The 288,358-nt window shown below is 45.7% G+C and overlaps 2 protein-coding genes across 4 annotated transcripts; one reads left to right on the forward strand and one right to left on the reverse strand.

The window, feature by feature from the left end:
* The first annotated feature begins 2,291 nt into the window (after positions 1 to 2,291).
* Positions 2,292 to 107,269, forward strand: SLC45A4 (solute carrier family 45 member 4). Of its 2 annotated transcripts, none has more exons than XM_069731980.1 (8): positions 2,292 to 2,519; positions 50,479 to 51,100; positions 80,811 to 80,999; positions 93,302 to 93,481; positions 94,349 to 95,412; positions 103,187 to 103,286; positions 105,316 to 105,527; positions 105,667 to 107,269. In XM_069731980.1, exons 2-8 carry the CDS (start codon positions 50,863 to 50,865, stop codon positions 106,033 to 106,035), a joined length of 2,352 nt encoding a protein of 783 aa, XP_069588081.1. In that variant the 5' UTR covers positions 2,292 to 2,519; positions 50,479 to 50,862; the 3' UTR covers positions 106,036 to 107,269. The 2 variants fall into 2 exon arrangements, with proteins under 2 accessions (XP_069588081.1, XP_069588082.1); XM_069731981.1 differs by lacking the exon at positions 2,292 to 2,519 and adding an exon at positions 27,902 to 28,249.
* Positions 107,270 to 176,951: 69,682 nt separating this feature from the next.
* GPR20 (G protein-coupled receptor 20) lies at positions 176,952 to 223,848 on the reverse strand. Of its 2 annotated transcripts, none has more exons than XM_069731984.1 (4): positions 223,698 to 223,848; positions 216,192 to 216,273; positions 180,572 to 180,729; positions 176,952 to 179,632 (listed from the first exon to the last, which is right to left on the reverse strand). In XM_069731984.1, exon 4 carries the CDS (start codon positions 179,611 to 179,613, stop codon positions 178,546 to 178,548), a length of 1,068 nt encoding a protein of 355 aa, XP_069588085.1. In that variant the 5' UTR covers positions 179,614 to 179,632; positions 180,572 to 180,729; positions 216,192 to 216,273; positions 223,698 to 223,848; the 3' UTR covers positions 176,952 to 178,545. The 2 variants fall into 2 exon arrangements, with proteins under 2 accessions (XP_069588085.1, XP_069588084.1); XM_069731983.1 differs by having other exon boundaries at positions 216,185 to 216,273.
* Between the last annotated feature and the right edge of the window lie 64,510 nt (positions 223,849 to 288,358).

Here is a 288,358-nt window from a genome sequence, read left to right on the forward strand (position 1 = left end):
TCATTTTATCCCATGATTCCTCACTTCCTCCTCATTTTATCCCATGATTCGTCCATTCCTTCTCATTTTATCCCAAGATTCGTCCCTTCCTCATTTTATCCCATGATTCGTCACTTCCTCCTCATTTTATCCCGATTCGTCCCTTCCGCCTAATTTTATCCCATGATTCGTCCCTTCCTCCTCATTTTATCCCATGATTCCTCACTTCCGTCTAATTTTATCCCATGATTCGTCCCTTCCGCCTAATTTTATCCCATGATTCGTCCCTTCCGCCTCATTTTATCACGATTCCTCACTTCCGCCTAATTTTATCCCATGATTCGTCCCTTCCGCCTAATTTTATCCCATGATTCGCCCCTTCCTTCTCATTTTATCCCATGATTCGTCCCTTCCTTTTCATTTTATCCCATGATTCGTCCCTTCCTCCTCATTTTATCCCATGATTCGTCCCTTCCGCCTCATTTTATCCCATGATTCGTCCCTTCCTCCTCATTTTATCCCATGATTCGTCCCTTCCTCCTCATTTTATCCCATGATTCGCCCCTTCCTTCTCATTTTATCCCATGATTCGTCCCTTCCTCATTTTATCCCATGATTCCTCACTTTCGCCTAATTTTATCCCATGATTCGTCCCTTCCTCCTCATTTTATCCCATGATTCGTCCCTTCCGCCTCATTTTATCCCATGATTCGTCCCTTCCTCCTCATTTTATCCCATGATTCGTCCCTTCCTTCTCATTTTATCCCATGATTCGTCCCTTCCTCCTCATTTTATCCCATGATTCGTCCCTTCCTCCTCATTTTATCCCATGATTCGTCCCTTCCTTCTCATTTTATCCCATGATTCGTCCCTTCCTCCTCATTTTATCCCATGATTCGTCCCTTCCTCCTCATTTTATCCCATGATTTGTCCCTTCTGCCTCATTTTATCCCATGATTCCTCACTTCCGCCTAATTTTATCCCATGATTCGTCCCTTCCCCCTAATTTTATCCCATGATTCGTCCCTTCCGCCTCATTTTATCCCATGATTCCTCACTTCTGCCTAATTTTATCCCATGATTCGTCCCTTCCGCCTCATTTTATCCCATGATTCCTCACTTCCGCCTAATTTTATCCCATGATTCGTCCCTTCCGCCTCATTTTATCCCATGATTCGTCCCTTCCGCCTAATTTTATCCCATGATTCCTCACTTTCGCCTAATTTTATCCCATGATTCGCCCCTTCCTTCTCATTTTATCCCATGATTCCTCACTTCCGCCTAATTTTATCCCATGATTTGTCCCTTCCGCCTAATTTTATCCCATGATTCCTCACTTCCGCCTAATTTTATCCCATGATTCCTCACTTCCGCCTCATTTTATCCCATGATTCGTCCCTTCCGCCTCATTTTATCCCATGATTCGCCCCATTCCCCATTTTATCCCATGATTCGCCCCATTCCCCATTTTATCCCATGATTCGCCCCCTCATTTTACTTAATGATTCACCCCGACTACATGATCCCATTTGTCTCATGATTCACTGCTTGTCCCAATTTTATTTCATGATTTGCCCTTTATTTTATGTCAATTTACCCCTTCCCCCTCATTTTACCGCATGATTTGCCGCCCTTCCCCCTAATTTTACCTGATTTACCCCTTCCCCCTCATTTTACCTCATACTTCACCTCTTCTCCCCATTTTACCTCATACTTCAACCCTTCCCCCTAATTTTACCTCATGATTCACCTCTCCCCTCTCATTTTACCTGATTTACCCCTTCCCCCTAATTTTACCTCATACTTCACCTCTTCTCCCCATTTTACCTCATGATTTTCCCCTTCCCCCTAATTTTACCTCATGATTTTCCCCTTCTCCCTCATGATCAGCACCATTCCCTCTCAGATTCACATGGCTGCCAGTATTTCACTGCCTTGATCACAGTCCTGACTGAAAACGTTTTCTCTGACAGGATCCCATCAGGACGGACGCGACCTCCCTTCCCGCCCTTCATCCCTCAGCGCCATTATACCGGGATCCCCTCTGCCCAGCTCCTGGCAACAAGCATTACTACGTCATCTAGTGCACCGGCTGTAACCCCGCCCAGAGAGCTCACCGTGACCAATCAGCGTTTAGTACCTGACTTTGCCTCGTCCCCCTCAGTATAGACGGTTACATATTATCAACATTGTGCACCGGCTGTAACCCCGCCCACAGAGCCCGCCGGGCAACCTATCCGAGGTCAGCTTTACATCCGCCCCGCCCATCCCGTACACTGCTGCATATTAATGAACTGCGTCAACGGAAGGCCGAGGTGTCGGGAGAGGAGGTGTCGGGAGAGGAGGCCGGTGTCCAGCTCCTCCTTCACGGGATCTACACTTGTCAGCCGGCCGAGCCCTGCCTCTCGCTATATATACCGGGGACACCGCGCCTGAGCGGCCTGATTACTGGGGATCCCGGTGTGAGTGACCTGCCCTCCCCACAGAAGGCGGAGGACAACCCCTTTAATCCAACCATTTCTTGGCAGCGGAGCCCCCAGGTAGGAGCCTCCATTACTCCCTCCTTCCGTTCTCTCCGCTCCCCTGAGCCCGGTGCGGCGGCTGCTCCTGTCTGCGGAGCTGACCCTCATCTGCTCGCAACCGGAGACTTCTCTATGTATTTATCTCGGCCATAGCTGGAGGAGAGCTAATGTGCAGCCATTGTCTGCAGAGCTGGCGCTGTCGTGGCTGCGGCGGGTGCGGAGCTGGCGCTGTCCTGGCTGCGGTGGGTGCGGAGCTGGTGCGGAGCTGGCGCTGTCCTGGCTGCGGTGGGTGCGGAGCTGGCGCTGTCCTGGCTGCGGCGGGTGCGGAGCTGGCGCTGTCCTGGCTGCGGTGGGTGCGGAGCTGGTGCGGAGCTGGCGCTGTCCTGGCTGCGGCGGGTGCGGAGCTGGCGCTGTCCTGGCTGCGGCGGGTGCGGAGCTGGCGCTGTCCTGGCTGCGGCGGGTGCGGAGCTGGCGCTGTCCTGGCTGCGGCGGGTGCGGAGCTGGCGCTGTCCTGGCTGCGGCGGGTGCGGAGCTGGCGCTGTCCTGGCTGCGGCGGGTGCGGAGCTGGCGCTGTCCTGGCTGCGGCGGGTGCGGAGCTGGCGCTGTCCTGGCTGCGGCGGGTGCGGAGCTGGCGCTGTCCTGGCTGCGGCGGGTGCGGAGCTGGCGCTGTCCTGGCTGCGGTGGGTGCGGAGCTGGCGCTGTCCTGGCTGCGGCGGGTGCGGAGCTGGCGCTGTCCTGGGTGCGGAGCTGGCGCTGTCACTGTCCTGGCTGCGGCGGGTGCGGAGCTGGCGCTGTCCTGGCTGCGGCGGGTGCGGAGCTGGCGCTGTCCTGGCTGCGGCGGGTGCGGAGCTGGCGCTGTCCTGGCTGCGGCGGGTGCGGAGCTGGCGCTGTCCTGGCTGCGGCGGGTGCGGAGCTGGCGCTGTCCTGGCTGCGGCGGGTGCGGAGCTGGCGCTGTCCTGGCTGCGGCGGGTGCGGAGCTGGCGCTGTCCTGGCTGCGGCGGGTGCGGAGCTGGCGCTGTCCTGGCTGCGGCGGGTGCGGAGCTGGCGCGGAGCTGGCGCTGTCCTGGCTGCGGTGGGTGCGGAGCTGGCGCTGTCCTGGCTGCGGCGGGTGCGGAGCTGGCGCTGTCCTGGGTGCGGAGCTGGCGCTGTCACTGTCCTGGCTGCGGCGGGTGCGGAGCTGGCGCTGTCCTGGCTGCGGCGGGTGCGGAGCTGGCGCTGTCCTGGCTGCGGCGGGTGCGGAGCTGGCGCTGTCCTGGCTGCGGCGGGTGCGGAGCTGGCGCTGTCCTGGGTGCGGAGCTGGCGCTGTCACTGTCCTGGCTGCGGCGGGTGCGGAGCTGGCGCTGTCCTGGCTGCGGCTGGTGCCAAGCCTGTCCGCCAGTCTGTGAGGGACCTCGTCATTGGTGCTTTCCATCTGTCTGCAGAGCTTGCAGTCTAATCCCTGCCCTTAGATTTGTCTGCAGTGCTTCTAGGGTGATCTGACGTTGTTCTTGTCTGCGGAGCTGGCGCTCTACTCCTTGCCTCCTCCCGGGGACGCTTGTCTGCGGAGCTGGCGCTCTACTCCTTGCCTCCCCCCGGGGACGCTTGTCTGCGGAGCTGGCGCTCTACTCCTTGCCTCCCCCCGGGGACGCTTGTCTGCGGAGCTGGCGCTCTACTCTTTGCCTCCCCCCGGGGACGCTTGTCTGCGGAGCTGGCGCTCTACTCCTTGCCTCCCCCCGGGGACGCTTGTCTGCGGAGCTGGCGCTCTACTTCTTGCCTCCCCCCGGGGACGCTTGTCTGCGGAGCTGGCGCTCTACTCTTTGCCTCCCCCCGGGGACGCTTGTCTGCGGAGCTGGCGCTCTACTCTTTGCCTCCCCCCGGGGACGCTTGTCTGCGGAGCTGGCGCTCTACTCCTTGCGTCTCCCCCGGGGACGCTTGTCTGCGGAGCTGGCGCTCTACTCCCCGCCTTCCCCCGGGGACGCTTGTCTGCGGAGCTGGCGCTCTACTCCTTGCCTCCTCCCGGGGACGCTTGTCTGCGGAGCTGGCGCTCTACTCCTTGCCTCCCCCCGGGGACGCTTGTCTGCGGAGCTGGCGCTCTACTCTTTGCCTCCCCCCGGGGACGCTTGTCTGCGGAGCTGGCGCTCTACTCCTTGCCTCCCCCCGGGGACGCTTGTCTGCGGAGCTGGCGCTCTACTTCTTGCCTCCCCCCGGGGACGCTTGTCTGCGGAGCTGGCGCTCTACTCTTTGCCTCCCCCCGGGGACGCTTGTCTGCGGAGCTGGCGCTCTACTCTTTGCCTCCCCCCGGGGACGCTTGTCTGCGGAGCTGGCGCTCTACTCCTTGCGTCTCCCCCGGGGACGCTTGTCTGCGGAGCTGGCGCTCTACTCCCCGCCTTCCCCCGGGGACGCTTGTCTGCGGAGCTGGCGCTCTACTCCTTGCCTCCCCCCGGGGACGCTTGTCTGCGGAGCTGGCGCTCTACTCCTTGCCTCCCCCCGGGGACGCTTGTCTGCGGAGCTGGCGCTCTACTCCTTGCCTCCCCCCGGGGACGCTTGTCTGCGGAGCTGGCGCTCTACTCCTTGCCTCCCCCCGGGGACGCTTGTCTGCGGAGCTGGCGCTCTACTCCTTGCCTCCCCCCGGGGACGCTTGTCTGCGGAGCTGGCGCTCTACTCCTTGCCTCCCCCCGGGGACGCTTGTCTGCGGAGCTTGCAATCTAACCCTTGGGTTTTTCTCCAGCTTTTGGCCTAATTCTTTCGTTTCCAGTCATCTGCAGAGCTCGCCCTATTGTGGCCAGTGCACCTGTCTGCAGATCTTGCAGTTCATTGTAAAACCGTGCACTTGTTTGTCCTGCTTGCAGTCTATTCCCTCTGCATCACCTCTAGTGATGAGTGAGCATGCTCAGGTGCTGACAGCGTCTTCTGTGTACTCCAATAATATGTAGAGTCCCTGCGGCTGTTGCACAGCTGTGAGAAGTGCAGCCACGATGACTTAAATATATATTTTTGGAGCACGCTGAAGACACTCGGTTAGCACCTGAGCATGCTCAGATAACACCTTATTCAAGCACGTTCACTCATTAGTCGCTTCCCATATTTTATGCCATTGTGCTTGTCTGCGGAGCGTGCACTCTGTCGCGCTCAGCCTAACCTTTGCCCCTGAGTTCCTCTGCAGTGCTTTCAGCCTCATCACTTTCCACTGATCTGCAGAGCTTGCTCACTAATCCCTGCCCGCTCACTTGTCTCCAGACTTTGCAGTTTGCCATCTAAGATGCCATTGCTCTTGTCTGCAGAGCTAGCACTCTAGTCTAATATTCCCTTAGGTGCGAGCCTTCTTGGTATGCCGTGCTTAAAGCTTCCGCTCCATTGTTGGTTATCAGTTGGTGCTGCTGCGCTTGTCTGCAGGGCTCGCAGTCTAACCTGTAGGCGACCTTGTGTCTGGTGCCCCTTACCGGCTGCTGATGCCCCCAGTGCTGCTACTCCCACTGAGCTAAATTGCTCCAGTATTGCCCTTGTATTAGGATACAGTGTATGGTGCTCTCCAGTTGTGGATAACTGACTGTCCTAGCATGCTGGGACTTGTAGCGTTAGGCTACGTTCACATTAGCGTTGCGTCGGGCGGCGACGCATGCGTCATGCGCCACTATATTTAACATGGGGGGCGCATTGACATGCGTTGCACTTGCGTTTTGTGACGCATGCATCAGGGCGCAGAGGACGCTGCATGATGCAGTTTTTTCTGCGCCAAAAACCATGCAAAAGTGGACGCATGTGTCACAAAACGCTTCGTTGTGCATGCGTTTACATTTGCGTTGTGCATTGCCGACGCTGCACCGCACAACGCAAATGTGAACGTAGCCTTAGAACCCCTCCAGAGCCGCAGGCTGCAGATCTTTCAATGGTTTCCAGTTCGGGTCCGTTCTTGCTATCTTTTATTGGGAGGGGAGGTGCAGATGCCCGGGGTCTGCCAGCAGAGCTTGCAATCAAGGTGTTCTAGGGTTCTGATGACTGCAGAGGAATCTCGCCGGTTGTGAAATATATTGCATCACACATGCCGTTCCTGTGATAAACCGGGGCCGTGTCCGTCATTATGGTCCCAGGGCTATCACTCTGCCATTCTCCCGTATACGCACTCGGGCAGGATGCTGTGGACTGGGTGAATCCAAGAAGCCGGGTGCTACTGGTGGTCACTCTCTGGATTATTTTGGTACTTCATTGGTTTTGTTGCTCTTCTATAGAACATGGTTGCTGATCCAACAAGTATCCCGATCTCCTCACTTCTGCTTCTTTAGCTTCTGATTTACCATCATGCTGACCATTAATGTGGTGCTGACATTCCTTGAGCCAAGGACCCTTTAAGGGATCAATTTCATTAGATGTTAATTTTTGGAAAGTGGTTGGGGGGCTCCTTGAGATCCTGACCTGGTTGGCACCTTTTGATATCTTTGAGAAGACCACCCCTCCATTTCACTCCTTGTAGGTGTTTTGTATTTTAGCCTGCTTGAAAAGGCCACCCCAATGAACTGTGATCACACAATGCAAGATTATGCCATGAGTCTCCCCCCAAAAATGTAATGAAACTGATGCATTTTTGCAAAACTGGCAAAAAATCCTCTTGTGAACACAGCTTTTATCTTCCTACTGATTGGGCAGTATCTGTACCTTCGGAGTGGGTTCACCGCTAGGTCTTGAGTTGTGCCCCTTAAAGGGATCCTTCACCTCCTGCTTTCCCTTGTGGCTCCTGACATAATGTATAGCTTCCCTTTTAACCAAATCTGAAAACCTGCCGGAGCCGTTTCTTCCGCGGGTTTGTACCTGGCTCTGATTTGCCTCTGACCACCGGCTAACTATAGACCCTGTGGTCAGAGGTTTTTGCTTAGATTCACCTACTGATCCCACTCTTGTACCTGGACAGTCAGGTGGAAAAACCTTACATTGTCCCGGTGGACCCTCTGTGATTACATTCCCCCCCAATCACCTGCCGGACAGTCTGGACCCTCCTGAGGCTCCCAGGGTTAGTATTTGTACCTGCCCCATGGATCGGGGGCCTGGTATACAGCTGTGCACTGGTCAATGGTCTCTTCTCACTGTGCCAATGTTGATACATTGTTGCATTGCTGCATTCTTGTTACACTGAATCTATTCACTATATAGTATCTGATGCGGCAGAGTTGAGTTTGTCATTGAGTACGGCGCATGCTAATCCCGTTGGTCGCCCCATTTATCCCCTGAGAGGTAAGAATGTAGTTCGGCTCTGCTGCATCCGCACGTGGCTGTGCAATGCTCTGCGTGCCGTATTGTTTGCCTATGCTCTTGGCAGCCCCTCTGCTTACACGGTGGGTATGTGACGGCGTACCTCCTCTTTGCAGCAGCGGCTGCGCTAACATCAACGGTGTAAGTGCTGATTCAAGGTTACGACGTACACGGCTGCGATTTCTGCATTAACCCCGTAAATGACGCACCCATCACTACCGCCGGTCGTAGTCGCAGTGCCGTTTGCATACCGTGGGTTTCTGTGTGAATCCCTCCGGTGTCCACAATGACCTTGACGGTGAGATCCTCGCACTGCGCACTTGTCATCTGCACCGTCCCGCGGCTTCGGTCCTACATCAATGGGTTTATTACAACTGATCTTTAATTTGCTGCCTTTAAAGGGCTGAGATGACGGGGATGGCGGCTCCGCAGTGCGCCGGACGATGAGGAGAGCTGTACGAATGACTCCGGCCCGCTGCTTAATGTGTACCTGCAGTTCGGACGGGAACGTCGGCAGCGAGGCACGAGGCTCAGGTGCCTCTTCTTTATTACTGTGACTTCATGGTTTGCATCAGTTCTGCCTGTCAATGTGTCGGTGAGGCATCGAGTGTATCCCAGTCATCCACTGGGAACCAGTCGTGCCTCATTCCTCTGTGACTCAACCACCAGTAAGCGTGATAACTAAATGATGCATCGCTATGTACAGTCCTAGATGGGGCTGCCGATGTGCGGACGCTCACCCTAGGGAGCGGAGATCATTGGCCACATTTTCCAAAAAACGATGCACCTGGTTCCACAAGTCCTCATCCATAAGAACATCTCCAGATAACGGCTTAAAATGTCTGTGGATTCAGGAAACCACTTCTTACATCCAGAAACAGTGCCGCACCTGTCTACAGGATGTGACTGGTACTGCAGCTCAGGTCCACTGAAGGGAATGGGGCTAAGGTGCAACACTGAACACGACCTGTGGACAGCAAAATTCTGGATTCCTCATACTTCATTGGGGGTTCACTTATTTTTTTTGCAACCAGATTTTGGTTAGGAAAAATTACATAACTTTCCACCTCACTTGCTTTATTGGGACTATGTAAATGGAACGCTGATGTGTCTTTTATGTTTCCGTCAGTAGATCATCTCTCATGTTCAGGAAGCTGAGCTATGAGGTGCTGTAGGGGTCCCAACAATGTAGGGTCAGCTGTAGGGGGAGGACATCACTGCACACTTACAGCGCCCTACATCTCAGCTATAGGGGGAGGACATTACTGCACACTTACAGCGCCCTACATCTCAGCTATAGGGGAGGACTTCACTGTACACTTACAGCACCCTACATCTCCGCTATAGGGTGAGGACATCACTGCACCCTTACAGCTCCCTACATCTCAGCTATAGGGGAGGACATCACTGCACACTTACAGCGCCCTACATCTCAGCTATAGGGGGAGGACATTACTGCACACTTACAGCGCCCTACATCTCAGCTATAGGGGAGGACATCACTGTACACTTACAGCACCCTACATCTCCGCTATAGGGTGAGGACATCACTGCACCCTTACAGCTCCCTACATCTCAGCTATAGGGGGAGGACATCACTGCACACTTACAGCACCCTGCATCTCAGCTATAGGGGAGGACATCACTGCACACTTACAGCGCCCTACATCTCAGCTATAGGGGGAGGACATCACTGCACACTTACAGCGCCCTACATCTCAGCTATAGGGTGAGGAGATCACTGCACACCTACAGCGCCCTACATCTCTGCTATAGGGGAGGACATCACTGCACACTTACAGCGCCCTACATCTCTGCTATAGGGGAGGACATCACTGCTAACTTACAGCACCCTACATCTCTGCTATAGGGGAGGACATCACTACACACCTACAGCGCCCTACATCTCACCTATAGGGTGAGGAGATCACTGCACACCTACAGCGCCCTACATTTCTGCTATAGGGTGAGGACATCACTGCACACCTACAGCGCCCTACATCTCTGCTATAGGGTGAGGACATCACTGCACACTTACAGCGCCCTACATCTCCGCTATAGGGGAGGACATCACTGCACACTTAAAGCGCCCTACATCTCTGCTATAGGGGAGGACATCACTACACACCTACAGCGCCCTACATCTCTGCTATAGGGGAGGACATCACTACACACCTACAGCGCCCTACATCTCAGCTATAGGGTGAGGAGATCACTGCACACCTACAGCGCCCTACATTTCTGCTATAGGGTGAGGACATCACTGCACACCTACAGCACCCTACATCTCTGCTATAGGGTGAGGACATCACTGCACACTTACAGCGCCCTACATCTCCGCTATAGGGGAGGACATCACTGCACACTTACAGCACCCTACATCTCCGCTATAGGGGAGGACATCACTGCACACTTACAGTGCTCTACATCTCAGCTTCCTGGATCTGCAGTAACTGCTCACACGTCCTTGTGTTCAGCAAATTTGCACAAGGATTTGCTCCATTTTTCAGAAATGAGTGATGTGACCCTTATTTATTGCAGAGTTTTCCGATGCATGCGAATGGGGATGTAGGAGGAAAATCTGCCCCATAAAGAGTAAGGACCTGCTTGTATGAGATGCTGAGGTCCCATACATTGCTTCCTCCGCTGCGTCCTCAGGATGCCGCTCTTCAGGCCCTGTACGGATGGGTTGGATGTTGATGACATTACTGGACGTGTGAAGGGCGACTTCTCATCCCCCATCAGATATGATGCTCTGTGCTCTAGCTCATGCCATGGGTCTGTTTGTACCTGGATGGGGGGTGCACTAGCGACAGTGAGGGTCTTTATAGAACAGATCTGATGACGAATACTCGCAAACCCCTCTGACTTTTATAATGTGGAGTCTATTGGGTTCAGTTGCAGCGTATGTTGCTTTGATAAGAATGATCTTCCTTCAATAACGACCGGAGGGTTTTGTTGGCACTTAAGACCACATTGGGGCATGCTGGGAGTTGTAGTGTCACATCAGCTGGCTGATAACCCTCTGGCCCTGTGACGGTGCACTTTAAGACTTTTTCCGGCCATCGACGCTCTTGCTTAATCATTTCTTGTCTGACGACACGTCCCTGTATATTAAATGGATGCTGCTTCTGGTAACATTTTGGCACGTCCTCGCCCGGCGGGCACCTTGTCCCTGTGCCGGCAGTAGCCGCCGTCCATGTGCCCCGCACTCACCGTATACATCACATTGCGATCATAACTTCCAAAAATACTGCAAGCTTCCAGTTGTGGTGTAATCCAATCTGTGCAGAAGTAGGTCACTAGACGAGCGGCCCGTGGAGAGGTTGCGGCTTTTTCTTTCTTTTTGGCTTGTTTGTTCTGGCAGTTGTATGCAGTATTATTCCTGATCAGCTGCTGATGGCCGGCATCTTGCCAGAACCAATACATGGCCACTTAAAGGGCATCTGTACCTTGCGTGAAAATCTTACTAGTAGGATAGTGCTTTCTGAAATGTTGCTCTCATCTCGTGATGTGATAAAGAGAAATTTGGCAAATTACTTTATTTATAAACCTTTTATTTCTGAAAAATCCCTCTAGCGCCGTCCACTAGGGGGTCTCCCTTCTGTGTAACATGGCGCCCACTGCCTGTTGTCGGGTGTAATCCACACTATCAGCAGCAATGCCTAGAAGGATGACAAGTTGGAGCTGTTCTAACCAGATACCTAACAGAGGCCACTGGAGACTCGAGGCATGTTTGGGGAAAGCTCCAGCACCTATTGTGCAGGGAGCATGTGGGTACAAGGCTAGCGTTTTAAGCCGGCAATGTCATTTCAGTAAAGTTTGGCTCATCCTGTGCTCAGTGCAGAGTACTTTATTTGTCCTAAAGGCTTTGAACACAAGAAATCGCCCCAAAGTGCCAACCACTACCTGTCTCCTTACTGTTCCAGGACTGTCTGTCTCCAGCAGCCAAGATGCCGAGATGGAATCTGCAAAGTGGTAGCAGGTTTGTATCGCTCTTGCCCTCCTGTCGGTCAGACTGCATGCAGGCATAACAGCGAAGCTGGCGTTCAGTCTAACCAATGGACAGTGCCTATTGGGATCTGTTGGAAAGGTTGTCTCAGCACCTGTAGTACTGGCAGAATGTTGATTTAAAAAAAAAAAAAAAAAAAGGAACTGCCCAGTAATAGTGGATGGCAAATTACAGAGCGTGACAATCGGCACATTCCTTGGACATTAGACTGACATGTGCACCAAAAGCAGTTTTAACTATTTAGTAATGTGGACAAGGCCGTACTTTTCAGGGTCATTGCTCTTAGTAACACTGGGAGAAGCTACAAACTCCAGATGTTTGGCTGGAGTTGAACCAAGGAAGAGAGCACTGTCAGGTAGCAGTTCTACCCACTGAGCCACCATGCTGCCCAGAGCCCAGGATGAGAGCACTGTCAGGTAATGGTTGTACCCACTGAGCCACTGTGCTGCCCACAGAACAACCCCCAAATGGTCCAGATGCCTCAGTAGGACTGGTTCTCCATTGTTCTTACGCCTCAGGGTGGTTGGATTGTAAGTTTCTGGGGCCGAGGCCAATGTCGGTGACTGCTTTCCCTTTATTATTTCCCATAAATTTATGAAAGGATCTTTATTTATTTTCGTGCTCCTTCCAATAAACTACTGTAGCCCTCCGTCAGCAGACAGCACCTTAGTCCGCGCGGGGCCATCCTCTTATTGTTCTTGCCAGTAGCCCCACTTGTCTGCTTCGGCACAGCGGTGGTTAATACTTATTGCTTTTGTAATGCTGCTTTTTTAGCAAAAAAAGTGGAGGAGTCATCGGTTTGTGGTCGTGCCGGTCGGCACATGACTGCACACAGTTCCCCTTCTCTAGCCAGCACCGCAGATGGAGATTGTGACGGATGGGGCTCGGGAAGAGCGACGGTCGCCCTCTCCCCCCAAATTCAGCAGAATCGGGTCTTGGTACTGGTCACGTAGTCCTTCATCTGCACTGAGCAAAGAGGAACTGAGATGGGGTGACACACAATCTACATGCCCCATTCACGCGGTTCGGGTCAGACACCTTTTTTTTTTTGTTTTCTAGTGATCTTTTCGAGAAGGTCCATACAGCAGCCGGGTGTGAGTGCTGCACTCGTTTTCATAGTCAGGGACCTGGGATGTGATATGCAGCCTGAAACGCGTCAGTGGCTCATAATGGTGGCTTTTCTGAAATGTTGGGCCTGTAAATTGCTTACGCTAGTGCAGAACGATCCACACTATGGTGCACTCTACATTCCCGGCGGTTCTGCTGATAATTGGGTCGCCGTAGATGTGCTGATGACACCGTGGGGTCCTGTGTGTTCCAGCTGCAGGAAGGATGCCACAGTTCAGTCCTATAATTGGTCTGTAAATCAGGGTTTTGAGCTGGTGCGGCCTGAAACGCGTCAGGTGGGGATCAATAGGCCCCATCTACTGTAGTGCAGCCATCTTTCAGTTTTTCTCATCCGCTTTTGTATCTGGACTTTTAATATTGCAGCTGCAGAGTCCCAGGGCTGATAACAGCGAGGGAGCGGATTACGCCTCTTGTTTTCCTATCTATATATCGCAGCCCTGAGCCTCTGCAGCTACACGTCCCAGTGTGACCTGCGTCACACACGCCATCGCCTGCAGAGCTGAGATGACGGGATCAGTGGTCGCCGTGCGCTCCGGATCCATGAGATGTGCCAGTTCCATCTTTCACACTACTTTATAACGTCCCTTCAAATAAGCAGCTCGGCTCTGCTACATCCAGGATCTCTATCTGCCGTGTCTTCAGCTCCTCTCACGGTTACACGGTGGCCCCGCGCCGTCTTCTGCTCACATGTCGCCCTTCACCAATCTGAGGCTGGATCTGCGCTGCCGGTGTGCGGCTCGTGGATTCGCCCGATTACCGTTCGCTGAGGCTCATCGTTGCTTTTTTGGTAACGCTCTGCTCGATTCTGTGCCGCAGAAAACAAACGCTGCAGATCCTAACCAGGTCGGATCTCAGAAACCCCCATCACACAGGTGAGATCTGACTCCAAGCTTGCATTTATAGCATGGTACGGAGACCCTCACCGATCGCCCAGATTATAGAGAGCTGGGCTTGGGGGTGCTGAGCTGTGTCCGGACCCCCAGACGTTCTCCTGAGACTGTCCCATCTCAAGACTCAGATCCATATCAGTTTAGGGCCACAAATGTGTCATTTTGTTACCTGGTGACAATGCTGTTGTTCTCGTGTGGTGTGTGTGTTTTTTTTTTTTTTTTAATATATACATGGATTTCTTACGAAGATCACCCCTTTTCTACTATATAATTGTCTACGGGTCACTTCCGTCTGTCTGTCACGGATATTCATTGGTCGCGCCTCTGTCTGTCTGTCATGGAATCCAAGTCGCTGATTGGTCTCGCCAGCTGGGTGTCATGGCTGCTGCAACCAATCAGCGACAGCCACAAACCGATTAGTCCCTCCCTACTCCCCTGCAGTCGGCGCCCGCTCCATACTCCCCTCCGGTCACCGCTCACACAGGGTTAATAGCAGCGGTAACGGACCGCGTTATGCCGCAGGTAACTCACTCTGTTACCGCTGCTATTAACCCTGTGTGACCAACTTTTTACTATTGATGCTGCCTATGCAGCGTTAATAGTAAAAACATCTAATGTTAAAAATAATTTAAAAAAAAATAAAAAATCATTATATACTCCCCTTCCGCCACCTTGACCGCTCCATGCAAGCGGCAGGTTCCAGTGGTATGGGAGATGGACCTGCCATGACATCACGGTCATGTGATCGAACTACAAGTGGCCCTCGGAAGGTGAATGTATGTTTATTTTTATTTTTTTAACCCGTGACATACGTGGACGGGCAATATACTACGTGGACATGCATATTCTAGAATACCCGATGCGTTAGAATCGGGCCACCATCTAGTATTTTTATAAAAGGAGTCAGTGGATGACAGAAATCTGGCGATCAGCTGGTGTTGCTAAGAGTGGCTCCTTCTAGGTGATACATATATGCTAGCCACCTTAGGGAGAGACCCAAGTTGGGCTAAATGTAGCGGGACGAAAGAGACCGAAAAGCCTATCCACTATGTATTTCCTTCTAGGTGAACGTTTATCCAGCAGTGGCCACTACAGGTGAAATGTGGTATTGCGGCCTGCCCATTTCAGCGACTGCTCTGTCTGGTACATGGGCTGTTCTCAGGACTCCCCTGAAGCCTGTAGTAGTGCCCTTCCAGTTACTGGGTATATTCCCACCTGGAAAAGGGGGGGGGGGGGGGGTCCTTGGGTCCCTATAAGTCTTGAGTACCCCCCCCCCCCCCCAAAATCTACACTATGGGCACAATACCGATGGGGGGGGTCCATTATCTTGTGGTGGCACCTGTGATCCTCATATCACCCTGACGAGGTGCTGTTTACGGGCTCGCTGGCCGGTTTGTCAGTGCATTCTTGGAAGCGCACGACTGTCCTGTGTCATTACAGAAGAATGCAGCTGCCGGCCCGGACACCGGTGACTGTGCCACTCTGGACGCCCCGGGGCGGCCGACCTCGTATGTAGTCAGCAGTTACCTGCGATGTGTCAGGATGACCCCGGCGCTGTGCTGGCCGGGCCTCGCGTTCACCTTGTGGTCATGGTACAGCTGGGTGGCAAACCATATGGTGTCCTTAACGGGCTTTAAAGGTGGAGACCCAGCCTCCCCGTGCTACCTGAGGGTAGGGAATGCAGCAACTAATCGGTAACTGCAGGTTTTTTGTTTGTTTGTTTTTTTTTCTTTTATTTTTCTGCAGCGCCATGTGCTTCCAATTTTTTTTTTTTTTTTTTTTTGTGTGCAGAGAATCTGCAGCTTCTTCCTGGTGTGGAGATGCTGTAAGGCTCTGTACCTACATGACTTTTTGGCTGTGATTCTTCCGTGCAAAATCCACGGCGGTAAAGCCCACGGCAGATCTGTCACACAATTATCCAGGTGAAATTTGCACATCCCGTTTACGTTGTGGAATTTCTCGGCCGCACAAATGAAATTGAGCCTCAAATCCACAGTGGAAAATCTTGCTACCTGTCTCTCCCGTTGGGTACGGTTTTCTGGAGGGCAGAGCTAGCTCTGTAGGGAGCAATACCCCCTGCTGCTGCTCCTGCTTATCCGCACCCCCTGCTGCTGCTCCTGCTTATCCGCCCCCCCCCTGCTGCTGCTCCTGCTTATCGCCCCCCCGCTGCTGTTCCTGCTTATCCGCCCCCCCTGCTGCTGCTCCTGCTTATCCGCCCCCCCTGCTGCTGCTCCTGCTTATCCCCCCCCCGCTGCTGCTCCTGCTTATCCGCCCCCCCCTTCTGCTGCTCCTGCTTATTCGCCCCCCCTTCTGCTGCTCCTGCTTATCCGCCCCCCCCTTGCTGCTGCTCCTGCTTATCCGCCCCCCCGCTGCTGCTCCTGCTTATCCGCCCCCCCGCTGCTGCTCCTGCTTATCCGCCCCCCCCTGCTGCTGCTCCTGCTTATCCGCCCCCCTGCCCCCCCCTGCTGCTGCTCCTGCTTATCCGCCCCCCCCTGCTGCTGCTCCTGCTTATCCGCCCCCCCCTGATGCTGCTCCTGCTTATCCGCCTCTCCTGCTTATCTACCCCCCCCCCGCTGCTTCTGCTTATCCGCCCCCCCCTGCTGCTGCTCCTGCTTATCCCCCCCCGCTGCTGCTCCTGCTTATCCGCCCCCCCTTCTGCTGCTCCTGCTTATCCGCCCCCCCTTCTGCTGCTCCTGCTTATCCGCCCCCCCCCTTGCTGCTGCTTCTGCTTATCCGCCCCCCCCTTGCTGCTGCTCCTGCTTATCCGCCCCCCCCTGCTGCTGCTCCTGCTTATCCGCCCCCCCCTGCTGCTGCTCCTGCTTATCCGCCCCCCCTGCTGCTGCTCCTGCTTATCCGCCCCCCCTGCTGCTGCTCCTGCTTATCCGCCCCCCTGCTGCTGCTCCTGCTTATCCGCCTCTCCTGCTTATCTACCCCCCCCCCCCCCCCCCGCTGCTTCTGCTTATCCGCCCCCCCCTGCTGCTGCTCCTGCTTATCGCCCCCTGTGTGGTGTCTGCAGCTCTTGTGCTGTGTGCGCAGCTCGTGGTGCTGCAGTGCTGATGTGCTCGCTGTGCTGTGTACGGGCGACGCTCTGCAGACTAAATATTATGACTCCGCACTTAATTCTGCTTTCCAGAGTGGCAAGTGCACGTGTTTCTTCCCTGCACCATTCTTGCCCCCCTCCTGTAACTGGCTGTCAGTTTTCACTGTTTCTGGCTGTACTGTTCCTGAACCAGAAAGCACTGGATGAACACCGCTATGGATGCTACAACCTTTTCTACCTGTGTTGTCTATAGTATTGTGACTGAGCTGCGGATTATACAATGTAAGATAAAAGGACCTTACTACCTATACTGGGCACTCTAGTCACATTCAAAGCTGCATCAAAGTTCAATTTGATGTCCCTTTTCTATACTCCTCCTCAGCTCTTGTCTGAGCAATTCATTAGAAATGATCTTAAGGTACCTTCACACATAACGATTTCGATAACGATATTGTTGCTTTTTGTGACGTAGCAATGATATTGTTAACGAAATCGTTATGCGTGACAGCGACCAACGATCAGGCCCCTGCTGGGAGATTGTTGGTCGCTGGGAATGATCAGGACCTTTTTTTGGTCGCTGATCACCTGCTGTCATCGCTGAATCGGCGTGTGTGACGCCGATCCAGCGAGATGTTCACTGGTAACCAGGGTAAACATCGGGTTACTAAGCGCAGGGCCGCACTTAGTAACCCGATATTTACCCTGGTTACCGTTATAAAAGTAAAAAGAACAAAAAAAAAAACAGTACATACTCACATTCCGATATCTGTCACGTCCCCCAGCGTCAGCTTCCCTGCACTGACTGTCAGCGCCGGCCGTAAAGCAGAGCACAGTGGTGACGTCACCGCTGTTACTGCCGGCGCTCAGTCAGTGCAGGGAAGCTGACGCCGGGGGACGTGACAGATATCGGAATGTGAGTATGTACTGTTTTGTTTTTTTTTTGTTTTTGTTTTGTTTTTACTTTTACAATGGTAACCAGGGTAAATATCGGGTTACTAAGCGCGGCCCTGCGCTTAGGAACCCGATATTTACCCTGGTTACCTGGGGACTTCGGCATCATTGAAGACAGTTTCAACGATGCCGATGTCGTTCCCCTGATCGTTGGTCGCTGGAGAGAGCTGTCTGTGTGACAGCTCCCCAGCGACCACACAACGACTTACCAACGATCACAGCCAGGTCGTATCGCTGGTCTTGATCGTTGGTAAGTCGTTTAGTGTAACGGTACCTTTAGTGTCTGGTGTAAAATCTCTGATTACCCATGATGCACTATTCCAGCACTGCAGTGTGCAGACACCAGAGAAGTGTGCGGCTCCTGGGCTGACGGCGCGGCCCGGTGTTCTGTTTACGGGAGATAATTGTACTCTAGAATATAATTACCACGTGTCGGGTTAATAGACTTCAGGCCACATACGACATGTTGTACAAGTCTGCAGCAATTATACAAGACACAGCCTGCAATCCTGAGGTGTTATGTGGTTTGTTGTGTGGTTGTGTTTTTTTTTCTTTTTCTCCTGGCATGAAGGGCGAGTATCTGGTTATTATGGCGCAGTGAGGTTAGTCCATGTAGCCGGTCAGTCTGTGATTGGATGATGTCCTAGTCCATGTAGCCGGTCAGTCTGTGATTGGATGATGTCATAGTCCATGTAGCCGGTCAGTCTGTGACTGGATGATGTCATAGTCTATGTAGCCGGTCAGTCTGTGATTGGATGATGTCATAGTCCATGTAGCCGGTCAGTCTGTGATTGGATGATGTCCTAGTCCATGTAGCCGGTCAGTCTGTGATTGGATGATGTCCTAGTCCATGTAGCCGGTCAGTCTGTGATTGGATGATGTCATAGTCCATGTAGCCGGTCAGTCTGTGATTGGATGATGTCATAGTCCATGTAGCCGGTCAGTCTGTGATTGGATGATGTCATAGTCCATGTAGCCGGTCAGTCTGTGATTGGATGATGTCATAGTCCATGTAGCCGGTCAGTCTGTGATTGGATGATGTCATAGTCCATGTAGCCGGTCAGTCTGTGATTGGATGATGTCATAGTCCATGTAGCCGGTCAGTCTGTGATTGGATGATGTCATAGTCCATGTAGCCGGTCAGTCTGTGGGGTCACACGCTGTAGATGACCTCTGATGATCTTATCTACATGATCATGACCCATACGGTAAATGTCAGTAGAGAAGATGGTGAGCTGCGTTCGTATCTGGGGTGTTTTGGGCTCTTCGGAGGGATTTCTCCTTTCTAAGAAACCTTCCAATGTGCAGCGAGCCAGACGAGATCTGGAATAATTGCAGAAACCTGACTCTGTCCTGGATTTGTAAGACATTTGTAAAGCACGAGCCCTGGCAGACGTTCCTTTATTTGCTCTGGTCGATTCTTGGGACTCGTCACAGATTGTGTTGCGAGCCTCTGGCCGTCTCCCATGTTCAGGCATCTGGTCTTGGCTCACCTACCCGTCGGGCCCGATCAGTAGTGCTGCAGGTTAGTGAAGCTTCATCTTTTAATGTGATCGTGACGTCCGATTGTAGAATAGGGCAGTGGTATTTTATTACTTTTTTTTTTTTTTTTTTTTAGCACTTTGCAATTTTTGTTGTAGCCATAGAAGTAGAGGGGCACATGTGCGTCTACCTCGATATCTGAATGTGCCGTAATGGCCCCATTCTCGAGATGGATGCAGAGCCTATAGATGAGCGTTTAATGTTCCATGTTGGTGAATGCCGCCAGTCCCTTTGCCGCAGCCCCCCTGGCACCCTGACTGGCATGTGCCCTGCACACGATGAATTGCCGGAGTGAGCCGGTTATTGGGGATATAATCAGGAGGGATAACACTGACTGTTCCCATCATCAGATTATCTGGTTGTGTAATGGTCTGAAAAGCTCCACACAAGCCGTCATGACCCGACAAGAAGATCCTGACATTTTGGCCACAAGTGAACTCTATGTGCCCGCTACGAAATGGAACCATCTGATTATAATCGCCTTCTTGTCTCCGCACCCGAGTGGCTGTTTTTTTTTTTTTTTCTTTGGAAGCTTTTAGCAGACGCTCCCAACAGAGCGTCCGAGAGCTCCTATCTGCCGAAGACGAATATTCAATTACTTCAGATGGGAACCGATGACCTCATACAATACCAAAAATGATTTTCAGTGTGCGGCCGCCGCACTGACACTGCAGCATTCAGCTACCGTAATTGCTCCTGTGTGCAAGCGCTCACCTACACGTAGATTGTCAGCAGACTTCACCCTCCGAAAACAGTAACCGCGCCGGTGATGGACTTTTTTTTTTTTATCCATGTGAAAACACTTTTTTTTATTCTGAAAAAACAAAACAAAAAAAACAAACAATCTTTTATTCTTAATACAAATTAGATTGGACCAGTTCCAGATTGGGCAATGCAACACTGAATCCCACAGCTGTGCAGTCCGGAGTGGCGCATGCGTGATGTCTGAGGACATTGGCCTCGCTACTTCCTGGTACCTACCTACACGCAACCTCTGATCCTCTCAAGATCTCCTTCTCTACTCCCTTCTCATCTCTTCTTCCCACAACTGCATCCAAGACTTCTCCCGAGCTTCCCCCATACTCTGGAACTCTCTACCCCAACACATCAGACTCTCGCCTACCATAGAAACCTTCAAAAAGAACCTGAAGACCCACCTCTTCCAACAAGCCTACAGTGATACTGAACTTACTAAACCGCCGCACAACCTGCCCTACCCTCTCCTAGTGTTTCATCACCCATCCCCTGCAGACTGTGAGCCCTCGCGGGCAGGGTCCTCCCTCCTTATGTACCCGTGTGCCTTATTTGCTCATGTTTAATGTATTTGTCTATATTTGCCCCGTATTCACATGTAAAGCGCCATGGAATAAATGGCGCTATAAAAATGTATAATAATACTGCACATGTGTCACCCATGTGTCCCGGGGGATTTCACTGTGGATTTCCACTTCCATACCTCCAGAATGCAATCTGACAATGCATTGCCAAAATTACTGCGCATGCGCCACTCCTCCCCACGATCAGTGCAAGTGATGGCTCCTGGTGCCGCAGACTGACACTGGTGGGCAATGGGAAGGGTTTAGTAACCGGAGACAGAATATTCCCTTACTTGGAAACACTTGTGAGCAAAGTATGTGAAGGGAGAAGATATTTTCTTGTCAGTGTATCCACTCCAAGAAAAGATTTAAAGGAAATGGACAATATATATATTTCTCCTTTTTAAATGTTTGTATTTAGGGCTAAAATATTTTTTGCAATTGAATTACATTAGAAACTTTGCACCGTTTGCCTTCTGTAGTGTATTTGCTGCATCACCTACTTGCTGGCTGCAGAATGAGCTGTTTGAGAATCTGTCAGTGAGTTTGCTCTGACGGTAGTTTGTCTATCAGAATTGGTTTCTTCATTCTGCAGCCAGAATTTTTACCCTAAGATAAAGTGGGAACAGTGTGATTTCAACAAACTTTGCAAAAGTCAATATGACAAATAGTACAGTGTGTATATATATATATATTTTACTTATCCACTTATGAGCCCCTTTCCCTCTCCCTCCTGAACTTGTTATGCACTTAGAAAAAAAACACACAGCTGAACTCCATCTTGCTCAAGACAACAGATTGCTAGCTCAATGAAGTTCCATGGTACACCTCAAATTTTCTATGTAGAGGGATTAGCAGAGTGAGAAAAGGGCAGAGGGTGACACAAAGATCTTGTAGAGCTTTCTCTCCTCCCAGAGCTGGATTCATATCTACACTGCTCAGTACTGCTGTAGATTTCCTCCCTCGCTGCTGCTTCTTTCTGTGCTAAGGAACGAAGGGCAGGAATTGCAGTGTGCTCAGCTGCATATTGGAGACGTCCTAGCAGATAATTTCCTCCCCCACTAGCACAGTGTGAGTTGCAAATTGGAGATGAAGTTTGCAGTTGGGGGAAAACTGGTGAAAATTCATGAAACGAGTCACCATAATGGATAAAGGACCGCTTGTTTTGAAAAGTTACGCTTTAAGGAAAGAGTCCCCAAAAGTGTCTATATTCCAAGTCCACCACCTGCTGCAGGTATTGGTTCAGTTTGGAGATCTACTGACAGAATCCCTTTAAACTGCAGCCATTTTTTTTTTTTTCTTTCTCCATTCATTAGTCCGTGTCCTGTAGGAAAAATCCGCAGGGCAAAAACACTGCGTTTTTCTTGTGGATTTACCACGTTTTTTGTGCGGATTCCACTGCGGTTTTCTATTATGGAGCAGATGTAAAACCGCTGCAGATTCCGCACAAAGAATTGACATGCTGCGGAATGTAAACCGCTGTGTTTCCGCACAGTTTTTTCTGCAGCATGTGCACTGCGGATTGCGTTTCCCATAAGTTTACATTGTACTGTAAACGCATGGGAAACACTGCAGATCCGCAGCAAAATCCACAGCATGTGAACATAGCCTAAAAATGATTTTGGGCTTCTCGGGTGTTTAGTCTGACTTCCAGTTTGTGAAATGTGCCTCCATGGTGGCTTTGCTTTGGTTGGACTTTTTAGATACCACAGTTTTGTACCCACCTAACCTCTCCTGATGGCGAATCTACGGAGTCTGGAGGAAGGGGTGTATAAGCTGATGGAGCCGCTCTTGGTTTTACGTTATGGCTCTCGCACAACCCTTCTGAGGTCATTGAATTTTGGACTAATGTGGATGGAGATCTTCAGCGCTGCCTGCTGTCAGCACCATGACTGCGCACCCTCCTCTTATACCTTGCGTTCTTCTTCGTCTTGCACGCTGTCCACTTAATCTGCATGCTCTCCAGCGATCATTTTACGATTCTTTTTTAATAGCAATATTGCAATGTGCCTTTCTTTGACTCCTCGCGCTTTTGCTCGGCCGTGTGCAGTATCGGAACCTTAGTTCGATCCAAGGATTGAGCACTCTCCCAATTCCCACAATACAAAAGTGCAGTTCTAGCAAACTCTGCATCCTGACCTCACTACAAACTAATATTTATCTGAAGAAATATCTTAAAAATGCCAGAGCAGGGCTTTCCCGCTGCGCTCTCCATTCCTGTGTGAAAGCCCTCTATTGTCCGCCGGTAAGCGGAGGCTTTATCGCTGGTAATGGCCGCATTGTGCTCTCGGCTTCGGAACTTTTCATTCAAGAGTTGTTTTTGTCAACAGATTAATTGTTTGGATTATTCTTGTAAAGGCCTCTTTTCACACATGTTGGTTTTGGATCCGGGTGTTGGTATTTGACTACTAAGAGGAGTGGGAAGATTAAAAGAACTTTCCAAATGATCTCCGGAGAGGTCGCTGTCCTCTTGTCAATAGTCCTTCGCTTCATTAACAAAACATTAGGACTTCAGATAGGAATGGTTTTACACCATCAAAATAGAAATGGAGCAGAAGCCTCAAATTGCCAATAAAGAGCTGTAATGACCACTCCAAAATCAGCGGTTGACTTCTTAACTCAAATCTTTTGGTCTCCACCTTTTGACTTCTCCATCATGGTATTGTACTCGTCCTTGGGAATGTGACTTGTGCCATCTTTGGTGCTTGGCAAAAGCTTTCAAATGTCTTATATTGGGAAGGCAGCCTCCATCTGCCCTCTTGGGTCCTTTAGATCTTTTTTTGTAAGGTGTCCCATGCTCGGCGACCCTTCCCTCTACAAATCTGAGGTCACCATGGCTCCTGTTCTGGAGGACTTCAGTTGCACTTTTAATACATGGACAGCCATACTTCTGCATGGCTTGTCATGACGTTCTCGGCAAGACTAGTCTAACAGGATTGATGCTAACTAATAGAAATCCATAGGTGTTGACCCATTATCTGAGGAGCTGCAAAAGTCTACAGACTTCTTTTAGCTTAAGATGACCGTACCCTCGCACAGTATTGGGGGTCTAACTGGTCGGTTGTCATCTGTGTATGGTGCTGTTGGACTCGTGCGAAGTTATACCGCTTTCTCCATTGAGCACATCTGCCCTATCGTGAACATTTACGGGGCTGTGATATCAGAAGGTCTAGCTGTTGGCCCTTCTTTAGCCTAGCAATTCTCTCAAAGCTGATACAAATTCCATACCTTCTGGTTTGAACTCTATTCTAGCTTTTTCACTTTTTTTTTTTTTTTTCTTGTTACAAAATATTTAATATAATTCGCTGTAACTGTCCCGTTCTGTCTTGTTAGGACACCTCACCTGGTCGGAGGTGTTCAGCAAGAACCAGTAGTGGAATGTTTGTTGGTAATGAGCCCTGACACAGCAAATGGACTGGAAATAAAATATTGTGATAAGCACAACCCTCCAGGACAGGACACGCGCTCCCACTAGAAGGCTTGTCACAGCCTGGAGCCTGATCCCACATGCTCCGTGTAGGGCCAATGCTGCTGATCCTTGGATAGACAGTGGAGCACAGGATGGACTTTCGGAGACTGGTGCCAATTTCTAACCACATGGCCCACTAGCAGGTGGAAATGCCACCTGTCCTATATCACACGTGTCGTGTGGACAGTTAATGATTATATATTTTACCCAAGTCCGGACCCTCAGTGTCCTTGTATTGAAGAATATTGAACCGTTTGACGGAACAGCCGTAAATTCTTTACATCTTTGGCCAACGTTACGCTAACTTTTCCCCTCTGTCCCTGTGGGTGTAAAATGGTTTTTTGTTTTTTTTTAACTACTTTTGGAACTTGTGTATTTTGAGTTCACAAGTCTCATCGCAGAACACAAACTATGACCACATTTATTTATTTATTTTTTTGCTCCCTTCCTTAGTAGCACGGTGACAAACAAAAGCCCTTGAGTCGTTCCCGCTCCTTGAGTCCTGGACTGCGTTACATGAATCTATTTTATGCACGACCTCCTGTGTCTCGTTTCTGCCTTATTAGACAAAACTTAATTACTGTGCTGTCATATTGTCTGCTTGAAGCTCGAGGACCCGGCACAGAATGTTCTCTCTTCCATTGTGAAGGCACATATCTCATGCAGCTGATTGTTTTGCTGCTTTTTTCCTTAATCCTGGGAGTGGTCGTTTATCATCAGTTGTCGCAAAACCTTGACGTTTAACTTGTACCTTTTTATTTTCTACAGCAGTGGCCTCCAAACGGAGAGGCTACCAACCACAGGTGACCCTTAGATTGGAGACCACCACTTTAGAGAGTGTGGTTTAGTTTGCACCATATGCTCCTTGACTCTTCAGACCAGTACAAGTATTGGGAGAATTTGGAGAGTTGCTTCCCTACCCATTTTATACCCATTTGTTTGTATTCATAATTCAGCCACAGTTCATTCAGCCGTAGTCTGAGACACTGGTCCCTTGTGGATCACCCTCAACAAAGCTTCTCCATGCGCAAGACCTGCTATATTGTATGCAGATGTTAAGAAATGGCAGTTACCAGGAACGGTGGAGGTCAAGATGAGGTCTGGAAGATCAAGTAATATTTCAGTGAGAGCTATTCGTAGGATTGCTACAGAGGAATCTGAAACCCCCGCTTGACTGCAAAAGACCTTCAGAAAGATTTAGCAGACTCTGGAGTTGTGGTACACCGTTCTACTGTTCAGTGGCCACTGCACAAATATGGCCTTCATGGAAAGTCATCAAAAAAAAACCTCTCCTGCGTCCTCACCATAAAACAACATCAGAAGTATGCAAAAGCAGATCTAAACAAGCCCGAAGTAATTTGGAAACATGTCCTGTGGACCAATGAGGTTATAATTGGACTCTTTGGCCACAGTTATCAAAGGTATGCATGGGGGGGGGGGGGAAGAATATCAGGAATAGAACATCTCACTATTAAGCATGGGGGTTGATCAATCATGATTTGGGGGTTGTGTTGCAATGGCACGAGGAACATTTTGCAGATAGAGGGAAGAATGGATTCAATGAAATTTCAACAAATTCTTGATGCAAACATAACACAATCTGTAAAAAGCTAAAGGCGAGAAGCAAATGAGTTCTACAAATGGATAATGAGCCTAAATGCTTGTCAAAGTCCACAATGAGCAAGCTGAAGGATTTACGATAGCCCTCAGTCCTGTGACTTGAAACTCATTGAAAATCTCTGGCTAGACCTTTAAAATAGCAGGGGATGCAAGACAACCCAGGAATCTCACAGAACTGTAAGAAGTTTCCAAGGAAAAATGGATGAAAATCCCTCAAACAAGAATTGAAAGACTCTTGTCTGGCTATGGCTACGACAAGCTTAAGCTGTGATATTTGCAAAACAGGGTGCTACAAAGTACCAAGCATGCAGGGTGCCCAAACTTTTGCATAGGCCCACTTTCCTTTTTGTAAGTCTTTAAAATGTAAAGCATGAATATATAACAATATAGGGAACACTAAAATGCCACATCTTGGATATCGATGAGTGAAATATATTCCATTTTCAAATATTTACTCATTACATAGTATAATACGTTGAGAACAATGAAACCTAAATATGATCAAATGTAAATCAAAATTAATATCCCATGGAGGTCTGGCTTTGGAATGATACTCAAACAAATTACAGGCTGATTCAACTTAGGTGGAAATGCCTCAAGACAAGGAAATGATGCTCGGTAGTGTGTGTGGCCTCCATGTGCCTGTATGACCTCCCTACAATGCCTGGGCATGGTCCTGATGAGGTGACTGTTCTCCTGATGGATCTCCTCCCAGACTTGGATTAAAGCATCAGTCAACTCTTGGACAGTCTGTGGTGCAACATGGCGTTGGTGGATGGAATGAAACATGATGTGCTTGATTGTATTCAGGTCTGGGGGACGGGTGGGCCAGTCCATAGCTACAATGCCGTCATCATGCAGGAACTGCTGACACACTTCAACCACAGCAGGTCTAGCATTGTCATGCATCAGGAGGAGCCCAGGGCCCTCTGGACCTGTATATGGTCTCACAAGGGGTCTGAGGATCTCCTCGCGGTACCTAATGGCAGTCAGGGTAGCTCTGGATAGCACGTGGAGGGTTGTGTGGCCCTCCAAAGAAATGACTCACTATTACTGACCCATGCCAAACCAGTCATGCTGGAGGATGTTTGAGGCAGCAGAACATTCTCCATGGCATCTTGAGACTCGCATGTGCTCACAGATGAGACCAGATTCACACTGAAGAGCACAGGGCGCCAATCGCCCTGCATGGTGTTGGGCTGTTTACACAACACCCACATGTGGATGTCTGGCCCTCATTCCACCCTCACATGGAGTCTGTTTCTGACAGTTTGAGCAGACACTTGGATGTTGGTGGTCTGCTGGAGGTCATTTTCCAGGGCTCTGTGCAATGAAGAACAGGAGGAGCAGTGCCAAAGGAGGAGGTAGCGGTCTTGCTTCTCGGTGACTGTCCTCCCACAGCCCCCACATTGTCTCCTGGTATCTGTTCTATCCTCTGAACACTGACACACGGCTACCCTTCTTGCCACAGCTCGCATTGATGTGCCATCCTTGATGAGCTACACTACCTGAGCATCTTCTGTGGGTTGTAGACAACGCCTCATGCTACTGTACTGTACCTCTAGTGGTGAGAGCAATGACAAAATGCAAGTGTCCAAAAAGGATAAACAGATGTTCTGTGGCCACCCCCTGCAGAACCGCTCCCTTATAGGAGTTGTCTTGCTAATTGCTCATTTCTACCTGTTGTTCCATTTGCACAACCACAGTAGAAATTGAGGTGATATATATATATATTATATATATTGTACACATACACTTTATCATGACCTTTATTAATCTGTGGAGTAGTTGAACTCAGGAGCTACTTGCATTGGAGACCGTTGATTGTATCAAAAAAACTTGGGTGTTTTTTTTTTTTTTTTTCTTCCTCTAAATGTTTTTAATCCAGTGGATCGAACACTGGGATCAGGAGGCAAAGATGAGCTCCTCTGGGACGTACCACACATTGTATTTGTGCATAAATCCTTTCTTTTTATCCTTTCACGTTCTCTGCTGAGCTTTATGGATATTTGTCTTTTTTTCCACCATATTGTGTAGGTAAGTCATCTGTGCAGTACTGTAGATGTGAACGGCTCGTTTGGGGTGTGTAGGGTGATCATTACTGGCTGGCTTTCTGGCTAGTTCTGCCTATTATGATGGCTGTGATAAGCTGCTGGCGTCTCTTGAGGGGTTAAACCTGCTGATCAGCCATCACGTCTTGTTGTTGCGCCTTGCACATATTGGTGAGCATCCTCCCCTCGGTGAGAATGTCCCGCAGGCTCCCGGCAATGATCGGCTGCGGCCCTCTGTTCATTGTATGATTGTCGATCTCATTCATCGTCATTGTGCAGCGTGTTTTTTCACATGGCGTGTCCTGTGCGGCAGAGGTAGGAGGGCAGTGCGGACCTCCTAGCACTCCAGACCCTCCCTTTAACCAGCAGTCACAGCCAATGCTCCTGTGCGTGCTCCACAAACAGGGGTCCGGACAGTGGGACCACTAGGACCCTTTTCCTGCTGGGATCGGATGCTGCTGAGGTGTTGGATTTGGTATTCGCGTGGCCGGCTCCCTGGCGGTGGATCGGTAAGATCTGCACGTGTCTCGCTCTTTCATAGGGTTTATGAGACAGATGTTCTTTGTAATTGGACCCTCCATTCCCATAAGTGACTTTTTTTTTTTTTTTTTTTTTAAATCCATGCAGATGGAGCAGAGCTGAATTTGTCATTTAACTCTTTGTTCGCGTAAGGTGGGAACTGTTTAGGTGATAAAGCGTGTCTGCCTGCAGTCCTATGTAACCCACAGATATTATATGGTTAGTAGTATTGCCTATCCTGCAGTCCTATGTAACCCACAGATATTGTATGGTTAGTAGTATTGCCTATCCTGCAGTCCTATGTAAGGCCAGATACACACGACCTGCAATGCTCCGCCACATCTGCATTTTTGGGCACGTGTAGTTCAGGTTCTCATTTTTAACGGTGTGTAAGTGGTTAACATCCATAGGAAGTAAATGCCATGGCATTTCCTCCCCTCTGAGTGATCTATTAACCCCGCGCTGCAGTTTCATCTACCTGCTTAATGAGTCCACAGAAACGAGTTGTGACTAATGATATATGGACTCTAGAGTGCAAGGTTGCACTTTTTTTTTTTTTTGCACCATTTCATCAGTTTGGCTCAAAATCTTGCTCCAAGTGGATTCAGACAGTAATTCCCTATATATATATATATATATATATATATATATATATATATATATATATATATATATATATATATATATATATATATATATATATATATATATATATATGTGTTGTGACTAAATGTGTGGCATCCCCTTATCTAAATCGATATGTAGCTGATCCACTAATTCATAGGGGTGCAACGGCCAAATTATTTCCCCCTCTTATTAGATTATTCTTCTATGGAGGCTATAGGCAGTCAAACATGTAGTTTTGCATGTGGTCCTCTAATTTGATAGGGCTGTTGGCACACTTTTCATTGGCTTTCCTCTGGCTTATGGAGATAAGATCCTGAGCAGGAGAGTTCCTTTAACAGCATAGACCTGCCATATAAGGATATGTGGGCAGGAGTCATCACCCTAGGACAGCCCCTGAGGAGTTGTGTGTGTGTGTGTGTGTGTGTGTGTGTGTTTTTTTCTTTTTTTTTTTTTTCTTTTAGAACTTAGTTTTTTTTTTACTGCTTCTAATAGCTGGCTGAAACCATTACAATGATTGGCCTAGAGCATTTGCATCTTAGATAATAACAGAGTCCTGTCCTGTGTTTTATATAACTCCAGAGGACCGCAGTGGGCTATCTCCACTCACGGAAGACCACTTTATCCATTTCAGCAATCTGGAGAGCAGTTATGAGCCCACTGTAAATGGCCTAAAAAAAAAATAAAATAAAATCAGGCAGGACATGTTGGTATTGTATTGTGCATATCCCCATGCAAAACCGCAATGTACCCGATATAGGCAATTCTGGATGCTTCCTTTTTGGCTGGGGAAGGAATTCCTAACCAGCTTGTGACCTTGTAGACCATTGGTATTTGTGCATAGCCTTAGCTAGCCTTGTTTCATACTCCATTTGCTCTACACCATCTGTGCAAATGGATCACTGAGGGGGTCTCTACGTTAGCCCCTTCCTTTGGTTGGCGGACTGGCAGGCAAAAACAGGTAGTCCACTGACTCCAGGGCACTGGCCCTGTTCATCACCTTCCTCTGTAGTAACTGACCTCTGTGTCGCTCTCCTTTTATTAGTCCCTGCAAAGTCCAAGCAAATGTCTTGACCTAAACCAATGACCCCAGAGCAGCGAGACCCTGAAGTTCTGGATTTCATGTAGCACGTATACTCTGTGATGTTGTTGGCGACTCTTGAAGCGCTCGTCACTCTAGTGTGTTCTCCATGAATATTGCATGACCAGTGCATTAGAAGACGTGGACTACTAAAGTGCTTCTTGCATACAGCCTTCAAAAGTGAGGCCGATGGAAATCTAAGTCTTCAGACGGTGCTCTGAATGTTGTCTGTGATTTCCAGTGACGAATCCTTCCAAACGTTGTCCAAGTGGGAAAGTGGGTTTGATTTAGGAGCAGTTTCCACCTACAAATATCACTGAATGGAAACTGACCAGAAGAAAATTAGTAGGAGGGTAAAAACATTGACGTCTTAGCAAAGTTATAAACTTTTAGGCCGAAAGCCTGAGGCTACATTGCTGAGATGCAGACTTGTCGCTCCGATCTAGGGAAATTTTTTTTTTTTGGCTCAAAATCTCCATCTATCTGTTTTCATACAACACTGCCCCTGGCTCTTCAGGAGATTTTTTTTTGGGGGGGTGTCTTGCTGGAAGACTACCCATGGAGGATGCAGTACTCAGACTTCATCTCCCCAAGCAACAAAATAGTTTTTAGTTTGAGTCTACTTTGTATGTGGTTTAAAAGATCCAAATTTTACATTTTTGCAATTTTTGGCATCCCTAGTCACGCTCGCTCTCCTTTTCGCACTAAACAAAGGCTAGCAAATTTGTTCTCCTTCGAGAGTTCTGTTTTACAGTATTAAAGAAAAATGGCCACCAACCGTACCATCAGGATTCATTGCCTCCCAGGGATGTTGGGAAGGATGTTCTGGGGCTGGGAGATGCTCCAAAGGGGAAATATTTGTCTCTTCCTGCCTGCCACCTCATTGCTGGTGCTTCGGAGCATTATGAAGTCCTGGAAGTCATGGTCCTCACCACTGGGTGGTGTCTCCAACCCTTCAACCATATCAGTTGCCTTGTTATAGTGATCTTGATGTAAGTTTGGATTGCACACTGGTCTCTGATATTTTTTTTTTTTTGACAAGCAAAGAGGGGGCTTGTATATCTAACCTTACAAGTATGCAACCCATAATGGACTATGACAATAATATTTTGGAGTGTACTAAATATGCTCCAAGGCCAGCAGGTCATTGGCAGATATCCAATGGTAAGCTTAAATGCACATAACACACGTGGTCAAAATTGTTGGTCCCCCTCGTTTAATGACAGAAAACCCACAATGGTCACAGAAATAACTTGAATCTGACAAAAGTAATAAAAGATCCATGAAAATGAACAGATGAGTCAGACACTGCTTTTCCGCCATGCTTCCACAGAATTAAATAAAATAAAACTAATGACCTAGGCCTGTGGGACCCCTGAAAATAATGTGACAAAAGGGACATGTTAGATCGCGGTGTGTCCACTACCTAGCATCACAGGGGTCTACACTCTTGGAATCAGTGAGTGGCCGGTATGTAGGGCTACAGATACTCACAGCGCTGTGTGGTGACATGGTGTGCATCACACTCAGCATGGACCAGCGGAAGAAGGAAAGGGTTGTCTCAGGAGATTAGAAAAAAAATTATAGACATGTTAAAGGTAAAAGTTATAAGACCATCTCCAAACAGCTTGATGTTCCTGTGACTACAGCTGCATATATTATTCAGAAATGTAAGATCCATGGGACTGTAGCCGACCTCCCTGTATGTGGCCGCAGGAGGAACATTGATTACAAATCAAAGAGACGGATAATACGAATAGTAACAAGAGCCCAGAATAACTTCTAAACAGATTATAGGTGAACTTCAGGCTCAATGAACATCAGTGTCAGATCAGTGTCAGATCGCACCATCCGTCGCTGTATGAGCCAAAGTGAATTTCATAGGAGATGACCAAGGAGGACACCATTGTTGGGAAGAAAAAAAAAATCATACCCCAGACTGGAATTTGCCAAGCTACATGTTGACAAGCCACAAAGCTTCTGGGAGAATGTCCTATGGACAGATGAGACAAAAATGGAACTTTTGGGCAAGGCACATCAGCTCTGTTCAGATGGAAAAATGAAGCGTATCAAGAAATTAACACTGTGCCTACCGTGAAACATGGAGGAAGCTCTGTTATGTTCTGGGGCTGCTTTCCTGCATCTGGCACATGGTGTCTAGAATCTGTGAAGGGTTCAATGAAATCTCAAGGTTAGCAAGGGATTCTAGAGCGAAATGTGCTGCCCAGTGTTAGAAAGCTTGGTCTCAGTCAAATGTCATGGGTCTTGCAACAGGATAATGACCCAAAACACACAGCTAAAAACACCCAAGAATGGCTAAGAGGAAACCATTGGACTATTCTGAAGTGGCCTTCTATGAGCCTCGATTTAAATCCTATTGAGCATCTTTGGAAAGAGCTGAAACCTGCCGTCTGGAAAAGGCGACCTTCACACACGAGACAACTGGAGCAGTTTGCTCCTGAGGAGCGGACAAAATACCTGTCGAGAGGCGCGGAAGCCTCGTTAAGTTACAGGAATCATGTGATTGCCTCAAAAGGTTGTGCAACAAAATATTAAGTTCTCTCCAGGCCAATTTCATGAGTTTTTTATTTTATTTTTGTGGAAGCATGGCTGGAAAGCAATGTCTGACTTTTTTTTGTTCGTTTTCATAGATTTTTAACACCTATCTTTTCTCAGATTCAGGTTATTTCTGTAACCATTGTGGGTTTTTCTGTCATTAATCGAGGGGTACCAACAATTTTGACCACGTGTCTATGTAATAAAAGCAGAATGAGCTTCATTGGCCAATGCCACGTGCAGGAGTGATAGTTCTGTGCCGTAATGTAAGATTTGACTTTTTGGGTCATGGCACCCATCGGTTCTTGTAAGAAAAGAAAACCCTAATGAACAACCTAATTTCCCCTCTCCGATATCCCGTCTTAATTTAATGGTCAATGATCCAATGGGTAATATACGGAAAATGAGAATTTCACTGGGAGTGCCAAATCCAGAGATTAGTAACCAAACTATTCATATGAAGGCTTCTTTGTGATGGGTGAAAATTATTCAACGCGTTTCAGAAACCGTCCCCTGTATAAAGTTACAAACGCCGACCAGTTGGTGTTTGTGAAAGACGAAGAGGACGTTTGTCCATGAAATGCCTTGTAAAATGTTCATCTCCAGTAAAGAAGCCTTTCATGTCGGTTACTACTTTTTGGATCTGGCGCTGCCCATTAAATTACTCGTTTCTGATTGCATCAATGGTGAACATTTGGCTTAAGCCCCCTCCATACATGTCGGCCTAATGTCGAAGGGTTGAGCTGACACTCTGTGCATGGGGGCATCGGCCGAGTGTTAGTCGGGTGAGATGTTGGTCGATGGCTTTACTCTGAGATAAGCCGTCAGCAGAGGGTTCTGTCGGCAGGATGCTCGGAGCAAATGGGAGTGTTCAGCACAATAACTGTCTGGGAGAGATGGCTGTGGGCGTAATGATGGAAAACCATCTCGTGTGTATATGGGGGACTTTTTTGATTTGCATTCAGGGGTCCAGTCTGGGAGGAATGGCGGAGCCAACCACTACTGGCCACATGCGACCTGTCCGTACAATAGCTCCAGCCCCGCATCGTGGTTCCTGGAGCGATCCCAAGCCGAAATACAACCAAGTGCAAGTTCTGCTTAAGTTTGGCATTTTTTGCCAAGAGTTTTCCTATTTTTCTCCCATGGGTAACTTATTACCCATAGGTCACAAGTAAGTAGACAGACTTTTCAGGAACTTATCGGACAGTTTGAGTCCTCCAGGCGCTGGTTAGTTTTTTTTGATCAGGCAGACCATAACCCAACGTTAAACTCCAGTGCACGGCTGTATTCTCCCCGCTAGCATTGTAATGCGGCTCTTGTGGAGGCACCATCCGGCGTGCCACCGCTGTGGGCCTGACCGTGACCATGCACGCTGGCTTGTAGGAACTTTACACGGTTCCTATCCTCATTCGCCATGTCTAAGCGACTTGTTGTGGTCATCCCCTCCGACACTCCCTGCCATTCCAGTAAAAGACTGGCTCTGGGGTCTCTAGTGAATGGAATAAAGGCTTCACACATGACGCTCAGTGCCTGGGGTGTCCGACCTTCCTCTGACCATCGCAACTGAAGGCTTCTGCATTCCCATGTGCTTCTTTGTTACTTTTTTTTTCTTCTTCCTCTGAAAGGCTTTTTTTCACCAGGATTCCCAATGATGGCTCCGATTCAGCTGATATAAATCATCGACTGTATTGTAAAACCATAAATAAATATATATATATTTTTTTGGCATAAAACCTTCAACCATTTTGCTTTAACAGCACGTATACCATTACAGTATACACGAATTGCAATTCCCCAGCGTTTCCCTATTAAATTTACTCTGTACAAAGGCTTGGGATAAGCTGTTGATACCACAGACAATTGATACTAGTGTGAGGGGGAGGGGGGGGCATTAAATTTTTTTTTCTAACAAATTAACTATAAAAGTGTGGGGAAACTCTACAAATGGGCACTGTCCAATGAAAAGGCTATTGGTTTGTCCTCTGTGCTTTACACTGCAGCCCCGCTAGTTTAGCGCACGCAGTGCTGCATCCATCCCGGCACCTTATCCTAGTCCTGCTCGCACAGGCTTCTTGTCACTTCATACATCAGTAGCACATATACTTGACCACCGCTCCATTCCAACTCCTCGTTGCCGCTGTCAGACCCCCGCAGTCTTATATGTAACCCCTAAACAATGGCTACAGGGATTAATGTTTGTGCCCAACTTTTTAGAGCCTTGGTGCTATGCAGGCAGGACTAGGTCCGAATTAAATGAGAATGCTGTCCTTCGTTGTCAGCAAACAGGGATTATTTATTATTATAGCGCCATTTATTCCATGGCGCTTTACATGTGAGGAGGGTATACATAATAAAAACAGTACAGTAATCTTACACAATACAGCCACGACTGGTCCAGGAGGAGAGAGGACCCTGCCAGCGAGGGCTCACAATCTACAAGGGATGGGTGAGGATACAGTAGGTGAGGATAGAGCTGGTCAAGCAGCGGTTTGGTCGATCGGTGGTTACTGCAGGTTGTAGGCTTGTCGGAAGAGGTGGGTCTTCAGGCTCTTTTTGAAGGTTTCGATGGTAGACGAGAGTCTGTGTTGGGTTAGAGCGGTCCAGAGTATGGGGGAAGCACGGGAGAAATCTTGTATGCGATTGTGGGAAGAGGAGATAATAGGGGAGTAGAGAAGGAGATCTTGTGAGGATCGGATGTTGCGTGTAGGTAAGTACCGGGAGACGAGGTCACAGATGTATGGAGGAGACAGGTTGTGGATGACTTTGTACGTCATGGTTAGGGTTTTGTACTGTAGTCTCTGGGTAATGGGGAGCCAGTGAAGGGATTGACAGAGGGGAGAGGCCGGGGAATAGCGGGGGGACAGGTGGGTTAGTCGGCAGCAGAGTTTAGAATAGATTGGAGGGGTGCGAGAGTGTTAGAGGGGAGGCCACAGAGCAGGAGGTTGCAGTAGTCAAGGCGGGAGATGGAGGGCATGGACTACGGTTTTTGCAGATTCTAGGTTGGGGAATGTGAGGATCCGGGATTTTTTTTTGCGTTTTGAAGTCGGCAGGAAGTGGAAAGGGCTTGGATATGTGGTTTGAAGGAGAGATCAGTGTCAAGGATTACCCCGAGGCAGTGAGCTTGTGGGACTGGGGAGAGTGGGCAGCTATTTACTGTAATGGATAGATTCGTTGGGGGGGTCACGTGAGATGGGGGAAAGATGATGAATTCTGTTTTGTCCATGTTAAGTTTGAGAAATCTAGCGGAGAAGAAGGATGAAATAGTGGACAGACATTGAGGGATTCTGGTTAGTAGTGTGGTGATATCTGGTCCAGAGATGTAGATCTGTGTGTCATCAGCATAGAGATGATACTGAAAACCGTGAGATTCTATGAGCTGTCCCAGGCCAAAGGTGTAAATGGAGAAGAGCAAGGGCCCAAGGACTGAACCTTGTGGGACTCCGACAGATAGGGGGCGAGGTGAGGAGGTGGTGTGTGAGTGGGAGACGCTGAATGTCTGGTCAGTTAGGCAGAAGGCAGAGGACAGGTCTAGGAGGAGGAGGACAGAGTAGTGTAGAAGGCAGAGGACAGGTCCAGGAGGAGGAGGACAGAGTAGTGTCTCTTGGCTTTGGCCGTTAGTAGGTCATTGGTGACTTTTGTTAGTTTCAGTGGAGTGATGTGATGGGAAGCCAGATTGTAAGCTGTCGAAGAGGGAGCAGGAGGACCGTTCGAAGTGGACGTGGTGTTCCAGTAGTATTGAGGTATAGGGGAGAAGTGATATGGGGTCATGGCTAGATACAGAGGATGGGTGTGATTGAGGCATGTTTGAAGCATGAGGGGTAAACACCAGTTGTTAGTGATAGGTTGAAGAGATGGGTTGGGGATCTTGACAAAGGTGAAAAATTAAAATCCACCAGGGCTCACTTATCTGAAGGCTGCCTATAGAATCCAATCAGAGCTCTTTTCATTTTTTTTTTTTTTTAATGGCACTGGTAAAGTGAAATCTGCTCTGTGATTGGTTGCTAGGGGCAACAAAGACAGATTAGAAAGATGGAGGCATGTGACTGGGCCTCATGCATGCTCAGTAATTTTACTACGTACTGCTAGACTACAGTGTGTAGTACAATCAATAAGTCTACTGGAGGAAAGGCGTGGGCGAAAGGAAGTGTTTAAATCGCCCTCTTTTCCCAATTAAAAGAAAACCCCCCAAACCTATTTGGTGGTCTTGTCTCTAATTTCACATTTTCACACTTGAGATATTTATTTAAAACTAGATGGTGGCCCGATTCTAACGCATCAGGTATTCTAGAATATGCATGTCCACGTACTATATTGCCCAGCCACGTAATGTATTGCTCAGCCACTAGTGTATTGCCCAGCCACGTAGTATATAGCCCAGCCAGGTTTGTCACAGGTTAAAAAATAAAAAAATAAACATATACTCACCTTTCCGAGGGCCCCTTGTAGTCCACGGCAGCTTCCGGTCCCAGGGTTGGTATGAGCGCAGGACCTGTGATGACGTCGCGGTCACATGACTGACGTCATGGCAGGTCCTTCTGCCACCAGAACCTGCAACGGAGGATGGCGGCCGGCGCGAGCGGCTACGGAGGGTGAGTATAGCAGGTTTTTTTTTTTTTTGTATTTTTAACATTACATTTTTTTTACTATTGATGCCACATAGGCAGCGTCAATAGTAAAAAGTTGGGGACACACAGGGTTAATAGCGGCGGTAACTGAGTGCATTACCCGCGGCATCACGCGGTCCGTTACCACCGGCATTAACCCTGTGTCAGCGGTGACCGGAGGGGAGTATGTGGGCTACAGGCACTGACTGTGGGGAGTAAGGAGCGGCCATTTTCTTCCGGACTGTGCCCATCGCTGATTGGTCGCGGCAGCCATGACAGGCAGCTGGCGAGACCAATCAGCGAATGAATAACCCAGACAGACAGGACAGACGGAAGTGACCCTTAGACAATTGTATAGTAGATGTAGAATACACACAATAAAGCGCAAAACAAATGGAATAAAAAGCAATCGAAAAATGGTGTCAATGAAGGCTGTAGCTTGCATGCAAAACCCCCAGGCTCTCACTAAACGCCATCAGTGGAAAACTTCAGAAAGTCTCTAAAGAAAATTAAAAAAAAGTTGCCATTTTCAAAGTTTCATAAACTAAACCAAAAAGAACTGTTGCACAGTTTTTTGTATTTATTTTCATTTTTCAGTACATGATAAAAAGGCGAATAATCGGCCGGTTGAGAAGGCGTTGGCATACAACTATTACAAATGGGGGATAAAGCGAGTTAATAAAAAATAAATGGGCATTATTATTATTAACGACCGGGACGTATCTGCCGTAACATGTTGCTCCCAGCACGTTCCAGGGGGCAGATTTCGTTACCCCCTCGCCCGCCACATGCCGGACATTTATTAGATGTTGAGCCGTGTGCCCATAACATGAGGCCTGGTTCCCGCCGTCTTCCCGTGTTCCGATTTCCATGTGCTTACAGCTTGTAATTAAATCGCAGAGCTAAGCGGCTTTTACGAGAAAATTTTGCTCGGTTAATGAGCTGAGCAGATTAAGAAATGTTCTGCGTGTGTGCACCGCTAATAAGCGGAATATTCTGCAGAAAGTGTATCTAGGCTCCGGGCGTACCACCAGCCACGTGCCAGCACGGACCTCCAGGGCCACTTGCATCCAAAGAGTGATCGGTGTGGACCCCAGGAGCCCAACCGATCAGCAGGCCGTGCCCCTGTACACAGTGACCTCCATCCGGGTGGGTACAGCAGATTGGCCCCTTGGGTTCTGCTTAGTTTGGGTCCCGGTGAGGTGTCCCCACCTCCAGATGGTAAGCATTGTCACTAGGCGTTGGACATCCTCCCTTACTGGATGGTTTGGGGAGCCCTATTTTCTTTTATGGGTCTTTATTACAGCAGTCTAAGTAGGTGGGAGACTGTCTGAATATAAAGATGTTACAACGAACCCTACGAGTCTTTGTCCAGACCTCAACTGATTCTGGCAAATCTGCGAATCTGCTACTACCGAAGGAGGCATCCCGGCCAGAGAACCTTGGATTCGAGTTGGAATTCGTCCGGGTCTCGCAGATCTGTTCCCTCATGATAATTGCGAATATAAATTGAATTTGGGAGGATGAGTGGGGTCCCTCGGGTCTTTTTATTGGCTTGGGAAGAAACACATCACATCACTAGAAAAAGAGACGGTTTCCCTAAGTGATGGCAAAATTCATACAAACGTGTACATTTTGCTTAAGGGGCTAGGACTTAAAATGGAAGATGTCTAAACTGGCAAAAAAATAGTAATATTTTCGGCTCCTCGGTACCCCGTGTCTGAGCCTCGTCTCTACTTCCTGGTCCCATCTCGGTACACTGGCCACAAATGCTAGCTTGGCCAATCAAGGGCCGAAACGGTGGCCCACATCAGCCAGTAATAGGAAATGCCCGTTCAGCCCATGTGCTGAGATGGGAGAAGTAGAGGCCGGAATGAATTTGGGGGAAACCATGGAACAGTAGCTGCAAGGAAAAAAGTAATGTGGTTTTTTTTTTTTCCTATTCCCCCTGAATTTTTTTTTTTTCTGGTGACTGCCTTAGAGCAGGGGTCCCCAACTCCAGTCCTCAAGGCCCACCAACATGTCATGTTTTCAGGATTTCCTTAGTCTTGCCCAGGTAATAATTGCATCACCTGTGCAATGCAAAGGAAATCCTGAAAACATGACCTGTTGGTGGGCCTTGAGGACTGGAGTTGGGGACCCCTGCCTTAAAGGATCCAAGAATGATAGATTTATTGGTCCATGTCCAACTACATGCCAGTAGGGCTCTTTTAGGGTAAGATAACCACGTTTTTAAGGAATCGGCACAGCCTTGTAGTAATCAGATGATTGGACCTTTTTCGCCTTGACTTGACTCCCTCCCTAAAAGGAAAGCCACACAGTCAATAGTAAAGCCCAATTGTTGGATTCTGCAACAATGACTATGATACTTGGGTCAAATGGGTTCTCCTCGATCACCCTTCCTGGTGCCTGTTCATTCCCGTTGATTGTCACTTTCCTTGTCCAGCTCATTACCCATTTTCTCAGAGCTCCAATTGTTACTCGTTCCTGGTCAAGTTTCAACACCTGGGAGATGTCCATTTGTGATGGGCTGAGCCAGGATCCAGGTAGTGAAAATCCGGCTACAGGTCCAGCTTAATAAAAGGTATTTGGGGAGGGTGGTACCCTTGTTTACAAAAAAGTGTCTTGGCCCTTTAAATGGGTTCTCTAGCCAATAGAAACTAATATTTGAAACTTTTGTCAAGGGTCTCGGAATGATTGGTTCTAGTTCTGCTGGGAACTTTGGAGATCCAGTATTTGAACGTAGCTACCGCTTTTCTTTTTCTTCGGTTTGGCACTAAGGTCACCAGAATTGACCTATTCCATGAAGAACATCTTCGGGCCACCTAGATTTTGGCTGCTGGGTCCATTCATGATGATTTGGTGACTATGAATATTCAGGATTGCTCAGTGGTTTCCTTTAAGGAAGCCTGTATGACACCTGGAGTGCATACAATATATCCTGACACCCCCCCCATACTTGGCCTTTTGGAGGATACATAATATACCCTTCGGCCACCCACGCCTCACCGTTACAAAGGTGGCTCATCCTATGTTCAGTGGAGATCCTGGCCATGACATTTCTCCAGTCTTGGTACTGAATAGAGTTTCTTAATGTGCTGAAATGTCAAGTAACCTGAAGAGCGCTCACTGATATCTGCCCTCCATTCTAATGAAATGCCAATGTCATTCAAGGGCGAGCACTTAACCTTTAGCGGCATTGTCTCGGGAAGACAGTAGGAGCATAGACCTGGTATAACAATGTGTGGCCGACAGTCACTTGGATTGGTAAAATCGCCACTATAAAAAGTGGCACGAATAAGTAGCCGGTATTTTGGCTTCCAATCGGCCCCACTCCTGTTTCTCGGCTCATGGAGGTGCAGTGTAGCTGTGTCACGGGTAAGCCGAATGTCTCGTCCCTCATTGTAAATGCCAGTGTTCAGGAATGGCATAGGTGAATCTTCTATCTTCTTTAGAACTGCATGTTTTCATGGTCCCATAATGGACCATAAATGGTGGCCTTGGTCCTGCAGAATAGACGACATGTTGTAGTACTCCTGACAATCCATCAGGCAGAGGAAGAGAGAACATGAATAATTTTAGGGCCATTTTTACTTTTCTAGCGATTCCTCCTAGATTACGGTACACTCCAGATCTGCAGTTATTAGTCTGCAGACATCAGAGCGTAAATGTATCCATGACCCAACTTGTTTAGTGCCTCAAGTATAGAGGATGGGGTTATAAGATTACAAGTGGCAAGGTGAGTGCAGCTCTGGGGTATAAAACACGATGTAACTCTGGATCAGTAATGTATGTACACAGTGACAGCACCAGCAGAATAGTGAGTGCAGCTCTGGGGTATAATACAGGATGTAACTCAGGATCAGTAATGTATGTACACAGTGACTGCACCAGCAGAATAGTGAGTGCAGCTCTGGGGTATAATACAGGATGTAACTCAGGATCAGTAATTTATGTACACAGTGACTGCACCAGCAGAATAGTGAGTGCAGCTCTGTAGTATAATACAGCATGTAACTCAGGATCAGTAATGTATGTACACAGTGACAGCACCAGCAGAATAGTGAGTGCAGCTCTGGGGTATAATAAAGGAGGTAACTCAGGATCAGTAATGTAATGTATGCACACAGCAACTGCACCAGCAGAATAGTGAGTGCAGCTCTGTAGTATAATACAGGATGTAACTCAGGATCAGTAATGTAATGTATGTGCACAGTGACTGCACCAGCAGAATAGTGAGTGCAGCTCTGGGGTATAATACAGGATGTAACTCAGGATCAGTAATGTATGTACACAGTGACTGCACCAGCAGAATAGTGAGTGCAGCTCTGGGGTATAATACAGGATGTAACTCAGGATCAGTAATGTATGTACACAGTGACTGCACCAGCAGAATAGTGAGTGCAGCTCTGGGGTATAATACAGGATGTAACTCAGGATCAGTAATGTAATGTATGTACTCAGTGACTGCACCAGCAGAATAGTGAGTGCAGCTCTGGGGTATAATACAGGATGTAACTCAGGATCAGTAATGTATGTACACAGTGACTGCACCAGCAGAATAGTGAGTGCAGCTCTGGAGTATAATACAGGATGTAACTCAGGATCAGTAATGTATGTACACAGTGACTGCACCAGCAGAATAGTGAGTGCAGCTCTGGGGTATAATACAGGATGTAACTCAGGATCAGTAATGTATGTACACAGTGACTGCACCAGCAGAATAGTGAGTGCAGCTCTGGGGTATAATACAGGATGTAACTCGGGATCAGTAGAAGGGAAGTATTCAGTTAGCATGTGGACCATGTACTGGACACTGGAAACCTACTTTTCCCCCTGATATTTCACACTTATCTTGAGCGGACCTGACTTTCAGCACATTACCCTCGTTTTTCCGTGATGTATACCTAAGCACAGTAGGGGTTATACAGAGTTTGTGTCCGTGCTGTATTCACTGACTTTAAATCTACTTTCCAGGACATTAAATATCTACGTGGTCATTAAACTGTGGAAATCCTGCCGTGTAACCGGAGCCCCAGGTCTGCGCTCAGTGCACGGATTGTTGTGTAGTCGCTCGGTTTTGGCAGAAGCTGCGGTGTATTATCATATAATCCATCCACAGAGGCGCTCCGGCATATGCAGATTGCGCATGGTGGGGGAGGGGAGCGCCTCTTACCTTGGGTGTAACGGTGGGTAATAAAGCAGGTGGGTAGCGGTATTGGGCAGAAGCACTGAACTGCAGGAATTCATCCTGGCATGTTGGTGCCAATCTACAGAGCCGGCAAATTTACCCAAAAAATACATGTAGAGGTAAAGATCCAAATAAATGCAGATTTTCAAAACTTCTGCATGCTCCATATGTGTTTAATTTTTCTGCAGCTTGTGCGGCAAAGGGTAAAATCTGCTGCAAATGCCCAATATGACTGCTGTGCATGTAGCAGAACACAGCACATGGCTCGTTATTCCCAAGCTGCAATTACGTGGGAGATTTCTGCCTGACGCGGGAACGCGTTGTGCCCGACAGCTCTGTCCTCCAACCAACGCCTCGACTAGCTTTCTGCCGCAGTGACATTTAAACAATCCTTTAACGCCGCTCTCGAATCTGCTGCAGTCACAACCGGAGCAGCTTTAACTGTTGCCTTCAAATATCAGGAGTAACACTATAAAGTCACTTATTACCTGTCCGTAGTTCAGTGAGTGACAGCCTTACTTGTGTGGGATTGCAGACATGGCTGTCAGTCACTGATTAGCACCGCCCACTGGACTCCTACAGACAGAATTCGAGAAGCGTTATTTACATCACGTTGGTCCCAAATACAAAATTAGTAATGGGTCTCTTCATATGGAAACCAGGCTACTTTGGACCCCACTCCAGTACCAGAGTAAAGACACCGCCTTACATACTTCTAAGAAACAGGCCGGACGATGCCCAGAGTGACACAATCGGCCTCATAATGGTGGTTGGCTCTGTAGGGGTTTCCGTTGGACACCTTTTGTTTTTCAAGGGTTCCATCAGAACCCCTCCATCTTCTATTCTGGTAGTTTGTTACAATGTCTCGGCACAAATAAAATGTTAATCTGTAGTCAAGACTCCTAACCCCAGAGTCTGATACAGAACTGAACTCTGCTGTACCTCCACACTATGACCAAGCCAGGCTCAAATCATGTAAGGTAAAGAACCAAATATATCTGGATTGTAACAAGCCGGTTCTTCAAATATAGTTAAAATATAACTTTTAATTCTAATCAATTAAAATAAAGTGCAAACATATAGTGCTAACAGAAAGTGCAGAGTGCGTACAATACTAGACATAGAGACACGTATAAAAACCTATGAGACTATATAACCGCACCATTACCCACTGTTTAGATACCGAAGATATCCGTCAGTGTTGTTAAACAGAAACAGGCTAGGGACTATGAATCCGTCAAACTCTAGATCTCACGTCTCTATGCCACCACTGTGAACGACAGGCAGGATAGCACCCCAGTAGGCTATATCATTAGTCACTTAACGGCTTCTAGGTAACTGCTGTTGCAGTAACACCTTATCCATGCCAAGCGGTCTGTCTCTTATTATTGCTCAAGAAAGAATGTCATGGTCATAGATGTTATCTATTCACCCTCTATATATGTAACATTTACCGGGCTACGACAAACATCTAGTCATGTGCAAAAAAAAAGAAGGTATGATACTCATCAATCCTCTGTTGATCAGTCTTCTGTTGGAGATCTGATGCAGTGATGTGTATCAAAAGCCCATCGTTTCGGTCATTCCACTATCGACCGTGCTTTTCTCCCTGGGCTCATTATCTTGTACCGTGTTTCCCAACGCGTTTCATATAGAGTAATCATCAGGGGATTGTATCACCAATACAGATGTTGCGTGAGCTCACGCAACATCTGTATTGGTGATACAATCCCCTGATGATTACTCTATATGAAACGCGTTGGGAAACACGGTACAAGATAATGAGCCCAGGGAGAAAAGCACGGTCGATAGTGGAATGACCGAAACGATGGGCTTTTGATACACATCACTGCATCAGATCTCCAACAGAAGACTGATCAACAGAGGATTGATGAGTATCATACCTTCTTTTTTTTGCACATGACTAGATGTTTGTCGTAGCCCGGTAAATGTTACATATATAGAGGGTGAATAGATAACATCTATGACCATGACATTCTTTCTTGAGCAATAATAAGAGACATAGACCGCTTGGCATGGATAAGGTGTTACTGCAACAGCAGTTACCTAGAAGCCGTTAAGTGACTAATGATATAGCCTACTGGGGTGCTATCCTGCCTGTCGTTCACAGTGGTGGCATAGAGACGTGAGATCTAGAGTTTGACGGATTCATAGTCCCTAGCCTGTTTCTGTTTAACAACACTGACGGATATCTTCGGTATCTAAACAGTGGGTAATGGTGCGGTTATATAGTCTCATAGGTTTTTATACGTGTCTCTATGTCTAGTATTGTACGCACTCTGCACTTTCTGTTAGCACTATATGTTTGCACTTTATTTTAATTGATTAGAATTAAAAGTTATATTTTAACTATATTTGAAGAACCGGCTTGTACCTCCACACTGTATCTGCCGAGATCAGTGAGGAGAGGAGGGCGTGTCCTTTTGCTTCCTGTATGTTGTTGGCTGCTTATGATTGGTCAACCTCATGCAGGGAGAAAAAGTACACTCCCCCAATGACAAATCTCTGGTAACACCAAAATAATTCATACAAAATTATAATCTGAACTTTACAAGCTGATATCTTCGCAATGGAGAAGAGAAATTAAGAAATAAAACCTATATCTTACTCCATCTGACTGCAGCATTGAATAGTGGCTGCAGAGGTAACTGGTGAAAGGTCATCTACAGAGTCGATATCCCTACGTCCTAATCCCATTTTTCAAGGCTTCAGATGTAACCACTGAGGAGTGAACAAAGGGTGATGTAAACATAGTTATGAGTCTGATGCTTCTCACAGCTGTGGCACATGAGGGGTCCCATTTTTCTGTAATCCCCCTCCAGGTGGCATACCGCCATCCACCATATTGTGGTCTTGTGCAGAGACGCGGAGGGAAGTCACGCGGGTTGGCAGCTATGATACTCGTATTAATAAACCAGACAATGGAGGAAGTCGTTGAGTTCAGTGCTCTGGTTTCATGTGTGATAATGGTAACATCCTAATCTTCCTCTGACCTCCCATAATCAAGACTCCTGGGGAAGCGGAAGACATTATTCCTGTTTTATAGATGACCCTGGTGTCTTTAGCGCTGCTTCGACATCGATAAGAAGATGTAGTTCATGAAGCTGTAGAACCAATGTGTTTAGTTACTCTTAGGGCTCATACCCATCACCATTAAAGAAAAAAGTCCTATATTGTTCCTAAAAAGTCGGACGAGTCATGCAAGTCCCATGCGATGTTGGGGGTTTTTAATTTTAATCGGATTATTCTCGTCCATTATTCTCGCAGTAAATGAAGAACCTTAAAGGGAAACTCCTAAAGGAAGCGACCACATAGAAATGTTATCTGTGTTTTAAATGAACCGCTACTTTCACTCGTGAAATTGGGGTCAAATGTATTTAATGTTGACAAGTCATGGACTAAGGAGAGTTGGTATAGTACTACCTCCTATGTACAAGAATATAACTGCTATAATACTGCTCCTATGTACAAGAATATAACTACTATTATACTGCCCCTATGTACAAGAATATAACTACTATAATACTGCCTCCTATGTACAAGAATATAACTACTATAATACTGCCCCTATGTACAAGAATATAACTGCTATAATACTGCTCCTATGTACAAGAATATGACTGCTATAATACTGCTCCTATGTACAAGAATATAACTACTATAATACTGCCCCTATGTACAAGAATAGAACTACTATAATACTGCTCCTATGTACAAGAATATAACTACTATAATACTGCTCCTATGTACAAGAATATAACTACTATAATACTGCCCCTATGTACAAGAATATAACTACTATAATACTGCCTCCTATGTACAAGAATATAACTACTATAATACTGCTCCTATGTACAAGAATATAACTGCTATAATACTGCTCCTATGTACAAGAATAGAACTACTATTATACTGCCCCTATGTACAAGAATATAACTACTATAATACTGCCCTCTATGTACAAGAATATAACTGCTATAATACTGCTCCTATGTACAAGAATATAACTACTATAATACTGCCTCCTATGTACAAGAATATAACTACTATAATACTGCTCCTATGTACAAGAATATAACTACTATAATACTGCCTCCTATGTACAAGAATATAACTACTATATTACTGCCTCCTATGTACAAGAATATAACTACTATAATACTGCCTCCTATGTACAAGAATATAACTACTATAATACTGCTCCTATGTACAAGAATATAACTGCTATAATACTGCTCCTATGTACAAGAATGACTGCTATAATACTGCTCCTATGTACAAGAATATAACTACTATAATACTGCTCCTATGTACAAGAATATAACTGCTATAATACTGCTCCTATGTACAAGAATATAACTACTATAATACTGCTCCTATGTACAAGAATATAACTACTATAATACTGCTCCTATGTACAAGAATGACTGCTATAATACTGCTCCTATGTACAAGAATATAACTGCTATAATACAGCCCCTATGTACAAGAATATAACTGCTATAATACTGCTCCTGTGTACAAGAATATAACTAATTACTATAATACTGCTCCTATCTTGGTGTACACAAGTATTTGCTCAGGTTTTTCCAGAATCTGGCTGATTTTTCTGTAATGAATCTCTGTCAGCTCTTGGCCTCCCCTGAACACCAGATTTGACTTTCTCGCCCTTCCTACAATAACAGATACAATAATTCTCGGCTTCCTGAGCACAGCAACTTGAGAAAGAACAAGGCGGGTAGAATTTTTAGACTGCAGTGAGTCCCAGCGGAAAATAGTGTATGGCTTCTATTTTGAGATTTTTGCTCCATACGTCAGAGCTTTGCGAGTAATGCTGCCACTCCAGGCTCCTCCATGCCGTTCTGTAGACAATGGTGACATCACCAGGATTGCGGTATATGGTGGTGGCACATTCAGGCGCCGCTCCCTCTGGAGGACCCGTCCTGTTCTGCATTATACAGATACCTCACTGATATGAATGGACGCTGCAATTCTTCATTTGTCCTGTAGAGGCGCTGCAGTGAAATGTAGTCTAATGAGTGATTGCTGGAGATCTCCTTACTGTCTGGGACCCTTCTAACAAGTAGGGATTGTCTAAAGAGGAAAATTCTTTTCAATATTTTTCTGTTTTTTGACTTGTTCAGCTTAATGGTTGTGAAAAACTGAGCCACCAGATGGGGTATATGTATAGAAACACCGCAAGGATACACTTATAAAGGTGTTGTCCAACCTCGCAAAAAACCCTCCAAAAAACAAAATACATACATATAAATCCTCTTTTTAATGAGAGCGTTAGCATATTAAACTTGCTAATATTAGTGCAAGGACTGGGAAGGGGGCTGGCTAAGCGAGAGATGGTCAGTCTTGGCCAGCCCCTTTCACTCACTTTGCTGATCCTAGTTCCCAGAGTTTCCTGTTTTTGCATCTGACAAATGTAGCCTGGCTGATGTATCTAAGTTGTTCACGAATGAGCATAAGCGAAGATTTATAAATTTACTGATATCGTCCCGTTACTCTGGTGCCCTGATGGTCTGGATGTCACACCTGCCATAGGTCCATAGTGTCACTTCTGGTCCTGTGCCTTTCATGTGTGAAGGAAGCTGGAGGACTGCTTATTTTAACAGCTAAACCAGCCCCCTTCTCTGATGTTGACTTTGTCTTATATGAAGCTTTTATTCTCTTTTTCCAATGTTAAGAGGCAGCAGACATTCCTTCATTCCTATAGCCAAGCTGTCACCTTCCAATATTTAAAGCCATAAACTTGAGATATGAGGGATCAGGTGACCAGTGCCCTCCACTCACTGCGCATGTGCTGATCTGGGAAACTTCAGAGGGCGGTATTATAGTAGTTTTATCGGGCTGCTGCCTTGCTTCAAATGAGGGAATATGACTGCTATAATACTGCTCCTATGTACAAGAATATAACTACTATAATACTGCCCCTTTATACAAGAATATAACTACTATAATACTGCCCCTATGTACAAGAATATAACTACTATAATACTGCCCCTATGTACAAGAATATAACTACTATAATACTGCCCCTATGTACAAGAATATAACTACTATAATACTGCCCCTATGTACAAGAATATAACTACTATAATACTGCCCCTATGTACAAGAATATAACTACTATAATACTGCCCCTATGTACAAGAATATAACTACTATAATACTGCCCCTATGTACAAGAATATAACTACTATAATACTGCTCCTATGTACAAGAATATAACTACTATAATACTGCCCCTATGTACAAGAATATAACTACTATAATACTGCCCCTATGTACAAGAATATAACTACTATAATACTGCCCCTATGTACAAGAATATAACTACTATAATACTGCCCCTATGTACAGAATATAACTACTATAATACTGCCCCTATGTACAAGAATATAACTACTATAATACTGCCCCTATGTACAAGAATATAACTACTATAATACTGCCCCTATGTACAAGAATATAACTACTATAATACTGCTCCTATGTACAAGAATATAACAACTATAATACTGCCCCTATGTACAAGAATATAACTACTATAATACTGCTCCCTATGTACAAGAATATAACTACTATAATACTGCTCCTATGTACAAGAATATAACTACTATGATACTGCCCCCTATGTTCAAGAATATAACTACTATAATACTGCTCCTATGTACAAGAATATAACTACTATAGTACTGCCCCCTATATACAAAAATATAACTACTATAATACTGCCCCTATGTACAAGAATATAACTACTATAATACTGCCCCTATGTACAAGAATATAACTACTATAATACTGCCCCTATGTACAGAATATAACTACTATAATACTGCCCCTATGTACAGAATATAACTACTATAATACTGCCCCTATGTACAGAATATAACTACTATAATACTGCCCCTATGCACAGAATATAACTACTATAATACTGCTTCCTGGCTGACAGCTTATTAGAATGGCTAAGTTTGCCCCTTTTCTTTCTGTGTAGGACTTTTAGCCATGAAACACTTACTTTCCTTTCCCTATGTTTATGGTGTGACGGGGAGGAATATCTGCTTTCCTTCGGCCTCTATATCAGGTGCCGTCTTTAGTCCAATAAACTGTATTTGAACTTGCTCCACTTTGTTCATACAGAGAAGTGACCAGAATGGTGACCGGTCTGCAAACCATGTACAGGATTTGGGAATGTTTAGTTTGCAAAAAAGACTGAGGAGACTTGGGCTATGTGCACACGTTGCATATTTCATGCAGATCTGCAGGTTTTTTTTTGTGCAGACATGCAAGTGATTTTCAGTACAATGTAAATCAATGGCAAAAAAAAATGCTGTGATGAAAATTCTGCACAGAAAACGCAGCAGATTCGAAAGAGAATCATGTCCCTTCTTTTTGCAGATCTGCTGCGTTTCTGCACCTATTCCATAATAGAAATGTGCAGGGGTAAAAAAAGGAAGAAATCCACACAAATCTGCAACGTGTGCACAGACCAAAAAAAGCGCAGAGTCTGACCTTTGTTTTCTGCCTAGAAATTCAGAATCTGCACAGAAAATTCCACAGTCAAATCTGCAATGTGTGCACATAGCCTTAGGCCGCTCTCACACATCAGTTTTTTACCATCAGTCGCAGATTGTGATTAACTGATGCGTCTGTTCCGTTTTTTTTGTTTTTTTTCGCTAGATCCGGCTACTTGGATCTTTAAAAAAAGCGGAGCATGCTCAGTTTAAGAAAACTGAATCCGTCATTTGATGGATCTGGCACCATCGGCTTCCATTCTAGCTAACAACGGACGGCGACGTTTCCGTCACTGTCCGTTTTTTCAACAGTAACAAACGTTACTTTGTCCGTTGTCTCTGGCTGCCGGACCGACAAGTTTCGGCAGATTCGGCGAACGACGACTGAAGCGTGAGGCCATCCACTGCAATCCGATGCTAATACAAGTCTATGAGAAAAAAAACGGATCCGGCGGCATCTGTCTCTCTCTAGATCTTTTTTTTTTTCTTTCCTTTCCTTTTTTTTTTTTTTTTAATTCTTCCGAAATGCATTAGTTCCACGTCTCTCCCGCCGGCACAGCGCCCTCGCGCCACTTTCCCCTCTGACACGTTGTTGTGTTTTTTTGTTTTTCAGATTAATCAGCCGCTCGATGGGGATTAACGGTGCATCACCTATGTGTGTCGCCTTCCCAGCCTGCAAGCACCAGACCAAGAGTTTTACCACTACTTCTATAGAAATGATGAAACTGGTATTAACTGAATGGCAACTATGGATTTTTCACTCTAATTCCCAGTAGAGCCATTAAGCCATATGATTGAATTAGCACCAAATAGCGTTCTCTCCTGCGCACCCTGCCGAAGCTGCGGAGACGCCTACACAGCGGAGACTGAAGTGTTAGCGCGTGGAGAGCCCAGCGCACAGGAAGTCTTTATTTATCTTTTGCAGATCTATAGTATTAATATTTATATAGAAGCTCTAAGAATATAGGTATATTATTATATATATATTTTTGTGGTGATGATGATGGCACCCCAAAATGCCGACTCGGATACTATGCAAGTCCAGGACCTTCCCTTGGCCAAGCTGAAGAAGGACGAGCCCAAGGAGAGCGAGAGCCGGGATGAGACAATCAGCGAAGGTTCCATCGACCGCATCCCGGTGCGCCTCTGGGTGATGCACGGCGCCGTCATGTTTGGGCGCGAGTTCTGCTACGCCATGGAGACGGCCCTGGTCACCCCGGTGCTGCTGCAGATTGGTAAGTGTGTGTTTACTTTCCATATAAAAGTCCACAAGGAATGTAAAGTAACAAAAAAATTTTTGGCGGTTTGATTTGAGTAATCCTGATATATATGTATATGTATATGTGTGTGTATATATATATATATATATATATATATATATATATATATATATATATATATATATATATATATATATATATATATATATATATATATATATATATATATATATATATATATTATTTTTTTTTTATTTTTTTGCTGTAAATCTAGTTTCTTTACCTGGTGTTCTTGCCGCTGTTCTCCTGAATCCGGCGTGAGTTTTCGTTTGTTTCTACGCCTCTCCATTCCGGAGATATGGCCTAATCTTTACCGTGTGGATGGGATGGTCCATAACTAGTTTGTGGGCGTATCTTTTAACGACCACGCCCTCTTGGCTAAGACCAGATTTGTGTAGCAGGAAGATGAGGCCATATCTCAGGAATGGAAAAGAGCAGGAACGAAAGGAAAATATCTCCAGTTTCAGGAGAACGGCATTTGTATCGGGGGGAAAAAGGCGCATTTATGTCAGATGACAGGTCCTCTTTAAAGGGAATGTCCAGTATAGAAAACATGTTTCCATACACTGTGAGGAATAAGATGGAGTCTCTGTTCAGGATAATCCTCTTTTTGGTCAGAATGTAATGGTTATAACAAGTCTCTTGGGGTCTCACCAGTTGGCCCCCATCCATCCCCCACCAGTACCGAGTTTTTACCTATCCCATAGATGAATAACTTTAAAGGGAATGTCTAATCACAAAATAGCCTGTTTCAATCAGCGTTTTATGTTTAAAGTTGTATTTTTGCACTGTATATAGAGGTGATATCGGTCATTGTACAGGAGGAGGAGGAAGAGGTGGTGAGCTGTGCCATCTCCTGTGAATGGTGGATCCTGGGTTATCAGTCATTGTACATGAGGAGGTGAGCTGTGCCATCTCCTGTGAATGGTGGATCCTGTGTTCATAGTCATTGTACAGGAGGAGGTGAGCTGTGCCATCTCCTGTGAGTGGTGGATCCTGTGTTCAGTCATGGTACAGCTCTCCTCCTCCTCCTCCTGTACAATGACTGAGAACACAGGATCCACCATTCACAGGAGATGGTACAGCTCACCTCCTCCTCCTGTACCATCTCCTGTGAATGGTGGATCCCGTGTTCAGTCATTGTACAGGAGGAGGAGGCGAGCTGTGCCATCTCCTGTGAATGATGGGTCCTGGGTTATCAGTCCTTGTACAGGAGGAGGAGGTGAGCTGTACCATCTCCTGTAAATGGTGGATCCTGTGTTCAGTCATTTGTACAGGAGGGGAGGAGGTGTGTTGTGATATCACCAGAGGCGTAGCTAGGGTTTTAGTTCAGGGGTGGGGACGAAACTTTTGTGGGCCCCTAACCAGGTAATCCTGATTACAACTATGGTGGCGCATCCTAATAGTGAATGTAGGAGAACCTCAGCAGATGAGCACTCTGTTACTGAAAATAATCTCTACAAAGACCAGCACTGATGTTACCGCCATATAGTGGTAGATACCAGTCCTACAGGACATATAAGTGATTACAGCACAGTTATGGGTGGTGACTTAGAGGACGTTCTTTCTGATGGAATCGTTCACTTTTCCATCTGGCCCAGACCGACATGACAACTTCTCCAGCCAGGAGTCCTCTGCAGAGATTACAGCAAAGACACGTCTGACTTCTCACTTTTCCTGCAACGTCCACATCAATTCCCAACCTGCACAACCTCCTGATTCTGCTGCTGCCCCAATACTGAGCCTCTGCCATGTGTGTCCTTATACTGCACCTACTATGTGTACACCGTATACTCACCACTTTGTAGCCCCCAAACTATTTGGCTCCGACACGGATTGCCCCCACACTATATAAATACCCCACATTATATCCCATACTGTATGATGGCCCCCTAACTACGATCACTATATGATGGCCCCCTAAATAGCCTCCATATAGTATAATGCACTCACTACAGGCAGACTCTGTATAGCATAACACACTCCCCATAGGCAGACTCTGTATAGCATACCGCACTCCCCATAGGCAGACTCTGTATAGCATACCGCACTCCCCATAGGCAGACTTTGTATAGCATACCGCACTCCCCATAGGCAGACTCTGTATAGCATACCGCACTCCCCATAGGCAGACTGTATAGCATACCGCACTCCCCATAGGCAGACTGTATAGCATACCGCACTCCCCATAGGCAGACTGTATAGCATACCGCACTCCCCATAGGCAGACTCTGTATAGCATACCGCACTCCCCATAGGCAGACTCTGTATAGCATACCGCACTCCCCATAGGCAGACTCTGTATAGCATATCGCACTCCCCATAGGCAGACTGTATAGCATACCGCACTCCCCATAGGCAGACTCTGTATAGCATACCGCACTCCCCATAGGCAGACTCTGTATAGCATACCGCACTCCCCATAGGCAGACTCTGTAGCATACCGCACTCCCCATAGGCAGACTCTGTATAGCATACCGCACTCCCCATAGGCAGACTGTATAGCATACCGCACTCCCCATAGGCAGACTGTATAGCATACCGCACTCCCCATAGGCAGACTCTGTATAGCATACCGCACTCCCCATAGGCAGACTGTATAGCATACCGCACTCCCCATAGGCAGACTCTGTATAGCATATCGCACTCCCCATAGGCAGACTGTATAGCATACCGCACTCCCCATAGGCAGACTGTATAGCATACCGCACTCCCCATAGGCAGACTGTATAGCATACCGCACTCCCCATAGGCAGACTCTGTATAGCATACCGCACTCCCCATAGGCAGACTGTATAGCATACCGCACTCCCCATAGGCAGACTCTGTATAGCATACCGCACTCCCCATAGGCAGACTCTGTATAGCATACCGCACTCCCCATAGGCAGACTCTGTATAGCATATCGCACTCCTTATATTAAAAATTGCTTTCAATTGTATTGGCACTCCAGCAGATACAGTTGTGCAAGCGATGACTGGCTAATGTGTGGGAATATATATATATTACTAGATTGTGGCCCGATTCTAACGCATCGGGTATTCTAGAATATGCATGTCCCCGTAGTATATGGACAATGATGATTCCAGAATTCGCGGCAGACTGTGCCCGTTGCTGATTGGTCGAGGCAACCATTATGACATCTACGTCGATACTGTGCCCGACCGACCGACCCTTAGACAATTATATATAGATAATATAATATTTTTTTTTTCCCCTCCACCCCCACGTCCCCCACCATGTAGAGGGAAAATTTTTAATGGGGAGGGGAATCCTTCTCCATAAAGGCCATTTAAACAATAAATAATTTTCTGGCCACATATTCCCTTTAATTGTTGAATACCTCCTGTATCGTTTCCCTTTTTATGTACTCCTTGGGGAAGGAGTGTTACTCTGCCTAGAGCTCCTCCTCGGCACCCCTTGCCCCCTATTCCCAGGGCGCTCCTCCTGCCCCCTATTCCCAGGGCGCTCCTCCTGCCCCCTATTCCCAGGGCGCTCCTGCTGCCCCCTATTCCCAGGGCGCTTCTCCTGCCCCCTATTCCCAGGGCGCTTCTCCTGCCCCCTATTCCCAGGGCGCTTCTCCTGCCCCCTATTCCCAGGGCGCTTCTCCTGCCCCCTATTCCCAGGGCGCTTCTCCTGCCCCCTATTCCCAGGGCGCTTCTCCTGCCCCCTATTCCCAGGGCGCTTCTCCTGCCCCCTATTCCCAGGGCGCTTCTCCTGCCCCCTATTCCCAGGGCGCTTCTCCTGCCCCCTATTCCCAGGGCGCTTCTCCTGCCCCCTATTCCCAGGGCGCTTCTCCTGCCCCCTATTCCCAGGGCGCTTCTCCTGCCCCCTATTCCCAGGGCGCTTCTCCTGCCCCCTATTCCCAGGGCGCTTCTCCTGCCCCCTATTCCCAGGGCGCTTCTCCTGCCCCCTATTCCCAGGGCGCTTCTCCTGCCCCCTATTCCCAGGGCGCTTCTCCTGCCCCCCCTATTCCCAGGGCGCTTCTCCTGCCCCCCCTATTCCCAGGGCGCTTCTCCTGCCCCCCCTATTCCCAGGGCGCTTCTCCTGCCCCCCCTATTCCCAGGGCGCTTCTCCTGCCCCCCCTATTCCCAGGGCGCTTCTCCTGCCCCCCCTATTCCCAGGGCGCTTCTCCTGCCCCCCCTATTCCCAGGGCGCTTCTCCTGCCCCCCCTATTCCCAGGGCGCTTCTCCTGCCCCCTATTCCCAGGGCGCTTCTCCTGCCCCCCCCTATTCCCAGGGCGCTCCTCCTGCCCCCCCTATTCCCAGGGCGCTCCTCCTGCCCCCCCTATTCCCAGGGCGCTCCTCCTGCCCCCCCTATTCCCAGGGCGCTCCTCCTGCCCCCCCTATTCCCAGGGCGCTCCTCCTGCCCCCCCTATTCCCAGGGCGCTCCTCCTGCCCCCCCTATTCCCAGGGCGCTTCTCCTGCCCCCCCTATTCCCAGGGCGCTTCTCCTGCCCCCCCTATTCCCAGGGCGCTTCTCCTGCCCCCCCCTATTCCCAGGGCGCTTCTCCTGCCCCCCCCTATTCCCAGGGCGCTCCTCCTGCCCCCCCTATTCCCAGGGCGCTTCTCCTGCCCCCCCCCTATTCCCAGGGCGCTTCTCCTGCCCCCCCCTATTCCCAGGGTGCTCCTCCTGCCCCCTCCCTCCTGCCTCTCCCCTTTTGAACTGTGATAGTCTGTGCTGGCACCACATTATTTCATATCACCGTCAATAGCCCGGGTTATCTGCCCAGTCAAGGCCAAAAGGCCTCTCCTGAATAGGTGATCCGTTATTACCACCTCCCTCCTGGCAGCTCTCACACTTTCTAAGTTAATAAGTTGCTTTCATTATCCGGTGTGGAAAATGCTGGAAGGAAATTCGTCAGGTTAGAATAGCAGAGACCCGATACCCTGTGTACTGGCATCTGAGACCTGAATGTGATACCTGCTGGTGGGGGCGGGGGGTGCGCCATTCACCGCGGCATCACTCCATGTAATGCCGACTGCTGGGCTGTCATCTCTGCAACCACTACAGGGTGGCAAATTGTCTTAGTGGATGAAAGGGAAAAAGTGGAGAAAATTGGGTAACACAGGAGGATGAGCAATGTATGTACACAATGACTGCACCAGCAGAATAGTGAGCACAGCTCTGGGGTATAATACAGGGTGTAACTCAGGATCAGTAATGTATGTACACAGTGACTGCACCAGCAGAATAGTGAGTGCAGCTCTGGGGTATAATACAGGATGTAACTCAGGATCAGTAATGTAATGTATGTACACAGTGACTGCACCAGCAGAATAGTGAGCACAGCTCTGGGGTATAATACAGGGTGTAACTCAGGATCAGTAATGTAATGTATGTACACAGTGACTGCACCAGCAGAATAGTGAGTGCAGCTCTGGGGTATAATACAGGATGTAACTCAGGATCAGTAATGTATGTACACAGTGACTGCACCAGCAGAATAGTGAGTGCAGCTCTGGGGTATAATACAGGGTGTAACTCAGGATTAGTAATGTATGTACACAGTGACTGCACCAGCAGAATAGTGAGTGCAGCTCTGGAGTATAATACAGGATGTAACTCAGGATCAGTAATGTAATGTATGTACACAGTGACTGCACCAGCAGAATAGTGAGTGCAGCTCTGGAGTATAATACAGGATGTAACTCAGGATCAGTAATGTAATGTATGTACACAGTGACTGCACCAGCAGAATAGTGAGCACAGCTCTGGGGTATAATACTGTATGTAACTCAGGATTAGTAATGTAAATGTGTGTACACAGTGACTGCACCAGCAGAATAGTGAGTGCAGCTCTGGAGTATAATACAGGAGGTAACACAGGAGGATGAGCAATGTATGTACACAGTGACTGCACCAGCAGAATAGTGAGTGCAGCTCTGGGGTATAATACAGGCTGTAACTCAGGGTCAGTAATTTAATGTATGTACACAGTGACTGCACCAGCAGAATAGTGAGTGCAGCTCTGGGGTATAATACAGGATGTAACTCAGGATCAGTAATGTAATGTATGTACACAGTGACTGCACCAGCAGAATAGTGAGTGCAGCTCTGGAGTATAATACAGGATGTAACTCAGGATCAGTAATGTATGTACACAGTGACTGCACCAGCAGAATAGTGAGTGCAGCTCTGGAGTATAATACAGGATGTAACTCAGGATCAGTAATGTATGTACACAGTGACTGCACCAGCAGAATAGTGAGTGCAGCTCTGGAGTATAATACAGGATGTAACTCAGGATCAGTAATGTATGTACACAGTGACTGCACCAGCAGAATAGTGAGTGCAGCTCTGGAGTATAATACAGGATATAACTGAGGATCAGTAATGTATGTACACAGTGACTGCACCAGCAGAATAGTGAGTGCAGCTCTGGGGTATAATACAGGCTGTAACTCAGGATCAGTAATGTAATGTATGTACACAGTGACTGCACCAGCAGAATAGTGAGTGCAGCTCTGGGGTATAATACAGGATGTAACTCAGGATCAGTAATGTAATGTATGTACACAGTGACTGCATCAGCAGAATGGTAAGTGCAGCTCTGGGGTATAATACAGGATGTAACTCAGGATCAGTAATGTAATGTATGTACACAGTGACTGCACCAGCAGAATAGTGAGTGCAGCTCTGGAGTATAAGGCCATGTGCACACGCTGCGGATTCCATTGCAGAATTTTCCGCAGCGGATTTGATTAAATCTGCAGTGCAAAAAGTACTGCGGATTTATCGCGGTTTTTTGTGCGGTTTCCACTGCGGTTTTAGACACCTGCGGATTGTTAATATGGAGCAGGTGCCAAACCGCTGCGGATTCCGCACAAAGAATTGACATGCTGTGGAAAATAAACCGCAGCGTTTCCGCGCGTTTTTTTCTGCAGCATGTGCACAGCGGTTTTTGTTTTCCGTAGGTTAACATTGTACTGTACACCACATGGAAAACTGCTGCGGATCCGCAGCAAAAACCGCAACGTGTGCACATACCCTAATACAGTGTGTGACTGAGGATCTACGTACTTAATGTACATGTTATCTGGGCTGTGCATGTGTTATGCCTGTCTGACATGTCTGCACATAGATGATTGCAGGTGGAGTTCCCTTTTGCGGTTGCACAGTGGGGGGCATTTGTTCCCTCCTTCTGTGACTTGTGCCCGCTGATGCTCCACGTTCAGTGTTGTGATGTCAGATTTGTGTAATCCAGAAGACAATGAGTCACGATCGCGTTCCCCGAGCCGTGGAATTTTCTGCTGTCACACATTATCCGGTATCTGGAGCTCCTTCCAAGAAGAGCACACTGAACCAGCAGGGGGCGCATGGACGGGTACTAATGATACCGATCTCTCCACCCAGCAGTGCGCCCTCATCTGGCCGAGGCTGCCATGACACCTGCCGAAATGTCATCTGCTCTGAACTTTTATCAGAACCGTGTTGTTGTTTTGTTTTTACATTCACTTATGGAGTTTCGCTACATTTCTAATGATTTGGAGATGGGAAAAAAAAATAATTGCCGGATTTAAAGGACTTTAGTTCCAGAGAATCCTGTTACTCCAGCATGACTCCTGTCGCCTCGTACTGGAGAACAGGCAGGTCCTGGGGGATCGGGCGATGACTGCGGAGGACTTTGAGCCTAGAATGACTTCTCCGTACCGTCAAGCCTTCTAAGGCTTCTTTCACGCTTCAGGTTTTCAGTGTCAGGCTGTATCTGGCGAATGTTGGAAAAACTGGATCCGGCGCAGATTGTGAAAAAACTGATGCGACTGATCCATTTTTTTTTACGGATATGGCTAGCCTATCTAGATTATTGGTTAAAAAAAATTTTTGGAGCATGCTCAGTTTAAAAAAAAAAAAAAAACGGATCAGGCCGCCGTATCAGCCTTTTTCCGGATCCGGCACTTTCTGGATCCCATAGTCTTCTATTCTAGCAAACAGCCGGAAACGCCGGATTCGGGGCTTCAGTCTTTAGGCTTTTTCGCCGGAGTCAAAAAAAACATTGCTATGGACATTTTTTCAAGAAACCGGAAGCGGCATATTTGCCGGATCCGGCGAAAACCGGACGAAACGCAATGTCATCCGGTGCAATCCGGCACTAATGCAAGTGTATGGGGAAAAAACCTGATCCGGCGGCAACATTTGCCTGATCCGTTTTTTTGAAAATTAGCCGGATTTAGCCTGACACTGAAAACCTGATGTGTGAAGGTAGCCTTAAAGGGGTGGTTCCATCAGGCTTGTGGTATATCGGTAGGATGCGCCATGATTGTCCGATGGGTGCCTGCATCTAACGATCATTTGTGGCGCATCCTACTGATCAGACCTTTTTGACTCTGTTCACATGTTGCAGTTTTGCAGCATTTTTTTTTAATGCAAATTAAAACTTTGCCTACTCTATAAAAGTGTAGGATTTCAGAAATGTCGCGCACAGGCTTTTTTTTTTTTTTTCTGCTGATTGCTATTTTCCAATTCAGTCTTCCATCACATGTTTGAAATATGAAGCGTTAATTCATTCAGGGTTTTTGGTGCATAAAACCATCTTTCTTATACCTGTACTATAGACAAATGACCAAAAAAAGCAGCCAAACTTCCAACTTTAAGCGCCGTGTGAACATGGCCTTAATGACGAGCTGTCGGCAGGATGTCGAGGGTGTTGGATTGGTGCAGGGCTCTGGCAGATTGGTAGGCAGCGCCCCTTGTGGCTGCTAGATGTAGCTGCAGGTGGTGGGACCAGCGTCGCTGTTGAGGTCGCAGCCATCGTCCGTTTCTGACATTCTGATGGGATCGGACACCTCCATGATCTCTTCTCCAGCTGTGGGATATGCCATAAAAGCGTGATGTATGCAGAACACCCCTTTAAGGAGCCATGAACAGCCAGCAGCTTCAGCCCACATTAAAGGGAACCTGTCCGCACATTTTCACCCATGGTGTTAGTAGTAGGTGCTCGCTCGCCGCTTATACACATTTTGCCTTGGAAGTGCACAGGGGGCGTGTCAATGCATTTTGTATATTCCAGGTACTTTGGCACGCCCCCTGTGCACTTCCTGCCTTATTTGCATATGGTTTGTAGCCAAGATTTCCCATCAGTGGCACATCATCAAATCTATCGGAGAAGAAAAAAAAGTATGTCCTTGGTCCCTCTGGGGTCTGGCGCGAGCCTCTGGCAGAAACCTTTGGCAGCTGCTTCTTTCTAGTGATCCCCACCAGGATCGGCCGTATGACCTGCCCACAGATGACGGCCGGAGGCTGCTATGGACACTGGATGGGTGGCCAGCCCCTAATGGGAGTCCTCAGAATGACCCCAACCACGTAGTCTGGCCTGCTTGCCCTGCAGGAGTCCAGGAAAGCTGGGTGAGGAGTCTGTTGGGAGCGGAGTGCCCCTATTGGTTGTCGCCCATCTTTTCCATCTCCTTACAGGGGGACTCTGGGGTTATTTTTGCAGCGACATCTTTCCTCGTTCCCTTATTATCTCTGGTATGTTGTCTTTTTTCCACCGCCGCCCCTTTCCCAGTCCCACCATTGGCTCCCGTCACTGGGGCGATTTTTCTGCCCAGATCTAAATCCGTAGCAGATATGCCCGTTATGTGAAGTGTGCAGGTCACGGTTGGCGTTAATGCCGAGGGCGCCAAGACGTGTGGATCAAGGGGTGTTTTCATTTATTTTTTTCTTAGTCTTCTGCTTTCTGTCAGTGAATGTGAACATATTTTTGTTTTATATTTGTCTGTTGCAAAACCGTAAAGACCTACTACTAATTGTCACTGCTGAGGGTTTGTTACAGTTGGATGCATAGAAGCATGGTATAAAGTCATTGTTCCTGGCTGTGCAGCTTGGATACAATTGTAACAAACCCTCCCCTCTGAGAAGTATGAGGTCTGTACGGGTTCTCAGGCTCTGGGTGTAAACCATTCACTGGCAGCAAGCGGAGGACATGAAAACCCAACACAAAAACCGCAGCTTGCCGAGTGTATGATCCAAGATCTGGATATAAATATTTCTCATTCACTGACAGGCAACAGAGGAACTAAATCGTTAAAGGGGTAATCCCATCTCCGAGATCTTATCCCAATATGTAATAACATCAAATACTTCCAATTAGAAATGTGGTATAGTTCTTCTGATTAGTTATGTCGCTTACCCCACGTGCAGGGCATTGCAGTAGCTTACGTATCCATGGTGACAACCACTAGCAATGAACTGTCACTATAGGAGTAATCGTAACCATGGATACCTCGGCTATGTTGATTACCCCATGTGCAGTGCCTTGCAGTAGCTCATCAGAAGAACTATACTACATTTCTAATTGGAGCAATTTGTTTACTATTACTTTGGAATAGGATCTTTGGAAGTGGGCATACCTTTTTAAGTTTATTAATTTACACAAGGCGGCCAACTGGTCATTCTGCCACCTTGTATGTTCATGTAATGAATCTGTTGCTGGCAGGGGACTGGCATACCCCACACGCCTGCTGCCGGCCTCTGCCATGTTTACTATGGGTCTATCTTACATGTTACTGCCTTTCTGTGGACGGCTATAGCGGCGTTTATTGACGTTTGTGGGTTTTTTTTGTGTAGCTTTTATAGATGCAGGTGCTCGGGGGGGGTCCTCAGCTGGGGACCCCCTGCAATTCCAGGTCTCATGGCCACTTTCACAGTCGCCTATTTTAGGGAAAACTCATAGGGCTATTTTCTTGGTTTCATTACCAGAGGTCATTTCTCCAGTTTCCAAGATCACTGCTTGCTGTCAGTGATTGGCCAAGTTGTTTTTTTTTTTCCAACTCTCCATTCCCAGACTGAGTTCATACCTCTCACAGCTGAAGGTTTGCTACAGTTGCATCCTGATGCACATTTATTATGGCAGAACAGCTTGATTTAATGAATACAATGCCACAGCAGTCAAGACCGACAGCCGGTCCACCCCCATTGTAGGAGGGCGAGGTACCTGAGCCATGAATGTCACATTTCACACATCCTGCTGGGTCCCTGGCAGCAGAGACGCGGTTAATATTATTACAGGTGCCATGTTGGGGCGTCCAGACGGTCGACCTCCAGTGACTGGTAGCAGCCGCCTCTAGAAATGTGCAAAACACGGATCGCCTTTCGCTAACGATCGCTCACAACAAATGGATCAGATCTCAAAACTGCGGCACATGGCGGGGGCTGTGATCAGCTGCTGCGGGGCGGGGGGTTCGTCGCCCATCGCTTCACCTGGATTCACCTCCTGCAAGTTCAGTTATATGGAAATAAACTTTTATCATGTGATAACTTTTGTTGACCTGCTAATATCCTGCGGCCCCGAGTCACTATTGCTTTTGTGTTTTGTTTTTTTTTTTTTCTGCCATATTTTTGCAATATTTTTTCCCCCTTTTTTAATTTTGTTTTTAATTTTTTTTTTTGACTACTTCTTCATTAGCTACTTTTCGTAAAGTTATAAATGCATTTTACGTCAGACCCTCCTGTAGTGATTTTATGTATTTCCAACATTTTGCTGCATTTATTGCCATTTTGCAGAAGGTTCAAATTTTTGTGCTAAAAAGGCGCAGCAAAATTAAAGACTGAAATTACAAGAAAAAAAAAAAAGGGGCCTGAAAATCTGTACTGGTGTAATGACTTGTTACAGCTTTACCCTGTCTCGACAATCATCTGTGTCCTCTGTGAATGCAGCAGCCGCCATCTTTGTCTGAGTTTTGTTTGTGTGTCAGTTTCTCATTTTATTTCCCCCTCCCTTGCCCTATGTTTAAAAAAAAAAAAAAGTTGCATATCAAAACAACGCACTGCAATTTTTAAAAATGTATTAATCTAGAATCATTTTTCACTTTGTTGCTGCAGCATGAAAAAAAAAAAGGGAAAAATGACTCCATTTAAAAAAAAAAAAAAATTTAATAAAATAATTGCAGTGCATTCTTTTTATATAAAACTTTGCTGTTGATGCGGCATGAAAAAAAAAATTTATATAAAAAGAATAAACTGCAATTATTTTATTAATTTTTTTTTTAAATGGAGTCATTTTTCCCTTTTTTTTTTTTTTTTTTTTCATGCTGCAGCAACAAAGTGAAAAATGATTCTAGATTAATACATTTTTAAAAATTGCAGTGCGTTGTTTTGATATGCAACTTTTTTTTTTTTCATGCCGCATCAACAGCAATCAAATACTTAAGAGGATATTTTAGTGGAAAAAAAATTTCACGCTTTAACACAGTGTTTAGGCAAAAATTAGATTTTTTTTTTAAACCATACTGTATTTTCCCCGTTTTGGATTGTAAGTATTTGATACTCTGCCGATTTGGCAAGTTTTCCCTTTTACAAAGAATGGAGAGGGCTGCAATTTTTATCATAGGTACTCTTCAACTGTGAGAGACAGAATCTAAAGAATAAAATCCAGAAAATCGCATTATGTTTCCATAATTAAAAAAAACTTGTGCCCTACTTGAACCCCTCCTTCTTATAGCGCACGCCTGTCCCCCTATAGTATAATAAAGCCTATACTTCCCTCCCGTGCTGGCGCCGTTCCTGTGCTGTCTGAATTCTTCCTCCCAGGGCTCCCGCGCTGTTGTGGTTTCACGTGACCCCAGCGCCCAATCAGCACCAGCGTCACTGGCCCCGCCTCCTGTCAAGGCAGGAAGAGGAAGTCCGCGATCAGCTGCCGCCCAAAATGTCCAATTTGTCTGAAGGCGGGGACAGGACGGCAGCTCTGATTGGGTGCCGGTGCCACAACAGCCTCTCGCGAGACCCAGGGAGAGCGAGTGCCGACTGTTATGACCTGGTGGTTAGGAGCACCCGGAATGACCTGATAGTTAAACCTCATACAGGACGAGCTCTGGGATGTGGGAGCTCTGCTGACCACAAGCCCTAATCCTATCACACACACTAGAAATAGCCGTGGAGCGCTCCTGACTAGACCTAGGCGCCTCGTCACAGCCTAAGAACTATCTAGCCCTAGAGATAGAAAATAAAGCCTACCTTGCCTCAGAGAAATTCCCCAAAGGTAAAGGAAGCCCCCCACATATATTGACTGTGAGTAAGATGAAAGTCACAAACGTAGAAATTAAACAGGTTTCAGCAAAGGGAGGCCAGACTTACTAAATAGACAGAGGATAGGAAAGGTAACTTTGCGATCAGCACAAAAACCTACAAAAGACCACGCAGAGTGTGCAAAAAAGACCTCCGCGCAGACTCACGGTGCGGAGGGGCCACTCTGCATCCCAGAGCTTCCAGCTAGCAAGACAAAATCATGAAAACCAGCTGGACAAGAAAACAATGAACAAATAATGACTATCAGGAACTTAGCTTCTGCAGGAGAAGGCAGGTCACCAGAGAGTTCCAGGAGCGAACTGAACCAATGCAAAAACATTGACAGCTGGCATGGAGTAACGATCTGAGAGGAGTTAAATAGAGCAGCCAACCAAAGGATAACCCACGTCACCTGTGTAAGGAACCTCAGAAGCAGCAGCTTCACTCATAGCCACCAGAGGGAGTCCATGGACAGAACTCGCCGAAGTACCATTCACGACCACAGGAGGGAGTTCGACAACAGAATTCACAACAGCCGACACCGTGGGGCCGCCTCTGGCACAGGAGGTCAATGTCGGCTTTATTATTTTATGGAGCCAAACATTTAGTTCAAAAGGGGGGTGGTTCTAGTAGTGGACAACCCCTTTAATTTGCATTTTCTTGCATGAAATAAATATTTGATCACCGACCAACCAGCAAAAATTCTACCTCTCCTACTCTGCACTCATTAGGCTACTTTCACACTTCCGTTGTTTAGTATCCGTCACGTTTTGGGCAAAAAAAGCATCCTGCAAATGTGCCCGCAGGATGAGTTTTTTTCCCCCCCATAGACTTGTATTGCCGACAAATCGCGATGTATGGCCACATGTCGTGCACTGGTCGCGTCTGGTTTTGGCGGCCCGTCATCTGGGGAAAAACGTTCAAGGGAATGTTTTTCTGTACGTTGCATCCAGTTTTTAATACTGCGCATGCCCAGCAGGAAATAGCGCCCTCACTCTCTTCCTCACCCAGAATTCTGACGGAAATGTGAAAAGACACACTTCCGTCGGTACGTCGCGCCAACTCTTTGTGACGGGTGCCTACTGACGGAAGTGTGAAAGTAGCCTTACCTGGATTAATTGTACCTGTATTAAGTTGTTACCTGTATAATAGACATCTGTCCACACAATCAATCACAGTCCAACCTCTCCACCATGGCCAAGACCCAAAGAGCGGTGTAAGGACACCCGGGACTAAATTGTAGACTTGCACACAAGGCTGGGATGAGCTGTGGGACAATAGGCAAGCAGCTTAGTGAGAAGGGAACAACTGTTCACACAATTATTAGAAAATAGAAGAAACACAAGATGACTGTCAATCTACCTCGGTCTGGGGCTCCATGCAAGATCTCACCTTGTAGGATAAGGATGATTTTGAGAAAGGTCAGGAATCAGCCCAGAACTACATCGGAGGACCTGGTCAATGACCTGAAGAAAGCTGGGAGCACCGCCTCAAACATTACCGTTGGGAACATACTATGCCGTCATGGATTAAAATCTTGCAGGCCACGCACAGTCCCCCAGCTCACACCAGCACATGTCGAGGCCCGTTTGCAGTTCGCTAATGAGCCTCTGGATGATCCAGAGGAGGCATAGGAGAAGCTCATGTGGTCAAATAAGACCAAAATAGAACTTTTGGTATCAACTCCACTCACCATGTTTGGAGGATGAAGAAGGATGAGTACAACTCAAAGAACACTATCCCTACCGTGAAGCATAGTGGGGGAAACATCATACTTTGGGGTGCTTTTCTGCAAGGGGGACAAGATGACTGCACTGTATTGAAGGAAGGACGGATGGGGTCTTGTATTGTGAAATTTTGGCCAACAACGTCCATCCCTCAATAAGAGCATTGAAGATGTCGTGGCTGGGTCTTGTAGCATGACAGTGACCCGAAACACACAGCCAGGGGAGCTAAGGAGCGGCTCCGTAAGAAGCATTTCAAGGTCCTAGAGTGGCCTAGCCAGTCTCCAGACCTGAACTCAATAGAAAATCATTGGAGGGAGCTGAAACTCCCCAGCGACAGCCCCGAAACCTGAAAGATCTGGAGAAGACCTGTATGGGGGAAGGGGCCAAAATCCCTGCTGCAGAGTGCGCAAACCTGGTCAAGAACTACGGAAACGTCTGACCTCTGTAACTGCAAACAAAGGTTTCTGTACAAATATTAAGTTTTGTTTTTCTATTGTATGAAATAATTAATTTGCATTTTATTGCAGGAAATATGTAAAAATTGTGAGACAAAATCTAAAATAAAATCCAGAAAATCACAAAGTTGAAGTGGATAAAAATGACAGACCTCTCCATTCTTTGTAGGTTGGCTTGTACCATTGGGGTCTATGAGCAAACCTGGCGTTGGGAATGTAGTGTGCTGTAGGCCAATAGGCGAGTGGCACGTTGCACCCAGACATCGCAGCGGCCTCCTGCTTTTAGTTAATGGAAAATGCAATGAATGTTGCTCAGTCGGAGAGCACGCAGGGTTTGACGTCTCGTCTTCACAGGCCGCTCTGCAATCCCACAATTACAGTAAAATGACTGTGACAAGTGCGATTTTCCGCCAACAGCTCCGCAGACACTTCGTTATTGCCTTATACAATGGATCTGCTAGGCCGGGCCTGTCTCAGTGTAAAGTGGGGGGGTGAAACTAGGAACAAAAAAAAATCATGGCCCCCGGACCACCCACACAAAGAGCTGGGACCCCGACAGAAGCCTGGCCGGCCCCAGGTCCCGGACTATACAACGCTGTAGCCCATGCATATTAAAGGGGCTATCTGTTCATTTGTCCCCAAAAACCCCCATATTCCACCAGTGACCCTTATTCTACAAAGACATGTTCAGCGGCTGTACCCCAGAAAAATCCTAGAGCAGCAGCAGCTCGGTGTCTCACTGCATGTAGAGAGAGACCGATTACAAGAAGCAGGGGCGGGGCTTTGTCGTTACAGGAAATAGGGGCGGGACTTTATCTTTACGAGAAGTGTGGGCGGGTTTTTGTCTGCGCGTGAGGTGGGTTTTTGTCTATATAGGAAGTGGAAATGGGTCTTTGTCGGAACAGGGGGCTGGTCTTTGTCTATATGGGAAGTGTGGGCGGCTCTTTGTCTACGCGGGAGGTGGATCTTTGTCTATATGCGAAGTGTAGGTGGGCCTTTTTCTATATGTGAAGCCGGGGTGGGTCTGTATCTGTATTGGAAGCGGGGGCGGGTCTGTATCTGTATTGGAAGCGGGGGCGGGTCTGTATCTGTATTGGAAGCGGGGGCGGGTCTGTATCTGTATTGGAAGCCGGGGTGGGTCTGTATCTGTATTGGAAGCGGGGGCGGGTCTGTATCTGTATTGGAAGCGGGGGCGGGTCTGTATCTGTATTGGAAGCGGGGACGGGTCTGTATCTGTATTGGAAGCCGGAGTGGATCTCTATATTGGATGTGGAGATGGGTCTTTGTCTATATAGGAAGGGGGACTGGTCTTTGCCTATATTGGAGGTGGCTCTGTATCTATATTGGAAGCAGGGGTGGGTCTTTGTCTATATGGGAAAGGAGGGATTTGTCTTTGTCTATATTGAAGGTGGGTCTTTGTCTCTAGAGGAAGCAGGGGTGGATCTCTATCTTGGAAGCGGGGGTGGGTCTTTGCCTATATTGGAGGTGGCTCTGTATCTATATTGGAAGCGGGGGTGGTTCTCTCTTGGAAGCGGGGGTGGGTCTTTGTCTATATTGAAGGTGGGTCTTTGTCTCTAGAGGAAGCGGGGGTGGTTCTCTCTTGGAAGCGGGGGTGGGTCTTTGTCTATATTGAAGGTGGGTCTTTGTCTCTAGAGGAAGCGGGGGTGGTTCTCTCTTGGAAGCGGGGGTGGGTCTTTGCCTATATTGAAGGTGGGTCTTTGTCTCTAGAGGAAGCGGGGGTGCTTCTCTCTTGGAAGCGGGGGTGGGTCTTTGTCTATATTGGAGGTGGGTCTTTGTCTATATTGGAAATGGGTCTTTGTCTATAGAGGAATCGGGGTGGATCTCTATCTTGGAGGCGGGAGTGGGTCTTTGTCTATATTGGAGGTGGGTCTTTGTCTATATTGAAGGTGGGTCTTTGTCTATATTGAAGGTGGGTCTTTGTCTATATTGAAGGTGGGTCTTTGTCTCTAGAGGAAGCGGGGGTGCTTCTCTCTTGGAAGCGGGGGTGGGTCTTTGTCTATATTGAAGGTGGGTCTTTGTCTCTAGAGGAAGCGGGGGTGCTTCTCTCTTGGAAGCGGGGGTGGGTCTTTGCCTATATTGAAGGTGGGTCTTTGTCTCTAGAGGAAGCGGGGGTGGTTCTCTCTTGGAAGCGGGGGTGGGTCTTTGTCTATATTGAAGGTGGGTCTTTGTCTCTAGAGGAAGCGGGGGTGCTTCTCTCTTGGAAGCGGGGGTGGGTCTTTGTCTATATTGAAGGTGGGTCTTTGTCTCTAGAGGAAGCGGGGGTGCTTCTCTCTTGGAAGCGGGGGTGGGTCTTTGCCTATATTGAAGGTGGGTCTTTGTCTCTAGAGGAAGCGGGGGTGCTTCTCTCTTGGAAGCGGGGGTGGGTCTTTGCCTATATTGGAGGTGGCTCTGTATCTATATTGGAAGCGGGGGTGGGTCTTTGTCTATATGGGAAGGAGGGGATTTGTCTCTGCCTATATTGGAGGTGGGTCTTTGTCTTTATGGCAAGCAGGGGCGGGTCTTTGTCTATATAGGAAGTGGTGACCGGCCTTTGTCTCTGTACCAAGTGTAGGGCGGACCTTTCTCTGTGCAGTAAGCGGGGACGTGTCTTCATCTACACGAAGTGTGGCGAGCCTATGGGGTTCTGCTCTCTTCTCTGTCACACTTCATACAATTAGAACGTTGGGGCAGGAATTCAGTTTAGGAAAAGAAAATGTGAGCGAAAGGAAGTTCCAGCACTTACAGTGCTGTCAGAATGCTGATAGACAGGAACCAACCACTGAAAAAAAAAAAAGAGCAGATAAGTTACAGAACAGGAAAATTGGGATAGTTCCTGGACATATTGTACTGGCATCTGCAGCAAAATCAGCTTTACCTTTTAGGCAGAAAGGACGTCAAGACCGAGAGTTTCTTCCAGTGTGTTATTATAAAGCTGTTATCAGCCTAGAAGAAAGCCAAGACCTGCAGTGTCCACCACCGGCTCCACCTTGGATCACTTTCTGATCCGGACCCATCATTGATTCCCCTGGAGAATTTGATTTTTGTAGGATGTGTTGTCAGATTTAGCAATTGTATTAACTCTTCATCTACTCTATGGTCTGCTTCCCCTTTAAGGCTTAAAGGCGTTGTCTAGTTTTATGTGAATAAAGTTTAATCATTGATGAAAAGTTCTATAAATCACGTAATACTGTAATTTTCCATTACTCATCCTGTGCAGGGCCTCTGCTGTCAGTACCTGCCTTGTGCTAATACTGCTCTCAGCTGGGAGTTTGCTACAATTGCATCCAGTCTGTGGGATAATGTCTCTCCTGTGCTGATGGTTTGTATCAAGTTTACACGGTCAGTGAGCTGATACATTGTAGCAAACTGTCAGAAGTAAAGAACCTGAGCAGTTTTTGACCCTTTGGAGATGAATAAGAATTGTTGCGTTTGCAGACAGCAAGCAGAGGTCTTGAAAAAGGAAGGAAAGAGTCGCAGAACTTTGTTTTAGTGAATCTCACGGGTCTGTTGCCTATTTTTCGATGGATCCCGGTAGGTGACGCGGTGGTCTAGGCTGGCGCTGTCACGGTTCCCCTCCGATGCTGCTGGGATTGGTCCCTGTGGCCCGGACTTTGGGCTTTTGGCCGCTGTCCACAGGTGGAAGCTGTGTGAAGATCTGAGGGAAGGTCGTCCACTCTAAAGATGTGACCCGCATACACGATCCATGGCCGCCCTCCTCCTGATCCCACCATCGTTAATATCCGGCAGCACGTGTAGTGACCCCAATATACAGTACAGGGCGACCATCACCGCCGGGGGCCCTTTATCGAGCTGCATTTCTGACCCATTTCCAGCAGATTTACGGGGCACAATGTCACCATGACGGACCTCCTTACATCACATCCATCCGATACCCTAATGGAGACCGTTCTGAATTTGGCCTTTTTATAGCGGTGAATGTAATCAGAATCCTGACAGACCCCCAAAAAGGAGGAGGGGGCAGAAAAAAATCACTTCCTGGTTCTGTGCAGTCACATGGTGTCACATGACCTCTCTCAACCAATCAGTAGCCATGAAAAGCATCACATCTGTCACGTGATCCTTTTCAGAACTGCGCACTGGCTGAGAGAAGTCATGTGGTACAGGCCCTAACTGTACAGAGCCACAAAGCGCTTTCTTGTCTGCCCGGTGTGGTATTTGGGGGGGGGTCCTTATGGGGGTGTCATTTTAGCCATGAGTATAACTTTTTGAAACCCTAATAGATCTGTAGGAATCTATATAAAGAATAGAAACTATATAAGAACAGCCACATTATACAGGCGGGTGAGGACTTCCGGAAAGTGCATAACTAACCATTCCCTGATACACCGGGATATGAGCCGCCGATGGCCTGAGGTATGAAATTAATATAGGGGGCTGGTCTGGGGTCAGATATTGACATAGGGGGCTGGTCTGAGGTATGAAATTAATATAGGGGGCTGGTCTGGGGTCAGATATAAACATAGGGGGCTGATCTGAGGTATGAAATCAATATAGGGGGCTGGTCTGGGGTCAGATATTAACATAGGGGGCTGGTCTGACGTATGAAATTAATATAGGGGGCTGGTCTGGGGTCAGATATTAACATAGGGGGCTGATCTGAGGTATGAAATCAATATAGGGGGCTGGTCTGGGGTCAGATATTAACATAGGGGGCTGGTCTGAGGTATGAAATCAATATAGGGGGCTGGCCTGGGGTCGCGTATTACCATAGGGGGGTCGGATATTAACATAGGGGGCTGATCTGAGGTATGAAATCAATATAGGGGGCTGGTCTGGGGTCAGATATTAACATAGGGGGCTGGTCTGAGGTATGAAATCAATATAGGGGGCTGGTCTGGGGTCAGATATTAACATAGGGGGCTGGTCTGAGGTATGAAATTAATATAGGGGCCTGGTCTGGGGTCAGATATAAACATGGGGCTGATCTGAGGTATGAAATCAATATAGGGGGCTGGTCTGGGGTCAGATATTAACATAGGGGGCTGGTCTGAGGTATGAAATTAATATAGGGGGCTGGTCTGGGGTCGCGTATTACCATAGGGGGGTCGGATATTAACATAGGGGGCTGATCTGAGGTATGAAATCAATATAGGGGGTTGGTCTGGGGTCGCATATTAACATAAGGGGCTGGTCTGGGGTCAGATATTGATTTGGGGAACCTGAGTATATTTAGGTAGTGTGGAGTTTGATATTGATTTTAGGGGTATGAGATTGATTTAGGGGGTCGAAATATATTTAGGTGTCTAGTCAGGAGACTACATATGTTTTGGGGTCATGGGTATATGGCTAGAGGTGTGATATTAATATAGATGTTATGATCATGGGTCGAATATTTAATATAGGGGTCTGATATTGATTTAGGGGGTTTGAATATATTTGTGGTAATCTGATATTGAGTTAGGGATGAGATATTAATATAAAGGTCTGGTCTGGGGTCTGATAGTAATATAGGGGTCTGGTCTGGGGTCTGATAGTAATATAGGGGTCTGGTCTGGGGTCTGATAGTAATATAGGGGTCTGGTGTCTGATTTAGGGGGTCTGAATATATTTAGGTGGTTCAGGGTTTGGTATTGATTTAGGGGTTTGGTCACAGGTTTGATAATAATTATTATTAGGGATCTGAATCTATTTAGGACAGCTGGTCCAGGGTTTGAAATTAATATAGAGGTCTAGTTTGGGGTTCTGATATTATTGGGGGTCTGATTATATTAGGGGCTTTGATGTGGAAAATGAAATTAATATAGGGGTTCAGTCTGGGGTCGGCAATTCTTATAGAGATCTGAAAATAATATAGAGGGTTTAAATATATTTTTGGGGCATGTAGAAGCTGGCATTTAGGGGTCTGGTCTTAAGTTTAATTTAGGGGTACGGTCTGGGGTCTGACAGATTGTGCTCCCTGGGTTCGATATTAATTTACAGTTCTGACCTGATGTCTGAAATATTGAATTCTAAATATGTTTTTTGGGATCTGATATTAATCTAGGGTTCCGGTCTATTAATCTAGCTGTAGACCCTCTCCCCGACAGAAGGCCTATCTCTCAGGGTCCCACCATCGCTCTCATCGGTAAAGGCAATTGCGGAATTGCCCTCCATGCGATTGTCCGCCTCTGACTGTCCAGCAATTCTCCTGATGTGATCTCTGCGTCTTCCAGGAATAGTGCGATGGCGATGCCCCCCGTGACCTCGCGTACCCTCGCACACAGTCAGCACTTCCTGTGAAACACGACCGGAGCGGCTCTCACTATTGTTAAACAATGTTTCATTGAAGGGGAAAAAAATAAATAAATAAATAAGGGAATTATTTACTATGAGCGGTGTCCTGTTTGTTTGGAAGTGGCTGGGAATCGCCAGCGCTGCCGAGTCTCAGTGGTCGCGGCGCAGACTCCTAGCCATGGCCGTAGGAGGGGGTGAGACTTCAGACCAGGTAAACAGGATCAGAGGTGCCAGGGAACGGGTCACCAGATTTGTTTCCAGTGGAGTCTGATAAGTCCCGGAATAATAGCCGCTTCCTTGGGAATGTTGTCAACAAGATCTGCCATGGCGGCCGCTCACTTTGTTTGTTCCTGTTCCGGACTGGCGGTGGAAGGTGGCGGGCTACGAGCGCAGACCAGACTTGGCTTACAAGGTGAAAACAAGAAAGAACTAAATCTTCACACACGGCCTCCATCCAGACGTCTCTGGGAAACCACTCGTCCAGGAATCCTCAATGTCCGACAACGTGATACAATGTTACAATGTTGTTTGTTTTGATGCAGGATTCCTCCTCCTCCTCCTTGTTCCCCTCCGGTCAGAATTAATTTTTAGGAAAGCAGATTGACCGCCATCATAGCTGCCGTTACAGATTACACATGCCATGCAAGTAACCTATAAAGCCATGAGAAAAACTAAGTACACCCTCCTTTGGATTCGATAGCTTTATGTATCAAGACATAATAAACATCAGAGCTTTACAAATTCTTAAAGTTAAGGAAATACAACTAATTGCACCGTGCCATTATTGATTTATCAAAAACTAGGACCAAGGCAGAAGCAAGGTGTGAAAAAAAAAATAAGTACACCACCCTTAATCATAAGCAGCAATAAAGTGAAGTAAGGGTTGGAGGAATTTCCGTCTACTATTTTTACAGCGTTGATTTGTGTACAACAAGATCTCTTAAAGGGGGTCACCCCATCTTCATAAATGGGTATTGTAAATACAAGCAATTTCCTAATTTACTGCCTATTTAAATTTTCATCGGTTCTTGAGATATTAACGCTTTTGTTTTTAGAGCTCTCGTTGCCCTGAAGGCCGACCACCGCAGTTACGCAGCATGATGTGCTCAGTGACTACAAGGTCTTTCCTGTTGAGCTTGTAAGCACTGCTCTGAAGCTGAGAAGGAAGGGAAAGCGTAGTTGCCTACTAATCTCCACTAGCTTCAGATCAGTGCTTATATGCCAAAAAAAAGCAGTACAATTTCTGCATCCAAATGTGTCAAGTGTGGATTGGTGCCAAGAGTGCTTATAATGACTGATGCAACTTCTGCCTGTAGTCACAGACGGTTCCAGAGATCTGGGAATTTTTATTTATTGCTTATTTTTATAGCCTTTACAAAGAGGTCATGTTCCACAGGATCCTCGGGGGCGTGTCTTTAGATTGCCACATACTGTAGGATTCTTGGGGCGTGTCTTTAGATTGCCACATACTGTAGGATTCTTGGGGCGTGTCTTTAGATTGTCACATACCGTAGGATCCTCGGGGGCGTGTCTTTAGATTGCCACATACCGTAGGATCCTCGGGGGCGTGTCTTTAGATTGCCACATACCGTAGGATCCTCGGAGGCGTGTCTTTAGATTGCCGCATACCGTAGGATCCTCGGGGGCCTGTCTTTAGATTGCCACATACCGTAGGATCCTCGGGGGGCCTGTCTTTAGATTGCCACATACCGTAGGATCCTCGGGGGCGTGTCTTTAGATTGCCACATACCGTAGGATCCTCGGGGGCCTGTCTTTAGATTGCCACATACCGTAGGATCCTCGGGGGGCCTGTCTTTAGATTGCCACATACCGTAGGATCCTCGGGGGCCTGTCTTTAGATTGCCACATACCGTAGGATCCTCGGGGGCCTGTCTTTAGATTGCCACATACCGTAGGATCCTCGGGGGCCTGTCTTTAGATTGCCACATACCGTAGGATCCTCGGGGGCGTGTCTTTAGATTGCCACATACCGTAGGATCCTCGGGGGGCCTGTCTTTAGATTGCCACATACCGTAGGATCCTCGGGGGCCTGTCTTTAGATTGCCACATACCGTAGGATCCTCGGGGGGCCTGTCTTTAGATTGCCACATACCGTAGGATCCTCGGGGGCGTGTCTTTAGATTGCCACATACCGTAGGATCCTCGGGGGCCTGTCTTTAGATTGCCACATACCGTAGGATCCTCGGGGGCCTGTCTTTAGATTGCCACATACCGTAGGATCCTCGGGGGGCCTGTCTTTAGATTGCCACATACCGTAGGATCCTCGGGGGCCTGTCTTTAGATTGCCACATACCGTAGGTTCCTCGGGGGCGTGTCTTTAGATTGCCACATAGTCATAAAGACCATAAAAAGCATCACTAAATAAAATGGCTCTTATGTCTGGATCAGAATGGCGGATTTGCCAAAAAAAAAATGAACAAATTAGTATAGAGGAGAGCAGAGGGAATAAACTAAGAGCTGAAACTGCCCCTTTTGTTGCCATTGATGCAGCTCAATCACGCCTCGGCAGCATTTGAACGTGGCTGAAGAGCGCGATAACATGCTGTCGAGCAGTGATTGAGCAGCATCATAGAGAGGGAGGACAACACGGCCCAAGAGAGGACGCTTGTGAAACAGCCTGTAGGATTTGGAGCTCAAAAAATAAACACGCCATATTCCTGCAACGGAGGGCCGAAATGGAAAAAAAAAAAACCCGCAGATTTTGGGGAGCATGGGGATTTTGACAAGGGAACTTGACAAGTCTTTATGTAAACGAATCAAAGACTTCTCTGAAGCGAGTATGATGGCGAGACGGACTCTGGAATTTTAATGTAAATTACGTAAAACTGGACGTTTCATAAGGATTTTTCTTTGCTGCTGGGATTTAATTTTACCTAGGGAGGTTTAATCCACCGGAGTCTCGGATGTCTGTGCCCAGGAGTCTCGGTGGTAAGCTGACTGATTCTTTTGTTTTCAGAAGTCTTGTGGTTTGTTTCAGACTTTAGCCATACTGCCCTGTTCTTTTTACAAGTAAGAAGCTTTCTCCTGGCAATCCTATAAAAAAGAAAAAAGACAGACTTGTTGAAGTCTTTTTTCTAATTGTATTGTCACAAGCTTCAACATTTAACATGCCGAGGCCTTTAGAGTCTGAGCATTAGCTCTTGTTTTTGTTTTTGCCTGCTCTGTAGGTGGGGGTGAATTTGCTCAGACGTCTACTCCTGAAAAGATTAACAGCAGTGAAATCTGCAAGGTGAAGTGCTGCAGGTTGAAGTGACATCTCTTTTTGTAGTGACATAAGTTTTTGCATGGTGACATCTTTATATTGAGAGAGTTCTCATCTATGTTGCCGGAATATTTACCCCTGATCCCTAGAACATGAGGCCCAAAGTCAGGAATATTTGGAGTGATGGTTCTGGCATTATGCAGTTATTGGGCGTCCATCTAGCTGCTAAAGGCCAACTGGGAACTATCATATACTCATAAATTATCCTTCAGGAGTCCGTCTAGGTAACAGTTCCACTAAAATCAGTCTTGTCTCTATCATTGTGATATGCAGACCAAAACTTGTGCTGATCCTTAACCCCTCCGCCCATCATGTGACCGCGTCTTATGACCGAGCACTGAGATTTGCAGATCCTGAATATCTCACTTCTGCTATCCGCCCCACATTGTCAGCAGAGTTCATTGTCTTCTTGCCTCCAGGCTGCGAGTCTTACAAATGTCAGAGACAAAAACACATTCAGCTTTATCCAACTTGTTAACTCTAAACATTAGAGATCAGAATCCACGGTCTTAGCTGTGTTATAGGATGTGTTTCTTTTTAGCTTTAACCAGATACTAAAGTTTGTAGCTTTAAAGGGGACCCATCACTTGGCATAGATATATAATTGTGTTCCTTGGTGTAAATGCCGCCTTTCTCCTGAATCCGGCACTGTTTTTCTTTTTCTCCTGGGACTCACCGTTCCTGAGATACGGCCTCCTCTTTTCTTGTGTATAATTTTAGACAATTGGGTGCGGTCCTCTGACCACGCCCACAGAAGAGCTGAGGACCACGCCCCCTAGGATCACAAAACTAGATTTCTATGCTGATAAAAGAGGCCATATCTCAGGAACGGAGAGGCGCAGGAACAAAAGAAAAACAGCGCCGGATTCAGGAGAACATTGGGAATTCAACCAGCTAATAAAATATTTATGGCGAGTGTCAGGTCCGTCAAGTTTGTTTTTATTATTTGTACGTACTTTGTTTCAGTCTAAGCAAAAGTTATGCAACTTTACAGACTAATAACAATATAATTCTGATAAATTGCAAGATGCAGACAAATTTGTGATATGAGCGGGTCCGGAGGTGGAATGTTGTACCCGAACACATGGGAAAGTGATAGATACCACACGCGTTTTACAATCGATAGATAAAGCAAATATTTAGTTTATGGCTTTACTGTTTTTCCCAGGCCGGGATAATCCGCACAGTCCTTACCTTGAAATACCTCCTAGGACAGGTCATCGGGATTTACACAATGTGATGACATCCTACATAGCAAAGAGGTGACAGCAGCGGCATCCATGGAGCAGCGAGCGAGTGCCGCGCTGCAGCTGATCAGTACATTCTCCGGGCTCATTCATCTATCGCTGCCCGCGTTCATTCACGCCAGTAACAATGGACCGGGCTTTTTATCCGCATCCTTTTTACGGCTAAATAAATCAAAGATGATCCAGCCGCTGTTTATGTAGAATTTCCTGGAAGCCGCACACAATCGGGGGCCTCATTCCAGCGTAGGATGTGGAGCTCTGCTTATTGACAACAGGTTTAGTGCATTGTCCGTGTGAATGAGCGGCCGGCTTATCCAGAGAATGGCCTCCCGCAGGGAGATCACTGTCACTGGCCTCTACACCATCGCCTGCCACGTGCCGATGTCACCGTGTGACACCGCCGAGAAACGGACTCAAAACACAAAGCGGCATTCCATTCACTGAATGCGAAAAATCTGCACGGAGAGGGTTATTTACTGTACACCGCGTGTATGGAAATATTGCACAAAATTCTGTATTTTTAAAGGGATGTTCCAGTCTATTACTGCATTGATATTAACTCTATATACTAGTATTGAATTACCATAATACTGCAACCTATGTATAAGAATATAACTACTATAAAAATGCTCCTATGTTCAAGAATATAACTACTATAATACTGCTACATAGAAGAATGTAACTACTATAATACTGCTCCTATGTACAAGAATAAAACTACTATAATACTGCCCCTATGTACAAGAATATAACTACTATAATACTGCTCCTATGTACAAGAATATAACTACTATAATACTGTCCCTATGTACAAGAATATAACTACTATAATACTGCCCCTATGTACAAGAATATAACTACTATAATACTGCTCCTATGTACAAGAATATAACTACTATAATACTGCTCCTATGTACAAGAATATAACTACTATAATACTGCTCCTATGTACAAGAATATAACTACTATAATACTGCCCCCTATGTACAAGAATATAACTACTATAATACTGCTCCTACATAGAAGAATGTAACTACTATAATACTGCTCCTATGTACAAGAATAAAACTACTATAATACTGCTCCTATGTACAAGAATATAACTACTATAATACTGCTCCTATGTACAAGAATATAACTACTATAATACTGCCCCTATATACAAGAATATAACTACTATAATACTGCTCCTATGTACAAGAATATAACTACTATAATACTGCCCCCTATGTACAAGAATATAACTACTATAATACTGCTCCTATGTACAAGAATATAACTACTATAATACTGCTCCTATGTACAAGAATATAACTACTATAATACTGCTCCTATGTACACGAATATAACTACTATAATACTGCTCCTATGTACAAGAATATAACTACTATAATACTGCTCCTATGTACAAGAATATAACTACTATAATACTGCCCCCTATGTACAAGAATATAACTACTATAATACTGCTCCTACATAGAAGAATGTAACTACTATAATACTGCTCCTATGTACAAGAATAAAACTACTATAATACTGCTCCTATGTACAAGAATATAACTACTATAATACTGCTCCTATGTACAAGAATATAACTACTATAATACTGCTCCTATGTACAAGAATATAACTACTATAATACTGCTCCTACATAGAAGAATGTAACTACTATAATACTGCTCCTATGTACAAGAATAAAACTACTATAATACTGCTCCTATGTACAAGAATATAACTACTATAATACTGCTCCTATGTACACGAATATAACTACTATAATACTGCTCCTATGTACAAGAATATAACTACTATAATACTGCCTCTATGTACAAGAATATAACTACTATAATACTGCCCCTATATACAAGAATATAACTACTATAATACTGCCTCTATGTACAAGAATATAACTATGTACAAGAATATAACTACTATAATACTGCTCCTATGTACAAGAATATAACTAATATAATACTGCCCTTATGTACAAGAATATAACTACTATAATACTGCTCCTATGTACAAGAATATAACTACTATAATACTGCTCCTATGTACAAGAATATAACTGCTATAATACTGCCTCTATGTACAAGAATATAACTACTATAATACTGCCCCTATATACAAGAATATAACTACTATAATACTGCTCCTATGTACAAGAATATAACTACTATAATACTGCCCCTATGTACAAGAATATAACTACTATAATACTGCCTCTATGTACAAGAATATTACTACTATAATACTGCCCCTATATACAAGAATATAACTTCTATAATACTGCTCCTATGTACAAGAATATAACTACTATAATACTGCCTCTATGTACAAGAATATAACTACTATAATACTGCCCCTATATACAAGAATATAACTACTATAATACTGCTCCTATGTACAAGAATATAACTACTATAATACTGCTCCTATGTACAAGAATATAACTACTATAATACTGCTCCTATGTACAAGAATATAACTACTATAATACTGCTCCTATGTACAAGAATATAACTACTATAATACTGCCTCTATGTACAAGAATATAACTACTATAATACTGCCCCTATATACAAGAATATAACTACTATAATACTGCTCCTATGTACAAGAATATAACTACTATAATACTGCCCCCTATGTACAAGAATATAACTACTATAATACTGCTCCTATGTACAAGAATATAACTACTATAATACTGCTCCTATGTACAAGAATATAACTACTATAATACTGCTCCTATGTACACGAATATAACTACTATAATACTGCCTCTATGTACAAGAATATAACTACTATAATACTGCCCCTATATACAAGAATATAACTACTATAATACTGCTCCTATGTACAAGAATATAACTACTATAATACTGCTCCTATGTACAAGAATATAACTACTATAATACTGCCCCTATGTACAAGAATATAACTACTATAATACTGCTCCTATGTACAAGAATATAACTACTATAATACTGCCTCTATGTACAAGAATATAACTACTATAATACTGCCCCTATATACAAGAATAGAACTACTATAATACTGCTCCTATGTACAAGAATATAACTACTATAATACTGCTCCTATGTACAAGAATATAACTACTATAATACTGCTCATATACAAGAATATAACTACTATAATGCTGCTCATATACAAGAATATAACTACTATAATACTGCCTCTATGTACAAGAATATACCTATGTACAAGAATATAACTACTATAATACTGCTCCTATGTACAAGAATATAACTACTATAATACTGCTCATATACAAGAATATAACTACTATAATACTGCCTCTATGTACAAGAATATACCTATGTACAAGAATATAACTACTATAATACTGCTCCTATGTACAAGAATATAACTAATAATAAAGACTCTCATTGTTTGGTAATATTACCCCAGTAACCTGTCTCAGATATCAGTTTGGCAGTAATAATATTTTTTCCTAATTTTCGAGGAACAGCTTCTTTAAGCTGGGACTATATATGTTGGGGGCTAGCTCTCTCCCCCTCTATACTACATGTAATGTTAGATGTGACCATCATCGCTGTTGATTTTATCTTCACTGTAGGTGCACAGACGGCTCCTTTATTTAAATGTGTAAATTACTTGAAATAAATGAATGAACTAAAACCCGTCTCCCAGCCTCTCGCCCTCTGACTGGTTGTGTCCTTGTTTTTCCCAGGTCTTCCTGAACAGTACTACAGCCTGACGTGGTTCCTGAGCCCCATCCTCGGTTTAATATTTACTCCTCTCATTGGTTCAGCCAGTGACCGCTGTACACTTCGATGGGGCCGCCGGCGGCCCTTCATCCTCGGCCTCTGTGTCGGGGTTCTGCTGGGTGTTGCACTTTTCCTCAATGGCTCTGTGATTGGTAAGAAACAAGCCCTCAATGTTTTGCATATTATGGTTTATGTTGAGTATATCCCTTTACATGATAAAGTTCTGGTTATTTTCAGCCACCACTAGAGGGTTCATAAAAGATGGATTTATTATTCAAAGGGAGTAAATAAATCTGTGATATTCCCCTTAGTGGTGACTGCAGGCAGGATCTTATCATGTATCTCTGTATACAGGGAGCTCCCCCTAGTGGTGGCTGCAGACAGGATCTTATCATGTATCTCTGTATACAGGGAGCTCCCCCTAGTGGTGGCTGCAGACAGGATCTTATCATGTATCTCTGTATACAGGGAGCTCCCTCTAGTGGAGGCTGCAGACAGGATCTTATCATGTATCTCTGTATGCAGGGAGCTCCCCCTAGTGGTGGCTGCAGACAGGATCTTATCATGTATCTCTGTATACAGGGAGCTCCCCCTAGTGGTGGCTGCAGACAGGATCTTATCATGTATCTCTATATACAGGGAGCTCCCCCTAGTGGTGGCTGCAGACAGGATCTTATCATGTATCTCTGTATACAGGGAGCTCCCCCTAGTGGTGGCTGCAGACAGGATCTTATCATGTATCTCTGTATACAGGGAGCTCCCCCTAGTGGTGGCTGCAGACAGGATCTTATCATGTATCTCTATATACAGGGAGCTCCCCCTAGTGGTAGCTGCAGACAGGATCTTATCATGTATCTCTGTATACAGGGAGCTCCCCCTAGTGGTAGCTGCAGACAGGATCTTATCATGTATCTCTGTATACAGGGAGCTCCCCCTAGTGGTGACTGCAGACAGGATCTTATCATGTATCGCTGTATACAGGGAGCTCCCCCTAGTGGAGGCTGCAGACAGGATCTTATCATGTATCTCTGTATACAGGGAGCTCCCCCTAGTGGTGGCTGCAGACAGGATCTTATCATGTATCTCTGTATACAGGGAGCTCCCCCTAGTGGTGGCTGCAGACAGGATCTTATCATGTATCTCTATATACAGGGAGCTCCCCCTAGTGGAGGCTGCAGACTGGATCTTATCATGTATCTCTGTATACAGGGAGCTCCCCCTAGTGGTGACTGCAGACAGGATCTTATCATGTATCTCTGTATACAGGGAGCTCCCCTTAGTAGTGGCGGCAGACAGGATCTTATCATGTATCTCTGTATACAGGGAGCTCCCCATAGTGGTGACTGCGGACAGGATCTTATCATGTATCTCTGTATACAGGGAGCTCCCCCTAGTGGTGGTTGCAGACAGGATCTTATCATGTATCTCTGTATACAGGGAGCTCCCCCTAGTGGTGACCGCAGACAGGATCTTATCATGTATCTCTGTATACAGGGAGCTCCCCCTAGTGGTGGCTGCAGACAGGATCTTATCATGTATCTCTGTATACAGGGAGCTCCCCCTAGTGGTGGCTGCAGACAGGATCTCATCATGTATCTCTGTTTACAGGGAGCTCCCCCTAGTGGTGACTGCAGACAGGATCTTATCATGTATCTCTGTATACAGGGAGCTCCCCCTAGTGGTGGCTGCAGACAGGATCTTATCATGTATCTCTGTATACAGGGAGCTCCCCCTAGTGGTGGCTGCAGACAGGATCTTATCATGTATCTCTGTATACAGGGAGCTCCCCCTAGTGGTGGCTGCAGACAGGATATTATCATGTATCTCTGTATACAGGGAGCTCCTCCTAGTGGTGACTGCAGACAGGATCTTATCATGTATCTCTGTATACAGGGGGCTCCCCCTAGTGATGGCTGCAGACAGGATCTTATCATGTATCTCTGTATACAGGGAGCTCCCCCTAGTGGTGGCTGCAGACAGGATCTTATCATGTATCTCTGTATACAGGGAGCTCCCCCTAGTGGTGGCTGCAGACAGGATCTTATCATGTATCTATGTATACAGGGAGCTCCCCCTAGTGGTGGCTGCAGACAGAATCTTATCATGTATCTATGTATATAGAGAGCTCCCCCTAGTGGTGACTGCAGACAGGATCTTATCATGTATCTCTGTATACAGGGAGCTCCCCCTAGTGGTGGCTGCAGACAGATCTCATCATGTATCTCTGTATACAGGGAGCTCCCCCGAGTGGTGACTGCAGACAGGATCTTATCATGTATCTCTGTATACAGGGAGCTCCCCCTAGTGGTGGCTGCAGACAGAATCTTATCATGTATCTCTGTATACAGGGAGCTCCCCCTAGTGGTGGCTGCAGACAGATCTCATCATGTATCTCTGTATACAGGGAGCTCCCCCTAGTGGTGGCTGCAGACAGGATCTTATCATGTATCTCTGTATACAGAGAGCTCCCCCTAGTGGTGGCTGCAGACAGGATCTTATCATGTATCTCTGTATACAGGGAGCTCCCCCTAGTGGTGGCTGCAGACAGATCTCATCATGTATCTCTGTATACAGGGAGCTCCCCCTAGTGGTGGCTGCAGACAGGATCTTATCATGTACCTCTGTATACAGGGAGCTCCCCCTAGTGGTGGCTGCAGACAGGATCTTATCATGTATCTCTGTATACAGGGAGCTCCCCCTAGTGGTGACCGCAGACAGGATCTTATCATGTATCTCTGTATACAGGGAGCTCCCCCTAGTGGTGGCTGCAGACAGGATCTTATCATGTATCTCTGTATACAGGGAGCTCCCCCTAGTGGTGGCTGCAGACAGGATCTCATCATGTATCTCTGTTTACAGGGAGCTCCCCCTAGTGGTGACTGCAGACAGGATCTTATCATGTATCTCTGTATACAGGGAGCTCCCCCTAGTGGTGGCTGCAGACTGAATCTTATCATGTATCTATGTATATAGAGAGCTCCCCCTAGTGGTGACTGCAGACAGGATCTTATCATGTATCTCTGTATACAGGGAGCTCCCCCTAGTGGTGGCTGCAGACAGGATCTTATCATGTATCTCTGTATACAGGGAGCTCCCCCTAGTGGTGGCTGCAGACAGGATCTTATCATGTATCTCTGTATACAGGGAGCTCCCCCTAGTGGTGGCTGCAGACAGGATATTATCATGTATCTCTGTATACAGGGAGCTCCTCCTAGTGGTGACTGCAGACAGGATCTAATCATGTATCTCTGTATACAGGGGGCTCCCCCTAGTGATGGCTGCAGACAGGATCTTATCATGTATCTCTGTATACAGGGAGCTCCCCCTAGTGGTGGCTGCAGACAGGATCTTATCATGTATCTATGTATACAGGGAGCTCCCCCTAGTGGTGGCTGCAGACAGAATCTTATCATGTATCTATGTATATAGAGAGCTCCCCCTAGTGGTGGCTGCAGACAGATCTCATCATGTATCTCTGTATACAGGGAGCTCCCCCGAGTGGTGACTGCAGACAGGATCTTATCATGTATCTCTGTATACAGGGAGCTCCCCCTAGTGGTGGCTGCAGACAGATCTCATCATGTATCTCTGTATACAGGGAGCTCCCCCTAGTGGTGGCTGCAGACAGGATCTTATCATGTATCTCTGTATACCGAGAGTTCCCCCTTGTGGTGGCTGCAGACAGGATCTTATCATGTATCTCTGTATACAGGGAGCTCCCCCTAGTGGTGGCTGCAGACAGATCTAATCATGTATCTCTGTATACAGGGAGCTCCCCCTAGTGGTGGCTGCAGACAGGATCTTATCATGTACCTCTGTATACAGGGAGCTCCCCCTAGTGGTGGCTGCAGACAGGATCTTATCATGTATCTCTGTATACAGGGAGCTCCCCCTAGTGGTGACTGCAGACAGGATCTTATCATGTATCTCTGTATACAGGGAGCTCCCCCTAGTGGTGACTGCAGACAGGATCTTATCATGTATCTCTGTATACAGGGAGCTCCCCCTAGTGGTGGCTGCAGACAGATCTCATCATGTATCTCTGTATACAGGGAGCTCCCCCTAGTGGTGGCTGCAGACAGGATCTTATCATGTATCTCAGTATACAGGGAGCTCCCCCTAGTGGTGGCTGCAGACAGGATCTCATCATGTATCTCTGTATACAGGGAGCTCCCCCTAGTGGTGGCTGCAGACAGGATCTTATCATGTATCTCTGTATACAGGGAGCTCCCCCTAGTGGTGACTGCAGACAGGATCTTATCATGTATCTCTGTATACAGGGAGCTCCCCCTAGTGGTGACTGCAGACAGGATCTTATCATGTATCTCTGTATACAGGGAGCTCCCCCTAGTGGTGGCTGCAGACAGAATCTTATCATGTATCTATGCATATAGGGAGCTCCCCTAGTGGTGACTGCAGACAGGATCTTATCATGTATCTATGTATATAGAGAGCTCCCCCTAGTGGTAGCTACAGACAGGATCTTATCATGTGTCTCTGTATACAGGGAGCTCACCCTAGTCGTGGCTGCAGACAGGATCTTATCATGTATCTCTGTATACAGGGAGCTCCCCCTAGTGGTGGTTGCAGACAGGATCTTATCATGTATCTCTGTATACAGGGAGCTCCCCCTAGTGGTGGCTGCGGACAGGATCTTATCATGTATCTTTGTATACAGGGAGCTCCCCCTAGTGGTGGCTGCAGACAGGATCTTATCATGTATCTCTGTATACAGGGAGCTCCCCCTAGTGGTGGCTGCAGACAGGATCTTATCATGTATCTTTGTATACAGGGAGCTCCCCCTAGTGGTGGCTGCAGACAGGATATTATCATGTATCTCTGTATACAGGGAGCTCCCCCTAGTGGTGGCTGCAGACAGGATCTTATCATGTATCTCTGTATACAGGGAGCTCCTCCTAGTGGTGACTGCAGACAGGATCTTATCATGTATCTCTGTATACAGGGAGCTCCCCCTAGTGGAGGCTGCAGACAGGATCTTATCATGTATCTCTGTATACAGGGAGCTCCCCCAAGTGGTGACTGCAGACAGGATCTTATCATGTATCTCTGTATACAGGGAGCTCCCCCTAGTGGTGACTGCAGACAGGATCTTATCATGTATCTCTGTATACAGGGAGCTCCCCCTAGTGGTGGCTGCAGACAGGATCTTATCATGTATCTCTGTATACAGGGAGCTCCCCCTAGTGGTGGCTGCAGACAGGATCTTATCATGTATCTCTGTATACAGGGAGCTCCCTCTAGTGGTGGTTGCAGACAGAATCTTATCATGTATCTCTGTATACAGGGAGCTCCCTCTAGTGTTGGCTGCAGACAGAATCTTATCATGTATCTCTGTATACATGGAGCTCCCCCTAGTGCTGACTGCAGACAGGATCTTATCATGTATCTCTGTATACAGGGAGCTCCCCCTAGTGGTGACTGCAGACAGGATCTTATCATGTATCTCTGTATACAGGGAGCTCCCCCTAGTGGTGGCTGCAGACAGGATCTTATCATGTATCTCTGTATACAGGGAGCTCCTCCTAGTGGTGACTGCAGGTAGAATCTTATCATGTATCTCTGTATACAGGGAGCTCCCCCTAGTGGTGGCTGCAGACAGGATCTCATCATGTATCTCTGTATACAGGGAGCTCCCCCTAGTGGTGGCTGCAGACAGGATCTCATAATGTATCTCTGTATACAGGGAGCTCCCCCTAGTGGTGGCTGCAGACAGGATCTTATCATGTATCTCTGTATACAGGGAGCTCCCCCTAGTGGTGACTGCAGACAGGATCTCATCATGTATCTATGTATATAGAGAGCTCCCCCTAGTGGTGACTGCAGACAGGATCTTATCATGTATCTCTGTATACAGGGAGCTCCCCCTAGTGGTGGCTGCAGACAGGATCTTATCATGTATCTCTGTATACAGGGAGCTCCCCCTAGTGGTGGCTGCAGACAGGATCTTATCATGTATCTCTGTATACAGGGAGCTCCCCCTAGTGGTGGCTGCAGACAGGATATTATCATGTATCTCTGTATACAGGGAGCTCCTCCTAGTGGTGGCTGCAGACAGGATCTTATCATGTATCTCTGTATACAGGGAGCTCCCCCTATTGGTGGCTGCAGACAGGATCTTATCATGTATCTCTTTATACAGGGAGCTCCCCCTAGTGGTGGCTGCAGACAGGATCTTATCATGTATCTCTGTATACAGGGAGCTCCCCCTAGTGGTGGCTGCAGACAGGATCTCATCATGTATCTCTGTTTACAGGGAGCTCCCCCTAGTGGTGGCCGCAGACTGGATCTTATCATGTATCTCTGTATACAGGGAGCTCCCCCTAGTGGTGGCTGCAGACAGAATCTTATCATGTATCTATGTATATAGAGAGCTCCCCCTAGTGGTGACTGCAGACAGGATCTTATCATGTATCTCTGTATACAGGGAGCTCCCCCTAGTGGTGGCTGCAGACAGGATCTTATCATGTATCTCTGTATACAGGGAGCTCCCCCTAGTGGTGGCTGCAGACAGGATCTTATCATGTATCTCTGTATACAGGGAGCTCCCCCTAGTGGTGGCTGCAGACAGGATCTTATCATGTATCTCTGTATACAGGGAGCTCCCCCTAGTGGTGGCTGCAGACAGGATCTTATCATGTATCTATGTATACAGGGAGCTCCCCCTAGTGGTGGCTGCAGACAGAATCTTATCATGTATCTATGTATATAGAGAGCTCCCCCTAGTGGTGACTGCAGACAGGATCTTATCATGTATCTATGTATATAGAGAGCTCCCCCTAGTGGTGACTGCAGACAGGATCTTATCATGTATCTCTGTATACAGGGAGCTCCCCCTAGTGGTGGCTGCAGACAGATCTCATCATGTATCTCTGTATACAGGGAGCTCCCCCGAGTGGTGACTGCAGACAGGATCTTATCATGTATCTCTGTATACAGGGAGCTCCCCCTAGTGGTGGCTGCAGACAGAATCTTATCATGTATCTATGTATATAGAGAGCTCCCCCTAGTGGTGACTGCAGACAGGATCTTATCATGTATCTATGTATATAGAGAGCCCCCCCTAGTGGTGACTGCAGACAGGATCTTATCATGTATCTCTGTATACAGGGAGCTCCCCCTAGTGGTGGCTGCAGACAGATCTCATCATGTGTCTCTGTATACAGGGAGCTCCCCCTAGTGGTGGCTGCAGACAGGATCTTATCATGTATCTCTGTATACAGGGAGCTCCCCCTAGTGGTGGCTGCAGACAGGATCTTATCCTGTATCTCTTTATACAGGGAGCTCCCCCTAGTGGTGGCTGCAGACAGATCTCATCATGTATCTCTGTATACAGGGAGCTCCCCCTAGTGGTGGCTGGAGACAGGATCTTATCATGTACCTCTGTATACAGGGAGCTCCCCCTAGTGGTGGCTGCAGACAGGATCTTATCATGTATCTCTGTATACAGGGAGCTCCCCCTAGTGGTGACTGCAGACAGGATCTTATCATGTATCTCTGTATACAGGGAGCTCCCCCTAGTGGTGACTGCAGACAGGATCTTATCATGTATCTCTGTATACAGGGAGCTCCCCCTAGTGGTGGCTGCAGACAGATCTCATCATGTATCTCTGTATACAGGGAGCTCCCCCTAGTGGTGGCTGCAGACAGGATCTTATCATGTATCTCTGTATACAGGGAGCTCCCCCTAGTGGTGACTGCAGACAGGATCTTATCATGTATCTCTGTATACAGGGAGCTCCCCCTAGTGGTGGCTGCAGACAGAATCTTATCATGTATCTATGCATATAGGGAGCTCCCCTAGTGGTGACTGCAGACAGGATCTTATCATGTATCTATGTATATAGAGAGCTCCCCCTAGTGGTAGCTACAGACAGGATCTTATCATGTATCTCTGTATACAGGGAGCTCCCCCTAGTGGTAGCTACAGACAGGATCTTGTCATGTGTCTCTGTATACAGGGAGCTCACCCTAGTCGTGGCTGCAGACAGGATCTTATCATGTATCTCTGTATACAGGGAGCTCCCCCTAGTGGTGACTGCAGACAGGATCTTATCATGTATCTCTGTATACAGGGAGCTCCCCCTAGTGGTGACTGCAGACAGGATCTTATCATGTATCTCTGTATACAGGGAGCTCCCCCTAGTGGTGGCTGCAGACAGGATCTTATCATGTATCTCTGTATACAGGGAGCTCCCCCTAGTGGTGGCTGCAGACAGGATCTTATCATGTATCTCTGTATACAGGGAGCTCCCCCTAGTCGTGGCTGCAGACAGGATCTTATCATGTATCTCTGTATACAGGGAGCTCCCCCTAGTGGTGACTGCAGACAGGATCTTATCATGTATCTCTGTATACAGGGAGCTCCCCCTAGTGGTGACTGCAGACAGGATCTTATCATGTATCTCTGTATACAGGGAGCTCCCCCTAGTGGTGGCTGCAGACAGAATCTTATCATGTATCTCTGTATACAGGGAGCTCCCCCTAGTGGTGGCTGCAGACAGATCTCATCATGTATCTCTGTATACAGGGAGCTCCCCCTAGTGGTGGCTGCAGACAGGATCTTATCATGTATCTCTGTATACAGGGAGCTCCCCCTAGTGGTGACTGCAGACAGGATCTTATCATGTATCTCTGTATACAGGGAGCTCCCCCTAGTGGTGGCTGCAGACAGAATCTTATCATGTATCTCTGTATACAGGGAGCTCCCCCTAGTGGTGGCTGCAGACAGGATCTTATCATGTATCTGTGTATACAGGGAGCTCCCCCTAGTGGTGACTGCAGACAGGATCTTATCATGTATCTCTGTATACAGGGAGCTCCCCCTAGTGGTGACTGCAGACAGGATCTTATCATGTATCTATGCATATAGGGAGCTCCCGTAGTGGTGACTGCAGACAGGATCTTATCATGTATCTATGTATATAGAGAGCTCCCCCTAGTGGTAGCTACAGACAGGATCTTATCATGTATCTCTGTATACAGGGAGCTCCCCCTAGTGGTAGCTACAGACAGGATCTTGTCATGTGTCTCTGTATACAGGGAGCTCACCCTAGTCGTGGCTGCAGACAGGATCTTATCATGTATCTCTGTATACAAGGAGCTCCCCCTAGTGGTGACTGCAGACAGGATCTTATCATGTATCTCTGTATACAGGGAGCTCCCCCTAGTGGTGACTGCAGACAGGATCTTATCATGTATCTCTGTATACAGTGAGCTCCCCCTAGTGGTGGCTGCAGACAGGATCTTATCATGTATCTCTGTATACAGGGAGCTCCCCCTAGTGGTGGCTGCAGACAGGATCTTATCATGTATCTCTGTATACAGGGAGCTCCCCCTAGTGGTGGCTGCAGACAGGATCTTATCATGTATCTCTGTATACAGGGAGCTCCCCCTAGTGGTGGCTGCAGACAGGATCTTATCATGTATCTCTGTATACAGGGAGCTCCCCCTAGTGGTGGCTGCAGACAGAATCTTATCATGTATCTCTGTATACAGGGAGCTCCCCCTAGTGGTGGTTGCAGACAGATCTCATCATGTATCTCTGTATACAGGGAGCTCCCCCTAGTGGTGGCTGCAGACAGAATCTTATCATGTATCTCTGTATACAGGGAGCTCCCCCTAGTGGTGGCTGCAGACAGGATCTTATCATGTATCTCTGTATACAGGGAGCTCCCCCTAGTGGTGGCTGCAGACAGGATCTTATCATGTATCTCTGTATACAGGGAGCTCCCCCTAGTGGTGGCTGCAGACAGGATCTTATCATGTATCTCTGTATACAGGGAGCTCCCCCTAGTGGTGGCTGCAGACAGAATCTTATCATGTATCTCTGTATACAGGGAGCTCCCCCTAGTGGTGGTTGCAGACAGATCTCATCATGTATCTCTGTATACAGGGAGCTCCCCCTAGTGGTGGCTGCAGACAGGATCTTATCATGTATCTCTATATACAGGGAGCTCCCCCTAGTGGTGGCTGCAGACAGAATCTTATCATGTATCTATGTATACAGGGAGCTCCCCCTAGTGGTGGCTGCAGACAGGATCTCATCATGTATCTCTATATACAGGGAGCTCCCCCTAGTGGAGGCAGCAGAATCTTATCATTGCACAATTGCCTTTGATGGTAGGGAATGTGTAGAACTGTCCTACAGCTTTGGATGTGACTGGAGTATGAGATGTGATGTGTGTACATACAGTAGGTGTTCGTGTTTGTTCTTGCAGAGTATTGTGTGACTCAGTACGAGGAGCGCAGGGAGGGAAACACTGCCAGCACTTGGCATGAGAAACCTCTAGGAACCTGTTCACAGGGGGATGTTTCCTGTTTTGAGCCGTTTTCCCTTTATTGCATATCTCACAATGCATCCTGTTTCCAGTATTATTTCATATATTATCTCCTTTCGCGCTCTCTGTTCTTTTCTGAGCCCACTGTGGGAAGAAATGACTCTTTACCATGCAATAAATAACCACATGCAACAGACCGTATCTCCCACCAACACAAAACACCCCCATGCCAAGGGTCCCCATAGAGGGCTAGACAGTGGGATATTCTGCTAGAAAAGATTATAAATAAGTTATGTTCAGCCTGGGCCTCCTGGTTTATGAATAGAATACTAAAACTGCAGTGAAGACTGACACAGGCAGTGACGAGACTCAGTAGGTTGGATGCAATGCTGCATTTAGGCACTTTTCTTTTCAGCTGGCTCCTAAAGCAGTGTCCAGTCATAGCCTCCTGTTTCCTACTTAGAAGGCTGATGATTGGCAGAGTAGTCGATCTATGGCTGGTGATTGGCAGAGTAGTCGATCTATGGCTGGTGATTGGCAGAGTAGTCGATCTATGGCTGGTGATTGGCAGAGTAGTCGATCTATGGCTGATGATTGGCAGAGTAGTGGATCTATGGCTGATGATCGCCAGAGTAGTGGATATATATGTGATGATTGGCAGAGTAGTCGATCTATGGCTGATGATTGGCAGAGTAATGGATGTATGGCTGATGATTGGCAGAGTAATGGATCTATGGCTGATGATTCGCAGAGTAATGGATCTATGGCTGATTGACAGAGTAGTGGATCTATATCTGATTGGCAGAGTAGTGGATCTATGACTGATGATTGACAGTAGTGGATCTATGGCTGATGATTGACAGCATAGTGGATCTTTGGCTGATTGGCAGAGTAGTGCATGACTGATGATTGTCAGAATAATAGATCTACGGCTGATGGTTGACAGAGTAGTGGATTTATGGCTGATTGGCAGAGTAGTGGATCTATGGCTGATGATTGACAGTAGTCGATCTATGACTGATGAATAGCAGAGTAGTGGATCTATGACTGATGAACAGCAGAGTAGTGGTCTATGACTGATGGTTGGCAGAGTAGTGGATCTATGGCTGATGTTTGGCAGAGTCGTGGATCTATGACTGATGGTGGACACAGTAGTGGATCTATGACTGATGAATAGCAGAGTAGTGGATCTATGGCTGTTGATTGGCAGAGTAGTGGATCTATGATGGTGGACACAGTAGTGGCTCTATGGCTGATGGTTGGCAGAGTAGTGGATCTATGACTGATGTTTGGCAGAGTCATGGATCTATGACTGATGGTGGACACAGTAGTGGATCTATGACTGATGAATAGCAGAGTAGTGGATCTATGACTGATGATTGGCAGAATAGTGGCTCTATGACTGATGGTTGTTAGAGTAGTGGATCTATGACTGATGGTTGGCAGAGTAGTGGATCTTTGGCTGATGATTGGGAGAGTAGTGGATCTATGACTGATGGTTGGCAGAGTAGTGGATCTATGACTGATGGTGGAGACAGTAGTGGATCTTTGGCTGATGATTGGGAGAGTAGTGGATTTATGACTGATGGTTGGCAGAGTAGTGGATCTATGACTGATGGTGGACACAGTAGTGGATCTATGACTGATGAATAGCAGAGTAGTGGATCTATGACTGATGGTGGACACAGTAGTGGATCTATGACTGATGAATAGCAGAGTAGTGGATCTATGACTGATGGTTGGCAGAGTAGTGGATCTATGACTGATGGTGGACACAGTAGTGGATCTATGACTGATGGTGGACACAGTAGTGGATCTATGACTGATGAATAGCAGAGTAGTGGATCTATGACTGATGGTGGACACAGTAGTGGATCTATGACTGATGGTGGACACAGTCGTGGATCTATGACTGATGGTGGACACAGTAGTGGATCTATGACTGATGAATAGTAGAGTAGTGGATCAATTACTGATGGTGGACACAGTAGTGGATCTTTGGCTGATGATTGGGAGAGTAGTAGATCTATGTCCACTCTGCAGATATTTGTCTCATGTCTGTTCATCCTGAGCCGCCTGGTTCATGTCTGGCTCAGTAGTCTGTTGCATTGTGGGTATTCTGTGTGACCTGTATGACCATGTGTCGCTGTCCCCAGGTCTTGCTATCGGAGATGTCCCGGAGAATCAGACTATTGGGATTGTCCTCACAGTGCTGGGCGTCGTGGTCTTGGACTTCTGCGCCGACGCCACAGAGGGGCCGATCCGCGCTTATCTGCTGGACGTGGCGGATACCGAAGAGCAGGACATGGCGCTTAACATCCACGCCTTCTCCGCCGGTACGTGCACGACCTAATCACCCTGCTGAACCTTGAAGTTTTGCAACTTTCTGGTAGACTTTTTGGATCAATTACTCATCATTTTCAAGATCTGTGCTTGCTGTCTGTAGACGAGCCTGTGCTGATACACGACAACCAATCAGAGCAATCAGTGCTGCAGTGTAAAGCACTGGCGAAGAAAACCACCGCAATACACTGCTCAGACTCCATTAGAGGAGGCTATGGCCATACTCCGCAACCAATTTAAGCAGTGCTGCAGTGTAAAGCACTGGCAAAGAAAAACACCGCAATACACTGCTCAGACTCCATTAGAGGAGGCTATGGTCATACACAGCAACCAATGTGAGCAAGCAGTGCTGCAGTGTAAAGCATTGGGCAAGAACACGGCAATATATTACTCAGTAGATGAGTATTGCACAGCAATCAATTCACATGCTGCACATCCAAGTTACCGCTGCAGCCAATCACCGGCCTGGCATGATGCTTGCATTTACGGCATCCACCTTTTCTACAGGGATAACTTCCTGATCTCCGAGGGTCCGACCACTGGGACCACCAGCAAGGAGCCCCTGCAGCCGCGCTGTGAAGGGAGCAGAGGAGCACAAGCTCGGCCTCCGCTCAGTTAATTGTCTATGGGACTGACGGACGTAGCAGAGCGCCATAGTGTATGGCAGTCCCAGTAATAATGACGGGAGCGGAGGCTGTCCGTGTGCCCATCCGATCCCTTCAGCCCCATTCTCGGCGTTCCAAGCCCTGTTTTCGGGGGTCCCTGCGACTGGCAAGTTATCCCTTCTGCTGTGGATACCGTGTGACTTTTTTGGACTAACCCTCTAATTGTTGAATTGTTCCCCCTCTCTCCCTCCGCAGGCCTCGGTGGAGCGATCGGTTACATGCTCGGCGGTCTGGACTGGACTCAGACTTTCCTCGGATCTATTTTCAAGTCTCAGCAGCAAGTCCTCTTCTTCTTCGCGGCCATCATTTTTAGCGTGTCGGTCGGCCTCCACCTCTTCAGCATCGAAGAAGAGCAGTACAGCCCTCAGCACGACCGTCTGGACGACGAGGCCGACACCCTGTCGAGCGTGAAGCTGAACAGCACCCTGGCGCCCATGTCCCGGCTGAACGTCATCAACGAGGACGAAGCCTACTCGATGTTTCCAGACGAGGTCCAGTCCGAGAGCGATCTCAATCTGGACTTCCTGGAAGTGGATATCGTAAGGAGCAAGAGCGATTCTGTCCTGCACATGCCGGACGCCACGCTGGACTACGAGTCCGAGTTCCTACACTATATCGAACCCTCCATCTTCCAGGACTGTTCCTATCCCAACACGCCGCGCAGCACCAGCCAGGAACTCCTCAAATCCAAATTCAACCGCCTGTCCGCGTTCCTCAGGGAGAACGAGAGGGAAGAGGAGATGTTGCTCGATAATCACATTAACGAAGCTAAAGTTCCCAATGGCGGAGACGCCCTACAGAAGGAGAACATGAACGGACACGCCAGGATAGGCATGAAGCAGTCCTGCACCGCCAGCTCCATGCGCCGCCGCCGGCACATGTTCTACCGCCAGCCCTCCTACACCTTCTCCTATTACGGCAAGGTAGGCTCCCACCGATACCGCTTCAGGAGGGCCAACGCCATCCTGCTGATCAAGTCGTCCCGCAGCATGAATGACATCTACGACATGCAGAAGAGACAGCGGCAAAGGCAAAGGCACCGCAACCAGAGCGGCACCACCAACTCCAGCGGTGACACCGAGAGCGAGGAAGGGGAGACCGAGACCACCGTCAGGCTGCTCTGGCTTTCCATGTTGAAGATGCCCAAGGAGTTGTTACGCCTTTGTTTGTGCCACCTACTGACCTGGTTTTCCATTATTGCGGAAGCGGTGTTCTACACGGACTTCATGGGTCAGGTCATCTTCGAAGGTGATCCTAAGGTACGTCTTCCTTTACTAGAAAAGTAGGTGGTCTTCTGTGACTAGTGGGGTGGTAGGGGCCGCTCTAACTTCTGAGGATGTGGGGAGACTGCTGTGACTACTGGAGCAAGTAGTGCGAATACTGTGACTATTGGGGAGGTAGGGGCTGCGGTGACGTTGGTGTTTGTAGGGGGCTACTGTGACTACTGGTAGGGCTTGTAGGGCTACTGTGACTAGTGACGATGTGAGGCTGCTGTTACTACTATATAAAATAGTGAGGATGTAGGGGCGCTGTTGTGGCTAGTGTAAACTTAGCGGTTTGTGTAATTATGGGGCTACTTGATGAAGTAGTGGGGCTGTTGTGACTAGTGGGGAGGTAGGGGTTGCAGTGACTTCTGGGGATGCACTGAGGCGGTGGTGAAGGCTCGAGAAAGTATTGGGGATATAGTGGTCTTTCTGTAGCTATTAGAGAAGTATTGGGGCTGCTGTGACTGCTGAGGTAAGAGGGTGAAAAGTGAATGGGGTGGTGACTATTGGGGTAGTAAGAGACCTGCTGTTACTATTGGGTGTAGTATGAGACCTGCACTGACTACTGGGGGTAGTATGTAATACTAAGAGAACTGCTGTGACTACTGGGGTAGTAGGAGAACTGCTGTGACTACTGGGGTAGTAGGAGACCTGCTGTGACTACTGGGGGTAGTATGAGACCTGCACTGACTACTGGGGGGTAGTATGAGACCTGCTGTGACTACTGGGGGTAGTATGAGACCTGTGACTACTGGAGGTAGTATGAGACCTGCTGTGACTACTGGGGGTAGTATCACACCTGCTGCGACTACTGGGGCTTTATGAAACCTGTGACTACTGGGGGTAGTATCAGACCTGCTGTGACTACTGGGGGTAGTAAGAGACCTGCTGTGACTACTGAGGGTAGTATCAGACCTGCTGTCACTACTGGGGGTAGTATCAGACCTGCTGTGACTACTGGGGGTAGTATCAGACCTGCTGTGACTACTGAGGGTAGTATCAGACCTGCTGTGACTACTGGGGGTAGTATCAGACCTGCTGTGACTGCTGGGGGTAGTATCAGACCTGCTGTGACTACTGGGGGTAGTATCAAACCTGCTGTGACTACTGGGGGTAGTATCAGACCTGCTGTGACTACTGGGGTAGTATCAGGCCTGCTGTGACTACTGGGGTAGTATCAGACCTGCTGTGACTACTGGGGGTAGTATCAGATCTGCTGTGACTACTGGGGGTAGTATCAGACCTGCTGTGACTGCTGGGGGTAGTATCAGACCTGCTGTGACTACTGGGGGTAGTATCAAACCTGCTGTGACTACTGGGGGTAGTATCAGACCTGCTGTGACTACTGGGGTAGTATCAGACCTGCTGTGACTACTGGGGTAGTATCACACCTGCTGTGACTACTGGGGGTAGTATCACACTTGTTGTGACTACTGGGGGTAGTATTATTATTATTATTTATTATTATAGCGCCATTTATTCCATGGCGCTTTACATGTGAGGAGGGGTATACATAATAAAACAAGTACAATAATCTTGAACAATACAAGTCACAACTGGTACAGGAGGAGAGAGGACCCTGCCCGCGAAGGCTCACAATCTACAAGGGATGGGTGAGGATACAGTAGGTGAGGGTAGAGCTGGCCGTGCAGCGGTTTGGTCAATCGGTGGTTACTGCAGGTTGTCGGAAGAGTTGGGTCTTCAGGTTCTTTTTGAAGGTTTCGATGGTAGGCAAGAGTCTGATATGTTGTGGTAGAGAATTCCAGAGTAGGGGGGATGCACGAGAGAAATCTTGTATGCGATTGTGGGAAGAGGAGATAATAGGGGAGTAGTGAAGGAGATCTTGTGAGGATCGGAGGTTGCGTGCAGGAGAGTACCGGGAGACGAGGTCGCAGATGTATAGTATCACACCTGCTGTGACTACTGGGGGTAGTATCACACCTGCTGTGACTGCTGGGGGTAGTATCACACATGCTTTGACTACTGGGGGTAGTATCAGACCTGCTGTGACTACTGAGGGTAGTATCAGACCTGCTGTGACTACTGGGGCTAGTATGAGACCTGCTGTGACTACTGGGGGGTAGCAAGAAACCTGCTGTGACTACTGGGGGTAGTAAGAGACCTGCTGATACTACCCCAGTAATCACAGCAGGTCTGATACTACCCCCAGTAGTCACAGCAGGTCTCTTACTACCCCCAGTAGTCAAAGCAGGTCTGATACTACCCCCAGTAGTCACAGCAGGTCTCTTACTACCCCCAGTAGTCAAAGCAGGTCTCATACTACCCCCAGTAGTCACAGCAGGCCCGATACTATCCCCAGTAGTCACAGCAGGTCTGATACTACCCCCTGTAGTCAACAGCAGGTCTGATGCTACCCTCAGTAGCCACAGAAGGTCTCTTACTACCCCCAGTACTGAGGGTAGCACCAGACCTGCTGTGACTACTGGGGGTAGTATCACACCTGCTGCGACTACTGGGGCTTTATGAAACCTGTGACTACTGGGGGTAGTATCAGACCTGCTGTGACTACTGGGGGTAGTAAGAGACCTGCTGTGACTACTGAGGGTAGTATCAGACCTGCTGTCACTACTGGGGGTAGTATCAGACCTGCTGTGACTACTGGGGGTAGTATCAGACCTGCTGTGACTACTGAGGGTAGTATCAGACCTGCTGTGACTACTGGGGGTAGTATCAGACCTGCTGTGACTGCTGAGGGTAGTATCAGACCTGCTGTGACTACTGGGGGTAGTATCAAACCTGCTGTGACTACTGGGGGTAGTATCAGACCTGCTGTGACTACTGGGTATCAGGCCTGCTGTGACTACTGGGGTAGTATCAGACCTGCTGTGACTACTGGGGGTAGTATCAGATCTGCTGTGACTACTGGGGGTAGTATCAGACCTGCTGTGACTGCTGGGGGTAGTATCAGACCTGCTGTGACTACTGGGGGTAGTATCAAACCTGCTGTGACTACTGGGGGTAGTATCAGACCTGCTGTGACTACTGGGGTAGTATCAGACCTGCTGTGACTACTGGGGTAGTATCACACCTACTGTGACTACTGGGGGTAGTATCACACTTGTTGTGACTACTGGGGGTAGTATTATTATTATTATTTATTATTATAGCGCCATTTATTCCATGGCGCTTTACATGTGAGGAGGGGTATACATAATAAAACAAGTACAATAATCTTGAACAATACAAGTCACAACTGGTACAGGAGGAGAGAGGACCCTGCCCGCGAAGGCTCACAATCTACAAGGGATGGGTGAGGATACAGTAGGTGAGGGTAGAGCTGGCCGTGCAGCGGTTTGGTCAATCGGTGGTTACTGCAGGTTGTCGGAAGAGTTGGGTCTTCAGGTTCTTTTTGAAGGTTTCGATGGTAGGCAAGAGTCTGATATGTTGTGGTAGAGAATTCCAGAGTAGGGGGGATGCACGAGAGAAATCTTGTATGCGATTGTGGGAAGAGGAGATAATAGGGGAGTAGTGAAGGAGATCTTGTGAGGATCGGAGGTTGCGTGCAGGAGAGTACCGGGAGACGAGGTCGCAGATGTATAGTATCACACCTGCTGTGACTACTGGGGGTAGTATCACACCTGCTGTGACTGCTGGGGGTAGTATCACACATGCTTTGACTACTGGGGGTAGTATCAGACCTGCTGTGACTACTGAGGGTAGTATCAGACCTGCTGTGACTACTGGGGCTTGTATGAGACCTGCTGTGACTACTGGGGGGTAGCAAGAAACCTGCTGTGACTACTGGGGGTAGTAAGAGACCTGCTGATACTACCCCAGTAATCACAGCAGGTCTGATACTACCCCCAGTAGTCACAGCAGGTCTCTTACTACCCCCAGTAGTCACAGCAGGCCCGATACTATCCCCAGTAGTCACAGCAGGTCTGATACTACCCCCTGTAGTCAACAGCAGGTCTGATGCTACCCTCAGTAGCCACAGAAGTTCTCTTACTACCCCCAGTACTGAGGGTAGCACCAGACCTGCTGTGACTACTGGGGGTAGTATCACACCTGCTGCGACTACTGGGGCTTTATGAAACCTGTGACTACTGGGGGTAGTATCAGACCTGCTGTGACTACTGGGGGTAGTAAGAGACCTGCTGTGACTACTGAGGGTAGTATCAGACCTGCTGTGACTACTGGGGGTAGTATCAGACCTGCTGTGACTACTGGGGGTAGTATCAGACCTGCTGTGACTACTGAGGGTAGTATCAGACCTGCTGTGACTACTGGTAGTAGTATGAGACCTGCTGTGACTGCTGGGGGTAGTATCAAACCTGCTGTGACTACTGGGGGTAGTATCAGACCTGCTGTGACTACTGGGTAGTATCAGGCCTGCTGTGACTACTGGGGTAGTATCAGACCTGCTGTGACTACTGGGGGTAGTATCACACCTGCTGTGACTACTGGGGGTAGTATCAGACCTGCTGTGACTACTGGGGGTAGTATCAGACCTGCTGTGACTACTGAGGGTAGTATCAGACCTGCTGTGACTACTGGGGCTAGTATGAGACCTGCTGTGACTACTGGGGGGTAGCAAGAAACCTGCTGTGACTACAGGGGGTAGTAAGAGACCTGCTGATACTACCCCAGTAATCACAGCAGGTCTGATACTACCCCCAGTAGTCACAGCAGGTCTTTTACTACCCCCAGTAGTCAAAGCAGGTCTCATACTACCCCCAGTAGTCACAGCAGGCCCGATACTATCCCCAGTAGTCACAGCAGGTCTGATACTACCCCCTGTAGTCAACAGCAGGTCTGATGCTACCCTCAGTAGTCACAGAAGGTCTCTTACTACCCCCAGTACTGAGGGTAGCATCAGACCTGCTGTGACTACTGGGGTAGTATCAGACCTGCTGTGACTACTGGGGGTAGCATCACACCTGCTGTGACTACTGGGGGTAGTATCACACCTGCTGTGACTACTGGGGGTAGTAAGAGACCTGCTGTGACTACTGAGGGTAGTATCAGACCTGCTGTGACTACTGGGGGTAGTATCAGACCTGCTGTGACTACTGGGGGTAGTATCAGACTTGCTGTGACTACTGGGGGTAGTATCAGACCTGCTGTGACTACTGGGGGTAGTATCAGACCTGCTGTGACTACTGGGGGTAGTATCAGACCTGCTGTGACTACTAGGGGTAGTATCAGACCTGCTGTGACTACTGGGGGTAGTATCAGACCTGCTGTGACTACTGGGGGTAGTATCACACCTGCTGTGACTACTGGGGGTAGTAAGAGACCTGCTGTGACTACTGGGGGTAGTATGAGACCTGCTGTGACTACTCGAGGTAGTATCAGACCTGCTGTGACTACTTGGGGTAGTATCCGACCTGCTGTGATTACTGGGGGTAGTATCGGGCCTGCTGTGACTACTGGGGGTACTATCAGGCCTGCTGTGACTACTAGGGGGTACTATCAGGCCAGCTGTGACTACTGGGAGTAGTATTGGACCTGCTGTGACTACTGGGGGTAGTATCAGGCCTGCTGTGACTACTGGGAGTAGTATTGGACCTGCTGTGACTACTGGGGGTAGTATTGGACCTGCTGTGACTACTGGGGGTAGTATCAGGTCTGCTGTGACTACTGGGGGTAGTATTGGACCTCCTGTGACCACTGGGGGTAGTATTGGACCTGCTGTGACTACTGGGGGTAGTATCAGACCTGCTGTGACTACTCGGGGTAGTATCAGACCTGCTGTGACTACTGGGGTAGTATAGGACCTGCTGCGACTACTCGGGGTAGTATCAGACCTTCTGTGACTACTGGGGGTAGTATCATACCTCCTGTGACTACTAGGGGTAGTATCACACCTGCTGTGACTACTGGGGGTAGTATCGGAACTTCTGTGACTACTGGGGGTAGTAAGAGACCTGCTGTGACTACTGGGGGTAGTATCGGACCTGCTGTGACTACTGGGGGTAGTATTGGACCTGCTGTGACTACTGGGAGTAGTATTGGACCTGCTGTGACTACTGGGGGTAGTATCGGAACTTCTGTGACTACTGGGGGTAGTGTCGGGCCTGCTGTGACTACTGGGGGTAGTATTGGACCTGCTGTGACTACTGGGGGTAGTATCAGACCTGCTGTGACTACTGGGGGTAGTATTGGACCTGCTGTGACTACTGGGGGTAGTATAGGACCTGCTGTGACTACTGAGGGTAGTGTCGGGCCTGCTGTGACTACTGGGGGTAGTATTGGACCTGCTGTGACTACTGGGGGTAGTATCAGACCTGCTGTGACTATTGGGGGTAGTATCAGACCTGCTGTGACTACTGGGGGTATTATCAGACCTGCTGTGACTACTGGGAGTAGTATTGGACCTGCTGTGACTACTGGGGGTAGTATTGGACCTGCTGTGACTACTGGGGGTAGTATTGGACCTGCTGTGACTACTGGGGGTAGTATCAGACCTGCTGTGACTACTGGGGGTAGTATCGGAACTTCTGTGACTACTGGGGGTAGTAAGAGACCTGCTGTGACTACTGGGGGTAGTATCGGACCTGCTGTGACTACTGGGGGTAGTATTGGACCTGCTGTGACTACTGGGAGTAGTATTGGACCTGCTGTGACTACTGGGGGTAGTATCGGAACTTCTGTGACTACTGAGGGTAGTATCAGACCTGCTGTGACTACTGGGGGTAGTATCAGACCTGCTGTGACTACTGGAGGTAGTATCAGACCTGCTGTGACTACTGGGGGTAGTATTGGAACTGCTGTGACTACTGGGGGTAGTATCGGACCTGCTGTGACTACTGAGGGTAGTGTTGGGCCTGCTGTAACTACTGGGGGTAGTATCAGACCTGCTGTGACTACTGAGGGTAGTGTCGGGCCTGCTGTGACTACTGGGGGTAGTATCAAACCTGCTGTGACTACTGAGGGTAGTGTCGGGCCTGCTGTGACTACTGGGGGTAGTATTGGACCTGCTGTGACTACTGGGGGTAGTATCAGACCTGCTGTGACTACTGAGGGTAGTATCAGACCTGCTGTGACTACTGGGGGTAGTATAGGACCTGCTGTGACTACTGAGGGTAGTGTCGGACCTGCTGTGACTACTGGGGGTAGTATCAGACCTGCTGTGACTACTGGGGGTAGTATCAGACCTGCTGTGACTACTGGGGGTAGTATCAGACCTGCTGTGACTACTGAGGGTAGTATCGGGCCTGCTGTGACTACTGGGGGTAGTATCAGACCTGCTGTGACTACTGGGGGTAGTATTGGACCTGCTGTGACTACTGGGGGTAGTATTGGACCTGCTGTGACTACTGAGGGTAGTGTCGGGCCTGCTGTGACTACTGGGGGTAGTATTGGACCTGCTGTGACTACTGGGGGTAGTATCAGACCTGCTGTGACTACTGGGGGTAGTATCAGACCTGCTGTGACTACTGGGGGTAGTATCAGACCTGCTGTGACTACTGAGGGTAGTATCGGGCCTGCTGTGACTACTGGGGGTAGTATCAGACCTGCTGTGACTACTGGGGGTAGTATCAGACCTGCTGTGACTACTGGGGGTAGTATCAGACCTGCTGTGACTACTGGGGGTAGTATCAGACCTGCTGTGACTACTGGGGGTAGTATCAGACCTGCTGTGACTACTGGGGGTAGTATCAGACCTGCTGTGACTACTGAGGGTAGTATCGGGCCTGCTGTGACTACTGGGGGTAGTATCAGACCTGCTGTAATTACTCTATGATCAGCCTTTGTCCCCGCTGCTAGTAGAGAAGTCCTGTAACCTCTTGCTCTCTTTCAGGGACTTGCGAATTCTACAGAACTCCATCAGTACAATGCCGGGGTGCAGATGGGCTGCTGGGGCCTGGTCATCTACGCTGCCACTGCCGCTGTCTGCTCAGGTGAGGCTTTCTATCTGGATGTACCCATGGTGTAGCGGAGGAGCAGTAATTAAGCCCTGTATCATGCCGGCGAGGGATAAGCTGCAGCAGATGTTGCTGCTTTCGTCCTCCGCTCGTTGGCAGATGAAAAGGGTTTATGAGGAGCCGCGGCTGCCGTGAGCCGGTGACCGCACGTGGACGTCCATGTGTTACCGGGCCGAGCTGGAAGGACGACCCTCATCATCACCGATGTGCCGCTGATTTGACAAGCCTCCATACCTGCACACAGGGGACACACGTTCTTCGTCTCGACCCTTTTTATCCTAAAGATGCAGGATTTCTTCTGTCATGCTTCTTACTATAGGAGAGACCAAGAACAAGTCTGTGCAGCAAAAAGAGGCAGGATATTGTACAGCAGGCAGGACTTCTTGTGGCTCCCCCTGGGCCTGAAGCTGCATGTCCTCATATGGTGGTCACCCATATAAGAAGACAGGTGACCTCCGCGAGGGTGGATGTGGGGGACGGGCCTCTGTCTCATCAGTCCACTTCATGCAGCATAGTCTTTGGCTACGGTCGTATGCCGTGGTCAGGCTGTTTCAGGGGGCACAAGTGACGGAGGAACCTGTGCACAGACCCCCTTTCACCAGCATACCTGATAACAAAATAATTGATAGCACCTTTATGAATTTGGGAAATGAAGGGGTAAAGTATTACTACCAGACCAATGACTGCTTAAAGGGATCATTCCTGGTAACTCAAAGCAGTGCAAAGGTTAATGGTAACATTCCTGATAGTCTAGGGCTGTCGGTTGGCTAAGAGTTAATCATTTCTGGTGGAATTGAAAGGGAACATTCCTGGTGGTCTAGAGCAGTGAAAAGTTAAAGGTGACATTCCTGGTGGTCTAGACTCTAGAGCAGTTAAAGGTTACTTTCCTGATGGCCTAAGGCATGGGTTGGGCTAATGGTTACATTCCAGGTGGCCTACAGCAATGAAAGGGTTAATTGTAGCAGTTAAAGGTAACATTCCTGGTGGTCTAGAGCAGCTAAAGGTAACATTCCTGGTGGTCTAGAGCAGTTAAAGGTAACATTCCTGGTGGTCTAGAGCAGTTATAGGTAACATTCCTGGTGGTCTAGAGCAGCTAAAGGTAACATTCCTGGTGGTCTAGAGCAGTTAAAGGTGACATTCCTGGTGGTCTAGAGCAGTTAAAGGTAACATTCCTGGTGGTCTAGAGCAGTTAAAGGTGACATTCCTGGTGGTCTAGAGCAGTTAAAGGTGACATTCCTGGTGGTCTAGAGCAGTTAAAGGTAACATTCCTGGTGGTCTAGAGCGGTTAAAGGTGACATTCCTGGTGGTCTAGAGCAGTTAAAGGTGACATTCCTGGTGGTCTAGAGCAGTTAAAGGTAACATTCCTGGTGGTCTAGAGCAGTTAAAGGTGACATTCCTGGTGGTCTAGAGCAGTTAAAGGTGACATTCCTGGTGGTCTAGAGCAGAGAGGAAGAGAAAGGGAACAGTCCTGGTGAACTAGGTCAGTAAAAGGTAAAATCCCTGTTGCTGTAAAACGTACACTCCTGGTGGTCTAGGGCAGTATATTGGTTAATGGTAAATTCCTCGGTGGTTTAGGACAGTGAACTGGTGAAAGGGGTTTTCCACTTTCAGTTCTTTTTAGGACTCGCGCTTGCTCTACTCCCGGCCACTCCAGTACCACCTCCCTGATGCTGCCCCACTTTCTTGATATGGCTGCAGTGATGTTATGACCACAGCAAGTGACCGCTGCAGCCAATCACTGGGTCCAGCAGTGTTGTGCCCTCTGCCTTTGCACCGAGTCCGGTGATTAGTTGCAATAGTCACGTGACGTAGTCGGGACATCACCTCTGGAGCATCGTCACTGGAGATGCAGGCGGTGAGTAAGGTTCCTGCCCACTGAGGCCATACCGGGCCTCACCCCTTCCAGTCCGCCTCCGGGCCCCGTCCCCCTCGGGCCACAGTGCAGCTGGACTGGCTCTGCGTCCGTTCCTGGGACGATGGATCATCTCTCGGTTTTTCCTTGCAGCTTTGCTTCAGAAATATCTGGACAATTACGACCTGAGCATCAAAATTATCTACATCCTGGGGACGCTGGGCTTCTCCATCGGCACCGCCGTCATGTTCATCTTCCCCAACGTCTATGTGTCCATGGTAATGATCAGCACCATGGGGATCGTCTCCATGAGCATCTCCTACTGTCCCTACGCCCTGCTCGGACAATACCACGAGATGAAAGAGGTGAGCGGAGGCCGCGTTAGTAAAACATGGCAGCCTAAAACAGCGCTGCACCTACCCTCAGGCCGTGCCTAGTATTGCAGCTCGACCCCATTCATTTTGCTGTGTCTGATGGAACTTTTTCTTCCTTTTCCCCATACAGTACATACACCACAGTCCCGGGAACTCCAAGAGAGGCTTTGGCATAGACTGCGCCATCTTATCGTGCCAGGTTTACATCTCGCAGATCTTGGTGGCCTCCGCCCTCGGCGCCGTGGTGGATTTTGTGAGCACTGTCCGAGTCATACCTCTGGTGGCGTCCATAGGCTCCTTCCTGGGATTTCTCACCGCTACGTTCTTAGTCATATTCCCCGAAGTCCCAGACGAGAATAAGGAGGAAGCGAAACGTCAGGTTGCGCCAGACGCCGCCATCACTAACGGAGGGAGTACCGAGAAACCTCTGGTGTTGAAACTCTCCCCTAAAGGGCAGGCAGCAATTCCTCCGGAAGTAGAAAACGAATCCGCAGTTTAGAGGAAGAAAAAAATCACAACACATTCCAGACTGTACAGACCCGGTGTAGCGGCAAACTCGCGGGCGGACGTCTAGGCTGTGCCCAACCCACGACCCGAAGCTTCGCGGGCGGACGTCTAGGCTGCGCTCAACCCACGAATTGAAGCTTCGCGGGTGGTCGTCTAGGCTGCGCTCCACCCACGACCCTAAGCTTCGCGGGCGGACGTCTAGGCTGCGCTCCACCCACGACCCTAAGCTTCGCGGGCGGACGTCTAGGCTGCGCTCAACCCACGACCCGAAGCTTCGCGGGCGGTCGTCTAGGCTGCGCTCCACCCACGACCCAAAGCTTCGCAGGCGGACGTCTAGGCTGTGCTCAACCTACGACCCTAAGCTTCGTGGGCGGACGTCTAGGCTGCGCTCAACCCACGACCCAAAGCTTCGCAGGCGGTCGTCTAGGCTGCGCTCCACCCACGACCCAAAGCTTCGCAGGCGGACGTCTAGGCTGCGCTCAACCTACGACCCTAAGCTTCGTGGGCGGACGTCTAGGCTGCGCTCAACCCACGACCCGAAGCTTCGCGGGCGGTCATCTAGGCTGTGCTCAACCTATGACCCGAAGCTTCGCGGGCAGACGTCTAGGATGTGCTCAACCCATGACCCGAAGCTTCGTGGGCGGTCGTCTAGGTTGTGCTCAACCCACGACCCGAAGCTTCACGGGCGGTCATCTAGGCTGTGCTCAACCCACGACCCGAAGCTTCGCGGGCAGATGTCTAGGATGTGCTCAACCCACGACCCGAAGCTTCGCGGGCAGACATCTAGGATGTGCTCAACCCACGACCCGAAGCTTCGTGGGCGGTCATCTAGGCTGCGCTCAACCCACGACCCGAAGCTTCGCGGGCAGACATCCAGGCTGCGCTCCACCCACGACCCGAAGCTTCACGTGTGCTGCAAGTGTGCTTATGTGAAAAAGAAGCAAAGTCCGAGGTCACTTCCAAATCGAAACAGCAAAAATTAGATCCAAATTTTTGACGAAAAAGTCCGTTTTTTTTACGGATTTACTTCTTTTTCCTGCATGTTCTGCGAAACACTTAGGTTTGCGGTTGTTACCGGCACTTAAATAATTACGTCTTTTACTATAGATTTTCTCTCTATGAAACCGCGCTGATACTCGAACTCACCCATTGAAGTGCATCTGTCGTCCGCACGCAAGGGCTGTCGGCGGAAGCTCGCGCCAACAATGGCCAAATATTTACACTATAAAATTAAAAAAAAAAAAATATATATATATATATTGTAGGAGGAATCTAGGTTGCACTTTCGTCCTTGTACTTATGAATCAGTAGTCCCAGGATGAACAAGTCGCGGCCAGATTTAGGAAGCTTTATGGAGAAGACACATAAATCCGTGGCCGTTGCGTACCGGCGGCAGGTGCACTTTCATCTCAGAGAGTCCCTTAAGAGTTACAGCCTGTACTCTGCGTTTGAACATCTGATAAGTGAAGAAAAAAAAAAAGCGTAGACTTATTATTTTTTTTTTCTTTTGCTTTCTGAATTCTATACATTTGCGTTGGAATGTACCAGTAGTGACAATTCCGTCCTTTTGCTGGACGCGTTGAGAATGCGTTTGCGATTCAAGGTTTTTTTTTTCAGGCGTTCAAGATTTAAAGCAATATTACCCCTAATTCCTCAGTCCAATCATCCGTCAGGTTGGGAAATGATCGGGTGTATTACGTTATATCGCTATATTGCACCAGAAAAGAAATCTGCTTTATATCCATAGCGGTTACTGTAAAGAAGGCCTTTAAAAAAAAATAAATAAATTTGCACCATTTATTTTTTTTAAACTTTTTTTTGAGGTTGATTGTATTTTTTTCTTTTTTGCATCTTAAAAGTTAGTTAAGGAACTCATTCACGCTCCCATCGTCACTGACGCGTTTCAGGCATCTGGGTTCCGCGTAGGCCGGATTCGGACAGGGGATGAGAAAACACTGGAAGCATTTTATTAAAATTTTAATGTTTTCTTAAAGGAACAGAAAATAAAAAATGTGGTTAAGAAATATTCACGAAAAAATAATAAAAAAAAAAGCACGAAAGCGTAAAACGCCCTGTGCGAACCCGGTCTTAGCGCATATTCACACTGCCGTATCGATGGTCTTTGTGCTACATTTGGGATCTTAACAAAGTCATGGCAGATCCATAAAGCTTTAGCCCCATATATATATATTTTTTTTTTTGCAATTGGCCACCTCTACCTTTTGTATTTGGAGCTAGAGAGAAATTCCACCCAATGCCAGTGTGCTGCACGAAAGCCAAAATGAATGCAGAGTTTTATGTGTTTTGTATAGCACAGAATTTTTGGCGTTCAGTTTTTTTTTGGCACATGCGTGGGAGATTTTTCGCTCCAAGCACCAATTTTTTTTCTATTTTTTTCCTCTTCTTCTTTGCACTTTGTGATAATCGATCATCAGTTTGAATCCTCAATAGTTGTACTGAAATGCATGGTTTATATAATATGTATATAGTAGATTACTAGCATGTGAAAAATCTTTATTTTTTTTTTTGCCTTAACGACATTTTTTTTATTTATAAAGAACGTAAACGCTGTACCGCCGCCGGTCTTTCGCTGCCGGGGTGAGAACTTACCGAAACTTGAAGGAACTTTAGATTGGATAGAAAAAATAATAATAATTAAAAAAAAAAATTATATATATATATATATATATATATATATATACACACACACACACACACACACACACATACACTATATATATATGTATGTGTGTGTGTGTATGTATATATATATATATATATATATACAGTGCCTACAGCCTGGAAGTGTGAAATGCACTGCAGCAAAAAAGAATGTTATTTCTTTGTTTATTTTTTTTTTAAATTGTGAAAAGTCTTTTCAGAGGGTCATTTATTATTCAACCCCTCAACCCACCAAAATTCTGTTTGGTTCCCCTAAAGCAGAGGTCCCCAACCTTTCTGACCTCGAGAGCCACATCCAGCTGTGAAAAGAGGGTCGTGAGCCACGTTCAGCTCTGAGAGAGGGTCGGGAGCCACAACCAGCTTCTTCCCCACTCACAGTAATGTTACCGAGAGCCTCCATTACTGGTATGACAACCAAAGCTTTTCCACTGAAATCACATCAAGGCAGTATGCCAAGCTCCACGGTTTCCTATCTCACCCTCATTCATATCTGCTCTTCTGTACAGGGCTACACACAAGTCACCATTTAGAGATCTGATCTTAATAGTTATTTACACCTGGTGCTAATGCACCAAGCTGGCAGGCAGCCGCGAGCCACACATCACAGGCTCGCGAGCCACATGTGGCTCCCGAGCTACAGGTTGAGGACCCCTACCCTAAAGTATTAAGAAGTAGTTCAGGCACAAAGAACAATGAGCTTCACATGTTTGGATTAATTATCTCTTTTTCCAGTCTTTTCTGACTATTTAAGACCCTCCGCAAACTTGTGAACAGCACTCATACATGGTCAAGATGAGAAAGACAAAGGAGCATTCCAAGGCCATCAGAGACAAGATCGTGGAGGGTCACAAGGCTGGCAAGGGGTACAAAACCCTTTCCAAGGAGTTGGGCCTACCTGTCTCCACTGTTGGGAGCATCATCCGGAAGTGGAAGGCTTATGGAACTACTGTTAGCCTTCCACGGTCTGGACAGCCTTTGAAAGTTTCCTCCCGTGCCGAGGCCAGGCTTGTCCGAAGAGTCAAGGCTAACCCAAGGACAACAAGGAAGGAGTTTCGGGAAGATCTCATGGCAGTGGGGACATTGGTTTCAGTCAATACCATAAGTAGCGTACTCCACCGCAATGGTCTCCGTTCCAGACGAGCCCGTAAGGTACCTTTACTTTCAAAGCGTCATGTCAAGGCTGGTCTACCGTTTGCTCATGATCACTTGGAGGACTCTGAGACTGACTTGTTCAAGGTTCTCTGGTCTGATGAGACCAAGATCGAGATCTTTGGTGCCAACCACACACGTGACGTTTGGAGACTGGATGGCACTGCATACGACCCCAAGAATACCATCCCTACAGTCAAGCATGGTGGTGGCAGCATCATGCTGTGGGGCTGTTTCTCAGCCAAGGGGCCTGGCCATCTGGTCCGCATCCATGGGAAGATGGATAGCACGGCCTACCTGGAGATTTTGGCCAAGAACCTCCGCTCCTCCATCAAGGATCTTAAGATGGGTCATCATTTCATCTTCCAACAAGACAACGACCCAAAGCACACAGCCAAAAAAACCAAGGCCTGGTTCAAGAGGCAAAAAATCAAGGTGTTGCAGTGGCCTAGTCAGTCTCCTGACCTTAACCCAATTGAAAACTTGTGGAAGGAGCTCAAGATTAAAGTCCACATGAGACACCCAAAGAACCTAGATAACTTGGAGAAGATCTGCATGGAGGAGTGGGCAAAGATAACTCCAGAGACCTGTGCCGGCCTGATCAGGTCTTATAAAAGACGATTATTAGCTGTAATTGCAAACAAAGGTTATTCCACAAAATATTAAACCTAGGGGTTGAATAATAATTGACCCACACTTTTATGTTTAAAATTCATAAAAATTTAACTGAGCAACAAAACTTTTTGGTTTGTAAGATTTATGCTTCTGTTAATAAATCCTGCTCTTGTTTGAAGTTTGAAGGCTCTAACTTATTTGCATCTTATTAAACCTGCTAAATCTGCAGGGGGTTGAATACTACTTGTAGGCACTGTATCTATATATATATATATATATATATATATATATATATATAGATATATATATATATCTATATATATATATATATATATATATATATATATATATATATTTGGATCTCCATCGCTGCACAGTACAATACCGTTAATCCACGTCTGGATTTGTAATCATTCCCGGATTATCGAATGACAGTTAATCCATAATACTAAAATATGATATTGTCAATTTTTTTTACTATACCTATTAGGTTATTGCTTCTCAGTCTTCCATTTTGGGTTTTTGTGAGATTCTGAATCAGGTGGTTCTGGGGATTAAATAAAAAATGTTCTGAATGCTGAGAAATGCTGGATTAAAGGAATTTTACTGTACTTAAAGAGAATCTATCAAACACTCCATCCTTTTTTTTGTACCAGATGTAAATCCCGTTGTTCTCCTGAATCCGACGATGTTTTTCTTTTCTTCCTACGTCTTTCCTTTCCTTAGATACGACCCCCTCTTCCCTGTAGGTAAATTTAGTCTTTTTTTTTATGAAGTGGGTGTGTTCTCCTAAGAGACGTCCCCAGAAGAACTTATGACCACGCCCTCTTGGCTAAGCAGACTAGAGTTACATGAAGAGAAGAAGAGCTTGTATCTCAGGAATGGAGAGGCTCAGGAACAAAAGAAAAACGGCGCCGGATTCAGGAGAACAGCAGTATTTACACCAGAGAGAAAAAAAATACAAAGTTGTGAGTGGTTCTGATTAAGGTAGATTGCTTACCAATTTGCAACTAATATTAAAACGTGTGTGACTTTACAAATATTTAGGGTAGACTGCAGTCACATCCAGAGCTGCATCCAACAATTCCTAAGCTGAGTGTATGTTGCAGTGCAAAGGATGAAAATGAAGATGGGGTCATTGTACAAGGCTAATAAGTTAAAAAAAAAAAATGTAAATGCAGCTCTGGTTGTGACTGGAGTATAACCCTGTGAGATAGAATGTATCTAAGCTGGTAAATGGTGTGGAAGGGAGAACCTAGGCCTTAAGACTTTCCGAGCCCGCTCCCTGGCAATGCAATAAGACTCTATATGCCGAGTGTAATAATGTATTACCGTTCTATGCTGACAATAATCATGTGATGCCTGAACTGAAACCCATCCCGGCAGGTGGTTGTTGTTTTTTGGCAATACTGAAATGTTTCAGAAACTTTATTTCACATTACTTGAAGTTCCATAAGCCATCAGGAATGTGATCGACCCCCGCATTGAGGGGCGATGGCCGTGCATCATCCAGGACTGCGGGGTCACGGGAGCCTTGGCTGCGGATTAGACACAACTATGAGACAGTGATCATAGACCGTGGTGGAGGCTTCTTCCTACAGGGTCACAACTATGAGACCGTGATCATAGACCGTGGTGGAGGCTTCTTCCTACAGGGACACAACTATGAGACAGTGATCATAGACCGTGGTGGAGGCTTCTTCCTACAGGGTCACAACTATGAGACAGTGATCATAGACCGTGGTGGAGGCTTCTTCCTACAGGGTCACAACTATGAGACAGTGATCATAGACCGTGGTGGACGCATCTTCCTACAGGGTCACAACTATGAGACCGTGATCATAGACCGTGGTGGAGGCTTCTTCCTACAGGGTCACAACTATGAGACAGTGATCATAGACCGTGGTGGAGGCTTCTTCCTACAGGGTCACAACTATGAGACAGTGATCATAGACCGTGGTGGACGCATCTTCCTACAGGGTCACAACTATGAGACCGTGATCATAGACCGTGGTGGAGGCTTCTTCCTACAGGGTCACAACTATGAGACAGTGATCATAGACCGTGGTGGAGGCTTCTTCCTACAGGGACACAACTATGAGACAGTGATCATAGACCGTGGTGGACGCATCTTCCTACAGGGTCACAACTATGAGACCGTGATCATAGACCGTGGTGGAGGCTTCTTCCTACAGGGTCACAACTATGAGACAGTGATCATAGACCGTGGTGGAGGCTTCTTCCTACAGGGACACAACTATGAGACAGTGATCATAGACCGTGGTGGAGGCTTCTTCCTACAGGTTCACCGTGAGCCCCGTTCACGTTCTCCGTCTCTCACTAGGATTTTGGTGCAGATTCGGCATCCAGTGCATGCGAATGGGGTTTCCGAACCGGCTCCCATGTTATGGGATATGTGCGCTCAGATTTAGGTCTGCATGCTGGAGATCAATACTATGCTATTTATGTTCATGGATGCCATAGAAAAAAAAACCCTGACGATTATGCTGCACAAAAGACTGACTCTCCACGCCGCGCAAGAAATTAACTCCTTGTGCTGCGCTGCTACACAAGAGACTGCCTCCCTGTGTTATGCTGCTGCCCAAGAGATGGCGCCTCCGCGCTGCTGCCCAAGAGCTGGCGCCTCCGTGTTGCTGCACAAGAGATGGCGCCTGCGTGCTGCTGCCCAAGAGATGGTGCCTCCGTGCTACTGCCCAAGAGATGGCGCCTCCGTGTTGCTGCACAAGAGATGGCGCCTGCGTGCTGCTGCCCAAGAGATGGTGCCTCCGTGCTGCTGCCCAAGTGCTGGCGCCTCCGTGTTGCTGCACAAGAGATGGTGCCTCTGCGCTGCTGCCCAAGAGATGGCGCCTCCGTGCTGCTTCCCAAGGGCTGGCGCCTCTGCGCTGCTGCCCCAGAGATGGCGCTTCCGTGCTGCTGCCCAAGAGATGGCCCCTCCGTGCTGCTGCCCAAGAGATGGCGCCTCCGTGTTGCTGCACAAGAGATGGTGCCTCTGCGCTGCTGCCCAAGAGATGGCGCCTCCGTGTTGCTGCACAAGAGGTGGCGCCTCCATGCTGCTGCCCAAGAGATGGCGCCTCCGTGCTGCTGCCCAAAAGATGGCGCCTCCATGCTGCTGCCCAAGGGCTGGCGCCTCCGTGCTGCTGCCCAAGGGATGGCGCCTCCATGCTGCTGCCCAAGAGATGGCGCCTCCGTGCTGCTGCCCAAGAGATGGCGCCTCCGTGCTGCTGCCCAAGAGATGGCGCCATTTCTTGTAGACAATCCTGTTTTCTGGCTGCTCCTAATACTGTACAGTGGAGGTGAGATTGCGCTCATATACGGGCCAGTATGTGACCGCTCATGGTCTGCTATAGAGGAGACTCCTGGTAGTGAGATATGTGGCGATCAGCAGAGGCTTTATGTTTCTAAACACTTGATTAAGAGATATTCGCTTAAATAGATTTAAAGGGGTTGTCCAGGATTAGACAAACATGGCTGCTTACTTTGGAATGGGAGCACCCCACCCGTCTACAGGCCATGTGTGGTATTACAGGTCAGCCCTATTTACTTCAATGAATGCAGTTTCACCTTTACTCCTTGCCAAGTGCAGAACTAGAGAAGAAGGGTTTTTGGAAATTTTGGTAGAGCATGCTGTAAATTTTAGTGCCCGCCGACCACCATGGAGTCCGTATATTGTAGATTTCTAAATACCAAGTGTCTCTATGCACGGTCAGATATTGTCGCTCTCTTCCTGCAGTGATACATGGTCCTCCTGATTACGGTGTGGTGTCCACATTGTAGCAGCGCGTGGCTACCTTGCATTTTCCCGCTCGAGCCGTTGGCTGCTGCACATCCACGTAAACTCCTGCCAGTTCCAAACTACAGCTTTATCCACATTTTTTTGACGACTGGAGTTGTCCTTTAAGCTTTCGCCAGTGCCTACAGTTTGGTGATGAAGTATTAATGGTTGATGCAAGGTGAAGTTGCAGTGTTATTTTTTTTATGCTAATTGTGACGTTTGACCTTTTTTAGCCGGGTGTACCCCCGGGGGGCTTGCTTTATGCATCCCTATTATGACGTGCTTCCATGCACACTGGCACCTTTCTGATCCTTTAATTATCCATCCACTAGTCTGACATCAATGAATACTGTAATTACCAGGCCGGTGATGGTGAGAGACGGACGTTCCCCTGGTGCCGATTTGGAGACCATCTTGCCGCCAGATATGCCTCTTGGCACAAGACTCATAGGACTCTTTTTATATGGCAGTCTGATGCCCACAGATTTAGGGGCATCGGTTTCCGTTGGCTGTATTGGTGCTGATTATTTTGGTGCCGATATTTTTTTTTGGCATCTGATATGACAAGTCCTAACCACTTGTGTCAGGAGAAACCCTACATTGAAGTCTGTCCTTCGGTGATGCCAAAACCTTAGCTCCCGCTTGTGATTCTGGTGCTAATCAATAGGTCTGATCCTTTCGATTTCTTGGTGACCAGATATTGAAAGTCAACCATTAATCAAGCTTCTCCCAGTAGAGGTCTGTCCTCCTTCCACCAGCAGTACCGGTGATAAGGTGCATCTCAAGGGCTTTGGCACCAGGTATGCCCCACTCCTCTAAAGTCTTGTGGTTCCCTCGAGAAACTGTAGATCTTCATCACATTTCATTCTTCCTCCAATCTCTTGTAAGGGTCCAGTTCACCATATGGTGCCGCGCGGCTTCGGACAGATTATAGTGTTTGGCGTCAGCCGTAGCGCAATATATTGGCAGTATGGATTCTCGTTGGTTGACCTGTCGTTGGCCACACTACTGGTTTTGGCTTGCCAAAAGGGATGATGGAAGTGGTAGTAATAGTTGACCATTCGGCTACCTGGATTGCAGTATTTTTTAGGGTTTTTTTTGTTTTTTTTTTGTTTTACATATAACATAATATAAGAGCAATATAATATTCCTGACAGTATGGCTCTCAGGGAAGAAATGGATGCTTTACGTAAGATACGTAGATGACCACTGCATGGCGCCTGGTCCCAAAGAACGGTCTGATTAGTGCCGTTATTCACTGCAATATACAGATGGGAACATTTACTTGCCCGTTATACCTGGGTATTTGGTACACGAGGGTCCCTGCAGTGGTAACAGCTGGTATTTGCTTTTAAACGATAGTCCCCCATGAGAAAACAAAGCAGACACACATCACCTTACCAATATTTTTTGTATCAGAAAATTGAAAATGTCGTAGATTCGTCTCGTGACATATCAGTTGCGGTGGACAGACGTTGCACAAAGTCTGGGGCTAACGATGGAAGTATCTATGGCGCCAATGTAAATTCATCCACCAAGGGACTGTGTCATCAGAAAATGACCTAATCTTTACATCAGGTTTTTTTTTAGTTCAATTTATTTTTTTTAAATATTTGGCAATTTTTTAATTTTTTCTTTTACTTTTTCCATATCATAATTCTTTAAAAAAAAATTCAAATTAGAAATCTTGCAATTCTCACACCGGCCACTGGGGCTTTTTTTTTTTTTTAGACTTTAACTTCCTGTTGTTTGAGGAAATAAACATGTAAATTAGTTGCAATGAGCATCTAATGAGCGTGTGCAAATGTAATTGTGAAAGGAAAGGGATTGTGATTGGTGGATCCTGTGTTATCAACTTTGTATAGAGTTATCATTCATTGTACAGGAGGAGGGGGTGAGCTGTGACATCACCTATAGTGAATGGTGAATCCTGTGTTATCAGCTTTGTGTAAAGTTGTCATCAGTCATGGTAATTCTGCCTCTGATGATAAGGAAACTGCTGAAAACGCTTCCTGAAATGATCTGAAAATTGCAAGATTACTAAAAGAAATGTCAATTTTTTTTATTTAAACAGTAGTTCACTTTCTGACGACACATCCCCTTTAAGGTCATGTGGATCGTTACACTGGTAGAGCAAAATCCGGAGACTATATCTGCTGCTTGGCACCAGTTGCAGCAGACCCCTAAACCTCATTTGCAGTGATGTCTGTACACCTTGTCTATAGTGGGGTCTTGTATTCTATATTTTACATATTATGTAAATGTCTTTATAAAAAAAATATAAAATTTCTAATGTTGATTTTAGGGTCTAGACCCCAAGACCCCGGCTTTCTAGCCCCGAAACCTGGGACTCCTTATCCCCTCAAGTCACTTTTTTATTTTAATGGAAGTAATGGAACCTTTTTTTCTTTAGTTTCCTAAGCTTATTCTTATTTGTATCTTCGGGGGAGGGGACGAGGACATGTCCAGTGCTCATTGGCTGCTCCACTTGGCGCCAGGTTAAACGTAAAGCCTCCCCAATTTATGTACATATTGGAAGCGTAATATTAATGAGCTCGAAGGATAACATTTTTCTCTTAAGTTGCAGAAATATAAAATGTATCTACCCTCTTTTCTCCCCAATTTTCCTGCTTGTGGGTCCTGCGATGCCTCGATCCATGATGCGCTGGGGTTCACTAAGCATGGGGCAAGGTATTTTTGTAAAATAAATGTATTTTTTTTTTCTTCTGCATCCTATTTTATCCACAAAGGAGAGTACACTATAAGTGGAGGATGCTGAGCATGTCAAGCAGACTAGAAGAACCCTGCCCCCGAGGGCTTTGCTTGGTTTCATTTTGGTATCTGCCTGAGGGAAACACAACTAGTTTGATCCCCTTTAAGAAGTGACTTGAGGTTAGTCCGATATATGACAACTAATGGCATATTTACAGAGGGGGCAGACGTGACGCCCTACCGAAGAGGCCTCAGGGTCCTGTATGACTGATACTTCTGCACCGCCCCCGAGGAAGATCCTCCACTATTTCCATAGAGCTCAATCTGCAGTACATTGGCACTTTTTGGTAAATCTTTAACACTTTCACTCCTAAACGGTAGCCACTAATGAGGATGTCAATATTTGCTTTGTTCATAGGCCTTAATAGGTGTAGTGTTACCTTATAACTCACTAAAAATGACATTACTTTGTACGGCAGAGACAGTGGCGGTCCCCCTCGCCGGCCCCTGTAGAGCTCTATCTGTAAAAGTATATATATATATATTTATACCTTCCCAAATTGTATGAAGCTTTTATTCCACGTTCATTATGTGCCTCCTTTATGCTCAGTTATGTATTCGCCAGCTGCCTATATGTCCATAAGACCCTAATCCCGCCCCCGAGGATCAAGTGAACCCTGCCAAGATCACCATAAGATTCCATAGTGATCTATGTTTGGGTCACTGTAACGGCGGGGTGTCCCGATCCTAATACGGGCTTCTGAATGACACCTATGGTTTAAATGGGCACCTGCTTTACTTTCCCCTTGCACTAACTTTAATAAATCTCCCCTTTAATACGTATCAACCTGCTTTTTGGATACGGCCGCCATGCGGAGGCAGACAACACGAGGCCCTCTGGCGGCTCTGAAAAGTGTATTTTTTTTAGATTTTATTTTTCAATTTTTTTTTCCCACCCCCCACCTACTTTCCTTATATAGAAAAATTCAGTTTTATGAAGAGTTGACTATTTTGGTATGTGGCATTTAATACAGAGAAATGTGTAGGAACTCTATCAACGTACACAAAGAAATATATATATGCAAAACGATTTACACATTGGTTACAAAGCGCGACCGCCGATGTAACGAGACACTGAAACGACACGCAACTTTTTTTTTTTTTTTTTTTTAATGCCTGGAAAACTGCACTTTAGGCATCTCATAATGAAGAAAATAAAAAAAAAAGATTCTGGTTCTATAGTGAACTGCCCGTATAAGCAACTACTTTTTTATCAACTTATTAAGTTGAGCACTATCGTAGCTCTTGCTGAGTTTAGCAGATCTTTGTAAGCGTGTGTTAAACACATGAAGTCGTTTGTTTTTAAAAGAGGGTGAAAAGGGATTAAGCGCGAGTGACGTCACGAGCGACCGATCGCCGAGTGATTTGGTTTTGTCGTTTTATTATTGTTTTTGATTTGTTATTACACTGTGGAGCTTGTATTATTATATTATTTGGTTGTTGTTGTTTTTTTCTGTTTTGATCATTTGCATGATTTTTTTTTTTTTTTTTTTTTTTTTGCTGTAATATGATTGAAGCCATGTTCTTTATTTTCTGTTCGATTTATATGATCTGGCTTAATTTAAAAAAATATTGATAATATTAAAAAAAAAAAAAAAATTGGGGGATTTTTCCCGTTCTGTATTACAGTGTATTTCGATACGTTGTTCAACAATTCGATCTTAATAAACATTTCAGTAACTGATTGCACTCGCTGGTCGCTCTCGTTATTTAGACCTTCAGCAATGTTTCTTTCCTTCTCTTGCATTCAGTGTTCTTTCTATAAATAGCTGCGAGGTAACGCTATAGCCTGAAGAGTCTCGCTGCCATCTTGACCATATTAATGACCTTCAGGGGGTTCATATTCATCCAGCCTGAACACTGCTGGAAAAGATTTTGTAATTAGTCAAAATTATTCACAAACTTTCTGCTGTTCTCGTTTCACTGGTTTATTGCAATGTAAATAGCATAGTGGTTTATCCACATTCAGTGCAACATGCCACTTTTACTGACTACTGTAGCCTTAGACATATTCACCCCTTCATGACAAGCATCTTTAGTAATTAGTAGAGCCCCATCTGGCTGTTATAACCTGCTGCCCCTCTGGCTGTGATGACCTGCTGTCCCTATGGCTGTAATGACCTGCTGTCCCTATGGCTGTAATGACCTGCTGCCCTTCTGGCTGTTATGACCTGCTGCCCCTCTGGCTGTTATGACCTGCTGCCTCTCTGGCTGTTATGACCTGCTGCCCCTCTGGCTGTTATGACCTGCTGCCCCTCTAGCTGTTATGACCTGCTGCCCCTCTGGCTGTTATGACCTGCTGCCCCTCTGGCTGTTATGACCTGCTACCCTTCTGGCTGTTATGACCTGCTACCCTTCTGGCTGTTATGACCTGCTGCTCCTCTGGCTGTTATAACCTGCTGCCCCTCTGGCTGTTATGACCTGCTGCCCCTCTGGCTGTTATGACTTGCTGCCCCTCTGGCTGTCATGACCTGCTGCCCTTCTGGCTGTTATGACCTGCTGCCCTTCTGGCTGTTATGACCTGCTGCCCCTCTGGCTGTTATGACCTGCTGTCCCTCTGGCTGTTATGACCTGCTGCCCCTCTGGCTGTTATGACCTGCTGCCCCTCTGGCTGTTATGACCTGCTGCCCCTCTGGCTGTTATGACCTGCTGCCCCTCTGGCTGTTATGACCTGCTGCCCCTCTCGCTGTTATGACCTGCTGCCCCTCTGGCTGTTATGACCTGCTGCCCCTCTGGCTGTTATGATATGTGGCAGACATGATGCAAAGCCAGACACCAGCTTCTTGCAACGTTACTGATGAATCTATGCCCATATCTCATGAGCAATGGCCTACAGTCCCTAATATTCTTAGGTTGTCAAGAGTGGTCCAAAAAGGTAGGAGTAGAAATAATTGCCTTGTACAAACTAGGAAAAAAGACAAGACTGTTCCTAAACATACAGCTGGAGGCACAATTCGCATGGGAACACCGGCTATATCAGTAGGATGTGAAAGAAAATGGAAGCTGTCACCGGCTGCCACTAAATTCCTGAGATATGAAAGAAAATGGAAGCTGTCACCGGCTGCCACTAAATTCCGGAGGAGGCAGGTGGGCAAAAAACTCTGGAGTGACTTATTTTAAGCTCCGAAGGTCCCTATGCCCTAACTCTTAAGACGTCACCTCTACTGACCCAAAGAAAAGTTAGATCCAATATGCTCAAAACCATAGAAATAACCAACGGAAGTTCTGGAATTCTATTATGTAGATTGGTGTAACAAAACTGGGACTTTTGGGGCCTATAGATAAGCAGTATGTCTAGAAGAGGCGGAATGAAATAGGCACTAAAAAGAACACCATGCTGACAGTGGAGCATGGTGGTCAATTGGTGACTTATACAGTGAAGCATAGCGGTGGCTCAGGGATGCCTACAGTGGTGAAGCATAGCAAGCACTGGCAGACTCAGACAGAAAAGGGCCCCTGTGCAAGGGCAATATATGGGCTGTGACAAAACACTCTGGGATCGCCTTTGCTGGGGTCAAAGGTCACGTGGTTTGTGCACTGAATCTGAGGCGTACAGCAGGTTTCTGAGCAGGCTGACCTCAGGTCAGATTTATTAACGTGAAAGCAACATGAACAAAACAAAACATAAAAATAAATCCTAGCCTGTCCGGCACTAACTAAACAAATACGTTGCTATCTCAACAACTGGGGGGGCTTCTCCCACCCAGCTAACATCACACAGATCTTGAGCACAGCTCTTCACTCACGTTTGTCTTACACAGGCAGGCAATCTGTGTGCCCCAGGCTGACGCTGGAAACCCCCAGCTGGTCATCTTTTATTCCTGCACTTATTAACCCATTAGCACCCTAAAGATACTGAGTGGCCTAATTCACATAGGACAAACACCTGGGCTGTGTGGTTGGATAGGATTAGGGATTGTGGTCAGCAGAGTTCCCACGTCTCAGAGCTCGCCCTATGTTTTTGATAATTGTCAGGTCACTTTGTGTGCTCTGAACTTCAAGGTCCATTGTGGTTCTGAATTACCTGTTCATAACACTTACCCACCTTTTCAGCGCTGGGGGTAGTACTCTCAGGTACTTGTCCAGGACAACCCGCTGGATTATTTCGGGTATTGTCAGTACCTCGGGTTGCAGCCATTTCTTTGTCAAGTAGATCAGGTCGAACATCTGAGACCGCGCCGGTTTATCTTGCAGGTATGTCCACTGATGTACCCTCTGTGCCCGGACAGTCGTCGTCACACCGAGCCGGGCCAGGATCTCAGCTTTCAGCTTCTCAAAGTCCTGAGCGACCTCTGGGTCCAAATCATGGTAAGCTTTTTGGGCCTCGCCGGAGAGAAACGGGGCAATCAAATCGGCCCATCGTGCCTTCGGCCACTTCTCTCTCAATGCCGTCCGCTCAAACGTTGTCAGGTATGCCTCGACGTCATCTTCTGCAGTCAGCTTTTGCCAGTATCGACTCACATGGATCCTTCTGGACTCTGCTTCCGGGTTCGCAACAGGCATGCTCGCCAGACGCTGCGCCACCTATTGGAGAAGTTGGCGGTCTGCAACCGTCATGTCGACTATCTCTTTCAGCTGTGCGGCCATCAAGCGATTAGCTTCGTGCTGTGCGGCAGTGGCCTGCTGCTGTACGGCAGTGGACTGTACTAAGGCTTTCACCACGTCTTCCATGCTGTCGCCTGTGCCACGGTATGCCCGCGTTCTCCACCACAATGTGACAAAACACTCTGGGATCGCCTTTGCTGGGGTCAAAGGTCACGTGGTTTGTGCATTGAATCTGAGGCGTACAGCAGGTTTCTGAGCAGGCTGACCTCAGGTCAGATTTATTAACGTGAAAGCAACATGAACAAAACAAAACATAAAAATAAATCCTAGCCTGTCCGGCACTAACTAAACAAATACGTTGCTATCTCAACAACTGGGGGGGCTTCTCCCACCCAGCTAACATCACACAGATCTTGAGCAGAGCTCTTCACTCACGTTTGTCTCACACAGGCAGGCAATCTGTGTGCCCCAGGCTGACGCTGGAAACCCCCAGCTGGTCATCTTTTATTCCTGCACTTATTAACCCATTAGCACCCTAAAGATACTGAGTGGCCTAATTCACATAGGACAAACACCTGGGCGAGATATACCTGCCTCCATCTACCACACCAGCATGAGTCTTACAGGGCCCTTTGCAGCCCAAGAGCTCCTAGAAATGCAAAACTGCACTTGTTTTGGAGATAGAAATGGACTCCCTTGGTTCTTGGGCCTGTATGCGGCTGCCCCAATGATATTTCCGCCCCTGATAGCAGGTGCTTGGTGATGCCTATATTAAAGCAAGTTATGGGGTTTGGTGATGCCTACAGGGAAGCATGGCAATGACTCAGTGATGTCTACATGGAAGCATTGCAGTGGCTCGGATATTTCTACAGTGAAACGTGGTGGCTCTTTGACGCCTACAGTGAAGTATGAAGGTAGCTCAATGATGTCGGTAAGTTTAACCTCTACTGTGGGTAAAATCCTTGAGAGTTTCCTAAAATGCTATCCTGGAGTAATGTTAATAAGAATAACCTCATGGCCCAGCATCAACATGGTTTTATGAGTGATTGGTCCTGTCAAACTAATCTGACCAGCTTCTGTGAGCAGGTAAGTTTCAGAATTGCTCAGGGAAATGAAGTGAGTGTTGTTTATATGGACTTTTCAATGGCATTTGATATGGTGCCACCCAAAAGATTGGTATATAAACTACTGGCTTGGGTAACAAAGGGTGGTTATTAATGGAACACACTCGGATTAGGTCATAGTTAACAGTTGGTAACACAGGGGTCAGTATTGGGCCCTCTTCTTTTTAACATTTATTACTGACCCTTTAGAGGGCATACAGAATAGAATCACAATATTTGCAGATGATACTAAGCTCTGCAGGGTAATCAACACAGGAGGATGATTTAATATTACAGAAGGATTTACTGTATATCAGCTGGAGGCTTGGTCTGAGAAACGGCAATTGAAATGTATTGTAGATAAATGTAAGGTTATGCACTTGGGCAGAGGAAATAAAATGTATTATTATATACTAAATTGTGAAAGATGGATGGATCTTTTCCATATCGGCACCTTCCAGATATCTGCGCTCCATAAGTGACAAGAAAAGCTACACTGGCAAAAGAACTTGTACTAAATTGTTATGCTGATTACTTTTGTGATGCTATTCTTTTATATGTGTTTGTTTGTGGAAACATATATGTTGTATTCCTAATCCTCCGTATGGGAGAGTGAGGACGGATTAGGATATGTAAAAGTTATAGCCGCATACTGCGGTAGGAGGTTTCCATAGTTACGCTGCAGGTGCTGATTTGGACTTCTCTGCCTGACGCGCGGTCCCATGGCTTCAGCGGGCTCCCTGGGGCACTCTGTGTCTATACACGGCATCGCGCATGCGTGGCGCTGTGTGACGCCGATGCTCCTGGGCGCCGGTGTAGCTATGGTGACACGCGCGTCATTTCCGGCGGTGACGTCACATCCGGGTGACGCCGCAGAGCGGCATTGGTGGCGGTATGGGAGATTTAGGTATTTAAGGCCCGGGGAGGTGAGTGCTCCCTGACGAAGGACGGACCGAAACGCGCGTTGGGGCGGGCACTCACCCCCCCCCCCTGGTTCTCCCACTATAATCTGGCGTGATTGTAAGTACTTGGCAACCATATTTATATTAGGCTGGGTCTTATTGTATACTAGCAGATACCCCTTTGTGGCGGATCAGTGGACATGGTTCTGGCATTAACTCCTAACGGGCTGGGCCTGCCTTAAATGAAGGTATTATTAGAGTCACGTTACATGGTTCTATAATTAGGTGGATATTTCCATATTGTTCTATTGTGACTATATGCTTTGGTATGGGCGTTAATTGGCCGAAGACGAGTATAAGCCCCATTATGATTAGATAGAGGGATAATCGTTAGTCAGCCCATGAGTTATTGGTCGTAGGTACACATGCACCATTATCTGGCCGTATTTAGGTTGCAACATGCTATTCAGGTCTATATGTATGGTGGGTTAACTGGTGGGGGGTGGGGCCCTTGGTGTTATATTATTGTTTTCAGTTTGTGACTTCCACACACATGATTATGTCTCTTTAATGTATTTTAATATTTCTAATAAAGAATTTATAGATTTTATAATGGACTGGTACATCATTTTTCCCTATGGGAATTAGTTTCTCTTTCTAAATTGTGAAAGAGTTGGGTGTATGGGTGGACAGCATACACCATATTAGTGACCAGTGCTAGGCAGCTGCTGCTAAGGCAAATAGAATAATATTATGTGTTAAAAGAGGCATAGAGACTTGTGACCAGAATATAGTTTTGCCTTTATAAAACTCACTAATGCGGACATACATAGAATACTGTGCACAATTTGTATAAGAAGGACATGGCTAAATCTCAGCGGGGGCAGAGAATTGCTAACAAGATTAATTAATGAGTGGACTGTAATACCAAGACTGGTTATTAAACTTGGAGTTTTTCAATTTGGAAAGACGAAGGCTTAGGTGCGATCTTATTATAATGTACAAATATGTGAGGGGACAGTACAGAGATCTGTATGTGATGGTGTGATATGATATGTGGGTATCATTTTTGTGTATATTCCTATTTTACTGATTTTTTTTTTTTACTGATTTTCATGGTGTTCTCTTGTAGAAGGAGTTATTTGCTAATTGATGAATGGCTGTTGCTGCCTTCTGATATCAGCCCCCACAGTATTGTTTGCTAATATGCTAATGACATATTGACCTAGCTTGTTGAAACAATGAGCTCCTGAGACCTTCCCCCTCCTGACCTGTGAATGAGGAGGGGGACTTGTAAATATCGGTGAGGTGAGACACAGATGAGTCCTGTGTGGAATGATGACGTGTTCACAGCATCTCAGAGAGAAAGAAGAGTATATGGACTATGCTATCCTCTGTGCTGGATTGTTGGACTTTTATCCTGTTACTGAACTGCATTCCTGTTCTGGACTATTTTATCCTTTGTGTAGTGGATCGTATATGGACCTTTTGTATTTTTGCCTAAATAAAGGTCCTGGGATTGTTCACTCATCGCTGGCTCTGTTGATTGTGTGGTACCGGAGAAGGAACCCGTGACAGTGTATATTGATCTTTTTACACTTGGGCCTGGGATAGGGACAAGGGGCATCTACATCTATGGCAGGGATGTCAAACTCAAATACACAGAGAGACAAAATTAAAAGCTTGGACAAAGTCGCAGGCCAAACTTGATATTTATTTAAAAAAATGTTTACAATTGAGGAAGTTTTTCCTTATCAAATATAACTATGAACTTTTTCATATGGAAACAAACTTAAACTTAAAGGGTTTGTCCCACGAACAAGGTACATTTTAATTAATAGATCTTATAATAAAATATTGGAATAATATAATATCTTATTTATGAGCAGTAAAAAGTAAAAATGTAGGCCCCTTAAAAAATAGTGAGGAAAGAATGGTTGTAGATGACGAGGAAAAAGCTAACATATTAAACACCTTCTTCTCCACGGTATTCACGGTGGAAAATGAAATGCTAGGTGAAATCCCAAGAAACAATGAAAACCCTATATTAAGGGTCACCAATCTAACCCAAGAAGAGGTGCGAAACCGGCTAAATAAGATTAAAATAGATAAATCTCCGGGTCCGGATGGCATACACCCACGAGTACTAAGAGAACTAAGTAATGTAATAGATAAACCATTATTTCTTATTTTTAGTGACTCTATAGCGACAGGGTCTGTTCCGCAGGATTGGCGCATAGCAAATGTGGTGCCAATATTCAAAAAGGGCTCTAAAAGTGAACCTGGAAATTATAGGCCAGTAAGTCTAACCTCTATTGTTGGTAAAATATTTGAAGGGTTTCTGAAGGATGTTATTCTGGATTATCTCAATGAGAATAACTGTTTAACTCCATATCAGCATGGGTTTATGAGAAATCGCTCCTGTCAAACCAATCTAATCAGTTTTTATGAAGAGGTAAGCTATAGACTGGACCACGGTGAGTCATTGGACGTGGTATATCTCGATTTTTCCAAAGCGTTTGATACCGTGCCGCACAAGAGGTTGGTACACAAAATGAGAATGCTTGGTCTGGGGGAAAATGTGTGTGAATGGGTTAGTAACTGGCTTAGTGATAGAAAGCAGAGGGTGGTTATAAATGGTATAGTCTCTAACTGGGTCGCTGTGACCAGTGGGGTACCGCAGGGGTCGGTATTGGGACCTGTTCTCTTCAACATATTCATTAATGATCTGGTAGAAGGTTTACACAGTAAAATATCGATATTTGCAGATGATATAAAACTATGTAAAGCAGTTAATACAAGAGAAGATAGTATTCTGCTACAGATGGATCTGGATAAGTTGGAAACTTGGGCTGAAAGGTGGCAGATGAGGTTTAACAATGAGAAATGTAAGGTTATACACATGGGAAGAAGGAATCAATATCACCATTACACACTGAACGGGAAACCACTGGGTAAATCTGACAGGGAGAAGGACTTGGGGATCCTAGTTAATGATAAACTTACCTGGAGCAGCCAGTGCCAGGCAGCAGCTGCCAAGGCAAACAGGATCATGGGGTGCATTAAAAGAGGTCTGGATACACATGATGAGAGCATTATACGGCCTCTGTACAAATCCCTAGTTAGACCGCACATGGAGTACTGTGTCCAGTTTTGGGCACCGGTGCTCAGGAAGGATATAATGGAACTAGAGAGAGTACAAAGGAGGGCAACAAAATTAATAAAGGGGATGGGAGAACTACAATACCCAGATGGATTAGCGAAATTAGGATTATTTAGTCTAGAAAAAAGACGACTGAGGGGCGATCTAATAACCATGTATAAGTATATAAGGGGACAATACAAATATCTCGCTGAGGATCTGTTTATACCAAGGAAGGTGACGGGCACAAGGGGGAATTCTTTGCGTCTGGAGGAGAGAAGGTTTTTCCACCAACATAGAAGAGGATTCTTTACTGTTAGGGCAGTGAGAATCTGGAATTGCTTGCCTGAGGAGGTGGTGATGGCGAACTCAGTCGAGGGGTTCAAGAGAGGCCTGGATGTCTTCCTGGAGCAGAACAATATTGTATCATACAATTATTAGGTTCTGTAGAAGGACGTAGATCTGGGTATTTATTATGATGGAATATAGGCTGAACTGGATGGACAAATGTCTTTTTTCTGCCTTACTAACTATGTTACTATGTTACTATGTTAGATTGTGGAACTCTCTGCCACTTGATGTTTTAATGGTTGATTCACTAATAAAATTCAAGAAGGGTCTGGATGTCTTTCTTGAAAAACATAATATTACAGGTTATATTCACTATGATGAGGCCTTGAACCAGGGAGCTAGTCTTATTGATGTATGTAGATGGGGAGGAATTTTCCTCTAATATGGAGCCATTAATGTCTGCTCTATAGGGTTTTTGCCTTCCTCTGGATCAACATGTTAGGCTATAGGTTGAACTTGATGGACTTAAGACTGCCTTCTACCTTAAAACTATGAAACTATGCCTGAAGTGAAGCATGGTGGTAGCTCCTTGATGCTTACAGTGAAGAATAATCAGGGATCGGTAATGGTGATAGTCAATCAAGGGGGCGGGTCCGTGTTGCTTACAGTGAAGTATGGTGGTGGTTCGGTGATCCATGAGATGAATTATGGTGGCGGCTTGATGATTTCTCTAGTGAAGCATGGTGGTGACTCTGTGATGTCTACAGTGAAGCATGGTGGCTCGATGTTGCTTACAATGAAGTATGTTGTTGTTTTGGTGATTCCTACAGTAAAGCATGACAGTGGCTCCTGAAGCCTTAGGTGAAGTATGGTGATGGCTTGGTGATGCTTACAGTGAAACAGGGTGGTGGCTTGGTGATGTTTACAGTGAAGTATAGCTGTGGCTCATTAATGCCTAGAGAGAAAGATAATGGAGTTAAGGGGGATGCTTGCAGTCAAGCATGGGAGGTGACATAGTGATACTTAAAGTGAAGTATGGTGAGGACTTGGTGATGTCTACAGTGAAGCAAGGTAGTGACATTTGTTCCACATAGGACATACTTTGCAGTCCACTCAACATCCTGGTAGCTCTTCTCTGAACTTGCTGCAGTTTTTCAATGTCATACATACTTCACTGTAAGCATCACCGAGCCACTACCATGCTTCATTGTAGGCATCACTAAGCCACTATCACGCTTACAATGAAGCATAGCGGTGGCTCAGTGATCTCTACAAGGAAGCAAGGCGGTGACTCGGTGATGCCTACAGTGAAGCATGGCTATGGCTCAGTGATGTCTGCAGTGTGGCATGGTGGTGGCACTGTGATGCTCACAGTGAAGTATGATTATGCCTCAGTGATGCCTACAATGAAGCGTGGTTGTGGCTCGGTGATACCTACAGTGAAGCATGGTGGTGGCTCATTGATGTGATTCTTGCAGTAAAGCATGGGAGTGACTCGGTGATTCTTACAGTGAAGTATGGTGGTGGCTTGGTGATGCTTAAAGTGAATTATAGTGGGGATTTGGTGATGTCTACTGTGAAGCAAGGTAGTAAACTGTTATGGGGATCTGTGGGTGGCGCACTGTTATGGAGATCTATGGATAGCGCACTGTTATGGGGGATCTGTGGATGATGCACTGTGATAGGAATCTGCATGATGCACTGTGATGGGGAAATTGTGGACGACACACTGTGATGGGGATCTGTGGATGACGCACTGTAATGAGGAAACTGTTTTACACACTGTTATGGGGAATCTATGGATGACGCACTGTTATGCGGGATCTGTGGATGGTACAGTGTTATGGGGAATCTATGGATGACGCACTGTTATGCGGGATCTGTGGATGGTACAGTGTTATGGGGATCTATGGATGACGCACTGTTATGCGGGATCTGTGGATGGTACAGTGTTATGGGGAATCTATGGATGACGCACTGTTATGCGGGATCTGTGGATGGTACAGTGTTATGCGGGATCTGTGGATGGTACAGTGTTATGGGGGATCTGTGGATGATGCAGTGTTATGCGGGATCTGTGGATGACGCACTGTTATGCGGGATCTGTGGATGATGCAGTGTTATGCGGGATCTGTGGATGATGCAGTGTTATGGGGGATTTGTGGATGACGCAGTGTTATGGGGGATTTGTGGATGACGCAGTGTTATGGGGGATCTGTGGATGTCGCACTGTTATGCGGGATCTGTGGATGACGCACTGTTATGGGGGATCTGTGGATGACGCAGTGTTATGGGGGATCTGTGGATGACGCACTGTTATGCGGGATCTGTGGATGACGCAGTGTTATGGGGGATTTGTGGATGATGCACTGTTATGGGGATTTGTGGATGACTAGGCTTTCCTGGTACACAAGGCTGCGGCCTACTGTCTTGGACGCTGGAGCTGCAGCTAGAGCACCTGTAACTCCCCTTGGAGCCAAATCTTTTCTTCTTTTGGCATGTTGGCCTTTTGTATCCAAGACTGGTTTTGTCACGGTCACCTGACCCGGAGCACTGGCTAACTCTGTCCCTCCTGTAACTTTTCTCCTTCTGATCAGTTCTGCATGGTTTTGTTCAGGCCTGGAAGCCGCACGGCATTGCAGCGTTTTATCCCCTGTGCTCCGTTCTCCTACAGATGCACTGTTATGGGGATCTGTGGATGATGTACTGTTATGGGGGGATCTGTGGATGATGCACTGTTATGGGGATCTGTGGATGATGTACTGTTATGGGGGGATCTGTGGATGATGTACTGTTATGGGTGATCTGTGGATGATGTACTGTTATGGGGTGATCTGTGGATGATGTACTGTTATGAGGGATCTGTGGATGATGTACTGTTATGGGGGGATCTGTGGATGATGTACTGTTATGAGGGATCTGTGGATGATGTACTGTTATGGGGATCTGTGGATGATGTACTGTTATGGGGGCATCTGTGGATGATGCACTGTTATGGGGATCTGTGGATGATGTACTGTTATGGGGAGATCTGTGGATGATGCACTGTTATGGGGATCTGTGGATAATGTACTGTTATGGGGATCTGTGGATGATGTACTGTTATGGGGGGATCTGTGGATGATGTACTGTTATGGGGGATCTGTGGATGATGTACTGTTATGGGGATCTGTGGATGATGTACTGTTATGGGGGGATCTGTGGATGATGTACTGTTATGGGGATCTGTGGATGATGTACTGTTATGGGGGGATCTGTGGATGATGTACTGTTATGAGGGATCTGTGGATGATGTACTGTTATGGGGATCTGTGGATGATGTACTGTTATGGGGATCTGTGGTTGATGTATTGTTATGGGGATCTGTGGATGATGTACTGTTATGGGGGGATCTGTGGATGATGCACTGTTATGGGGGATCTGTGGATGATGCACTGTTATGGGGATCTGTGGATGATGTACTGTTATGGGGGGATCTGTGGATGATGTACTGTTATGGGGAGATCTGTGGATGATGCACTGTTATGGGGATCTGTGGATAATGTACTGTTATGGGGATCTGTGGATGATGTACTGTTATGGGGGGATCTGTGGATGATGTACTGTTATGGGGGATCTGTGGATGATGTACTGTTATGGGGATCTGTGGATGATGTACTGTTATGGGGGGATCTGTGGATGATGTACTGTTATGGGGATCTGTGGATGATGTACTGTTATGGGGGGATCTGTGGATGATGTACTGTTATGGGGGATCTGTGGATGATGTACTGTTATGGGGATCTGTGGATGATGTACTGTTATGGGGGGATCTGTGGATGATGTACTGTTATGGGGATCTGTGGATAATGTACTGTTATGGGGATCTGTGGATGATGTACTGTTATGGGGATCTGTGGATAATGTACTGTTATGGGGGATCTGTGGATGATGTACTGTTATGGGGATCTGTGGATGATGTACTGTTATGGGGGGATCTGTGGATGATGTACTGTTATGGGGATCTGTGGATGATGTACTGTTATGGGGATCTGTGGATAATGTACTGTTATGGGGATCTGTGGATGATGTACTGTTATGGGTGATCTGTGGATGATGTACTGTTATGGGGATCTGTTGATGTACTGTTATGGGGGATATGTGGATGATGCACTGTTATGGGGGATATGTGGATGATGTACTGTTATGGGGATCTGTGGATGATGTACTGTTATGGGGATCTGTGGATGATGTACTGTTATGGGGGCATCTGTGGATGATGTATTGTTATGGGGATATGTGGATGATGTACTGTTATGGGGTGATCTGTGGATGATGTACTGTTATGGGGGGATCTGTGGATGATGTACTGTTATGGGGGATCTGTAGATGATGTACTGTTATGGGGGGATCTGTGGATGATGTACTGTTATGGGGGATCTGTGGATGATGTACTGTTATGGGGGGATCTGTGGATCATGTACTGTTATGGGGATCTGTGGATGACGTACTGTTATGGAGATCTGTGGATGATGTACTGTTATGGGGATCTGTGGATGATGTACTGTTATGGGTGATCTGTGGATGATGTACTGTTATGGGGGGATCTGTGGATGATGTACTGTTATGGGGATCTGTGGATGATGTACTGTTATGGGGATCTGTGGATAATGTACTGTTATGGGGATCTGTGGATAATGTACTGTTATGGGGATCTGTGGATGATGTACTGTTATGGGGATCTGTGGATAATGTACTGTTATGGGGGGATCTGTGGATGATGCACTGTTATGGGGATCTGTGGATGATGTACTGTTATGGGGATCTGTGGTTGATGTATTGTTATGGGGATCTGTGGATGATGTACTGTTATGGGGGGATCTGTGGATGATGCACTGTTATGGTGATCTGTGGATGATGTACTGTTATGGGGGGATCTGTGGATGATGTACTGTTATGGGGGGATCTGTGGATGATGCACTGTTATGGGGGATCTGTAGATGATGTACTGTTATGGGGATCTGTGGATGATGTACTGTTATGGGGATCTGTGGTTGATGTATTGTTATGGGGATATGTGGATGATGTACTGTTATGGGGGGATATGTGGATGATGTACTGTTATGGGGGGATCTGTGGATGATGTACTGTTATGGGGATCTGTGGATGATGTACTGTTATGGGGATCTGTGGTTGATGTATTGTTATGGGGATATGTGGATGATGTACTGTTATGGGGGGATCTGTGGATGATGTACTGTTATGGGGGGATCTGTGGATGATGTACTGTTATGGGGATCTGTGGATGATGTACTGTTATGGGGATCTGTGGATGATGTACTGTTATGGGGGGATCTGTGGATGATGTACTGTTATGGGGGATCTGTGGATGATGTACTGTTATGGGGATCTGTGGATGATGTACTGTTATGGGGGGATCTGTGGATGATGTACTGTTATGGGGATCTGTGGATGATGTACTGTTATGGGGATCTGTGGATAATGTACTGTTATGGGGATCTGTGGATGATGTACTGTTATGGGTGATCTGTGGATGATGTACTGTTATGGGGATCTGTTGATGTACTGTTATGGGGGATATGTGGATGATGCACTGTTATGGGGGATATGTGGATGATGTACTGTTATGGGGATCTGTGGATGATGTACTGTTATGGGGATCTGTGGATGATGTACTGTTATGGGGGGATCTGTGGATGATGTATTGTTATGGGGATATGTGGATGATGTACTGTTATGGGGGGATCTGTGGATGATGTACTGTTATGGGGGGATCTGTGGATGATGTACTGTTATGGGGGATCTGTAGATGATGTACTGTTATGGGGGGATCTGTGGATGATGTACTGTTATGGGGGGATCTGTGGATCATGTACTGTTATGGGGATCTGTGGATGATGTACTGTTATGGGGATCTGTGGATGATGTACTGTTATGGGGATCTGTGGATGATGTACTGTTATGGGTGATCTGTGGATGATGTACTGTTATGGGGGGATCTGTGGATGATGTACTGTTATGGGGATCTGTGGATGATGTACTGTTATGGGGATCTGTGGATAATGTACTGTTATGGGGATCTGTGGATGATGTACTGTTATGGGTGATCTGTGGATGATGTACTGTTATGGGGATCTGTTGATGTACTGTTATGGGGGATATGTGGATGATGTACTGTTATGGGGATATGTGGATGATGTACTGTTATGGGGATATGTGGATGATGCACTGTTATGGGGATCTGTGGATGATGTACTGTTATGGGGGGATCTGTGGATGATGTACTGTTATGGGGATCTGTGGATGATGTACTGTTATGGGGATCTGTGGATAATGTACTGTTATGGGGATCTGTGGATGATGTACTGTTATGGGGGGATCTGTGGATGATGTACTGTTATGGGGGATCTGTGGATGATGTACTGTTATGGGGATCTGTGGATGATGTACTGTTATGGGGGGATCTGTGGATGATGTACTGTTATGGGGATCTGTGGATGATGTACTGTTATGGGGGGATCTGTGGATGATGTACTGTTATGGGGGATCTGTGGATGATGTACTGTTATGGGGATCTGTGGATGATGTACTGTTATGGGGGGATCTGTGGATGATGTACTGTTATGGGGATCTGTGGATGATGTACTGTTATGGGGATCTGTGGATAATGTACTGTTATGGGGATCTGTGGATGATGTACTGTTATGGGTGATCTGTGGATGATGTACTGTTATGGGGATCTGTTGATGTACTGTTATGGGGGATATGTGGATGATGCACTGTTATGGGGGATATGTGGATGATGTACTGTTATGGGGATCTGTGGATGATGTACTGTTATGGGGATCTGTGGATGATGTACTGTTATGGGGGATCTGTGGATGATGTACTGTTATGGGGATCTGTGGATGATGTACTGTTATGGGGGGATCTGTGGATGATGTACTGTTATGGGGATCTGTGGATGATGTACTGTTATGGGGGGATCTGTGGATGATGTACTGTTATGGGGGATCTGTGGATGATGTACTGTTATGGGGATCTGTGGATGATGTACTGTTATGGGGGGATCTGTGGATGATGTACTGTTATGGGGATCTGTGGATAATGTACTGTTATGGGGATCTGTGGATGATGTACTGTTATGGGGATCTGTGGATAATGTACTGTTATGGGGGATCTGTGGATGATGTACTGTTATGGGGATCTGTGGATGATGTACTGTTATGGGGGGATCTGTGGATGATGTACTGTTATGGGGATCTGTGGATGATGTACTGTTATGGGGATCTGTGGATAATGTACTGTTATGGGGATCTGTGGATGATGTACTGTTATGGGTGATCTGTGGATGATGTACTGTTATGGGGATCTGTTGATGTACTGTTATGGGGGATATGTGGATGATGCACTGTTATGGGGGATATGTGGATGATGTACTGTTATGGGGATCTGTGGATGATGTACTGTTATGGGGATCTGTGGATGATGTACTGTTATGGGGATCTGTGGATGATGTACTGTTATGGGGGCATCTGTGGATGATGTATTGTTATGGGGATATGTGGATGATGTACTGTTATGGGGTGATCTGTGGATGATGTACTGTTATGGGGGGATCTGTGGATGATGTACTGTTATGGGGGATCTGTAGATGATGTACTGTTATGGGGGGATCTGTGGATGATGTACTGTTATGGGGGATCTGTGGATGATGTACTGTTATGGGGGGATCTGTGGATGATGTACTGTTATGGGGATATGTGGATGATGCACTGTTATGGGGATCTGTGGATGATGTACTGTTATGGGGGGATCTGTGGATGATGTACTGTTATGGGGATCTGTGGATGATGTACTGTTATGGGGATCTGTGGATAATGTACTGTTATGGGGATCTGTGGATGATGTACTGTTATGGGGGGATCTGTGGATGATGTACTGTTATGGGGGATCTGTGGATGATGTACTGTTATGGGGATCTGTGGATGATGTACTGTTATGGGGGGATCTGTGGATGATGTACTGTTATGGGGATCTGTGGATGATGTACTGTTATGGGGGGATCTGTGGATGATGTACTGTTATGGGGGATCTGTGGATGATGTACTGTTATGGGGATCTGTGGATGATGTACTGTTATGGGGGGATCTGTGGATGATGTACTGTTATGGGGATCTGTGGATGATGTACTGTTATGGGGATCTGTGGATAATGTACTGTTATGGGGATCTGTGGATGATGTACTGTTATGGGTGATCTGTGGATGATGTACTGTTATGGGGATCTGTTGATGTACTGTTATGGGGGATATGTGGATGATGCACTGTTATGGGGGATATGTGGATGATGTACTGTTATGGGGATCTGTGGATGATGTACTGTTATGGGGATCTGTGGATGATGTACTGTTATGGGGGATCTGTGGATGATGTACTGTTATGGGGATCTGTGGATGATGTACTGTTATGGGGGGATCTGTGGATGATGTACTGTTATGGGGATCTGTGGATGATGTACTGTTATGGGGGGATCTGTGGATGATGTACTGTTATGGGGGATCTGTGGATGATGTACTGTTATGGGGATCTGTGGATGATGTACTGTTATGGGGGGATCTGTGGATGATGTACTGTTATGGGGATCTGTGGATAATGTACTGTTATGGGGATCTGTGGATGATGTACTGTTATGGGGATCTGTGGATAATGTACTGTTATGGGGGATCTGTGGATGATGTACTGTTATGGGGATCTGTGGATGATGTACTGTTATGGGGGGATCTGTGGATGATGTACTGTTATGGGGATCTGTGGATGATGTACTGTTATGGGGATCTGTGGATAATGTACTGTTATGGGGATCTGTGGATGATGTACTGTTATGGGTGATCTGTGGATGATGTACTGTTATGGGGATCTGTTGATGTACTGTTATGGGGGATATGTGGATGATGCACTGTTATGGGGGATATGTGGATGATGTACTGTTATGGGGATCTGTGGATGATGTACTGTTATGGGGATCTGTGGATGATGTACTGTTATGGGGATCTGTGGATGATGTACTGTTATGGGGCATCTGTGGATGATGTATTGTTATGGGGATATGTGGATGATGTACTGTTATGGGGTGATCTGTGGATGATGTACTGTTATGGGGGGATCTGTGGATGATGTACTGTTATGGGGGATCTGTAGATGATGTACTGTTATGGGGGGATCTGTGGATGATGTACTGTTATGGGGGATCTGTGGATGATGTACTGTTATGGGGGGATCTGTGGATCATGTACTGTTATGGGGATCTGTGGATGACGTACTGTTATGGAGATCTGTGGATGATGTACTGTTATGGGGATCTGTGGATGATGTACTGTTATGGGTGATCTGTGGATGATGTACTGTTATGGGGGGATCTGTGGATGATGTACTGTTATGGGGATCTGTGGATGATGTACTGTTATGGGGATCTGTGGATAATGTACTGTTATGGGGATCTGTGGATAATGTACTGTTATGGGGATCTGTGGATGATGTACTGTTATGGGGATCTGTGGATAATGTACTGTTATGGGGGGATCTGTGGATGATGCACTGTTATGGGGATCTGTGGATGATGTACTGTTATGGGGATCTGTGGTTGATGTATTGTTATGGGGATCTGTGGATGATGTACTGTTATGGGGGGATCTGTGGATGATGCACTGTTATGGTGATCTGTGGATGATGTACTGTTATGGGGGGATCTGTGGATGATGTACTGTTATGGGGGGATCTGTGGATGATGCACTGTTATGGGGGATCTGTAGATGATGTACTGTTATGGGGATCTGTGGATGATGTACTGTTATGGGGATCTGTGGTTGATGTATTGTTATGGGGATATGTGGATGATGTACTGTTATGGGGGGATATGTGGATGATGTACTGTTATGGGGGGATCTGTGGATGATGTACTGTTATGGGGATCTGTGGATGATGTACTGTTATGGGGATCTGTGGTTGATGTATTGTTATGGGGATATGTGGATGATGTACTGTTATGGGGGGATCTGTGGATGATGTACTGTTATGGGGGGATCTGTGGATGATGTACTGTTATGGGGATCTGTGGATGATGTACTGTTATGGGGATCTGTGGATGATGTACTGTTATGGGGGGATCTGTGGATGATGTACTGTTATGGGGGATCTGTGGATGATGTACTGTTATGGGGATCTGTGGATGATGTACTGTTATGGGGGGATCTGTGGATGATGTACTGTTATGGGGATCTGTGGATGATGTACTGTTATGGGGATCTGTGGATAATGTACTGTTATGGGGATCTGTGGATGATGTACTGTTATGGGTGATCTGTGGATGATGTACTGTTATGGGGATCTGTTGATGTACTGTTATGGGGGATATGTGGATGATGCACTGTTATGGGGGATATGTGGATGATGTACTGTTATGGGGATCTGTGGATGATGTACTGTTATGGGGATCTGTGGATGATGTACTGTTATGGGGGGATCTGTGGATGATGTATTGTTATGGGGATATGTGGATGATGTACTGTTATGGGGGGATCTGTGGATGATGTACTGTTATGGGGGGATCTGTGGATGATGTACTGTTATGGGGATCTGTGGATGATGTACTGTTATGGGGGGATCTGTGGATGATGTACTGTTATGGGGATCTGTGGATGATGTACTGTTATGGGGGGATCTGTGGATGATGTACTGTTATGGGGGATCTGTGGATGATGTACTGTTATGGGGATCTGTGGATGATGTACTGTTATGGGGGGATCTGTGGATGATGTACTGTTATGGGGATCTGTGGATGATGTACTGTTATGGGGATCTGTGGATAATGTACTGTTATGGGGATCTGTGGATGATGTACTGTTATGGGTGATCTGTGGATGATGTACTGTTATGGGGATCTGTTGATGTACTGTTATGGGGGATATGTGGATGATGCACTGTTATGGGGGATATGTGGATGATGTACTGTTATGGGGATCTGTGGATGATGTACTGTTATGGGGATCTGTGGATGATGTACTGTTATGGGGATCTGTGGATGATGTACTGTTATGGGGGGATCTGTGGATGATGTATTGTTATGGGGATATGTGGATGATGTACTGTTATGGGGGCATCTGTGGATGATGTACTGTTATGGGGGGATCTGTGGATGATGTACTGTTATGGGGGATCTGTAGATGATGTACTGTTATGGGGGGATCTGTGGATGATGTACTGTTATGGGGGATCTGTGGATGATGTACTGTTATGGGGGGATCTGTGGATCATGTACTGTTATGGGGATCTGTGGATGACGTACTGTTATGGGGATCTGTGGATGATGTACTGTTATGGGGATCTGTGGATGATGTACTGTTATGGGTGATCTGTGGATGATGTACTGTTATGGGGGGATCTGTGGATGATGTACTGTTATGGGGATCTGTGGATGATGTACTGTTATGGGGATCTGTGGATAATGTACTGTTATGGGGGGATCTGTGGATGATGTACTGTTATGGGGGGATCTGTGGATGATGTACTGTTATGGGGATCTGTGGATGATGTACTGTTATGGGGATCTGTGGATGATGTACTGTTATGGGGTGATCTGTGGATGATGTACTGTTATGGGGGGATCTGTGGATGATGTACTGTTATGGGGGATCTGTAGATGATGTACTGTTATGGGGGGATCTGTGGATGATGTACTGTTATGGGGGATCTGTGGATGATGTACTGTTATGGGGGGATCTGTGGATCATGTACTGTTATGGGGATCTGTGGATGATGTACTGTTATGGGGATCTGTGGATGATGTACTGTTATGGGGATCTGTGGATGATGTACTGTTATGGGTGATCTGTGGATGATGTACTGTTATGGGGGGATCTGTGGATGATGTACTGTTATGGGGATCTGTGGATGATGTACTGTTATGGGGATCTTTGGATAATGTACTGTTATGGGGATCTGTGGATGATGTACTGTTATGGGTGATCTGTGGATGATGTACTGTTATGGGGATCTGTTGATGTACTGTTATGGGGGATATGTGGATGATGTACTGTTATGGGGATATGTGGATGATGTACTGTTATGGGGATATGTGGATGATGCACTGTTATGGGGATCTGTGGATGATGTACTGTTATGGGGGATCTGTGGATGATGCACTGTTATGGGGATATGTGGATGATGCACTGTTATGGGGATCTGTGGATGATGTACTGTTATGGGTGGATGTGTGCATGATGTACTGTTATGGGGATATGTGGATGATGCACTGTTATGGGGGATCTGCGGTTGATTCACTTATGGGGGATCTGTAGATGATACACTGTGATGGGGGATCTGTGGATTAGCAGTTGGCTATAGTATTAGGGTGTTTAGGAATTACATCCATCCACAGAACAGACACATCTGGGCAGACAGCAGAAGTTGTAGGATTCCAGTCTATGGGGGATAATAATAATAAATAATAATAATTTTTATTTATATAGCGCCAACATATTCCGCAGCGCTTTATCTGTGGATGATGCACTGTTATGGGGGAATCTATGGATGATGCACTAATAAGGGGGATCTGTGGATGATTCACTGTTATGGGGGATCTGTGGATGATGCACTGTTATGGGGGGATCTGTGGATTAGCAGTTTGCTGTAGTATTAGGGTGTTCATGAATTACATCCATCCACAGAACAGACACATCTGGGCAGACAGCAGAAGTTGTAGGATTGCCCCATAGTAATTCACAGATCCTGCAAGGTTCCATAGTAGTCCACAGGTCCTACATGGCTCCATAGTAGCCCACCAATCCTACATGGCTCCATAGTAGTCCACAGGTCCTGCATGACCCCATAGGAGTCTATAGGTCCTGCATGGCCTCATAGTATTCCACAGGTCATTCACGGCTCCATAGTAGTCCACAGGTCTTGCATAGCTCCATAGTAGTCCACAGGTCTTGCATGTCTCCATAGTAGTCCACCAGGTCCTACATAGCCCCATAGTAGTCCACAGGTCCTACATAGCCCCATAGTAGTCCACAGGTCCTGCATGACCCCATAGGAGTCTATAGGTCCTGCATGGCCTCATAGTATTCCACAGGTCATTCACGGCTCCATAGTGGTCCACCAGGTCCTACATAGCCCCATAGTAGTCCACAGGTCCTGCATGGCCCCATAGTAGTCCACAGGTCCTGCATGGCCCCATAGTAGTCCACAGGTCCTGCATGGCCCCATAGTAGTACACAGGTCCTGCATGGCCCCATGGTTGTCCACAGGTGCTGCATGGTCCCATAGTAGTGCACAGGTCCTACACAGCCCCGTACTAGTCCACAGGTTCTGCATGGCATGGCCCCATGGTAGTCCACAGGTCCTGCATTGCCCCATAGTAATCCACAGGTCCTGCATTGTCCCATAGTAGTCCACAGGTCCTACATAGCCACATAGTAGTCCACAGGTCCTGCATGGCTCCACAGTAATCTACTGGTCCTTTACAGCTCCATAGTAGTGCACAGGTCTTGCATGGCTCCATAGTAATCCACAGGTCCTACATAGCCCCATAGTAGTCCACAGGTCCTGCATGGCCCCATGGTAGTCCACAGGTCCTACATAGCCCCATAGTAGTCCACAGGTCCTGCATGGCCCCATGGTAGTCCACAGGTCCTTCATGGCCCCATGGTTGTCCACAGGTCCTGCATGGCCCCATGGTTGTCCATAGGTCCTGCATGGTCCCATAGTAGTCCAGAGGTCCTACACAGCCCCATAGTAGCCCACAGGTCCTTCATAGCCCCGTACTAGTCCACAAGTTCTGCACGGCATGGCTCCATGGTAGTCCACAGGTCCTGCATTGCCCTATAGTAATCCACAGGTCCTGCATGGTTCCATAGTAGTCCACAGGTCCTACATGGCCCCGTAGTAGTCCACAGGTCCTACATGGCCCCGTAGTACTCCACAGGTCCTGCATGGTCCCATAGTAGTCCACAGGTCCTACATGGCTCCATAGTAGTGCACAGGTCCTGCATGGTGCCATAGTAGTCCACAGGTCCTGCATGTCCCCATAGTAGTCCACAGGTCCTGCATGGTCCCACAGTAGTCCACAGGTCCTACATGGCTCCATAGTAGTCCACATGTCCTGCATGGTGCCATAGTAGTCCACATGTCCTGCATGGTGCCATAGTAGTCCACAGGTCCTGCATGGTGCCATAGTAGTCCACAGGTCCTGCATGGTGCCATAGTAGTCCACAGGTCCTGCATGGTGCCATAGTAGTCCACAGGTCCTGCATGGTGCCATAGTAGTCCACATGTCCTGCATGGTGCCATAGTCCACAGTTCCTGCATGGTGCCATAGTAGTCCACATGTCCTGCATGGTGCCATAGTCCACAGGTCCTGCATGGTGCCATAGTAGTCCACAGGTCCTGCATGGTGCCATAGTAGTCCACATGTCCTGCATGGTGCCATAGTAGTCCACAGGTCCTGCATGGTCCCATAGTAGTCCACAGGTCCTGCATGGTCCCATAGTAGTCCACATGTCCTGCATGGCGCCATAGTCCACAGGTCCTGCATGGTGCCATAGTAGTCCACAGGTCCTGCATGGTGCCATAGTAGTCCACAGGTCCTGCATGGTGCCATAGTAGTCCACAGGTCCTGCATGGTGCCATAGTAGTCCACAGGTCCTGCATGGTGCCATAGTAGTCCACAGGTCCTGCATGTCCCCATAGTAGTCCACATGTCCTGCATGGTCCCACAGTAGTCCACAGGTCCTACATGGCTCCATAGTAGTCCACATGTCCTGCATGGTCCCACAGTAGTCCACAGGTCCTACATGGCTCCATAGTAGTCCACATGTCCTGCATGGTGCCATAGTAGTCCACATGTCCTGCATGGTGCCATAGTAGTCCACATGTCCTGCATGGTGCCATAGTAGTCCACAGGTCCTGCATGGTCCCATAGTAGTCCACAGGTCCTGCATGGTGCCATAGTCCACAGGTCCTGCATGGTGCCATAGTAGTCCACAGGTCCTGCATGGTCCCATAGTAATCCACATGTCCTGCATGGTGCCATAGTAGTCCACAGGTCCTGCATGGTCCCATAGTAATCCACATGTCCTGCATGGCTCCATAGTAATCCACATGTCCTGCATGGTGCCATAGTCCACAGGCCCTGCATGGTGCCATAGTAGTCCACAGGTCCTGCATGGTCCCACAGTGGTCCACAGGTCCTACATGGCTAAATAGTAGTCCACATGTCCTGCATGGTCCCACAGTAGTCCACAGGTCCTGCATGGTCCCATAGTAGTCCACAGGTCCTGCATGGTGCCATAGTCCACAGGTCCTGCATGGTCCCATAGTAGTCCACAGGTCCTGCATGGTGCCATAGTAGTCCACAGGTCCTGCATGGTGCCATAGTCCACAGGTCCTGCATGGTCCCATAGTAGTCCACAGGTCCTGCATGGTGCCATAGTAGTCCACAGGTCCTGCATGGTGCCATAGTAGTCCACAGGTCCTGCATGGTGCCATAGTAGTCCACAGGTCCTGCATGGTCCCATAGTAGTCCACAGGTCCTGCATGGTCCCATAGTAGTCCACAGGTCCTGCATGGTGCCATAGTCCACAGGTCCTGCATGGTCCCATAGTAGTCCACAGGTCCTGCATGGTGCCATAGTAGTCCACAGGTCCTGCATGGTGCCATAGTCCACAGGTCCTGCATGGTGCCATAGTAGTCCACAGGTCCTGCATGGTGCCATAGTAGTCCACAGATCCTGCATGGTCCCATGGTCCCATAGTAGTCCACAGGTCCTGCATGGTCCCATAGTAGTCCACATGTCCTGCATGGTGCCATAGTCCACAGGTCCTGCATGGTGCCATAGTAGTCCACAGATCCTGCATGGTGCCATAGTAGTCCACAGGTCCTGCATGGTGCCATAGTAGTCCACAGGTCCTGCATGGTGCCATAGTAGTCCACAGGTCCTGGCATGGTGCCATAGTAGTCCACAGGTCCTGCATGGTGCCATAGTAGTCCACAGGTCCTGCATGGTGCCATAGTAGTCCACAGGTCCTGCATGTCCCCATAGTAGTCCACAGGTCCTGCATGGTCCCACAGTAGTCCACAGGTCCTACATGGCTCCATAGTAGTCCACATGTCCTGCATGGTCCCACAGTAGTCCACAGGTCCTACATGGCTCCATAGTAGTCCACATGTCCTGCATGGTGCCATAGTAGTCCACATGTCCTGCATGGTGCCATAGTAGTCCACATGTCCTGCATGGTGCCATAGTAGTCCACAGGTCCTGCATGGTCCCATAGTAGTCCACAGGTCCTGCATGGTGCCATAGTCCACAGGTCCTGCATGGTGCCATAGTAGTCCACAGGTCCTGCATGGTCCCATAGTAATCCACATGTCCTGCATGGTGCCATAGTAGTCCACAGGTCCTGCATGGTCCCATAGTAATCCACATGTCCTGCATGGCTCCATAGTAATCCACATGTCCTGCATGGTGCCATAGTCCACAGGCCCTGCATGGTGCCATAGTAGTCCACAGGTCCTGCATGGTCCCACAGTGGTCCACAGGTCCTACATGGCTAAATAGTAGTCCACATGTCCTGCATGGTCCCACAGTAGTCCACAGGTCCTGCATGGTCCCATAGTAGTCCACAGGTCCTGCATGGTGCCATAGTCCACAGGTCCTGCATGGTCCCATAGTAGTCCACAGGTCCTGCATGGTGCCATAGTAGTCCACAGGTCCTGCATGGTGCCATAGTCCACAGGTCCTGCATGGTGCCATAGTAGTCCACAGGTCCTGCATGGTGCCATAGTAGTCCACAGATCCTGCATGGTGCCATAGTAGTCCACAGGTCCTGCATGGTGCCATAGTAGTCCACAGGTCCTGCATGGTGCCATAGTCCACAGATGAAGGTCAGATAAGAAGGTCAATTCTTGAAACACAAATCTGTGTTCACATGGAGTTTTTGGGAAGTGGAAAAATCTAACAAGTTTTCTAAGGGTTTGTGCACGTGTTACGGATTCTCTGCGGATCCGCAGCGTTTTTTGCAGTGCAGAAACGCTGCAAATCCGCAACTGATTTACAGTACAATGTAAATCAATGAGAAAAAAAAATGCTGTGCACACTTTGCGGAAAATCCGCTGCGGTTTAAAAGAAGTAGCATGTCACTTTTTTGCGAATCTGCAGCATTTTTGTACCCATTCCATTATAGAAAACCGCAGGGGTAAAAAACGCAGCAAATCCGCAAGAAAACTGCAGCAAAAACGCACAAAAAACGCTGCGGAAATGCACAAAAAAAGCGACAAATCTGCAGGTGCGTTTTCTGCAAGGTGGGGCAGAATCCGCACCAGAAATTCCTAAGCCTAATCCGCAACATGAGCACATAGCCTCAGAGGAAACCAATGTGGAAATACCTCTCTTTCCGATTTGGCCTTAGATACTTTTTTCTCCTGAAGCTTTTTTTTCTACGTGGTTATGAAGGGTGTTTTAATACTAGACCACATGGTCTTTTTACTTGAGAATGTCAAGTTTGGAGCGGTTTCCACGCAAATTCTGCCTCAAAGAAGCAAGATCCCTTTTTTTTTTTTGCGCGACAAAGTTTTCAAAACTTCATCAAAACTCGCAGTGTGAAAGTGTGAACCGCAAAGTGAGTTTTTCCATGGAAATAAGTAGGACGAATATTCTCATTTTTTTTATTATGTTGATTTTCACGCTGATCCGTTTCAAAATATTTGTCAAATACCGAACATAGAGTAAAGGCATTAATTGAAGCAGAAAAAAATGCCAAGACACAAAAATGATTTTTGGGTTCAAAATCCACATGGAAAAATGAATAAAAAAAGCAAATACACTTTGACTATTCGCACTTTTTTATTTCGGAGAGCAATAATGTGTATATCCCACGTGGGAAAAAAAAATGTCAATTCCCCCATGCAAAAAAAAAAAAAATAAAATTATTTTTTAGCCTGAAAAAAAATCTACATATAAAAAACTCCATGTAAGCCTACAGGGTTTGGTAATGTCAAAGTGGCGATAGTTGTAAGATGGCTCCATCTCTTGGACAGATCTTGAATTGCAATTTAAAAAAAAAAAAGTTTTTTTTTTTTTTTTCATTTGAGGAAACTGATAAAGATTGAGAAGGAATTTTATTTTTATTTTTTTTTCCTGGAGGTGCACTATAATTGCTTGAGATCTTGGAGAATGTGGTGGAACGAAAAGGAAAAAAAAGTCACTGTTATTCTTTCATTTTCAGACACTACTAGTGTACTTTATTATAATAGATGCATGGTAAGGTTAGCAGCATTTGTGCATGACATATGCCATATCACACATTCAGTCCTGCTACATCTGACAAACTTTTTAAAGAGGACTAAAAAAATATAGAGAATGAGAGAAAGAAAGGGCTGAAATTCCAGAGATAAATTTAAGTCTGAACCTGCTCATTTTCTGATTCGCCACTAGATGGCGCCACACAAGACACAATATTTTCCAGAATCCGGATGCAGGTTTTGCTTTCTGTGGATAGGACGAGTTCGCTGAAATATTAAATAATCATCCCTTCTTCGCTTTGCCCTGGAAAAGTCTAATCTGCAGCCTTGCTGCTTCCTCCATTTAAACCGGTGGGTGAAAGTTTGTTAACGAGTCAGAATTATTCATGTTTCTGAATAAATTCGACCTAAAATTATATCAGATTTTCATACAAATCGTAAAAGTAAATAAAGAACCACATAAAACAAATGAGTAAAAATTATTATGACTGTGTTTTTTCTTATTAAGGAAAATGATCCAATATTATAGGTCTGTGAACTATAAAAGTATATGAACCTTTAGGATTAACAGATGATTGACAATGTAATTAGAGCCTGGCGAGATGGCGATTGGGTGTGAGTGGGTGACCTGTTTTATTTAAAGAGCAAGGATCTAGCAAAGTATGGCCTTTACAACATGTCTGTGACATTGTATCATGGCAGGAACAAAGGAGATTTCTGAGGACCTCAGATGAAGGGTTGTTGATGCTCATCAACTCATAAAGACTTTAGGCTCCACAATCAGATAGATTTTGAACAAATGGAGGAAATTCAAGACCATTATTACTGTCCCCAGGAGTGGTCAAGCAAAAATAATAATAAAAAAACATTCCAAGAGTAAGGCATAGAATAGTTCATGAGATCACAAAGGAGCCCAAGGTAAACCCTAAGCAACTAAAGGCCTCTCTCTCATTCTACAATGTTCATGCGTCCAGGAGGACACAGAACAACAAGGGTGTGCATGCTAGGATTGCTAGAAGAAAGAAAAAAAAACAATGCAGTAAAGGATACTAGCTGAAGAGCCTGGCGTTGCCCGGGCATAGTAACTACCTGTGGTTAATTATAGCAAATTATAATGATTATATTATACATAAAAACATTTCACATCATATAGTTATCACTACAGATTTGCAACACAAATTAACAAAATGATTACCCAAGTACTGATAGTATTTTATTTTCAACTCATTCTAGAGCCTTTTGATAAACAACATTCAGCTTTTCTCCTTTATAGTCGCCTCCTCCGGCAGCTCCTCACACTCCTCCGGCAGCTCCTCACACTCCTCCTCACACTACTCACACTCCTCTTCCATATACAATTGGAAACCGTTGATCCCAAGAGAAATTGCACTAATTTCAGTAAAACGTATCGTAAACACTACCTACTTTTTCTGCAGCACCACACTTTTCTCCTTTAGACCTCGCTCACGTGTAATTTGGTCAGTATTTTTACCTCAGTATTTGTAAGCTAAAACTTGGAGTAAAACAATCATAGGAAAAGGTTATTAGAAACACGTCACCGCTTCTGTATTTTTCTCCCTCTCGTGGTTTTGGCTTATAAATACTGAGGTAAAATACTGACCAAATACTGAATGTGTGAATATGGCCTTATACACAGAATCCACCTGCAGCGCCTCGCTCTTCTCTATACACAGCCACATACTGCAGCAGCACCTGACTTCTCATTTTCCCATCACGCCTCTCATTTTCCCCCTCGCATCTCTCATTTTCCCCTCAATCCTCCCATTTTCCCCCTCACACCTCTCATTTTCCTCTTCACTCCTCTCGTTTTTCCCCCTCACACCTGTCATTTTGACCTCACACCCGCCATTTTCCGATCACTCCACTATTTTCCCCTCATGCCTCTCATTTTCCACTCACACCTCATTTTCACCTCACACCTCTCATTTTCCCCTCACCACTATTTTCCCCTCACTTCACTATTTTCCCCTCAGTCCTCATTTTCCCCTCACACTTCTCATTTTCACCTCACTCCACTATTTTCCCCTCCCTCCACAATTTTCCCCTCACTCCTCTCATTTTCCCCTCACTCCACAATTTTCCCCTCACTCCTCTCATTTTCCCCTCACTCCACAATTTTCCCCTCCTCTCATTTTCACCTCACTCCTCTCATTTTCCCCTCACTCCTCTCATTTTCCCCTCACTCCACAATTTTCCCCTCACTCCTCTCATTTTCACCTCACTCCTCTCATTTTCACCTCACATGAGCACAGCAACTTCCTGTTATGAGCAGAGCAGTGTACACAATAAGGCTCCTCCCTTTCCCTGGACGTCATGCCTAGAAAAGGAGGAGCTAGATGTGGCCTGTACCTGCCACGCACTAATACTCTGAAGGCGGCGGCCCTGATTGTATCTCGCAGCGGCTGGGACGTTGCAATCGGGGAGTTTGCAGGGTGGCTTTCGAGGTGAATGGGTCTCCGCCCGTGTGCGCTAACAACGTGGGCCGTGTGGACGGAGCTTTGCGTGTGGAGTGAGTGTTGCTATGCGGAGTGGGCGGGGCTATGTGGAGTGGGCGTGGCTTGATACATACACACACATATACATGCATACACTCAGCTTTATATATAAATAAAGCTTGAACACCTGTGGCACATGCTGGTGGTAGTTCCATGGTTTGGACCCATCATGCTGTATCTGTATGACTTATCATCATTGATGGAAATTTGAATTCTGAATTTTACCTGCAAATTCTAAAGGAAAGTGTCAGGACGGCTGTCCATGATCTAAGTCTCAAGAGAACGTGGGTCAGTGAGCAAAATGATGACCCAAAACCGCAAGTCGTGCTACAAAATGATGGTGACAGAAGAATAAAGGTAAAGTTCTGGATTCTGACCTCAATCCTATGGAAATATTGCGGAAGGACCTGAAGCGAGGAGTTCATGGGAAAACCACTAGCATAGCAGAGGTGAAGCTGCTTTTTAGGAGGAATGGGCTAAAATTCCTCCAAGCCGACTTGCAGGAATAACCAGCAATTACCAGCAACATTTAGATGCAGATATTGCTGCACAAGGCGATTACACCACATACTGAGAGCAAAGGTTCACATACTTCTGCCACGCACAGACTTGTGATATTAGATTATTTTGCTATAGAATAAATTAGAACGTCTATTATTTTTTACTCTTTCATTTGATTTGGTTCTCTTTTATCTACTTTTAGAACTTGCAAGAAAATTTGATGCAGTTTTAGGTCAAATTGATGCAGAAATATGGAAAATTCTGAACAGTTTGCAAACTTTCACGATAAGCACTTACCTGCTAAAATACTCTGTGCTGCTGGAGGCAATGCGCTTTATACTATGTAACTCAAAGCTGGTGTCCTTCCACAAGATCAGCAAACACCTCTCCTGAAAAACTCTGTGCTGCTGGGCAGTATATTCCAATCAAACACAGTTTTATGCCCCACACAGTGAGTGCATCCCCCACACACACAGCATGATGCCCCACAGTCAGGGCTGCCACTAAGAATTTCAGGGCCCCATACTGGCAACATTTTCGGGCCCCTTTGAGACTGCCCACGCTCCTCCCCAGCTCCTCCTCCACACCTCGTACCTTCCACTGTCTCACCATTCACTCTTGGAAAAACTCCAGACAAAACACCAGATCACATACAGAGCCAGCAGCAATTTGGACTGGGCTATTTTAGTCTTGCTTGATCCTTTAGTCAGTGCCAGTTAGCAATTGTTTTTGGAGGATTCTCATCCCTGACTGGTCTCTCCTGTTTTGCTGTGCTTTTCTTCAAAGATAAGTTCTGGCTTTGTTTTTGCTGTCCACATGCTGTGGGCCTTATAGTTCTATGCATTTTCATGTTTTGTCTTGTCCAGCTTTTTCTGTGTAAGGATTTTTTGCAGCCAAGCTGTATCTCTGGAGATGCAGATATACCCTCCATGTCTTTAGTCAGATGTGGAGATTTGTATTTTCTGTGGTGTATATTTTCTAGTGTTTTAATACTGACCGCATAGTACTCTGTCCTATTCTTTCTTTTTAGCTAGAAAGGCCTCCTTTGCTAAATCCTGATTTCAGTCTGCGTATGTCATTTCCCTCTCCTCTCAGTCAATATTTGTGGGGGGCTGTCTATCCTTTGGGGATTTTCTCTGAGGCAAGATAGTTTTCCCGTTTCTATCTTTAGGGGAAGTTAGTCCTTAGGCCGTGTCGAGGTGTCTAGGGAGCGTTAGGTACATCCCACGGCTACTTCTAGTTGTTCAGGGTCTGCGGTCAGTACAGGTACCACCTTCTCCAGAGTACGTCCCATGCTGCTCCTAGGCCACCGGATCATAACAGTACAACTGGCCAACAATGAGTTAAACACATCTCAGAAGAAGGGAAGAAAAGTGCTGAGCCATTTTTTTTTCTGTAGTCTGTTTTGTCTTTTCTTCCCTCTTTCCCTCTGGGTGGCTCAGGAGTTAGGCGCTGGCATGGAGGTTCAGGAATTGGATTCTTGTGTGGACCAACTTGCTGCTAGAGTACAGGGTATTTTCGATTATATCGTTCAGACTCCGGTTTTAGAGCCTAGAATTCCTACTCCTGAGTTGTTTTTTGGGGACAGGTCCAAATTTTTGAGCTTTAAAAATAACTGTAAACTGTTTTTTGCTCTCAAACCCCGTTCTTCTGGTGACCCCATTCAGCAGGTTAAAATTGTTATTTCCCTGCTGCGTGGTGATCCTCAGGATTGGGCATTTTCCCTGGAATCTGGGAATCCTGCTTTGCTTAATGTAGACACCTTTTTTCAGGCGCTAGGGTTATTGTATGATGAACCTAATTCAGTGGATCTTGGAGAGAAGACCTTGTTGGCCCTGTGTCAGGGTCACGAAGCGGCAGAATCGTATTGCCAGAAATTTAGAAAATGGTCTGTATTGACTAAATGGAATGAGGATGCCTTGGCGGCAATTTTCAGAAAGGGTCTTTCTGAATCCGTTAAAGATGTTATGGTGGGGTTCCCCAAGCCTGCTGGTCTGAGTGAGTCTATGTCTCTGGCCATTCAGATTGATCGGCGCTTGCGCGAGCGCAGAGTTGTGCACACTGTGGTGTTGTCCTCCGAGCGGAGCCCTGAGCCTATGCAGTGTGATAGGATTTTGTCTAGTGCTGAACGACAAAGATTCAGGTGTCAGAATAGGTTGTGTTTTTACTGCGGCGATTCTGCGCATGTTATTTCTGATTGCCCTAAGCGTACAAAGAGAATCGCTAGTTCTGTTACCATCAGTACTGTACAACCTAAATTTCTGTTATCTGTGACCTTGATCTGCTCATTATCGTCATTTTCTGTCATGGCATTTGTGGATTCAGGCGCCGCTCTGAACTTAATGGACTTAGAATTTGCCAGACGTTGTGGTTTCCCCTTGCAGCCTTTGCAGAACCCTATTCCTTTAAGGGGTATTGATGCTACACCGTTGGCTAAAAATAAACCTCAGTTTTGGACACAGCTGACCATGCGCATGGCGCCAGCCCATCAGAAAGATTGTCGTTTTCTGGTGTTGCATAATTTGCATGATGCTATTGTGCTGGGTTTTCCATGGTTACAGGTACATAATCCGGTGTTAGATTGGAAGTCCATGTCTGTGACTAGTTGGGGTTGTCAGGGGGTTCATGGTCACGTTCCTATGATGTCAATTTCCTCTTCCCCCGCTTCTGAAATTCCTGAGTTTTTGTCTGATTTCCAGGATGTATTCGATGAGCCCAAATCCAGTTCCCTTCCACCGCATAGGTACTGCGATTGTGCTATTGACTTGATTCCAGGCTGTAAGTTTCTTAAGGGCCGACTTTTCAACCTGTCTGTGCCAGAACATGCCGCCATGCGGAGCTATATTAAGGAGTCTTTGGAGAAGGGGCATATTCAGCCATCTTCTTCACCAATGGGAGCAGGTTTTTTTTTTGTTGCCAAGAAGGATGGTTCCTTGAGACCCTGTATTGATTATCGCCTCTTGAATAAGATCACGGTCAAATTTCAATACCTTTTGCCTTTGCTTACTGATTTGTTTGCTAGGATTAAGGGGGCTAGTTGGTTTACTAAGATTGACCTTCGAGGGGCATATAATCTTGTTCGTATTAAGCAGGGTGACGAATGGAAAACTGCATTTAATACGCCCGAAAGCCATTTTGAATACCTTGTGATGCCATTCGGACTCTCTAATGCCCCATCTGTGTTCCAGTCCTTCATGCATGATATCTTTCAGAGTTATCTTGATAAATTCATGATTGTATATTTGGATGATATTTTGATTTTTTCCGATGATTGGGAGTCTCATGTGAAACAGGTTAGGATGGTATTTCAGATCCTCCGTGATAATGCTTTATTTGTGAAGGGGTCTAAGTGCCTCTTTGGAGTGCAGAAGGTTTCTTTTTTGGGCTTCATTTTTTCTCCTTCGTCTATAGAAATGGATCCGGTTAAGGTTCAGGCCATTCATGATTGGATTCAGCCCACATCTGTGAAGAGCATTCAGAAATTCTTGGGCTTTGCTAATTTTTATCGTCGTTTCATTGCCAACTTCTCCAGTGTGGTTAAACCTCTGACCGATTTAACGAAGAAAGGCGCTGATGTGACGAATTGGTCCACCGCGGCTGTTTCTGCCTTTCAGGAGCTTAAACGCCGATTTACTTCTGCCCCTGTGTTGCGTCAGCCGGATGTTTCTCTTCCATTTCAGGTTGAGGTTGACGCGTCTGAAATTGGGGCATGGGCCGTTTTGTCTCAGAGGAATTCTGATGGCTCCTTAATGAAACCATGTGCCTTCTTTTCTCGGAAGTTTTCGCCTGCGGAACGCAATTATGATGTCGGCAATCGGGAGTCGTTGGCTATGAAGTGGGCATTTGAGGAGTGGCAACATTGGCTTGAGGGGGCCAAGCACCGTATTGTGGTCCTGACTGATCATAAAAATCTGATTTACCTCGAGTCTGCCAAACGACTGAGCCCTAGACAGGCTCGTTGGTCCCTGTTTTTCTCCCGTTTTGATTTTGTGGTCTCGTACCTTCCGGGTTCTAAGAATGTTAAGGCTGATGCCCTCTCTAGGAGTTTTTTGCCTGATTCTCCTGGGGTCCTTGAGCCGGTCGGCATTCTGAAGGAAGGGGTGATTCTTTCTGCCATCTCCCCTGATTTACGACGGGTTCTTCAGGAATTTCAGGCTGATAAACTTGACCGCTGTCCAGATGGGAAACTGTTTGTTCCTGATAGATGGACTAGTAAAGTGATTTCTGAGGTTCATTGTTCTGTGTTGGCTGGCCATCCTGGGATTTTTGGTACCAGAGATTTGGTTGGTAGGTCCTTTTGGTGGCCTTCTTTGTCGCGGGATGTGCGTTCTTTTGTGCAGTCCTGTGGGACTTGTGCGCGGGCCAAGCCTTGTTGTTCCCGTGCTAGTGGGTTGCTTCTGCCTTTGTCGGTCCCTGAGAGACCTTGGACGCATATTTCTATGGATTTTATTTCAGATCTTCCGGTTTCCCAGAGGATGTCGGTTATCTGGGTGGTTTGTGATCGGTTTTCTAAGATGGTTCATTTGGTACCTTTGCCTAAATTGCCTTCCTCTTCTGATTTGGTTCCGTTGTTTTTTTAGCATATGGTTCGTTTGCATGGCATTCCGGAGAATATTGTGTCCGATAGAGGTTCCCAGTTTGTTTCTAGGTTTTGGCGGGCCTTTTGTGCTAGGCTGGGCATTGATTTGTCTTTTTCTTCCGCATTTCATCCTCAGACAAATGGCCAAACCGAGCGAACTAATCAGACGTTGGAGACCTATTTGAGATGCTTTGTCTCTGCTGATCAGGATGATTGGGTGGCTTTTTGCCATTGGCCGAGTTTGCCCTTAATAATCGGGCTAGTTCTGCTACCTTGGTTTCGCCTTTTTTTTGTAATTTTGGTTTTCATCCTCGTTTTTCTTCAGGGCAGGTTGAGCCTTCTGATTGTCCTGGTGTGGGTTCTGTGGTTGACAGGCTGCAGCAAATTTGGGCTCATGTGGTAGACAATTTGGTGTTGTCTCAGGAGGAGGCTCAGCGTTTTGCTAACCGTCGTCGGTGTGTTGATTCCCGGCTTCGGGTTGGGGATTTGGTCTGGTTGTCTTCCCGTCATGTTCCTATGAAGGTTTCTTCCCCTAAGTTCAAGCCTCGGTTTATTGGTCCTTATAGGATTTCTGAGATTATCAATCCTGTGTCTTTTCTTTTGGCCCTTCCAGCCTCTTTTTCCATCCATAATGTTTTCCATAGATCTTTGTTGCGGAAGTATGTGGTGCCCGTTGTTCCCTCTGTTGATCTTCCGGCCCCGGTGTTGATCGATGGGGAGTTGAAGTATGTGGTTGAGAAGATTTTGGATTCTCGTTTTTTCGAGGCAGAAGCTTCAGTATCTTGTCAAATGGAAGGGTTATGGCCAGGAGGATAATTCTTGGGTTGTTGCCTCCGATGTTCATGCTGACGATTTGGTTCGTGCCTTTCATTTGGCTCGTCCTGATCGGTCTGGGGGCTTTGGTGAGGGTTCGGTGACCCCTCCTCAAGGGGGGGTGCTGTTGTGAATTCTGCTCTTGGGCTCCCTCCGGTGGTTATTAGTGGTAGTGCTGCTGTCTTTGGATCGCAGCATTTGTCAGGTGTGTCCACTTATTGCAATTTGGACTGGGCTATTTTAGTCTTGCTTGATCCTTTAATCAGTGCAAGTTGACCATTGTTTTTGGAGGATTCTCATCCCTGACTGGTCTCTCCTGTTTGCTGTTCTTTTCATCAAAGATAAGTTCTGGCTTTGTTTTTGCTGTCCACATGCTGTGGGCCTTATAGTTCTGTGCATTTTCATGTTTTGTCTTGTCCAGCTTTGTGTAAGGATTTTTTGCAGCCAAGCTGTATCTCTGGAGATGCAGATATATGTTATGACCTGGTGGTCAGGACAATAATGGACCTGGTGGTTAAGAGCACACGGAATGACCTGATAGTTACTGATAATAAAGGAGGAGCTCTGGAACGTGGGAACTCTGCTGACCGCAATCCCTAATCCTATCAACCACACTAGAAATAGCAGTGGATTGCTCCTAACGCTCCCTATGCAACTCGGCACAGCCTAAGGAACTAGCTAGCCCTGAAGATAGAAAAATAAAGCCTACCTTGCCTCAGAGAAATTCCCCAAAGGAAAAGGCAGCCCCCCACATATAATGACTGTGAGTAAAGATGAAAATACAAACACAGAGATGAAATAGAATTAGCAAAGTGAGGCCCGACTTACTGAACAGACCGAGGATAGGAAAGGTTGCTTTGCGGTCAGCACAAAAACCTACAAAAAGACCACACAGAGGGCGCAAAAAGACCCTCCGCACCGACTCACGGTGCGGAGGCGCTCCCTCTGCGTCCCAGAGCTTCCAGCAAGCAAGACAACAATAAAAATAGCAAGCTGGACAGAAAAATAGCAAACCAAAGAAAATACAAGCAGGAACTTAGCTTCTGCTGGGAAGACAGGTCACAAGAACGATCCAGGAGTGAACTAGACCAATACTGGAACATTGACAGGTGGCATGGAGCAAAGATCTAAGTGGAGTTAAATAGAGCAGCCAGCTAACGAATCAACCTCGTCACCTGTGGAAGGAAACTCAGAAACACCCACCAGAGGAAGTCCATGGACAGAACCAGCCGAAGTACCATTCATGACCACAGGAGGGAGCCCGACAACAGAATTCACAACAGTACCCCCCCCCCTTGAGGAGGGGTCACCGAACCCTCACCAGAGCCCCCAGGCCGACCAGGATGAGCCAAATGAAAGGCACGAACCAGATCGACAGCATGAACATCAGAGGCAAAAACCCAGGAATTATCTTCCTGACCATAACCCTTCCACTTGACCAGGTACTGGAGTTTCCGTCTCGAAATACGAGAATCCAAAATCTTCTCCACCACATACTCCAACTCCCCCTCAACCAACACCGGGGCAGGAGGATCAACGGATGGAACCACAGGCGCCACGTATCTCCGCAATAACAACCTATGGAACACATTATGGATGGCAAAAGAAGCAGGAAGGGCCAAACGAAATGACACAGGATTGATAACCTCAGAAATCTTATACGGACCAATGAAACGAGGCTTAAACTTAGGAGAGGAAACCTTCATAGGAACATAACGAGACGACAACCAAACCAAATCCCCAACACGAAGTCGGGGACCCACACAGCGCCGGCGGTTAGCGAAACGTTGAGCCTTCTCCTGAGACAATGTCAAATTGTCCACCACATGAGTCCAAATCTGCTGCAACCTGTCCACCACAGTATCCACACCAGGACAGTCTGAAGACTCAACCTGCCCTGAAGAGAAACGAGGATGGAAACCAGAATTGCAGAAAAACGGTGAAACCAAAGTAGCCGAGCTGGCCCGATTATTAAGGGCGAACTCAGCCAACGGCAAAAAGGACACCCAATCATCCTGATCAGCAGAAACAAAGCACCTCAGATATGTTTCCAAAGTTTGATTAGTTCGTTCGGTTTGGCCATTTGTCTGAGGATGGAAAGCCGAGGAAAAAGACAAATCAATGCCCATCCTAGCACAAAAGGATCGCCAAAACCTCGAAACAAACTGGGAACCTCTGTCAGAAACGATGTTCTCCGGAATACCATGTAACCGAACCACATGCTGGAAAAATAATGGCACCAAATCAGAGGAGGAAGGCAATTTAGACAAAGGTACCAAATGGACCATCTTAGAAAAGCGATCACAAACCACCCAAATGACCGACATCTTTTGAGAGACGGGGAGATCCGAAATAAAATCCATAGAAATATGCGTCCAGGGCCTCTTCGGGACCGGCAAGGGCAAAAGCAACCCACTGGCACGAGAACAGCAGGCTTAGCCCGAGCACAAGTCCCACAGGACTGCACAAAAGAACGCACATCCCGTGACAAAGATGGCCACCAAAAGGATCTAGCCACCAAATCTCTGGTACCAAAGATTCCAGGATGCCCAGCCAACACTGAACAATGAATCTCAGAGATAACTCTACTAGTCCATCTATCAGGGACAAACAGTTTCTCCGCTGGGCAACGGTCAGGTCTATCAGCCTGAAATTTTTGCAGCACCCGCCGCAAATCAGGGGAGATGGCAGACAAAATTAACCCCTCCTTGAGAATACCCGCCTGCTCAGGAACACCCAGAGAATCAGGCACAAAACTCCTTGACAGGGCATCAGCCTTCACATTCTTAGAGCCCGGAAGGTACGAAACCACAAAATCAAAACGGGAGAAAAATAACGACCATCAAGCCTGTCTCGGATTCAACCGTTTGGCAGACTCAAGATAAGTCAAATTCTTGTGATCTGTCAAGACCACCACGCGATGCTTGGCTCCTTCAAGCCAATGACGCCACTCCTCGAATGCCCACTTCATGGCCAACAACTCTCGATTACCAACATCATAATTACGCTCAGCAGGCGAAAACTTTCTAGAAAAGAAAGCACATGGCTTCATCACCGAGCCATCAGAACTTCTTTGCGACAAAACAGCCCCTGCTCCAATCTCAGAAGCATCAACCTCAACCTGAAACGGGAGCGAAACATCTGGCTGGCACAACACAGGGGCAGAAGAAAAACAACGCTTCAACTCCTGAAAAGCCTCTACAGCTGCAGAAGACCAATTGACCACATCAGCACCCTTCTTGGTCAAATCAGTCAACAGTTTAGCAACACTAGAAAAATTAGCGATGAAGCGCCGATAAAAATTAGCAAAGCCCAGGAACTTTTGCAGGCTCTTCACAGATGTCGGCTGAGTCCAATCGTAAATGGCCTGGACTTTAACAGGGTCCATCTCGATAGTAGAAGGGGAAAAAATGAACCCCAAAAATGAAACCTTCTGAACTCCAAAGAGACACTTTGACCCCTTCACAAACAAGGAATTCGCACAAAGGACCTGGAACACCATTCTGACCTGCTTCACATGAGACTCCCAATCATCCGAAAAGACCAAAATATCATCCAAATACACAATCAGGAATTTATCCAGGTACTCTCGGAAGATGTCATGCATAAAGGACTGAAATACTGATGGAGCATTGGAAAGCCCGAATGGCATAACCAGGTACTCAAAATGGCCCTCGGGCGTATTAAATGCTGTTTTCCATTCATCGCCTTGTTTAATACGCACAAGATTATACGCCCCTCGAAGATCTATCTTGGTGAACCAACTAGCCCCTTTAATACGAGCAAACAAATCAGACAGCAACGGGAAAGGATACTGAAATTTGACTGTAATTTTATTAAGAAGGCGGTAATCAACACAAGGTCTCAAAGAACCATCCTTCTTGGCCACAAAAAAGAACCCTGCTCCTAACGGTAATGACTACGGGCGAATATGGCCTTTCTCCAAGGATTCCTTTATATAACTCCGCATAGCGGCGTGTTCTGGCACAGATAAATTGAACAATCGGCCCTTAGGAAACTTACTACCAGGAATCAAATTAATTGCACAATCGCAATCCCTATGAGGAGGTAGGGCACTGGCTTTGGGCTCATCAAATACATCCCGATAATCCGACAAAAACTCTGGAACTTCAGAAGGAGTGGAAGACGAAATAGACAAAAATGGAACATCACCATGTACCCCCTGGCAACCCCAGCTGGACACAGACATAGATTTCTAGTCCAATACTGGATTATGAACCTGTAGCTATGGCAACACCAAAACGACCACATCATGCAGATTATGCAACACCAGAAAGCGGATATCCTCCTGATGTGCAGGAGCCATGCACATGGTCAATTGGGTCCAGTACTGAGGCTTATTCTTGGCCAAAGGCGTAGCATCAATTCCTCTCAATGGAATAGGATACTGCAAGGGCTCCAAGAAAAAACCACAGCGCCTAGCAAACTCCAAGTCCATCAAATTCAGGGCAGCGCCTGAATCCACAAATGCCATAACAGAATAGGATGACAAAGAGCAAATCAGAGTAACGGACAATAGAAATTTCGACTGTACCGTACCAATGGTGGCAGACCTAGCGAACCGCTTAGTGCGCTTAGGACAATCGGAGATAACATGAGTGGAATCACCACAGTAAAAACATAGCCCATTCCGACGTCTGTGTTCTTGCCGTTCAGCTCTGGTCAAAGTCCTATCACATTGCATAGGCTCAGGCCCATGCTCAGATAGTACCGCCAAATGGTGCACAGCTTTACGCTCACACAAGCGTCGATCGATCTGAATGGCCAAAGACATAGACTCATTCAGACCAGCAGGCATGGGAAATCCCACCATGACATCCTTAAGGGCTTCAGAGAGACCCTTTCTGAAGATTGCTGCCAGGGCACATTCATTCCACTGAGTGAGCACAGACCACTTTCTAAACTTCTGACAATATATCTCCACTTCATCCTGACCCTGACACAGAGCCAGCAAGATTTTCTCTGCCTGATCCACTGAATTAGGTTCATCATAAAGCAATCCAAGCGCCAGGAAAAACGCATCAACATCACGCAATGCCGGATCTCCTGGCGCAAGGGAAAATGCCCAGTCTTGAGGTTCACCACGTAACAAAGAAATAATGATCTTTACTTGTTGAACAGGGTCACCTGAGGAGCGAGGTTTCAAGGCAAGAAACAATTTACAATTATTTTTGAAATTCAAGAACTTAGATCTATCACCAAAAAACAAATCAGGAATTGGAATCCTAGGCTCTGACATCGGATTCTGAACCACAAAATCTTGAATGTTTTGTACCCCTGTAGTGAGATTATCCATCCAAGAGGACAGACCTTGAATGTCCATGTTTACACCTGTGTCCTGAACCACCCAGAGGTAAAGGGGAAAAGAGAGACAAAACACACTGCAAAGAAAAAAAAATGGTCTCAAAACTTCTCTTATCCCTCTATTGAGATGCATTAGTACTTTGGGCCACCTGTACTGTTATGACCTGGTGGTCAGGACAATAATGGACCTGGTGGTTAACACGGAATGACCTGATAGTTACTGATAATAAAGGACGAGCTCTGGAACGTGGGAACTCTGCTGACCGCAATCCCTAGAAATAGCCGTGGATTGCTCCTAACGCTCCCTATGCAACTCGGCACAGCCTAGGGAATAGCTAGCCCTGAAGATAGAAAAATAAAGCCTACCTTGCCTCAGAGAAATTCCCCAAAGGAAAAGGCAGCCCCCCACATATAATGACTGTGAGTAAAGATGAAAATACAAACACAGAGATGAAATAGAATTAGCAAAGTGAGGCCCGACTTACTGAACAGACTGAGGATAGGAAAGGTTGCTTTGCGGTCAGCACAAAAACCTACAAAAAGACCACGCAGAGGGCGCAAAAAGACCCTCCGCACCGACTCACAGTGCGGAGGGGCTCCCTCTGCGTCCCAGAGCTTCCAGCAAGCAAGACAACAATAAAAATAGCAAGCTGGACAGAAAAATAGCAAACCAAAGAAAATACAAGCAGGAACTTAGCTTCTGCTGGGAAGACAGGTCACAAGAACGATCCAGGAGTGAACTAGACCAATACTGGAACATTGACAGGTGGCATGGAGCAAAGATCTAAGTGGAGTTAAATAGAGCAGCCAGCTAACGAATCAACCTCGTCACCTGTGGAAGGAAACTCAGAAACACCCACCAGAGGAAGTCCATGGACAGAACCAGCCGAAGTACCATTCATGACCACAGGAGGGAGCCCGACAATTTAATTCACAACAGATATAACCTCCATGTCTTTAGTCAGATGTGGAGATTTGTATTTTCTGTGGTGGATATTTTCTAGTGTTTTAATACTGACCGCATAGTACTCTGTCCTATTCTTTTTTTTTTTTTAGCTAGAAAGGCCTCCTTTGCTAAATCCTGATTTCAGTCTGCGTATGTCATTTCCCTCTCCTCTCACCGTCAATATTTTTGGGGGGCTGTCTATCCTTTGGGAATTTTCTCTGAGGCAAGATAGTTTTCCCGTTTCTATCTTTAGGGGAAGTTAGTCCTTAGGCCGTGTCGAGGTGTCTAGGGAGCGTTAGGTACATCCCACGGCTACTTCTAGTTGCTGTGATAAGTTCAGGGTCTGCGGTCAGTACAGGTACCACCTTCTCCAGAGTACGTCTCATGCTGCTCCTAGGCCACCGGATCATAACACACACCATGTACAGACTGCATATTACTATGCGATAGTGACCGAATACTACCACATACAAGGAAGAAATACCTCCACACCATGACCAGACCACATATTGCCATGGCATAGTGACCAAATAATACCACATACAGGGAAAAAATACCGCCACACCATGACCAGACCACATATTACCACCACACAGTGACTGAATACTACTGATCATTAATAAAAAAAAAATACAATGCGTTTGGAGGAGAGAAGGTTTTTCCACCAACATAGAAGAGGATTCTTTACTGTTAGGGCAGTGAGAATCTGGAATTGCTTGCCTGAGGAGGTGGTGATGGCGAACTCAGTCGAGGGGTTCAAGAGAGGCCTGGATGTCTTCCTGGAGCAGAACAATATTGTATCATACAATTATTAGGTTCTGTAGAAGGACGTAGATCTGGGGATTTATTATGATGGAATATAGGCTGAACTGGATGGACAAATGTCTTTTTTCGGCCTTACTAACTATGTTACTATGTTACAATACTAATGCCATAATACACAGGACCTCTGTATATAGTGTCAGTGTACAGATAATACAGTGATCACCAGTGACATTATACACATGAGCTCTGTTTACAGTGAATAGTGTACAGGTAATACAGTGATCACGAGTGACATTATACACAGGAGCTCTGTATATAATGTCATTGTACAGCTAATACAGGGATCACCAGTGACATTTTACACAGGAGCTCTGCATATAGTGTCAGTGTACAGGTAATACAGTGATTTCTAGTGACATCACACACAGGATCTCTGAATATAGTGTCAGTGTACAGGTAATACAGTGCTCACCAGTGATATTATACACTGGAGCTCTGTATATAGTGTCGGTGTACAGGTAATATATTGATCACCAGTGATATTATACACAGGAGCTCTGCATATAGTGTCAGTGTACAGGTAATATAGTGATCACTGGTGACATTACACACACGAGCTCTCTATATATTGTCAGTGTACAGGTAATACAGTGATCAAACAGTGATATACACAGGAGCTCTGCATATAGTGTCAGTGTACAGATAATACAGTGATCACCAGTGACATTATGCACAGGAGCTGTGTATATAGTGTCAGTGTAAAGGTAATACACAGGAGCTCTTAATATAGTGTAAGTGTGCAGGTAATACAGGGATCACCAGTGCCATTATACACAGGAGCTCGGCATATAGTGTACAGCTAATACATTGATCACCAGTGACATTATACACAGGAGATCTGTATATAGCGTCAGTGTACAGGTAATACAGTGATCACCAGTGACATTATACACAGGAGCTCTGTATATAGCATCAGTATACAAGTAATACATTGATAACCAGTGACATTATACACGGGCGCTCTGTATATAGTGTCAGTGTACAGGTAATACAGTGTTCACCAATGACATTATACACAGGAGCTCTGTATACAGTGTCAGTGTACAGGTAATACAGGAATCACCAGTTACATTATACACAGGAGCTCTGTCAGTGTACAGGTAATACAGTGATCACCAGTGACATTATACACAAGCTCTGTATATATTGTACTGTGTATAGTGTCAATGTACAGGTAACACACTGACTCACCAGTGACGTCTCTAACTGAATTCCTTTATCTTTGCTTTTCTTTTTCATGCAGCGCAGACCGCCGTCATTTCTTCCAGCCAGGACTCATCTCTGCATAAAATAACACATAGTTACTGTAGCATGGCTAAAGGGTTTGTAGTCGATGGGAGGTATGTGCCACATAAGTGCCTGGTTGCTGTAATGTAGCCCGGAGTATTCCTTTCTTGCACATAATCTTGTATATGTGTTTCAGGACCTGTGGTAATGTCAGACCACATGGCTAATCATGTGATGGGTTACTGGGTGGGGTTAGCTCTTTATAAGACTGGCTAATCCTTTACACAGCAGATATGTGTGGAGGTGAAACCCTCCTGAGTGTGTTACGGCTTCAGGACTGAGCCGGATGAACTGGACACTTGCTTTTCTTTGCCTGAACCAAAGGCCCATTTTGCTTTCTGTTATTTGCCACATGGTTTATGAAGCAATAAACCCAGTGAACTTTAAAGGAACACGTCTCCTGAGTGTCAGCCGTCGCAGCTGAGTGAGTGAAATCCTTACAATTGGTGGTAGACGTGCGAGCAGCGTTCCCAGCGGAGACGTGAGTTTATTTTTGAATGTCCTGGGTCAAGGCTGTTGCAAGCCAGCAACCATTGCCGGAGAAAATGGAGGACCTGCTGAAACACTTGGTCCAGATGCAATCACAGCAGGAGAAAAGGCAGCAAGAGACCAACAGGCTGTTGATGCAGCAGATACAACAGAGCCAGCAGGAGCAACGGCAGAGTCAGCAGGAGCAACGGCAGCAGATGCAGCAGAGCCAGCAGGAGCATCAGCAGCAGATGCAGCTTCTGGCAACCGCCATCCAGGGCAAGGCGAGCGCCCCAACCCCAGGTTTGGCTGATGACACCCACGTCCGGAAGACGGTAAGACGCGCATTGCAGAAAATGACTCCCGGGGATGATGTTGAGGCCTTCCTGACGGTGTTTGAGAGGGTCGCTGAGAGGGAAAAACTTCCGCCAGAGCAGTGGGCAGAGGTACTTGCGCCATACCTGATGGGAGAACCCCAGAAGGCGTACTATGATTTGACCTTGCAGGATGCCAAAGAGTATCACAAATTGAAAGCCGAGATTCTCGCACGTTTGTGGGTGACACTGACTGTCAGGGCACAGCGAGTTCACTCCTGGGGCTATCACCGGGACAAACCACCTCGTTCCCAAATGTTTGATCTGTTGCACCTGGTCCAGAAATGGCTGCAGCCAGAATCCTCTGCGCCTGCACAGATGGTAGAACGGGTGATGATGGATCGGTTTGTCCATTCCCTCCCGAGGCCTATACAGTCTTGGGTTGCCCAGGGTGATCCCCAGAATGCCGACGAGCTGATCGGACTGGTTGAGAGATACCAAGGGTTGGAAGGCTCCTTCGGGAGGCAGCCCATGCCGTACTGGGGGTCCCAGAAGGCAGCGGAGTCCCAAAAAGGGGTGGTGCGTCCAAGGTCACAAAGGGCGGGGGAGGTGGTGCCCAAGGTCCCCACGGGTGATATTATTTGTTGGAGGTGCCACAAGCCAGGACATATAGCTGCCCGTTGTTCCCAAACCACTGAGCAGATGGACTGCAGCATGGGACGCCGTTGTTCATACTATGCGTATCCAGCCTGTAGTGTGAACTCTCCATCCAACGAGGGACCTCAAGCGTGTCCCGTAAAGGTGAACGGTCGAGCAGTAACGGCACTGTTAGACTCGGGGAGCCTAGTGACCCTGGTGAGGGCCACTTTTCCTCTCCACCTGCTCCCAGGAAAGAAGGTCGGAGTGCGGTGCATACATGGAGATGCAAAGGACTACCCTATGGCCAGGGTGGACATTGAAACGGCATGTGGCACTGAGTCCCACATAGTCGGCGTGGTTCAGGACTTGTTGCACCCTATAATTATTGGCCGGGATTTCTGTTTGTTTTGGGATTTGTGGGGAAATGGTTCTGAGCTGCCTGGCAGGGAACCAGTGAACCCTGGAAGGGTATCGCCACACCCAGAGGCAGACAGTTTTCCTTTTTGTGTTCTGGTTGGGGATGAGGAGGAAGTATCCCCTACATCTGACATTCTGGAGTTAGAAGTTACCGGTGAAAATTTTGGGACTGCCCAACATAGGGACCCCACTCTGAGGGAAGCCTTTAATAATGTCACAGTTATTGACGGGGTGGTACAGGAGCCGGGGGCAGACACAAGGTTTCCCCATTTTCTGTTGAGGGGGGAGTTGTTGTACCGTGTCACGAAAATACGGGAGGAGTTGGTAGAGCAGTTGATAGTGCCGGGTCCGTATAGACGGAAAGTGTTGGACATGGCCCATTCACACATCTTGGGTGGACACTTGGGGGTGGAAAAAACACAGGAACGGGTTGTGCAGAGGTTCTATTGGCCTGGGTGTCACCGGGAAATAGTGAACTATTGCAGGTCCTGCCCTACATGTCAGCTAACTGCTCCTACTCCTCATTTCCGGAACCCCCTTGTGCCACTGCCCATTATTGAGGTACCGTTCGAGAGAATTGCCATGGACTTGGTCGGTCCCTTAGTTAAATCAGCTCGGGGCCATCAGTATATATTAGTCATCCTGGACTATGCCACACGCTATCCTGAGGCAATTCCCTTGAGAAATTCTTCCTCAAAAAGCATAGCCCGCGAGTTGGTCCATGTCTTTTCCCGGACAGGTCTGCCAAAGGAGATCCTGACTGACCAGGGTACACCTTTCATGAGCAAGGTGATGAGGGAGTTATGCAAAGCCCTGAAGATCTCCCAGTTGAGGACCTCGGTGTACCATCCCCAGTCAGATGGCCTTGTTGAGAGGTTTAACAAGACACTAAAGAGCATGCTGAGAAAAGCTATAGAGAAAGACGGTAGAGACTGGGATTGTCTCTTACCCTATCTGATGTTTTCCATTCGTGAAGTTCCACAGGCCTCCACAGGGTTCTCACCGTTTGAGCTTCTATATGGCCGACATCCACGAGGACTCCTGGATATAGCCAAGGAAACCTGGGAGGCCGAAGTCACACCCCACAGAAGCGTCATTGAGCATGTGGCCCTGATGCAGCAGAGGATTGCAAAGGTGATGCCTATCGTGAAAGAACACCTTCTCCAAGCACAAGAAGCTCAAGCCAGGGTCTACAACCGGTCTGCAAGAGTGAGGCAGTTCAATCCGGGAGACCGAGTTCTTGTGTTAGTTCCAACGGTGGAAAGCAAGTTCTTGGCCAAATGGCAAGGGCCATATGAGGTTGTCGAGAAACTTGGTGAGGTAAATTATAAAATTCACCAACCAGGAAGACGGAAACCATTCCAAGTTTACCATGTCAACCTCATCAAGCCATGGCAAGATAGAGAGCCGACAGCAACTCCGTCATTGTTAAGCAACCCAGAAGGTGAGGTTGGAGCGGTTACTATAGCAGAGACACTATCAAAGACCCAGAAACAGCAGTGCCGGGAGTTACTCCAGAAAAACAGGGACCTGTTTTCAGAATTGCCAGGATACACGAAGGTCATAGAGCACGAGGTCCTAACAGAGCCACATGTGCGGGTGAATGTGAAACCTTATCGTATTCCTGAGGCTCGTCGAGAAGTTATCTCCAAGGAAGTGGAGTGTATGTTGAGGCTTGGGGTCATTGAGGAATCCAAGAGCGGTTGGTCGAGCCCAATTGTCCTGGTCCCAAAACCTGATGGAGAGTGGAGGTTTTGCAACGACTATCGGAAGTTGAATGAAGTCTCCAAGTTCGACGCTTATCCCATGCCCCGTATTGATGAGCTCATCGAAAGGCTTGGGCACGCCAGATATATATCCACCTTGGATTTGACAAAGGGGTATTGGCAGATCCCCATGGCACAGGAAGCCAAGGAGAAGACGGCCTTTTCGACACCTGATGGATGCTTCCAATATGCCCGGATGCCGTTTGGCCTACAGGGAGCTCCGGCGACCTTCCAGAGGGCTATGGATAGAGTCCTTGCACCCCATAAGGCCTACGCTGCTGCGTACCTAGATGATATCGTCATCTTTAGCCCGGACTGAGAGAGTCATCTGGAGAAAGTCCAAGCGGTGTTGGATGCTATAAGAGAGGCCGGATTTACTATAAACCCGAAGAAGTGTGCCTTGGGTAAAGAAGAAGCTAAGTACCTTGGATACATAGTGGGTCATGGAGAAATAAAACCCCAAATCAATAAAGTGGAGGCAATCCAAACATGGCCAAAACCAGTTTCCAAGAAACAAGTTAAAGCCTTCCTGGGAATCGTGGGATATTACAGGAGGTTCATCCGAAACTTCGCCACGATGGCTGCGCCTCTGACTGACCTGCTAAAAGGGACAAAATCAGTAATGGTTAAGTGGTCCGAAGAAACAGATTCAGCCTTCCAAGAAATGAAAAACGCTTTGTGTAAGCAACCCGTTCTGATGGCCCCAAACTTCAAGAAAGAGTTTATTCTTCAGACAGATGCCTCAGATGTTGGGGTGGGAGCAGTCCTTTCCCAAGAACTACATGGGGAGGAGCATCCTGTTCTCTATCTGAGTAGGAAGCTGTCCTCATCTGAAAAGAACTACTCAGTCGTTGAGAAGGAGTGCTTGGCCATAAAATGGGCAGTGGACACATTGCGGTACTATCTGCTGGGACGTAAATTTAGACTGGTATCTGACCATGCCCCGCTTAGGTGGATGAGAGAAACGAAAGGAAGAAATGCTAGAGTCACCTGTTGGTTCTTAGCCCTGCAGGACTTCAGTTTCCATGTGGAACATAGGGCCGGAAAGCTGCACGGTAATGCGGATGCCCTATCGAGAATCCCTTGTTTAGTGGGGGAAAGTGCCAAGCCCCACGGCTTTAGGCAGAGGGGGGAGGTATGTAGCATGGCTAAAGGGTTTGTAGTCGATGGGAGGTATGTGCCACATAAGTGCCTGGTTGCTGTAATGTAGCCCGGAGTATTCCTTTCTTGCACATAATCTTGTATATGTGTTTCAGGACCTGTGGTAATGTCAGACCACATGGCTAATCATGTGATGGGTTACTGGGTGGGGTTAGCTCTTTATAAGACTGGCTAATCCTTTACACAGCAGATATGTGTGGAGGTGAAACCCTCCTGAGTGTGTTACGGCTTCAGGACTGAGCCGGATGAACTGGACACTTGCTTTTCTTTGCCTGAACCAAAGGCCCATTTTGCTTTCTGTTATTTGCCACATGGTTTATGAAGCAATAAACCCAGTGAACTTTAAAGGAACACGTCTCCTGAGTGTCAGCCGTCGCAGCTGAGTGAGTGAAATCCTTACATTACCTAGAGAACTGCTTCCAGAGCACATTACCCACTCTTTCCCTTTCTTCTCCACTAAACCGCTGAATACAGACGTGCACCTACCATTAATATATAATTAGTTATTATGCTATCCGCCATTCCAAATATAAATTATAATCCACCACTGCACCCCCACCAACTATACATAGCCATTTTCCCCACCTAATAAATATATACATTAATTTTACCCCAATCCATTAACAGTCACTGCATCCTCAACGCCCCCCACTATGTGACTTCCACTCCACCGATTCGTTATTTTTATATGCCCCTTCCGCCCAAATTCATTGTCTTGTCTTCTCTCTCTCACCCTCTATTCATTATCAACTGCTCTCCCACCACATTCAATACATCATTTACTCCAACCGTCCTCACAATTCATCATTATTTGCTCTCCCCCATCTCCCCACCTTCAATTTAAATTGCTGTCCCGTATCCCTCACCCTCAATTCATCATTTGCAGTCCCCCTCCCCCTCACTTCATCATTCACTGTCCCTGTCCCCCTCACTTCATCATTTGCAGTCCCCTGTTCTCCCCCAACTTCGTCATGTGCAGTCCTCTTCCGTTCATGTGCAGTCCTCCTCCCCCCCACTTCATCATGTACAGCCCCTCCATCACTTGTAGCCCTCCTCCATTATTTGCAGCACCACTCCATCATTTGCAGCCCCGTCATCATTTGCAGCCCCTTCATCATTTGCAGCCCCTACCATCATTTTCAGCCCCCTCCATCATTTGCAGCACCCCTCCATCATTTGCAGCCCCCTCCATGTGCAGACCCTTCCTCATTTGCAGCCCCTTCATCATTTGCAGCCCCCACCATCATGTGCAGCCTCCCTCCATCATGTGCAGCCTCCCTCCATCATGTGCAGCCTCCCTCCATCATGTGCAGCCCCCTTCATCATGTGCAGCCCCCTTCATCATGTGCAGCCCCCTTTACATACTTACCTCATAAGCGATCCCCAGCAGTGATTTGTGTCCTTGTACATGTCGGCGGGTACATTTCCCACACACACAGTATGAAGCCCCACAGTACATTCCCCCACAGACAGTATGTTGTCCCCACAGTACATCCCCCGGCCCCCACACACAGTATAATGTCCCCACAGTACATTCCCCCCCACACAGTATGATATCCCTACAGTACATTCCCCACATGCAGTATGCTGTCCGCAAACTAAATACCCTGTCTGCACAGTACATTCCTCTACACACAGTATGATCAGTATTCCCCTACCCAGTATGATGTTCCCACAGTACATTACACCACAGTACATTCCCCACACACAGTATGATGTCCCTATTTTACATTCCTCCACACACAGTATGATGTCCCCACAGTATATTCCCCACACACAGTGTGATGTCTCTACTGTACATTCCCCCACACACAGTATGATGTCCCCACAGTACATTCCTCCCACACACAGTATGATGTCCCCACAGTACATTCCCCACACACACAGTATGATGTCCCCACAGTATATTCCCCACACACAGTATGATGTCACCACAGTACATTCCCCCACACACAGTATGATGTCCCCACAGTACATTCCCCACACACACAGTATGATGTCCCCACAGTACATTCCCCCACACACAGTATGATGTCCCCACAGTATATTCCCCACACACAGTATGATGTCACCACAGTACATTCCCCCACACACAGTATGATGTCCCCACAGTACATTCCCCACACACAGTATGATGTCCCCACAGTACATTCCCCACACACAGTATGATGTCCCCACAGTACATTCCCCACACACAGTATGATGTCCCCACAGTACAATTCCCCACACACAGTATGATGTCCCCACAGTACATTCCCCACACACAGTATGATGTCACCACAGTACATTCCCCCACACACAGTATGATGTCCCCACAGTACATTCCCCACACACAGTATGATGTCCCCACAGTACAATTCCCCACACATAGTATGATGCCCCCACAGTACATTCCCCCACACAGTATGATGTCCCCACAGTACATTTCCCCACACACACAGTATGATACCCCCACAGTACATTCCCCCACACACAGTATGATGTCCCCACAGTACATTTCCCCAAACACAGTATGATGTCCTCACAGTACATTCCCCACACACAGTATGATGTCCCCACAGTACATTCCCCACACACAGTATGATGTCCCCACAGTACAATTCCCCACACACAGTATGATGTCCCCACAGTACAATTCCCCACACACAGTATGATGTCCCCACAGTACATTCCCCCACACACAGTATGATGTCCCCACAGTACATTCCCCACACACAGTATGATGTCCCCACAGTACAATTCCCCACACACAGTATGATGTCCCCACAGTACATTCCCCACACACAGTATGATGTCACCACAGTACATTCCCCCACACACAGTATGATGTCCCCACAGTACATTCCCCACACACACAGTATGATGTCCCCACAGTACATTCCCCCACACACAGTATGATGTCCCCACAGTATATTCCCCACACACAGTATGATGTCACCACAGTACATTCCCCCACACACAGTATGATGTCCCCACAGTACATTCCCCACACACAGTATGATGTCCCCACAGTACAATTCCCCACACATAGTATGATGCCCCCACAGTACATTCCCCCACACAGTATGATGTCCCCACAGTACATTTCCCCACACACACAGTATGATACCCCCACAGTACATTCCCCCACACACAGTATGATGTCCCCACAGTACATTTCCCCAAACACAGTATGATGTCCTCACAGTACATTCCCCCACACACAGTATGATGCCCCCACAATACATTCCCCCACACACAGTATGATGTCCCCACAGTACATTCCCCCACACACAGTATGATGTCCCCACAGTACATTCCCCCACACACAGTATGATGTCCCCACAGTACATTCCCCACAAACAGTATGATGTCCCCCAGTATATTCCCCCACACACAGTATGATGGCCCCACAGTACATTCCACCACACACAGTATGATGTCCCCACAATACATTCCCCCACACACAGTATGATGTCCCCCAGTACATTCCCCCACACACAGTATGATGGCCCCACAGTACATTCCCCCACACACAGTATGATGGCCCCACAGTACATTCCCCCACACACAGTATGATGGCCCCACAGTACATTCCCCCACACACAGTATGATGGCCCCACAGTACATTCCACCACATACAGTATGATGCCCCCACCGTACATTCCACCACGTACAGTATGATGTACCCATAGTACATTCCCCCACACAAAGTACGATGTCCCCACAGTACATTCCCCCACACATAGTATGATGTCCCTATAGTACATTCCCCCTCACACAGTATGATGTCCCCACAGTACATTCCACCAGTCGTGGCTGTATGAATCTGTATGTAGTGAGCTCCCCCTAGTGGTGGCTGTATGAATCTGTATATAATAATAATCTTTATTTTTATATAGCGCTAACATATTCCGCAGCGCTTTACAGGTTTGCACACATTATCATCACTGTCCCCGTTGGGGCTCACAATCTAAATTCCCTATCAGTATGTCTTTGTATATAGTGAGCTCCCCCTAGTGGTGGCTGTATGAATATTTATTGTATGTGGATCGCCACCCAAGGGCCGTGGGGTACTCGGTACTGGGTCCTTCGGTTCACAGGGGGATGTCACGGTGGCTGATCCAGTCCATGGCCTTGGGACGTCCGTGTAAAAGGAAAAGATCTTTACGGAGAATGTTCGTGATGCCAGCTGTGGTATTCGGTCAGGGTGACCGATGCTGCTTTAAGGGGTCCGCTGTGGTGATGTTATGGCAGCTAGATGGTATACCTTCCCACAGGTGAAGTTTGTCCCCAGGGCTTCCCAGTGTATAGATGGTGAATGGTGAATGGCGCAGTGAAGAACGAGGACACAGGGTTGCAGTCTCTTTACCTTTACTGAAGACTTCAGCATCCACAGTCCAGGGCACCAGATCACAGGGTAGGCAGAGTCCGGCCGGTTTGGAGGCAAGTCCAGAGTTCCCTTATGCAGGTGGAAATCAGTAGCCTTACCTTGCACTGCGGTGGTGTAGTCCCTTACAGCCTATGGCTTCACATAAGGGTCTCACAGATGTGGTGTTTCGTTCTCTCCGTCCCCCATATAGGATAGGACAATACCCCTATGACTGGTGACTTGAGCCTGTTTATAGGGTCTCTTAGATAACCCGGCTCTGTAGGTGTCAGGAGCGGACAGTTAACCTGCAATTAGCTGTCCTGCCTGTCTCTGAAATAAGGCGTAGAGGTACTTACTCCCTCAGTGTTCCGGCTCCTGGGATGTTGCACCTCAGAAGGAGACAGCTTGAGTGTGGCTGGACCCCTTCTGGTATCCTCTCCTTTGCTTCGACTTCCTTCACGCTCACTGCAATACAGTTCTGCCTTTCAATGTCTCTTTCTGGGAGCTGCAGCTCTGAGGGCATGCACAGCTTCTTTTACCCTCCATCCTCCTCAGACTCTGGTCTGGAACTGACTAACTTTCCCTACAGACTACCAGTTATATATATATATGGGGAGTGACCTAATAAATAGGAGCAGGAGCTTCCCCTGGTTGTCTGGAGTGTGAAATATGTTCCATGTTTGTGATACCTGGATACAGTTATCCTTCTTTGCCTCCAAATGTAGCATCACTCTCCTTGAGAGGAAAGCAATACCATTATGACGACCTGGACCCTGGGGCGCTGCATATGCAGTGAGCTTCCTCTAGTGGTGGCTGTATAAATCTGTATGCAGTGAGCTCCCCCTAGTGGTGGCTGTATAAATCTTTATGCAGTGAGCTCCCCCTGGTGGTGGCTGCATAAATCTGTATGTAGTGAGCTCCTCCTAATGGTGGTTGTATAAATCTGTATGCAGTGAGCTCCCCCTAGTGGTGGCTGCATAAATCTGTATATAGTGAGCTCCTCCTAGTGGTGGCTGTATGAATCTGTATGTAGTGAGATTGTCCTAGTTTTGGCTCTAGGCCAAATTATTATTATTTTTTTTATTGCTGTGATAGAATTTGGAATTCTGATCAAAACTCCAATCCCCTATATAAAGTTGTCCTATTATTCTTTACATATAGCCAATAAATATACAGTATTATTTCTGTTGAATACATAAGGTAAGCTCTGCATCAGGAAGGGGTAATATTATTATTAAGCTACATAAGGATCATACTATTCTTATTGTGTATCTATCTACATATTTATTGTTTTTTTTTTTTAAATAGGTGAATCCACTGTACATATTCTGCAGATTTGACATCCACCGATTCCTGAAAAACAGCTCATCAAGCAGAGGCGCTCAGCGTACACATGAGCATGCACGCCGAGCGCTGTCCCTATGCTGCAGTATGCACATTCCCATGCCGGAACTGAGGACTTCTGCTTGCAGAGCTGCACCCTTTAGCAATAGTTGGGGTTCTCAGGACCTGGACCCCCACAATTTGCAGGATGTGTATCATATGGTACACAAAGGATCTCTCCACAACCCGTATACCCTCCCCCCACAGCCGTAAAGCAGAAGATTACGTTTTTTTGGGGAGGAGGCAGGCTGACTTATATTCTGCATGGGAAAAACAATTGGCCTACGGGGACCCTAAACCCCTAAACTCTAGCGATAATAACCTAAAATCTGAATATACTTTCTTTTTTTTTGTAGAAAAAAAATACAAAAACAAATACATTCGGTATCAGAATGTTCTTGCTGGAAGACACTCATCATTTTACTGCATTTATTATTCAGTCTTTGCAGCACTGGAGATTTTCCAAGGAAACATTTTATATGTCAAAAAATGAAGAACAGAAAAGAACAGATAATGATCCCATTGTTTAATTCTTGACTATTAATGGAACCAAAAACTAAACATGGATAATAAATATTTGCCTTCGCTTCTCTCAGATTCAGCGCCTGCAGGTGACAAATCTCCATTCGTTTGGCCAAAAAAAAAAGCAAAACTTTGAAACAACAGAAAAAAAAAAAAAAAAAAGAGTAAAATGTGTGAGAAGTTTTCCTGATCTTTTCTCCCCTGCAGTGCTCGCTCTTAGTTCTGGAGTATTAGAGCTTTGGGCTCATGTGAAGCTGCAGACACGACGTAGATACAAATCTGCTCATGAATAGAACATTCTCTTCTGCCAACTCGTAATCCAAATGTTGCAGCCATAACGCCCAAGAACCACTCGGAGGATGATTCCGTAGACGTGATAACGGGAGGGCCGTCATCACTCTTACACCTTCTATCACCAGATAATTAGATTTAATCTGGACTTTAGGACTGTCTATATTAAGCAATGTCTTCTTTTTTTGGATCCTTACATCTATTCTGAGTATCTCCTTAAAGGGAATTGTTACATTGAATATTGTATCTGCTGAATTCTTACATTGCAATCAATGATTTGTAAGACAATTTACATTGAGTTGTATCATAACATGATCGTTACAATATTACATCTCCAGCTCTTGGCCATTAGGACTTTCTCCATTGATTCTCTCGGATTATTTGGTGTCTATACCGAGTATCCATGGACTGGTGGGGTTAAAAGAGAACCACTTTGCTACACCGCCATATAGTGACAAAGGAGAGGAGTGTGCGTCCCACTCCCCACCAACTTCAGGGGAAAGAACCTTATGTAGAAATGCCGGTAGATGGTTCTTTATTATTAATTATGAGATCTCTGAATAAAATCCTCAGGTTTCTTTGCAAATAGTTTATGATCCTGATGACGTCTTGGATAAAGTATGCAGTGAACACATAGTCGATAAAATAAGTGTAAATCCACCAAATTAGTTACTGGAATAACACGTTTATTAACACATTAATGAGAGGTATTTTTGTTTTTGCATTTTCATTTTTTTATTCCCTTCTTCCCAGAGCCATATAATTTTTAATTTTTGGTCAATATGGCCATGTGAGGGTTGTTTTTTTTGCAGGATGAGTTGTATTTTTGAACGACACCATTGGTGTTTTAACATATTGTGTACTTGAAAATGGGAAAAAATTCAAAGTGCGGTTAAATTGCAAAAAAAGTGCAATCCCCACACTGTTTTTTTTTGTTTGGTAGGTTCACTAAATGCAAAAACTGACCTGCCATTACGATTGTCCAGGTCATTACAAGTTCATAGACACCAAACATGTCTAGGTTCTTTTTATGTAAGTGGTGAAAAAAAAATTCAAAACCTTGTTAAAGAAAAATAAAAAAAATTGCGCCATTTTCTGATACCTGTAGTGTCTCCATTACCTCTCGGGTTGGGTGAGGGCTTATTTTTTTCGTGCCAAGCTGACATTTTTAATGATACCATTTGGTACAGATATGATCTTTTGATCGCCTGTTATTACATTTTAATGCAATGTCGCGGCGATCAAAAAAAGCGTAATTCTGGCATTTTTAATTTTTTTCTCGCTACACCATTTAGAGATCAGGTTAATCCTTTTTTTGTTGATAGATCAGGTGATTGTGAACGCAGCAATACCAAATATGTGTATGTTTGATTTTTTTATTTTGAATAGGGCGAAAGGGGGGTGATTTGAACTTTTATATATCTTTTATATTTTTAAAAACATTTGTTTTTACTTTTGGCATGCTTCAATAGCCTCCATGGGAGACTAAAAGATTTCATAACCCGATTGGCTCTGCTACATACAGGCGATGGTCAGATCGCTTGTATGTAGCAGAATTGATGACTTGTTATGATCACCGACCACCGGGTGGAGCTCATAACAATCCGGCAGTGACAACCATAGGTCTGCAGGAGACTTCTGGATGTCATGTGACCCGCGATCGCATGACGGGGGTCACTGGTGGGTGGATTTCCAGCGCAATTGCTGGAAGCGCATGTTAAATGCCACTGTCAGAGTTTGACAGTGGCATTTAACAGAGTAATAGCCGTGGGTGGATCGTTATTCCACCCACGGCTGTTCTGGGCACATGTCAGCTGTTCAAAACAGCTGACATGTGCCAGAAAAGGTGCGAGCTTACCGCCGAAGCCCACATCAAAGAGAGGGTGTCCGACATCAGCGTACTATTACGCCCGATGTTGGAAAGGTGTTAAATTATACTCACAAACATTAACCCCTTCACCCTCAGGCGACTTTCCATTGTTTTGTTTTCGTTTTTTCCTCCCCTTCTTACAAGAGCCATAACTTTTTTATATTTCTAGACATATATCGGTATGTGACCAATGTGATTCCTCAGGTCAGTACGAGTACGCAGATACCCAACGTATAGTTTTTTAAGAGGGGAAAACAAATCAAAAACATTTGCAAAAAAAATGAATAAATGTTATTTTCTCGCCATTTTTCGAGACCCGTAACGTTCTCATTTTTCAGGATCTGGGTCTGGGTGACGGTATATTTTTTGTGCCCTGAGATGACGTTTTTATTGTTACCATTTTGGGGTAGATAAGATCTTTTGATGGCCTCTTATTGCATTTTATTGCAATGTTGCAGTGACCAAAAAAATGTAATTCTGGGGTTTTCATTTTTTTTCTTATTACCCCGTTTACTGACCTGATTAATTTATTTTATATTTTGATAGATCGGACATTTCTGAACTCGGCGATATCAAATATTTTATATTGTATTGTGTATTTTATATTTTTAAAATTATTTTTCTTTTTAATGGTGCAAAAGGGGGGTGTTTGAACTTGTCTTTTATATTTTTAATATTTTTTAAAACTTTTTTTTTCTTTTTACTGTATTTTATAGTCCCCTTAGGAGACTTGAAGCTGCGATCGTCTGACCGCTTGTGCCATACATAGCAGTGCTCCAGTCCTTCTATGTATGGCAAACATCATGATCTCCTATGAACACCGGCCACGTATCAGCATTAAAAGGAGGATCATAATGACAGGCACGGGGGTCATCAGCAGAACCTCAGCTTTCATGACAACCCATCGGTGACCCGGAATAACGTGATGGGGGCAACGATGGGAAGAATCAATAATGCGCCTCCTGTCTGCTGTTGTTAAATGCTTCTGATAGTGATTGAGAGCGGCTAACAGCCGGCAGTGGATCTCGGATCCACCCGCAGCTTTTAGGCATTTGATGATTAAATAAATCAGCCATCAAGTTAGAAGATATATGCAGGCTTAGCTTGTGAGTGAGTCCGCATAAAAGGCAGGGGACATGGCTGATAACGTAAATATGAGTCATTGGTCATGAAGAGATTAATAAAAAAAGTCAATAAAACATATAGCGCCGGCTCATAAAAATGCTGATTGATAAGCTCGACCCAAGGTTTCGCCCACAATTTTGTCTCCTTCTGGGGAATTTATTCCCCAGAAGAAGCCAAAATTGTGGGCGAAACCTTTAGCTAAGCTTTTTGAACAGCATTTCCATGTGGTGGCTAATTATGTTTTATTGAAGCACCTATTTCTTTTCATGTTTGTAAGTGTAACTTAATAAAAGTTTGTTACTCCTGTATGGAATTTGGTTGATTTGCACATGTTTTATTCATTAACTAGATGTTCACTGCTTACTTTCTCCAAGTTATAATCACGATCCAAAGCTGTTAGTACAGACACTACGTATAATCTTGACTGATTGGTTGCCCATATTAAATATCTTCATACTATCCTCTTGACTAGCAATACTATCTACACCTAGACCCTAGGATCTTGTTAAATATTAATTATTGGTCATTGATTTATTCTTATTATTCTTAATTCTGTACTGAGCACATTGCCTTTTGCTGACATTACATGTATAATTCCTGTATATTTAGCTCAGAGTAGAAGTTAACGCCATATACAAAGAACATGTGCTCTGTGGGACGTATATAACACATGACCCACAGGAAAAGGGGGCTCTCTTCGGACACTTCACACACTCCACACAGACTTCAGATTGAACGTTGGACAGATGGTTTATGAGTTAGCCACGTACTTCTTGATGGACTTCTACCATGCTCTTGACAGAGACAGAAGCCATTTACCATTCAGGAACAAACTTTTGATATGGACAAATGAACAATCTCTTTGTAACTATTTCATCTATTTTATGTTTTGCTGCAATGATTCTTTTTGGTGGACAATCCAATAAACCACTACATTTTTTCATAAGAAATATCATGACATTTTCTTTAGAGTATCGCATCTGGTAAGAAGTCCTGAATAAATAAATATATGAAATAAGTATATTTAACAGGTCTCTACGATGAGAATCTTATCAACTGGTAGGGTCTCTTTAGACTAAGTATAATTTTTACTGAACAGGAGCCTACGTTGAGTATCTTCTTGACTAGGAGAACTTTCTTCATTGATTTGCATTTTGGTTGGCCTTACTATTTACAGCTAGAGTTTCATCCTGACCGGTATGGTAACCTCTTGACTGGTGGGGTACTCTATATTGACTATCATCTTGACAATTGGGGTCTTTACAGTGAATATCATCTTGACCAGTTGGGTTTCTACATTAAATATTATCTTGACTTCAAGGGTCTTTGGCTTTGAGTATCATCTTGATTGGTATGGTCTTTACATTGGGTATCATCTTGACTAGTACGGTCTCTAAATTAAGTATTATCTTGACATGTAAGGTCTCTACTTTGATCATCATCTTGACTAGTATATCCCTTTTCAATGAGTTTCCAGTCGATTATAGGGTTTTCTATGTTGTGTATCATCTTGCCGTGTTAGGTTGTCTACACCGAGCATCATCTTGACTGGTAAGGTTCTATTCTTTACATATCCTGTTGATTATCTTTACGTTGAGTATCATCTTTACTGGTTGGGTCTCTCTGTTGACCATTATCCTGACCGGTTGGGATATCTGCTGTATATTGAATTTGTAAGTATAATGAATATCACATTTTATTGTGTCGGGGAGACTTATCTACTTTGAGACTGACCTGAGAGGTAACGCCATCACCAGCGGCATATATCTTCACCATTAGGATTGCCAGTTTTGAACTACATGTGAACCTTAAAAAAAAATAATCTCCTTTGTTTTTGAAAGAAGAAAAAATAATTTATTGCAGAATCGTTTACACCAAAGTATATCAAATTAGTTTGTGGATAAATAGTTTTTCATTAGAAAAGAAAAAAAAATGAAAAGTTAGAAAAACTACAGTACAACTGAATTCCCCCATTACATCTCCATGTACAATAGGTCGTCTTTGGAATGCATCTTGTTTAGGTTTTGGTCTTCATCACCAGTCATATGTCTCTAGTAATACAATGTCCTCCCTCGTTGAATGCTTGACTCGTCGTCCACATTATGTGACCACACTATATAAGATTGCTGCTCTGTAATGGCAAACTCACTATTGCGTTGGAAATAGCAGTGATCGTCCCGGATCCCTTAGAGTTTTTGTGTAGACTCACGATGTCCATGCTGGTCTGCTGCGGTTGATGCTTTCTGAAGATACTCTTCATGGTGGACTGGAAGTTGTTGGTGACAAAACAGTAAACTATTGGGTCCATACAACTATTTAGGCTGCTCAGAGTCACTGTGACATGGTAGACAATAAGTATAACATCCCGAGGCATGGATAGACTGGCACAGAAGACTACTTGGCTAACATGTATGGGTGTGAAGCACACCGTGAATATGGTGAGCACGGTAATGAGAAGTTGGACTGCCTTCATGCGCCTCTCCCGGCTTTGGTTCATGAGGGTTGATCTTGACAGGGCCCACATGATTCTTAGGGTGTAGAACGTGATGATGATAAGCGGCACAAAGTATTCGAAGACAGTCAGAGTAAAGAGCTGAAATAGGCAACATGACTTGTGACTGATGGTTGTGGTCAAGATGGTGAAGGTCACCACAACAGCGAATATCCATATAATGATGCATATGCACTTGGCGTAGTTGGGACTCCTCCACCTACGTGAAGCCTCAACCTGCACGATGGCCATATAGCGATCGACACATATACATGTCAGGAAGAGTATACTACAATACATGTTCACAAAGTAGGTGAAGCTGTGGACAAATGAACAGATCGGACAAGCCTTGGCGCTGTAGTACATGATGATTCGGGTCGGCATAGAGAGACCCACCAGGAGGTCCGTCACTATCAGGTTGATGGTGTAGATGACCGATGTCGTCTTGGCTTTGGTTCGGAAGCAAAACACATAAATGGCCAAGCTGTTTAATATTATCCCCACGAGGAATATAAGGGTGTTAATGATCAGCAGGGCCACCCAGAGTCGGTAAAATCTGTTGTGTAATGTCTCATCCAAGTCTCCCATTTGGTTCATTTGGGGTTTCTGTGTATATGCAAGAGATGTGTTCAATCCGTGGTTGCTCGTTGTGCTGTTGGGCTCCGCTTTCTGGCTGAGTAGGCACTCCATGGTCAGTCACCAAACCAACCTACACAGAAAATGGAAGAAGTGTTAAAACAGGTTACGTCCTCAATATTTACCACAAGTAAACTTTTACATGGAGCGTTGGGTTCTTCCACCACCCTGAGTATTTCGGTATGTGAATCACCAATTGGGAGTCTGACGAAAGAGCTACCAAACATATCAAAGCTTCTGACCCCCTAAAATCTCAGAAACTGGCAAAGTAAGAACTGGCTCAGCATCGCGGTCGCCCATATTTTACTTATGAAGCTTTGTGATATGGTTGATCAGGGAAATCTTTTTCCACTTATGAGCCACATCTTCCTCTCTCCCTGGATCAAGAATTCATCATCTACTCTGAAAAACTCCCTGAGAGATCAGAATATGGCTTCCTTTTAAAATCTATGAAGAGGTCAGTGGGAGGAGGAGAGGGGTGAAGCAGACTGGCTTAGGCACAGGCAGACAGTGCTGCTGCTATCTTGTAACTATTTACTTGACCACAGAGCTGGATTCACAGCTACACTGCTCTACTGTATGACGTTCTCCCTGCTGCTTCTGATCATGTGCTACTTAGAGATAGAGCAGGAATCACTCATGTCAGTGTGTGCGGTGTATGGAAGACAATATAGCAGCTCATTTCCAGCCACCACCTCAGAGACAACTGAACAGTAGAGATAAAGTCTGTAGAAGGGAAACTAGTGAAAAATTCAGGATACAAGTCATATATCAGTCATAAATAGTGTTTATCTCCATGTGCACAAACAGGACCGTGTACTGTGAAAATCACCCGCAGAATATATCTGGACTTACTATTACAAACAGGTGCGACCGTCTTTTAGCAAAGTTGACTCAATAACGTGGCAAATCATGAATTTTAGAAAAGAGATCAATCTACACTCTGCTCCTAAACGATTTATATATTTCAGAAGAAAGAGCAGTCAGGTTTATGGACAGTAAAGGAACATACCGTGTGAGATCGGAAAAGAGCAGATGCAGTCCCCGCAGGGCTTCGTTATTGCACTGCACATGCAATAAGTTACTGAAGGCAAAATTGGGCGGCAAAGAGCAGCACCGTGGAACCGTCATGAAGACAACAGGAGAGTCCCAATCGAGGACTGTGTGTGCCTGGGAACAAAAACAGTAAATACATAACTATAACAACATATATTCTTCTACTCAGTGACAGTATTATAGTAGTTATATTCATGTACATAGGGAGCAGTATAATAGTAGTTATATTCTTGTACATAAGGGCAGTATTATAGTAGTTATATTCTTATAGATAGGAGCAGTATTATAGTATAGTTATATTCTTGTACATAGGGGCAGTATTTAGTAGTTATATTCTTATAGATAGGAGCAGTATTATAGTAGTTATATTCTTGTACATAGGGGCAGTATTTAGTAGTTATATTCTTGTACATAGGGGCAGTATAATAGTAGTTATATTCTTGTACATAGGAGCAGTATTATAGTAGTTATATTCTTGTACATAGGGGCAGTATTATAGTAGTTATATTCTTGTACATAGGAGCAGAATTATAGTAGTTATATTGTTGTACATAGGAGCAGTATTATAGTAGTTATATTCTTGTACATAGGAGCAGTATTATAGTAGTTATATTCTTGTACATAGGGGGCAGTATTATAGCAGTTATATTCTTGTACATAGGGGCAGTATTATAGTAGTTATATTCTTGTACATAGGGGCAGTATTATAGTAGTTATATTCTTGTACATAGGGGGCAGTATTATAGCAGTTATATTCTTGTACATAGGGGCAGTATTATAGTAGTTATATTCTTGTACATAGGGGGCAGTATTATAGCAGTTATATTCTTGTACATAGGGGCAGTATTATAGTAGTTATATTCTTGTACATAGGAGCAGTATTATAGTAGTTATATTCTTGTACATAGGGGCAGTATTATAGTAGTTATATTCCTGTACATAGGGGCAGTATTATAGTAGTTATATTCTTGTACATAGGAGGCAGTATTTAGTAGTTATATTCTTGTACATAGGGGGCAGTATTATAGCAGTTATATTCTTGTACATAGGGGCAGTATTATAGTAGTTATATTCTTGTACATAGGAGCAGTATTATAGTAGTTATATTCTTGTACATAGGGGCAGTATTATAGTAGTTATATTCTTGTACATAGGAGGCAGTATTTAGTAGTTATATTCTTGTACATAGGAGTATTATAGTAGTTATATTCTTGTATATAGGAGCAGTATTATACTAGTTATATCCTTGTACATAGGAGCAGTATTATAGTAGTTATATCCTTGTACATAGGAGCAGTATTATAGTAGTTATATTCTTGTACATAGGAGCAGTATTATAGTAGTTATATACTTGTACATAGCAGTATTATAGTAGTTATATTCCTGTACATAGGAGCAGTATTATAGTAGTTATATCCTTGTACATAGGAGCAGTATTATAGTAGTTATATTTTTGTACATAGGGGCAGTTTTATAGTAGTTATATTCTTGTACATAGGAGTATTATAGTAGTCCCATAGAATGTAAGTCCGCAAGGACAGGGTCCTCTCCCCCCTGTACCAGTCTGTCACTGTAAACCTGTTTACTGTAAACAATATCTATAACCCTGTATGTAACCCTTTCTCATGTACAGCACCATGGAAATAATGGTGCTATATAAATAAATAATAATAATAATAGTTATATTCTTGTACATAGGAGCAGTATTATAGTAGTTATATTCTTGAACATAGGGGCAGTATTATAGTAGTTATATTCTTGTACATAGGAGCAGTATTATAGTAGTTATATTCTTGTACATAGGGGCAGTTTTATAGTAGTTATATTCTTGTATACAGGAGTCACTGTAGCAGCATTTTAATGTTGGAATATTTTCTATCTTGTCGGCATTATTATCAGCTCTTAGTGGAGTTGCTTTCTTATGTCTCCTTGTTTGCTCGCTTTATAAAACAGTAATCTCTTGCGATTCACCTCCTTCATGATATATCTGACAATATTCTGTGAATACTTTAGCTCAGATCACCAAATATGGCAGCATAAAGGGCTTTTCTTCCGCCGTGCGCATGAGAGAGTTAGAGTCGGATTATTGTAGTGATTACTTTCAGTGAACACAGATCTCAGTTCTCAGAAGTCGCTCCGTGCAGTTTACTTTTACCTCCAGTAATGGAGGGCAGCAAGACATAAAGCCTGAGAAATCACATGAGAGCGGCCGTAGTTCCTATACTTTACATACTATCGAGTCCTATAAATCTATCAGAAAATGTTTCCAGAAAACATCTGAAAATATAGTTTTTAGAAGTGTAAAAGTCGTGAGCTGATTGATTTTGTTTTTTCTAAACTTAATATTACACATGAAAATTAACAACTTTACAATATATCTTATCAGAGAAATTTTTTTCCTCCTCCTCGACTGATCTGTCATTCTAAATTCATGGGTATAATCTATTTTCAGTGACGACAGATGTTCCCATTACGGAGATAGGAGAGGACAGTTGGTGCTTGTAAACTTCTATGGAGACAGGATTTTCTGGAGGCCACACAGACATTCTGTTACTTGTTCTTCTGAAATTCTGTTCTAAAAATCCATACGGATCCCATCTTATGGAACAGGTGCCAACCAATTTGCATAACTGATTAAATGGATCACTTATTCCATTTTATTTGTTCTTTAAACGGACATGTGAACAGAGCCTAAGGGTTTGTGAAACTTTGCAACCCTATTAGTATTGCTCCACTGAAAATAAAATAAAAGGAAAAAAGTAACTTTGCAAATAGTCTTGATTAATTACTATGCTCCCGTTTTGGGTACGCAGCTCCTATGCGGACCCATGTTTTTTTTTCTAGATATTATCAATGTAGTCTTACCTGGGATGTCAGGAACAATAATATTTATATCTGGGTCTTTCCTTTCTTATGTCGGTGCCGGTAAATGCAGGACTCATTTAGGGGCTTTTCCGTGGGTTAATTATTTATGATTCTTACATTTCTCAACTCTGCTCCTTTTTTTTTTTTCGACATGCAGTCTCGCAGACACATGGAGATAGAAAAACTGCAGCTGCATCTCCCTCCTCTCCCTCCTCTCCTTCTTGTCTACTATTTTACGTGACTTAACAGGACGTTTTTGCATCTGTGGTCAGTATAATCGGGGCAAAGGTAAGTAATGACCGGAGGGGAGCACCAGAGCGCTCAGCGTGGCACACCTAATAAGTAGTAGTTTAATATATAGTACAATATTTTATGTGTTTCCCACCCAATCTCCACTCTAATTAATTTTTATGTCCAGAGACACCTTTAACACTGTTCGCAAACCAGTATACAAAATATCTGCGTATCCCCCATGCTTTACACTGCAGCTCCACTACTACTGATTGGCTGTAAAATAGCAAGGAAATTAATTAAAAAAAATATCTAGAGGGCAAAAAAAAATAGATAAAAAGTTAAAGCAAGTAATAAAGTTCTGTTCCTTTACTGGCAACAGACCAAGACGGGATACAGATCAGTGCTGTGTATACATCATCTGTGTATACAGAGACCGCACCAATGTGATATACGCTCAGTTTATCTAGAAGCGAGAAGTAGAGTCAGTGCAATTACATACAAGTGACACTTAAGACGAGTCCGCGCTATAAACAGGAGCCACGGAAATGTAAATTCAGGGATATACACTGAGAAATCCTCGCCGCCGGCAACATCCAGTGGAAAAATGTGAAATTTATGAGAGTTTTTCTTAGTTATTCCAAAGCAAATGCCTTGTGTGCGCCGGGCTGAGAGCGCCATTTAAAGGGAATGTCTCCTGCATGTCATTTATAAGATATCAGTCTGTAGATGACAAATAATGTGTTTTTTTTTTTTCTTACTTCTATTTTATTCCGTGACATGCATGTGTAGGGGAGGGGGATTCAGGGTCTTATTAGTCGCACTCATTTCTCATACAGACGCCAAGGTTCTTCTAACAGCATCTAGTCAGATGATTATGTCAGGAGCATTTATCAAGCACATAATGGTCTTATGGGGTCTTTCTGGTTTTCTTCATTAGATGGGCGATGAGAATAGGGTGGCTCAGAAGATACAGAATACAGGAGAAAACTGAAAAAAATATATAATGACATTAGCAGTGACATCACAGACGTATTCTACAGTGACGGAACACAATGATGATACCTCATGATGTCACACTTTGCCGTACAAGTTGTGATATGATGTCATCATGGTTTTAGCAGTGACATCACACAATGATTATAATTGTGGCTTTAATTTTAGAAAAGTTATGCAAGTGATATAGTGATATTACACTATAAATACATAGACAGTGACATCACTCCATATACCAGACCTCTGCACTTTCCTAATAACCTCCCTCTCCAACATCACTGAAGGAGAGCTTACTCGCCTCCTTTCTAAATCGCACTTCACCACCTGTGCACTTGACCCCAACCCTTCCCACCTGCTCCCCAGCCTCACTAACATGCTCATTCCAGCCCTAACCCATCTCTTCAACCTATGGCTATCTTCCGATACCTTCGCCTCTGCCTTCAAACATGCCACCATCACACCCATCCTCAAAAAAACTAACCTTGACCCAACTGCTATGTCCAGCTACCGCCCCATATCACTGCTCCCATTTGCTTCCAAACTCCTTGAGCAGCATGTCCATGGTCAACTTTCATCCCACCTCTCTTCTAACTCTCTCCTTGACAACCTCCAGTATGGATTCCGCCCCACCACTCCACCAAAACTGCTCTGACCAAAATTACTAACAACTTACTCAGAGCCAAAGCTAAAAGGTAGTTCTCTATCCTCCTCCTTCTCGACCTGTCCTCTGCTTTCAACACAGTCGTCCACTGCCTACTGCTACAGATACCGCAAATTCAGCATCTCCCATACGACCTCCTCACCTCGCCCCCTCTCTGTTGGAGTCCCTCAAGGCTCTGTCCTAGGGCCCCTACTTTTTTCCATCTTTACCATACCTCCCAACTTTTGAAGAAGGGAAAGAGGGACAAAGGTTGCGGTGCGCACAGCGCGTCGTGGCAAATTTTAGGCCACACCTCTTACCACACCCATTTCACAACTAGTCACTCCCATAGCCACGTCCCAACCACACCCATTTAGCACTGCTGATCACACTGTTTCATAAACAATAATTATAAACAAAAAAAAATATGGCCACACATGATGCTCCACACTGCATAATGACCACACATGATGCTCCATACTGTATAATGACCACACATGATGCTCCATACTGTATAATGGCCACACAGTGCTTCATACTGTATAATGACCACACATGATGCTCCATACTGTATAATGACCACACAGTGCTCCATACTGTATAATGGCCACACATGATGCTCCACACTGTATAATGACCACACAGTGCTTCATACTGTATAATGACCACACATGATGCTCCATACTGTATAATGACCACACAGTGCTCCATACTGTATAATGGCCGCACATGATGCTCCATACTGTATAATGACCGCACATGATGCTCCATACTGTATAATGACCACACAGTGCTCCATACTGTATAATGACCGCACATGATGCTCCATACTGTATAATGACCGCACATGATGCTCCATACTGTATAATGACCACACAGTGCTCCATACTGTATAATGACCGCACATGATGCTCCATACTGTATAATGACCACACAGTGCTCCATACTGTATATTGGCCACACATGATGCTCCACACTGTATAATGACCACACAGTGCTTCATACTGTATAATGACCGCACATGATGCTCCATACTGTATAATGACCACACAGTGCTTCATACTGTATAATGACCGCACATGATGCTCCATACTGTATAATGACCACACAGTGCTCCATACTGTATAATGACCACACATGATGCTCCATACTGTATAATGACCACACAGTGCTCCATACTGTATAATGACCACACAGTGCTCCATACTGTATAATGACCACACAGTGCTCCATACTGTATATTGGCCACACATGATATTCCACACTGTATAATGACCACACATGATGCTCCATACTGTATAATGGCCATACATGATGCTTCATACTGTATAATGACCACACAGTGCTCCATACTGTATAATGACCACACATGATGCTCCATACTGTATAATGGCGACACAGTGCTCCATACTGTATAATGACCACAATGCTCCATACTGTATAATGACCACACAGTGCTCCATACTGTATAATGGCCATACATGATGCTTCATACTGTATAATGACCACACAGTGCTCCATACTGTATAATGACCACACATGATGCTCCATACTGTATAATGGCGACACAGTGCTCCATACTGTATAATGACCACAATGCTCCATACTGTATAATGACCACACAGTGCTCCATACTGTATAATGACCACACAGTGCTCCATACTGTATAATGGCCACACAGTGCTCCATACTGTATAATGGCCACACAGTGCTCCATACTGTATAATGGCCACACAGTGCTCCATACTGTATAATGGCCACACATGATTCTCAATACTGTATAATAGCCACACAGTGCTCCATACTGTATAATGGCCACACAGTGCTCCATACTGTATAATGGCCACACAGTGCTCCATACTGTATAATGGCCACACATGATTCTCAATACTGTATAATAGCCACACAGTGCTCCATACTGTATAATGGCCACACAGTACTCCATACTGTATAATGGCCACACATGATTCTCAATACTGTATAATGGCCACACAGTGCTCCATACTGTATAATGGCCACACATGATTCTCAATACTGTATAATAGCCACACAGTACTCCATACTGTATAATGGCCACACATGATGCTCCATACTGTATAATAGCCACACATAGTGCTCCATACTGTATAATGGCCACACATGATGCTGCGTACAGTATACTGGCCACACATGATGCTCCATACAGTATAATGGGCCCAAATTATGCTGCGTACAGTATACTGGTCACACGTGATGCTCCATACAGTATAATGGGCCCTCAGGATGCTCAATACTGTATAATGGGCCCACAGGATGCTGGGTGCCGTATAATGGCCCCACATGGTTACCCCACCCCATCATTGCCTTCTCCATCACTACACACACACACACACACACCTTTCATCGTGCTCCCTCACAGCAGCCGGCAGCTTCCACTCCCACGGCGCTGAATGATGTCATCCAGCTGCGCCGCTGACTGCTCACATCGCTGCAGCTCCAATACGCCACTGATAAAGACCACTCCATGTCTCCTGTGCCAGTCAGTGTCGGAGCGAGGAGCAATATCTCCTCCGTACAACTCGTACACACACAGCTGCTCTTCGTACACCTCATACACACACAACTCCGCTCCGTACACCTCGCACACACACGGCTCTGCTCCGTACACACACACACGACTCCGCTCCATACACCTCATGTACACACACGGCTCTGCTCCGTACACCTCATACACACACGGCTCCGCTCTGCACACCTTGTACACACACTCTCTGCTACATCCACACTGTAAACATCTCCTGATTCCACACATAAGCTTACCCTCATCCAGCACCATGACAACCTGCACACGGAGGTCCCGATCCTGTGACCCATCCCCTCCTCTGACCTCATCACAGGTCCTATGCGCACAGAGCCCCGGCAGCAATATATGTGGTGTGCTGTTCTGCGGGTGCAGTGATGAGGCTGACCAGCTGACATTGTAGCACACCTCCCAACCAGTGCGGGAAAACTAATGTCCCACCCATGATCGCAGGGCTGACTGTCAAAATGGGACAGTCCTGCTGGATCCGGTACAGTTGGGAGGTGTGCTATACCCTTGGCCTAGGACAACTCATAAAGTCCCATGGCTTCCAGTGCCACCTACAGTACAGACCAAAAGTTTGGACACACCTTCTCATTTAAAATTTTTTCTGTATTTTCATGACTATGAAAATTGTACATTCACACTGAAAAAAACTAAAACCTGTCTAAATGGGCCTCAATACAATTGCACTACCAGGGTACAACGGACCCAAGTAAAATGGCAACTGCACAGGTGCATTACCAAATGAAACAGCTAGCCTTCAATCAGGGATTGGCCATGTGATACACCAATGCAAAAATATATATATAAAAAATATATATATACTCTGTATGTGGCAATGTTCACACAAGGAATGCAGAGCATTTTTTGCACGTTATATTTTTTTCAGGGTGCAGTTGGGCTCAAATGGTTCTATAAACTGTGGCCTCTGTTCACACGGCATGCATCATAGTTAGCACTGGACAGCCCACCATAGCGCGTCATTAATAGGCTGAGAACCAGATGCTCTGCATTCCTTGTGTGAACATTGCCACATACAGCAGGGGTGTCAAACTGCATTCCTCGAGGGCTGCAAACAGGTCATGTTTTCAGGATTTCCTTGTACTGCACAGGTGATAATTTAATCACCTACACAAATAATGAGTTGATGATTAAATTATCACCTGTGCAGTACAAGGAAATCCTGAAAACATGACCTGTTTGCAGCCCTCGAGGAATGCAGTTTGACATCCCCTGACATACAGAGTATATATTTTTTTGCATTGGTGTACCACACGGCCAATCCCTGATTGAAGGCTGGCTGTTTCATTTGGTATTGCACCTGTGCAGTTGCCATTTTACTTGGGTCCACTGCACCCTGGTAGTGCAATTGTATTGAGGCCCATTTAGACAGGTAAGCATCTCTGCCTGTTTTTGGTTTTTTTCTTGAATATTGGAGGAATTTTTCCTCTTTTTGTGGTTTTCATACATTCACACTGAAGGCATCAAAACTATGAATTAACACATGTGGAATTATATATTTAACAAAAAATCGTGAAACAACTGAAATTATGTCTTATATTCTAGGTTCTTCAAAGTAGCCACCTTTTGCTTTGAAGACTGCTTTGCACACTCTTGGCATTCTCTTGATGAGCTTCAAGAGGTAGTCACCGGGAATGGTCTTCCAACAATCTTGAAGGAGTTCCCAGAGATGCTTAGCACTTGTTGGCCCTTTTGCCCTCACTCTGCGGTCCAGCTCACCCCAAACCATCTCGATTGGGTTCAGGTCTGGTGACTGTGGAGGCCAGGTCATCTGGCGTAGCACCTCATCACTCTCCTTCTTGGCCAAATAGCCCCTACACAGCCTGGAGGTGTGTTTGGGGTCATTGTCCTGTTGAAAAATAAATGATGGTCCAACTAAACGCAAACGGATGGACTAGCATGTCGCTGCAAGATGCTGTGGTAGCCATGCTGGTTCAGTATGCCTTCAGTTTTGAATAAATCCCCAACAGTGTCACCAACAAAGCACCCCCACACCATCACACCTCCTCCTCCATGCTTCACGGTGGGAACCAGGCATGTAGAGTCCATCCGTTCACCTTTTCTGCGTCGCACAAAGACACGGTGGTTGGAACCAAAGATCTCAGATTTGGACTCATCAGACCAAAGCACAGATTTCCACTGGTCTAATGTCCATTCCTTGTGTTCTTTAGCCCAAACAAGTCTCTTCTGCTTGTTGCCTGTCCTTAGCAGTGGTTTCCTAGCAGCTATTTTACCATGAAGGCCTGCTGCACAAAGTCTCCTCTTAACAGTTGTTGTAGAGATGTGTCTGCTGCTAGAACTCTGTGTGGCATTGATCTGGTCTCTAATCTGAGCTGCTGTTAACCTGCGATTTCTGAGGCTGGTGACTCGGATAAACTTATCCTCAGAAGCAGAGGTGACTCTTGGTCTTCCTTTCCTGGGGCGGTCCTCATGTGAGCCAGTTTCCTTGTAGCGCTTGATGGTTTTTGCCACTGCACTTGGGGACACTATCAAAGTTTTCCCAATTTTTTGAACTGACTGACCTTCATTTCTTAAAGTAATGATGGCCACTCGTTTTTCTTTACTTAGCTTCTTTTTTCTTGCCATAATACAAATTCAAACAGTCTATTCAGTAGGACTATCAGCTGTGTATCCACCAGACTTCTGCACAACACAACTGATGGTCCCAACCCCATTTATAAGGCAAGAAATCCCACTTATTAAAACTGACAAGGCACAATAATTCTTTTTCAATTAAATTTCATTTGATACATTATAAATTATTCAGTTTATACCAAAAATAAAAATAACTGTTCATAAGATTCATAACTGAACCCAGCGAGATGCAGATGGAAACCGCCAGTGGAGACCAGGTGACAAGAAAAGAAACTCTCTGTGTCCGTGCGGCACAACCAGTGAGTCCCGAGTGCTGATCCTAGTAGGTGATAAAGGTCTTATGAAGGCGAACAACAGTAGACTGAGTTTATAAAAGGGAACGTTTTGTTGCACACAATTATTTCCTGTATGTGTATTAGAACAACACAAAAAACAAAGATAAAACGGCAAATTGGATATTATTTTACACAAAACCCCAAAAATAGTCAGGACAAAATTTTTATCACCCTCAACTTAACATTTGGTTGCACCCCTTTGGAATATATAACTGCAATCAATCTCTTCCTATAACCATCCACAAGCTTCTTACACCTCTCAGCTGGAATTTTGGGCCAATCTTCTGCAAACTGCTCTAGGTTTACATCTGGACTCATTGCTGCCACTTCAGAACTCTCCAGCGCTTTGTTTCCATCCATTTCTAGGGGCTTAGTGAAGTATGTTTGGGGTGATTGTCCTGCTGGAAGACCAAAGATCTAGGATGCAAACCCAGCTTTCTGACATTGGGCACTACATTGCCATCCAAAATCCTTTGTTAATCTTCAGATTTCATGATACCTTGCTCACAGTCAAGGCACACAGTGCCAGAGGCAACAAAATGACCCCAAAGCATCTTTGAACCTCCACCATATTTAACTGTAGGTACTGTGTTTCTTTGTAGCCTCATTCCATTTTTGGTAAAGAGTAGAATGATGTGCTTTGCCGAAAATCTCTATCTTGGTCTCATCTGTCCACAAGATGCTTTCCAAGAAGGATTTTGGCTTACTCACGTACATTTTTGCAAACTGCAATCTAGCTTTTCTATTTCTCAGCAGTGGGGTCCTCCTGGGTCTCCTGTCATAGCGTTTCATTTCATTCAAATGTCTACGGACAGTTCGCGCTGACCCTGATGCCCCCTGATCCTGCAGGACAGCTTGAATTTCTTTGGAACTTGATTGTGGCTACCTATCCACCATTCTGAGTATCCAGTTCAGTGACATGGGTAGTAAACTTCTTGATTATGTTGCACATTGTGGACAAAGGAATATCAAGATCTCTAGAGATGGACTTGTAGCCTTAAGATTGTTGATATTGTTCAACATTTTTGGTTCTCAAATCCTCAGCCAGTTCTCTTCTCCTCTTTCTGTTCTCTGTGCTTAGTGTGACACACGCAGACACACAATGCAAATATTGAGTCAAATTCTCCCCTTTTTATCTGGTTTGAGGTGTGATTTTCATATTGCCCACACCTGTTACTTGCTAAAGGTGAGTGTGAACGAGCACCACATGCTTGAACAAAAGTTGTTTGCCCACAATTTTGGAAAAGTGCCAATAATTTTGTCTGACCTATTTTTTTGGGTTTTGTGTGAAATGCTGTCCAATTTGCCTTTTTATCTCAGTTTTTTGTGTTGTTCCAATAAATACAAAGCACATAAACGTGTAATTTCAATCATTTTATGAGAGAAATACTTCATTTTCTGGAACAATTTAAAGGATGCCAAAACTTTCAGCCAAGACTGTATGTCCCTCATCTTGGGCCCCTTCCTGGTATATATGTTCCCCTTCTTCTTGGTACATAGGGGGAAGTACTATGGTAGTTATATTCTTATACATAGAAGCAGTATTATAGTAGTTATATTCTTATACATAGAAGCAGTATTATAGTAGTTATATTCTTATACATAGAAGCAGTATTATAGTAGTTATATTCTTATACATAGAAGCAGTATTATAGTAGTTATATTCTTATACATAGGAGCAGTATTATAGTAGTTATATTCTTGTACATAGGAGCAGTATTATAGTAGTTATATTCTTGTACATAGGAGCAGTATTATAGTAGTTATATTCTTGTACATAGGAGCAGTATTATAGTAGTTATATTCTTGTACATAGGGGGCAGTATTATAGTAGTTATATTCTTGTACATAGGGGCAGTATTATAGTAGTTATATTCTTGTACATAGGAGCAGTATTATAGTAGTTATATTCTTGTACAAAGGGGCAGTATTATAGTAGTTATATTCTTGTACATAGGGGCAGTATTATAGTAGTTATATTCTTGTACATAGGGGGCAGTATTATAGTAGTTATATTCTTGTACATAGGAGCAGTATTATAGTAGTTATATTCTTGTACATAGGGGGCAGTATTATAGTAGTTATATTCTTGTACATAGGAGCAGTATTATAGTAGTTATATTCTTGTACATAGGGGGCAGTATTATAGTAGTTATATTCTTGTACATAGGAGCAGTATTATAGTAGTTATATTCTTGTACAAAGGGGCAGTATTATAGTAGTTATATTCTTGTACATAGGGGCAGTATTATAGTAGTTATATTCTTGTACATAGGAGCAGTATTATAGTAGTTATATTCTTGTACATAGGGGCAGTATTATAGTAGTTATATTCTTGTACATAGAGGCAGTATTATAGTAGTTATATTCTTGTACATAGGAGCAGTATTATAGTAGTTATATTCTTGTACATAGGGGCAGTATTATAGTAGTTATATTCTTGTACATAGGAGGCAGTATTACATTAGTTATATTCTTGTACATAGGGGCAGTATTATAGTAGTTATATTCTTGTACATAGGGGTAGTATTATAGTAGTTATATTCTTGTACATAGGAGCAGTATTATAGCAGTTATATTCTTGTACATAGGGGCAGTATTATAGTAGTTATATTCTTGTATATAGGTGCAGTATCATAGTAGTTATATTCTTGTACATAGGAGGCAGTATCATAGCAGTTATATTCTTGTATATAGGAGCAGCGTTATAGTAATTATATTCTTGTACTTAGGGAGCAGTATTATAGTAGTTATATTCTTGTACATAGGGGTAGTATTATAGTAGTTATATTCTTGTACATAGGAGCAGTATTATAGTAGTTATATTCTTGTACATAGGAGCAGTATTATAGTAGTTATATTCTTGTACATAGGGGTAGTATTATAGTAGTTATATTCTTGTACATAGGAGCAGTATTATAGCAGTTATATTCTTGTACATAGGGGCAGTATTATAGTAGTTATATTCTTGTACATAGGGGTAGTATTATAGTAGTTATATTCTTGTACATAGGAGCAGTATTATAGCAGTTATATTCTTGTACATAGGGGCAGTATTATAGTAGTTATATTCTTGTATATAGGTGCAGTATCATAGTAGTTATATTCTTGTACATAGGAGGCAGTATTATAGCAGTTATATTCTTGTATATAGGAGCAGCGTTATAGTAATTATATTCTTGTACTTAGGGAGCGGTATTATAGTAGTTATATTCTTGTACATAGGGGTAGTATTATAGTAGTTATATTCTTGTACATAGGAGCAGTATTATAGCAGTTATATTCTTGTACATAGGGGCAGTATTATAGTAGTTATATTCTTGTACATAGGGACAGTATTATAGTAGTTATATTATTGTACATAGGAGCAGTATTATAGTAGTTATATTCTTGTACATAGGGGTAGTATTATAGTAGTTATATTCTTGTACATAGGAGCAGTATTATAGCAGTTATATTCTTGTACATAGGGGCAGTATTATAGTAGTTATATTCTTGTACATAGGGCTAGTATTATAGTAGTTATATTCTTGTACATAGGAGCAGTATTATAGCAGTTATATTCTTGTACATAGGGGCAGTATTATAGTAGTTATATTCTTGTATATAGGAGCAGTATCATAGTAGTTATATTCTTGTACATAGGAGGCAGTATTATAGCAGTTATATTCTTGTATATAGGAGCAGCGTTATAGTAATTATATTCTTGTACTTAGGGAGCAGTATTATAGTAGTTATATAACAGTATATAACATGTAAGTGAGCAGCTGGTGACAAGGAACATACCATATCAGATGAATCAGTGACCTAAGAACTAGTTGCGTATTAATATTGACTGACTCTGGTCTTATTCCAACTCATGACAATTGATGAACATATCACTCAACGATTCTTTGAAATGTCACATCATTGCCTTAGAGAAAGTGTCATTTCTCACCATCGGGCCACAGATTTAGATATTAGATTGTGAAACCCGAGTGCGGGCTCGGTGCCAGATTCTGCTAGAAATATGTAATGGCTGCGATGATTGATTTCCTGTTGGACTTTCCAGAATCTGTGGCCGATCGTGACCCTGATGGAGGGAGATAATTATAGTCTATAAATGTGTCTGTTTCCGTCTCATCAAAGTCTGGGGTCCGTCCTCGTATTCATGTACAACACAAAATGTCATGTTCAGTAAAACGGAAAGTGATGATGAAACGCTTACAAGACAAATCGCACAAACCAGGGTCAAAAAGTTTTCGAGAATTATTGCAGTTGCACATTATAATCCACAATGAGTGATTTCCCAGAACAGGAAAAACACAATTACAATATTTATGTAACTTCATCTTTCTCAGTGACATAACATGGTGGTTCTTGTCTAGTAAAAGGTTCATGCTGGGGTCCCTGGTGGTCCGGGGTTATTTATACCTGGTGCCCAGAGGGTCCAGCTATCGGTGGCAGGAAAGTGAACACGATGAGTGATCACATTCAGCTCCCTCTATTTGCCTGATCATAGATTTGCAACTACAAGAAGGAAAAGTATTGGACCAATGGAAATCGCAGGATGGAAACGTTACCGATCTGCAAATGATGAAAAAAATTGATGCAAAATGTTCTAAGCATCTGGATTTATTCAGTATCCAAGATTGGGAAATCCGGGCACTTCCAGCCATCGGAATGCACTAGGGCAAATAATCAAGATCCGCTGCTGGCAGCTCTTGTGTAGAGTTGAGCAAATATGTTCGAAATCAGTCACCGAATCTGATTTTGCCATACTTGTGCCATATTGGTACCGAATTTATGTTTGATGACCGGTAATTTCTACTCTCATTGACTCCAATGACATTCGGCTGTGTTCGGCAACTATTTAAAAAACAATATTCGCCGCCGATCGTATCCGGAACAGAATTTTTGAAAAATTTGCTCAACTCTACTCCTGTGTAATCACCGCCCAATGATGTCCCAGATGTGCTCAATGGAGACAAGTCCGGAGACGCTGCAGCCATGGGAGCTTGTTTAGGTCACGTAGGCTGCTCACGGTAGCACGCTTAACATGTGGTCTGAAATTGTCCTGTTGAAATATGGCTCTTGGGACACTTTGGAGAAATAGCTGCACCACGGGTTCCATCACCAAATCCATGCAATGCCAAGATTTTAGTGACCTAGAAGGAAGACTAGAGGGGTCCGGCTGCCGTACACAGTAACATAGCGATCCATACGGAGGGGGGACACGCCGACACCAGCGCCTACTTCAGCTGGATGTACAGATGAGAACACACATTCAGCTGAAATGTATTGTGGTGCAGAGACCTGATGGATCCCTGCACTACAATATATACAATCAGCTGATATTGGCGTATCAGTCACAGGCAGCCCACAGCAGTTGCCATCATGCGTCACCCATACCAGGCATGCCGAAAACAGCTGCCGGCCTTTGCATCAGCTATAATAGAGGACTCTACATGTTGTGGGAACAGGTGAGAAGAATCATTTTTGCTTAGTTTTTATTAAAATGTTTATGATGGATGGGCCCAGGAGGGAGGACATTATACCAGGCAGGGGCCCAGCATGTGAGACATTATTACTGGAAAGGGCCATGATGGGCGACATTATACCCAGAGGAGGTCAGGATAGGGGACATTATACCAGGAGAGGCCAGGTTGGGGGGCATTATTAGTGGAAGGGGCCAGAATGTGGAAATTACAGCAGGATTATGGACATTATTACTGGAATGGGACCAGGATGGGGTACATTATCACTGGAAGAAACCCAGGATGGGTGACATTATTATTGGAAGCGACCTAGGATGAGGGACATTATCACTGTAAGGGGCCCAAGATGGGGGACATTATTACTAGAAGGGGCCAAGGATGGGGGACATTATTACTGGAATGGGACCAGGATGGGGTACATTATCACTGGAAGAAACCCAGGATGGGTGACATTATTATTGGAAGCGACCTAGGATGAGGGACATTATCACTGGAAGGGGCCCGGGATGGGGGACATTACTGTTGAAAGGGGCTCAGGATGGGGGACATTACTACTGTAAGGGGCCCAGGATGGGGGACATTATTACTGGAAGGGGCCAAGGATGGGGGACATTATTACTGGAAGGGGCCCAGGATGGGGGACCTTATTACTGGAAGGGGCCCAGGATGGGGGACCTTATTACTGAAATAGGAACAGGATGGGGTATATTATCACTGGAAGAAACCCAGGATGGGTGACATTATTATTGGAAGCGACCTAGGATGAGGGACATTATCACTGGAAGGGGCCCGGGATGGGGGACATTACTGTTGAAAGGGGCTCAGGATGGGGGACATTACTAATGTAAGGGGCCCAGGATGGGGGACATTATTACTGGAAGGGGCCCAGGATGGGGGACATTATTACTGGAAGGGGCCCAGGATGGGGGACCTTATTACTGAAATAGGAACAGGATGGGGTATATTATCACTGGAAGAAACCCAGGATGGGTGACATTATTATTGGAAGCGACCTAGGATGCGGGACATTATCACTGGAAGGGGCCCAGGATGGGGGACATTACTTTTGAAAGGGGCTCAGGATGGGGGACATTACTACTGTAAGGGGCCCAGGATGGGGGACATTATTACTGGAAGGGGCCCAGGATGGGGGACATTATTACTGGAATAGGAACAGGATGGGGGACATTATTACTGGAAGAAACCCATGATGGGGGACATTACTATTGGAAGTGGCCCAAGATGAGGGACATTATTACTGGAAGGGGCTCAGGATGGGGGATATTATTAATGGAAGGGGCCCAGGATGGGGGACATTATTATTGGAAGGGGCCCAGGATGGAGGACATTATTGCTGGATGGGGACCAGGGTGGGGGACATTATACCAGGAAGGAGCCAGGGTGGGGACATAATTACAGGAAGGGATTGAGGATGAAGAACATTATACAAGGAACTAGTCCAGGATTTTGGACATTATTATTGCAGGGGCCGAGGATGGGAGACATAATTACTGGAAGGGGCATGGAGTGAGGTACGTTATTACTGGAAGGGTCTTAGGATGGAAGACATTATACTAGGATGGGGCCCAGGATGTGTGACATTAGTACAGAATAGGAGACATTATTACATTATGGGGGTGGCAACAAGTACAGTATGTCTTTGTAGGACTTAGAACATTACAAGGGCACATCCATCTGACCAACATGCAGGTGGGGGCCCAGGTCCAAATTTTGCACTGGGGTCCATTGGACTCTAGTTACGCCAATGACCACACATTATGCCACAACACAATCTCGGGAGTAGGACCGGTTTGACATTCCCTTGTGAAGGTCTCATCATGGCGATGTCTCCATGGTCTCCAGAGCAATCTCAGGCAATCATAGTGTCCAAGGCAGGACTCATCACCGAAGAGGCAAGACCTCCATTACAGTTGCCTGTCTCCAACTGGATATTGACATGGGCAATGCCATGAAGAGGCCTTCACAAGGAAACTGTCACAACACAGCTGTGGGGTGACCCGGGACCAGGGGCTCCTCCCTGTCCCTAACACTACGTGGCGCCCTAGCTCGCCCTGTTCCCCGGGATACTTCAGTTGGCGAAGATGCCGGGGACTCTGCCCTTGCCTTATCTCCTAAGCTAGCCCTCCGTCTGTTCTCCTCCCCCACCCAGGGAAGAGGAGGTGCTACTGTGCACTGTAGTAAACCAACCCGACAAACAAGGCATCATGGACAAGGGTTAACAGAAAACTCCAGGCATGCAAAGTATTCACTCACATGTAATAGAGGAATGCACCGGGGTGTGAAGGTAAGGGAATAGGCAAAAACTGATAAGGAATTACCACGCACACAAACCAAACAACAGTCACTAATAACTCCTCCAACTCTCCTTCTCATTTGTGCACCTCGCCCTCCATTAGCCATCCAGCAAATGCTAGCTCTGACAAGGATTAGTAACTGAGCCCAGATTATAAAGGGAAACACAGGGATTTCCAACATGGCCGATTAACCCCTTTTCTGCCAGAAGAAATAAACCCATTTAAAATGAATGAGAGTCTTATCATTCTTCTTCTCAGCGCCGGAGTAGGAGCAATCAGACGCTGTGGTCTTCTGGCTCCACACTGTCGCTGTATCCCCGTGACAGAAACATCACACCAGTGATGTATTTATAATACTGTCACCCCTGAGATCAGGACCCCCATTACACCAGCTATCTCTGCAGACCCTACTTCCCTGCCCCCGATAAGACTCTCTAAGACTTTGATAAAACAATTTCCAATTGATATTGGAGTCTGGCAGATAATATAAAATTGCTGCACTGATAATCTTACAGTGCAAAACAATAAGGAAAAAATATATACAGGTCCTTCTCAAAAAATTAGCATATAGTGTTAAATTTCATTATTTACCATAATGTAATGATTACAATTAAACTTTCATATATTATAGATTCATTATCCACCAACTGAAATTTGTCAGGTCTTTTATTGTTTTAATACTGATGATTTTGGCATACAACTCCTGATAACCCAAGAGCAGAGCAGAGGTTGCAGCGGGAGCTGAGGTTGTAGCAGGAGCAGCAGAGCAGAGGTTGCAGCGGGAGCAGCAGAGCTGAGGTTGAAGCAGGAGCAGCAGAGCTGAGGTAGCAGCGGGAGCAGCAGAGCTGAGGTTGTAGCGGGAGCAGCAGAGCTGAGGTTGTAGCGGGAGCAGCAGAGCTGAGGCTGCAGCGGGAGCAGCAGAGCTGAGGTTGCAGCGGGAGCAGCAGAGCTGAGGTTGTAGCTGGAGCAGCAGAGCTGAGGTTGTAGCTGGAGCAGCAGAGCTGAGGTTGCAGGGGGAGCAGCAGAGCTGAGGTTGCAGCGGGAGCAGCAGAGCTGAGGTTGCAGCGGGAGCAGCAGAGCTGAGGTTGCAGCGAGAGCAGCAGAGCTGAGGTTGCAGCGGGAGCAGCAGAGCTGAGGTTGCAGCGGGAGCACCAGAGCTGAGGTTGCAGCGGGAGCACCAGAGCTGAGGTTGCAGCGGGAGCAGCAGAGCTGAGGTTGCAGCGGGAGCAGCAGAGCTGAGGTTGCAGCGGGAGCACCAGAGCTGAGGTTGCAGCGGGACCAGTAGAGCTGAGGTTGTAGCAGGAGCAGCAGAGCTGAGGTTGCAGCGGGAGCAGCAGAGCTGAGGTTGCAGCGAGAGCAGCAGAGCTGAGGTTGCAGCGGGAGCAGCAGAGCTGAGGTTGCAGTGGGAGCAGCAGAGCTGTGTCTTATCACAGAAAGAGTGTGTAGATGTTGGAGCTGGATCAGCGGCACAACAGGAACAGGTTCCAGGATGCAGGTCCAAAATTCAACAATAATGTGAAAAACTGGACGATTGCTTGGAAGGCAAAGCATCGAATCGCTGGATGGTACAGAGCAAATCATAACCTCCCATAAGTAACTGTAGCCCCCAGCTGATATCATGCTGCATAATGTAGCATGTCATCCGTTACAATGTATCACTGTGCACTACCAAAACTAAAGAAGTCAATCTCCCCCATGAAATATTTAGGAGGGGGAGGTCTCAGCTAAGATAAACAGTATTGGGGCCTCCAGGACCTGATTTTACGGTAGATCAAATATAATTTGTACCAAGATGTCCCGGCCAAAAATAAACACTTATTTTTATTGGATTGGCCAGATGGAAAGCTTAAAATTGTTTCTCATGTTGTTAAGTAAAAATACCCTGAACCCGGAATGTACATCCTCAAGGAAACGAGGCGGGAAAATCATCCGAAAACCAGCAATGACTCTAAGTGTTGATGGACGGCTGTGAATAAGGCATTTTATAGTAATGATGAGACGACATTCTGGGAAAACACTTGTCCTCGTCCGTATAGACGGGAAAGATTGAATAGAGGAGGGGGATAAAGCGACATGTAATATATGCAGGGCATAATAAAAAAGCGAGAGCGGTCCGGGAACAAGGATCTCAAAGGATAAACTGTCATTATAATATGTTATCTTTGTGCAATTAATAAACGTTGGCACAGGCCCAGTATTCCATCAGAACAAGAATCAGGAGGAATTCTACTAATTTCAATTCTATGCTAAATTCTCATTATGTCTCTAATACTTTCTCAAGGATTCAGCACTGGGAAGTCAGAGAAATTGTAATACAACTAATAACGAGCACATCATGGGCCAGTAATTATCTACACAACATGCCTGTTATCCAGCTGCTATGTACAAGAGTATAACTACTATAATACTGCCCCTATGTACAAGAATATAACTACTATAATACTGCGTCCTATGTACAAGAATATAACTACTATAATACTGCCCCTATGTACAAGAAACTAACTACTATAATACTGCTCCTATGTACAAGAATATAACTACTATAATACTGCTCCTATGTACAAGAATATAACTACTATAATACTGCCTCTGTATACAAGAATATAACTACTATAATACTGCTCCTATGTACAAGAATATAACTACTATAATACTGCTCCTATGTACAAGAATATAACTACTATAATACTGCCCCCTATATATATATATATATATATATATATATATATATAAGAGTATAACTACTATAATACTGCTCCTATGTACTGAAATATAACTACTATAATACTGCCTCTGTATACAAGAATATAACTACTATAATACTGCCCCTATGTACAAGAATATAACTACTATAATACTGCCCCCTATATACAAGAATATAACTACTATAATACTGCCCCTATGTACAAGAATATAACTACTAGAATACTGCCCCCTATATACAAGAAAATAATTACTATAGTACTGCCCCTATGTACAAGAATATAACTACTATAATACTGCCCCTATGCACAAGAATATAACTACTATAATACTGCTCCTATGTACAAGAATATATTACTATAATACTGCCCCTATGTACAAGAATATAACCACTGTAATACTGTGCCCTATGTGCAAGAATATAACTACTATAATACTGCCCCTATGTACAAGAATATAACTACTATAATACGGCCCCAATATACAGGACTATAACTACTATAATACTGCTCCTATGTACAAGAATATAACTACTATAATACTGCCCCTATGTACAAGAATATAACTACTATAATACTGCTCCTATGTACAAGAATATAACTACTATAATACTGCCCCTATGTACAAGAATATAACTACTATATTACTGCTCCTATGTAGAAGAATATAACTAGTATAATACTGCTTCTGTGTACAAGAATATAACTACCATAATACTGCCCTATGTACAAGAATATAACTACTATATTACTGCTCCTATGTACAAGAATATAACTACTATAATACTGCCCCATATACAAGAATATAACTACTATAATACTGCTCCTGTGTACAAGAATATAACTACCATAATACTGCTCCTATGTACAAGAATATAACTACTATAATACTGCTCTTATGTACAAGAATATAACTACTATAATACTGCTCCTATGTACAAGAATATAACTACTATAATACTGCCCCTATGTACAAGAATATAACTACCATAATACTGCTCCTATGTACAAGAATATAACTACTATAATACTGCTCCTATGTACAAGAATATAACTACTATAATACTGCTCCTATGTACAAGAATATAACTACCATAATACTGCTCCTATGTACAAGAATATAACTACTATAATACTGCTCCTATGTACAAGAATATAACTACCATAATACTGCTCCTATGTACAAGAATATAACTACTATAATACTGCTCCTATGTACAAGAATATAACTACCATAATACTGCTCCTATGTACAAGAATATAACTGCTATAATACTGCCCCTATATACAAGAATATAACTACTATAATACTGCCCCCTATGTACAAGAATATAACTACTATAATACTGCTCCTATGTACAAGAATATAACTACTATAATACTGCTCCCTATGTACGAGAATATAACTACTACAATACTGCCCCTATGTACAAGAATATAACTACTATAATACTGCTCCTATGTACAAGAATATAACTACTATAATACTGCCCCTATGTACAAGAATATAACTACTATAATACTGCCCCTATGTACAAGAATATAACTACTATAATACTGCTCCCTATGTACGAGAATATAACTGCTATAATACTGCCCCTATGTATGAGAAAATCATGTTATAACTGAATGTGACTCTTGTGTTTTCATGGATATATTTTTAGTTTTTAGGGGTCAGTCATATATTTTTTTTTTAACCCAATCAGCTACTTTTCCCAGAATGCAGTGCAGACCAGTGTTTTTTCCATTGATCTTACATGTGGCCCAGGCCATATGACAAATGTCAGCCGCTCTGTGATGTCCCGGCTGGGAAGCACCAGGCTATGTATATATTTCCATGCAATGTCACGGGAAAGCAGAAACTTCTCAAAAACAACACAACTTTTTTAGTTTTTTTTTTGCCCAAAGACTCAGCCTGCGCAAAGAATTTTTGGACCGATGCCACCGAATAAATTTCTCATCCTCTTAAACATTGCCCTGGGATGCGAGCTGCCCACAGGATGGGCCGGGCACTTGTGTCTTATCTGGGAGATGACAAGTCCCTGGAAGGAAAACTGCAGCCGCTCCGAACATCAATCCTTTCTCTTTCTTTTGTAAAGTGCAGTAAACAGAACAATCGCGGCTCCTGGGTTTTTCTTCCACCTTCCTGTCTGGTAACATCTATTTTTAATCTTCACTAAACCCTTCATATTTGTCACTCATGTTCTTCACAGATCAGGGAATTGCATTGTAAGCAATCTCCCAATGTGCCAGTATGAGATTAAAAAAGACAGCGCCACTTTTGCTCATAGGTTGCTTCTGGTACTGAAGCTGCCATTCCCCAAACATTCTTCTGTTTTTGTTTTTTTTTAATTAGTATTATTGAAGGCAATTGCTGTCCACAGAATAGCAGGGTTGTCAGAAACAGCCATGATAGAAAGGTGTCAGGACACACGGAGCATCACAGCTATGATAGAAAGGTGTCAGGACACACAGAGCATCACAGCTATGATAGAAAGGTGTCAGGACACACAGAGCATCACAGCTATGATAGAAAGGTGTCAGGACACACAGAGCATCGCAGCTATGATAGAAAGGTGTCAGGAAACACAGAGCATCACAGCTATGATAGAAAGGTGTCAGGACACACGGAGCATCACAGCTATGATAGAAAGGTGTCAGGACACACAGAGCATCACAGCTATGATAGAAAGGTGTCAGGACACACGGAGCATCACAGCTATGATAGAAAGGTGTCAGGACACACAGAGCATCACAGCTATGATAGAAAGGTGTCAGGACACACAGAGCATCGCAGCTATGATAGAAAGGTGTCAGGAAACACAGAGCATCACAGCTATGATAGAAAGGTGTCAGGACACACAGAGCATCACAGCTATGATAGAAAGGTGTCAGGACACACAGAGCATCACAGCTATGATAGAAAGGAGTCAGGACACACAGAGCATCACAGCTATGATAGAAAGGTGTCAGGACACACAGAGCATCACAGCTATGATAGAAAGGAGTCAGGACACACAGAGCATCACAGCTATGATAGAAAGGAGTCAGGACACACAGAGCATCACAGCTATGATAGAAAGGTGTCAGGACACACAGAGCATCACAGCTATGATAGAAAGGAGTCAGGACACACAGAGCATCACAGCTATGATAGAAAGGTGTCAGGACACACAGAGCAACACAGCTATGATAGAAAGGTGTCAGGACACACAGAGCATCGCAGCTATGATAGAAAGTTGTCAGGAAACACAGAGCATCACAGCTATGATAGAAAGGAGTCAGGACACACAGAGCATCACAGCTATGATAGAAAGGTGTCAGGACACACAGAGCATCGCAGCTATGATAGAAAGGTGTCAGGAAACACAGAGCATCACAGCTATGATAGAAAGGTGTCAGGACACACAGAGCATCACAGCTATGATAGAAAGGTGTCAGGACACACAGAGCATCACAGCTATGATAGAAAGGAGTCAAGACACACAGAGCATCACAGCTATGATAGAAAGGTGTCAGGACACACAGAACATCACAGCTATGATAGAAAGAAGTCAGGACACACAGAGCATCACAGCTATGATAGAAAGGAGTCAGGACACACAGAGCATCACAGCTATGATAGAAATGAGTCAAGACACACAGAGCATCACAGCTATGAGAGAAAGGTGTCAGGACACAAATAGCATAACAGCTGAGAGAAAGGTGTCAGGACACACAGATCATCGCAGCTATGATAGAAAGAAGTCAGGATGCACAGAGCATCCCAGCTATGATAAAAAGAAGTCAGGATACACAGAGCATCACAGCTATGAGAGAAAGGTGTCAGGAGACAAATAGCATCACAGCTATGATAGAAAGGTGTCAGAACACACAGAGAATCACAGCTATGATAGAAAGGAGTCAGGACATGCAGAGCATCACAGCTATGATAGAAAAGTTAAGGACACAGAGCAACGCAGCTATGATAGAAAGGAGTCAGGACACACAGAGCATCCCAGCTATGATAGAAATGAGTCAGAACACACAGAGAATCATATCTATGATAGAAAGGTGTCAGAACACACAGAGCATCACAGCTATGATAGAAAGGTGACAGGACACACAGAGCATGACAGCTATGATAGAAAGGTGTCAGGACATGCAGAGCATCACAGCTATGATAGAAAGGATTAAGGACAGAGAGCAACGCAGCTATGATAGAAAGGAGTCAAGACACACAGAGCATCACAGCTATGATAGAAAGAAGTCAGGACACACAGAGCATCACAGCTATAAGAGAAAGGTGTCAGGACACACAGAGCATCACAGCTATGATAAAAAGGAGTCAAGACACACAGCATCACAGCTATGATGGAAATGAGTCAGAACAAACAGAGCATCACAGCTAGGATAGAAAGGTGTCAAAACACACAGAGCATCACAGCTATGATAGAACGGTGTCAGGACATGCAAGCATCACAGCTATGATAGAAAGGATTAAGGACACAGAGCAATGCAGCTATGATAGAAAGGAGTCAAGACACACAGAGCATCACAGCTATGATAGAAAGAATTCAGGACACACAGAGCATCACAGCTATGATAAAAAGGAGTCAAGACACACAGCATCACAGCTATGATGGAAACGAGTCAGAACACACAGAGCATCACAGATATGATAGAAAGGAGTCAGGATACACAGAGCATCACAACTAAGATACAAAGATGTCAGGACACACAGAGCATCACAGCTATGATAGAAATGTGTCAGGAGGAAACAAAGAGCATCACAGCTATGATAGAAAGTAGTGATGAGCGAGTGTACTCGTTGCTCGGGTGACCTCCGAGTATTTATGACTGCTTGGAGATTTAGTTTTCATTGCGGCAGCTGAATGATTTACAGCTACTAGCCTGCTTGATTACATGTGAGAATTCCCTAGCAACCAGGCAACCCCCACATGTAATCAGCCTGGCTAGTAGCTGTAAATCATTCAGCTGCCGCGATGAAAACTAAATCTCCGAGCAGTCATAAATACTCGGAGGTCACCCGAGCAACGAGTACACTTGCTCATTACTAGTCAGGACACGAAAAGCATCACAGCTGATAGAAAGGTGTCAGAACACACAGAGCATCACAGCTATGATAGAAAGGAGTCAGGATGCACAGAGCATCACAGCTATGATAGAAAGGAGTCAGGATGCACAGAGCGTCACAGCTATGATAGAAAGGTGTCAGGACACAGAGCATTGTTGCTATGATAGAAAGGAGTCAGGATACACAGAGCATCACAGTTATGATAGAAAGGTGTCAGGACACACAGAGCATCACAGCTATGATATAAAGGAGTCAGGACACACACAGAATCACAGCTATGATAGAAAGGAGGATGCACAAAGCATCGCAGCTGTGATAAAAAGGGGTCAGGACATACAGCATAGAGCATCACAGCTATAATAGAAAAGTGTCAGGACACAAAGAGCATCACAGCTATAATAGAAAGGTGTCAGGACACACAGAGCATCACAGCTATGATAGAAAGGTGCCAGGACACAGAGCATTGCAGTAATGATAGAAAGGAGTCAGGACACAGAGCATCGCAGCTATGATAGAAAGGTGCCAGGACACAGAGCATCACAGCTATGATAGAAAGGAGTCAGGGCACACAGAGCATCACAGCTATGATAGAAAGAAGTCAGGACACACACAGCATCGCAGCTATGATAGAAAGGAGTCAGGACACACAGAGCATTGCAGCTATGATAGAAAGGAGTCAGGAAACACAGAGCATCACAGCTATGATAGAAAGGTGTCAGGGCACACAGAGCATCACAGCTATGATAGAAAGGAGTCAGAACTAGTGATGAGCGAATATACTCATTACTCCAGATTTCTCGAGCATGCTCGGGGGTCCTCCCAGTATTTTTTAGTGCTCCGAGATTTAGTTTTTCTTGTTGCAGCTGAATGATTTACATCTGTTAGCCAGCATAAGTACATGTGGGGATTCCCTAGCAACCATGCAACCCCCACATGTACTTATGCTGGCTAATATTCGCTCATCACTAGTCAGGACACACAGAGCATCACAGCTATACCACTGTTCACTGCAGTAATGGCACTGGGCACAAGAGTTGGCACCAGGTTGCAGCATAGGAATAACACAAGCTGATGGAGGCTGCTGGGAGAATTTTGCTCCTTGCGCTATGCAACTTTCAAGCTGTGACCTTGAACAGGACCAGTGCACTTTTCTCCTGAAATACTCTGTGCTGTGGGAGGACGCTGTTTCAAATATGCATCTAATTGGGGGGTTGGGGGTGGTCGTCAATACCCCAGTTTTGTAAGCCAGCCTTCTTCCAGAGTGTGCTGAAGTAAGATGATAAAAATCATTGAGAGGCTTGAAAGTCTTAAAGAAATTGGTGCATCTTTTGGTGGTCTGTGTGCTCGCTTCAGAAAACATACTCTTTACTCTTACATTTGTCCATTAAGCGAATTTTCTGCATAAATTATAGTGAATCTGTTGGGCCTCTTGGGTTCACACCTCCTTCCATTTAGTTCTGCTTGAGTAAAAAAACTAAAAAAATTCACAAAATGTTGCGCAGCTACACAGTGCGATTTTAAAAATTTCTGACAAATTGGCCCCGACTCTCTAATCACAATATTCCGAGCTCCCTGAATATCGGTAGTTTCTTCTCCTGAAGTACTCCCCTTATTAAACTTTAATTTTGTGACCTCCCCCTAAATCAGTGCAATTCTCTGCTGAAATACTCTGCGCTATCTCATGTGACACTACAACTCTTATTCTGACAAAGAATGATGTTTATTGCTCAAGGTCAAAGGTCATCTGTAAAATGTGTCTGTTGATGTAATTAACACCATAATTATTAGATAATTATGCTGAAAAGTGACAACATAATGCTGCTACATGAACACATGGACACCACTGACAGTCCATGAAATGCATCAGCAATGGGTGTAAACAGGTAGAAAACAAAATGCTGCACAAACAACAACATAAACATCATATACATTCTGCAGCAAAATAATCCACTACAAGAACAAAGCAACATAAAACACAATAGAACGAAGTCTACAGAGCAGAGATGCTGCAGCAAACGACTTATCTAAAAATGTCCCATTTGTAATCCGAGGACACACAAGAAAACAATGAGAAAAACGGGTATAAGTCAGCAAAACACAGATCCCAGACTGACGTACAATGTATACCAGCTGTAACTGTGTAACATACAGAAGATGCCCAGGTTATACCAGCTGTATAACCTGTAGCTAGCAAAATCAACAGACAGCCCTGGCACACCAGCCAGACCAAAGAACTGAGGCGAGCTTCCAGGGCTGCTGAGCGCAGATGGAAAAGATCCCACTCCAACGAGCACTTTGTGAGTCCCTCACTACTTTCAAGACCACACTCGCCACAGCTAAACAAACCTACTTCTCATCCCTCATATCCTCCCTGTCTCACTAACCCTAAACAGTTATTCAAAACCTTCAACTCTTTCCTCCGTCCCCAGCACCTCCTCCCTCCCCACTCATCTCAGTTGAAGACTTTGCCTAATTTTTCAAGCAGAAGATTGAGAACATCAGAGACAATTTTAGTCGACAACCCCCAGAGCCCTTCCTCCCAACTACCCAGCCCTCCACCTCCAAAACCAACTTCTCCACCATTACAGAAGATCGACTCTCCACTCTACTCTCAAGATCACATCTCACCACCTGTGCACTTGACCTGATCCCATCCCACCTCATCCCAAACCTCACCACAGTCTTCATCCCAACTCTAACCCATCTCTTCATCCTATTACTAACAACTGGTGTTTTCCCCTCAAGCTTTAAACATGCCTCAATCACACCTATCCTCAAAAAGCCTCCGGTCACACCACTCCACTGAAACTGCCCTTACTAAGGTCACCAATGACCTATTAACCGCCAAGAGCAAGCAACACTACTCTATCCTCCTCCTCCTGGACCTGTCGGCTGCCTTTGACCCAGTGGACCATTCCTTATTACTACAGACCCTCTCATCCCTTGGCATCACAGACTTGGCCCTATCCTGGATCTCATCATACCTAACAGACCAGATATTCAGCGTCTCCCATTCGCACACCACCTCCTCACCTCGCCCCCTATTTGTCGGAGTCCCGCAAGGTTCAGTTCTAGGACCCCTGCTCTTCTCCATTTACACCTTTGGCCTGGGACAGCTCATAGAATTTCACGGTTTTCAGTATCATCTCTATGCTGATGACACACAGATCTACATCTCTGGACCAGATATCATCTCCCTACTAACCAGAATCCGTCAATGTCTGTCCACTATTTCATCCTTCTTTTCTGCTAGATTTCTAAAACTTAACATGGACAAAACAGAATTCATTGTCTTTCCCCCATCTCACGTGACCTCCCCCAACGAACCTATCCATTACAGTAAATGGCTGCCCACTCTCCCCAGTCCCACAAGCTTGCTGTCTTGGGATAATCCTTGACGCTGATCTCTCCTTCAAACCACATATCCAAGTCCTTTCCACTTCCTGCCGACTTCAACTCAAAAATATTTCACGGATCCGTACATTCCTAAACCAAGAATCTGCAAAAACCCTAGTCCATGCCCTCATCATCTCCCGCCTCGACTACTGCAACCTCCTGATCTGTGGCCTCCCCTCTAACACTCTCGCACCCCTCCAATCTATTCTAAACTCTGCTGCCGACTAACCCACCTGTCCCCCCGCTATTCCCCGGCCTCTCCCCTCTGTCAATACCTTCACTGGCTCCCCATTACCCAGAGACTCCAGTACAAAACCCTAACCATGACGTACAAAGCCATCCACAACCTGTCTCCTCCATACATCTGTGACCTCGTCTCCCGGTACTTACCTACACGCAACCTCCGATCCTCACAAGATCTCCTTCTCTACTCCCCTCTTATCTCCTCTTCCCACAATCGCATACAAGATTTCTCTCGCGTATCACCCCTACCCTGGAACCCTCCACCACAACACATCAGACTCTCTCCTACCATCGAAACCTTCAAAAAGAACCTGAAGACCCACCTCTTCCGACAAGCCTACAACCTGCAGTAACCACCGATCGACCAAACCGCTGCATGACCATCTCTACCCTCACCTACTGTATTCTCACCCATCCCTTGTAGATTGTGAGGGTCCTCTCTCCTCCTGTACCGGTTGTGACTTGTATTGTTCAAGATTATTGTACTTGTTTTTATTATGTATACCCCTCCTCACATGTAAAGCGCCATGGAATAAATGGCGCTATACTAATAAATAATAATAATAAAAATAATAATAATATTAGGATGCCAAGGAAAAATGAACTTTGCAAATTGGTAATTCTTACCCCTCAAATTTGTTCCTTTTGGCATAAGGATTCACCATGTAAAATATGTTGGCATTAAATTTAGATTTACCACTTGCTCAAGGGCTGTGAATTATTCCATGTTTCTCATTTTCCACAATATTGTACACACAATAACCACTCAATTTGTCATCATATCTTTAACTGGATATACTATTTATAAAAAACCTAAAAGTTCAAATCCCCCCCCTTTCACCCCATTGAAAATTAAAGGGTTAAAAAAAACACACAAAAAAAACACATATTTGGTATCGCCGCCTTCAGAAACGCCCGATCTATCAAAATATAAAATCAATTAATCTGATCAGTAAACAACATAACATACCATACATAATGCGGGATATGCATGACGATCAATAATAAACAAACATTTAAAACTGCGATATGATGTTGCATTGAGCAACCAGTAAATGATAACTAATCTTAAAAAAAGAAAATGATAAAATATCTATGACCAAAAAGGAACAAAATTAGGAGGTAAGACCTTCAAAAACTTGCTACTTAATTTTTACCATGCATTTCCTTGGCGCTATATATATATATATATATATATATATATATATATATATATATATATATACATACACACACACAGGAGATGCCCAGGTTATATCAGTTCTACTTGTATAATTATGCACAAAAGATGCCCAGGATTTCAGGTTATAACAGCTGTACTTGTGCCATTATGCACAGGAGATGTATAGGTTATACCACCTGTGCATATATAATTATATACAGGTATACAGGAGATGCCCAGGTTATACCACCTGTGCATATATAATTATATACAGAAGATGCCCAGGTTATACCAGCTGTGAATATATAACTATATACAGGGGATGCCCAGGTTATACCAGCTGTACATAGATAATTATATACAGGAGATGCCCAGGTTATGCCAGCTATATATATATATATATATATATAATTATATACAGGAGATGCCCAGGTTATACCAGCTGTACATATACAATTATATACAGGAGATGCCCAGGATATACCAGCTGTACGTATATGTAATATACAGAATATACCCAGGTTATACCAGCTGTACATATATAATCATATACAGGAGATGCCCAGGTTATAACCGCTGTACATATATAATTATATACAGGGGATGCCCAGGTTATACCAGCTGTGCATACATAATTATATACAGGAGATGCCCAGGTTATACCAGCTGTACATATATAATTATATACAGGAGATGCCCAGGTTATACCAGCTGTACATATATAATTATATACAGAAGATGCCCAGGTTATACCAGCTGTACATATATAATTATATACAGAAGATGCCCAGGTTATACCAGCTGTACATATATAATTATATACAGGAGATGCCCAGGTTATACCAGCTGTACATACAGGAGCTTCTCACAAAATTAGAATATTATCAAAAAGTAAATTTATTTCAATTCTTCAATACAAAAAGTGAAACTTGTATATTATATAGAGTCATTACACACAGAGTGATCTATATCACGTGTTTATTTCTGTTAATGTTGATGATTATGGCTTACAGCCAATGAAAACCCAAAAGTCATTATCTCAGTAAATTAGAATAATTAACAAAAAACCTGTGAAGGCTCCTAAGAAAGTATAAAGGTCACTTAGTCTGTTTCAGTAGCTCCACAATCATGGGGAAGACTCTGACTGACAGATGAAGGCGTCACTGACACAAAGTAAATTCTGCATTTCATTAGGAAATGAAGGTCCCAGGGTCTGGAGGAAGAGTGGAGAGGCCACAATCCAAGCTGCTGGAGGTCTAGTGTGAGGTCTCCACAATCAGTGATGGTTTGGGGAGCCATGTCATCTGCTGGTGTAGGTCCACTGTGTCTTATCAAGACCAAAGTCAGCGCAGCCGTCTACCAGGAGACTTTAGAGCCCTTCATGCTTCCCTCTGCCGACAAGCTTATTGGAGATGGAAATGTCATTCTCCAGCAGGACCTGGCCCCTGTCCACACTGCCAAAAGTACCAATACCTGGTGTAAAAACAACAGTATCACTGGGCTTGATTGGCAGCAAACTCACCTGACCTTAACCCTATAGAGAACCTATGGAGTATTGTCAAGAGGAAGATGAGGGACACCAGACCCAACAATGCAGACGAGCTGAAGGCTGCTATCAAAGCAACCTGGGCTTCCATAACCCCTCAGCAGCGCCACAGGCTGATCGCCTCCACGCCGCATTGATGCAGTAATTGATGCAAAAGGAGCCGACCAAGTACTGAGGGCATTTACTGAACATACATTTCAGTAGGGAACATTTCGGATTTTAAAATAATTTTTCAAGCCGGTGTTATAAAGTATTCTAATTTACTGAGATAATGATTTTTGGGTTTTCATTGGCTGTAAGCCATAATCATCAACATTAACAGAAATAAACACGTGAAATAGATCACTCTGTGTGTAATGACTCTATAGAATATAGGAGATTCACTATTTTGTACTGAACTGAAATAAATTCACTTTTTGATGATGTTCTATCCGTGTGAGAAGCTCCTGTATGTGCTGCCTCCTTGTCTCTGTCTGGAAATTCTTTAGGCACAGATAGTTTTGCCTCCCTGTTTATAAGACGTACATTTTTTTTTACTCTTCATACTGAAAAATGAATTGTTCATCCCAAACAGCGCGAATCCCTCTCGCTGCTTCGGCCCTCGCTGTGCCTGCGGCAGGCACTGGAAGACACCAGTCATTGCCCAACCGCAGACTAAACGCCAACAGGAAAAGTAACGATACAACACATATAAATCCAACCCCGTCCTCAAAACGATTACAACAAGAAACAGTGTAATAATATTTATATGAACTTCACACGGATGATGGGAGTGCGGGATATTACTCTCCACACTTCTGTATACAAGGTCTTAAATTGTTTGAGCCTCATCTTGGCGACATTTCTAAGCTATCCTCATATAAACTGTCCATCCTCGATAGTCCTAAGTCCTGGCAGGAAGACGCTCCAGACCGGTCTCTCTATAATACGAGTCCCAGAAGAACAAGACAGAGTTTTTTCTGCCTTATTGGATCTTACACTAGAGATGTTATCAGTCATTGTACAGAAGGAGGAGGTGAGCTGTGACATCACCTATTGTGAATGGTGGATCCTGTGTTATCTACTGTATATAGAGGTGTTATCAGTCATTGTACAGGAGGAGGAGGAGGTGAGCTGTGACATCACCTATTGTGAATGGTGGATCCTGTGTTATCTACTGTATATAGAGGTGTTATCAGTCATTGTACAGGAGGAGGAGGTGAGCTGTGACATCATCTATTGTGAATGGTGGATCCTGTGTTATCTACTGTATATAGAGGTGTTATCAGCCATTGTACAGAAGGAGGAGGTGAGCTGTGACATCACCTATTGTGAATGGTGGATCCTGTGTTATCTCCTGTATATAGAGGTGTTATCAGTCATTGTACAGGAGGAGGAGGTGAGCTGTGACATCACCTATTGTGAATGGTGGATCCTGTGTTATCTACTGTATATAGAGGTGTTATCAGTCATTGCACAGGAGGAGGAGGTGAGCTGTGACATCACCTATTGTGAATGGTGGATCCTGTGTTATCTACTGTATATAGAGGTGTTATCAGCCATTGTACAGGAGGAGGTGAGCTGTGACATCACCTATTGTGAATGGTGGATCCTGTGTTATCTCCTGTATATAGAGGTGTTATCAGTCATTGTACAGGAGGAGGAGGTGAGCTGTGACATCACCTATTGTGAATGGTGGATCCTGTGTTATCTCCTGTATATAGAGGTGTTATCAGTCATTGTACAGGAGGAGGAGGTGAGCTGTGACATCACCTATTGTGAATGGTGGATCCTGTGTTATCTACTGTATATAGAGGTGTTATCAGCCATTGTACAGGAGGAGGTGAGCTGTGACATCACCTATTGTGAATGGTGGATCCTGTGTTATCTCCTGTATATAGAGGTGTTATCAGTCATTGTACAGGAGGAGGAGGTGAGCTGTGACATCACCTATTGTGAATAATAGATCCTGTGTTATCTACTGTATATAGAGATGTTATCAGTCATTGTACAGGAGGAGGAGGTGAGCTGTGACATCACCTATTGTGAATGGTGGATCCTGTGTTATCTACTGTATATGGAGGTGTTTTCAGTCATTGTACAGGAGGAGAAGGAGGTGAGGTGTGACATCACCTATTGTGAATGGTGGATCCTGTGTTATCTGCTGTATATAGAGGTGTTATCAGTCGTTGTACAGGATGAGGAGGTGAGCTGTGACATCACCTATTGTGAATGGTGGATCCTGTGTTTTCTCCTGTATATAGAGGTGTTATCAGTCATTGTACAGGAGGAGGAGGAGAGCTGTGACATCACCTATTGTGAATGGTGGATCCTGTGTTATCTCCTGTATATAGAGGTGTTATCAGTCATTGTACAGGAGGAGGAGGTGAGCTGTGACATCACCTATTGTGAATGGTGGATCCTGTGTTATCTGTGTAAAAACAGTTGTGCTCAAAGGTTTACATTCCACTGAATTTTTTTTGCTTTCTTGGCCTTTTTTCAGTAAGTAAGTATCCGGCTACTGGTAGCCCAAGGAACCTAAGAACTGGGCTCTGAAATGCCCCCTCCTATGTTCTACAACTGCTTTATTCTTATGGGTCATTTCAGAGCCTCAGGATTGGTGGGGGTCCAAGCAGTCAGACCCCGACCTCGTAATTTTTAAGGCAACTGAGGGCTGATGTTTTTAGCCTGAGATGGACCAATATCCATGTCAGCCCACAGCTTTTGGCCTAGCCTTTGCTGGTAACTAATTTTGCGAGGGACCCCAAATGATTTTTTTGGGGGTCCCTCATTTTAATAACCAGTAAAGGCTAAGTATGCAGCCGTGAGCTGATATTAATAGCCTGGGAAGCTCCATGGGTATTACCCCCTTCCCAGGCTATCAACATCAGCCCCCAACTGTCGGCTTTCCCTCAGCTGGTTTTTAAAAATTAGGGGGAACCCACGCCATTTTACGCATTTAATTGTGAGCGAAATACATGTACAGTAAGTTGCACTGCACTTATTATATATGTCAAATAATCTAAGTATCTATATATCTACTGTATCTGTAAATGTTGATGCTAAAAACGGATTGCATACGGATGCTAGGTGAGAAAAATCGCATGATACTCGCATGACACTCGTCCTACTTTTCAGGAACAACATTGGAACATTGGAGCAATTGTTTTAGGAGGCACTGACGGCACCGATAGCGTGCCTGGCAACAAGATGAGATCTGCTACATCTGCAGATATATGTCAGCATTTCCTATTGAAGTCAGTGCATAAAACATTTGCAGGGCCAGTGTGAGTGTGATGTAGAGAAGGTGCGATAAGCTGCTCCCTGCAGCCACCACTAGGTGGTGCTCACCGCATACAATCTTATTACTGAGGTCAGGGTATAACAGTACAGAAGAGATAAAGCAGGCAGCAGAGATCTCTGTACCTCACACCTGCAGCCGCCGATCCCATCTAGCCGACCATGAATTTCTCCAGTGTTTCCTCCAAATAATTGACATTTAAAGTTCAGAATCTCTGGAATAAAATGTAAGGAATAAAGGTGTAAGAGAAGAGAAGAGAGGGATCTGTCACCAGAACTCACAGGGCAAACTGCATCAGACAGGAAATAGATCACATGGACCCGATGATACTGGTGTACTTATTTTAAAAATCTTTGATAATGAAATAAGGACTGAAGAAATGGCTCAGCAGACAGTATCACACAGGATAGGATTAGATACACGGCCCAGCAGTCAGTATTACGCTGGAGAGGATTAGATACACGGCTCAGCAGTCAGTATCACAGGATAGAATTAGATACACGGCTCAGCAGACTATATCACACAGGAAAGGATTAGATACACGGCTCAGCAGTCAGTATCACACAGGATAGGATTAGATACACAGCTCAGCAGACAGTATCACAGGATAGAATTAGATATACGGCTCAGCAGACTATATCACACAGGAGAGGATTAGATACACGGCCCAGCAGTCAGTATTACGCTGGAGAGGATTAGATACACGGCTCAGCAGTCAGTATCACAGGATAGAATTAGATACACGGCTCAGCAGACTATATCACACAGGAGAGGATTAGATACACGGCTCAGCAGTCAGTATCACACAGGAGAGGATTAGATACACGGCTCAGCAGTCAGTATCACAGGATAGAATTAGATATACGGCTCAGCAGACTATATCACACAGGAGAGGATTAGATACACGGCTCAGCAGTCAGTATCACACAGGAGAGGATTAGATACACGGCTCAGCAGTCAGTATCACAGGATAGAATTAGATACACGGCTCAGCAGTCAGTATCACACATGGGATTAGATACACGGCTCAGCAGACAGTATCACACAGGATAGGATTAGATACACGGCTTAGCAGTCAGTATCACAGGATAGAATTAGATACACGGCTCAGCAGACAGTATCACACAGGATAGGATTAGATACACAGCTCAGCAGTCAGTATCACAGGATAGAATTAGATACACGGCTCAGCAGTCAGTATCACACATGGGATTAGATACACAGCTCAGCAGTCAGTATCACACAGGATAGGATTAGATACACGGATCAGCAGTCAGTATCACATAGGATAGGATTAGATACACATCTCAGTCAGTATCACACAAGATAGGATTGGATACACAGCTCAGCAGTCAGTATCACACAGGATAGGATTAGATACACAGCTCAGCAGTCAGTATCACACAGGATAGGATTAGATACACGGCTCAGCAGACAGTATCACACAGGAGAGGATTAGATACACATCTCAACAGTCAGTATCACACAGGATAGGATTAGATACACAGCTCAGCAGTCAGTATCACACAGGATAGGATTAGATACACATCTCAGTCAGTATCACACAGGATAGGATTAGATACACAGCTCAGCAGTCAGTATCACACAGGATAGGATTAGATACACAGCTCAGCAGTCAGTATCACTCAGGATAGGATTAGATACACATCTCAGTCAGTATCACACAGGAGAGGATTAGATACACAGCTCAGCAGACAATATCACACATGACAGGAATAGATACATAGCTCAGCAGACAGTATCACACGGGAGAGGATTAGATACTCGGCTCAGCAGACAGTATCACACAGGATAGGATTAGATACACGGCTCAGCAGACAGTATCACACAGTAGAGGATTAGATACACGGCTCAGCAGTCAGTATCACACAGGATAGGATTAGATACTCGGCTCAGCAGACAGTATCACACAGGATAGGATTAGATACACGGCTCAGCAGACAGTATCACACAGTAGAGGATTAGATACTCGGCTCAGCAGACAGTATCACAGGATAGAATTAGATACACGGCTCAGCAGTCAGTATCACACATGGGATTAGATACACGGCTCAGCAGTCAGTATCACAGGATAGAATTAGATACACGGCTCAGCAGTCAGTATCACACATGGGATTAGATACACGGCTCAGCAGACAGTATCACACAGGATAGGATTAGATACACGGCTTAGCAGTCAGTATCACAGGATAGAATTAGATACACGGCTCAGCAGACAGTATCACACAGGATAGGATTAGATACACAGCTCAGCAGTCAGTATCACAGGATAGAATTAGATACACGGCTCAGCAGTCAGTATCACACATGGGATTAGATACACAGCTCAGCAGTCAGTATCACACAGGATAGGATTAGATACACGGCTCAGCAGTCAGTATCACATAGGATAGGATTAGATACACATCTCAGTCAGTATCACACAAGATAGGATTGGATACACAGCTCAGCAGTCAGTATCACACAGGATAGGATTAGATACACAGCTCAGCAGTCAGTATCACACAGGATAGGATTAGATACACATCTCAGTCAGTATCACACAGGACAGGAATAGATACACATCTCAGTCAGTATCACACAGGATAGGATTAGATACACGGCTCAGCAGACAGTATCACACAGGAGAGGATTAGATACACATCTCAACAGTCAGTATCACACAGGATAGGATTAGATACACAGCTCAGCAGTCAGTATCACACAGGATAGGATTAGATACACATCTCAGTCAGTATCACACAGGATAGGATTAGATACACAGCTCAGCAGTCAGTATCACACAGGATAGGATTAGATACACAGCTCAGCAGTCAGTATCACACAGGATAGGATTAGATACACATCTCAGTCAGTATCACACAGGAGAGGATTAGATACACAGCTCAGCAGACAATATCACACATGACAGGAATAGATACATAGCTCAGCAGACAGTATCACACGGGAGAGGATTAGATACTCGGCTCAGCAGACAGTATCACACAGGATAGGATTAGATACACGGCTCAGCAGACAGTATCACACAGTAGAGGATTAGATACACGGCTCAGCAGTCAGTATCACACAGGATAGGATTAGATACTCGGCTCAGCAGACAGTATCACACAGGATAGGATTAGATACACGGCTCAGCAGACAGTATCACACAGTAGAGGATTAGATACTCGGCTCAGCAGACAGTATCACACAGGATAGGATTAGATACACGGCTCAGCAGACAGTATCACACAGGATAGGATTAGATACACAGCTCAGCAGACAGTATCACACAGGATAGGATTAGATACACAGCTCAGCAGACAGTATCACACAGTAGAGGATTAGATACAAAGCTAAGCAGACAGTATCACACAGGAGAGGATTAGATACACGGCTCAGCAGTCAGTATCACACAGGATAAGATTAGATACACAGCTCAGCAGACAGTATCACACAGGAGAGGATTAGATACACATCTCAACAGTCAGTATCACACAGGATAGGATTAGATACACAGCTCAGCAGTCAGTATCACACAGGATAGGATTAGATACACATCTCAGTCAGTATCACACAGGATAGGATTAGATACACAGCTCAGCAGTCAGTATCACACAGGATAGGATTAGATACACAGCTCAGCAGTCAGTATCACACAGGATAGGATTAGATACACATCTCAGTCAGTATCACACAGGAGAGGATTAGATACACAGCTCAGCAGACAATATCACACATGACAGGAATAGATACATAGCTCAGCAGACAGTATCACACGGGAGAGGATTAGATACTCGGCTCAGCAGACAGTATCACACAGGATAGGATTAGATACACGGCTCAGCAGACAGTATCACACAGTAGAGGATTAGATACACGGCTCAGCAGTCAGTATCACACAGGATAGGATTAGATACTCGGCTCAGCAGACAGTATCACACAGGATAGGATTAGATACACGGCTCAGCAGACAGTATCACACAGTAGAGGATTAGATACTCGGCTCAGCAGACAGTATCACACAGGATAGGATTAGATACACGGCTCAGCAGACAGTATCACACAGGATAGGATTAGATACACAGCTCAGCAGACAGTATCACACAGGATAGGATTAGATACACAGCTCAGCAGACAGTATCACACAGTAGAGGATTAGATACAAAGCTAAGCAGACAGTATCACACAGGAGAGGATTAGATACACGGCTCAGCAGTCAGTATCACACAGGATAAGATTAGATACACAGCTCAGTAGACAGCATCACACAGGAGAGGATTAGATACACGGCTCAGCAGACAGTATCACTCATGATAGGATTAGATACACAGCTGAGCAGACAGTATCACACAACATAGGATTAGATACAAAGCTCAGCAGACAGTATCACACAGTATAGGATTAGATACACAGCTCAGCAGACAGTATCACACAGGATAGGATTAGATACATGGCTCAGCAGTTAGTATCACATAGGATAGGATTAGATACAAAGCTCAGCAGACAGTATCACACAGGATAGAATTAGATACACGGCTCAGCAGACAGTATCACACAGGATAGGATTAGATACACGGCTCAGCAGACAGTATCGCACAGGAGAGGATTAGATACATGGCTCAGCAGTTAGTATCACATAGGATAGGATTAGATACACGGCTCAGCAGACAGTATCACACAGGATAGGATTAGATACACAGATCAGCAGACAGTATCACACAGGACAGGATTAGATACACAGCTCAACAGTAGTATCACACAGGATAGGATTAGATACACAGCTCAACAGTCAGTATCACACAGGATAGGATTAGATACACAGGTCAGCAGACAGTATCACACAGGATAGGATTAGATACACAGCTCAGCAGTCAGTATCACACAGGAGAGGATTAGATACACAGCTCAGCAGACAGTATCACACACATGATGGGATTAGGTACACGGCTCAGCAGACAGTATCACACAGGATAGGATTAGATACACGGCTCAGCAGTCAGTATCTTACAGGATAGGATTAGATACACAGCTCAGCAGTCAGTATCACACAGGGCAGGATTAGATACACAGATCAACAGTCAGTATCACACAGGATAGGATTAGATACACAGCTCAGCAGACAGTATCACACAGGAGAGGATTAGATACACAGCTCAGCAGACCGTGTCACACAGGATAGGATTAGATACACGGCTCAGCAGACAGTATCACATAGGATAGGATTAGATACACGGCTCAGCAGTCAGTATCACACAGGAGAGGATTAGATACACAGCTCAGCAGACAGTATCACACAGGATAGGATTAGATACACTGCTCAGCAGACCGTGTCACACAGGATAGGATTAGATACACGGCTCAGCAGACAGTATCACACAGGATAGGATTAGATACACAGCTCAGCAGTCAGTATCACACAGGATAGGATTAGATACACGGCTCAGCAGACAGTATCACACAGGAGAGGATTAGATACACGGCTCAGCAGACAGTATCACACAGGATAGGATTAGATACACAGCTCAGCAGTCAGTATCACACAGGATGGGATTAGATACACAGCTCAGCAGACAGTATCACACAGGATAGTATTAGATACACAGCTCAGCAGACAGTATCACACAGGAGAGGATTAGATACACAGCTCAGCAGACAGTTTCACACATGATGGGATTAGATACACGGCTCAGCAGACAGTATCACACAGGATAGGATTAGATACACAGCTCAGCAGACAGTATCACACATGATGGGATTAGATACACGGCCCAGCAGACAGTATCACACAGGAGAGGATTAGATACACAGCTCAGCAGACAGTATCACACATGATGGGATTAGATACACAGCTCAGCAGTCAGTATCACACAGAAGAGGATTAGATACAAGGCTCAGCAGACGTATCACACAGGATAGGATTAGATACACAGCTCAGCAGTCAGTATCACACAGGATAGGATTAGATACACAGCTCAGCAGACAGTATCACACAGGATAGGATTAGATACAGCTCAGCAGCCAGTATCACACAGGAGAGGATTAGAGACACGGCTCAGCAGACAGTATCACACAGGAGAGGATTAGATACACAGCTCAGCAGACAGTATCACACAGGAGAGGATTAGATACAGCAGCTCAGCAGTCAGTATCACACAGGATAGGATTAGATACAGCTCAGCAGCCAGTATCACACAGGAGAGGATTAGATACACGGCTCAGCAGACAGTATCACACAGGATAGGATTAGATACACGGCTCAGCAGACAGTATCACACAGGATAGGATTAGATACACGGCTCAGCAGACAGTATCACACAGGATAGGATTAGATACACGGCTCAGCAGACAGTATCACACAGGATAGGATTAGATACACGGCTCAGCAGACAGTATCACACAGGATAGGATTAGATACACGGCTCAGCAGTCAGTATCACACAGGATAGGATTAGATACAGCTCAGCAGCCAGTATCACACAGGATAGGATTAGATACACGGCTCAGCAGACAGTATCACACAGGATAGGATTAGATACACGGCTCAGCAGACAGTATCACACAGGATAGGATTAGATACACAGCTCAGCAGACAGTATCACACAGGATAGGATTAGATACACGGCTCAGCAGACAGTATCACACAGGATAGGATTAGATACACGGCTCAGCAGACAGTATCACACAGGAGAGGATTAGATACACGGCTCAGCAGACAGTATCACACAGGAGAGGATTAGATACACGGCTCAGCAGACAGTATCACACAGGAGAAGATTAGATACACAGCTCAGCAGACAGTATCACACAGGATAGGATTAGATACACGGCTCAGCAGTTAGTATCACACAGGATAGGATTAGATACACAGCTCAGCAGACAGTATCACACAGGATAGGATTAGATACACAGCTCAGCAGACAGTATCACACAGGATAGGATTAGATACACAGCTCAGCAGACAGTATCACACAGGATAGGATTAGATACACGGCTCAGCAGACAGTATCACACAGGAGAGGATTAGATACACGGCTCAGCAGACAGTATCACACAGGAGAGGATTAGATACACGGCTCAGCAGACAGTATCACACAGGAGAAGATTAGATACACAGCTCAGCAGACAGTATCACACAGGATAGGATTAGATACACGGCTCAGCAGTTAGTATCACACAGGATAGGATTAGATACACAGCTCAGCAGACAGTATCACACAGGATAGGATTAGATACACAGCTCAGCAGACAGTATCACACAGGAGAGGATTAGATACACGGCTCAGCAGACAGTATCACACAGGAGAGGATTAGATACACGGCTCAGCAGACAGTATCACACAGGATAGGATTAGATACACGGCTCAGCAGACAGTATCACACAGGATAGGATTAGATACACGGCTCAGCAGACAGTATCACACAGGATAGGATTAGATACACGGCTCAGCAGACAGTATCACACAGGATAGGATTAGATACACGGCTCAGCAGTCAGTATCACACAGGATAGGATTAGATACACAGCTCAGCAGTCAGTATCACACAGGATAGGATTAGATACACCAGTGATACAGTACACCTCAGGGCTCCCTCCCTGCGGATGGTCCTGTGCTATAACATGGGCGCTCTACTTACAGCAGGTGCAGACAGATCCCGGCCGCAGATGTTCGCAGACACAAATGACGGGATCGTCTGCAGCCGGCGAGGAGCGATGCGGGATCAGCCCCGCGTTTACTTTGACTTTGACGTCAGCGGTTCCTCTGAATCCTCGGCTAAGTTTGGGTTAGGGACGTCCTAAGGGGAAGAAAAAAAAGTCTGTGTCTGGGAACTGCAGGAATGACAGCAACCTACAATCAAGGACCATCAGAGGGCGAGCCTGGACCCCAGTGCAAAAGTCTGGGCACCCCACCACACTGTACCATGGCCAAAGCCCTAGCACCTAAACCTGCCATATATAAGTATCTACACTTGTATCAACCGCGTACTCATTGGTGAGGAGCGATTCCGCCGCTGGCACAACTATGGCGACACTTTCACCGCGGTGACGTTTTTTCCTCCTCGTCTTTTCTACATTTCCCTTATGGCCGTACGAGGCTTTGTATAAAGTATAAACAATTATGGGTGGAAAAATAGCAAAATTTGCGCACTTTGGGGGTTTTGCTCCTTAAGGTTTTTTTTTTTTAGGTTTGTATATATATATATATATATATAATATTATTATTATTATTACTCTTTTAGTTTTTATTACTTAGTTTTTGTGGGATGAGCTGTCGTTTGTATCGGTGCCATTAGACGGTACTTTCGACTTTTTGATCTCTTATTTTATTTTTTTGGAAGGCGAATAAAACAGTAAATGAATTTTATCTTATTCTTACGGGAAAAATATTGTGTGCCCATGAACTGGTTCTGATTCTCGACCCATCGGACTATCACCTGTATTGTCGCACATCTGATGAAGAGGTGAAGACAGCGCTGCACTCGCCGCTCGCAGCTCTGACGAAAATATCTTGTAATGACTGAATACGAAGACTCGTTGACAGGTGGACAAAGTGTATTGAAAAGCAGCGAGATTGTGTTGAAATATTACGTATTTGACTTTTTGGGAAACTTAAAATAAATTCTAAAGCTAGAGTGCAGATAATTTTTGACTCACCCTTGTATATACAGATTTTTTTAAATATATTTTTATTTTTTTTTAATTCTTTTTTTATTTCACTTTTTAATTAAACTACTTTTTACATCCACCTTTAGCACTATTATGACTACTAATTTCAATAACACGATATTACAGAGTATCATTGCCTGTCACTTTAGATGTATACGGTCCCCCCTGTTATAACACCCATCTCACCTTACAAGTGTCTATGCCGAATCTTCCGCACTGGATGTACTGTATGAAGATGACTAATAATATTGTTACTATCATGTCTGTATAACACACAACAAGACCTGGACATCAACCATTAATTAAGCCCTAAAAAAAATTTCGGTAATGTTTACTCATCAGCAGATGATATACTTTGTTTCAATGCCTCTGAAATAAAAAAATATGAAGCAGTTTTCCTCCCAGTTTTACTTGAAAAAAAAAACAAAACAAGTACCATTTTATGTGCACAGCTCCCACGCAGACCTACAGGAGCTTCTCACAAAATTAGAATATCATCAAAAAGTGAATTTATTTCAGTTCTTCAATACAAAAAGTGAATCTCACATATTCTATAGAGTCATTACACACAGAGTGATCTATTTCACGTGTTTATTATTTCTGTTAATGTTGATGATTATGGCTTACAGCCAATGAAAACCCAAAAGTCATTATCACAGTAAATTAGAATACTTTATAACACCGGCTTGAAAAATAATTCTAAAATCCAAAATCTTCCCTACTGAAATGTATGTTCAGTAAATGCTCTCAATACTTGTTCGGCTCCTTTTGCATCAGTTACTGCATCGATGCGGCGTGGCATGGAGGCGATCAGCCTGTGGCGCTGCTGAGGGGTTATGGAAGCCCAGGTTGCTTTGATAGCAGCCTTCAGCTCGTCTGCATTGTTGGATCTGGTGTCTCTTATCTTCCTCTTGACAATACTCCATAGATTCTCCATAGGGTTAAGGTCAGGTGAGTTTGCTTCCAATCAAGCCCAGTGATACTGTTGTGTTTACACCAGGTATTTGGTACTTTTGGCCGTGTGGACAGGGGCCAGGTCCTGCTGGAGAATGACATTTCCATCTCCAATAAGCTTGTCGGCAGAGGGAAGCATGAAGTGCTCTAAAATTTCCTGGTAGACGGCTGCGCTGACTTTGGTCTTGGTTTTGATAAGACACAGTGGACTTACACCAGCAGATGACATGGCTCCCCAAACCATCACTGATTGTGGAGACTTCACATTAGACCTCCAGCAGCTCGGATTGTGGCCTCCACTCTTCCTCCAGACTCCGAAACCTTGATTTCCTAATGAAATGAAAAATTTACATTCCTTGTGGAGCGTGTCAGTGACGCCTTCTGGACATCTGTCAGGTCAGCAGTCTTCCCCATGATTGTGGAGCTACTGAAACAGACTAAGGGACCTTTATAAACCCTTAGGAAGCCTTCGCAGGTTTTTTTTTTTTTTTTTTTTTTAATTATTCTAATTTACTGAGATAATGACTTTTGGGTTTTCATTGGCTGTAAGTCATAATCATCAGCATTAACAGAAATAAACACGTGATATAGATCACTCTGTGTGTAGTGACTATATAATATATGAGTTTCACTTTTTGAAGAACTGAAATAAATTCACTTTTTGAAGATATTCTAATTTTGTGAGAAGCACTTGTTTGTGTCACTACAAGCAAACTATAAGGGAAATAATGGTGTGCACTCAGGTCAGAGGCAAGTAGGTGCTGGTAAAACAGACCATATGGTCCAGGACAGTCAAATATCAAAAATGACCGCACACTTGAAGCTGGTATGATGCAAATATATAACAAGTTTATTGTGTTCACAAAACAGGTTGCCACAAAAAGGAAACAAAAAAGTGCAGATAGAAACCCAACGTTTCGACCCTCCCGGGCCTTCTTCATGGGGTTAATACGGGAGTAAAGAAAACAGATTTAGACCTGGCAACATAAACAAGGATATCCATATACATGGTTATCCATATAAGAATGTACATGTGTGCATATGTGCGTATTTGTGTGACGGCATATGGTTGCACACGGGCTCCTATAATAACCCTATGTGCACAGCTACCCAGATCACCACAGTGTCCGGTATTATGTCCCCAGGCCTACACACTTAAACATACATAGATGCGCAGTTAAGCTGATAGCCACAATGACATGCGCGAGTTGTTACAGTCTGATATACACAGATGTCTAGAACAGGTCCCGTCTATGGAGTTTCACTAATGACCACATAGATTCACACTGACGCCGACAAGCAGCGCTATTGGTGCATGTGACTATAGACAGGTACGCCTAACTCCTGGCATTCTGCTGCCCACACGCGCACTGCGCATGCGCGGTGTCTCTGACACACAGCGTCCCGTCACTTCCGGTTTTAAGGGGCTCATTTCCGGCGCGGCGATGCCTGCTACAGCATTTAAACTGAGCGGCCCCCAGTTCCCTCACATGCCGCAGCAGCAGCAGGGCGCAGGAGCGCCGCTCATCCAGCACCTTCCATTTACGTCATTCCAAGTCATAGGAGCGCTGCCCACACGGCTCATCCAGCAATATACAGGTACTCTGCTTGGTCCACTTCCAGCCCATCGATTACATTGTGCCACCATTGCCTTACAGTCCCCTTCAGGCTGCACCCTTATATATCTTTAACAGGCCCACCACGGATGTCACAGCCCCTGTGTGCCACTATCGCTTTACAAAACAGCATATTCCCAGCCTGTTCCAGGTTAAGGTAATGACACTAACTTTCTGGTTACACCTATATCATTTGTGGACAACTATTCTACCACCCCCTCTGTGTACATCCTTGTGGTCATGCCCCCTTGAAATATAGTAAGGATTATTATTTGGGTCTTCTCAGTGCGCCCTACATGTGTATAAACATATATATATATATATAATATATATATATATATAATCCATCCGTATATAACTCTGCTATTTCATTATCCACCACAGCGACAGCCTATATACCAAGGGACTTGCCCTCCTGCCCTATGCCTGCCACCTACATATGTATCCTAGCGTGCATCAAGGTAACTAGCTTATGCCTCAGCCCTATTCCTGATGTGTACCTCCTTGAACAAATATGGCAGATATTTTTATAGAGATTTTCTCAGTAGTCTCCTACCATCTCTGGCTCCTAACTATTTGTAGATATCATTTGTTTGCCTACCTATATTCCACATATTGGTGTATATAAACTCGTATGTACTTTAGTCTATTCACATGGTTTATCATTGTTTTTATCCTTGTTTATGTTGCCAGGTCTAAATCTGTTTTCTTTACTCCCGTATTAACCCCATGAATAAGGCCCGGGAGGGTCGAAACGTTGGGTTTCTATCTGCACTTTTTTGTTTCCTTTTTGTGGCAACCTGTTTTGTGAACACAATAAACTTGTTATATATTTGCATCATACCAGCTTCAAGTGTGCGGTAATTTTTGATATTTGACTACAAGCAAACTATGTCCATTCTTATTCCGAGCTCACGTGTTACTCCCTTTTTTCTCAGTTATGAATAGGGGTTCGTAACTAGAATACATTTTGTGCGTAGGAGCTGCATACACAAAACAATAGGAGATAATTTTGTAAAAATGCTTAATTTTTAATTTTGTCAAAAGTTGCAAAAGTATACATAGTATAGTGTATTAACTATCCATTTCTGCATAATAACTCGATTAACAGGGATAAATCTAGATGTGCTGCAGTCATGAGTGGATGTGTAGTAAGGAAGGAGTACGGGACCTGCTGCATCCATGAGTAGATGTCCAGTTAGGAGAAGATGTGAAGAGATTAGATACACTGCAAAGAGAAAACATGCACATTATCCATGAGTACATGTGCTGTAAAAGGAGAATATATGTTCCATCCATGTGGATGTAATGCACAGAAAGTAGAAATGCCGTACAGAAATAATATGTGCTGTATACAGGAGTAGATATGCCGAAATGGAATAAGATGTCCTGTATACAGGAGAAGATGTGCCGAAGTGGAATAAGATGTGCTGTATAGAGTAGATGTGCCGAAGTGGAATAAAATGTGCTGTATACAGGAGTAGATGTGCCGAAATGGAATAAGATGTGCTGTATACAGGAGATGTGCTGTATACAGGAGTAGATGTGCTGTATACAGGAGTAGATGTCCTATATAGGAATGAGATGTGCTGTATACAGGAGTAGATGTGCCGAAATGGAATAAGATGTCCTGTATACAGGAGAAGATGTGCCGAAGTGGAATAAGATGTGCTGTATAGAGTAGATGTGCCGAAGTGGAATAAAATGTTCTGTATACAGGAGTAGATGTGCCGAAATGGAATAAGATGTGCTGTATACAGGAGATGTGCTGTATAGAGGAGTAGATGTGCCGAAATGGAATAAGATGTGCTGTATACAGGAGTAGATGTGTTGAAATGGAATAAGATGTGCTGTATACAGGAGTAGATGTGCCGGAGTGGAATAAAATGTGCTGTATACAGGAGTAGATGTGCCAAAATGGAATAAGATGTGCTGTATAGAGGAGACAATGTGCCGAAATGGAATAAGATGTGCTGTACAGAGGAGTAGATGTGCCAAAATGGAAAAAGATGTGCTGTATAGAGGAGTAGATGTGACGAAATGGAATAAGATGTGTGATGAAATGGAATAAGTTGTGCTGTATACAGGAGTAGATGTGCCAAAATGGAGTAAAATGTGCTGTATACAGGAGTAGATGTGCCAAAATTGAATAAGATGTGCTGTATACAGGAGTAGATGAGCTGAAATGGAATAAGATGTGCTGTATACAGGAGTAGATGTCCTATATAGGAATGAGATGTGCTGTATACAGGAGTAGATGTCCTATATAGGAATGAGATGTGCTGTATAAAGGAGTGAATGTGCCTAAATGGAATAAGATGTGCTGTATAGAGGAGTAGATGTGCCAAAATGGAATAAGATGTGCTGTATACTATTATTATTATTTATTTATATAGCACCATTGATTGCATGGTGCTTTATATGAGAAGGGGTTACATACAAGTTACAGATATCACTTACAGTAAACAAACTAACAATGACAGACTGATACAGAGGGGCGAGGACCCTGCCCTCGCGGGCTTACATTCTACAGGATGGTGGGGAAGGAGACAGTAGGTTTAGGGTTGCAGGAGCTCCAGTGTTGGTGAGGCGGTAGCTTCGGTAGTGGTGAGGAGTCAGCGGGGTCAATGCAGGCTGTAGGCTTTCCTGAAGAGATGGGTTTTCAGGTTCCGTCTGAAGGATCCGAATGTGGTTGATAGTCGGACGTGTTGGGGCAAAGAATTCCAGAGGATGGGGGATATTCGGAAGAAGTCTTGGAGGCGGTTGGATGAGGAGTGAATAAGTGTGGAGGAGAGAAGGAGGTCTTGGGAGGACCAGAGATCACGTGAGGGAAGATATCGGTAGATTAGTTCAGAGATATATGGAGGAGACAGGTTGTGGATGGCTTTGTAGGTCAGTATTAGTAATTTGAATTGGATATGCTGAGGGAATGGGAGCCAGTGAAGAGATTTGCAGAGGGGGGGAAGCGGAGGAGTAGCGAGGAGAGAGATGAATTAGTCAGGCAGCAGAGTTAAGAATGGACTGGAGAGGTGCAAGGGTGTTAGCAGGGAGGCCACAGAAAAGGATATTGCAGTAGTCAAGGCGGGAGATGATGAGGGCGTGCATAAGCATGCATACATGTATACAAGAGTACATGTCCTATATAGGAATGAGATGTGCTGTATAGAGGAGTAGATGTGCCGAAATGGAATAAGAGGTGCTGTATAGAGGAGTAGATGTGTCGAAATGGCATAAGATGTGCTGTATACAGGAGTAGATGTGCCAAAATGGAATACGATGTGCTGTATACAGGAGTAGATGTGCCAAAGTGGAATAAGATGTGTTGTATAGAGGAACAGATGTGCCAAAATGGATTAAGATGTGCTGTATACAGGAGTAGATGTGCCAAAACAGAATAAGATGCGCTGTATACAGGAGTAGATGTGCCGAAATGGAATAAGATGTGCTGTATACAGGAGTAAATGTGCCAAAACAGAATAAGATATGCTGTATACAGGAGTAGATGTGCCAAAGGGGAATAAGATGTGTTGTATAGAGGAGTAGATGTGCCGAAATGAAATAAGATGTGCTGTATACAGGAGTAGATGTGTCAAAACGGAATAAGATGTGCTGTATACAGGAGTAGATGTGCCATAGTGGAATAACATGTGCAGTATAGAGGAATAGATGTGCCGAAATGGAATGTGATGTGCTGTATACAGGAGTAGATGTGCCAAAATGGAATAAGATGTGCTGTATACAGGAGTAGATGTGCCGAAATGGAATAAGATGTGCTGTATACAGGAGTAGATGTGCCAAAATGGAATACGATGTGCTGTATAGAGTAGATGTGCCAAAATGGAATAAGATGTGCTGTATACAGGAGGAGATGTGTCGATATGGAATAAGATTGTCACGCTCACGCCCTGACTGGTGGGCGTGAGCTCGGGGGGTTTGTGGCCCCACTGAGCCACAAACCAGACTACCCTGGAAGGGGCGTGTGTTATGCTGTGCTATCAGGCAACACAGTGTGCAGTAATCAGCGCACATACAGTGATATGGCAATAACCCAAAAACAATAGAACAAGCTCTGAGACGTGGAATCTCTGCAGACTGCAGTACCTGAACCTATCCTCACACAACTAAAAGCAGCAGTGGATTGCGCCTAACACTACCTATGCAACTCGGCACTGCCTGAGGAGCTGACTAGCCTGAAGATAGAAATACAAGCCTGACTTGCCTCAGAGAAATACCCCAAAGGAATAGGCAGCCCCCCACATATAATGACTGTTAGCAAGATGAAAAGACAAAACGTAGGAATGAAATAGATTCAGCAAAGTGAGGCCCGATATTCTAGACAGAGCGAGGATAGCAAAGAGAACTATGCAGTCTACAAAAAACCCTAAAGCAGAACCACGCAAAGGGGGGCAAAAAGACCCACCGTGCCGAACTAACGGCACGGCGGTGCACCCTTTGCGTCTCAGAGCTTCCAGCAAAGAGAATAGCACAGCTGGACAGAAAAAACGGAAACAAAAACAAAGTAACACTTATCTAGCAGAGCAGCAGGCCACAGGAAAGATGCAGTAGCTCAGATCCAACACTGGAACATTGACAAGGAGCAAGGAAGACAGACTCAGGTGGAGTTAAATAGCAAGGCAGCCAACGAGCTCACCAAAACACCTGAGGGAGGAAGCCCAGAGGCTGCAATACCACTTGTGACCACAGGAGTGAATTCAGCCACAGAATTCACAACAGTACCCCCCCCTTGAGGAGGGGTCACTGAACCCTCACCAGAACCCCCAGGCCGACCAGGATGAGCCACATGAAAGGCACGAACAAGATCTGGGGCATGGACATCAGAGGCAAAAACCCAGGAATTATCCTCCTGAGCATAACCCTTCCATTTGACCAGATACTGGAGTTTCCGTCTAGAGACACGAGAATCCAAAATTTTCTCCACAATATACTCCAATTCCCCCTCCACCAAAACAGGGGCAGGAGGCTCCACAGATGGAACCATAGGTGCCACGTATCTCCGCAACAACGACCTATGGAATACATTATGTATGGAAAAGGAGTCTGGGAGGGTCAGACGAAAAGACACCGGATTGAGAATCTCAGAAATCCTATACGGACCAATAAAACGAGGTTTAAATTTAGGAGAGGAAACCTTCATAGGAATATGACGAGAAGATAACCAAACCAGATCCCCAACACGAAGTCGGGGACCCACACGGCGTCTACGATTAGCGAAAAGCTGAGCCTTCTCCTGGGACAAGGTCAAATTGTCCACTACCTGAGTCCAGATCTGCTGCAACCTGTCCACCACAGAATCCACACCAGGACAGTCCGAAGACTCAACCTGTCCTGAAGAGAAACGAGGATGGAACCCAGAATTGCAGAAAAATGGAGAGACCAAGGTAGCCGAGCTGGCCCGATTATTAAGGGCGAACTCAGCCAACGGCAAAAATGACACCCAATCATCCTGGTCAGCAGAAACAAAACATCTCAGATATGTTTCCAAGGTCTGATTGGTTCGTTCGGTCTGGCCATTAGTCTGAGGATGGAAGGCCGAGGAAAAAGATAGGTCAATGCCCATCCTTCCACAAAAGGCTCGCCAGAACCTCGAGACAAACTGGGAACCTCTGTCAGAAACAATATTCTCAGGAATGCCATGCAAACGAACCACATGCTGGAAGAACAAAGGCACCAAATCAGAGGAGGAAGGCAATTTAACCAAGGGCACCAGATGGACCATTTTAGAAAAGCGATCACAGACCACCCAAATGACCGACATCTTTTGAGAAACGGGAAGGTCAGAAATGAAATCCATCGAAATATGTGTCCAAGGCCTCTTCGGGACCGGCAAGGGCAAAAGCAACCCACTGGCACGTGAACAGCAGGGCTTAGCCCTAGCACAAATCCCACAGGACTGCACAAAAGCACGCACATCCCGTGACAGAGATGGCCACCAGAAGGATCTAGCCACTAACTCTCTGGTACCAAAGATTCCTGGATGACCAGCCAGCAGCGAACAATGAAGTTCAGAGATAACTTTACTAGTCCACCTATCAGGGACGAACAGTTTCTCGGCCGGACAACGATCAGGTTTATTAGCCTGAAATTTCTGCAACACTCTCCGCAAATCAGGAGAGATGGCAGACACAATGACTCCTTCCTTGAGGATACTCGCCGGCTCAGATAACCCCGGAGAGTCGGGCACAAAACTCCTAGACAGAGCATCCGCCTTCACATTTTTAGAGCCCGGAAGGTACGAAATCACAAAATCAAAACGAGCAAAAAATAACGACCAACGGGCCTGTCTAGGATTCAAGCGCTTGGCAGACTCGAGATAAGTAAGATTCTTATGATCAGTCAATACCACCACGCGATGCTTAGCTCCCTCAAGCCAATGACGCCACTCCTCGAATGCCCACTTCATGGCCAGCAACTCTCGGTTGCCCACATCATAATTACGCTCAGCAGCAGAAAATTTCCTGGAAAAGAAAGCACATGGTTTCAACACTGAGCAACCAGAACCTCTCTGTGACAAAACCGCCCCTGCTCCAATCTCAGAAGCATCAACCTCGACTTGGAACGGAAGAGAAACATCTGGTTGACACAACACAGGGGCACAGCAAAAACGACGCTTCAACTCCTGAAAAGCTTCCACGGCAGCAGAAGACCAATTAACCAAATCAGCACCCATCTTGGTCAAATCGGTCAATGGTCTGGCAATGCTAGAAAAATTACAGATGAAGCGACGATAAAAATTAGCAAAGCCCAGGAATTTCGGCAGACTTTTCAGAGATGTCGGCTGAGTCCAATCCTGGATGGCCTGGACCTTAACCGGATCCATCTCGATAGTAGAAGGGGAAAAGATGAACCCCAAAAATGAAACTTTCTGCACACCGAAGAGACACTTTGATCCCTTCACGAACAAGGAATTAGCACGCAGTACCTGGAAAACCATTCTGACTTGCTTCACATGAGACTCCCAATCATCAGAGAAGATCAAAATGTCATCCAAGTAAACAATCAGGAATTTATCCAGATACTCACGGAAAATGTCATGCATAAAAGACTGAAAAACAGATGGAGCATTGGCAAGTCCGAACGGCATCACCAGATACTCAAAATGACCCTCGGGCGTATTAAATGCCGTTTTCCATTCATCTCCCTGCCTGATTCTCACCAGATTATACACACCACGAAGATCAATCTTAGTAAACCAACTAGCCCCCTTAATCCGAGCAAACAAGTCAGATATCAATGGCAAGGGATACTGAAACTTAACAGTGATCTTATTAAGAAGGCGGTAATCAATACACGGTCTTAGCGAACCATCCTTTTTGGCTACAAAAAAGAACCCTGCTCCCAATGGTGATGACGATGGGCGAATATGTCCCTTCTCCAGGGATTCTTTCACATAACTGCGCATAGCGGTGTGTTCAGGCACGGACAAATTAAATAAACGACCCTTAGGGAATTTACTACCAGGAATCAAATTGATAGCACAATCACAATTCCTATGCGGAGGTTGGGCATCAGACTTGGGCTCTTCAAATACATCCTGAAAGTCAGACAAGAACTCTGGGATGTCAGAAGCAATGGAAGGACAGGCCGGAGCGGGCCGCCCCCTCCCCCCCGCGGCTGAGTGAAGGCCTACATGACAGGGGTTAGGAGAGGAGGGGGTGGGCGTCTTTAGGCTAATTAGTAGGGGGAGGGTGGGCTAGTGGCAGGGGATATTGTAGAGGGTAGGGGGCGGGGGCTGATCAGTTCCCGCTCACCTTAGCTGAAGCATGGCCAGCGTGGACGCCGTGCTGGAGAGCCTGAGGGCTGCTGCAGCTTCTCGCCCTCAGGGTTGGCTGGAAGCGCAGGTGGCTCACCTGATGGATGGCGGCGGTGGAGGATCCTCAGCTGCGGTCCCCCCTTTGGATCGGCGTGCTCGGCGGACACGGCCCCCCGAGCGGCTGTCGCCGGATTCAGGACCACGTGCCCCCCGCAGGCGCAGGAGCCCCTCCCGGGACCCTCCAGGCCGGGCGCCGGTAAGAGCAGCGGCGAGGCGGCCCCGGCCTGGGAGGAATCCGACAGCCGGACGGGGCACAGCGGCGGTGGCTGGGCCCTCACCTCGTGGCGTGGTGGGGGCGGGGCCTAGACGCGCCGGACAACGCATGGGGCCTAGGGCTTCGGGAGGCCGCGGCGGTGATGCTCCTGCCGCGCGGCCTGCCTCGGCAACAGCGACCGGGTCTGGAGGAGCGGTAGTGGCCGGAGGATCGGGCGGCCTGAGGCTGGACGGCGCCGGGTCGGCCCCTGCAGCGGCGGCGGGGGGTCTCCCTGCTCCAGGGCCGGGGCCTGGGCAGTCTCCTGTGGCAGCAAGGAGCGTGGCGGGCAGCGGACAGCGGGCCCCTTATTCACCAGCGCGGACGGCTTCTGCCAGCTGGGCCCCGGATCGGGTGCCGCAGTTACCAGCGACTTTCCAGAACAGCGGTTCGGATAGCCAGCATCTTGGTTCATCGGTGGACGGTTCGTTGGCGGACTGGGCGGTTCGCGGACGTCAGGATACCAGCACTCCGGCTGGAGGGACCACAGCCCCCTTGCAGCCCGGTGAGTATGCGTCTGTGTCTCGTTTGTGTCATGCTGATGTGAGTTCGCCTGCAGTTGGTGGTGGTCAGGGAGCGATTAGCGGTTTAGCTGCGGCGGGTTTGGCAGGCGGCGGCGGAGTGGCGGGGGTCCGGGAGCTTTTAGCTGGCGTGCAGACATTGTTGGCAAGATTGGATGGCGGCGGAGGTCCGCAGGGTTTTTTGGGAGCGTGGTCGGGCCTGCAGGCGGTCCCGGTTAATGCAGCGGCGGTGCAGGTTGAGGTTTCGGAACCGGTTTCCGTCTCGGTGCAGACGGAGAAAGAGAAGGAGTGTAGGATCCATTTGGATGATAGGGCCCACGGAGAAGTGTACGTGTGTTTTGAGGGCCCGTTGGGGGCGCATCTGAAAAAAGAGGTTAGAGAAAAGATAAGCAAAGATGAATATGTGGAGATTTTTTCACTGCTCCCGCTGGAAAAATTTAACATTGATAAGGGGAAGAAGGATGATTCAAAAAAAGAGGAGGAGGAAAAACGGCGGTGGCGTTTAATTCCTCAGACCTTCGCCAATTGGCTTCAGGCGTTCGCTATCCTGGCCAGTGTTATTGGCGAGACGGCGCCCGAGAATTGCTCGGGTTTATTTTGTTACATGGATTCCATTAGTGAGTCTCATAGGGTGTATGGCGGTCAGGCTTGGCTTAGGTATGACGAGCAGTTCAGGCAGAGGAAAGCTGTTCGGCCGGCCATTAGATGGGACCAAAAAGATATTGGTCTTTGGTTGCGCGTAATGGCGCAGTATAAGTTCGGTACCCCCTTTCATGGTGGGGCCGGTGCTTCCGGCCATGGTTCACAGCCAGGCGCTGCAAGTACCTCAGGTAATGCGGGACAGGCAGGCGGACAGAAATTGGGCGTCTGCTGGCAATTTAATGAGGGACAGTGCAAATTTGGAGTCAATTGTAAATTCAAGCACTTGTGTTCCCACTGTAGTGGTACCTCCCACGGAGCCGCAAAATGTTTTAAAAAAGGCAAGGCAAAGTCAGGATCAGTTAATTCTTATGGGGGAGACACCGGTGAAGGTGGAAAAGATGGTCCCTTATCTAAATAGATACCCGGATAGGGAAAAGGCGGCCTTATTGTTGTCAGGCTTTACGGAAGGTTTTGTTATTCCGGCTCCTTCCTTTGCAGTCCCCCTGGTTAGGAAAAATTTGCGTTCAGCCTTGTTGCATGCTGATGTGGTTTCTGAAAAATTACGGAAGGAGGTGGCGCTGGGTCGCATGGCGGGCCCGTTTGCTCAGGCTCCGTTTGAAGATTTAGTCGTTTCCCCTTTGGGTGTAGTCCCTAAAAAAGAGGAGGGAAAATTTCGCCTGATTCAGCATTTGTCGTACCCGAAGGGGAGATCGGTGAATGACGGCATTGATCCAGAGCTGTGTTCGGTGGTTTATGCATCGTTTGATGAGGCGGCTGTTTGGGTACAAAAATGCGGAAAAGGTGCTTTGCTAGCCAAGACGGACATAGAATCTGCTTTTCGCCTGTTGCCGGTTCATCCGTCTAGCGTTAGACTTCTTGGTTGTTTTTGGGAGGATCAATTTTTTGTAGATAGGTGTTTACCTATGGGCTGTTCGTTATCTTGTGCCCTGTTTGAGGCTTTCAGTTCCTTTTTGGAATGGGTAGTTCGAGAAGTTTCTGGTTGCGATTCGATTTTGCACTACTTAGACGATTTTTTTATGTGTTGGCCCGGCCGGGTCTGACTGTTGTGCTAGGATTTTGAGGGCAATAGAATGGGTGGCTTTCCGTTTTGGCGTTCCGCTGGCCCCAGGTAAGACGGAGGGCCCGAGCACGTGTTTGTGTTTTTTAGGTATCGTCATTGATACAGTTCAGTGGGAGTTTCGGTTGCCAGAGGACAAAGTGACAGGCCTTCGTGATGAGGTGAGGCGGGTTGGTCGCCTGCGCAAGCTGCCTTTGCGAGAGTTGCAATCATTGCTAGGGAAACTCAATTTCGCTTGTCGTGTCATGCCGATGGGCAGAGTTTTTTCCAGGAGATTGGCTAGTGCTACTGCGGGAGTTAAGGCTCCTCACCATTTCATACGGTTGTCGGCTGAACACAAGGAGGATTTGGCGGTTTGGAGTGAGTTTTTGGAGACGTATAATGGCAGGTCCTTGTTTATCGAGAGCATAATTGACAACGAGTCGTTGGAGTTATTTACGGACGCAGCCGGTGGGTCTGGTTTCGGAGCTTACTTTCAAGGTCAATGGTGTGCGTCAAAATGGCCAGCAAGTTGGATTTCCTCCGGTCTGGTTAGTAACATTGCGTTGTTGGAAATTTTTCCTATTTTGGTAGCGGTGCATTTGTGGCAGGGGAATTTTCGAAATAGGCGAGTTCGTTTTCACTGTGATAACTTGGGGGTGGTTTGTGCGATTAACAGTTTGTCCGCGTCATCGCCCCCGGTGGTGCGTGTGTTAAGGCAATTGGTGTTGTTGTGTTTGTCTCTGAATGCACACGTAACGGCGTCGCATGTGCCGGGAGTTTGTAATTCCATCGCTGACTCTCTTTCTCGTTTACAGTTCGATCGTTTTCGGTCTTTGGCTCCGGAGGCTCAAGAGGTCGGGTTGGAGTGCCCTGCGGAACTTTGGCTAGTGGTATCCGGGACGCTGAGGCGTTGATAAAGGCGTCGTTGGCTCCTAGAACTTGGGAGGCTTATCAGGCGATTTGGAGGGAGTGGGAGGACTTGTTTTTGGCCGCACATTGTGGGTCGAGTCAGGAAGATCAGGTGGGGGTCCTGCTGTCATGGTTGAGTCGTGGGGCAGCTGTTGGATGGTCATCTTCTAAAGTGTCAAGAGTCTTGGCAGCTTTGGCCTTTGGTTTTAAGTTACGGGGCCTGCACGATATTACCAAGTCTTTTTTGGTGCAGCGAGCAGTGAAAGGTTTCAGGCGGAGGCCGGAGAAGAAGGATTCTAGGCGGCCGGTTTCCTTTAAATTATTAGAAAAGTTGGGCGAGGTTTTGTCATCTTTATGTTTTTCGGTTTTTGAGCTTTGTTTATTTCGGCTGGCTTTTTCCTTAGCCTTTTTCGGGGCTTTTCGAGTGGGCGAGTTAGTGTCGCCTAGTACACAGGTGTCAGGGGGAATTTTAGCCAGGGATGTGTTGTTGTCTGATGGTCACGTGGAACTGTGGTTACGGCGATCAAAATCGGATCAGGAGGGTCGGGGTAGCAGGATCTTGTTGGGCTCAGTCAATGGTTCGGCTATGTGTCCTGTTGCTTGTATGCGCCGCTTCTGGGGCCTTCAGCCTAGGCGCGATCGATCATTATTGTGCCATCAGGATGGGTCTTGGTTGTCTCGCTACCAATTCACAGCGGTTTTTAAAAGAGCAATTGCGTTATTGGGTCTAGATGGGGCCTGTTTTGCCCCACATTCCTTTCGGATAGGGGCCGCGACCGAGGCTGCGCTTGGGGGTCTCGGGTCGCCCGCCATTCGGCGGATAGGCAGGTGGCGATCAAGCAGGTTTCGTAGTTATGTGCGTCCACAGGGGATGGTTGATGGGGACATGTAAGAGTGTCGTTGAAGGTTCTGCGGTGGTGTGGGTTTTTTTTTTTTATTCTGAGTTTGTGTTTTTTGTTTTCCAGGTCACCAGTCATTACTGGTGTGGATTTTAGGTCACTCTTACGTCCATTCGGGAGCGTTGCGGGCCGATGTGCGGACGGAGGGCAGACAGCTCGGTTTTGATCGAGGCGTGGCAGTGATCCGGTGGCTCGGTTTTCGGGGGATGACATGGAATCGAGTGTTGCGCGAAATTCACAACGGCGTGAGTTTGGACAGAGCCCCGGATGTGTTGGTTTTACATGTTGGGGGTAACGATTTGGGGTCCCGGCCTTTTCGTGAGTTGGTAAAGGACATAAAGCAGGATTGCTTGAGGTTATGGGTATTGTACCCTGGTTTGACCATTGTCTGGTCTGATATTGTTCCACGGAAAAGGTGGAAGCATATGAGATCTCTGGAAAAAATCGACAAGGCCAGGATTAAAGTGAATAGGGCAGTGTCCGCCTTCATGGCTCGAAATGGGGGCGTGGCGGTGAGGCACTTCGAATTGGAAAAAAGCGAAGGGGAATATTGGTTGGCTGATGGCGTCCATTTGAATGCTGTGGGGATGGATTTTTGGACTCTGGGTCTTCAGGAAGGCATTGAAAGGGCCATAGCTTTTCGTTGTGGTGGGGTCTCGGGCCTTTAAGGTGGTCAAAGGCCTTTCGTTGTGGCGGCTGGGGGGAGTCCTTGGAGTTGGTGAAAATTGGTTTGGGGGGTCCATTGGCATATGGGTCCCCCCTTTGGAATTAATTGGTTTCGGATCTGGTGAATGGTGGTGGGGAGTTCCGGCAGGGGTGGTCGGATCTCCAGATTAGTACCGTGAACAGTGAACCCTCTTGGGGGTTTTTGGTGCTCCCGAGCCAGGGTTACAACGGCTGGGAGTAAAACATTGGTTAAGTTGTTGTTCACGGTATGGGTTATTAAATCACCAGATTCTTGGGGGCTCCAAGGACTTCTCCTAGTTTTTGAAGTGTTAATGTTTTTACATTTATTGTTAATGTTTGATGTTTAATAAAAGAGGCTGCTGTGGCCTATATTATTCCAACAAAATCATGTCTCTGTCATTAATTGGTAATGGGGGACGGGTGAACGGTGGGTTTTTGTTAACTTGGGGTATCAACAATTAGTTGGATTAAGGGGTATTAGTATTCCCAGAGAGCGCCTTCGACTATACCAAGGTCATGACGAAATAGACAAAAATGGAACATCACCATGTACTCCCTGACAACCCCAGCTGGTTACCGACATAGAGTTCCAATCTAATACTGGATTATGGGTTTGTAGCCATGGCAACCCCAACATGACCACATCATGCAGATTATGCAGTACCAGAAAGCGAATAACTTCCTGATGTGCAGGAGCCATGCACATGGTCAGCTGGGCCCAGTACTGAGGTTTATTCTTGGCCAAAGGTGTAGCATCAATTCCTCTCAACGGAATAGGACACCGCAAAGGCTCCAAGAAAAATCCACAACGTTTAGCATAATCCAAATCCATCAGATTCAGGGCAGCGCCTGAATCCACAAACGCCATGACAGAATACGATGACAAAGAGCATATCAAGGTAATGGACAGAAGGAATTTGGACTGTACAGTACCAATGACGGCAGAGCTATCGAACCGCCTAGTGCGCTTAGGACAATTAGAAATAGCATGAGTGGAATCACCACAGTAGAAACACAGCCTGTTCAGACGTCTGTGTTCTTGCCGTTCAACTTTAGTCATAGTCCTGTCGCACTGCATAGGCTCAGGTTTACTCTCAGACAATACCGCCAGATGGTGCACAGATTTACGCTCGCGCAAGCGACGACCGATCTGAATGGCCAAGGACATAGACTCATTCAAACCAGCAGGCATAGGAAATCCCACCATGACATCCTTAAGAGCTTCAGAGAGACCCTTTCTGAACCAAGCCGCCAGTGCAGATTCATTCCACAGAGTGAGTACTGACCACTTCCTAAATTTCTGACAATATACTTCTATATCATCCTGACCCTGGCATAAAGCCAGCAAATTTTTCTCAGCCTGATCCACTGAATTAGGCTAATCGTAAAGCAATCCAAGCGCCTGGAAAAACGCATCAACATTACTCAATGCAGGGTCTCCTGGCGCAAGAGAAAACGCCCAGTCCTGTGGGTCGCCGCGCAAAAAAGAAATAATAATCAAAACCTGTTGAATAGGATTACCAGAAGAATGAGGTTTCAAGGCCAGAAATAGCTTACAATTATTTTTGAAGCTAAGGAACTTAGTTCTGTCACCAAAAAACAAATCAGGAATAGGAATTCTTGGTTCTAGCATAGATTTCTGATCAATTGTATCTTGAATCTTTTGTACATTTATAACGAGATTATCCATTGAGGAGCACAGAGCCTGAATATCCATGTCCACAGCTGTGTCCTGAAGCACTCTAATGTCTAGGGGGAAAAAAAAAAAAAAAAACTGAAGACAGAGCTGAGGAAAAAAAAATGTCAGGACTTCTTTTTTCCCTCTATTGAGAATCATTGGTTTGGGCTCCTTGTACTGTTATGCTGTGCTATCAGGCAACACAGTGTGCAGTAATCAGCGCACATACAGTGATATGGCAATAACCCAAAAACAATAGAACAAGCTCTGAGACGTGGAATCTCTGCAGACTGCAATACCTGAACCTATCCTCACACAACTAAAAGCAGCAGTGGATTGCGCCTAACACTACCTATGCAACTCGGCACTGCCTGAGGAGCTGACTAGCCTGAAGATAGAAATACAAGCCTGACTTGCCTCAGAGAAATACCCCAAAGGAATAGGCAGCCCCCCACATATAATGACTGTTAGCAAGATGAAAAGACAAAACGTAGGAATGAAATAGATTCAGCAAAGTGAGGCCCGATATTCTAGACAGAGCGAGGATAGCAAAGAGAACTATGCAGTCTACAAAAAACCCTAAAGCAGAACCACGCAAAGGGGGGCAAAAAGACCCACCGTGCCGAACTAACGGCACGGCGGTGCACCCTTTGCGTCTCAGAGCTTCCAGCAAAGAGAATAGCACAGCTGGACAGAAAAAACGGAAACAAAAACAAAGTAACACTTATCTAGCAGAGCAGCAGGCCACAGGAAAGATGCAGTAGCTCAGATCCAACACTGGAACATTGACAAGGAGCAAGGAAGACAGACTCAGGTGGAGTTAAATAGCAAGGCAGCCAACGAGCTCACCAAAACACCTGAGGGAGGAAGCCCAGAGGCTGCAATACCACTTGTGACCACAGGAGTGAATTCAGCCACAGAATTCACAACAGGCGTGACTATGACAGCTGCCTTGGTTTTCACTGGAGCCTCTGATGGTGAGGTCAGGCTTGTGCGGCAGGCAACCGCCCAGGTGCTACTCCAGGGCGGTGTCTGGCTGTGGCTTCTGATCATACTTGGGAAACAGGAACACCAGGATTGGTGCGGGTGTAAGGCCTGTCCCACACGTCCAGATAATTCCGGTACCGGAAAAATCGGTGCCGGAATTATCCTTGTCCGTGTGTCCGTGTGCTTACGTAGCACATCAGTGTGGCACATGTGCGGCAGCCGTGTGCCGCCCGTGTGCCGACTGAGGACCACACGGACCGTGCAGGAGACAGCGCTACAGTTAAACGCTGTCCCCTGCGTGCGGTGCTGAAGCCGGTATTCATCCCTTATTCCCAGCAGCGTTCGCTGGAGAGAAGGAATGAATAATCTTTTTTTTTCTTTTCCCTCAAAAATAAAGTTTGTGCGTCCCCTCCCGCCTCCCATCTCCTGTGCCCTCCCCCCCCGCTTGCCAGGAAATAATCACCGACACCCAGCTCCAGCGATGTCTCCTCTCAGCGCCGGCAGCAGGCCCTGTTGTTGTGAATTCTGTGGCAGAGCTCCCTCCTGTGGTCACAAGTGGTACTTCGGCTGATTCTCTCTGTGAGCTTCCGTTGGTGGAGGAGAGTGGTACTGCAGCTTCTGAGTTTCCTTCCTCAGGTGATGTGGTGAAGTCGTTAGGTGCTGCTCTATTTAACTCCACCTTGTGCTTTGATCCTGGCTTCCAGTCAATGTTCTAGTATTGGACCTGTTTCCTCCTGGATCGTTCCTGTGGCCTGCTGCTCTGCATAGCTAAGTTCCGCTTTGCTATTTTGTTTGCTGTTTTTTCTGTCCAGCATTGCTTATTTGTATTTTCTTGCTTGCTGGAAGCTCTGGGACGCAGAGGGTGTACCTCCGTGCCGTTAGTTCGGTACGGAGGGTCTTTTTGCCCCCTTTGCGTGGTTGTTTGTAGGGTTTTGTGTTGACCGCAAAGTTACCTTTCCTATCCTCGCTCTGTTCAGAAAGTCGGGCCTCACTTTGCTAAATCTATTTCATCTCTACGTTTGTCTTTTCATCTTTACTCACAGTCATTATATGTGGGGGCTGCCTTTTCCTTTGGGGTATTTCTCTGAGGCAAGGTAGGCTTTTTTTTCTATCTTCAGGCTAGCTAGTTTCTCAGGCTGTGCCGAGTTGCATAGGGAGTGTTAGGCGCAATCCACGGCTGCCTCTAGTATTGGTTGGAGAGGATTAGGGATTGCGGTCAGCAGAGTTTCCACGTCTCAGAGCTCGTTCTATATTTTTGGGTTATTGTCAGGTCATTGTATGTGCTCTGACTTCTATGTCCATTTTGGTACTGAATTACCAGATCATAACACCCTGTGTGAGCGGTCACGTGGTCCCGCTCATTACAGTGAGGAATATGCACATATTACAGTAGCACTGTCTTCTGCATAGCACACGGACTGCACACGGACAGCATCCGTGTGCGGTACGTGTTTTACACGGACCCATTGACTTTAATGGGTCCGTGTGATCCGTGCGTTCCCACAAACACTGACATGTCTCCCTGTTTTTCAAACGGACACACGGTCTGTGAAAACACGCTGACATGTGCAGAGACACATTGATTTTGATGTGTCTACGTGAGTCAGTGTCTCCGGTACGTGAGGAAACTGTCACCTCACGTACCGGAGCCACTGACGTGTGAAACCGTCCTAAGGGGGTGTGCAGGCCGCTGGTTTGAGCTTTGCATTCCTGTGCATGCCTATCTAATGAAACTGGGTATGTTTTGTGTTTGCTCTATGCCCTGTGTAGTTTATGATAGCTGACACTGTTTAATATGATAATGACACTGTTCTGATATCAGTGTGTTAGGGAGAGGAATAGGGACAGTCAGTGGCAGTGGTAGGTCAGCATTGGTAAGGGTTATGGCAGTGTAGTTGCGGGTTAGTGTTAAGGGGGCGCTGTAGAGTAGATTAGATTGTGTTGAGAACTGGTTTCAGTCAGAGTAGTGACAGTTGAGAAAAGGGGCGGAGCCAGTGTAGTGGCAGGGAGAGGGACTTTCTGAGGTAATTTTCAGGTAGTGGGAGGAGCTAGAGCAGAGTGAGAGGAATTGTTCTAGAAGGAGTGGTAGTAGTTGTGTGGTGAGTTAGGCTACTTTCACACTAGCGTTTTCTGCAATCCGTCACAATGCGTCGTTTTGCAGAAAAAACGCATCCTGCAAAAGTGCTTGCAGGATGCGTTTTTTCCCCATAGACTTGCATTGACGACGCATTTGCGACGGATTGCCACACGTCGCATCCGTCAAGCGACGGATGCGTCGTGCTTTTGCGGACCGTCGGGAGAAAAAAACGCTACATGTAACGTTTTTTTCTCCTGACGGACCGCTTTTTCCGACCGCGCATGCGCGGCCGGAACTCCGCCCCCACCTCCCCGCACCTTACAATGGGGCAGCGGATGCGCCGGAAAAATTCATCCGCTGCCTCCATTGTGCAATGCAGCAAACGCTAGAGTCGGAATCTCTCCCCGACGCATTGCGACGGGGAGATTCTGACGCTAGTGTGAAAGGAGCCTTACAGTTGAAAGAGACAGGAGAAGCACTGAGGGAAACAGGTCTGGAGATGTTAGATCTTAGAGCACGTGAAAAGCGAGGCAGTCTGGAAGGGTCAGTGGCTTGTCTGTGGGTTACCTCCCGTGACGTCCTGGACTTATGGTCCGAACAGGAATTGCAGAGGCAACCTAATTATTCGCCCAGGATGGGGAAAGTGGACGGGGAGCACCTAGTATCAGAAAGCTGGAATTCCCAGGGGACTGCGTGTCTGGAAGCCATGGTGCTAGAAGATAAGCTGAAGGAAAAGACCAGGGAAAGGGCAGGAGGAGAAGTTCTTATGTCTTTTGAAGATTGTAGGATTAAGTCTGTTATGACGATGCACGAATTGAGCAAAGTTTTATTGAAAATGAATCGGGACTTTGATAACATTTGTGTGCGTCTGCGACGGATTGGAGCCCTGTTTGCTGTGAAGGATTCTGACTCACAGGTGGGTGAACTACTTGACATACACAGCACACCACAAAATGGACATGATATTTCTGTAGCGGAGTGTCGGGATGTGATGAGGAAGCAGCAGCAATCCCTCGGTACGACTACCACCCTGGCCCCTGTTACAAAGCTTTCCCGTGCTTCAAGATCTAACATCTCCAGACCTGCTTCCCTCAGTGCTTCTTCTGTCTCTTTCAACTGTATCTCTGTAACTCACCACACAACTACTACCACTCTTTCTAGAACAATTCCTCTCACTCTAGCTCCTCCCTCACTACTTGAAAATTACCTCAGAAAGTCCCTCCCCCAGCCACTACACTGGCTCCGCCCCTTTTCTCAACTGTCACTACTCTGACTGAAACCAGTTCTCAACACAATCTAATCTCCTACTCTACAGCGCCCCCTTAACACTAACCCGCAACTACACTGCCATAACCCTTACCAATGCTGACCTACCACTGCCACTGACTGTCCCTATTCCTGTCCCTAACACAAAGATATCAGAAAACTGTCAGCCATTATCATATTAAACAGTGTCAGTTATCATAAACTACACAGAGCATACAGCAAACACAAAACATACCCAGTTTCATTAGGTAGGCGTGCACAGGAATGCAGGGCTCAAACCAGCGGCCTGCACACCCCCTTACACGGGCATCAGGCAGGACTAGCAGATGAGCATGGATGAAACTCAGACGACTAGGCTGGCACAGCTGAGACACAAGGCTGGCAGAGACAGGACTGGCAGGAACGGCAGAGACACAGGGCTGGCAGGCACAGCAGAGACACAGGGCTGGCAGGAACGGCAGAGACACAGTTCTGGCAGGAATGGCAGAGACACAGGGCAGGTTGGTGTGTATGAAGGAACAGGTAGGAACCTGTTCACACAGGAGGTGCAGGTACGGATATGTAGTATGAATAAACAGGTAGGGACCTGTTCACACAGGAGGTGCAGGTAAGAAAACAAGAAGAAAGGAATGAAGTATGAAGGAACAGGTTGGGACCTGTTCACACAGGAAGAGAACCGCAAGGCTGCGGATAGGAATGGTAGAGCAGCAGGAGATAGCGCAGCAACAAAAGCTAAGCAGAGCTGAACCGCAAGGAATGCGGTGAGGAGCTGCAGCAAGAGATATCTGCAGCAGCAGACACTAAGCAGAGCAGACTCACAAGGAATGCGGAGAGGTGCTGCAGCAAGAGATATCTGCAGCAGCAGGAGCAGAGCAGAGTAGAACGGAGCAGAAGTGCAGAGCAGAGGCAAACCTGCAAGAGAGCGGAGCACAGGCAAAGCCACAAGAGAGCGGAGCACAGGCAAAGCCACAAGAGCCGCAAGAGTGCGGAGCACAAGCAGAGGACACAAGGAAAGACACAGCAGGGAGAGAAGCCACAGACAAGGAGATAGAGGTTGGACAAAGTTCAGACAAGGCAATGGAACAAGACAAGGCACAAGAACAAAGACACAGGGACCAGGATATTCTGCCTCCTGGAGGGCGGACAACAAGATCAAAGCAAGGCAAAGAGAAAAGCCTCAAGAGAGGGAGTGACACAGAGCAAGGCCTGGCAACTCAGAAGCTAAACACTGAGTTTACACATTGCACAGGCTTAGTCCACTGGGTGGAGTTACACTAAATACTGGAGGCCTCTTGGTAATTGGTCAGGAACAGATTAGACAGGTGCACCTGATTCCTATAAGAACCAGAGAGTTCAGGCACCGCCCACCTATGCACACAGCCAGGAAGCATGCAGAGAGCAGAGGAACAGAATATGGAGCTGGCAAGAAACAGAAACCACATCATGACCTGGAGCAGTGGGTAAGATAGTGTGAGAGATGAGAGGCCATGCCTTGATGCCAGTAGAGTTGTTACAGTACCCCCCCTTACGGCCCCTCTTCTTCAAGCCCGCCAGAATAACTTGTAGAAGGATAAGAGCACACATAGAACCATCACAACATTCCTCTGGTGGAATGAGGTAGATGAGACATTAGAGATCTCAGGTTGCCAAGTCTCTTTGAGTCCAGCAAGGTCATCTTCCCACATTGAAGATACAAGGGCCAGGATTTCTTTCACCTGGTTGAATGAAAGCAGGGACTTGGAAGCTTCTGATTTGACCTCAAAATATTCCGATTCTTTGGAAACTGAAGACACCTTCACTGGATCCAACTTAAGCCCATCATCACAAGAAAAATGAACCTCCTCCTTTAGACTGGTGGAAAGAAGAGATGAGAACACTTATGCATTGGGATCTTCACCCAATTGCCAGATGGAAGCTGGAGGCATATGCGGCGCCCCCACGCGCGTAAGGGCAATGGGGTACTCGGTACCGGGTCCTTCAGTTCCCTCAGCTGGGATATCATGGTGGCCCGACCCGGACCGTGGCCCTAAGAGGGGCGCCCAAATAAAAGGGGGGATTACAGTTTGGTAGATAATGGTAGTGTTCGTGACGCCACCTGTGGTATTCGGTCAGGGTGACCGACGCTGCTTAGGGATCCGCTGGGGTGATGGAATGGCAGCTAGATGGTATACCTTTCCACAGGTGAAGTATATCCCCAGGGCTTCCCAGAAGTGTAGATGTTGATGGTGGATGGTGCAAGGCGTGGTGAATAACGAGGACACAATGGGTGCAGTCTCTTTACCTTTACTGAAGGCTTCAGCATCCACAGTCCAGAGTGCCGGATGACAGGGTAGGCAGAGTCCGGCCGGTCCGATGGCCTTTCCAGAGTCCCCTTATCCAGGTGGAAATCAGTAGTCTTCCTCTTGCGCACAGTAACGTAGTAGGTCCCTACTTGCATTAGCTCCCATAGGGTCCTCACTCTTGTTACTCTTCTCTCTGTCCCCCAGATGGATAGGACAAACCCGTATGACGGTGATGGCCTGAGGCTATTTTATAGGGACCCTAGCGTCATCCCTCCTCCGCGTTGCCACCTTGTCTGCTTAGGTTCTTAGGTCAGACAGCCAACTTGGAATTGACTGTCCTGCCGGTCTCTGAAGTAAAGCGTAGAGTTTATTACTCCCTCGGTGTTCTGGCCACCGGATCTGCGCTCAGTGGGAAGCAGCCTGCTTCTAGCTGGTCTCCCACTGGTGTTTCACTCCTGTTGCTACGACTTCGGTGCTCACTCACTACGGCACACTTCCTTTCTTGTCCTTTCTTAGGAGGCTGCCGCATGGGTTGCAGGTGCAGCTCCGTATCCTTCTTTCCCTTTCCTGGGCCGAGCCAAGTCTGCTCCTCATCTCTCCTGCTGACTATCTCCTTCTCCCTCCAGTCAGAACTCAACTCTCCCAACTTCCTAACCAACTCCCAGTTTTACCCAAGTGTGAGGAGTGGCCTAATAGATAGAACCAAATGTGTAGAAAAATAGGGGTGGCACTGCTCATCAACGGCAATATATAGTATATTTCCACCGGTATTAATTGCGTACTTCTCAGATGTTGTAACTGCAGCTGTAAAAATCCTGACCAGGGTGCACCTCCTTATCAGAAATCGATATAGTCCACATATAAGAACAAAATAAGGGCACTCACCGATCTTCATAGGATTCAAAAACTTTATTACATCTTCACATAAAATTCATGACCGGAGCTGGCAGCGCCGCTGATGATGTGAGCAGGGGAGCAGCTGGGACGACAGCCGTTTCGCGCTGTGCTTGCGCTTCTACGGGTCCACGGTGGACCCGTAGAAGCGCAAGCACAGCGCGAAACGGCCGTCGTCCCAGCTGCTCCCCTGCTCACATCATCAGCGGCGCTGCCAGCTCCGGTCATGAATTTTATGTGAAGATGTAATAAAGTTTTTGAATCCTATGAAGATCGGTGAGTGCCCTTATTTTGTTCTTATATGTGGACTAATAGATAGAACCTTTTGCTCCCCCTGGTGGCCGGCATGTGAAGTGTGTGTGTGGCTGTGATACCTGGCAGGGTGAACTCCTTTGGTGCCATCAGACGTAACATCGCTCCCCCGGGTGGAAGAACGACATTACTGCAACGACCAGGACTCTGGGGAGCTGCACATACATACAGGAACATCTTCAGCCTGGAACCCTGAAAAAACTGGACCTCCTCTTCTGGATTAGAGGATGAGTAAGTCTCTGTCTTAGTATCAAGTAGCCACTTGGAAGCAGAAGGCATACATTCAGGAAGCCCCATCAGCCTGTTACTCAGACAAAACTGGACCATCTCTTCCTCCAGATTAGTGAAGAACAGAGATACAAGAGTTTCTGTTTCAACTTCTTCATCCACCTGCCATATGGAGTCAGAAGGTGTCTTTACAGGAAGCATCTTCTGCCCATAGTTCAGAGAAAAAATTTTAAGCAACAGGGATGTTCCTGGGAACTGGTCACTGGTATTGTCACTGGAGGTGTGCGGAGAGGGTGCCACTGCTTCCTTTACTTCAGTAAGGTCAGCACACTGTGACTCAATAGCCAGCTGATTAGGTGGAGAGAATGTCAACACTGAAGATTGACCTTGCAGTTCAGGAACAAGAAAACTCTGGAGACTTGACAGTTCCAAACGCAGAACCATGCTGGGTCTTCGGACTCAAACGGGCAGCAGAGTATCCGGCTCAGAACGACCGACAGGCGGGCTGGTCAACAAGTGGAAAAGAAATTTCTTCGAATATAATGCTCCAATTTGGAGCTGTAGTTGTTCCTTCGACACTGGACTGTTCATAAGTAGGGCTCGGCAATCACCAAACATCTTCACAGGATTCTGGAGCAGTGGAACAGGAACCACACTTAGACTCCGTCTGGTTAGCAGCTTGAATACATCTGCAGGGCCGAAGCTCCCACAGGGCACCGGAACAGACACAGACTTGAACGGAAGGGAGTTATTCTCACCAGGGGCAGCCTCTCCTACTGACCCAAGGTTTTGGAGCTTTAGATCCCCTGGACAGAGGCCATCCAGGTGTTCCTCACAACTGCAGCAACACTGTATGCTCTTCTTATGGCTGATTTCAGGCTGCTGCTTTGCCAGCCCACTCTCATCAACCTTCTTAGGCTTCACTCGGGTAGCTGCTTTAACGAGTAGAGGAACTGGAGGATCACAGACGATCATGGCTTGACGTGGAGGTTTCATCACGGGTTTCGCCCATCTGTAGCGCCTCTCGGATCTAGATGGAGAAGACTTCACAGGAGCAGCAGGACGAGGTATGTCAAAGACTCCATGGAAGGCCACCAGGAAGGCCCCTAGGTTCATGACGATAGGATCCCCTGCTTCCCAGAGGGGATTGATGCATATTGGAGCATCTTCGGCCAGGTAGGACATGAAGTAATCCACCTTGACCCGGTCAGAGGGGAAACAAGCTGCATTATGCAGGATGTAGTGTGTTGTGAATTCTGTGGCAGAGCTCCCTCCTGTGGTCATAAGTGGTACTTCGGCTGGTTCTCTCTGTGAGCTTCTGTTGGTGGAGGGAAGTGGTACTGCGGCTTCTGAGTTTCCTCCCTCAGGTGATCTGGTGAGGTCGTTAGGTGCTTCTCTACTTAACTCCACCTAATGCTTTGATCCTGGCTTCCTGTCAATGTTCCAGTGTTGGACTTGCTTTTCCCTGGATCATTCCTGTGGCCTGCTGCTCTGCATAGCTAAGTTCTTCTTTGCTATTTGTTTGCTATTTTTTCTGTCCAGCTTGTCTAATTTCTTGCTGGAAGCTCTGGGACGCAAAGGGTGTACCTCCGTGTCGTTAGTTCGGTACGGAGGGTCTTTTTGGTTTTCTTTAGGGTTTTGTGTAGACCGCAAAGTTACCTTTTCTATCCTCGATCTGTTAAGAAAGTCGGGCCTCACTTTGCTGAATCTATTTCATCTCTACGTTTGTCTTTTCATCTTAACTCACAGTCATTATATGTGGGGGGCTGCCTTTTCCTTTGGGGTATTTCTCTGAGGCAAGGTAGGCTTATTTTCTATCTTCAGGCTAGTTAGTTTCTCAGGCTGTGCCGAGTTGCATAGGCAGAGTTAAGGTACCGTCACACTTAGCGACGCCTCAGCGATACCGACAACGATCCGGATCACTGCAGCGTCGCTGTTTGGTCGCTGGAGAGCTGTCACACAGACCGCTCTCCAGCGACCAACAATGCCGGTAACCAGGGTAAACATCGGGTAACTAAGCGCAGGGCCGCGCTTAGTAACCCGATGTTTACCCTGGTTACCATCCTAAAAGTAAAAAAAAACAAACAGTACATACTTACCTACAGCCATCTGTCCTCCAGCGCTGTGCTCTGCACTCCTCCTCTACTGTCTGTGTGAGCACAGCGGCCGGAAAGCAGAGCGGTGACGTCACCGCTCTGCTTTCCAGCTGACCGACGCTCACAGCCAGTACAGGAGGAGTGCAGAGCACAGCGCTGGAGGTCAGACGGCTGTAGGTAAGTATGTACTGTTTGTTTTTTTTTACTTTTAGGATGGTAACCAGGGTAAACATCGGGTTACTAAGCGCGGCCCTGCGCTTAGTTACCCGATGTTTACCCTGGTTACCAGTGAAGACATCGCTGAATCGGTGTCACACACGCCGATTCAGCGATGTCTACGGGAGTCCAGCGACCAAATAAAGTTCTGGACTTTCTTCCCCGACCAGCGACAGCACAGCAGGGGCCTGATCGCTGCTGCGTGTCACACTGGACGATATCGCTAGCGAGGACGCTGCAACGTCACGGATCGCTAGCGATATCGTCTAGTGTGACGGTACCTTTAGGCGCAATCCACGGCTGCCTCTAGTGTTGTTTGGAGAGGATTAGGGATTGCGGTCTGCAGAGTTCCCACGTCTCAGAGCTCGTTCTATGATTTTGGGTTATTGTCAGATCACTGTATGTGCTCTGAACGCTATGTCCATTGTAGTACTGAATTGCCTTTCATAACAGTACAGGAAACCAAAAGTACTAATGATTCTCAATAGAGGGAAAAAAGAAGTTCTGAGACCATTTTTTTTCTCTTTGCACTGTGTTTTGCCTTTTTTTTCCCCTAGACATTTGGGTGGTTCAGTACACAGGTGTAGCGATGGACATTAGAAGTCTGTCTTCATTTGTGGATCAGCTCTCGGCAAGAGTACAAAAGATTCAAGACACTATTGATCAGAAATCTATGTTAGAACCAAGAATTCCTATTCCTGATTTGTTTTTTGGAGATAGAACTAAGTTTCTGAGTTTCAAAAGTAATTGTAAATTATTTCTGGCCTTGAAACCTCGCTCCTCTGGTGATCCAGTTCAACAGGTTTTGATTGTTATTTCTTTTTTGCGCGGCGACCCTCAGGACTGGGCATTTTCTCTTGCGCCAGGAGATCCTGCATTGAGTAATATCGATGCGTTTTTCCTGGCGCTCGGATTGCTGTACGATGAACCTAATTCAGTGGATCAGGCAGAGAAAAATTTGCTGGCTCTTTGTCAGGGTCAGGAAGAGATAGAGGTATATTGTCAGAAATTTAGAAAGTGGTCCGTGCTCACTCAAAGGAATGAATCTGCGCTGGCAGCTATCTTCAGAAAGGGTCTCTCTGAAGCCCTTAAGGATGTCATGGTGGGATTTCCTATGCCTGCTGGTTTGAATGAGTCTATGTCTTTGGCCATTCAGATCGGTCGACGCTTGCGTGAGCGTAAATCTGTGCACCATTTGGCGGTATTACCTGAGCTTAGACCTGAGCCTATGCAGTGCGATAGGACTTTGACCAGAGTTGAACGGCAAGAACACAGACGTCTGAATGGGCTGTGTTTCTACTGTGGTGATTCCACTCATGCTATCTCTGATTGTCCTAAGCGCACTAAGCGGTTCGCTAGGTCTGCCACCATTGGTACGGTACAGTCAAAATTTCTTCTGTCCGTTGCCTTGATCTGTTCTTTGTCATCGTATTCTGTCATGGCATTTGTGGATTCAGGCGCTGCCCTGAATTTGATGGACTTGGAGTTTGCTAAGCGTTGTGGGTTTCTCTTAGAGCCCTTGCAGTGTCCTATTCCATTGAGAGGAATTGATGCCACGCCTTTGGCCAAGAATAAGCCTCAATACTGGACCCAGCTGACCATGTGCATGGCTCCTGCACATCAGGAGGTTATTCGCTTTCTGGTGTTGCATAATCTGCATGATGTGGTCGTGTTGGGGTTGCCATGGCTACAAGCCCATAATCCAGTATTAGATTGGAAATCCATGTCGGTGTCCAGCTGGGGTTGTCAGGGGGTACATGGTGATGTTCCATTTCTGTCAATTTCGTCATCCACCCCTTCTGAGGTTCCAGAGTTCTTGTCTGATTACCAGGATGTATTTGATGAGCCCAAGTCCGATGCCCTACCTCCGCATAGGGATTGTGATTGTGCTATCAATTTGATTCCTGGTAGTAAATTCCCAAAAGGTCGACTGTTTAATTTATCCATGCCTGAGCACGCCGCTATGCGCAGTTATGTGAAGGAATCCCTGGAGAAGGGGCATATTCGCCCGTCATCGTCACCATTAGGAGCAGGGTTCTTTTTTGTAGCCAAGAAGGATGGTTCGCTGAGACCTTGTATAGATTACCGCCTTCTAAATAAGATCACGGTTAAATTTCAGTACCCCTTGCCATTGTTATCTGATTTGTTTGCTCGGATTAAGGGGGCTAGTTGGTTCACCAAGATAGATCTTCGTGGTGCGTATAATCTGGTGCGAATCAGGCGAGGAGATGAATGGAAAACTGCATTTAATACGCCCGAGGGTCATTTTGAGTATCTAGTGATGCCATTCAGACTTGCCAATGCTCCATCAGTGTTTCAGTCCTTTATGCATGACATCTTCCGAGAGTACCTGGATAAATTCCTGATTGTGTACTTGGATGACATTTTGATCTTCTCGGATGATTGGGAGTCTCATGTGAAGCAGGTCAGAACAGTTTTTCAGGTCCTGCGTGCTAATTCTTTGTTTGTGAAGGGATCAAAGTGTCTCTTTGGTGTGCAGAAGGTTTCATTTTTGGCGTTCATCTTTTCCCCTTCTACTATCGAGATTGATCCTGTTAAGGTCCAAGCCATCCATGATTGGACTCAGCCGACATCTCTGAAAAGTCTGCAAAAGTTCCTGGGCTTTGCTAATTTTTATCGTCGCTTCATCTGCAATTTTTCTAGTATTGCCAAACCATTGACCGATTTGACCAAGAAGGGTGCTGATTTGGTCAATTGGTCTTCTGCTGCTGTGGAAGCTTTTGAAGAGTTGAAGCGTCGTTTTTCTTCTGCCCCTGTGTTGTGTCAACCAGATGTTTCTCTTCCGTTCCAGGTCGAGGTTGATGCTTCTGAGATTGGAGCAGGGGCTGTTTTGTCGCAGAGAGGTTCTGATTGCTCAGTGATGAAACCATGCGCTTTTTTTTCCAGGAAGTTTTCGCCTGCTGAGCGAAATTATGATGTGGGCAACCGAGAGTTGCTGGCCATGAAGTGGGCATTCGAGGAGTGGCGTCATTGGCTTGAAGGAGCTAAGCATCGCGTGGTGGTATTGACTGATCATAAGAACTTGACTTATCTTGAGTCTGCTAAGCGGTTGAATCCTAGACAGGCTCGTTGGTCGCTGTTTTTTGCCCGTTTTGACTTTGTGATTTCGTACCTTCCGGGCTCTAAAAATGTTAAGGCGGATGCTCTGTCTAGGAGTTTTGTGCCCGACTCTCCGGGTTTGTCTGAGCCGGCGGGTATCCTCAAGGAAGGAGTAATTGTGTCTGCCATCTCCCCTGATTTGCGGCGGGTGCTGCAAAAATTTCAGGCTAATAAACCTGATCGTTGTCCAGCGGAGATACTGTTTGTCCCTGATAGGTGGACCAATAAAGTTATCTCTGAGGTTCATTGTTCGGTGTTGGCTGGTCATCCTGGAATCTTTGGTACCAGAGAGTTAGTGGCTAGATCCTTTTGGTGGCCGTCTCTGTCGCGGGATGTGCGTGCTTTTGTGCAGTCCTGTGGGATTTGTGCTCGGGCTAAGCCCTGCTGTTCTCGTGCCAGTGGGTTGCTTTTGCCCTTGCCGGTCCCGAAGAGGCCTTGGACACATATCTCTATGGATTTTATTTCTGATCTTCCCGTTTCTCAAAAGATGTCAGTCATTTGGGTGGTCTGTGATCGCTTTTCTAAGATGGTTCATCTGGTACCCTTGTCTAAATTGCCTTCCTCCTCTGATTTGGTGCCATTGTTCTTCCAGCATGTGGTTCGTTTACATGGCATTCCAGAGAATATCGTTTCTGACAGAGGTTCCCAGTTTGCTTCGAGGTTTTGGCGAGCCTTTTGTGGTAGGATGGGCATTGACTTGTCTTTTTCCTCGGCTTTCCATCCTCAGACTAATGGCCAGACCGAACGAACCAATCAGACCTTGGAAACATATCTGAGATGCTTTGTTTCTGCTGATCAGGATGACTGGGTGTCCTTTTTGCCTTTGGCTGAGTTCGCCCTTAATAATCGGGCCAGCTCGGCTCAGTTGGTTTCGCCATTTTTCTGCAATTCTGGGTTCCATCCTCGTTTCTCTTCAGGACAGGTTGAGTCTTCGGACTGTCCTGGTGTGGATACTGTGGTGGACAGGTTGCAGCAGATTTGGACAATTTGACCTTGTCCCAGGAGAAGGCTCAACGTTTCGCTAATCGCAGACGCCGTGTGGGTCCCCGACTTCGTGTTGGGGATCTGGTTTGGTTATCTTCTCGTCATATTCCTATGAAGGTTTCCTCTCCTAAGTTTAAACCTCGTTTCATTGGTCCGTATAGGATTTCTGAGGTTCTTAATCCTGTGTCTTTTCGTCTGACCCTTCCAGATTCTTTTTCCATACATAACGTATTCCATAGGTCATTGTTGCGGAGATACGTGGCACCTATGGTTCCATCTGTTGATCCTCCTGCCCCGGTTTTGGTGGAGGGGGAATTGGAGTATATTGTGGAGAAGATTTTGGATTCTCGTGTTTCTAGACGGAAACTCCAGTATCTGGTTAAATGGAAGGGTTATGCTCAGGAAGATAATTCCTGGGTTTTTGCCTCTGATGTCCATGCTCCCGATCTTGTTCGTGCCTTTCATGTGGCTCATCCTGGTCGGCCTGGGGGCTCTGGTGAGGGTTCGGTGACCCCTCCTCAAGGTGGGGGTACTGTTGTGAATTCTGTGGCAGAGCTCCCTCCTGTGGTCACAAGTGGTACTTCGGCTGGTTCTCTCTGTGAGCTTCTGTTGGTGGAGGGAAGTGGTACTGCGGCTTCTGAGTTTCCTCCCTCAGGTGATCTGGTGAGGTCGTTAGGTGCTTCTCTACTTAACTCCACCTAATGCTTTGATCCTGGCTTCCTGTCAATGTTCCAGTGTTGGACTTGCTTTTCCCTGGATCATTCCTGTGGCCTGCTGCTCTGCATAGCTAAGTTCTTCTTTGCTATTTGTTTGCTATTTTTTCTGTCCAGCTTGTCTAATTTACATAGTAACATAGTAACATAGTTAATAAGGCCGAAAAAAGACATTTGTCCATCCAGTTCAGCCTATATTCCATCACAATAAATCCCCAGATCTACGTCTTTCTACAGAACCTAATAATTGTATGATACAATATTGTTCTGCTCCAGGAAGACATCCAGGCCTCTCTTGAACCCCTCGACTGAGTTCGCCATCACCACCTCCTCAGGCAAGCAATTCCAGATTCTCACTGCCCTAACAGTAAAGAATCCTCTTCTATGTTGGTGGAAAAACCTTCTCTCCTCCAGACGCAAAAAATGCCCCCTTGTGCCCGTCACGTTCCTTGGTATAAACAGATCTTCAGCGAGATATTTGTATTGTCCCCTTATATACTTATACATGGTTATTAGATCGCCCCTCAGTCGTCTTTTTTCTAGACTAAATAATCCTAATTTCGCTAATCTATCTGGGTATTGTAGTTCTCCCATCCCCTTTATTAATTTTGTTGCCCTCCTTTGTACTCTCTCTAGTTCCATTATATCCTTCCTGAGCACCGGTGCCCAAAACTGGACACAGTACTCCATGTGCGGTCTAACTAGGGATTTGTACAGAGGCAGTATAATGCTCTCATCATGTGTATCCAGACCTCTTTTAATGCACCCCATGATCCTGTTTGCCTTGGCAGCTGCTGCCTGGCACTGGCTGCTCCAGGTAAGTTTATCATTAACTAGGATCCCCAAGTCCTTCTTCCTGTCAGATTTACCCAGTGGTTTCCCATTCAGTGTGTAATGGTGATATTGATTCCTTCTTCCCATGTGTATAACCTTACATTTATCATTGTTAAACCTCATCTGCCACCTTTCAGCCCAAGTTTCCAACTTATCCAGATCCATCTGTAGCAGAATACTATCTTCTCTTGTATTAACTGCTTTACATAGTTTTGTATCATCTGCAAATATCGATATTTTACTGTGTAAACCTTCTACCAGATCATTAATGAATATGTTGAAGAGAACAGGTCCCAATACCGACCCCTGCGGTACCCCACTGGTCACAGCGACCCAGTTAGAGACTATACCATTTATAACCACCCTCTGCTTTCTATCACTAAGCCAGTTACTAACCCATTTACACACATTTTCCCCCAGACCAAGCATTCTCATTTTGTGTACCAACCTCTTGTGCGGCACGGTATCAAACGCTTTGGAAAAATCGAGATATACCACGTCCAATGACTCACCGTGGTCCAGCCTATAGCTTACCTCTTCATAAAAACTGATTAGATTGGTTTGACAGGAGCGATTTCTCATAAACCCATGCTGATATCGAGTTAAACAGTTATTCTCATTGAGATAATCCAGAATAACATCCCTCAGAAACCCTTCAAATATTTTACCAACAATAGAGGTTAGACTTACTGGCCTATAATTTCCAGGTTCACTTTTAGAGCCCTTTTTGAATATTGGCACCACATTTGCTATGCGCCAGTCCTGCGGAGTCCCTAAAAATAAGAAATAATGGTTTATCTATTACATTACTTAGTTCTCTTAGTACTCGTGGGTGTATGCCATCCGGACCCGGAGATTTATCTATTTTGATCTTATTTAGCCGGTTTCGCACCTCTTCTTGGGTTAGATTGGTGACCCTTAACATAGGGTTTTCATTGTTTCTTGGGATTTCACCTAGCATTTCATTTTCCACCGTGAATACCGTGGAGAAGAAGGTGTTTAATATATTAGCTTTTTCCTCGTCATCTACAACCATTCTTTCCTCACTATTTTTTAAGGGGCCTACATTTTCAGTTTTTATTCTTTTACTATTGATATAGTTGAAGAACAGTTTGGGATTAGTTTTACTCTCCTTAGCAATGTGCTTCTCTGTTTCCTTTTTGGCAGCTTTAATTAGTTTTTTAGATAAAGTATTTTTCTCCCTATAGTTTTTTATAGCTTCAATGATGCCATCCTGCTTTAGTAGTGCAAATGCTTTCTTTTTACTGTTAATCGCCTGTCTTACTTCTTTGTTTAGCCACATTGGGTTTTTCCTATTTCTAGTCCTTTTATTCCCAGAAGGTATAAACCGCTTACAGTGCCCATTTAGGATGTTCTTAAACATTTTCCATTTATTATCTGTATTCTTATTTCTGAGGATATTGTCCCAGTCTACCAGATTAAGGGCATCTCTAAGCTGGTCAAACTTTGCCTTCCTAAAGTTCAGTGTTTTTGTGACTCCCTGACAAGTCCCCCTAGTGAAAGACAGGTGAAACTGCACAATATTGTGGTCGCTATTTCCTAGATGCCCAACCACCTGCAGATTTGTTATTCTGTCAGGTCTATTAGATAGTATTAGGTCTAAAAGTGCTGCTCCTCTGGTTGGATTCTGCACCAATTGTGAAAGATAATTTTTCTTGGTTATTAGCAGAAACCTGTTGCCTTTATGGGTTTCACAGGTTTCTGTTTCCCAGTTAATATCTGGGTAGTTAAAGTCCCCCATAACCAGGACCTCATTATGGGTTGCAGCTTCATCTATCTGCTTTAGAAGTAGACTTTCCATGATTTCTGTTATATTTGGGGGTTTGTAACAGACCCCAATGAGAATTTTGTTACCATTTTTCCCTCCATGAATTTCGACCCATATGGACTCGACATCCTCATTTCCTTCGCTAATATCCTCCCTTAAAGTGGACTTTAGACAAGACTTTACATAGAGACAAACCCCTCCTCCTCTCCGATTTTTACGATCCTTTCTAAACAGACTGTAACCCTGTAAGTTAACTGCCCAGTCATAGCTTTCATCTAACCATGTCTCGGTTATTCCCACTATGTCAAAGTTACCTGTAGATATTTCTGCTTCTAGTTCTTCCATCTTGTTTGTCAGGCTTCTGGCGTTTGCGAGCATGCAGTTTAGAGGATTTTGTTTTGTTCCAATCTCCTTGCTGTGGATTTTTTTAGAAATGTTCTTACCTCCCTTCTGAGTATGTTTTCCTGGGTCTTCTTTGGTCGAGTCTAATGTTTTTCTTCCCGTCCCCTCTTCTTCTAGTTTAACGCCCTCCTGATGAGTGTAGCGAGTCTTCTGGCGAATGTGTGTTTCCCAGGTTTGTTGAGGTGTAGTCCGTCTCTGGCGAGGAGTCCATCGTACCAGTAATTCACACCGTGGTCCAGGAATCCGAATCCTTGTTGTCTGCACCATCGTCTTAGCCAGTTGTTTGCATCAAGGATCCTGTTCCATCTCCTGGTGCCATGCCCGTCTACTGGAAGGATAGAAGAAAAAACTACCTGTGCATCCAGTTCCTTTACTTTCTTCCCCAACTCTTCAAAGTCTTTGCAGATTGTCGGTAGGTCCTTCCTTGCCGTGTCATTGGTGCCAACATGTATCAGAAGATATGGGTGGACGTCCTTGGAGCTGAAGAGCTTTGGTATCCTATCAGTCACATCCTTGATCATCGCACCTGGAAGGCAGCATACTTCTCTTGCAGTTATGTCCGGTCTGCAGATGGCTGCTTCTGTGCCTCTCAGTAGTGAGTCTCCCACCACCACCACTCTTCGTTGCTTCTTGGCTGTACTTTTTGCTGTCACTTGTTGCTGTGTGCCCTTTTCTTTTTTGCTTGCTGGTATTGCTTCATCCTTAGGTGTGCCATATTCATCCTCTACAAAGATTTGATATCGATTCTTCAGTTGTGTGGTTGGTGATTTCTCCATGGTCTTCTTGCTTCTTTTGGTCACATGCTTCCACTCATCTGCTTTTGGAGGTTCTCTGACACTTTTTTCACCTTCTGTGACCAGTAGAGATGCTTCTGTTCTGTCTAGAAAGTCTTCATTCTCTTTGATGAGTTTCAAAGTTGCTATTCTTTCTTCCAGACCCCGCACCTTTTCTTCTAAAAGGGCCACTAGTCTACACTTCTGACAGGTGAAATTGGATTCTTCTTCTGGTCGATCTGCGAACATGTAGCACATGCTGCAGCTCACCATGTAGGTTGTCACATCTGCCATGTTGCTCCTAGATCCTGCTGACTTGCTGTGTGTTTTCCTTCTTGTGTAATCTACTCAGCGAAGCTCTCATGCAATAATGTCCTACAGGCAAAAATTCCTTACGATTACTAGAGCAGAGCTGTGCGTCCTTACATACACCACTCAGTATTATCTGTGATTACTAGAGCGGAGCTGTGTGTCCTTACATACACCACTCTGCATTATCTGTGATTGCTAGAGCAGAGCTGTGTGTCCTTACATACACCACTCTGCATTATCTGTGATTACTAGAGAAGAGCTGTGTGTCCTTACATACACCACTCTTCATTATCTGTGATTACTAGAGCAGAGGTGTGTGTTCTTACATACACCACTCTGTCTCTGTATTATCTGTGATTACTAGAGCAGAGCTGTGCGTCCTTACATACACCACTCTGCATTATCTGTGATTACTAGAGCAGAGCTGTGTGTCCTTACATACACCACTCTGCATTATCTGTGATTGCTAGAGCAGAGCTGTGTGTCCTTACATACACCACTCTGCATTATCTGTGATTACTAGAGCAGAGCTGTGTGTCCTTACATACACCACTCTGCATTATCTGTGATTACTAGAGCGGAGGTGTGTGTCCTTACATACACCACTCTGTATTATCTGTGATTACTAGAGCAGAGCTGTGCGTCCTTACATACACCACTCTGCATTATCTGTGATTACTAGAGCGGAGGTGTGTGTCCTTACATACACCACTCTGCATTATCTGTGATTACCAGAGCAGAGCTGTGTGTCCTTACATACACCACTCTGTCTCTGTATTATCTGTGATTACTAGAGCAGAGCTGTGCGTCCTTACATACACCACTCTGCATTATCTGTGATTACTAGAGCAGAGCTGTGTGTCCTTATATACACCACTCTGCATTATCTGTGATTACTAGAGCAGAGCTGTGTGTCCTTACATACACCACTCTGCACGATCTGTCATTACTAGAGCGGAGCTGTGTGTCCTTATATACACCACTCTGTATTATCTGTGATTACTAGAGCAGAGCTGTGTGTCCTTACATACACCACTCTGCATTATCTGTTATTACCAGAGCAGAGCTGTGTGTCCTTATATACACCACTCTGTATTATCTGTGATTACTAGAGCAGAGCTGTGTGTCCTTACATACACCACTCTGCATTATCTGTGATTGCTAGAGCAGAGCTGTGTGTCCTTACATACACCACTCTGTCTCTGTATTATCTGTGATTACTAGAGCAGAGCTGTGCGTCCTTGCATACACCATTCTGCATTATCTGTGATTACTAGAGCAGAGCTGTGTGTCCTTATATACACCGCTCTGCATTATCTGTGATTACTAGAGCAGAGCTGTGTGTCCTTACATACTCCACTCTGCACTATCTGTCATTACTAGAGCGGAACTGTGTGTCCTTATATACACCACTCTGTATTATCTGTGATTACTAGAGCAGAGCTGTGTGTCCTTACATACACCACTCTGCATTATCTGTTATTACCAGAGCAGAGCTGTGTGTCCTTATATACACCACTCTGTATTATCTGTGATTACTAGAGCAGAGCTGTGTGTCCTTACATACACCACTCTGCATTATCTGTGATTGCTAGAGCAGAGCTGTGTGTCCTTACATACACCACTCTGCATTATCTGTGATTACTAGAGCAGAGCTGTGTGTCCTTACATACACCACTCTGCATTATCTGTCATTACTAGAGCGGAGCTGTGTGTCCTTACATACACCACTCTGAATTATCTGTGATTACTAGAGCAGAGCTGTGTGTCCTTACATACACCACTCTGCATTATCTGTCATTACTAGAGCGGAGCTGTGTGTCCTTACATACACCACTCTGCATTATCTGTGATTACTAGAGCAGAGCTGTGTGTCCTTACATACACCACTCTGTCTCTGTATTATCTGTGATTACTAGAGCAGAGCTGTACGTCCTTACATACACCACTCTGCATTATCTGTGATTACTAGAGCAGAGCTGTGTGTCCTTACATACACCACTCTGCATTATCTGTGATTGCTAGAGCAGAGCTGTGTGTCCTTACATACACCACTCTGCATTATCTGTGATTACTAGAGCAGAGCTGTGTGTCCTTACGTACACCACTCTGCATTATCTGTGATTACTAGAGCGGAGGTGTGTGTCCTTACATACACCACTCTGTCTCTGTATTATCTGTGATTACTAGAGCAGAGCTGTGCGTCCTTACATACACCACTCTGCATTATCTGTGATTACTAGAGCAGAGCTGTGTGTCCTTATATACACCGCTCTGCATTATCTGTGATTACTAGAGCAGAGCTGTGTGTCCTTACATACTCCACTCTGCACTATCTGTCATTACTAGAGCGGAACTGTGTGTCCTTATATACACCACTCTGTCTCTGTATTATCTGTGATTACTAGAGCAGAGCTGTGTGTCCTTACATACACCACTCTGCATTATCTGTTATTACCAGAGCAGAGCTGTGTGTCCTTATATACACCACTCTGTATTATCTGTGATTACTAGAGCAGAGCTGTGTGTCCTTACATACACCACTCTGCATTATCTGTGATTGCTAGAGCAGAGCTGTGTGTCCTTACATACACCACTCTGCATTATCTGTGATTACTAGAGCAGAGCTGTGTGTCCTTACATACACCACTCTGCATTATCTGTCATTACTAGAGCGGAGCTGTGTGTCCTTACATACACCACTCTGCATTATCTGTGATTACTAGAGCAGAGCTGTGTGTCCTTACATACACCACTCTGCATTATCTGTCATTACTAGAGCGGAGCTGTGTGTCCTTACATACACCACTCTGCATTATCTGTGATTACTAGAGCAGAGCTGTGTGTCCTTACATACACCACTCTGTCTCTGTATTATCTGTGATTACTAGAGCAGAGCTGTGTGTCCTTACATACACCACTCTGCATTATCTGTGATTACTAGAGCAGAGCTGTGTGTCCTTACATACACCACTCTGCATTATCTGTGATTGCTAGAGCAGAGCTGTGTGTCCTTACATACACCACTCTGCATTATCTGTGATTACTAGAGCAGAGCTGTGTGTCCTTACGTACACCACTCTGCATCTGTGATTACTAGAGCGGAGGTGTGTGTCCTTACATACACCACTCTGTCTCTGTATTATCTGTGATTACTAGAGCAGAGCTGTGCGTCCTTACATACACCACTCTGCATTATCTGTGATTACTAGAGCAGAGCTGTGTGTCCTTATATACACCACTCTGCATTATCTGTTATTACCAGAGCAGAGCTGTGTGTCCTTACATACACCACTCTGCACTATCTGTCATTACTAGAGCGGAGCTGTGCGTCCTTACATACACCACTCTGTATTATCTGTGATTACTAGAGCAGAGCTGTGTGTCCTTACATACACCACTCTGCATTATCTGTTATTACCAGAGCAGAGCTGTGTGTCCTTATATACACCACTCTGTATTTTCTGTGATGACTAGAGCGGAGCTGTGCATCCTTACATGCACCACTCTGTATTATATGTGATTACTAGAGCGGAGCTGTGCATCCTTACATACACCACTCTGCATTATCTGTGATTACTAGAGCGGAGGTGTGTGTCCTTACATACACCACTCTGTCTCTGTATTATCTGTGATTACTAGAGCAGAGCTGTGCGTCCTTACATACACCAATCTGCATTATCTGTGATTACTAGAGCAGAGCTGTGTGTCCTTATATACACCACTCTGCATTATCTGTGATTACTAGAGCAGAGCTGTGTGTCCTTACATACACCACTCTGCACTATCTGTCATTACTAGAGCAGAGCTGTGTGTCCTTACATACACCACTCTGTATTATCTGTTATTACCAGAGCAGAGCTGTGTGTCCTTATATACACCACTCTGTATTATCTGTGATTACTAGAGCGGAGCAGTGTGTCCTTACATACACCACTCTGCATTATCTGTTATTACCAGAGCAGAGCTGTGTGTCCTTACATACACCACTCTGCACTATCTGTCATTATTAGAGCGGAGCTGTGCGTCCTTACATACACCACTCTGTATTATCTGTGATTACTAGAGCAGAGCTGTGTGTCCTTACATACACCACTCTGTCTCTGTATTATCTGTGATTACTAGAGCAGAGCTGTACGTCCTTACATACACCACTCTGCATTATCTGTGATTACTAGAGCAGAGCTGTGTGTCCTTACATACACCACTCTGCATTATCTGTGATTGCTAGAGCAGAGCTGTGTGTCCTTACATACACCACTCTGCATTATCTGTGATTACTAGAACAGAGCTGTGCGTCCTTACATACACCACTCTGCATTATCTGTGATTACTATAGCAGAGCTGTGTGTCCTTATATACACCACTCTGCATTATCTGTGATTACTAGAGCAGAGCTGTGTGTCCTTACATACACCACTCTGCACTATCTGTCATTACTAGAGCAGAGCTGTGTGTCCTTATATACACCACTCTGTATTATCTGTGATTACTAGAGCAGAGCTGTGTGTCCTTACATACACCACTCTGCATTATCTGTTATTACCAGAGCAGAGCTGTGTGTCCTTACATACACCACTGTGCACTATCTGTCATTACTAGAACGGAGCTGTGCGTCCTTACATACACCACTCTGTATTATCTGTGATTACTAGAGCAGAGCTGTGTGTCCTTACATACACCACTGTGCATTATCTGTTATTACCAGAGCAGAGCTGTGTGTCCTTATATACACCACTCTGTATTTTCTGTGATGACTAGAGCGGAGCTGTGCATCCTTACATACACCACTCTGTATTATCTGTGATTACAAGAGCAGAGCTCTGCATCCTTACATACACCACTCTGCATTATCTGTGATTACTAGAGCGGAGGTGTGTGTCCTTACATACACCACTCTGTCTCTGTATTATCTGTGATTACTAGAGCAGAGCTGTGCGTCCTTACATACACCACTCTGCATTATCTGTGATTACTAGAGCAGAGCTGTGTGTCCTTATATACACCACTCTGCATTATCTGTGATTACTAGAGCAGAGCTGTGTGTCCTTACATATACCACTCTGCACTATCTGTCATTACTAGAGCGGAGCTGTGTGTCCTTATATACACCACTCTGTATTATCTGTGATTACTAGAGCAGAGCTGTGTGTCCTTACATACACCACTCTGCATTATCTGTTATTACCAGAGCAGAGCTGTGTGTCCTTATATACACCACTCTGCATTATCTGTGATTACTAGAGCAGAGCTGTGTGTCCTTACATACACCACTCTGCACTATCTGTCATTACTAGAGCGGAGCTGTGTGTCCTTATATACACCACTCTGTATTATCTGTGATTACTAGAGCGGAGGTGTGTGTCCTTACATACACCACTCTGTCTCTGTATTATCTGTGATTACTAGAGCAGAGCTGTGCGTCCTTACATACACCACTCTGCATTATCTGTGATTACTAGAGCAGAGCTGTGTGTCCTTATATACACCACTCTGCATTATCTGTTATTACCAGAGCACAGCTGTGTGTCCTTACATACACCACTCTGCACTATCTGTCATTACTAGAGCGGAGCTGTGCGTCCTTACATACACCACTCTGTATTATCTGTGATTACTAGAGCAGAGCTGTGTGTCCTTACATACACCACTCTGCATTATCTGTTATTACCAGAGCAGAGCTGTGTGTCCTTATATACACCACTCTGTATTTTCTGTGATGACTAGAGCGGAGCTGTGCATCCTTACATGCACCACTCTGTATTATCTGTGATTACTAGAGCGGAGCTGTGCATCCTTACATACACCACTCTGCATTATCTTTGATTACTAGAGCGGAGGTGTGTGTCCTTACATACACCACTCTGTCTCTGTATTATCTGTGATTACTAGAGCAGAGCTGTGCGTCCTTACATACACCAATCTGCATTATCTGTGATTACTAGAGCAGAGCTGTGTGTCCTTATATACACCACTCTGCATTATCTGTGATTACTAGAGCAGAGCTGTGTGTCCTTACATACACCACTCTGCACTATCTGTCATTACTAGAGCGGAGCTGTGTGTCCTTATATACACCACTCTGTATTATCTGTGATTACTAGAGCAGAGCTGTGTGTCCTTACATACACCACTCTGTATTATCTGTTATTACCAGAGCAGAGCTGTGTGTCCTTATATACACCACTCTGTATTATCTGTGATTACTAGAGCGGAGCAGTGTGTCCTTACATACACCACTCTGCATTATCTGTTATTACCAGAGCAGAGCTGTGTGTCCTTACATACACCACTCTGCACTATCTGTCATTATTAGAGCGGAGCTGTGCGTCCTTACATACACCACTCTGTATTATCTGTGATTACTAGAGCAGAGCTGTGTGTCCTTACATACACCACTCTGTCTCTGTATTATCTGTGATTACTAGAGCAGAGCTGTACGTCCTTACATACACCACTCTGCATTATCTGTGATTACTAGAGCAGAGCTGTGTGTCCTTACATACACCACTCTGCATTATCTGTGATTGCTAGAGCAGAGCTGTGTGTCCTTACATACACCACTCTGCATTATCTGTGATTACTAGAACAGAGCTGTGCGTCCTTACATACACCACTCTGCATTATCTGTGATTACTAGAGCAGAGCTGTGTGTCCTTATATACACCACTCTGCATTATCTGTGATTACTAGAGCAGAGCTGTGTGTCCTTACATACACCACTCTGCACTATCTGTCATTACTAGAGCAGAGCTGTGTGTCCTTATATACACCACTCTGTATTATCTGTGATTACTAGAGCAGAGCTGTGTGTCCTTACATACACCACTCTGCATTATCTGTTATTACCAGAGCAGAGCTGTGTGTCCTTACATACACCACTGTGCACTATCTGTCATTACTAGAACGGAGCTGTGCGTCCTTACATACACCACTCTGTATTATCTGTGATTACTAGAGCAGAGCTGTGTGTCCTTACATACACCACTGTGCATTATCTGTTATTACCAGAGCAGAGCTGTGTGTCCTTATATACACCACTCTGTATTTTCTGTGATGACTAGAGCGGAGCTGTGCATCCTTACATACACCACTCTGTATTATCTGTGATTACAAGAGCAGAGCTCTGCATCCTTACATACACCACTCTGCATTATCTGTGATTACTAGAGCGGAGGTGTGTGTCCTTACATACACCACTCTGTCTCTGTATTATCTGTGATTACTAGAGCAGAGCTGTGCGTCCTTACATACACCACTCTGCATTATCTGTGATTACTAGAGCAGAGCTGTGTGTCCTTATATACACCACTCTGCATTATCTGTGATTACTAGAGCAGAGCTGTGTGTCCTTACATATACCACTCTGCACTATCTGTCATTACTAGAGCGGAGCTGTGTGTCCTTATATACACCACTCTGTATTATCTGTGATTACTAGAGCAGAGCTGTGTGTCCTTACATACACCACTCTGCATTATCTGTTATTACCAGAGCAGAGCTGTGTGTCCTTATATACACCACTCTGCATTATCTGTGATTACTAGAGCAGAGCTGTGTGTCCTTACATACACCACTCTGCACTATCTGTCATTACTAGAGCGGAGCTGTGTGTCCTTATATACACCACTCTGTATTATCTGTGATTACTAGAGCGGAGCTGTGCATCCTTACATACACCACTCTGCATTATCTGTGATTACTAGAACAGAGCTGTGCGTCCTTACATACACCACTCTGTCTCTGTATTATCTGTGATTACTAGAGCAGAGCTGTGTATCCTTACATACACCACTCTGCACTATCTGTCATTACTAGAGCGGAGCTGTGTGTCCTTATATACACCACTCTGTATTATCTGTGATTACTAGAGCAGAGCTGTGTGTCCTTACATACACCACTCTGCATTATCTGTTATTACCAGAGCAGAGCTGTGTGTCCTTATATACACCACTCTGCATTATCTGTGATTACTAGAGCAGAGCTGTGTGTCCTTACATACACCACTCTGCACTATCTGTCATTACTAGAGCGGAGCTGTGTGTCCTTATATACACCACTCTGTATTATCTGTGATTACTAGAGCAGAGCTGTGTGTCCTTACATACACCACTCTGCATTATCTGTTATTACCAGAGCAGAGCTGTGTGTCCTTACATACACCACTCTGCACTATCTGTCATTACTAGAGCGGAGCTGTGCGTCCTTACATACACCACTCTGTATTATCTGTGATTACTAGAGCAGATCTGTGTGTCCTTATATACACCACTCTGTATTATCTGTGATTACTAGAGCGGAGCTGTGCATCCTTACATACACCACTCTGTATTATCTGTGATTACTAGAGCGGAGCTGTGCATCCTTACATACACCACTCTGCATTATCTGTGATTACTAGAGCGGAGGTGTGTGTCCTTACATACACCACTCTGTCTCTGTATTATCTGTGATTACTAGAGCAGAGCTGTGCGTCCTTACATACACCACTCTGCATTATCTGTGATTATTAGAGCAGAGCTGTGTGTCCTTATATACACCACTCTGCATTATCTGTGATTACTAGAGCAGAGCTGTGTGTCCTTACATACACCACTCTGCACTATCTGTCATTACTAGAGCGGAGCTGTGTGTCCTTATATACACCACTCTGTATTATCTGTGATTACTAGAGCAGAGCTGTGTGTCCTTACATACACCACTCTGTCTCTGTATTATCTGTGATTACTAGAGCAGAGCTGTGCGTCCTTACATACACCACTCTGCATTATCTGTGATTACTAGAGCAGAGCTGTGTGTCCTTACATACACCACTCTGTCTCTGTATTATCTGTGATTACTAGAGCAGAGCTGTGCGTCCTTACATACACCACTCTGCATTATCTGTGATTACTAGAGCAGAGCTGTGTGTCCTTATATACACCACTCTGCATTATCTGTGATTACTAGAGCAGAGCTGTACGTCCTTACATACACCACTCTGCATTATCTGTGATTACTAGAGCAGAGCTGTGTGTCCTTACATACACCACTCTGCATTATCTGTGATTGCTAGAGCAGAGCTGTGTGTCCTTACATACACCACTCTGCATTATCTGTGATTACTAGAACAGAGCTGTGCGTCCTTACATACACCACTCTGCATTATCTGTGATTACTAGAGCAGAGCTGTGTGTCCTTATATACACCACTCTGCATTATCTGTGATTACTAGAGCAGAGCTGTGTGTCCTTACATACACCACTCTGCACTATCTGTCATTACTAGAGCAGAGCTGTGTGTCCTTATATACACCACTCTGTATTATCTGTGATTACTAGAGCAGAGCTGTGTGTCCTTACATACACCACTCTGCATTATCTGTTATTACCAGAGCAGAGCTGTGTGTCCTTACATACACCACTGTGCACTATCTGTCATTACTAGAACGGAGCTGTGCGTCCTTACATACACCACTCTGTATTATCTGTGATTACTAGAGCAGAGCTGTGTGTCCTTACATACACCACTGTGCATTATCTGTTATTACCAGAGCAGATCTGTGTGTCCTTATATACACCACTCTGTATTTTCTGTGATGACTAGAGCGGAGCTGTGCATCCTTACATACACCACTCTGTATTATCTGTGATTACAAGAGCAGAGCTCTGCATCCTTACATACACCACTCTGCATTATCTGTGATTACTAGAGCGGAGGTGTGTGTCCTTACATACACCACTCTGTCTCTGTATTATCTGTGATTACTAGAGCAGAGCTGTGCGTCCTTACATACACCACTCTGCATTATCTGTGATTACTAGAGCAGAGCTGTGTGTCCTTGTATACACCACTCTGCATTATCTGTGATTACTAGAGCAGAGCTGTGTGTCCTTACATATACCACTCTGCACTATCTGTCATTACTAGAGCGGAGCTGTGTGTCCTTATATACACCACTCTGTATTATCTGTGATTACTAGAGCAGAGCTGTGTGTCCTTACATACACCACTCTGCATTATCTGTTATTACCAGAGCAGAGCTGTGTGTCCTTATATACACCACTCTGCATTATCTGTGATTACTAGAGCAGAGCTGTGTGTCCTTACATACACCACTCTGCACTATCTGTAATCACTAGAGCGGAGCTGTGTGTCCTTATATACACCACTCTGTATTATCTGTGATTACTAGAGCAGAGCTGTGTGTCCTTACATACACCACTCTGCATTATCTGTTATTACCAGAGCAGAGCTGTGTGTCCTTACATACACCACTCTGCACTATCTGTCATTACTAGAGCGGAGCTGTGCGTCCTTACATACACCACTCTGTATTATCTGTGATTACTAGAGCAGATCTGTGTGTCCTTATATACACCACTCTGTATTATCTGTGATTACTAGAGCGGAGCTGTGCATCCTTACATACACCACTCTGTATTATCTGTGATTACTAGAGCGGAGCTGTGCATCCTTACATACACCACTCTGCATTATCTGTGATTACTAGAGCGGAGGTGTGTGTCCTTACATACACCACTCTGTCTCTGTATTATCTGTGATTACTAGAGCAGAGCTGTGCGTCCTTACATACACCACTCTGCATTATCTGTGATTATTAGAGCAGAGCTGTGTGTCCTTATATACACCACTCTGCATTATCTGTGATTACTAGAGCAGAGCTGTGTGTCCTTACATACACCACTCTGCACTATCTGTCATTACTAGAGCGGAGCTGTGTGTCCTTATATACACCACTCTGTATTATCTGTGATTACTAGAGCAGAGCTGTGTGTCCTTACATACACCACTCTGTCTCTGTATTATCTGTGATTACTAGAGCAGAGCTGTGCGTCCTTACATACACCACTCTGCATTATCTGTGATTACTAGAGCAGAGCTGTGTGTCCTTATATACACCACTCTGCATTATCTGTGATTACTAGAGCAGAGCTGTGTGTCCTTACATACACCACTCTGCACTATCTGTCATTACTATTGCGGAGCTGTGTGTCCTTATATACACCACTCTGTATTATCTGTGATTACTAGCGCAGAGCTGTGTGTCCTTACATACACCACTCTGCATTATCTGTCATTACTAGAGCGGAGCTGTGCGTCCTTACATACACCACTCTGTATTATCTGTGATTACTAGAGCAGAGCTGTGTGTCCTTACATACACCACTCTGCATTATCTGTTATTACCAGGGCAGAGCTGTGTGTCCTTATATACACGACTCTGTATTTTCTGTGATTACTAGAGCGGAGCTGTGCATCCTTACATACACCACTCTGCATTATCTGTGATTACTAGAGCGGAGCTGTGTGTCCTTACATACACCACTCTGTCTCTGTATTATCTGTTATTACTAGAGCAGAGCTGTGCGTCCATACATACACCACTCTGCAATATCTGTCATTACTAGAGCGGAGCTGTGTGTCCTTACATACACCACTCTGTATTATCTGTGAATACTAGAGCAGAGCTGTGCGTCCTTACATACACCACTCTGTATTATCTGTGATTACTAGAGCAGAGCTGTGTGTCCTTACATACACCACTCTGCATTATCTGTGATTACTAGAGCAGAGCTGTGTGTCCTTACATATGGAGCGCCCCCAGACACAGGGCCATGTGTTTCGGTACCGGGCCTCTCTGGTTCGGTTCTGAGGCTGTCACGGTGGCTAGACCCGGTCTACGACCCTGCTAAGGGGTGTCCAATGAAAGTGGTGAACAGTCTGTCAGGGGTTCGTGACGCCACCTGTGGTGTTCGGTCAGGGTGACCGACGCTACTATGGGGTCCACTGGGGTGATGGAATGGCAGCTGGATGGTATACCTTCCCACAGGTGAAGTATGTCCCCAGGGCTTCCCAGTAAGGTGGATGGTGATGGTGTGAGGTACAGTCAATAATGAGGACACAAGGTTGCAGTCTCTTTACCTCTTTACTGAAGGCTTCAAGATCCTCTATCCAGAGTACGTTTAACAGGGCTTTCAGAGACCGGCCGGTCCGATGGGCACATCCAGAGTTTCCTTCACAGATGGAAATCGTTGCCTACCACTAGCGCCTGTGTGTTGTAGTCCTATCCTGCTGAGCATTCGGAATAGTCCTCACAACTGCTGTTCTCGTTCGTTCGTTCTCTACAGCTCTCTCTCGTTCTTTGGTTCCAGATGTTACTAGTTTCTAACGTCCCCCAGGTATGTTATGGCTAGGACGCCACCCGTATGACGGGAAGGCTTTGAGGTCTTCCGGGACCCTAGAGACGCCCCTCTCCCAATGTTGCCCCCTATGTCTTCGTAGGTGTAGAAGGTAGACAGCCAACCTATGACTGACTGTCCAGCGGAGTTTGAAGTAAGGCCTGAAGTCAGTTACTCCTACGGTGTTCCGGCCACCGACTACGCGCCTCAGTAAGATGTTGCCTTTCTCTCTCTCGGCACGACTCTTACTGGCTCTCCTTTGTGCTTGATCTCGTTTACACGGTTCCACAATATCCTTCCCTTCGTGTCTCTTTCTTAGGATACCGCCGCAGGGTGTGCAGGCGCGGTTCCGTCACGTTCTGTTCTGTTCACTAGGCACCTGCCAGGTTCCCACGCCTGACAGGGGCACACCCCTGTGCCTTCTCCCTGCAACACTCCCTGCCACGGGATGTTGCCTGGTTCCAACCCAGTCAGCTTCTGACTAACTTCCTCCCCAGCCCCTAGTTTTACCAGTGTGAGGAGTGGCCCAATAAATAAAGCTTTTTTCTCCCCCTAGTGGCCTGAGTGTGAAGTGTAATGTGTTCTGGTGATACCTGGTCAGGAGAACTCCTTAGTGCCATCAGACGTACCGCTGCTCCCCTTAGCGGCACAGCGCCATATTGCAACGACAAGGTCTCTGGGGCGCTGCACATACACCACTCTGTATTATCTGTGATTACTAGAGCAGAGCTGTGCATCCTTACATACACCACTCTGCAATATCTGTCATTACTAGAGTGGAGCTGTGTGTCCTTACATACACCACTCTGTATTATCTGTGAATGCTAGAGCAGAGCTGTGCGTCCTTACTTACACCACTCTGTATTATCTGTGATAACTAGAGCAGAGCTGTGTGTCCTGACATACACCACGCTGCATTATCTGTGATTACTAGAGCAGAGCTGTGTGTCCTTACATACACCACTCTGTATTATCTGTGATTACTAGAGCAGAGCTGTGCGTCCTTACATACACCACTCTGCAATATCTGTCATTACTAGAGCGGAGCTGTGTGTCCTTACATACACCACTCTGTATTATCTGTGATTACTAAAGCAGAGCTGTGCGTCCTTACATAGACCACTCTGCAATATCTGTCATTACTAGAGCGGAGCTGTGTGTCTTTACATACACCACTCTGCATTATCTGTGATTACTAGAGCAGAGCTGTGCATCCTTACATACACCACTCTGTATTATCTGTGATTACTAGAGCAGATCTGTGTGTCCTTACATACACCACTCTGCAATATCTGTCATTACTAGAGTGGAGCTGTGTGTCCTTACATACACCACTCTGTATTATCTGTGAATGCTAGAGCAGAGCTGTGCGTCCTTACTTACACCACTCTGTATTATCTGTGATAACTAGAGCAGAGCTGTGTGTCCTTACATACACCACGCTGCATTATCTGTGATTACTAGAGCAGAGCTGTGTGTCCTTACATACACCACTCTGTATTATCTGTGATTACTAGAGCAGAGCTGTGCGTCCTTACATACACCACTCTGCAATATCTGTCATTACTAGAGCGGAGCTGTGTGTCCTTACATACACCACTCTGTATTAACTGTGATTACTAAAGCAGAGCTGTGCGTCCTTACATAGACCACTCTGCAATATCTGTCATTACTAGAGCGGAGCTGTGTGTCTTTACATACACCACTCTGCATTATCTGTGATTACTAGAGCAGAGCTGTGCATCCTTACATACACCACTCTGTATTATCTGTGATTACTAGAGCAGAGCTGTGTGTCCTTACATACACCACTCTGCATTATCTGTGATTACTAGAGCAGAGCTGTGTGTCCTTACATACACCACTCTGCATTATCTGTGATTACTAGAGCGGAGGTGTGTGTCCTTACATACATCACTCTGTATTATCTGTGATTACTAGAGCAGAGCTGTGCGTCCTTACATACACCACTCAGTATTATCTGTGATTACTAGAGCGGAGCTGTGTGTCCTTACATACACCACTCTGCATTATCTGTGATTGCTAGAGCAGAGCTGTGTGTCCTTACATACACCACTCTGCATTATCTGTGATTACTAGAGAAGAGCTGTGTGTCCTTACATACACCACTCTTCATTATCTGTGATTACTAGAGCAGAGGTGTGTGTCCTTACATACACCACTCTGTCTCTGTATTATCTGTGATTACTAGAGCAGAGCTGTGCGTCCTTACATACACCACTCTGCATTATCTGTGATTACTAGAGCAGAGCTGTGTGTCCTTACATACACCACTCTGCATTATCTGTGATTGCTAGAGCAGAGCTGTGTGTCCTTACATACACCACTCTGCATTATCTGTGATTACTAGAGCAGAGCTGTGTGTCCTTACATACACCACTCTGCATTATCTGTGATTACTAGAGAAGAGCTGTGTGTCCTTACATACACCACTCTTCATTATCTGTGATTACTAGAGCAGAGGTGTGTGTCCTTACATACACCACTCTGTCTCTGTATTATCTGTGATTACTAGAGCAGAGCTGTGCGTCCTTACATACACCACTCTGCATTATCTGTGATTACTAGAGCAGAGCTGTGTGTCCTTACATACACCACTCTGCATTATCTGTGATTGCTAGAGCAGAGCTGTGTGTCCTTACATACACCACTCTGCATTATCTGTGATTACTAGAGCAGAGCTGTGTGTCCTTACATACACCACTCTGCATTATCTGTGATTACTAGAGCGGAGGTGTGTGTCCTTACATACACCACTCTGTATTATCTGTGATTACTAGAGCAGAGCTGTGCGTCCTTACATACACCACCCTGCATTATCTGTGATTACTAGAGCGGAGGTGTGTGTCCTTACATACACCACTCTGCATTATCTGTGATTACTAGAGCAGAGCTGTGTGTCCTTACATACACCACTCTGTCTCTGTATTATCTGTGATTACTAGAGCAGAGCTGTGCGTCCTTACATACACCACTTTGCATTATCTGTGATTACTAGAGCAGAGCTGTGTGTCCTTATATACACCACTCTGCATTATCTGTGATTACTAGAGCAGAGCTGTGTGTCCTTACATACACCACTCTGCACGATCTGTCATTACTAGAGCGGAGCTGTGTGTCCTTACATACACCACTCTGCATTATCTGTTATTACCAGAGCAGAGCTGTGTGTCCTTATATACACCACTCTGTATTATCTGTGATTACTAGAGCAGAGCTGTGTGTCCTTACATACACCACTCTGCATTATCTGTGATTGCTAGAGCAGAGCTGTGTGTCCTTACATACACCACTCTGTCTCTGTATTATCTGTGATTACTAGAGCAGAGCTGTGCGTCCTTACATACACCACTCTGCATTATCTGTGATTACTAGAGCAGAGCTGTGTGTCCTTACATACACCACTCTGCATTATCTGTGATTACTAGAGCAGAGCTGTGTGTCCTTACATACACCACTCTGCATTATCTGTCATTACTAGAGCGGTGCTGTGCGTCCTTACATACACCACTCTGCATTATCTGTGATTACTAGAGCAGAGCTGTGTGTCCTTACATACACCACTCTGCATTATCTGTGATTGCTAGAGCAGAGCTGTGTGTCCTTACATACACCACTCTGCATTATCTGTGATTACTAGAGCAGAGCTGTGTGTCCTTACATACACCACTCTGTCTCTGTATTATCTGTGATTACTAGAGCAGAGCTGTACGTCCTTACATACACCACTCTGCATTATCTGTGATTACTAGAGCAGAGCTGTGTGTCCTTACATACACCACTCTGCATTATCTGTGATTGCTAGAGCAGAGCTGTGTGTCCTTACATACACCACTCTGCATTATCTGTGATTACTAGAGCAGAGCTGTGTGTCCTTACGTACACCACTCTGCATTATCTGTGATTACTAGAGCGGAGGTGTGTGTCCTTACATACACCACTCTGTCTCTGTATTATCTGTGATTACTAGAGCAGAGCTGTGCGTCCTTACATACACCACTCTGCATTATCTGTGATTACTAGAGCGGAGGTGTGTGTCCTTACATACACCACTCTGCATTATCTGTGATTACTAGAGCAGAGCTGTGTGTCCTTACATACACCACTCTGTCTCTGTATTATCTGTGATTACTAGAGCAGAGCTGTGCGTCCTTACATACACCACTCTGCATTATCTGTGATTACTAGAGCAGAGCTGTGTGTCCTTATATACACCACTCTGCATTATCTGTGATTACTAGAGCAGAGCTGTGTGTCCTTACATACACCACTCTGCACGATCTGTCATTACTAGAGCGGAGCTGTGTGTCCTTACATACACCACTCTGCATTATCTGTTATTACCAGATCAGGGCTGTGTGTCCTTATATACACCACTCTGTATTATCTGTGATTACTAGAGCAGAGCTGTGTGTCCTTACATACACCACTCTGCATTATCTGTGATTGCTAGAGCAGAGCTGTGTGTCCTTACATACACCACTCTGTCTCTGCATTATCTTTGATTACTAGAGCAGAGCTGTGCGTCCTTACATACACCACTCTGCATTATCTGTGATTACTAGAGCAGAGCTGTGTATCCTTATATACACCACTCTGCACTATCTGTCATTACTAGAGCAGAGCTGTGTGTCCTTATATACACCACTCTGTATTATCTGTGATTACTAGAGCAGAGCTGTGTGTCCTTACATACACCACTCAGCATTATCTGTTATTACCAGAGCAGAGCTGTGTGTCCTTACATACACCACTCTGCACTATCTGTCATTACTAGAGCGGAGCTGTGCGTCCTTACATACACCACTCTGTATTATCTGTGATTACTAGAGCAGAGCTGTGTGTCCTTACATACACCACTCTGCATTATCTGTTATTACCAGAGCAGAGCTGTGTGTCCTTATATACACCACTCTGTATTTTCTGTGATGACTAGAGCGGAGCTGTGCATCCTTACATACACCACTCTGTATTATCTGTGATTACTAGAGCTGAGCTGTGCATCCTTACATACACCACTCTGCATTATCTGTGATTACTAGAGCGGAGGTGTGTGTCCTTACATACACCACTCTGTCTCTGTATTATCTGTGATTACTAGAGCAGAGCTGTGCGTCCTTACATACACCACTCTGCATTATCTGTGATTACTAGAGCAGAGCTGTGTGTCCTTATATACACCACTCTGCATTATCTGTGATTACTAGAGCAGAGCTGTGTGTCCTTACATACACCACTCTGCATTATCTGTCATTACTAGAGCGGAGCTGTGTGTCCTTATATACACCACTCTGTATTATCTGTGATTACTAGAGCAGAGCTGTGTGTCCTTACATACACCACTCTGTATTATCTGTTATTACCAGAGCAGAGCTGTGTGTCCTTATATACACCACTCTGTATTATCTGTGATTACTAGAGCGGAGCAGTGTGTCCTTACATACACCACTCTGCATTATCTGTTATTACCAGAGCAGAGCTGTGTGTCCTTACATACACCACTCTGCACTATCTGTCATTATTAGAGCGGAGATGTGCGTCCTTACATACACAACTCTGTATTATCTGTGATTAGTAGAGCAGAGCTGTGTGTCCTTACATACACCACTCTGTCTCTGTATTATCTGTGATTACTAGAGCAGAGCTGTACGTCCTTACATACACCACTCTGCATTATCTGTGATTAATAGAGCAGAGCTGTGTGTCCTTACATACACCACTCTGCATTATCTGTGATTGCTAGAGCAGAGCTGTGTGTCCTTACATACACCACTCTGCATTATCTTTGATTACTAGAGCAGAGCTGTGTGTCCTTACGTACACCACTCTGCATTATCTGTGATTACTAGAGCGGAGGTGTGTGTCCTTACATACACCACTCTGTCTCTGTATTATCTGTGAACACTAGAGCAGAGCTGTGCGTCCTTACATACACCACTCTGCATTATCTGTGATTACTAGAGCAGAGCTGTGTGTCCTTATATACACCACTCTGCATTATTTGTGATTACTAGAGCAGAGCTGTGTGTCCTTACATACACCACTCTGCACTATCTGTCATTACTAGAGCAGAGCTGTGTGTCCTTATATACACCACTCTGTATTATCTGTGATTACTAGAGCAGAGCTGTATGTCCTTACATACACCACTCTGCATTATCTGTTATTACCAGAGCAGAGCTGTGCATCCTTACATACACCACTCTGTATTTTCTGTGATTAGTAGAGCGGAGCTGTGCATCCTTACATACACCACTCTGCATTATCTGTGATTACTAGAGCGGAGGTGTGTGTCCTTATATACACCACTCTGTCTCTGTATTATCTGTGATTACTAGAGCAGAGCTGTGCGTCATTACATACACCACTCTGCATTATCTGTGATTACTAGAGCAGAGCCGTGTGTCCTTATATACACCACTCTGCATTATCTGTCATTACTAGAGCGGAGCTGTGTGTCCTTATATACACCACTCTGTATTATCTGTGATTACTAGAGCAGAGCTGTGTGTCCTTACATACACCACTCTGCATTATCTGTTATTACCAGAGCAGAGCTGTGTGTCCTTATATACACCACTCTGTATTATCTGTGATTACTAGAGCGGAGCAGTGTGTCCTTACATACACCACTCTGCATTATCTGTTATTACCAGAGCAGAGCTGTGTGTCCTTACATACACCACTCTGCACTATCTGTCATTACTAGAGCGGAGCTGTGCGTCCTTACATACACCACTCTGTATTATCTGTGATTACTAGAGCAGAGCTGTGTGTCCTTACATACACCACTCTGCATTATCTGTTATTACCAGAGCAGAGCTGTGTGTCCTTATATACACCACTCTGTATTTTCTGTGATGACTAGAGCGGAGCTGTGCATCCTTACATACACCACTCTGTATTATCTGTGATTACTAGAGCGGAGCTGTGCATCCTTACATACACCACTCTGCATTATCTGTGATTACTAGAGCGGAGGTGTGTGTCCTTACATACACCACTCTGTCTCTGTATTATCTGTGATTACTAGAGCAGAACTGTGCGTCCTTACATACACCACTCTGCATTATCTGTGATTACTAGAGCAGAGCTGTGTGTCCTTATATACACCACTCTTCATTATCTGTGATTACTAGAGCTGAGCTGTGTGTCCTTACATACACCACTGTGCACTATCTGTCATTACTAGAGCGGAGCTGTGTGTCCTTATATACACCACTCTGTATTATCTGTGATTACTAGAGCAGAGCTGTGTGTCCTTACATACACCACTCTGCATTATCTGTTATTACCAGAGCAGAGCTGTGTGTCCTTATATACACCACTCTGCATTATCTGTGATTACTAGAGCAGAGCTGTGTGTCCTTACATACACCACTCTGCACTATCTGTCATTACTAGAGCGGAGCTGTGTGTCCTTATATACACCACTCTGTATTATCTGTGAATACTAGAGCAGAGCTGTGCGTCCTTACATACACCACTCTGCATTATCTGTGATTACTAGAGCAGAGCTGTGTGTCCTTATATACACCACTCTGCATTATCTGTGATTACTAGAGCAGAGCTGTGTGTCTTTACATACACCACCCTGCACTATCTGTCATTACTAAAGCGGAGCTGTGTGTGCTTATATACACCACTCTGTATTATCTGTGATTACTAGAGCAGAGCTGTGTGTCCTTACATACACCACTCTGTCTCTGTATTATCTGTGATTACTAGAGCAGAGCTGTGCGTCCTTACATACACCACTCTGTATTATCTGTGATTACTAGAGCAGAGCTGTGTGTCCTTACATACACCACTCTGCATTATCTGTTATTACCAGAGCAGAGCTGTGTGTCCTTATATACACCACTCTGTATTATCTGTGATTACTAGAGCGGAGCTGTGCATCCTTACATACACCACTCTGCATTATCTGTGATTACTAGAGCGGAGGTGTGTGTCCTTACATACACCACTCTGTCTCTGTATTATCTGTGATTACTAGAGCAGAACTGTGCGTCCTTACATGCACCACTCTGCATTGTCTGTGATTACTAGAGCGGAGCTGTGTGTCCTTATATACACCACTCTGTATTATCTGTGATTACTAGAGCAGAGCTGTGTGTCCTTACATACACCACTCTGCATTATCTGTTATTACCAGAGCAGAGCTGTGTGTCCTTATATACACCACTCTGCATTATCTGTGATTACTAGAGCAGAGCTGTGTGTCCTTACATACACCACTCTGCACTATCCGTCATTACTAGAGCGGAGCTGTGTGTCCTTATATACACCACTCTGTATTATCTGTGAATACTAGAGCAGAGCTGTGTGTCCTTACATACACCACTCTGCATTATCTGTTATTACCAGAGCAGAGCTGTGTGTCCTTACATACACCACTATGCACTATCTGTCATTACTAGATCGGAGCTGTGCGTCCTTACATACACCACTCTGTATTATCTGTGATTACTAGAGCAGAGCTGTGTGTCCTTACATACACCACTCTGCATTATCTGTTATTACCAGAGCAGAGCTGTGTGTCCTTATATACACCACTCTGTATTATCTGTGATTACTAGAGCGGAGCTGTGCATCCTTACATACACCACTCTGCATTATCTGTCATTACTAGAGCGGAGCTGTGTGTCCTTATATACACCACTCTGTATTATCTGTGATTACTAGAGCAGAGCTGTGTGTCCTTACATACACCACTCTGTCTCTGTATTATCTGTGATTACTAGAGCAGAGCTGTGCGTCCTTACATACACCATTCTGTATTATCTGTGATTACTAGAGCAGAGCTGTGTGTCCTTACATACACCACTCTGCATTATCTGTTATTACCAGAGCAGAGCTGTGTGTCCTTATATACACCACTCTGTATTTTCTGTGATGACTAGAGCGGAGCTGTGCATCCTTACATACACCACTCTGTATTATCTGTGATTACTAGAGCGGAGCTGTGCATCCTTACATACACCACTCTGCATTAACTGTGATTACTAGAGCGGAGGTGTGTGTCCTTACATACACCACTCTGTGTCTGTATTATCTGTGATTACTAGAGCAGAGCTGTGCATCCTTACATACACCACTCTGCATTATCTGTGATTACTAGAGCAGAGCTGTGTGTCCTTATATACACCACTCTGCATTATCTGTGATTACTAGAGCAGAGCTGTGTGTCCTTACATACACCACTGTGCACTATCTGTCATTACTAGAGCGGAGCTGTGTGTCCTTATATACACCACTCTGTATTATCTGTGATTACTAGAGCAGAGCTGTGTGTCCTTACATACACCACTCTGCACTATCTGTCATTACTAGAGCGGAGCTTTGTGTCCTTATATACACCACTCTGTATTATCTGTGATTACTAGAGCAGAGCTGTGTGTCCTTACATACACCACTCTGCATTATCTGTTTTTACCAGAGCAGAGCTGTGTGTCCTTATATACACCACTCTGTATTATCTGTGATTACTAGAGCAGAGCTGTGTGTCCTTACATACACCACTCTGCATTATCAGTGATTACTAGAGCAGAGCTGTGTGTCCTTACATACAACACTCTGCATTATCTGTCATTACTAGAGCGGAGCTGTGCGTCCTTACATACACCACTCAGCATTATCTGTGATTACTAGAGCAGAGCTGTGTGTCCTTACATACACCACTCTGCATTATCTGTGATTGGTAGAGCAGAGCTGTGTGTCCTTATATACACCACTCTGTATTATCTGTGATTACTAGAGCGGAGCTGTGCATCCTTACATACACCACTCTGCATTATCTGTGATTACTAGAGCGGAGGTGTGTGTCCTTACATACACCACTCTGTCTCTGTATTATCTGTGATTACTAGAGCAGAACTGTGCGTCCTTACATACACCACTCTGCATTATCTGTGATTACTAGAGCGGAGCTGTGTGTCCTTATATACACCACTCTGTATTATCTGTGATTACTAGAGCAGAGCTGTGTGTCCTTACATACACCACTCTGCATTATCTGTTATTACCAGAGCAGAGCTGTGTGTCCTTATATACACCACTCTGCATTATCTGTGATTACTAGAGCAGAGCTGTGTGTCCTTACATACACCACTCTGCACTATCTGTCATTACTAGAGCGGAGCTGTGTGTCCTTATATACACCACTCTGTATTATCTGTGAATACTAGAGCAGAGCTGTGTGTCCTTACATACACCACTCTGCATTATCTGTTATTACCAGAGCAGAGCTGTGTGTCCTTACATACACCACTATGCACTATCTGTCATTACTAGATCGGAGCTGTGCGTCCTTACATACACCACTCTGTATTATCTGTGATTACTAGAGCAGAGCTGTGTGTCCTTACATACACCACTCTGCATTATCTGTTATTACCAGAGCAGAGCTGTGTGTCCTTATATACACCACTCTGTATTATCTGTGATTACTAGAGCGGAGCTGTGCATCCTTACATACACCACTCTGCATTATCTGTCATTACTAGAGCGGAGCTGTGTGTCCTTATATACACCACTCTGTATTATCTGTGATTACTAGAGCAGAGCTGTGTGTCCTTACATACACCACTCTGTCTCTGTATTATCTGTGATTACTAGAGCAGAGCTGTGCGTCCTTACATACACCACTCTGTATTATCTGTGATTACTAGAGCAGAGCTGTGTGTCCTTACATACACCACTCTGCATTATCTGTTATTACCAGAGCAGAGCTGTGTGTCCTTATATACACCACTCTGTATTTTCTGTGATGACTAGAGCGGAGCTGTGCATCCTTACATACACCACTCTGTATTATCTGTGATTACTAGAGCGGAGCTGTGCATCCTTACATACACCACTCTGCATTAACTGTGATTACTAGAGCGGAGGTGTGTGTCCTTACATACACCACTCTGTGTCTGTATTATCTGTGATTACTAGAGCAGAGCTGTGCGTCCTTACATACACCACTCTGCATTATCTGTGATTACTAGAGCAGAGCTGTGTGTCCTTATATACACCACTCTGCATTATCTGTGATTACTAGAGCAGAGCTGTGTGTCTTTACATACACCACTGTGCACTATCTGTCATTACTAGAGCGGAGCTGTGTGTCCTTATATACACCACTCTGTATTATCTGTGATTACTAGAGCAGAGCTGTGTGTCCTTACATACACCACTCTGCACTATCTGTCATTACTAGAGCGGAGCTTTGTGTCCTTATATACACCACTCTGTATTATCTGTGATTACTAGAGCAGAGCTGTGTGTCCTTACATACACCACTCTGCATTATCTGTTTTTACCAGAGCAGAGCTGTGTGTCCTTATATACACCACTCTGTATTATCTGTGATTACTAGAGCAGAGCTGTGTGTCCTTACATACACCACTCTGCATTATCTGTGATTACTAGAGCAGAGCTGTGTGTCCTTACATACACCACTCTGCATTATCTGTCATTACTAGAGCGGAGCTGTGCGTCCTTACATACACCACTCAGCATTATCTGTGATTACTAGAGCAGAGCTGTGTGTCCTTACATACACCACTCTGCATTATCTGTGATTGGTAGAGCAGAGCTGTGTGTCCTTAAATACACCAGTCTGCATTATCTGTGATTACTAGAGCAGAGCTGTGTGTCCTTACTTACACCACTCTGTCTCTGTATTATCTGTGATTACTAGAGCAGAGCTGTACGTCCTTACATACACCACTCTGCATTATCTGTGATTACTAGAGCAGAGCTGTGTGTCCTTACATACACCACTCTGCATTATCTGTGATTGCTAGAGCAGAGCTGTGTGTCCTTACATACACCACTCTGCATTATCTGTGATTACTAGAGCAGAGCTGTGTGTCCTTACGTACACCACTCTGCATTATCTGTGATTACTAGAGCGGAGGTGTGTGTCCTTACATACACCACTCTGTCTCTGTATTATCTGTGATTACTAGAGCAGAGCTGTGCGTCCTTACATACACCACTCTGCATTATCTGTCATTACTAGAGCGGAGCTGTGTGTCCATATATACACCACTCTGTATTATCTGTGATTACTAGAGCAGAGCTGTGTGTTCTTACATACACCACTCTGCATTATCTGTTATTACCAGAGCAGAGCTGTGTGTCCTTATATACACCACTCTGTATTTTCTGTGATGACTAGAGCGGAGCTGTGCATCCTTACATACACCACTCTGTATTATCTGTGATTACTAGAGCGGAGCTGTGCATTCTTATATACACCACTCTGCATTATCTGTGATTACTAGAGCGGAGGTGTGTGTCCTTACATACACCACTCTGTCTCTGTATTATCTGTGATTACTAGAGCAGAGCTGTGCGTTCTTATATACACCACTCTGCATTATCTGTGATTACTAGAGCAGAGCTGTGTGTCCTTACATACACCACTCTGCACTATCTGTCATTACTAGAGCGGAGCTGTGCGTCCTTACATACACCACTCTGTATTATCTGTGATTACTAGAGCAGAGCTGTGTGTCCTTACATACACCACTCTGTATTATCTGTGATTACTAGAGCAGAGCTGTGTGTCCTTACATACACCACTCTGCATTATCTGTTATTACCAGAGCAGAGCTGTGTGTCCTTATATACACCACTCTGTATTTTCTGTATTGACTAGAGCGGAGCTGTGCATCCTTACATACACCACTCTGCATTATCTGTCATTACTAGAGCGGAGCTGTGTGTCCTTATATACACCACTCTGTATTATCTGTGATTACTAGAGCAGAGCTGTGTGTCCTTACATACACCACTCTGCATTATCTGTTATTACCAGAGCAGAGCTGTGTGTCCTTATATACACCACTCTGTATTTTCTGTGATGACTAGAGCGGAGCTGTGCATCCTTACATACACCACTCTGTATTATCTGTGATTACTAGAGCGGAGCTGTGCATCCTTACATACACCACTCTGCATTATCTGTGATTACTAGAGCGGAGGTGTGTGTCCTTACATACACCACTCTGTCTCTGCATTATCTGTGATTACTAGAGCAGAGCTGTGTAACATAGTAACATAGTTAGTAAGGCCGAAAAAAGACATTTGTCCATCCAGTTCAGCCTATATTCCATCATAATAAATACCCAGATCTACGTCCTTCTACAGAACCTAATAATTGTATGATACAATATTGTTCTGCTCCAGGAAGACATCCAGGCCTCTCTTGAATCCCTCGACTGAGTTCGCCATCACCACCTCCTCAGGCAAGCAATTCCAGATTCTCACTGCCCTAACAGTAAAGAATCCTCTTCTATGTTGGTGGAAAAACCTTCTCTCCTCCACACGCAAAGAATGCCCCCTTGTGCCCGTCACCTTCCTTGGTATAAACAGATCCTCAGCGAGATATTTGTATTGTCCCCTTATATACTTATACATGGTTATTAGATCGCCCCTCAGTCGTCTTTTTTCTAGACTAAATAATCCTAATTTCGCTAATCTATCTGGGTATTGTAGTTCTCCCATCCCCTTTATTAATTTTGTTGCCCTCCTTTGTACTCTCTCTAGTTCCATTATATCCTTCCTGAGCACCGGTGCCCAAAACTGGACACAGTACTCCATGTGCGGTCTAACTAGGGATTTGTACAGAGGCAGTATAATGCTCTCATCATGTGTATCCAGACCTCTTTTAATGCACCCCATGATCCTGTTTGCCTTGGCAGCTGCTGCCTGGCACTGGCTGCTCCAGGTAAGTTTATCATTAACTAGGATCCCCAAGTCCTTCTCCCTGTCAGATTTACCCACTGGTTTCCCGTTCAGTGTGTAATGGTGATATTGATTCCCTCTTCCCATGTGTATAACCTTACATTTATCATTGTTAAACCTCATCTGCCACCTTTCAGCCCAAGTTTCCAACTTATCCAGATCCATCTGTAGCAGAATACTATCTTCTCTTGTATTAACTGCTTTACATAGTTTTGTATCATCTGCAAATATCGATATTTTACTGTGTAAACCTTCTACCAGATCATTAATGAATATGTTGAAGAGAACAGGTCCCAATACTGACCCCTGCGGTACCCCACTGGTCACAGCGACCCAGTTAGAGACTATACCATTTATAACCACCCTCTGCTTTCTATCACTAAGCCAGTTACTAACCCATTTACACACAATTTCCCCCAGACCAAGCATTCTCATTTTGTGTACCAACCTCTTGTGCGGCACGGTATCAAACGCTTTGGAAAAATCGAGATATACCACGTCCAATGACTCACCTTGGTCCAGTCTATAGCTTACCTCTTCATAAAAACTGATTAGATTGGTTTGACAGGAGCGATTTCTCATAAACCCATGCTGATATGGAGTTAAACAGTTATTCTCATTGAGATAATCCAGAATAACATCCCTCAGAAACCCTTCAAATATTTTACCAACAATAGAGGTTAGACTTACTGGCCTATAATTTCCAGGTTCACTTTTAGAGCCCTTTTTGAATATTGGCACCACATTTGCTATGCGCCAGTCCTGCGGAACAGACCCTGTCGCTATAGAGTCACTAAAAATAAGAAATAATGGTTTATCTATTACATTACTTAGTTCTCTTAGTACTCGTGGGTGTATGCCATCCGGACCCGGAGATTTATCTATTTTAATCTTATTTAGCCGGTTTCGCACCTCTTCTTGGGTTAGATTGGTGACCCTTAATATAGGGTTTTCATTGTTTCTTGGGATTTCACCTAGCATTTCATTTTCCACCGTGAATACCGTGGAGAAGAAGGTGTTTAATATGTTAGCTTTTTCCTCGTCATCTACAACCATTCTTTCCTCACTATTTTTTAAGGGGCCTACATTTTCAGTTTTTATTCTTTTACTATTGATATAGTTGAAGAACAGTTTGGGATTAGTTTTACTCTCCTTAGCAATGTGCTTCTCTGTTTCCTTTTTGGCAGCTTTAATTAGTTTTTTAGATAAAGTATTTTTCTCCCTATAGTTTTTTAAAGCTTCAATGGTGCCATCCTGCTTTAGTAGTGCAAATGCTTTCTTTTTACTGTTAATTGCCTGTCTTACTTCTTTGTTTAGCCACATTGGGTTTTTCCTATTTCTAGTCCTTTT

Source organism: Ranitomeya imitator, chromosome 6, assembly GCF_032444005.1.
Source record: "Ranitomeya imitator isolate aRanImi1 chromosome 6, aRanImi1.pri, whole genome shotgun sequence".
Taxonomy (NCBI): domain Eukaryota; kingdom Metazoa; phylum Chordata; class Amphibia; order Anura; family Dendrobatidae; genus Ranitomeya; species Ranitomeya imitator.

What these genes read in the sequence shown, in the direction of transcription:
- SLC45A4 (XM_069731980.1), top strand. Translation starts at nt 50,863, where the DNA reads ATGATGATGGCACCCCAAAATGCCGACTCGGATACTATGCAAGTCCAG. An exon ending in CCTCAATGGCTCTGTGATTG is followed by an intron (nt 81,000 to 93,301) that starts GTAAGAAACAAG and finishes CGCTGTCCCCAG; the next exon opens with GTCTTGCTATCGGAGATGTC. An exon ending in CACTGCCGCTGTCTGCTCAG is followed by an intron (nt 103,287 to 105,315) that starts GTGAGGCTTTCT and finishes TTTTCCTTGCAG; the next exon opens with CTTTGCTTCAGAAATATCTG.
- GPR20 (XM_069731984.1), bottom strand. Translation starts at nt 179,613, where the DNA reads ATGGAGTGCCTACTCAGCCAGAAAGCGGAGCCCAACAGCACAACGAGC.